The sequence below is a fragment of the Coregonus clupeaformis genome, chromosome 23, assembly GCF_020615455.1.
Source record: "Coregonus clupeaformis isolate EN_2021a chromosome 23, ASM2061545v1, whole genome shotgun sequence".
NCBI classification, from domain to species: domain Eukaryota; kingdom Metazoa; phylum Chordata; class Actinopteri; order Salmoniformes; family Salmonidae; genus Coregonus; species Coregonus clupeaformis.
Genome location: NC_059214.1, coordinates 18026026 through 18314383, shown reverse-complemented (window position 1 = coordinate 18314383; position 288358 = coordinate 18026026). Strand labels below are relative to the sequence as shown.

Below are 288358 nucleotides of genomic sequence, written 5' to 3'. Positions count from 1 at the left end.
GGCTCTCGTGCCATGGTGCCAGGACCGGCTGATAACCTAAAACACACTGGAAAGGTGTTAAATTGGTGGAGGAGTGGCGGAGAGAGTTCTGGGCCATCTCTGCCCAGGGGATGAACCTAGACCACTCCTCCGGCCGGTCCCGGCAATAGGACCTCAAAAACCTACCCACATCCTGGTTGACACGTTCCACCTGCCCATTGCTCTCTGGGTGGTACCCCGAGGTAAGGCTTACCGAGACCCCCAAGCGTTCCATGAACGCCCCCCAAACTCTGGAGGTGAACTGGGGACCTCGGTCAGACACAATATCCTCGGGGACCCCATAGTGCCGGAACACATGGGTAAATAGGGCCTCAGCGGTCTGTAGGGCAGTAGGGAGACCCGGCATTGGGAGGAGACGACAGGCCTTGGAAAACCGATCCACAACGACCAAAATGGTGGTATTCCCCTGGGAGGGGGGTAGGTCGGTTACAAAATCCACCGAGAGGTGGGACCATGGTCGTTGTGGAACGGGCAGGGGATGTAACTTACCCCTGGGCAAATGTCTAGGCGCCTTACACTGGGCACACACCGAGCAGGAGGAGACATAAACCCTCACATCCTTAGCTAACGTTGGCCACCAGTATTTCATGCTAAGGCAGTGCACTGTCCGGCCAATACCTGGATGTCCAGAGGAGGGTGATGTATGAGCCCAATAAACAAGACGATCACGAACCTCGAGCGGAACGTACGTCCGCCCCACAGGACACTCGGGGGGAGTAGGGTCGGTACGCAGTGCCCGCTCGATTTCCGCATCGACCTCCCATACCACCGGAGCCACCAAACAAGACTCCGGCAGTATGGAAGTAGGCTCATTGGACCTCTCCTCTGTGTCATACCGCCGGGACAGGGCATCTGCCTTACCATTCTGGGACCCTGGGATGTATGTGATCTTAAAAACAAACCGGGCTAGGAACATGTTCCACCTAGCCTGACGAGGGTTCAATCTCCTAGCTGCCCGGATGTACTCCAGGTTACGGTGATCAGTCAGAATGAGGAAAGGGTGTTGAGCCCCCTCAAGCCAATGCCTCCACACCTTTAGGGCCTGGACTACGGCTAACAGCTCCCTGTCCCCAACGTCATAATTGCGCTCCGCCGAGCTGAGCTTCTTGGAGTAGAACGCACAGGGGCGGAGTTTAGGTGGCGTGCCGGACCGTTGTGACAGGACTGCCCCAATACCGGTCTCGGACGCGTCTACCTCTACTTGGAATGGTAAAGAGGGATCCGGATGCGCCAGCACCGGGGCCGAGGTGAACAGGTTCTTCAGTTTGACAAATGCCCTGTCCGCCTCAGCCGACCACTGCAACGAACCGGACCCCCCTTTAGCAGGGACGTAATGGGAGCTGCAACTTGTCCAAAACCCCGAATAAACCTCCGGTAGTAATTAGCAAAACCCAAGAACTGCTGCACCTCTTTTACAGTGGTTGGAGTTTGCCAATTACGCACGGCCGATACACGGTCTACCTCTATCTCCACACCAGACGCGGACAACCGATAACCCAAAAAGGAGACGGACTCCTGGAAGAACAGGCATTTCTCTGCCTTGACATACAAGTTATGCTCCAACAGTCTTCTCAACACTCGGCGCACCAGGGCTACATGCTCGGCTCGTGTAGAAGAGTACACTAGGATGTCGTCGATGTACACTACTACACCCTGCCCATGCATGTCCCGGAAAATCTCGTCAACAAAGGATTGGAAGACTGAGGAGCATTCATTAACCCGTATGGCATGACGAGATACTGGTAATGACCCGAGGTGGTGCTAAATGCTGTTTTCCATTCATCCCCCTCCCTAATGCGCACCAGATTATACGCGCTCCTGAGATCCAACTTTGTGAAGAACTGCGCTCCGCGTAACGATTCCGTCATAGTCGCAATCAGTGGAAGTGGGTAACTGTACTTAACTGTGACCTGATTGAGACTACGGTAATCAATACACGGGCGCAATCCCCCGTCCTTCTTCTTCACAAAGAAGAAACTCGAGGAAACCGGGGAAGTGGAGGACCGTATGTATCCCTGTGCCAAGGACTCGGCTATGTAAGTCTCCATAGCCGCTGTCTCCTCTTGAGACAGGGGATACACACGACTCCGTGGAAGAGCCGCTCCTGTTTGGAGATTTATCGCACAGTCCCCCTGTCTATGAGGTGGTAGCCGTGTTGCCCTCGATTTGCTGAACACAAGTGCTAAGTCCTCATACTCAGGGGGAATGCGCAGTGCGGGCACTTGGTTCGGACTCTCTACCGAGGTCGCCCCTACGGAAACACCTAGACATCTCCCTACACACTGGGCAGACCACTCCATAAGAGCCCTCTGTTGCCACGCAATGGTAGGATCATGGGTGCTTAACCAGGAAGCCCTAACACCACGGGGTACGCAGGAGAGTCAATCAGATAAAACTGAATGATCTCCTCATGACCCCCCTGCGTCGTCATCGTCAGTGGTGCTGTGACCTCCCTGATCAGGCCCGACCCCAACGGCCGGCTGTCTAAGGCGTGGACAGGAAATGGAGCTTCTACCGGCCGAAGGGGAATTCCTAACCTACAACAAAATGCCCGATCAATAAAGTTCCCAGCTGCGCCTGAATCTACTAGCGCCTTATGCTGGGAATGAGGTGCCACCTGTGGAAATCTCACAGGAATACTCATGTGACCAACAGAAAGCTCTGGGTAAGTGGGGCGCCTACTCACCTGAAATGACTCCCCAGTGCGTGACCTGTTGTCCCCTCTCCCAGGAGACCCTCCCCAGCACCTGGCCGCGGTGTGTCCTCCACGGCCACAGTTGGTGCTGGGGATGGCCCCCCTCGGGTTCTCTCTCCTCCTCTCTCTAGCGCCAGCACCCCCGAGCTCCATGGGAATCGGCTCGGAGGTGCTGGAGGGTGGAATGGACGACCCCCACTCGGGACGTCCGCGGGTAGCCAGCAGGGTGTCTAGACGGATGGAGATGTCCACCAACTGGTCGAACGACAGGTTGGTGTCCCTGCAGGCCAGCTCACGACGAACGTCCTCTCGTAGGCTACACCGGTAGTGGTCGATGAGGGCCCTCTCATTCCACCCCGCATCCGCCGCTAGCGTCCGGAACTCCAGTGCGAACTCCTGTGCGCTCCTCTTCCCCTGTCGGAGGTGGAACAGACGCTCTCCCGCCGCTTTCCCCTCAGGTGGATGATCGAAGACAGCCCTGAAGCGGCGGGAGAACTCCGCGTAGGTGATGGTAGCGGCGTCTATTCCCCTCCATTCGGCGTTGGCCCACTCCAACGCCTTGCCGGATAGACAGGAGATGAGGGCGGAGACGCTCTCGTATCCCGAAGGCGCCGGGTGTATGGTAGCCAGGTAGAGTTCCACCTGCAGGAGGAATCCCTGACACCCGGCTGCAGAACCGTCATATGCCCTCGGGAGCGAGAGCCGAATGCCACTGGGTTCCGGTGCTGAGAGAGCAGGACTGGCCGTTGGTGATGGGATGGTGTAAGAATGCGTGGGTACCTCTCCAGTAACCAACCGGCGCAGCGTGTTGGACACCTCGTCCATGGCGGCCCCAAGTTGCCGGATCATGGTGTCTTGGTAGCTGATCCGGTCTTCCAAGGATTCGGGTGCCGCCGCTGCTCCTGCTGACTCCATAGATGGTGTGTTGTTCTGTCAGTAGTTCCGATGTGGATGTGGTGGAGGAGTCAGGCGCAGGACACAGAGGATAAGTCCAAAAGACTTTAATAGTCCCAAGTGCAACAAACAAACACGACCTCGAAAACAGACGAAGGCGAGGCAATTACGCAAACACGCGTAAAACAGTAATCCAACATAGGCAGAGTGCAAAACACGCAGCTCAGCACGACAGGCAGAAATAACAACACACAATCAGACTAATGCAAAACAAGGAACTTATAAGACAAGTAATCAACACACAAATGGACACAGGTGTAAAAGACAGACGAAAGCAATCACACTACAAAACATCGAGCGGTGGCAGCTAGTACTCCGGGGACGGCGAACGCCGAAGCCTGCCCGAACCAGGAGGAGGAGCAGTCTCGGCAGAATCCGTGACACTCTCACTGTTCAAATAAACCTACCATTAAAATTATAGACTGATCATTTCTTTGTCAGTGGGCAAACGTACAAAATCAGCAGGTGATCAAATACTTTGTTCCCTCACTGTAACTGCCTTAATGTTGCAGGACCCCAGGAAGAGAGGCTGCTGCCTTGGCAGCATGGCACACTTAACCAGCATGTCTACCACAGCATTCTGCAGCGATATGCCATCCCATCTGGTTTGGGCTTAGTGGGACTATCATTTGTTTTTCAACAGGACAAGGACCCACCACACCTCCAGGCTGTGGAAGGGCTATTTTACCAAGAAGGAGAGTGATGGAGTGCTGCATCAGATGACCTGGCCTCCACAATCCCCTGACCTCAACCCAGTTGAGTTGGTTTGGGATGAGTTGGACGGCAGAGTGAAGGAAAAGCAGCCAACAAGTGCTCAGCATATGTGGGAACTCCTTCAAGACTATTGGAAAAGTATTCCAGGTGAAGCTGGTTGAGAGAATTCCAAGAGTGTGCAAAGCTGTCATCTGTGGCTATTTGAAGAATCTCAAATATAAAATATATTTTGATTTGTTTAACACTTTTTGGGTTACTACATGATTCCATATGTGTTATTTCATGGTTTTGATGTCTTCACTATTATTCTACAATGTAGAAAATACTAAAAAGAAAAAAAAAATCCTGGAATGAGTAGGTGTGTCCAAACCTTTGACTGGTACTGTATATAGATATCTTTGTTAGAAAGAATACTACATTATATTTCCTTTGACAGAGTGATGCTGAATGTAGAAAATGGCTCAACTTACCCCACTCTCCCCTACAGGTGGTAGCATCTTATTTTAACAGTTGACTATGTCATCACATTTTGCTTCTGAGAGACACCTGAAACAGGACACGTGGTAGCATTTTCCCCAATTAAGACCCCTTCAGACAGAAAATATATGCTAAACTGTCCTTCTCACAAGGAGAAGAGCTCCAATAAGACATAAGCCGTTCTAAATCCATGCAAATGACAGACATGTAACTTTTTAAGGAATCAGATTAAAATCGTCACTTGTATATGCTTTAAGCAAATTGTTGCCTGGCACACATTGCATGTCATGTCTTTTCATTGATAGCCTCTTCATCCAAAAATCTCCATTTTGAAATGGACAAAAATACTGTATCTTAGGCATTTCCTGCTTTGAGCAGCAGAGGGCATGATAGGCCTTGTTAATGTGACTTAGTTGTAGCGCCAACTCAACCAGAATGCTTTCAAGTTTTGAGGGAGAAAAGATGACATCAATATTAACCCGTTAGTAAAATATGGTTCCCATGTGTGGAATTAGAGCAAGAGGGTTTTCCTCCCCATTTCCACCTAAAATGCCTCACAAAATACATGTGTATGTAGATACTGATTTTATGAAAGGTAAATGATTTGCATGGAGAAGTGATTGTCTGTGAATAAAGGAATCGGTCAGTCTACTTACAGTGGGATGTGTTGAAATACACAACAGGAAGTTCACTTGACATTAACCACGAGATGTATTGGTAATCAGTGATTTACTGATTATGAAAAAAATATAGAATGCTTTGTTGTGTATATACTGTGTGTAGGCCTTCTTATTCATTGCAATATACTGTAATGTCAGACCCTGAAAGAGAGTGACTCTCCGTTTGGGCTGATCTGTGACCCACTAGCACCTCTCCCATTAAGAGGGGTATAAGGCAACCTCAGAGTTACACACAATGAAACTTTATTGCCATACACATGTGCAACAGACAGGGAATAGATCAGGGGAGGATGTGGTTCTGTAATATAGGAGATACACAGTAATGAATATGCTGTACACAATTAGCATTGTATGAGCATGAATCCAATACAATAGCACAGCAAGAGCACTGTATAAATATAAAGGACTGTATAGACCAAGGCTAGATAAGCAAACAATTATCACTAACTACTACCAACAGTAAATAGTAAACACACAAGTTACAACAATAACAACAACTCCCTTCTGTAAGTCCACTCAGAGGAGTGAAGAGACACTTGCCTGCACAGTCAGAAGAGCTGTCAGGTGTCCTGCCTCCTAACAACAGTGCCCCTTAGCAACCAATCAGGGCTCAGGTCACACAGTTCAGAGAGTTTGAGAAGCTGTTTTATAAGGTACCCCTAGACTCTCAGGCTCCAGTCGTGGGGGATGGGGAGTGGAGTTTGCAGCTTGAAAGGGTTGTGAGATGTGGATAACAGTCACTTGCAAGGATTCATAATGGACCCCATGGTCATTTGATGGGAGTGTCTTCTAGAAAGCCCTTTGATCTCTCTTGTTTTTGAAGCATCCTCCCTCCCAAAACAGGTGGCTTTGCATCACTCACTTCCAGTTAATCCTCCAGCACGTGACGGCCCTGCATTTTCATCTGGGGGAAGACGGATGGTGTTAACAGGCTTACATCCTGCATGCACTTTATCATCATTCACAATGTTCATGGGGGAGGCAAAATTATATTGCTTTTTACATCTTACAGGCTCCACCAGCCTCTCATCAGCCTCCCTTGTGGCACGTAAAGTACACTGTAAAAATAATCCTGTTGTTTTTATGGTAATTTACTAGCAGCCAGTTACCTGTATGTTACTGTAAAAAAGGTACATTATGTTACCGTAAATTCCAAATAAACGTTGTTTTAAGAATACATTTAACCAAACTTTATTTGGAATTTACGGTAACATACTGTACCATTTTTTACAGTAATTTACAGATAACTGGCTGCCAGTAAGTTACCGTAAAAACAAGAATATTTTTTTTACAGTGTAACTAAACACTCAGGGTTCTCCTGGAAGTGTTTAGTTGGAGTGAAAGGAGCTCACGCTGAGTGGAAAAGTAAATCCAGAAGACAGATCAGAGTGATCTTAATTGCTCGATAGTGTAGGTAAATGAAAAGGTCAGACTCACCCATGTCAGAGCACCAAGGACTGTTGTACTGGGATGGACAGAAGAAAGATCATTATACAGGAAGTCATCATAAGCATTGAAATAGCGAGCGATGGGAGGACAAATTGTCCCCACACTCCCCTTTTTAGGGGACTTTAACCTCCCTTCCCTTCCATACAGACTTGGACATGCACACACACACACACACACACACATACATTTGGCAGCCATAGAAACCAAAGCAATTACTGTTTTTTTTATCGCTTTGGTACAATTTTCACAAGTATGTGGTACATTTTCACAACTCAAAACAGATAATCAAAAAGGCAGAAATAGATGTTTTACATTGCAATACATGTTCATACTGTATAAAGTAATCGTCGTTCACAATGCAATGCTCACATTACTTTTGATATGATTCTCTTCTCTTTTGTTAAAATACATTTTACTATTAGTTAATCCGACTGCTCTTAATTGATGATCACTTAAAGATTTGGTAAACCTATATATTTTACATGTAAACTGGTTTGTCTACTACAAATTTGGAGAACTACATAATGAAAATATGTCTCTAAAGTAGAAACATAAATAGTATGATATATACTTGAATGTACTACTATGATGATGACTATTATGATTTTACTTCACTGTAGGCTTTTCAAAAATCTGATACTGACAAGATCAGAGATGTAACCAATCAAAACCAATCAAAGCGTATTGGTCGCATACACAGAATTAGCAGATATTACAGCAGGTGCAGTAAAAGTCTTGTGTTTCTAGCTCCTACAGTGCACTAATACAATATCAATACAATGCCAGTATGGAAATAATCCAGAAAGAAATGCATCCCATATGCAGTAAACATGTTGCATTGGCTAATACAGTACTGTAATACCGTAATATATGCCATTTACATAGCAGACACTTGTATCCAGTGACAGGAGTCCACACACTTTGGTATATGTCCTCAGTGGGAATCGAACCCACAACTTTGGTGTTGCTAGTGCCATGCTATTATGAACTGAGCCATGTACAGGACTGCTACAATACGTAAGTACAATATAATACTGTAAAATACAATACACGATTACAATACAGGTGGAAGGTGTATTATTGCCATCCCCGTGAGAGTAACACCCTCCTTCAGGCCATGGATGAGGCATGCAATGATTTCAATCCAGACCTATGTCAGGCTTGGATTTGCCATGCCAAAAGGTTTTTCCCCAGGGGCATGAACAATTAAGATATATACTGCGATTTCAATGAGAACCTATGGCCAAATGCTCAAGACAGGTTTGATGCAGACTAGTGCCTGCTAAACATTAAGTTGCTTTCATTTCTTTCATTTGATTACATTGTGAAAGATGTCTTCAATGATCACACCTTCTATGTGTGATCACACCTTTGATCACACATAGAAATGATGGAAATGTGATGTTCAGTCAAGTGTATTGCCTAATGTGAAAACAGTGTAATGTACTGTAATTTACAGTACTGTAGCATACTACATCTAAAGGGCAATTTTGAAACATGTATCTTACATTTTTTGCTATTGAATTAACTAGTTGTTAATATTAACTAAATTGAAAAGATATCATGTAGTGTTTTGGTGATTAAATCAATGTACTCACATTTCACAGTAAACATATATTTTGGATCAATGGTTGTGTGGTGAACGATGTCTACAAACACAATGAATGCACAATAAAAGGTCGTGAATATAAGACTTGCTGCGTTACAAGTCTTACCAGTTTGGAGTTTTGTACTAAGAGTTTAGAAAATTCACCACATACTTGTGAAAATAGTACCAAAGCGATAAAACAAACTGTAATGTGCTTAAACTCCAATGTGTCCCCCCTCGACACATATACTAAATTATATCAGTGTCTGTGCCTAACCCACGCATCCCACTTCAATCCCACCAGCAGTGGACACCTCAAAATCTTCTAATACTGTATCACCTGGAAAGCCTTGAAGGTGCAGGTGACGTATTTACATATGTGGTAGCAGAGAGATAGTGGGAGTGGATGAAGGATAATTAGTCATGCTACTTAGCGTATTCTCATCTCCGACTCCATAGGTGTTCTGTTGGTAAGATTCCCAACGCCCTCTCTGCCGGAAGCCATTGATTAGGGCAGCAGGTAGCCTCGAAAGGACATCACAATTCCATAATCTTTATCCCATGTGTGATAAAGGTGTGATCATTGAAGACATATTTCACAATCATTGATGCCAAAAAAAATATGTATTGTTCAGATATAATTACAACAGAGGTGTAGTGTAATCAAATGAAACGAATGAAAGAAACATAATGTTTAGCAGGCACTAGTTTGCATCAAACCTGTCTTGAGCATTTGGCCATAGGTTCTCCTCGACATCGCAGTAAATGTTTTCATTGTTCATGCACCTGGGGAAAAACCTTTTGGCATGGCGAATCCAAGCCTGACATACAGTACCAGTCAAAAGTTTGGACACACCTACCCATTCAAGGGTTTAGCTTTATTTTTACTATTTTCTACATTGTAGGATAATAGTGAAGACATCAAAACTATGAAATAACACATATGGAATCATGTAGTAACCAAAAAAGTGTTAAACAAATCAAAATATATTTTATATTTGAGATTCTTCAAATAGCCACCCTTTGCCTTGATGACAGCTTTGCACAGTCTTGGCATTCACTCAACCAGCTTCACCTGGAATTCTTTTCCAACCGTCTTGAAGGAGTTCCCACATATGCTGAGCACTTCTTGGCTGCTTTTCCTTCACTCTGCCGTCTGACTCATCCTAAACCATCTCAATTGGGTTGAGGTCAGGGGATTGTGGAGGCCAGGTCATCTGATGCAGCACTCCATCACTCTCCTTCTTGGTAAAATAGCCCTTACACAGACTGAGGTGTGTTGGGTCATTGTCCTGTTGAAAAACAAATTATAGTCCCACTAACCCCAAACCAGATGGGATGGCATATCACTGCAGAATGCTGTTGTAGCCATGCTGGTTAAGTGTGCCTTGAATTCTAAATAAATCACAGACAGGGTCACCAGCAAAGCACCCCCACACCATACCTCCTCCTCCATGCTTTACTGTGGGAACTACACATGCAGAGATCATCCGTTCACCCACACCGCGTCTCAAAAAAGACACGGCGGTTGGAACCAAAAATCTCCAATTTGGACACCAGACCAAAGGACACATTTCCACCGGTCTAATGTCCATTGCTCGTGTTTCTTGGCCCAAGCAGGTATCTTCTTATTATTGGTGTCCTTTAGTAGTGGTTTCTTTGCAGCAATTCGACCATGAAGGCCTGATTCACACAGTCCCATCTGAACAGTTGATGTTGAGATGTGTCTGTGACTTGAACTCTGTTAAGCATTTATTTGTGCTGCAATTTCTGTACCTGGTAACTCTAATGAACTTATCCTCTGCAGCAGAGGTAACTCTGGGTCTTCTGTTCATGTGGCGGTCCTCATGAGAGCCAGTTTCATCATAGCACTTGATGATTTTTGCAACTGGACTTGAAGAAACTTTCAAAGTTCTTGAAATGTTCTGTATTGACTGACCTTCATGTCTTAAAGTAATGATGGATTGTCGTTTCTCTTTGCTTATTTGAGCTGTTCTTGCCATAAAATGGACTTGGTCTTTTACCAAATAGGGCTATCTTCTGTATACCCCCCTACCTTGTCACAACACAACTGATTGGCTAAAATGCATTAAGAAGGAAAGAAATTCCACAAATGAACTTTTAAGAAGGCACACCTGTTAATTGAAATGCATTCCAGGTGACTACCTCATGAAGCTGGTAGAGAGAATGCCAAGAGTATGCAAAGCTGTCATCAAGGCAAAGTGTGGCTATTTGAAGAATCTCAAATATAAAATATATTTTGATTTGTTTAACACTTTTTTGGTTACTACATGATTCCATATGTGTTATTTCAAAGTTTGATGTCTTCACTATTATTCTACAATGTAATAAATAGTAAAAATAAATTAAAACCCTTGAATGAGTAGGTGTGTCCAAACTTTTGACTGGTAGTGTAGGTCTGGATTGAAATCATTGCATGCCTCATCCATGGCCTGAAGGAGGATGGTACGCTCATGGGGATGGCGATCATAAATCTTCCACCTGTATTGTAATCATGTATTGTATTTTACAGTATTGTATTGTACTTATGTATTGTAGTGGTCCTGTACATGGTTTAGTTTGTAAGAGCATGGTAATAGCCACACAAGAGTTGTCGGTTTGATTCCTACTGAGGTCACATACGAAAATGTATGGACTCACTGTTGTCACTTTAGATACAGTAAAAGCGTCTGCTACGGCATATACTACGGTAATACAATACTTTATTGGCCAATGATCTTGTTAATATGAAATTTTAATTTTTTTACTTACTGTGAAGTAAAATCATAATTGTCATCATCATAATAGTACATCACAAAATGTACCACATACTTGTGAAAACTGCACCAAATCGATTGAAAAAAACTGTAATATAGATTCACAAAACTGTCTTAAATGTGAGTCGTCATTATGATGCATGCAGTAACACAGAAATATGTGGAAGTTCAGATGTTCAGTGTCAGATCTCTGAATGTCAGCATGGGGTGGAGGCCCTCTTGTGGTTGACAGGGAGGAGGAGTAGGAGGGTGGTGACCCCCTGCAGAGAGAGGTGCGACATCTAGGTGAGACCAGAGCCATACAGTGATAATTAACGCTTTCGCATTCTGCTGTTTATTTCTGATCGGTTTCAGATCAAATTGCAGATATGCAATTTGTTGACAATACAACACAGTAGAGACTTGGATACACATGATCCCGAATGCTAATCGCTGCTCTGTTTTGCTTGTTTGCAGGGGGTCATTTCATAGAGAACTGTAGGAGGCGCTCTCGTATTGTTACATCATCACCAACAATTCAAGAATAAAGTTTTATATGGGCGCTAACATGGCAGCCGTTCTAAAACCTGGCCTAACTCTCTCTCTCTATATATATGGCTCTGCGTGGGACATATTTTGTACCTGTCACACAGAGGAGGAACAAGTGTCTCATTAAATGCACCTCATTATCTGCTTAGTGTGTGTGTGTGTGTGTGTGTGTGTGTGTTTCCGTGTGTGTGTGTGTGCGTGCATTCTTGTGTGTGTGCACATGTGCGTGTGTACATGTATGCGTCTCAAGTCTAGAAATAGCATATTTTTGACGTGATTGTCCTTCTGAACAGAGTGCACATTTGTACAAACTCCTAACTATCACAGATACAGTATATGGGGTAGAGGATCAAATATACTGGGGCAAATCATGGCTATCACATGATATGATACATCTTTCAATAACTGCAGTAATACTGTGACTATTATGCATGTGATATGCATGATTACACCAACAAATCCTCTGCAAGCCTAATACATAACTCCATCTGCAGCCCACAGCAGTTTCCTGGGTATATAACTGCCTCAGCTTGAGCCTGTATATTTCTTTGATGGAGTGACCCATGCCTTTCACATCTGTCATCTCTCTGATTAAAATAAAATGGGATGTGTGTCTGTGAGCAAAACACAGTTTTTCCCTTGAGTGGCAGTGTGGATGATGTGAATTAGCATAATTGCAATGACCATGCGGACTGAGATTATTGTGTCACTGCCTGGCTGTCTGTTCCATTGTAGCTGCTGAGAGCCAGTGGATTGCTCATTGACTCACACAGCAGTTGCGTCTCCTAGCAACGCCTCTTGAATGTACTGTACTTCCACATCAGATGGGCGCCTTTAATAATCTGCACAGCTATTTACATGTAAGCTTTGTTAAAATATGTATGATGCATCTACAACTGTGCATTTCTGAATGCTGTTCTTTCACTGTACTGTATATCACACAGATGCAGAGGGTGATGTTTATACTCATACGAAGGGTATTCCCTTGCTCAGCAGAGAAATAAACCAAAATATGGTGTGAGAATTCCGGAAGTGCTGCTTCAGGGCTGCACTGTATGAATGCAAGGCTAGGTCCCAATTATCTATTTTTTGTCTGAAAGTGTGTACTTGTTCACTTCACTGATTTAAAAGGAAGTGACAGTTATGGTGGAAACTTGCCCATGCCTCCACCAATCCAATGCTTTTAGATTTGTGGGAAGTAGTAAACGATTGTACAAAAAGGATATATTATTGGGACGCACCCCAAGACTGGATGAGCATTAGGGAAAACAACAACCTGCTCTCGGTTTCAGTTTGAATAGTGTGAAGACCATTGTCTGACCCTGTGTGATAATGTAAGGTTGATGAATGGCTTTGACCTTGGTGTTTCATTAGTGGAGCCGTGCTCCAGGAGGACAGGTTTAATAAGTGGAGATAATTGCACTGATGTCCTTCTGGAACCTGGCTGTCACCGTGATTCTTTGATCCACAGCCTAAGGTGCCATGACATCACACATCCCAGGATGGTAGCGTTTTCTTCACCTCAACCTTATAAGTGTTAATGATAGAAAAAAATATATATATCAAATGATTTATGAAACAACCACAAATGATAGTTTGGCTCTCTCTAGTTATTCTACTTAGGAAACAGGCTGCATTTAATTTGCATTGGAGTCCATACTCGACAGCACTGTGTTGGTAGCGATAAGAATTGAGAAAGGATATCTGTGTGAAGGTGATGAATCCTGCTGGTGTGACATGTATTGTTGTTGCCAGGGTCAAGGTGGGACATTTATGGCGGATATAAAGCCAACTCATCATGTGCTTGACAGACAATATATATTCTCCCTGACAGGGCATTATGACTCCTGCTCTCCTGGTACATTGCCTCTGAGATTTGAATCATCAGCCGTTGTCGACTATTGTTTTTATGTGGGTTTGTATACATTCTTCATGGTGTAGGAAGGGATTGCATAGACTTGTCCAGAGCAGTAAAATATATGTCTGTTTTCTGATTATATTTAATTCCCCTCCAATTCCAGTATTCATCAAAATCGTCAGCCTATCCGGGCTTGCACTGAGATTGACTGATAAGAATGGCCATGTGTTTCCCTAGGCATCAAAATCCCATACAGTCTCTGACTCAAACAAATACAAACATTGAGATGAGCTGCTTCCAAACCCACAGCACGCAGGCTGCTTGGGTTACCAAACATATTTTCCAACAACATCCTGCTCTTAGCTCTTAGACTCAACCACCTTTTTGTCGCATATTGTTTTATTTACGCCTCATATCGAACTTCCTCTCTTTTCCGTTCCTATTTCAGAAGCTCGCAGATGATAGCCATTTGAGTGTAGTGTCAAACTCCTAAATGTCTAACCCAGTGTATGCGTTTACAATTCTGCCTCTTTTCACTCTTACCCTGTTCTTTTCCCTTGAGGTGAGAGAGATGTTGTCTCCCATCTGGCTGACTCCACTGCAGACAGTCTGTTTGCAACTCTCCTGTGACCTGCTGCTCTGTATAGCCTAATCTGCTGTTCTTCCAACTACCAGAAGCTCGCTCTGAATTAATTTATGACCATTTTAAAGGAATTGATGGTGCTTACTTAAATTCAACAGCTGCAATTGTTTCCCTCATTGTATGAATTAATGTACAACAGTAAGCTACTCTGGATTTGTTATAATATGCTAAATCTACTTTTGTCTTGGATATTGCTGTAATGATCACCAATGACTGTTAAGCCTTCAACATAGAATTCACAATGTATGTTACAGAAAACACATCAACAAAGGTCATTATTTGTTTTCTTTTGCCTCTGGGGTAGTAAAAGGACAGGATTGACTATGCAGTATGGAAATTATTCAGGTTTGCAGTTTTGGAGAGAGCCATCCCATATGCATAATCGCTCCTTAACGTCAAACTGCCGCAGGGCGAAATCTGACACTGAAACCACCCCACTGAGATATGATTCTCTTAAGATCTGGGAACTATATTTAAATCTGTTGACCTTCTTCTTCCACAGCACGGGACATCTTCCCAGTTTCATGAAGCCTCAAAAATCTATGGCTGTGTCCCAAATTGCACCCTATTTCCAACATATAACACAAAATTCCTTGTCAGAGGACACATACTAGATCCCTCTCCTTTCCTGAATGCATGTTTTACTATTCCATAATACATTTCCTGATTTAGTTTCCGTTTTGAGTTTAGAATAATACATTTTGGTATATTTAAATGTATCCTAATTAATATCTAACTTAAACCGGCAGGGTTGTTCTTGAAAACGTGGATATAAGGTAGTATATTTAGTGAGCCATGATCTGGTCTGATGTGGTTATTAGACCTATTCCAGCAGACGGTTCTATTTCTGGTAGAATGGCAGTTAGAAATCACAGGCAGGTGATTAAAGATAGCCGTGAAGGCCCTGGCTGTCTGACGGGAGAATATTAAGAAGATGTCACTCTCTCATCTCTCTCAAAGTCAAACCCCGCTTTTGATCTAGTCTCGTGGCTCATCTACCACCAAGTCAACTTCCCATTTCAAGCCACGCTGTAAAAAAGCCAACTTAACCCATTGCTTAATTGGTGCTATTCTGTGAGTTGAGTGGCCTTCAAAAGGACAATAATTTTAGCTGTTTTAAAGTGTTTACTCTACAAACTCTTCTCTAAGTGAGCTGAATTTGAAAAAGCTTGTTGTTTAAAATTACTAATTAATGTTTGCGAACAACAACTCAAAACCACGCCCATCATTATCATATTTCCCAGCATCTTATGCTACACGAACATAAATAACTCATTTTTCAAAACAAATCCAATCCAAACCCTCACAGTCATTCTGAATGCTGGTCGCAGGTGATTCTAATTGTTGGATATCCTCTCTCTGGCTGGATTCCAATAGGAATTACACATCACTTTGCAAGCCAGCATAATGTGACTTTCAGGCTTGATGTGGCTTGTAAACCAGCAGTTTCAAACCACTGTGTTAGGGCATTAATTTACATTAATAACCTCCTCCCCAGGCTCAAATGTCTGGGGCGTAGAGCCTGGTGGGAGTGGGAGCAGGCCTGCTACAGCTGTATTATGCCGAACAAAAATATAAACGCAACATGCAACAATTTCTAAGAATTTACTGAGTTACAGTTCATATAAGGAAATCAGTCAGTTGAAATAAATTCTGGGAAAACAGATATGCATCTGTTGGTCACAGATACTTTACCTTAACAAAAGGTAGGTGCGTGGCTCAGAAAACCAGTCAGTATCTGGTGTGACCACCATTTGCCATACGCAACGCACACTGGTTTTAAGGTCTCTGCACTGGCTGTGAGTTTTATAATTAATTTTAATTAACTTCTATTGGTTTTTAAATCGATCCACGATTGTGCACCCCAATATATGTCAGACATACTTTTAAATGATGTACCCATTAGGTCCCTCAGGTCCTCTGGAATAGCCTGCCAGAGAACCTGAGGGGGGCCGAAACTGTGGACATATTTAAAAGAGATCTTAAAACACACCTTTTTAGCTTTGCTTTTCCTTAGGCTGCTTTTTAGTTGTTCAGTTTTTATTGTTATTCTTTTGTTTTTTATCCACTACAATAGCCACAAGTCTGTTGACAACCAAAGCAGCCATGGGGTGCTCAGGGGGAAGCTGGTTCCACCATTGGCGTGCCAGGACAGAGAAGAGCTTTGACTGGGGTGAGAGGAAGCTTCTCTCCTGTAGGGGTAGGAGGTCCAAGAGACCAGAGGTGGCAGAACGGAGTGCTTGGGTTGGGGTGTAGGGTTTGAGCATAGCCTGAAGGTTGGGAGGTGCAGTTCCTCTTGCTGCTCCGCAGGCAAGTTCCGTAGGCAAGTACCATGGTCTGCTGCTGGTTGCCTTACAGTTGTACAGTTACATGCCTTAGAGTTGTACACTGAATCAACGTCAATGCCATTTTTTTGAGCAAACTCAAAATCCTATTGCAGCTGGTTCCCTTACAATTGTATGTTTTTTTTTTTATATAGTGCATCAGACCCGAGTGAAATATATATTCAAATTTGTTCAAATGAGAGTAGCAATCAGACGATAAATTAAAAAGATTGGTTTGGCTCTGTTTGCTGGATGTGCTTGAAAATCAACACGCAGAGGGGGACCACTGAAATGAAGTGTGTGCAATTATAGACAGACTATGGCTGTATCCCAAATGGCACCCTATTCCTAGCCCATAGGACTCTGGTCAAAAGTAGTGCACTCAGAAAGTATTTACACCCCTAGACTTTTTCCACATTTTGTTTTGTTACAAAGTGGGATTAAAATGGATTTAATTGTCCTTTTATTTAATTTTTTAATTGATTTACACACACAATATTCAATAATGTCAAAGTGGAAGAAAAATTATACAATTATATTTAAAAAAAATCATAAAACACAATATACCTAGTCAGTTGCACAACTGAATGCATCTTCTGCATTTGCCCAACCCCTCTGAATCAGAGAGGCATGGGGGGCTGCCATAACCGACATCATCGGCGCCCGGGGAACAGTGGGTTAACTGCCTTGCTCAAGGGCAGAACGCCAGATTTTTACCTTGTCAGCTCGGGGAATCAATCCAGCAACCTTTCGGTTACTGGCCCAACATTACTTCCCACCAGGCTACCTGCCGCCATATAAATCTCGATTAGATAAGTATTCAAACCCCTGAGTCAATGCATGTTAGAATCACCTTTGGCAGTGATTGCAGCTATGAGTTTTTGGGTAAGTCTCTAAGGCTACGTTTACACAGGCAGCCCAATTGTGTTATTTTTTCACTAATTGGTCTTTTGATCAATCAGATCAGCTGTGAAAAAGATCTGATGTGAAAGTATCTGAAGTAATTGGTCAAAAGACCAATTAGTGGAAAAATATCAGAATTGGGATGCCTGTGTAAATGCATCCTAAGAGCTTTTCACACCTAGATTGTACAATGCTTAAAATTCTTCAAGCTCTGTCAAGTTGGTTGTTGATCATTTCTAGCCATTTAGGCCAAGTCTTGCCATCGATTTTCAAGCCAAAACTGTAACTAGGCCACTCAGAGAAATTCAATGTCATCTTGGTAAGCAACTCCAGTGTTTTAGGTTATTGTCCTGCTAAAAGGTGCATTTGTCTTCCAGTGTCTTGTGGAAAGGAGATTTAAAAAGGTTTTCCTCTAGGATTCTGTGCTTCTACCTTTATTTTTATCCCCCAAAACTTGTCTGATGACAAGCATACCCATAACATGATGCAGCCAAACACCATGCTTGAAACTATGAAGAGTGGTACTCCTTGATGTGTCATGTTGAATTTGCCCCAAATATAACTCTTTGTATTCAGGAAATATAGTTAATTTCTTTGTCACATTTATTTCAGGATTACTTTAGTGATTTATTTTGTACAGGCTTCCTGCTTTTCACTCTTTCATATTAGTTAGTATTGTGGAGTAACTACAATGTTGTTGATTCATCCTCAGTTTTCTCCTTTCACAGCCATTAAAATCTGTAACCATTTTATCATGATTATCTAAGTGACAGAAATCAGGCCATCGTGATTGATGGGGTTAAGTCCGAATTTCTTGAAGTACATAAAGGTGTTCCGCAGGGGTTGAATCTAGGACCTGTTCTTTTCCCTATTTATATAAATGCTATTGGTCAATCAATTAAAAGTTGTACATTTCATCTATTTGCAGATGATACTATTATGTACGCAATTGCCCCGACTGCTAACCTGGTTGTGACAAGACTACAGTCTGATTTTGCAGCTGTGCAGGAAGCCCTTACTGATTTAAAACATGTGCTTAATACGGGTATAACTAAATACATGTTGTTTTCAAGTTCTCGTAAGATAGTCTAAGATGTATTACATCTTCACCCATCGGATGGTTCTATAATCGAACGAGTCTCTGCAAACAAATACCTTGGTATTTTGATTTACAATGATTTATCGTTTAAAAAAACACTGGCACAGCAGTCTAAGGCACTGCATCGCAGTGCTGCGACGCCACTACAGTCTGGGGTTCGATCCCAGGCTCTGTCACAACCGGCTGTGACCGGGAGTCCCATAGGGCGGTGTACAATTGGCCCAGCATCGTCCGAGTTAGGGGAGGGTTTGGCAGGGGGGGCTTTACTTGGCTCATCGGGCTCTAGCGACTCCATGTGGCAGGCCGGGCACCTGCAAGCTGACTCGTCATCAGTTGAACAGTGTTTCCTCCGACACATTGGTGCAGCTGGCTTCCGGGTTAGGCGAGCGGGTGTTAAGAAGCACGGCTTGGCAGGTCATGTTTCGGAGGATGCATGACTCGACCTTCGCCTTTCCTGAGCCCGTTGCAGCGATGAGACTGGATTGGAATTGGGGAGAAAAAGGGGGTAAAACAAAAAACATAAGAATGAGCTTGTTAAGAAACTGAGACTTAAAGTGGGCTTTTTATTGTCTCTCTCTAGTCAGCAGGAAGCAGATTGTGCAGTCAACCTTTCTACCTGTTCTTGATTATGGTGATGCTATTTATCAAAGTGCAGCTGCCACTACTCTTAACTCTTAAACCCCTGGATGCCGTTTTTCATAGCACCCTTAGTTTTATCTCAGAACACAGTTTTATGAATCATTACTGTATTCTTTACCAAAAGGTTGGCCGGACCTCGTGTACAAAACAATAAGGACACCTGTGCTTTCCATGACATAGACTAACCAGGTGAATCTAGGTGAAAGCTAAGATCCCTTGTTGATGTCACTTGTTAAATACACTTCAATCAGTGTAGATGAATGGGAGGAGACAGGTTAAAGAAGGATTTTTAAGCCTTGAGACAATTGAGACATGGGTTGTATATGTGTGCCATTCAGAGGATGAATGAGCAAGACAAAAGATTTAAGCACTGGTTTGTGTCAAGAACTGCAGCTCTGCTGGGTTTTTCACGGTCAACAGTTTCCCGTGTGTATCAAGAATGGCCCACCACCCAAAGGACATCAAGCCAACTTGACACAACTATGGGAAGCATTGGAGTCAGCATGGGCCAGCATCCCTGTGAAATGCTTTCAACACCTTGTAGAGTCCATGCACCGACGAATTAAAACTATTCTGAGGGCAAAAGGGGGTGGTGCAACTCAATATTAGGAAGCTGTCCTTAATGTTTTGTACACTCTGTGTAGATCACATCATTACACTCTTTTTGTTTACAAAGCCTTGTGTACAAGCTTCCGACTTAGCTAACTTCACTATTTACAAGTGATCAAACCAGTTCACAGGGTTGGTTAACTCTGGAGACTCCTTTGTTGTCTTCAGAGTTAGGTAACTCTGCCTTTAGTTTTTCTGCTCCATATGTTTGGAATAATCTCCAAAAAGCAGTACACATAGAGCCCTTAGTGTCCCTGGGGCAGTTTAGAGAGTGGATAGAGGAATGTTATAATGAAGAATGTGTTTTTTAGTTTATTGTGTTTTGTATATATTTATGTTTGTCTGTGCAATTTGTGTCGTACTGTATTTTACTTGTTTTATATTGTATTCACATTTTTTGTTCTATGAAATTGTATATGCAGGGCTCCCTTGAAAAAGAGACATTGGTCTCAATGGTGACTCCCTGCTAAAATAAAGGTACAAATAAAGGTATAAATAAAACAATATATTTAAATCACCATTGCCCTCATGGTGAAATCCATGAGCGGTTTCCTTCCTCTCTGGCAACTGAGTTAGGAAGGACACCTCCCACTGGGTACAGACTTCAGTTCAAGTTGTCAACTAATGTGAATTCAACGTGAAATCAACAAAAAATGTCACCCTGTCATTGGATTTAGGTTAAAAATATGAAATGCCTTACGTTGATGCAAATCCAATCAGTTTTCCACGTTGGTTCAACGTCATCACATTTATTTTTTGGGGTTGAAATTATGTGGAAAACGTTGATTCAACCAGTTTTTGCCCAGTGGGCTGTATCTTTCTAGTGACTGGGTGTATTTACGCACCATCCAAAGCATAATTGAGAACTTCATCATGCTCGAAGGGATATTCAGTGTCTGCTTCTTTTATTTCTACCCATCTATCAATAGGTGCCATTCTTTGCGTGGCATTGGAAAACCTCCCTGGTCTTTGTGGTTGAATCTGTGCTTGAAATTTACTTCTCGCGGAGGGACCTTACTATGTAGGCCCTAGGGAATAGGGTGCCAGTTGGGACACAGACTTTGTTAAATTAGCTCCCTGTGGATAAAATGTTAGGAAGGTTTAGGCTCCGGCAGTTAACCAAAGTGGACGCTAACCAAAGTGAATGTTAAACAAAGTGAATGCTGCTTCTTCTTTCTCTTTTAATGGCGTTAAAAAATACATGTAGGTGAGGTGCATTAAGGTTTCTACACACAGAGTGCTAGGTCTGTCTTATAAGTGCTTTAGCCCTGAAGTGGAAGAAGCTACCCCATCTTCCATCCCAGTATTGAACTGGACTCAAACTAAACCGTCATTCATCTACTGTATTATTCATGAGGTACTTGTGTTGCATGACATTTTTTGGGAGAGACAGAGGGCCTCAGGAGCCTGACTAGTCATGTCAAGTTGAACTTTATGTGACAACAATGCATGGACTGTCAGCCGCAACCGGGAGACCCATGGGCGGCGCACAATTGGCCCAGCGTCGTCCAGGGTAGGGGAGGGTTTGGCCGGCAGGGATGTTCTTGTCCCATCGCGCACTATCGATTTCTGTGGCGGGCCAGGCGCAGTGCACGCTGACTCGGTCGCCAGGTGTACGGTGTTTCCTCCGACACATTGGTACGGCTGGCTTCCGGGTTAAGCGGGCACTGTGTCAAGAAGCAGTGCGGTTCGGTTCGGTTGTGTTTCAGGGGACACACAACTCTCGACCTTCGCCTCTCCCGTATCCGTACGGGAGTTGCAGCGATGGGACAAGACTGTAACTACCAATTGGATACCACGAAATTGGGGAGAAAAAGGGGTTAAATACAAAAATATATATATATAATATGCATGGGCTGTCTGTAACCGGTTTGAACCAGGGTCTTCTCCTGGGCCACAAGACTGTGTTAGCCCGCTGAGCTAAAGAAGTCGTTCCACCAATTAGGTGCCTTTTGAGTAGTGTAACCTGGTGGGGAAAAAAAACATTTTATTTCACCCCCAAAAAAATAATCTGGAATAGTTTCACCATCTTCAAATTAGAATTGAGTTCGCATAACCTTAAAATGAGGGACATGTCTTTTTAACCTTGTCTTAAGGTATTTTCTGAGTGAGAGAGAGCGAGAGCGAGAGGGAGAGAGCGAGCGAGAGAGAGATGTGTATAAGTGAAGTGTGTATAAGTGCCCAGGGAAAATGTACTAAGCTGTGTTGAGCAGTAGAATATCCCAGGAGGATAGTCTGATGGAGAACACACTTCACCTTTCAACTAGGGGAACTAATCAAACTCAATACAGAGCAGATAACTCAATTAATACAGTAACAGTACAAGGACTGGGGGACTTGTTGGCAATGCCTCAACACCATTTTACCAGGCCATTTCAACCAGAGACAGATAAAGGAGGAAAGATATGTATAAATATGAACTATATGTATAAAAATATGATATACTTATTAATATGGTTTAAGTGGACCATCAAGCTTCAACATTGACCGCCTGAGATCAAGAGCACAATCATGGTAAAGGTAAACACGAGTCAACATAATCATATTTCATGACAAATTCAATGTTTTCTCATATGAAATGACGTACCATGTAAGCAGAGACTGGGGAGTTTGAATTGCAGTGGTACTTGGATGAAGTGAATCGCTGTAGCAAGGACACATTTCAAGCGGCTAGAAATGGAATGCTTCTAACTTAATATTTCTGTCTATAAAACATTTTCAGTAATAGTTTAATTCCAATTGAGGCCTATAATTCAGAGTCCTTGCATTACTTTGAGAACACAATTTAATTCGGAGGTCATTTGCCGTTGCTAGGAAACAAGTATATGGGAAAAACCCTCATCATGAAGTATTTAGATCGCGTCATTAATTACTAATTCTCACACAAAGACATTGAGCATTCCTCGTCAATATTCTATTCTATAAGAATGTATTTTAACTGGTTTGCCTTAATTTCATCACACACTTGTTTCCATGTGATTATTCTTGTTACTGTAAAGTAAACATAATTCACTTACAGTATGTGATTCTTCCTTGGATCATTTGTTATTTCTGTGTATGTACTGTATGTATGAATGACTGTATATATGCATGTGCATGGAACTTTAAAGAACGTGACACATGCAACTAGGGACTGGCTTATGAAACCATGGTGCTTCCATAGCAGCAGAGCATAGAGCAGCAGAAGATGCAGTGGAGTCCCACCCCCATATGAAAAGGCTTATTTTTAGCAAGCATGGATTATCTGAGAGCCCTTGTTTTATTTCAGCCATAGTGGCTCTGTTTAAAGCATCACAATCATTAGGATACTTACATTATGCACACGCAGGGGCTGATTGGCCCTCTGGCAACTCTGCCAAATGCCAGATGGGCTGGACCATTCTTTAGTTGGGTGGGCTGGTCAAAATTGAGACACACAAAATATATATATTTCGTATAAAAATATAACAATGAAAAAGGTGACCCATGGGCCCATGGGCCTGTAAATGTTTATTTTTGTAAAAATAATGTTATACTAATCTAGAATGTTTTACTAATCTATAATGAGCCTTTGGCTGATCAGTGGGCAACGGCCGGCCCCCCTACCAAGATGGGCCGACCCGGTTTTCTGATAGGCTAAGCTGAGGTCACGCAAACTCACATTCAAAGTCAAATGCGGCATCAGCAAAGAGACCTGCTACGACTCTGCCATCAGTTAGACAACCAAGATCATGGATTGTAAAAAAACTGAAAGTATGCCTATAAACGTAGAAAGAGCACATTCTACATTGTCAACTCACTGAAAACGTCCTATTTTTGGGCAGCTAAAGCCATGATTTGGTCAAACAGTGAAGTGCATTATCCTTATGATTCCTGTATCAATCAAATTTATTTATAAAGCCCTTTTTAAATCAGCAGATGTCACAAAGTGCTATACAGAAACCCAGCCTAAAACCCCAAACAGCAAGCAATGCAAATGTAGAAGCACGGTGGCTAGGACAAACTAGAAAGGCAAGAACCTAGGAAGAAACCTAGAGAGGAACCAGGCTCTGAGGGGTGGCCAGTCCTCTTCTCGCTGTGCTGAGTGGAGATTATAAGAGTACATAGCCATTTAAGGACAGATTGTTCTTCAAAATGTTATAACGTTCATAGATGACCAGCAGGATCAAATAATAATCAGTGGTTGTAGAGGGTGCAACAGGTCAGTATCTCAGGAGTAAATGTCAGTTGGCTTTTCATAGCCGAGCATTCAGAGGTCGAGACAGCAGGTGCGGTAGAGAGAGAGAGAGAGTCGAAAACAGCAGGTCCGGGACAAGGTAGCACATCCGTTGAACAGGTCAGTGTTCCCTAGCCGCAGGCAGAACAGTTGAAACGGGACAGCCAGGAGTCATCAGGCCAGGTAGTCCTGAGGCATGATCCTAGGGCTCAGGTCCTCCGGGAGGGGAGGGAGAGAGAATTAGAGGGAGTGTACTTAAATTCACACAGAACACCAGATAAGACAGGAGAATTACACCAGATATAACAGACTGACCCTAGCCCCCCGGCACATAGACTATTGCAGCGTAGATATTGGAGACTGAGGCAGGGGTGGGTCGGGGGACACTGTGGCCCCGTCCGACGATACCTCCGGACAGGGCCAATGTAATGAAAGTCTGCCCTGCTCCTGTGCCTATGCCCTCGCTGGGGCCTGCTTCTGTAATGAGCGAGCCACTGTCCTCCCCCCCCCTTGCGCTTAAGAGAAAAATGTTTTCTGATCGTATAACATTACAAAAAACACCGTTTTGGAAGCTTCATCCCCTGTCGAAGAGAGGAGGGTCTCAGCTTTCTGAAGGTATATATTTTTTCTTCTCAACGCTCAATGTTTCGCTCAATAGCAACTATTGTACAAGCAAGATATTTGATATGGCTTTGAGATATGGAGCGGCGCTCGCGTGAAATGCGAAATGGTCACTGCGTGGGCATAAGACTGCAGGTCTCATGGGTAGTAGCCTAGAATTGCAATGTTTTTTTAGGACATTACATTTACTGTTGGATGAATAGATGGCTACTAGCAGTGGGTATTATATTTAGAGTTAGTGATCTAGTTAATGTGTTTTGACATGGACCACCACACCACAACTCATGTCAAGAGGGACGCAACAGCGCCTCTACTTCCTAAGGCATGCCACCACAGGTCCTCTCCTAATACTACCGTTGCACCATCGAGAGCATCTTGACCGGTTGCATCACGGCCTGGTACGGGAATTGCCCCTGTCCACGACCGCAAGGCCCAGCAGCGAGTGATGAAGATGGCCCAGTACATCACCGGGGCCGTGTTCCCACCCATCCAGGGCATCTACTGAGGAAGTCCCGCAGCATCATCAAAGACCTCACACACCCCAGCCACGAGCTGTTCCCTCCCTTACAGTCGGACAGACGGTATCGGAGCATAAGGTCTGATACCAACAAGCTCAGAGACGGTTTCTATCTACAAGCCATCAGACTGCTGAACAGTTAAACTGGACTGACCACCTGCACTGACTCTCCACACTTTAGCACAAATGCACTAACTCACGCACACACCCACTCACCCACACAGACACAAACACACACACACACACACACACATATACATTCATACTACACACACATCACAACTGCTGATACTCTTATTAACTATTGCTAATACTGCACAATTTAAACACTTGCCCCCCAATCCCCCCTTCCCTGATACATGTGTAAATATTGGACTATAAATTGTGCCTCCCTGTATTATACTTATGCTAAACATCTTATTCTATTCTACTGAGCCATTTACTTTATGTTTGTATTCTTATATTGTATTATTTATTATTGTTGTAGCATTATCGAGAAGGAACCTGCAAGTAAGCATTTTGTTGGACAGTGTATACCATGTGTATTCTGTACATACAACTTATAAAACTTGAAACTTTGAGTTTCCACTTCCTCTTCCCCAAATTAATTAGCCTATGATATTAGTTAGTGCACATAAAGACACATTTAATTCATCTCTATTGAAAAAAATATATATATGACATTCTGGAGTCCTATTTTGACAGTAAAATAGCAACTATAGTCTAACTGTCAACCCAAAATTAATTACAATCACTGGATTAGGTTGCACATCAAAATATCTTGAATCATGCATTCCTGCTTGGACGTGTTAGATGAAACAACTTATTTCTTAAATAGCTCAGTAGTCTATTTATTATACTTCTTAATAAAGCACTATGAATTACTTTAAGATGATTACTCACTGTCTAAATCAAGGGCAGGTGCCAGCAAATGTAAAAGTTAGTGGCACCAGTGACACCAGGGGGAAATGTTAGTCTGGAGCCCTGTATTAGTAATTAATACTTAGAGTAGGTGTTGATTCAGGGAAAGGCACTGATTTGCAATATAGCCCGAGTCGTTAGCTTTTATAACATATAAGGCTTAACACAGACAGACTGAGTGAGTGGGTTGGCGAGTTGGCGGCGCACACAGTGATGTGGACTGGTGTGGATAAAATGCCAGGGCCGAATTCTTGTCCCAGTCTACCCCTCTGCACAAGTCCATTTCCCTTCATTCAGTATCTATCCAGCAGATGGGTGAACAACACTGATTTATTGGTGCTCAAGCAGCCTGCAGAAGAAGATTCCTCATGACAATGTATTTGATAAGCATGTCCTGGTTTAGCTTATTCTGACAAATCACTTCAGTGGCTTCCGTAATGGAAGGTAATATGAGATTCCTGGAAATGCAGCCCCCATCCTTAGAATTATTATATTTAATTCAATTTAATTCAATTCATTCAATCTACTCATCCTTGTATGCTACTTTGTGCCGGTATGAAGGTGCAGGAGCATGAAGTAATAGTGTATCACCCCAATACAACAGCAAAACAATCAATCATTTGTACATGGCTGCAGCACATACTATATTGGTAAATATGGCATGCAAGGGTTTCTGATATCATTTAATTTCCTTATCAGCAGTGTGGAAAAATGCCTGAACAGAACAATGATGATAAACAACTGTTTACATCATCATCTCCCCTTTTTTGTTCATGTTCTCTATTGTGATGTGTTACTTTCCAGAACAGTGTCCCAGAATATATCTTTAGGTTGTGTGAACATTGTGAGGATATGACAAAAAAAGGTTCCCAAAACACTAAAACTGTCCAGATGTGCTGACATACGGATAATTTTTGTATCCTGGTGCAAAAAAAAACATTCCTTTGATGTTGCGAGAATGTTGAGAGAACAGCCTTTCTGAGTTCTTTAAAGGTTCCCAGAACATTTAATTAGGTTGTGGGAACAGTGTGGATACATTACAAGAGATAGGTTCCCAATCCCAGCACACAAAATATGCTCAGTTGTGATGACATTCATTCAAGTTAGGTTGCACAGGGCATTCCCTTAATGTTGGAAGAATATTCTTGTGACATTCCCAAAGCTTGCACAGAACATTCCCACAATGTTGCATGATGTGCCACAATTTCCAAATAATTCAGTTATTATGACATTCATAGCATATTTGTTTTAGGTTTAACTATGTTCCATTGATATTCACACAATATACATGTTTTCTTGTCTTGGAGGTCCTCAGAACATTTCAAGAACATTTAGAAAATGTTATATTTAAGTTTTACCCAATATTACAACAACATTCTCAGCATGCAAATGTGTAGCTCCTTAAAGCAGATTGGAATACATCCCAATTATGTTTCTCTCCAGATTGAATGGCAATTCGCATTTTACTGTATTGTAGGCCAACTACAAAGTGATATATACAGACAGTATTTTTTATTTAATTCATAGGACTTATTTTTTTTTATACAATGGCTTGCGAAAGTATTCACCCCCCTTGGCATTGTTCCTATTTTGTTGCCTTACAATCTGGAATTTAAATGGATTTTTGTGGGGTTTGTATCATTTGATTTACACAACATGCCTACCACTTTGAAGATGCAAAATATTTTTTCTTGTGAAACAAATAAGAAATAAGACAAAAAAACAGAAAACTTGCGCTTTGACTAGGCCATTCCAAGACATTTAAATGTTTCCCCTTAAACCACTTGAGTGTTTCTTTAGCAGTATGCTTAGGGTCATTGTCCTGCTGGAAGGTGAAGCTCTGTCCCAGTCTCAAATCTCTGGAAGACTGAAACAGGTTTCCCTCAAGAATTTCCCTGTATTTAGCGCCGTCCATCATTCCTTCAATTCTGACCAGTTTCCCAGTCCCTGCCGATGAAAAACATCCCCACAGCATGATGCTGCCACCACCGTGCTTCACTGTGGGTATCGTGTTCTCGGGGTGATGAGAGGTGTTGGGTTTGCGCCAGACATAGCGTTTTCCTTGATGGCCAAAAAGCTCAATTTTAGTCTCATCTGACCAGAGCACATTCTTCCATATGTTTGTGGAGTCTCCCACATGTCTTTTGGTGAACACCAAACGTGTTTGCTTATTTTTTTCTTTAAGCAATGGCTTTTTTCTGGCCACTCTTCCGTAAAGCCCAGCTCTGTGGAGTGTACGGCTTAAAGTGGTCCTATGGACAGATATTCCAATCTCCGCTGTGGAGCTTTGCAGCTCCTTCAGGGTTATCTTTGGTATCTTTGTTGCCTCTCTGATTACTGCCCTCCTTGCCTGGTCCGTGAGTATTGGTGGGCGGCCCTCTCTTGGCAGGTTTGTTGTGGTGCCATATTCTTTCCACTTTTTAATAATGGATTTAATGGTGCTCCGTGGGATGTTCAAAGTTTCTGATATTTTTTTATAACCCAACCCTAATCTGTACTTCTCCACAACTTTGTCCCTGACCTGTTTGGAGAGCTCCTTGGTCTTCATGGTGCCGCTTGCTTGGTGGTGTCCCTTGCTTAGTGCTGTTTCAGACACTGGGGCCTTTCAGAACAGGTGTATATATACTGAGATCATGTGACAGATCCACACAGGTGGACTTTATTTAACTAATTATGTGACTTCTGAAGGTAATTGGTTGCACCAGATCTTATTTAGGGGCTTCATTGCAAAAGTTATTTTTTTCATTTCACTTCACCAATTTTGACTATTTTGTGTATGTCCATTACATGAAATCCAAATAAAAATCCATTTAAATTACAAGTTGTAATGCAACAAAATAGGAAAAACGCCAAGGGGGATGAATACTTTTGCAAGGCACTGTATATAGGTTATAGGTTGAGAGCTTTTGTGAAAGAGCACAGTTAGAAAGATATGGCATATAGAAACAAACTGGATGGACATCATGAAAATGATCAGAGGTTGAGGGTAGAGGAAGTTCATGAGTAAAAACAAACAAAATATAATTATTGTAAATTGACTGTGTCCATAAAATGTACAGTTGAAGTCTGAAGTATACATACACCTTAGCCAAATACATTTAAACTCAGTTTTTCACTTTATTTTAAGAATGTGAAATGTCAGAATAATAGTAGAGAGAATGATTTATTTCAGCTTTTATTTCTTTCATCACATTCCGAGTGGGTCAGAAGTTTACATACACTCAATTGGTATTTGGTAGCATTACCTTTAAATTGTTTAACTTGGGTCAAACGTTGTGGATAGCCTTCCACAAGCTTCCCACAATAAGTTGGGTGAATTCTGGCCCATTCCTCCTGACAGAGCTGGTGTAACTGAGTCAAGTTTGTAGGCCTCCTTGCTCGCACACGCTTTTTCAGTTCTGCCCACACATTTTCTATAGGATTGAGGTCAGGGCTTTGTGATGGCCACACCAATACCTTGACTTTGTTGTCCTTAAGACATTTTGCCACAACTTCGGAAGTATGCTTGGGGTCATTGTCCATTTGGAAGACCCATTTGCTACCAAGCTTTAACTTCCTGACTGATGTCTTAAGATCTTCAATATATACACACAATTGTCCTTCCTCATGATGCCATCTATTTTGTGAAGTGCACCAGTCCCTCCTGCAGCAAAGCACCCCCACAGCATGATGCTGCCACCCCCGTTCTTCACGGTTGGGATGGTGTTCTTCGGCTTGCAAGCTCCCCCTTTTCCTCCAAACATAACGATGGTCATGATGACCAAACAGTTCTATTTTTGTTTCATCAGACCAGAGGACATTTCTCCAAAAAGTACGATCTTTGTCCCCATCTGCAGTTGCAAACCATAGTCTGGCTTTTTTATGGCGGTTTTGGAGCAGTGGCTTCTTCCTTGCTGAGCGGCCTTTCAGGTTATGTCGATATAGGACTCGTTTTACTGTGGATATAGATACTTTTGTACCTGTTTCCTCCAGCATCTTCACAAGGTCCTTTGCTGTTGTTCTGGGAATGATTTGCACTTTTCACACCAAAGTACGTTCATCTTTAGGAGACAGAACGCGTCTCCTTCCTGAGCGGTATGACGGCTGCATGGTCCCATGGTGTTTATACTTGTGTACTATTGTTTGTACAGATGAACGTGGTACCTTCAGGCATTTGGAAATTGCTCCCAAGGATGAACCAGACTTGTGGAGGTCTACAATTGGCTGATTTCTTTTGATTTTCCCATGATGTCAAGCAAAGAGGCACTGAGTTTGAAGGCAGGCCTTGAAATACATCCACAAGTACACCTCCAATTGACTCAAATGATGTCAATTAGCCTATCAGAAGCTTCTAAAGCCATGACATCATTTTCTGGAATTTTCCAAGCTGTTTAAAGGCACAGTCAACTTAGTGTATGTAAACTTCTGACCCACTGGAATTGTGATACAGTGAATTATAAGTGAAATAATCTGTCTGTAAACAATTTTGGAAAAATTACTTGTGTCATGCACAAAGTACATGTCCTAACCAACTTGGCAAAACTATAATTTGTTAACAAGAAATATGTGGAGTGGTTGAAAAACGAGTTTTAATGACTCCAACCTAAGTGTATGTAAACTTCTGACTTCAACTGTATATATATATATATATATATATATATTTGCAAGAAAGAAAACATATGGGAGATTGGAAGTGATGCAGACAATTACATTGATGGAAGTTACAATCTATCTGCAATATTAAAGCTGATCTACCCCCTAAAAAAATGAAATAATAATAATCTCTTCCAGGCTGTGATACACTTGAATGTTCTGTGTTTCAATAGAGTTGATGGTTCTCGAATTCTCCTCAGCTTTTATCTGCCAGGCTAAGACTTTTTCTCCCCCAATTCATAATATCGTTGCCTAGTTCTAAGAATAGCCTTTTCAATTTTGTAAGTTCTTAGGGTATTACATTTTAGTTTTTTTATTCACCAATGAGCGTTATGTTTCTTTAGAGACAGATTTTTTGTGTTCTTTTTGTAGTGTAGGACATTTTTTGACCCCTTAGAAAGGCCTTTAATGTATCCCAGAGTACAAAACTATTGGGAGAGGACAGACAGTTTGTTTCACGGAAAAATGTAATTTGGTCTCTGATAATTTGACAAAATTATGCCTGTTTCAAAGGAGTTGGATTTAGGCGCCATTTATAGGTCCCTTGAACTCCATCCAGCATTCAAACAGAAAGTGTGAGGGGAGAATGATCTGAGATAGTTCTGGATAAATATTCAGTTTTCACAACTCTATGGGTTATCTGTGCTAATAGGAGAAAATAATCAATCCGGGTATGAGAGTTATGAGGGCAGGAGTAGAATGAGTAATCCCTATCTTGGGGGTGGAGCTGTCTCCATGTGTCTTTAAAATGTACGTCTTTCATAAATGATAGCGTGCATTCGGCTGACTTAGTCTGTTACGGATACAGGTATCCTGTTTCTTTTTGTGTTTTTCCTCTCCTTCTGCCCTAATCACAGGTGTCCTGTATGTTCCTGATTGGTGGTCGTTGGGGTGTCTGCTGATTGCTAAGGTGGACCAATCAGTGAACATTCCTCTGCATTGCACCACCTGTTTCTGTTTTTTCAATCACACATCCCATTGTTTAAAAGCCGGTCAGTTGTGTTTGTTGTGAGAGACTATTTCCGTATGTGAGTATGGATAATGTGGTGTCCTGTGTTTTGTTTACTCACTAAGTTGCTGGTTACTCTGTTTGGTAATTTTGTTAGAGACTATTTCCGTATGTGAGTATGGATACTGTGGTGTCCTGTGTTTTGTTTACTCACTAAGTTGCTGGTTACTCTGTTTGGTAATTTTGTTAGAGACTATTTCCGTATGTGAGTATGGATACTGTGGTGTTTTGTGTACTCACTCATTTGCTGGTTACTCTGTTTGGTAACTTTGTGTGTTTCTGGGAAAAGGGGAATTTAAGCAAGTTGCCCTTGGGCGTACATTACCCGTAGGAAGAAAACTGTCTAAAAACACTAGTTAGACCTGAGCGGACCACCCACTGTATTTTTGTATGATTAGCAGTAGCTTAGCGGTTCTTGAGGCAGGCAAGAACAGTTTAGGTGTTTTTTACACTGTTTCATTTCTTGGGTCCTGCTCAGCCCTTTTTCTCAAACCTTTACCGTGTGTTCAAAAATAAACCTTTTATGTTTGACGGTAGTTTATGGTTGTCGTGTAGTTTTTGTTCTCACTGTTCCATGTCACGCTTATAATTTGCATGAATTATGTTACGGGTCTCATGTCCATCCACCCTAGACGTTTAAATCCACGGGGTTCGTAACATAATGTGGGGGTTCGTCCGGGATATATCTCATTGATACCCATGCTACTCATGCAAATTGGTTAGTGTCTGGTTCAGTGTTGAGCTTGGCAGCTGTAACTACCTGTTTTTTTTGTGTTCAGTATTCGTCGGCTCGTGTTACTAGTTTAGGATGGCTACTTTTGAGTTGGATGCAGTTTTGGAAAACCCTACGTGGGAGGTTTTTGAGAATTGCCGTAGAGTGGATCTACAGGCTTTGGCTGACCACTTTTCTTTACCCATATCAAGGGTTTTAGTGAAACCAGAAGTTAGGAAAACAGTGTTAGAGATATTATTGAATGAGCGAGTGCTTGAATTACCGCCGCCTGACCCTGCTGCTCCTGTAGGGGATGTGGTTGCTGCTCCTGTAAGCCCATCGGTGTCTGAGGACGAGGCTAAGGCTCCAGCCACATTGCCCCATTTTGACCCACTCTCCCCACTGACTGACAGTGATGCTAGGATGGATGTCCGCTCGACACGGCTCCAAATGGAGGCGGAAGAGCGGGCACAAATCAGGCAAGACAAGCTGGAGACGCGTAAGATGGAACTAGAGGCAGAACAGGAGACGTGTAAGATGGAACTGGAGATGCGTAAAATGGAACTAGAGGCAGAAACAGCGAGGTTAGTCTCTGCTCATACTAGGTCTTCTAGTGAGCCGTCCTCACCAGCTGTGTCGTCTGCTACTTTTGATATTAGTAGACAGATCACCTTGGTACCTGTGTTTAGGGAGTCAGAGGTTGATTCCTATTTCAGTGTTTTTGAACATATAGCGGTAGCATTGAAATGGCCCGAAGAGGTATGGTGCCTATTACTTCAGTGTAAATTAACAGGTAAAGCCCAAGAGGTTCTGTCAGCGCTACCTCTTGAAGACAAGCTTGAATTATGACGTGGTCAAAGCTACTGTTCTTCGTGCCTATGAGCTTGTTCCTGAGGCATATCGACAGAGATTTAGGTCTCATAAAAAGGCCTCTACTCAGACTTATGTGGAGTTTGCTAGAGACAAAGGAAATCTGTTTGACAAATGGCACAGTGCTAGTAAGGTAACTGATTTTAACTCTCTACGGGAGTTAATCTTGTTAGAAGAGTTTAAAAATTGCTTACCCGAACGCATTGTAGTTTATCTGAACGAACAGAAAGTATCCTCACTGTCGGAAGCGTCTGTATTGGCAGACGAGTTTGTGTTGACGCATAAGAGCGTGTTTTCGGCTCGTACGGAGAGCAGGGCCGCAGAGTTGTTAACTTTTAGTCCTAGTCGACCAGCAGTACATCCAGCACGCCCAAAAGATGTGCGTCACTGTTTCTATTGTCATAAGGTGGGACATATGGTTAATGATTGCTTTCTGCTTAAACGCAAACAGGGGATGCCTCAGCACGCCAGGCCGCCAACGGGTGTTGGGCTGATTCGTACGGTTGTAAGGCCGGAAGCAAGACAGGGGCCTCATAGTGAATGTGGTTTGAAAGTCCCTGTCCCAGATCACAGTTATGAACCGTTCATTTTTGAGGGGTTTGTTTCCATATCAGATGACAAAGCGTCTCAGCGTCCAGTTAGAATCCTCAGAGATACTGGTGCGGCGCAGTCATTCATACTATCTGATGTGTTGCCCTTGTCCAATAATACATATTGTGGTTCCAGTGTGTTAGTACAAGGAATTGAAATGGGATTCGTCCCAGTGCCATTGCACTTTGTGAACGTACACTCTAAGTTAGTCAGTGGATTGTTCAGAGTTGGCGTACGTCCTATGTTGCCAGTAAAAGGTGTGACATTTATAATGGACAACGATATTGCAGGAGGAAAGGTGATACCCGTATTGGAGGTATTGGATAAAAGTGACCAGTCTCTCTCCGAGGAGCTGGCACAGGGTTATCCAGATGTGTTCCCCGCTTGTGCTGTCACACGTGCCCAAGCACGACAAGTGGGTGAAGTGATAGATTTGTCGAACACGATTCTATTCAGAGAGTGTGACCCAGAGGATAGTTTGGGTGCTACCTCTGGTAAGCTGGTGCAGTCTGACCAACAGTCCAGAGAAAGGAAGAAGGATGTGGAACTTGTTGCTGAGGCAATACAGTTACCAGTCACTCGTGAGCAGCTGATCGCTAACCAAAAGGTTGACATTAGCCTGGCTAAATGTTTTTCTAGTGTTGTCTCAGAGGAGGAGCTAAAGAAGAAAAACATGGCATACTTCATTGATGGTAATCTCCTCATGCGTAAATGGACATCCCATGTTGACGCTGGCGGAGATTGGAATGCTGTTTACCAAATAGTGATTCCTACAGCCTTTCGACAAAATGTTTTATCCCTCGCTCATGATCACCAGTGGTCCGGACATCTGGGAGTCACCAAGACTTATGATCGAGTTTTGCGACATTTCTTTTGGCCTGGTTTAAAACAAGATGTGGCTCAGTTCTGTCGGACTTGCCACACCTGTCAAGTAACTGGGAAACCGAACCAGGTTATTTCCCCCGTGCCTCTTTGTCCCATACCGGCCATAGGTGAACCATTCGAACATGTGATGGTTGATTGTGTTGGACCATTACCAAAGACAAAATCTGGTAACCAGTTTATGTTGACGATTATGTGTGTGGCCACCAGGTACCCAGAGGCTATTCCTCTGCGAAGGATTACTGCTCCGGTGGTGAGTAAAGCGTTGATCAAATTCTTCTCAACTTTTGGGTTACCTAAGGTGATACAAACTGATCAGGGTACGAATTTCCTTTCTAAACTTTTCAAACAAGTGTTAAAATCCTTGTCAGTTACACACCATGTGTCAAGCGCATATCACCCAGAGTCTCAGGGTGCGCTTGAACGTTGGCATCAGACACTGAAGTCTATGCTCCGTAAATATTGCTTGGAATCTGAGAAGGATTGGGATGAGGGAGTTCCTCTAGTTTTGTTTGCTGTCCGTGAGACAGTACAGGAATCCTTAGGGTTCAGCCCAGCTGAACTGGTGTTTGGACACACCATGAGAGGACCTATGAAAGTCCTTAAGGATCAGTTTTTATCACAAGAGTTGTGTGTGAAAGAAAATGTGTTGGACTACGTTAGTCCCTTTTGTGAGCGCCTACATGGTGCCTGTGCTCTAGCAAAGGAATTTTTGCTGCGTTACGAAAGGAACTAGACACGGACATGAATTATCTGTTTAGTGTGTTAACACACTCTTGGTAGTTTGTTGTAACCAAGTATTGGTGCTAAACTGTGTGTTATTGGATGCTAGCATGCTAGTTAGCTATGGCGTCATAGCTAGGCATCGTGGGCTGTTGTGGGTAGTTACTGTGGGTTGGCATTGTTTTTCGGCGGTGCCGGGGGTCGCACGAAGCTAGCTAGCTAGCCGTTCTTCAAACAAGGTCAACACAGTGGCCATTGCTAGCTAGCCAACAGACACGGACACGAATTATCTGCTTAGTGTGTTAACACACTATTAGTGGTTTGTTGTGACCAAGTGTTGGTGCTAAACTGTGTGTTTTTGGACGCTAGCATGCTAGTTAGCTATGGTGTCATAGTTAGCTAGCTGAATAAAGTGGGTTGAGTCTATTCCTTTAAACATTGAACCGCTGTGGTTCACAACAATTCTGATTTCTAAAGGTGGAAGTTGGTAGAGTTTTTGTTCGGGTGGTTCAGTGAAACAATTATAGTTTCTGAGGCAGAAGTTTTTGGTGAGGGAGGCCCTGCTCTCTACTCTCCCAGATGTTTAGTTCATTTCATTCCGATCTCCTCTGCATTATTGTAGCCATTTGCTACAGCCTGTCAACTATGCCTCTGCCTATCCCTGTTCTCTCCTCTCTGCACAGGCTACACAAACGCCCCACACCGCGTGGCTGCTGCCTCTCTAACCTGGTGGTCCCTGCACGCACCCCACACCTGGAGTTCCAGGTCTCAGGCAGCCTCTGGAACTGCCGTTCTGCTGCCAACAAAGCTGACTTCATCCCAGCCTATGCTAATCTCCAGTCCCTCGACTTCCTGGCGCTGACGGAAACATGGATTACCACTGAAAACACTGCTACTCCTACTGCTCTCTCCTCGTCTGACCATGTGTTCTCGCATACCCCGAGAGCATCTGGTCAGAGGGGTGGTGGCACAGGAATCATCATCTCTCCCAAGTGGACATTCTCAATTTTTCCCCTAACCCATCTGTCTATCTCCTCATTTTGAATTCCATGCTGTCACAGTCACTAGCCCATTTAAGCTTAATATCCTTGTCATCTATCGCCCTCCAGGTTCCCTTGGAGAGTTCATCAATGAGCTTGACGCCTTGATAAGTTCCTTTCCTGAGGATGGCTCACCCCTCACAGTTTTGGGGGATTTCAACCTCCCTATGTCCACATTTGACTCATTTCTCTCTGCCTCCTTCTTTCCACTCCTCTCCTCTTTTGACCTCACCCTCTCACCGTCCCCCCTACTCACAAGGCAGGCAATACGCTTGACCTCATCTTTACTAGATGCTGCTCTTCTACTAATCTCACTGCAACTCCCCTCCATGTCTCCGACCACTACTTTGTTTCCTTTTCTCTCTCGCTCTCCTCCCACACTACTCACTCTGCCCCTACACAGATGGTAATGCGCCGCCGCAACCTTCGCTCTCTCTCTCCCACTACTCTCTCCTCTTCCATCCTATCATCTCTTCCCTCTGCTCAATCCTTCTCCCTCCAATCTCCTGATTCTGCCTCCTCAACCCTCCTCTCCTCCCTTTCTGCATCCTTTGACTCTCTGTGTCCCCTATCCTCCCGGCCGGCTCGGTCCTCCCCTCCAGCTCCGTGGCTTGATGACTCATTGCGAGCTCACAGAACAGAGCTCCGGGCAGCGGAGCGGAAATGGAAGAAAACTAAACTCCCTGCCGACCTGGCATCTTTTCACTCCCTCCTCTCTACATTTTCTTCATCTGTTTCTGCTGCTAAGGCCACTTTCTACCACTCTAAATTCCAAGCATCTGCCTCTAACCCTAGGGAAGCTCTTTGCCACATTTTCCTCCCTGCTGAATCCTCCCCCCTCCTCTCTCTCTGTGGATGACTTCGTCAACCACTTTGAAAAGAAGGTTGACGACATTCGATCCTCGTTTGTTAAGTCTAATGACACTGCTGGTCCCTACTCACACTGCCCTACCCTATGCTTTGACTTCTTTCTCCCCTCTCTCTCCAGATAAAGTCCTGCGACTTGTGACTGCAGGCCGCCCAACAACCTGCCCACTTGACCCCATCCCCTCCTCTCTTCTCCAGACCATCTCCGGTGACCTTCTCCCCTACCTCACCTCGCTGATCAACTCATCCTTGACCGCTGGCCATGTCCCTTCCGTCTTCAAGAGAGCGAGAGTTGCTCCCCTTCTCAAAAAACCAACACTCGATCCCACTGATGTCAACAACTACAGACCAGTATCCCTTCTTTCTTTTCTTTCCAAAACTATTGAGCGTGCCGTCTTTAGCCAACTCTCTTGCTATCTCTCTCAGAATGACCTTCTTGATCCAAACCAGTCAGGTTTCAGGACTGGTCATTCAACTGAGACTGCTCTTCTCTGTGTCACGGAGGCTCTCCGCACTGCTAAAGCTAACTCTCTCTCCTCTGCTCTTGTCCTTCTAGACCTGTCTGCTGCCTTTGATACTGTGAACCATCAGATCCTCCTCTCCACCCTCTCCGAGCTGGGCATCTCCGGCGCGGCTCACTCCTGGATTGCGTCCTACCTGACCGGTCGCTCCTACCAAGTGGCGTGGCGAGAAGCTGTCTCCGCACCACGTGCTCTCACCACTGGTGTCCCCCAGGGCTCAGTTCTAGGCCCTCTCCTTTTCTCCCTATACACCAAGTCACTTGGCTCTGTCATATCCTCACATGGCCTCTCCTATCATTGCTACGCTGACGATACACAACTAATCTTCTCCTTTCCCCCTTCTGATAACCAGGTGGCGAATCGCATCTCTGCATGTCTGGCAGACATATCAGTATGGATGACGGATCACCACCTCAAGCTGAACCCTGGCAAGACGGAGCTGCTCTTCCTCCCGGGGAAGGACTGCCCGTTCCATGATCTCGCCATCACGGTTGACAACTCCGCTGTGTCCTCCTCCCAGAGTGCGAAGAGCCTAGGCGTGACCCTGGACAACACCCTGTCGTTCTCCGCCAACATCAAGGCGGTGACCCGCTCCTGCAGGTTCATGCTCTACAACATCCGGAGAGTACGACCCTGCCTTACACAGGAAGCGGCACAGGTCCTAATCCAGGCACTTGTCATCTCCCGTCTGGACTACTGCAACTCGCTGTTGGCTGGCCTCCCTGCCTGTGCCATTAAACCCCTACAACTCATCCAGAATGCCGCAGCCCGTCTGGTGTTCAACCTTCCCAAGTTCTCTCACGTCACCCCCTCCTCCGCACACTCCACTGGCTTCCAGTTGAAGCTCGCATCCGCTACAAGACCATGGTGCTTGCCTATGGAGCAGTGAGGGGAACGGCACCTCTGTACCTTCGGGCTCTGATCAGTCCCTACACCCAAACGAGGGCATTGCGTTCATCCACCTCTGGCCTGCTGGCTCCCTTCCTCTGCGGAAGCATAGTTCCCGCTCAGCCCAGTCAAAACTGTTCGCTGCTCTGGCACCCCAATGGTGGAACAAGCTCCCTCACGACGCCAGGACAGCGGAGTCACTCACCACCTTCCGGAGACATTTGAAACCCCACCTCTTTAAGGAATACCTGGGATAGGATAAAGTAATCCTTCTACCCCCCCCCAAAAATTGTAAAGTGGTTATCCCACTGGCTATAGGGTGAACGCACCAATTTGTGAGTCGCTCTGGATAAGAGCGTCTGCTAAATGACGTAAATGTGCCCTTGAGCAAGGCACTTAACCCTAATTGCTCCTGTAAGTCGCTCTGGATAAGAGCGTCTGCTAAATGACTAAAATGTAAAATGTAAAATGAAGCGCTGTCTTCCTCACAGAGACAGATGAAACGACACAATGACACACAGGCTTTTTCTCGTTCACTGCAGCCAGGTGACCAAGTTCTTGTATTGTTGCCTGTGCCAGGAGCGTCATTGTCAGCACGTTTCTCTGGTCCTTATGTAATTGAAAAGAAACTAAGTGAAACAGACTCCTGATAGAAAACGCCAATCTCGTGTGTGCCACGTTAACATGTTGAAGACATACCACACCAGACCCGTCACTCAGATAGACTGTCCAGAGAAACTGGCCGAGTCGGCTGTCTCTATTGCTGCTACGGCTGTAGTGGGAGGTCATGTTAATGATGTGGTCGGAGATGGTTTGGAGTTGCGCAATACTCAGCAGCAGTGTGCTAGATTGCCCAATTCAGAGATGCTGCTGTCTCTCCCGTCAAGCCTGATTCATTTAACGGACAGACAGTCAGATGATATTGTGAGACTATTACACAGCTTTCCATGTCTTTTTAATGATGTTCCTACATGCACAAATGTGTTAGAACATGACATTAATGGATTATAATTTGGAGATCTGCCACAAAAAGGGGTCGGATAATGTGTTGGCAGATGCTTTGTCTCGTGTTTAAAGATCTAGGTTTTTTTTTTGTTATCCCGTCAGGATGCTGTTGATCTTTGAATTTTGGGTGTTGTGATGGTACGTGTGTCGCAAACCATTGTGGTTTGCTCTTTTAAGGCCATAGTTATTTGCTGGAGAATAACCCGGCTATGCCAAGTTCAAGTCCTTGGAGTTCTCCGTGCATTCTGGTTCCTAAACCTGATGGGACATCCAGATTATGTACGGACTATCGGAAGGTCAATGCTGTCACAGTGCCTGACTCGTTCCCGTTACCCAGACTGGATGACTGTATTGATACTGTTGGTGCTGCTACTTATGTAACCAAACTAGATCTTCTAAAAGGTTACTGGCAGGTGCCGTTAACCTCACGTGCCTCGAACATCTCTGCATTTGTGACCCCCGATCACTTCCTACAATATGCTGTCATGGCATTTGGGATGCGGAACGCACCAGCCACTTTCCAACGCCTGGTTAACACAGTATTGGCTGGAGTTCCTAATTGTAGTGCTTACCTTGATGATCTGGTAATTTATTCAACTGAGTGGTCTGATCATGTTAACACTCTAAGGGTAGTGTGTGAACGTCTAGCAGCCGCTTCTCTAACCCTGAACTTAGCAAAGTGCGAGTTTTGGAAGGCCACTGTTACTTATCTTGGTAAACAGGTCGGCCATGGTCAGGTGCGCCCTCTAGATGCCAAGGTCTCAGCTATAAATGCATTTCCCGCACCTACCACCAGAAGAGAGCTACGGCGCTTTTTAGGGATGGTTGGCTACTACCGTAGTTTCTGTAAAAATTTATCTGCGGTAGTTGCTCCATTAACGGATTTTCTCAGTCCGGCGAGAATTTTTATGGTCTGAAGATTGTCGTACTGCTTTCAACACTGCTAAAGCACTCTTATGTAGTACTCCTGTTCTTGCTGCGCCAGATTTTGAACGACCGTTTAAACTGGAGGTAGATGCAAGTGCCAGAGGTGCTGGTGCTGTTCTACTGCAGCAGGACCAGAGTGGAGAGGACCATCCTGTCTGTTATTTTTCACAGAAATTTAACAAATGTCAGACAAACTATTCCACCATTGAACAAGAAGCTCTAGCTTTGTTGTTAGCTCTGCAGTACTTTGAAGTTTATGTTGGTTCCAGTGCATTACCAGTGATAGTGTATACTGACCATAACCTCTTAGTTTTTCTCCACCGGATGTACAACCAGAACCAACGCCTTATATTGTAGTGCAAAATTATAATTTGGAGATCCGCCACAAAAAGGGGTCGGATAATGTGTTGGCAGATGCTTTGTCTCGTGTTTAAAGATCTAGGTTATTTTTTTGTTATCCCATCAGGATGCTGTTGATCTTTGAATTTTGGGTGTTGTGATGGTACGTGTGTCGCAAACCATTGTGGTTTGCTCTTTTAAGGGTGGGAGTGTTACGGATACAGGTATCCTGTGTCTTTTTGTGGTTTTCCTCTCCTTCTGACCTAATCACAGGTGTCCTGTATGTTCCTGATTGGTGGTCGTTGGGGTGTCTGCTTATTGCTAAGGTGGACCAATCAGTGAACATTCCTCTGCATTGCACCACCTGTTTCTGGTTTTTCAATCACACATCCCATTGTTTAAAAGCCGGTCAGTTGTGTTTGTTGTGAGAGACTATTTCCGTATGTGAGTATGGATACTGTGGTGTCCTGTGTTTTGTTTACTCACTAAGTTGCTGGTTACTCTGTTTGGTAATTTTGTTAGAGACTATTTCCGTATGTGAGTATGGATACTGTGGTGTTTTGTGTACTCACTCATTTGCTGGTTACTCTGTTTGGTAACTTTGTGTGTTTCTGGGAAAAGGGGAATTTAAGCAAGTTGCCCTTGGGCGTACATTACCCGTAGGAAGAAAACTGTCTAAAAACACTAGTTAGACCTGAGCGGACCACCCACTGTATTTTTGTATGATTAGCAGTAGCTTAGCGGTTCTTGAGGCAGGCAAGATCAGTTTGGGTGTTTTTTACACTATTGTTTCATTTCTTGGGTCCTGCTCAGCCCTTTTTCCCAAACCTTTACCGTGTGTTAAAAAATAAACCTTTTATGTTTGACGGTAGTTTATGGTTGTCGTGTAGTTTTTGTTCTCACTGTTCCATGTCACGCTTATAATTTGCATTAATTATGTTACGGGTCTCATGTCCATCCACCCTAGACGTTTAAAGCCACGGGGTTCGTAACATAGTCAATGAGGTTGCTTTAGTTGAGGATCTATCCAGAATCGGATCCATACAAAAATTAAAGTCGCCCTCAACTAAGAGTTGAGAAATATATCTTGATTAAAAATATGATCATCATAATTAGGTGCATATACATTTAGCAAGGTCCTAGATTCAGAATACATTCTGTCATGAACCACTACATGACGTCCTAGTGGATCAATAATTGTTTTCGTTACACAGAAGGGTAATTTCTTATTAATCAACACAGCTACTCCCCGTGCCTTTGTGTTAAATGAAGAGGCAAAGACCTGTCCTACCCATTCCCTCTAACTTTTTATGTTCTGCCCCTGTTAGATGTTTCTTGTATAAACACAACATTGGTCTTTAGCTTTTTCAAGTACGTTAGCACTCGTTTTCGTTTAACAAGTCCTTTCAGTCCATTAACATTCAATTATGTATGATTTACTATCTTAGCCATATTGTTCACTCAATACATAAATGCAAATGTCAGGAGTATGTCCAATAAGGGTGTTGGATATTCTATTGCCTATTTTCGGTGAGCCTGTAGTCAAACACATTATAAAGCAAAGGTCTCTCACAAAACAGTACTGTAATATAAAGTAAACAAAACAAACAAGTTGCGACTTCTTTGAGCATTTGAAAGAATCTTCTCTGTCCGCCATGGATGATTCTCATCATTGTAGGTTGAAGCAACGCAAAGGGAATGTTCTTGGAGGTAAGTTATATTTTCACCTGGTCAAATTCCTTACTGCGTTTGACCATCCCGGCATGTCTGAAAATAATTTAATCGCCTCCCCGTTGTGTAGGTTCACTCCTTTCTCCTTGAAATGTTTGGCCGCGGTTCTGAGAACTTTCTCTCTGCCCTGGTACCTCAGGAACCAGACGAGGAAGGGTCATGGGTTTTGATCAGGGGATGGGCAAGGGGCGAGTGACCTGTGTGCCCGTTCGGTAACCAGGGGTTCAGCAAAATGTTCTTTGCCCAGTAGGGAGGGGATAATGGCAGCAGAGAAATCAATAGGGTCTGTCCCCTCACAGCCCTTGCGGAGGCCGAAAATTCTAATGTTGCTTTGCCTACTGTAGTTTTCCAAATGGTCGACCTTATTCATCAGGTATTCGTTGTTTTGCGCAGTTTCTTTAGTTCTGTCCCCATTCCCTCTAGCTTGTCCTCAGCAGTGCTGATACGCTCTTCAGCTTCTTCCATTCGTGATCCTAGCGTGTTCATAGTCATTGTCAAACCTGAGATGGAGTTTTTGATTTCAGCCAGCTGTGCTGAGATGGAGCAGCTGATCTCGGCCGTTTTCAAGTTAAAATGTGTTCTGAGGGAGTCATTGACTTCTTTGATCACTTTGAGGATGTGAGTTAGCCTAGCTTCTTCCTGAGGTGTCATGGTGCCATCTTGGGTTTCCGAGGAGGCCATGGTCTTTCTCCGTCGTTTCTTGGTCTGTTTCGGCACTTCCCTTGCTTTTTTTGGGGTCTCGTAGGCATATCACCACTCTTGACTACAGTGTAGTAATAAGTGTGGGTGAAGTTATCTAGTTTTAGGATAAGTTTGTTAAAGATTTATCGGGAGCTCTCGGTCACACTTCTTCCTAGCTTCGCTGCATCACGTGACCCCCCCATTCATAGGACATTTGAACAGTATTTGTCTTTATTTCGTCCAGATTTATAAATCCAGTCAGAAATGCAGAATTTAGACTGTTTTTTTTACTCAACCGATATAATTCTTACTTTGAGATGCTTGATATGGTCCCCCCTGTCTTATTTTTCATGATCTGAAAAACAAAAGTTATTCCAGATCAGCACTCATAGTCTTGGTTACCTTGTAAATATGGGCCCAGAAGTATGCAGCGTATAAAGAGGATGGTTGAAGTGATGGTGGATAACCCAGTTAGCAGTATTTCACTGGGTTAGTTATGTCTAAGAAGGCTAAAAAGGAAGCATGGAATTCCTGATTGACCGTACTGCCATGGCTATGTACTGACAAAAGATGTAAGAGAGCATCTCTGGTGCTGCAGAGGATAAAAGACCTGTCTTGGGAACCAAACATTGCCGGTTTGTCAACATTTGAAGTGTAACAAAATATGGTTGTGTTTGTATGATTAAATGCTGTTGAATGTCCTATGAATTTAAAATGCCATGTGTGTCTATACCACCTTCAAATGTGAATTAACATCAACTCTGGAGAGAAACATAGTGGGGATGTATTCCAACCTGCTTTAAGGAGCTACACATTTGCATGCTGAGAATGTTGTGGTAATATTAGGTCAAACTTAAATATAACATTTTCTAAATGCTCTTGAAATGTTCTGACAACCTCCAAGACAAGGTCAAATGTATATTGTGTGAACATCAATGGAATATTATGTTAAACCCAGTGGCGGCTCCTGAAAAAATTCTCAGGGGGGGCAATTTTTCTGATGATTTAGGTGACCTACACACATTTTTAAAAAGATATGTCCAGCAACAACATGAAGACAGGGGCAGCATATAAGTCAATACCAGAAGCATTTATTGACTGATCTCAAAAGTGTTGGCTTACCAGGGTTGGTGGAGCCCTCAGTTTCATCTTTGCCTCGCAAAGCTAACTCAAACACTCCGCAAAAACTTCACACACTGGATTAGCCGGCTGAGGATGTGGCGGTTCTTGCTAATGTCGTAGTAAATATATTTGTTATAGTGAATATGGAATATGATATGTTGAGTAAAATGTTGTGCTAAGATCTATTTAGGTCAGGAGCTGGTTATAAGTTCTGTTCCTATCCAATAACAATGGACAAAAGGGTCCTATCTTGTCAGCCAAGGACAACACCCACGCCATAGGCCTCTCAGTTCTTCCAACTCACGAGTTCTTGCTCTGAGGACACACACACACACACACACACAAACACACACACACACACACACATCATCACTGTTAAACACACACACACACACACACACATCATCACTGTTAAACACACACACACACAAAAATCCCCTCTCTTAGGCTGAACATTTGAAGACAGAGAACCCGACTCAGAGCCAATGCAACAGTGACAGTAGCCTGGAGGGGACCTCGCCAAACTCATCAGGACCAATCAGAAGATCAGAACTACTAGATTCAACCTACTTCATTTATTGCATAAAATGTCTGCACACAATGTTTCGGGGCTCTCTTCAGATAATAATAATAATAATAATAATAATATGCCATTTAGCAGACGCTTTTATCCAAAGCGACTTACAGTCATGCGTGCATACATTTTTGTGTATGGGTGGTCCCGGGGATCGAACCCACTACCTTGGCGTTACAAGCGCCGTGCTCTACCAGCTGAGCTACAGAAAGTGGATACTCATGGATGCGCATCGCAATTGTCAAATGTCAACACAATTGGAGACACCACGTCATTTTTGGAGACATGTTATTGACAGTAAACTATTGTAGATGCGACTGCTAACTAAATAAAACATTTTAGCTGGCTAGCTAATCATCTTAGCTAAATGTGGGGCAAACAATTCAGTTATTTACCGTTAATTTGAGGGATTGGGGTGAAAGAAATCGAGTTACATAGTGATACTTTACGATATACTGTATTGACAATATCGCAATATTTTAGCGCTAGTTGGCTGTACCTGCACCAAAACACCATTATTGTTCCTTCATAGCTTGTTCTCAATCTTTTCACATTGGGAGCCAATTTGTTTTCAGCACTTTTATTTCCATGACTGATCAAAACTCGTTCTCATGGCTTTCTGATCCCTCTGCAACAGACATATGGTGCGCAATAAAATCACAGTATCGAATCGCAATACGTATAGAATCATGAGACTCGTAATGCATATATCTTATCGTGAGGTTCCTGGCAATTCCCAGCCCAAGTTCATTTGCCACAACAAATCTCTTCGCTAGCAAACGCGATGTCTTCTCCAAAACGGCAATGTGTCTCCAGCAATGTTTACTTTTTTGACGTTCTATGGCATCTCCACTTTCCAAGCATATATGACCACATGTAATATTTTGGTAAGTGATGCAAATAGTGAACTATGTAGGGCCAGGATGTAAAATATATGTAGCTGCAGCAATTTCTCTTATCTGATATGGTAAGTAATGGGGCTTAATGTATAGCTCCCCTAAGAGTTTGACGAACGGGTCCGTGCACGCGATTCCAGATATCTTTACCTCTGAATAAACTGCCTTTATTATACCATATCCACCCTGTCCAAAGTCTCTACTTGGTCTCAGTTCTCCAGTAAACTTGTGATTATCAACACTAACCTCATCGTTGTGGCGGCGGACAGCTAGCCTGTATCCCTCATCCAGTTGAGTGGCAATGTTCTTTTTTCGTTAGTACCAATTTTTGGAAAATCCTCGGGTGTAGGACTTTCCGCCTTTAGTAGAAACCTGTTGAATTATTAAATTTGGTCTGGGAGGTCCTAATTGTTTCGTTGCCAATTTATCTTGATTTGTTCGCCGACAAAAAGGAACTTCTTTCAAAGACACAATCGAGTTGCACTGAAGGCTAGCCATTTTTACAGTAGTAGTGAATTGATTGAGGCTGCTACCCGGTCTTTTCTTAGTTACGTTCATGGTTACGTTACGTATGACGAAGCGTGAAGTGCAAGCCCTCAGACACCCATAGAGATTGTATTGAAAGCTCTGAAATTTGAAAAAAATAGATTTTACATGGGAGTCTATGACAGACTTCTGGGCGATTTTCAACCTGACTGAAATCGCCCAAAAAGGGGGGGTGGCCATTTGAAGCACGACTTTAGCCTGATTGGACATTTAGTGGCAGATCAGACCAGACACGTCTAGATTACAACACTGATAACTACTGTTGCCGTGATATAATTGATTAGAAAAAAAATCCCTTCCTTTTCCCGTTTGGCAGTGCGTCGCCCATATCGCCCTATTGAACACACCGCCCCTGGTTAAACCTAAAACAAATATGCTATGAATGTCATAAAAAGTAACTTATTTGGAAATTGTGGAACATTGTGGGAATGTTCTGTGCAACCTATGTGAATATCACAAGAATATTCTTGCAATATCCCAGAAAACTCCCATAACTTAATTAAATGTTCTGGGAACCTTTAAATAACTTAGACCAGGTGTTCTGTCAACATTCTTACAACATTATAGGAATGTCCTGTGCAACTTAACTTAAATATTGTATGAATGTCATATTCTGTGTTTTAGGAACCTATCTCTTGTCATATCCCTTTCTTGTAACATCAGGTGAATGTTTTTTGCACCCTAAAAGAAACCGCACAACTGGACAGGTTTTGGGTTTTGGGAACATATATTTTGTGATGTCCCCACAATGTTCTCACCAGACTGTTCCCACAACGTAATGAAACATTCTGGAAACCTTTAAAAAAACAGACAACATGTGTTCTGGGAACGTTCTTGCAACATCAGGTGAATGTATTATACAAACATGATATAATCATCAGCACGACTGGACAGTTTGTGTGTTATGAGAACATTTGCAGCGACTAACGAATGTTCTGGGAACCAACTTTGGTTTGATGGGTGTGCTCATACTGTCAACAAAATCATGTTGGCAGAAAAGGAGGGCAAGAGTTGTATGGGGATCTTACAGCAAACATGAGATGGGGAAGAGTAAATAAGGAGAGCATCAACGGATCAGTCAGACACAATCCAACTTAGCATACTTCTGAAATGGCACCCTATTCCATATAGTGCACTATTTTGACCAGAGCCATATGGGCCCTGGTCAAAAGGAGGGTGCCATTTGGGACACAGACACAGTATTCCAGAGAGAGTGGGCTTGGTGGGGTTCCTCCTGAGCTCTTTTTCAGTGTGTTCGCTGCTGGCGACTCGAGCCGAGATGGATTCTGACTCAGGTGCAGAGCTGTTTTGCAGACGCCTACACCAGAGTTCTCCTACAAATACAATACACCAGAGACGAGGCATCTGTTAGGCTGCATATGTTTGTGTCTCTGTGTGCGTGTGTGTATGTGTGTAGGGAGTTGGGGGCACATGTTTGAGAGTGAGCAAAAAGAGAAGAAATTGAAGAGCGCTTGGGTGTGTGTGTATGGGGGGGGGGTGTTCTCTCTCCTCCATTGATCTTGTGAACTGTGTGTCTAATTGTCTGTTGTCTTTCACGTGGGTTCATTAGACTTTTCTTACAATTTAGCATACTTCCCTAACTGGTTGAATGGTGAAGGTTTGGATATGGACTGTTTTGACTTGATTTGATCTTTTTAATACAGACTGTAGAACAGTCTCTGGCACCGCACCAAATGTATCGTAGTTCTTAAGGTTTTGTTCATCAATAAACTAAAAATAGCAATTCAGCCTCGCTGGCTTTGTTTGTGTTATAGGAATTCAGAGAAGTGTGAATCTGTGAAACAAGCCTTGACAGAATCAGACAAGAATACAGGAAAGTATATCTCTCTCTCTCTTTCACTCTCTCCCTGTCCCTCTCTCTCTCTTCTCACTCTCTCCAACCATCTTAATCTTTCCCTCACAGTAATATTCTGCCTTGCTGACTCAACTTTGATCACAGAAATTCTGCAAATTTATTGTAGGGATTGTGACAAACATTATTCATCCTACACAACCCGTTTATGCTCCCTCAGCTTCTGTCTGCAATGCACTTCTCTCGTCTCTCCAGTCAGTCTTGGCCTTTGTTGAATGAAGTCATTATGGCACATGTAACATATGGATTTGAAAGCGTAAATCTGAGTTACAGCGTCAGAGGTATCGTCAAAAAAACATTGGATGAATCCCAAGGCAACATTTGTTTCAATGATGTAAGACTTGATTGTCATGTTCCAGCAGCGGGAGAAATGGGAGGAGATTTGAATAAAAATATATTTCTCCCATCACATACTAACAATGAGCTCAACATTTGTTTATGTCTAGATGTATAATAGCAATAGCTACAGCACAAAATAACAAAGAAAGGCAACTCCTCCTGCTTTCGTCAATGTGTTAGGATACCATGAACCTGTATGCTATTCAATGATGCCTTGAGCATCAACAAACACCCAAATGCTAGCTTTGTTGACCCAACTAGCACCTTTGTGCTCACATTCAGATTGGATGAGTCATGAGTCTAAATGCAGAGGTACCGCATACACGTCTAAATAAATGGAAAACCACCATACAGTTGTTGTAAACTCCTCAAGGCAAATGGCTTTCAGTGTCCCTGGATAGAAGAAGGTCATCACTTTATACCGTGTGAGAATATCCTACAGTATTATGTGTCCAGGACCTAAATTCCAACTTCACTCTAGTAGCCGTACCATGTTGGTAAAGGTTGGTTTTAAGTTCTATGAAACCACTGACACATACAACATTACAGATGGAACATAAATACAAGTACACTACTGCAGTACCATGTTGTCCTATCATAGTGGAACCCCATTACATTTTTGATGAGTGAATCTGACAGTATCGTTCCAATAACATGAAGGAAATTTCCACTCTGACCTCAAATAATGCCCTTACATGCAACAATTGGCATTTCATTTTCCCTGTACAGTATGTCACTAATGGGATTTCATGAGGATGGAATCACTTTAATATAATTTAATCTAAGATGTGTCGGACATAAATGAACTACTCCATAAAGCTATTTGGGCACAACATAACTCTGGTGCAGCTGATTTAAATTTAGAATTCCTAAAGTGTCTGCTCAGCTGCCGAGAGAGAGTGAGAGTGTCTGAGAGAGCGAGAGAGCGAGATAGAGCGAGGCGCAAACAGTCAGTGTCATAAATCAACAGGCTATATTTAGCGTTTAATATTTAACTCAGTGCCACTGTTGTCGTGATATGAAAACAAAGTGGCATTATAATTGCAAATTGCTGAATGGAAGAACATTTCTGTTATTTAGAAAACAAATAGATGGAGAGAGGGTCTTTATTTTAGTGCCGTTTGGATTCTATGGAACAGCTGATGGACGCAAACTGAGAATTTAGTCATTTTAAGTGCATTACTAGCCAGCTCTAAATTGAATTTATTTGCCTAATCAGCTGCCAATTACTGCAGTTCCCTTGCAATAGGCAGCCTCACTTTCCTGGATTTTAGTATGAAAAAGCATGAACCTTTTCATAACGCCTTCACGTATTTAACTCTTGTGGTGTCGAGACAACGATGCTGATATGCTGTGTAGACAAGAAATCCGCTTGACACTGTACTTGATTATAAAGGTTTATTATATCAAAGGTTCCAGCGTCAATTTACAGATTTCTGCAGAAATCCGGAGAACAACTAACCCAATCTAAAAATGATTATTCTCCCCGTCCTTTGTTGAAACATGGTATTTATCCTATGTAACATAAGATGGGTGGTTTTTGATAGACCAATCCCTGGCCTCCACATATCTCCAAATGTCCTCTATTCCAAGGGGCCCCTGTAGTAATGCTTTCCAGATGTTTCAGCAAAGCAGAGTAAAGTTAATCAATCACACCATTTGCAAACGTCAGCCAAAATTATAAACAGTTCAGATACTACACTCTTTAAAATATCAACATGCATTTAGCCTTTTATTGTAGTTAAGTTCCCTTACACTTTATAAAACCCTCGACAGCCAATGAAACAAAGAGAGCCACATCAGCAGAGCCCTGTAATTCAATTCAATTCAATTGCTCTACTAATTCTAATTCAACCAACACGTCTGAGCAGCATCACAATTCAGAGTTTCAGCTATTCCCTGCCTTGTTCCATAAATTATGAGAGATATAGAACGTATGAACCAAGATGGCGTAGCAGTGCTGTCGTGTATTATGTTGTGTCCTCGTGTAAATAGCCTTTTTTCTTTAGTTTTTTGTCTTTTTTCGTATATATTTCTCTATCTCATTTTCCATCCTTTAACTAAATATACTTTCCTTCAACCCGCCTCACCCAATGTGGAACGGATTCTATTATTTCTTTATTTTTATCAAGAACCTACAGCTGAAACTAGCCAGCTAGCTAGCTAACTAGCTACTTGCTATTAGCCACCGTTAGCAGTCTTCACCACTGTCCGTGGCCTGCACTACCTACCAGCCAGCTCTAGCCTGGACAATTATCGGCCAGTATGCACAGCGTGCTATCGACCCAGAGCATATCAGATTTTCTGCCGGAATCACTGAATCACTGGCCTTAAAACCGGATCATCGCAACTAGCTAGCTGCAACTGAATGGCTGTTGTTGGCTAATTCACCACTGTCCCGACGCACCAGTTAGCCTTGAGCTAGCCACGAGCCAGGCCCATCTCCCGGCTATCTACCTCTCTGTCAACCGGACGGGACCTCCTAGTGTCGACACGGAGCCCCGCCGATCCATCACGACTGGTCTGCCGACGTAATCGTCTGATATGGTTTCAACAGGCTTCCCATTGCAACGACCACGAAGATCCATCTGCTAGCCCCGGCCCGCTAGCACGCGCAATCAACAGCCGTGCCTCCTGCTCACCTGTGCTGTAGCAGCCTACGAACTGCTCCCGGACTTACCTATTGCTGTTCACTGGACCTTATGATCACTCAGCTACACAGCTGATGCCTGCTGGACTGTTCCTTTACACGGTACCCCATCCTGTTTATCTGTTTAGCCTCAGCCTAAAGTTTTGTCGCCATTACCAGTTGTTGTCTTAGCCCTCTCAAATAACACCTGTGATTGCATTATGCCTCTCTCCCATGTCAGTATGCCTGGCCTATTGCTGTTTGGGTTAGTTCTTATTGTACTATTTCACTGTAGAGCCCCCAGTCCCACTCAACCTGCCTCAGACAGCTCCTTTGTCCCACCCCCCATACACGCGGAGACCGGCTCAATCGGCTCAATCGATACCTCCAGTGATGCTATCTCTTTCATCGTTACCCAATGCTTAGGTGTACCTCCACTGTACTCATATCCTTGTCTGTACATAATGCCCTGAATCTATTCTACAACGCCCGGGAATCTGCCCCTTTTATTCTCTGTACCCAATGCACTAGAAGACCAGTTCTTAAAGCCTTTAGCCGTATCCTTATTCTATTCCTCCTCTGTTCCTCTGGTGATGTAGAGGTTAACCCAGGCCCTGTAGCCCCCAGTATCACTCCTACTCCCCAGATGCTATCATTTGTTGACTTCTGTAACTGTAAAAGCCTTGGTTTCTTGCATGTTAACATCAGAATACTCCTCCCCAAGTTTGAGTTATTCACTGCGTTAGCACACTCTGCCAACCCTGATGTTCTAGCAGTGTCTGAATCCTGGCTTAGGAAGGCCACCAAAAATTCAGAAATGTCCATCCCGAACTACAACATTTTCCATCTAGATAGAACTGCCAAAGGGGGCGGAGTTGCAATCTACTGTAGAGATAGCCTGCAGAGCTCTATCATACTATCCAGGTCTGTGCCCAAACAATTTGAGCTTCTACTTCTAAAAATCCACCTTTCCAGAAATAAGTCTCTCACTGTTGCCGCTTGCTACAGACTCCCCTCAGCCCCCAGCTGTGCCCTGGACACCATATGTGAATTGCTTGCCCCCCATCTATCCTCATAGTTCGTACTGCTTGGTGACCTAAACTGGGATATGCTTAACACCCCGGCCGTCCTACAATCTAAACTAGATGCCCTCAATCTCACACAAATTATCAAGGAACCTACCAGGTACAACCCTAAATCCGTAAACATGGGCACCCTCATAGATATCATCCTGACTAATCTACCCTCTAAACACACCTCTGCTGTCTTCAACCAGGATCTCAGTGATCATTGCCTCATTGCCTGTGTCCGTAATGAGTCCGCGGTCAAACGACCACCACTCATCACTGTTAAACGCTCCCTAAAACACTTCAGCGAGCAGGCCTTTCTAATTGACCTGGCCCGGGTATCCTGGATGGATATTGACCTCATTCCGTCAGTAGAGGATGCCTGGATGTTCTTCAAAAGTGCTTTCCTCTCCATCTTAAATAAGCATGCCCCGTTCAAAAAATGCAGAACTAAGAACAGATATAGCCCCTGGTTCACCCCAGACTTGACTGCCCTTGACCAGCACAAAAACATCCTGTGGCGTACTGCATTAGCATCGAACAGCCCCCACGATATGCAACTTTTCAGGGAAGTCAGGAACCAATATACACAATCAGTTCGGAAAGCAAAGGCTAGCTTTTTCAAACAGACATTTGCATCCTGTAGCACTAACTCCAAAAAGTTTTGGGACACTGTAAAGTCCATGGAGAATAAGAGCACCTCCTCCCAGCTACCCACTGCACTGAGGCTAGGAAACACTGTCACCACCGATAAATCTATGATAATCGAGCGTTTCAATAAGCATTTTGCTATGGCTGGCCATACTTTGCACCTGGCTACCCCTACCCCGGCCACCAGCTCTGCACCCGCCGATGCAACTTGCCCATGCCCCCCCGCTTCTCCTTCACCCAAATTCAGATAGCTGATGTCCTGAATGAGCTACAAAATCTGGACCCCTACAAATCAGCTGGGCTAGACAATCTGGACCCTTTCTTTCTAAAATTAGCGGCCGAAATTGTCGCAACCCCTATTACAACCTCTCTTTCGTATCATCTGAGATCCCCAGAGATTGGAAAGCTGCCGCGGTCATCCCCCTCTTCAAAGGGGGTGACACCCTACATCCAAACTGTTACAGACCTATATCCATCCTGCCCTGCCTTTCGAAAGTATTTGAAAGCCAAGTTAACACACAGATCACTGACCATTTCGAATCCCACCGTACCTTCTCCGCTATGCAATCTGGTTTCCGAGCTGGTCATGGCTGCACCTCAGCCACGCTCAAGGTCCTAAACGATATAATAACTGCGATCGATAAAAGACAGTACTGTGCAGCCGTCTTCATCGACCTGGCCAAGGCTTTTGACTCTGTCAATCACCGCATTCTTATTGGCAGACTAAATAGCCTTGGTTTTTCAAATGACTGCCTCGCCTGGTTCACCAACTACTTCTCAGATAGAGTTCAATGTGTCAAATCGGAGGGCCTGTTGTCTGTACCTCTGGCAGTCTCTATGGGGGTGCCACAGGGTTCAATTCTCTGGCCGACTCTATTCTATGTGTATATCAATGATGTCGCTCTTGCTGCTGGTGACTCTCAGGTCCACCTCTACGCAGACGACACCATTTTGTATACATCTGGCCCTTCATTGGACACTGTGTTAACAAACCTCCAAACGAGCTTCAAAGCTATACAACACTCCTTCCGTGGCCTCCAACTGCTCTTAAACGCTAGTAAAACTAAATGCATGCTCTTCAATCGAATGCCGCCCGACTAGAATCACTACTCTCAGCGCGTCTGACTTAGAATATGTGGACAACTACAAATACCTAGGTGTCTGGTTAGACCGTAAACTCTCCTTCCAGACTCACATTAAGCATCTCCAATCCAAAGTTAAATCTAGAATCGGCTTATCTTAACTCATTGGTCACCATAGCAACACCCACCCGTAGTATGCGTTCCAGCAGGTATATCTCACTGGTCATCCCAAAGCCAACACCTCCTTTGTCCGCCATTCCTTCCAGTTCTCTGCTGCAAATGACTGGAACGAACTGCAAAGATTTCTGAAGCTGGAGACTCTTATCTCCCTCACTAACTTTAAGCATCAGTTGTCAGAGCAGCTTACCGATCACTGCACCTGTACACAGCCCATCTGTAATTAGCCCACCCAACTACCTCATCCCCATATTGTTATTTACATTGTTATTTATTTTGCTCATTTGCACCCCAGTATCTCTATTTGCACATCATCTTCTGCACATCTATCACTCCAGTGTTAATACTAAATTGTAATTATTTTGCACTATGGCCTATTTATTGCCTTACCTCCTTAACTTACTACATTTGCACACACTTTATATAGATTTTCTATTGTGTTATTGACTGTACATTTTGTTTATTCCATATGTAATTCTGTGTTGTTGTTGTTTTTATTGGACTGCTTTGCTTTATCTTGGCCAGGTCGCAGTTGTAAATGAGAACTTGTTCTCAACTGGCTTACCTGGTTAAATAAAGGTGAAAAAAAAATATATATATATATATAGATCTCAGCGACACCGGCGTTCTCAGGGCAGATGATAAAGGCAAATGGCACCGGCTGCAAAGATCTAAGTGAAATTGTCTCAGCAGCGGTAAGTGCTGATTTAATGTGCATTATGAGAATTTTGACTCTACTCCAGAACCACTGAGGATAATGGCATCAGGAGCTCTCATATTCGTATCCATCTCATATATTATCAATAGCTTATTAAGATTCTGAACAAAGGCTTATCTCTGGATAGAGGAGAATAGACTTAACTAGCGGCAAGCTTGATATGATACCGCATTGAATTATGTAATAAACCATTTTAGGTAACTCTATAAAGCCCAATCATACTTATTCATACAGTACATTCAATAAATAGTATCATATTATTATGTAATATCCATAACAACTAGGCCTTTTTTAACACATTTTTGTCTTCTATGCAAGCCTTTTTATTTATTTGATAGTGTCGGCAAAAAGCAAGCTACCCGTGTCCCATTAAATCAACGTGTCAAGAATTTCTCTTAGATCTTTATTCCTGAAGAGTTTGAGTATCATACAATGTCATTGATGCTTTTAGTAGAACCAGATTACATGGCATTGATTCAGTAAATATACTGGTAATGGGGCTGCTGCAGACCCTGTGGGTATATAAAGATTATAGTCATTATAATAACATTATTGCTTTAGTTAAAGAGGGAGCATATAGACTCGTAAGACAAAGGTGGTTACTTTTTCCTAAATATAGGTACACCTCTACATCTATATCTATGCAGTAACAGTTAAGTTGAAATTTTGGTGCACATGTTTTACATTAAATGTAGAATAAACTTCAAAACGACTGTTTGAGAAGGCATACATGACCATGTGTTCAGTTGTTTTACTTCCATGTAAAAGAGCCATTGTACAGTACTGCTCAGGACATTTGTCGAAATGCCATAAATGCTTACTGCCATGAATAGTGCCATAAATAGTGTACTGTGTAATGGTTATGTTGTGCTTATAAGGCCGTAGTATGGGCCCTTTCAACATATGTGTTACCTTGAAAAGTAAGTTCACGTTGCTTAATAAGATTGTGCCCAGTTCCAATCTGTCATATGATGTGGACCATGCATTTGCAAATATAGATTGCATCGTCCGGCAACATACAGTACGCTTGCTGAACTAAGAAATTCGTAAAATCTCACATGGTAAAATATCATCCTATACATGAAATACCAAAAATACACCCGTGAACAAACATGGAAATGGAAACAAGGTAATATAGTAAAGGCTAAACATCTGTGTGTATTTCCTTTGTCGAGCTAAGACAATAAGAGTAGCATGCATTTAACAGAACATTGCCACACAATTTTACATTAAACAACAAAAGCAGCCAACTCAAATCGAATGTATGTAGTCTTCTCCACTGCAAATTAGACCCATGTAATGTAGGTTTAACCATATGGCTTTGTGCAAATGTTCGGATCCATTGTAAGTAATGTCACTGTTCAAATCATCCCTGTACAATAATACAGCAATAAATGTCATGCCAGAAATTACAGTGAATCTGTTTTGCATGCGCTTAGTGTATTGTACATGCCAGATTGTGCTAATCATACATTGTCCTGAAAAAAACAGAGGTCTTTCATCATAGCATGTACGCTTACATCCAGGAACAAATGTGCTGTATTCCATCACCCCCCTTTATAAGATATATCTGTACATATTTATACACTACATTTTCTTGAGTATAAGAATCATGTCCTTTAATACATTTAAAATAATACAAGGGTTGGAATAACGGTAGGGGTGTAATAAGTTAAAATGGGTCGCCCATTCTACGTGAAGCGGTCGGAATTCATCTTTCTGAGTTTCGGGGGCAGGTGTCCCCCTCCCCCCTGCATCCTTAGCAGCTTGGGGGGCAAGTCTGCAACGGATTGGCTGATGGGATCGGAGCTGATTTTGGAGGCCATCTTGTTCACCTGTTTCTCATCAGAGACGCCGGGGACGGAGCTGATGCGCTGCAGCTTCATGGGAAGGTCCCCCATGCTCCCGGGGTAGATCATCTCCGAAGTGGTTGAGCTCATCCTCAGCAGCTTCCTAGGCATGGGCAGCCCGTCCCGTCCGCAGCCGCCCCCTTGCATCTTCTGCAGCTTGGATGGCAGCTTGGTGGTGATGCTCTCCTTATCCTCCAGGTTCTCCAGGCAGTCCATGGAGCTGTTCTTCCCCCCCTCGCCGCTGTTGCACAGGGACGGGGCCATGAGAGGAGAGGACATGAGCAGGTTTTCCTCCTGCTCCTTCACGCTGTACGGGGGAGTATTGACCTCAAACGTGGCATGGAACTGGGAGTAGTCCACCTTGAAGAACCCCTCCTCCAGGGAGATGACAGGGAAGAAACGATGTCCCCATAGAACCTCGTCCTCAGTGTAAGAAGTCCTCGCTTGGCAAGTCATCCCTGTTGAACACAGACAAAACAGAGAAACAAAAAGATAATGGATGATTGGATTGACTATCATTATTTCAGGAAATCAACTTGATGACTTGGACTCTACGCAGATAATTATGTCAGATTGTCTGTGCACAAGGCACACAATGCTAATGCTGTAGAGATGAAATATTTGACTAATATAGCATTAAACAAACACTTCAGAATCAAAGAGCAACCCTTATTCAATGACATGCCTGGCGCAGTGCCCTCAGCTCAGTCACAACAATGAAGTGTTCCTAAAAGATTGTTTTCATTCAACAAACAATATCACTCACAAAACCGACTTGATTAACTAGTACAAAGGAATTTGCCTACAAAAAACACGTATTTGATGTTCAGATTCCATACAACACTAATTGTATGGAAGCAGAGAATAGCTGAGTCAGTATGGGCCTAGAGGCCATACAGTAATGAATTATTAGATGAAAAGCACTACCATATAAACAATGTTTGCTTTCAGAGATGTTCTCCTGTCTGACAAGAAAATACCAAAACCATTCTTTCTCCTCAATAACTCTAACGCAATTAAAAAGCACACAACCAATTTCTTAATTGGTCATCATCTGTTATTGGTCTTTCACTAGATTAGTGCTAAAAGTATGCACTACTAAAGGTGCCACTTTTATAACACCTATCCCTCTTGTTCTCATTAATGTATGAGCAACAATACCGGGAGCATCTACAAGCATTCATCTAATACATAAAGCATACAGAACAGTGCACCCGAGCGGGATTCATTGTCTTTGGCGGAGTACAACATTAAAATGACTCTACATCTTTATTCCTGAAAGACTGTTTTCATTTAGCCTTTCATTGATAGGGAAACAATTGCTATTTCAGAGGCAGTGAATCGTGTTGACACTTTAAAACAATTTTCCTAAATAAGTAGATGTCTTCTATCTAAGCCACGCTGGAGTCTTTTGCTACTCATCAATTCAGTCCACATAGTGACCTTGGTTAGGAACTACAAAAGAGCAGATTAAGTTAATACAATTACTTAAATGCTGGACCACAGGAGGCTTAGCAAAGACAAGGGTGCAATGGGTCCAATGGACTTTCCTGACAACTCATATCTCTTTGGGAAGTAAAAATATTTATTACCATTCATGGGACTTTTAACTATGTGGACACCCCTTCAAATTAGTGGATTCGGCTATTTCAGCCAATTTCTGCCCTGCTAGAGCTGCCCAGGTCAACTGTAAGTGCTGTTATTGTGAAGTGGAAACATCTAGGAGCAACAACGGCTCAGCCACGAAGTGGTAAGCCATACAAGCTCACAGAATGGAACCGCGAGAGCTGAAGCGCGCAGTGCTTAAAAATCGTCTGTCCTCGGTTGCAACACTCACTCCTGAGTTCCAAACTGCCTCTGGAAGCAACGTCAGCACAATAACTGTTCATCGGGAGCTTCATTAAATGGGTTTCCATGGCTGAGCAGCCGCACACAGCCGCAATGCCAAGCATCGGCTGGAGTGGTGTAAAGCTCGCAGCCATTGGACTCTGGAACAGTGGAGTGATGAATCACGCTTCACCATCTGGTAGTCTGACGGACAAATCTGGGTTTGGCGGATGCCAGGAGAACGCTACCTGCCCCAATGCATAGTGCCAACTGTAATGTTTGGGGGAGGAGGAATAATGGTCTGGGGCTGTTTTTCATGGTTCGTGCTAGGTCCCTTAGTTCCAGTGAAGGGAAATCTTAATGCTACAGCATACAATGACATTCTAGACGGTTCTGTGCTTCCAACTTTGTGACAACAGTTTGGGGAAGGCCCTTTCCTGTTTCAGCATGACAATGCCCCTGTGCACAATGTGAGGTCCATACAGAAATGGTTTGTTGAGATCGGTGTGGAAGAACTTGACTGGCCTGCACAGAGCCCTGACCTCAACCCCATCGAACACCTTTGGGATGAATTACAAAGCTGACTGCGAGCCAGGCCTAATCGCCCTACATCAGTGGCCGACCTCACTAATGCTCTTGTGGCTGAAAGGAAGCTAGTCCCCGCAGCAATGTTCCAACATCTAGTGGAAAGCCTTCCCAGAAGAGTGGAGGCAGTTGGAGAAGCAAAGGGGGGACCAACTTCATATTAATGCCCATGATTTTGGAATTAGATTACATACTTTTGGCCATGTGGTGTAGATAAGATAGAAGTCATGTAAGAGAGGTTTCCGCTATACTCTTTTAGCAAGCTCAGTGTGGTCAGCCATGCTGCCCATCAAGGCTCAGTGAAGGAAAGTTCAAGGTTCAGTTCCATAGATTTAACAAGATACACTTGATCATGAGCACCAGGCATCAATGTTCAGTTACTGGAGACGTTGAAATAAATGAATGCTTAATAAACACTCCACTCATATCCCCGTAAACAAATTAATATAATTAGTCAAATGATGAGGATTTAATTAATGAGCAGCAACATGAATTTGTTTTACATAAAGCTATGGGTTCATCTTCAGGATAACCCTCTCGTCCCTGTTATTCGGCAGATGCTATCGTAATTATTATTACAAGATCTGATTACTTGCATTGTATCAATTCACACTGAGCAGACCTTTTGTACTTTTGAATGTCTAGGAAAACATGGCTACGGAAGGCAGTATTTTGCACAGCCGCCCCATAATTCATTACATGAATTCATCAACAAAAATTAATTCTAACAGATATGAGATGCATATCTTAACATTTGTCAGTCAAGAACATTGAAATGAGACACTTCTTACATTTCCTTTTAACTAAGTATGCAAGCTATTAAAATGCTGGAGGCACTTGTGTTCTTGGAGCCTTGTTCAAGTCCATTAGAAGCTGAGTGGTTGCGCTGATATAAATATCACGTATTATATACTAACTACTAGTCTACTAGCTTAATAATGTTCATGCAGCAATAAATGAATCATAGCTCTTAAGGCATTAACAAGCATTCAAAGAAACTAAAGATCATGTTACAGTAGGTATTGTGTATCTTTAATTGAAGCTATGACAATCTGTGTTTCTGCCACTGTTTCCACGGTCCACGCAATAATCCGCTGATAATAGCTTTTAACAGTCACAGTCAAGTGACAGATGTGCCAGAAGGAACATTTACTATGGTCAGGGTATTCTGAGTATTATTTCTGCACTATCGCTCTGCACTTTCGTGTCGAGTGCTCTATTGTCCCTCTAACCACTCTGACCTCAATGCAAACAGGATCGAAAATCAAATCAAACACATAATCAAAACAGTATCTTCCTTTTAAAACTCACCTGACTGTGATTGATCAATTTGAAGAAAGAAGTTCAACAACAGGTTGAAACTGAGTGGAAAACATGATCCTTGTGGATGTTGTTTCAAAGCCTAACACAACGAAATGGACAGCGATTTCTAAGGTGATGATTAATTCAAAACACCCATTTTGGCCGACCCATTTTTCTGTAAGTCTTCACAAGGTTTTCACACACTGTTGCTGGTATTTTGGCCGATTCCTCTATGCAGATCTCCTCTAGAGCAGTGATGTTTTGGGGCTGTCGCTGGGCAACACAGACTTTCAACTCCCTCCAAAGATTTTCTATGGGGTTGAGATCTGGAGACTGGCTAGGCCACTTCAGGACCTTGAAATGCTTCTTACGAAGCCACTCCTTCATTGCCCGGGCGGTGTGTTTGGGATCATTGTCATGCTGAAAGACCCAGCCACGTTTCATCTTCAATGCCCTTGCTGATGGAAGGAGGTTTTCACTCAAAATCTCACGATACATGGCCCCATTCATTCTTTCCTTTACACGGATCAGTCGTCCTGGTCCCTTTGCAGAAAAACAGCCCCAAAGCATGATGTTTCCACCCCCATGCTTCACAGTAGGTATGGTGTTCTTTGGATGCAACTCAGCATTCTTTGTCCTCCAAACACGACGAGTTGAGTTTTTACCAAAAAGTTATATTTTGGTTTCATCTGACCATATGACATTCTCCCAATCCTCTTCTGGATCATCCAAATGCACTCTAGCAAACTTCAGACGGGCCTGGACATGTACTGGCTTAAGCAGGGGGACACGTCTGGCACTGCAGGATTTGAGTCCCTGGCGGCGTAGTGTGTTACTGTTGGTAGGCTTTGTTACTTTGGTCCCAGCTTTCTGCAGGTCATTCACTAGGTCCCCCCGTGTGGTTCTGAGATTTTTGCTCACCGTTCTTGTGATCATTTTGACCCCACGGGGTGAGATCTTGCGTGGAGCCCCAGATCGAGGGAGATTATCAGTGGTCTTGTATGTCTTCCATTTCCTAATAATTGCTCCCACAGTTGATTTCTTCAAACCAAGCTGCTTACCTATTGCAGATTCAGTCTTCCCAGCCTGGTGCAGGTCTACAATTTTGTTTCTGGTGTCCTTTGACAGCTCTTTGGTCTTGGCCATAGTGGAGTTTGGAGTGTGACTGTTTGAGGTTGTGGACAGGTGTCTTTTATACTGATAACAAGTTCAAACAAGTGCCACTAATACAGGTAACGAGTGGAGGACAGAGGAGCCTCTTAAAGAAGAAGTTACAGGTCTGTGAGAGCCAGAAATCTTGCTTGTTTGTAGGTGACCAAATACTTATTTTCCACCATAATTTGCAAATAAATTCATAAAAAATCCTACAATGTGATTTTCTGGAAAAAATGTTTCTCAATTTGTCTGTCATAGTTGATGTGTACCTATGATGAAAATTACAGGCCTCTCTCATCTTTTTAAATGGGAGAACTTGCATAATTGGTGGCTGACTAAATACTTTTTTTCCCCACTGTATGCATAGGCCTATATATGAGCACAAGTCTAGCCTATACTCCAAAATTAACCGCCTTTGAGTGTGGACTGTTTTTTTTTATGCATACTGGATGGACTGGTTACGTTATGCTATGCTCTAAACTTTCTATTCATTAGTCAGGGAGAGAACGTATAGGCCTAGGTGATGCTGTTGGTTCATTGATTGTGCAGGGCGGCTTACAGAGTTTAGCCTACAATTTTAGTGAATTTGTATTTGATTTTGAATAGCCTAGTAATAGGACGTTTTTTATATTTTCACAATTAATAGGCTGACACATTACCTTTTAACTACAGAATATCTCACCACCATGCATTTCCATCTCCTCCTCTCTCTCCATTCCTTCTCGAGCACACAGAGATAGGGGCAGTGATGCCAACTTAGCAATTTTGTTGCTAGATTTAGCAACTTTTCAGACTACCCTGGAACTTTTTTTTTTCAAACAGTACCTACAGTGTGGTAAAAAAGTATTTGATCTCCTGCTGATTTTGTACGTTTGCCCACTGACAAAGACATGATCAGTCTATAATTTTAATGGTAGGTTTATTTGAACAGTGAGATGTTATGAATTGATTGACATTTTAATGAGGGAAATAAGTATTTGACCCCTCTGCAAAACATGACTTAGTACTTGGTGGCAAAACCCTTGTTGGCAATCACAGAGGTCAGATGTTTCTTGTAGTTGGCCACCAGGTTTGCACACATCTCAGGAGGGATTTTGTTCCACTCCTCTTTGCAGATCTTTTCCAAATCATTAAGGTTTTGAGGCTTTCTATGGGATTAAGGTCTGGAGACTGGCTAGGCAACTCCAGGACCTTAATGTGCTGCTTCTTGAGCCACTCCTTTGTTGGCTTGGCCGTGTGTTTTGGGTCATTCTCATGCTGGAATACCCATCCACGACCCATTTTCAATGCCCTGGCTGAGGGAAGGAGGTTCTCACCCAAGATTTGACGGTACATGGCCCCGTCCATCGTCCCTTTGATGCGGTGACGTTGTCCTGTCCCCTTAGCAGAAAAACACTCCCAAAGCATAATGTTTCCACCTCCATGTTTGACGGTGGGGATGGTGTTCTTGTGGTCATAGGCAGCATTCCTCCTCCTCCAAACACGGCGAGTTGAGTTGATGCCAAAGAGCTCGATTTTGGTCTCATCTGCCCACCACTTTCACCCAGGTCTCCTCTGAATCATTCAGATGTTCATTGGCAAACTTCAGATGGCCCTGTATATGTGCTTTCTTGAGCAGGGGGACCTTGCGGGCGCTGCAGGATTTCAGTCCTTCACGGTGTAGTGTGTTACCAATTGTTTTCTTGGTGACTATGGTCCCAGCTGCCTTGAGATCATTGACAAGATCCTCCCGTGTAGTTCTGGGCTGATTCCTCACCGTTCTCATGATCATTGCAACTCCACGAGGTGAGATCTTGCATGGAGCCCCAGGCCAAGGGAGATTGACAGGTCTTTTGTGTTTCTTCCATTTGCGAATAATCGCACCAACTGTTGTCACCTTCTCACCAAGCTGCTTGGCGATGGTCTTGTAGCCCATTCCAGCCTTGTGTAGGTCTACAATCTTGTCCCTGACATCCTTGGAGAGCTCTTTGGTCTTGGCCATGGTGGAGAGTTTGGAATCTGATTGATTGATTGCTTCTGTGTACAGGTGTCTTTTATACAGGTAACAAGCTGAGATTAGGAGCACTCCTTTAAGAGTGTGTCCTAATCTCAGCTCGTTACCTGTATAAAAGACACCTGGGAGCCAGAAATCTTTCTGATTGAGAGGGGGTGAAATACTTATTTCCCTCATTAAAATGCAAATCAATTTATAACATTTTTGACATGCTTTTTTCTGGATTTATTTGTTTTTATTCTGTCTCTCACTGTTCAAATAAACCTACCATTAAAATTATAGACTGATCATTTCTTTGTCAGTGGGCAAACGTACAAAATCAGCAGGGGATCAAATACTTTTTTCCCTCACTGTAGGAACAAATGTAATTACTTGTAAAAATGTATTTGGAACTTTTAGCAATTTTTGAAAAGTGACTCAAACACTAAAATGCACGCATTTTCCCTCTAAATGACACAAAAATTAATTTCTCTGTCACACACTCAGTCACAACACACGTGCCTGGCTGCAAAAGTGCATTGTGAGTGACGTGAGCAGCAGGCGCTCAGCTCGTGCACAGGCAGCAGCAGGCCAGCCAAGCAGCACAACAACCTTCAGAGCGCTGGAGAGAGATGCCTAGCGCACATATTATTTGAGTTAAGTTGCTTATTCAATAAGATAGCATATATACCTTGTTATTAGCTTGTACCTATAATTGTTGATCAGTTAGGTAGCATGTTAACTAACTACCAATACACTGCTTAAAACTATAATTGTTCAGAATGTGTAGGTTTACTAGTTAATAAGAAAATAAATCAAATGTAATTGTTCAATAATTCAATGTGTTGTCTTAAAAAAAAAAAATATCTGATCATATAAAATGTGTTGTTTATATTACTTTGACAAATAAAAATATGTGATAATAAACAAACAAATCTAAACTAACAAATGTCAAATCACATTTGTCGCCGAGATGGCCATTCAATTTGAGTAACATTATTGTGTATTCTACGTAGTGACGCAGTTTTACGTTATTACGTAATGACATCATCACACAATGACATCACAACGTCATTTAGCAACTTTTAGCAACAAATCGACCTGCCTCTAGCAACTTCCCCTGAAAATTATTTGGCAACACAGAATAAGGGCTGTCAGCAGTTTAATAAAATATGTTTTGTTGTGAAAACATGTTACTATAGATATACCCGAATAGATTTCACTTGGTTTCCCAAATTAAGCACTGGGTAGCTAGTTGGAGAGCCCATGGCGTACAGAGTTTGGGAGGAATATCACCTTTCGCACAGCGAGAGGCTGCATGCTCTTCAGACAGTGGTTGATGCATGGAGTGAAATAACCAGAGTAGCCTACCGGCGGGAAAGCGGCCTCCATTCGCTATTCGAGTGGATATGGATGTCTATTTTTCCCTGCCCTTGTTCCTGCCCATTTGATTTTGTAAAGACAAGATTAAATTGAGAATAGTCTGATGTGTGAAAATATGATCAGAATAGTGTGTGCAGCCTGAAGCAAGGAAGAGAGCGCAAGCTTTTTTTCCCACACTTTCTCAAATCATCAATAGCCTATAGTTGCATCATGCAGCCCATATATGTTTTGATTTCTAAGACATTCTAAGGTTTGTATAATTAACTAAAGTTGCCAAATAACTCTAAATCTAGCATCTGTTTCAAATGATCACTTTTACGCTTTACATAGCCACTTCATACATTTTTACAGACGCTCTTATCCAGAGTGACTTACAGTTAGTGAGTGTATACAAAACATTTTTCCATACTGGTCCCCCGTGGGAAACGAACCCACAACCCTGGCGTTGCAAACACCATGCTCTACCAACTGAGCTACACGGGACTAGCTCTGGAATGGGAAAAATATCCTTTCAATTTTATTCAGCTAAGTTCAACTATATCCTTCTTACTATAAAATCATATAATATAAAGTTATGGCCCAGGACTTATAAACATATCTTGTCAGCTAATTGAACAAGCCCAGCCTATGACATGACACAATTTCAGATAGCATACAGTAGGCCAACTCATATTCTGTTCTTCTGAAATACATTTTATTCATATCATAATGTTTAAATAATTGATTTATTGTGATGGTGTATATTACATAGATTTATTAGACTTTTTAAAATGTAGATGTTCCAAAGGCGCGCATAAGCGGCTTGTATGCGGCTTGTATGCGTGGAGGCCTGGAGATGCTAAACGTGTTTATGTTAATTAACGGTCAATTACCGGCAGACTTTTGCATGACAATAACCATCTGACAAAATGTAATGACCGCCACAGCCCTAGTCATCAACAGGCATATGTGACTCGTTTCAGGAAACTAGGCGTATGTCGCATGTCACTATTTCACAGGGGAGCCATTTGAACGTAAACTTTTTTTTTTTTGGGGGGGGGCAGAAATGCCTTCTGGAACATGTGAACCTTCATGTGCCTTAATAACAAACTTGTATGCCATCTGTAAATACAAAACAATTTGTTAAATTACGAGCCTAGTTGGTTTAGCCACAGAAAAAGACAGCAACCTTCCCACTAGCCATGATTGGCTGAGATAATGAGTGGGCTGGACATTCCGAGAGATGAGTTCGGATTGGTCTGCCATGTAGCACGCTTCTGTCTATAATATGAGCTGGTCAGTATGTGTAGGTAGTCCTTTCAAACGCAGCTTTTTTTTCAAGATATCGCATAGTAGAACTGCATAAGTGTTGCGCTCCACTTTCTGGAGGACCGAGTTTTGAAATCAGTGGAATTAGAGTATGATACTGTCGTGTATGAAGATTATGACTAGTCTAGAGGGACAAAGAAAATATGTTTATCTTAGTTTAAATGTAGCAGTTGTAGGGTGACGCCCCAGGGGGGATAGGTGATTGGACGAAAGAGGGAGCCACCCATATTCTGCTTTGTTTATAAGTATGGGCTAGTCAAAGAGGGGGCAGAAGCATTCAGATTAATTTGGGACGGTGCTTCTCCAGACACCGCGGGTCTGTAACTCATGCTGAAAGCTTGTGATATGAATGAATCTTATGATCCAGGTTCAGTATGAGCGGACTCCTTTGTTCATCAGCAATAATTGCCAGCATTTACTCGATACGACAATACCTAAGGAGATTAAGAAAATTCTGGCATTTGATTGCAAATATGCAGACGGAGTCGAAAAGAGAACACACAGAAGGCTGTTGTAAAACACCTGTCTCTGGATTACATCTTCAAACTAAGGGCAACCATGGCATCCGTGACAGAGATGGAGAAGTGTCCATCCATATATACGGGTAAGAGAGTCTAGCTAGCTAAATTTTCAGATATTACACGTTTCTAATTTAGTCAGAAAGTCATTTTCATTTCAAGGGCCGCAGAGTATGACCCTACCTTACACAGAAAGTGGCACAGGTCCTAATCCAGGCACTTGTCATCTCCCGTCTGGATTACTGCAACTCGCTGTTGGCTGGGTTCCCTGCCTGTGCCATTAAACCCCTACAACTTATCCAGAATGCTGCAGCCCGTCTGGTGTTCAACCTTCCCAAGTTCTCTTATGTCACCCCGCTCCTCCGCACACTCCACTGGCTTCCAGTTGAGGCTCGCATCTACTACAAGACCATGGTGCTTGCCTACGGAGCTGTGACGGGAATGGCACCTCCTTACCTTCAGGTTCTGATCAGACCCTACACCCAAACGAGGGCACTACGTTCATCCACCTCTGGCCTGCTAGCCCCCCTAACTCTACGGAAGCACAGTTCCCGCTCAGCCCAATCAAAGCTATTCGCTGCTCTGGTACCCCAATGGTGGAACAAGCTCCCCTACGACGCCAGGACAGCGGAGTCACTGACCACCTTTCGGAGACACTTGAAACCCTACCTCTTTAAGGAATACCTGGAATAGTACAAAAGTGGTTGTCCCACTGGCTATCATAAGTTGAATGCACCAATTTGTAAGTCGTTCTGGATGAGAGCGTCTGCTAAATGATGTAAACGTAACTGTAAAGTTAAAGTGTACTGTTAGCTAGCTAGCTAAAGTTAGCAGGCTGGCTAGCTAGCTAGCTAACGTTATGTGTATGATCTGTGTAGTAATATTATTTGTATCTCAGACCCATTTGCATTGCTAGTTATAGCCTAATGTTAGCTAGCTAACATTGAACCTGGTTGGTTAGCTACCTGCAGATTCATGCAGGGTAGTAATGTTATGAGTTGGGATTATGGTTCATTGTTTAGCTAGCTAGCTACATGTCTAAACAAAAGACTCCATTACGAAAGTAACTATTTCAATAGAATGTCTACGATGTCACTACGACAACTGTCGCGAGACGTAGCTGGTAAATTCGCTCTGGCTATCTACTCCGAATTCAGAGCACTCTCTTCTGAGTGTGCAAGAGCGCAGAATAACTGACAAAAACACCCGTTTAATATGGCTGGTGTCAGTAAACGTTGGCAAAAAAGCTTAATTAAATTGTTGCCAGCAGCACAGTTGCAGTCACCAACGATCTGGATAACATAAAAACAGCCTAACCAGCTCTGCTAGGGTGAGTAAAATGGTCAGAGTGAGCTGTTCTCTCATTTGTGTCTGGAAGTACAGTGCCTTGCAAAAGTATTAATTCCCCTTGGCGTTTTTCCTATTTTGTTGCATTACAACCTGTAATTTTAATTTATTTTAATTTGGATTTCATGTAATGGACACAAAATAGTCAAAATTGGTGAAGTGAAATTTAAAAAATAACTTATTTCAAGAAATTCTAAAAAATAAATAACGGAAAAGTGGTGCGTTCATATGTATTCACCCTCTTTGCTATGAAGCCCCTAAATAAGATATGGTGCAACCAATTACCTTCAGAAGTCACATAATTAGTTAAATATAGTCCACCTGTGTGCAATCTAATGTCACATGATCTCAGTATATATACACCTGTTCTGAAAGGCCACAGAGTCTGCAACACCACTAAGCAAGGGGCACCACCAAGCAAGCGGCACCATGAAGACGAAGGAGCTCTCCAAACAGGTCAGGGACAAAGTTTTGGAGAAATACAGATCAGGGTTGGGTTATAAAAAAATATCAGAAACTTTGAACATCCCACGGAGCACCATTAAATCCATTATTAAAAAATTGAAAGAATATGGCACCACAACAAACCTGCCAAGAGAGGGCCGCCCACCAAAACTCACGGACCAGACAAGGAGGGCATTAATCAGAGGGGCAACAAAGAGACCAAAGATAACCCAGAAGGAGCTGCAAACCTCCACAGCAGAGATTGGAGTATCTGTCCATAGGACCACTTTAAGCCGTACACGCCACAGAGCTGGGCTTTATGGAAGAATGGCCAGAAGGCATGTGGGAGACTCCACAAACATATGGAAGAAGGTACTCTGGTCAGATGAGACTAAAATTGAGCTTTTTGGCCATCAAGGAAAACGCTATGTCTGGCGCAAACCCAACAACTCTCATCACCCAGAGAACACCATCCCCACAGTGAGGCATGGTGGTGGCAGCATCATGCTGTGGGGATGTTTTTCATCGGCAGGGACTGGGAAACTGGTCAGAATTTAAGGAATGATGGATGGTCCTAAATACAGGGAAATTCTTGAGGGAAACCTGTTTCAGTCTTCCAGAGATTTGAGACTGGGACGGAGGTTCACCTTCCAGCAGGACAATGACCCTAAGCATACTGCTAAAGCAACACTCAAGTGGTTTAATTGGAAACATTTAAATGTCTTGGAATGGCCTAGTCAAAGCCCAGACCTCAATCCAATTGAGAATCTGTGGTATGACTTAAAGATTGCTGTACACCAGTGGAACCCATCCAACCTGAAGGAGCTGGAGCAGTTTTGCCTTGAAGAATGGGCAAAAATCCCAGTGGCTAGATGTGCCAAGCTTATAGAGACATACCCCAAGAGACTTGCAGCTGTAATTGCTGCAAAAGGTGGCTCTACAAAGTATTGACTTTGGGGAGGTGAATAGTAATGCACGCTCAAGTTCTGTTTTTTTGTCTTATTTCTTGTTTGTTTTGCCCCCAAAATATTTTGCATCTCCAAAGTTGTAGGCATGTTGTGTAAATGAAATGATACAAACCCCCCCAAAAATCCATTTTAATTCCCGGTTGTAAGGCAACAAAATAGGAAAAATGCCAAGGTGGGTGAATATTTTCACAAGCCTCTGTAGCTAGCAATGTTAGCCAGCTAATGTTAGCCAGTTAGCTTGGGTGCTTGACTGCTGTTGTTAGGTCAGAACGCTCGGATCAACCCTACTTTTCGTCCAGAGTGTCCAGAGTGCGCTCTGAACGCTCCGAGAGCGAAATGCTCCGAATTTACGTATGGCCAATCTGACAACGCTCTGAGTTTACGAACGCCCAGAGCACACTCTGGCACTCCAGATTACATTTACAAACACAACCGTAGTATAAGCCAGCCTTTAGTCTTGAAATCTTTGGTTGTTTAGTACATAGCCTCATGTGAATCCTTAGAGATGGGAGGGGCTAAAGCTTAATGAACGGGTATGAACGATGCTGAATGGGTGTAGACAAAGAAGAACTCTCACATAAGTACCAAAACATTCAGAGGGCCATTTTCTCAAAAGTGAGGTTACAGAATTACTTCCCAAAATGATATACCATTTTCTACCTCAGAGTCTCTATTTTTATCTAATGTAAAAAACACAATTTCAAATTTTGCTACACAAGACCGAATCGAGCCGGTCGGTCACATATAAGCTCAACCCTCTAGCATTTGTGTATACATGCCAAAGCACACTTCTTCTACACTGGTATTTTTCTTGAACCCTCAGTTATTCCTGTATAATTTTACCACCAATAACAGCTTGCCTATGTTATCCAGATATGACACTTTTCTCCTAATATAATAATAATAATATATGCCATTTAGCAGACATTTTTAGCCAAAGTGACTTACATCAGAGTCACCCATTTATGTATGGGTGGTCCCAGCGGGAATTGAACCCACGACCCTGGCATAGGAAGCGCCATGCTCTACCAACTGAGCCTCTCTGTTATATTAGTCAACAACACTGTAAGCAGAAAGTCACATCCCAAAGACTGCCAGAGACACAGAACATATTAAAAGTCAATATAACACACCACTTAATGGAACATAATCAGTAGAGGATATTAAAATATTGTGATAAAGTTCAACGGAACTGGTCCGGAGGGTGTGACAGGAGTTATTGAAGCCACAAATAAATAATTATGTTTCCTCCATTAATTTTGTAACATAATAATATTCAGTAATCTATAGTGATTGGCACACAATAAGGATAATATCATTGCTCATCTGAGATCAGATAATCAAACTTGTGATGATTCACTGTTGGGTAACTCTCTGTTTTCTGACCTGCATCCTATTGAGCGGCTTCATATTGGAGGAGAGCCCAGCTATTTTGGAAGAGCACCATCGACAGTATTACAAGAAGGTAAATTGGTGTTGTGTAATAGGTACCTTCCTGCATCCATATACTAAAAGCCATCAACAATCTCAGTGAAGAGGCTGCTCTGTGATTTCCCTTCCATTGGGAAAAAGTACGATATGAGTACAATTAAACACTGCAGAACAGCTTTATTGTGAGCTTACGAGAGTAAGAAAAGCTATTGTAACAATGACAAGAAAAATATCAGAAATTGTGCTACAGCTGTATAGAAAAACAGGCGTGGTTGTTTTTATTTTAATAAAACCTTATGTAATCGCCATACCTGCATGGAACTGTGTGTTTCTATGGAAATCAAATCTACCAACGATACGTAAGCATAAACACACCATATAAAGGCTATTTGGTTTTTCTCAACTCCACAATGTACATCACATCAACGTTGAAAGGAGACGACTTTGGGCGGACTGAACCTCCTACTACATCGAGTCGCTGTCAGTCGATACTTGTAAAAATGTAAATTGTTAAACCCATGCCGTGTACCTATGTTTGTCATCCATAGCTGCGTGCCTTCCTTTGTTTGCTGAAATCAACACTTTTTAATAAAACATTTGTCAAATACAACTACCTACTGTTTCCTCGTATGGACTGGCAGCGACTCGACGTAGTCGGAGGTGCACTCCGCCCCCAGTCGTCTCAACCCAACTCCCCCGAGATGTACATAGTGTGGAGTTGAGAAACCCAGCTACACCTACCCCAGTCATGCCTTCTCTGTATAAATTGGATGTGGCACCATCAATGTTACTGCAAGATTATTAAAAGATGTAAAGAATATTGACCTTTAATTAGGTGAAATTAGAGGGTTATAATTCCAGGGACTGTTTTAATCCTAGACAGGATTGAAACGTGAAAAGCCCTGCAAAACACAATACTGTTTTCATATCTAAGATATTTTTTTTAAACACTCGAACTCCCTTCTTTTTCCAATTGGTAAATCTACAAAAAAGCCAGAGGAATGTTGCTCTTCAAATTGAATATACAATATATTTCTGATTCAATAATGTGTTGCCATTGAGAGAGTATTAAGGGCAGAGGATGTTGATCTCTCTGAGGTTGTGTGTTTGGGAGTCTATCAAAGTGTCTGAGTGAATAGATGCAGTCCTGCTGGATAACACTGAGCAAGCTTTTGTCAAATAACAAAAGTTGAACAGCAGCCAAGTCACTAAAGTGACAAGGAGATAAAATGGATTCATGGGTGCCGAGAATGGAAAGTGAACTAGGAGAAAGCTTGCCAGTAGTTTCTGCTTGATGGTGGCTCACTAAGCTTACTGGCATTCATGGTGCAGAGAGTCTCTAACATAAGCTTATCCAGTATATAGAAGCCACAGGAGCTGAGGATCATATCTGTTTGCTGCATGGCTCAGTCATATGCTGGAGATTAGGGTGCACAACTCCATTGTCCCCAGACCTCAAGGACCAGAGTTCTGCATCGTGGCTGTAGATATATACCTGTTTCATTCTATCCAGTTCTTACACAAAAAAGTGCTTTTACAAAACACCCACAACAACCTGCATTTTGGAGGGAAACGGTGAAATGCAAATGGTGCTAAGAATTGACATATTTATGCAAATAGAGGATTGTTTGTTATTCAGATTAGCATTTTTATGCACTTCGACTCCCACAGCCCAAGTCACTGAGAGAAAGGTGGGCGTAAGGAGACCTCTAAATTCTCTCACAGACAAGGATCTGCAGATGTAAGACATCCTCTCACAAACACACACACGCATGCACGCAAGCACACAGCCGCACACACACAACACACACACACACACTCATCCACCCACCCTCACGCAACAGTATATGGCTGTCAGCACAGTCCCCTGACATAGTATCATAGCTTTAGAGGCAACTGAAGTGTTATGTGTGAGAAAAACGCTAGCAGAAGCAAGAATGGGAATCTGGACCGTGAATACAGAGAATCACGACTCAACCCTCTTATCCTTATTTCGCTGATGAATCACATTAACATATGAATGCTTTAATAATTTAAAAAATGATTAGCAACAACAAGTAAATACCAATTCATCATGTTGAAGGTTGTTGCTGAAAAGCAGAAGAATACATCCCTGCTTGACTACTTTTTTATTAAAGAGATGCACTAAGATAGAGCAGCATGGAGAGGAAAACCGACAGAGAGTGAATAAGCATCCAATAGATGCCCCCTTTAAAGAGAGTGTAGCACCTATTCTCAATGCCAGAAACACATATAATAGTAACTTAGATCACCCCAAGAAAACATTCCCAAATGTTTACAAACTATTAAATCAATTTTTATAATATTGTAATGTTGTTCTTAAAGTTGGGTTTGCAGCGCTTAACTTCGGAAACAATCCCATAACGCCCCGCGGTCTGTGTCACACACTGGGGAAATACAAGTCCATGCTCACCCTTAGCTACACTTTGGAACTGTGGTGATATGTGAATGCTTCCATACAGCTGTTACACAGTAGGTAGTTTAAAGCATAGCACGCAGAATTTTCTACCAAGCGTTACTTGCCAATACTTCCTCAATTCCCCACTTGGAAGACAACACATCTTCTAAACTTCCATGTCTAGCTGCAGGCGGTTCGTTTGAATTTAGAAATTGTCTTCCAAGTCAGGAATTGAGGAAGTTTCGGTTTGCGATGGTTTCTGAACACTATCATTTGTTTACAAGCATGATAGCTGTACTTTTAGTTTACGGTTTACACAGCTTGTTGGCCATTAGCCAATCATAATTTCTCAACTTGTTCAAAGCAAGTGAATGCATCCAACTGGTATTTACGACATCACAACTGGTAAATTCCCACCTCCCACTTGGTTTCGAACGCATAATTAGTTTGAAAACTTCTGGGTTTCTCCGTACACGTAAAGACAGTTTTTATTCATCATCCTTTTTACCAAAGATTTAGTGTTTAGTGAAGTTGATAGTTTAGTGCCGTTTTTGGCCACGCAATAAAAACTTTTTATAAAGAGGGATACGTTTGTGAGAATGAGGCGGACGAATTGGGCGTCTACTCGTCAATCGGCAGTCTGCAGGCACATTTAATCACTGAGAACTTCTATGGGCTCCCGACTGGCGCAGCGGTCTAAGGCACTGCATCTCAGTGCTTGAGGCATCACTACAGACCCCTTGGTTCGATTCCAGGCTGTATCACAACCGGCCGTGATTGGGAGTCCCATAGGGCGGCGCACAATTGGCCCAGGGTCGTCCGGGTTTGGCCGGTGTAGGCCGTCATTGTAAATAAGAATTTGTTCTTAACTGACTTGCCTAGTTAAATAAAGGTTAAATTAAAAAATAAAATAAAATATTGCTATCAACAATGGAAGGAGGGCTTCAGCAAGAAGTTGCTTCTCAAAGTGGATGCTGTCCCTACCATCAACGTGACATCTCAAGCAGCAGAAGTACCGAGCATTATAATGGGCTTCAGTGAGCATGGAAGTGAACCGGGAAAGTAAAAGAGCTAGCTTGCTACCTCTATGCTAACGTTAGCTAGCTAACAGTCTTTTTCAGTGACAACACGCTCGTGGCATCCATCTTCCGTTTACACACAGGTGTTCGGAGACGCAGATAGCTAATTAGCACAGGTACGCCTCTATCTTCCGTTAGTTCCCCCCGTACTGCCAAATTCTCTAAAACGACGTTTGAGGCAATTTATGGTGGAGAAATTAACATTAAATTCTCTGGAAACAGCTCTGGAGGACATTCCTGCAGTCAGCATGCCAATTGCACGCTCCCTCAAAACTTGAGACAGCTGTGGCATTGTGTTGTGTGACAAAACTGCACATTTTAAGTGGCCTTTTATTGTCCCCAGAACAAGATGCACCTGTGTAATGATCATGCTGTTTAATCAGCTTCTTGATATGCCAAACCTGTCAGGTGGATGGATTATCTTGGCAAAGGAGAAATGCTCACTAACAGGGAAGTAAACAAATTTGTATACAAAATTTGAGAGAAATAAGCTTTTTGTGCATATGGAAAATCTCTGGGATTTTTTGTTTCAGCTCATGAAACATGGGACCAACACTTTACATGGTGCGTTTGTATTTTTGTTCAGTGTACTTTAGCTATAAGTGTCTGTTTCTATTTAGTTTGTCAGCAATCACAATAGCTTAAAGCTAGCGTATGTTAGCTGGACCATCGAAGGTTAGCTATATTGAAAGCACAGTCACAATAATTTTAGCAAATTGCAGTTTATTTTCTATTTCACTATTCATTGTCATTACACAAATAACATTTACGATCAATGATGTCAGTGTCACAGTCATTTTCCATACTAAAAAGTGACGTGCCACTCAGTGGGCACCAGTTTACCATGTACAGTAGGCTGCAGGCTATATGTGTGAGTCATAGAAATTACGATCTTGCATTTGGGCCTTTCCATCAGTCTTCGTGGATTTTATATGCGGGGAGTATAAATTGTATACTTGTAAACTAACAAATAATTAGAACACATATGGCACCAACTACATACACATCTGATAGAGTCCATAATCTGCTACCTGTCTTTTAATGGAGAAGGAACAGTTGAATTCACAGGATATACAGTAATAAAACTGTGCTGAGGACAGTACTTTGGGTTCCTAACAACTGAATGGTCACCTTTTTCAACAAAACGCCTAAAAGGACACAACACATTGTGACTATTAGAGGCTGAAAAAATTAATCTAATTTTGAAACAGATACATCTATTATGGGCACAACTCCAATATCTAAGAAATGTGTTTCTATGGTGACCATCATCAAAAGATACTGTATGCTGCGAAAAAAAACTGTAGCTTTTAGGGACCTGCTTTTTCCTCTTTCATTCTTCGTAGATTAATCTAAATCTCTCAGCTGTAATACTGTTTTAGTATTTAATCAATTTGTTAAGGTTGCATCTTGAGCTTTCAGCTCTGATATTTAGTCCACATATACTGTACAACATGCAGTAGGCAAAATGTGTGCAAGAAAAACACAGAGAAGGAAATTCACTGGCTGAGAATAAAATGGTGTTGAAATGTACTGCTATGGGGGATGGGTGTTGAGGGAGCCAAAATGCTCAGGCAATAACATCAGTGTGGAGGTAGACAGAGCAGAGCAGAGCGGGGCAGAGCAGAGCAGGGGCTGTGTGTGTGAGAGAGAGGAGATTGCCATAGCCTGCCAAGCCTCTACACAGGGTGAGGTGACAGACCAGGCACAGGAACATAAGGCTGTACACAACAGCAAGACCACTAACAAGCAGGGGGGGGGGAAACTGACATTATCAAGGATATGGTGGTGATGGTGGGTGAGGAATAGGAGATGAGGAGGAGGGGCAAAAAGCTGCTATAAAGAGACGTAGGATAACAAAATGGACAAGGGAGTGGGTTTGGGCGGGAAATCTCTGTAAATCTCAGTAACCTAGTTCCCGCTATTCAACCCTAGCAGGGAGCCGTTCAAAAAGGGATATTGCATATTCAGTTATGCTTGTGTTTTCTTACTATGGGATGAGTGAGGTCCAATACCCTACAGCATGTCAATAAGACAGAAATAGAAAGCAGACATCCCCCAAGGATTGTCTCGCTAGAAGCGAGAGCACAACCTGTAAGAGCACAACCTTTATCACTTGACGATAACAGACAGTTAATGAGGAGCCACCATCTTCAGTCAGTTTTGACCAAGCTCTAGGCTACCCATCCTTCCTTATTGATTATTTAATATAACCAAGATCCTTGTCTGGTTCCTTTTAGTTCTGGATGGCGAAAGTGGCAACATGATACCACGATCAACAATCTAAGTGACCCTTTATATAGGCACTATATACAGTAACATTTGCAATACTACTATACACAATACATTCGTATTAGACTTGCATATTAAGTCCAAAACACATGCAAGTCCTTGGAGACAAAGAGCCAATTATTTCCAACTCTAAGTAGCGTGACGACGACTCTGTTCTCCACATCATGGCCTGACCATTACCCGTTATCTTGGATGTAGTGGCGTCACCAAATGAGTTCAGCCCAGGTCTGCCACTGCCACACCCCTTCCTCCCTCACATGATTTATTACAGTCCAACTGAGACCTGACAAATCCCCAAAGATACAATTAAGTTGTTTCCCCTTGGGAAGCAAACACAGTTCATCTGAAGGGGATAATGAATACTCCATGTCATAACTTGTTCAACAAAATGTCCATTATGTGGAGTTCATCCCTGGTGAAATTACTATATAGTCAGGAAATGTAAAGATCTCTAGTGTGTTGTCTGAATCAACACTTTCTCTCACAGTGGGACTTTAGACAAAGCAAGCTGTCACTGAGTGGGCGTCTCTTTTAACGCAAACTGGTCATGTGCATCAGGAATTCAACACAATCTAGATTTGGTCTATTACAGTAAGTATCTGAACTGAGCTGAACTCTTAGCACAATAAATCCAACATGAGACGTGCACTACAGAGTGCATGTGCTATACTACACACTAACAAATAAGGGTTCCTCAATGATTCTTTGGGAAGGGTGATGGTTCTATGTGGAACCATACTGACCCAAAGAACCATTTGAGCCCTTCAATGGTTCTTTGCAGTTCCAAAAATGGTTCTTTGCTCTTTTAGTGATAATTAAAATCTAGGGGTGGTGGCTCATTATAATATTTTGGGGTGTGGTTTGCTTACAGCACTTTTGTGCAACCCTGAGTGAGAATGTCAATCCAATCTATGTAAAATAAAAAAATAAAAAAGGGTTCTATATAGGTCCCAAAAGGTTTGAACCAGAGTGGAACCATTTTTTTTGGTGCTATAGAACCAGTCGGTTTTAGATAGAATGTTATGACCCTGCCCGCCTGTGGGGAAAACAACCTGTGGTTACCTCATTGGCTCACAGCAAAAACTTGACCTTTTTCAAATGCAATTTTCTTGTTGTCTACTTGTTTTAGTCAATTACAAAATGACATTTAAGAAAAGTAAAACATGTCTAAAGATTACTTTTCAACATTGCCCTGCTCCCTAGCATTCTCACTCCTTAGATAAACATAATATTGTAGGACTTCCCTCATGCCCCTTTTCATGACAGTGCTAGCAGCCACGTGACTGAGTGCTAGCTAGCTACCGACCGGAACATTAAGCTAGCCAAGACCAACAACACAAACAAATGGACTATACAGCTACAAGTAGTGAGTGAAGTTACAAATGGACTGTACTAAACAAGTTAAATGTCTTAACTGTGATGAACTGTTTTCCACACACATAGCTACGTATACCCTACTTGGACACCGCATCCCCACATTTCCCACTCTCCCATACCGAATAGCCTGAAGCCACAGGGCTCTTCTCACAGGCTCTATTTCCCTACATGAAAGCATTGCGAATCATAGGTTGGGATTTTTGATCTGACTACATGTACATTGAACAACACAGCAGCTTTTTGGCATGTTTTGTTATTTCTGTATAACAAAAAACCAACGACGAACTTGCCTCTTTTACAATGGGCGTCAATAGGAAAGAATATTGCTTTTTCCCACATTTGTGGGCGTGGTCAAGGGGAATTCATTATTATTACGTGAATACTGACTGGGACTATATACAGTTGAACCTTTTTTTAATGGTTCTTCATAGGACCTTAGGAAATGGTTCTTTATAGCACCATACAGGTTTCATTAATAACCTTCTTTATAGAACCTTCAAAAAATGGTCCCACATAGCACCAAAAAAGGTTCCGTTATCGTTACAAGCCAAAGAACCCTTATTTGGCACTATACCATTTGTTTATGGTGTGTATAAACTGAGAAAAAACTATTCCAGCACTACATTTGGTCACTAAATCACAATTAACATTAAATTAAAAACACAAAGCTGCAACGCGGCTGCTAAATGCAATGAAATGCGTGAGGCGTGTAGCGAAAAAGCAACCGTTAATTAAGTTTAATGAAACAAATGAATGAAAAACACTAACTCACTAGAGAATAGGAAGCTATTAAATATGTGTCTCATCAGAGCGCCCTGGCGACACAGGTTCCTCTCCGTGGGGAGAGCCGTGACTCTGCCGTGCTCTGATCCTGGGCACATTAGATTTAATTGGAGACTCCTGCTCTCACTTGCTCAGAGGGCTGACTTCCTCGGCTGAACCCACATTAACCCTTTGAAACTGCAGAGTGCTGGAGTGCGGGCTGAATGGAGAGCGGGGAGCAGCACGGGACACGCTCTGAGTGTAATTATTTACAATGAATTATGGTCACTTTCTCCAGGGGCCTGTCTATCCTTTCCCAGCTGTACCTTATCACGAGCTCCATTCTGCTACTATTTACCTAGACTATGCCACCCCTGACACCACACACAAGCTGTAGTCCCTAAGCTGGAGAGAATCATTTATCTTATGCCGTTATACCTGTTTAAGCAGAGAGCTATGCGTTTCCTTTTCTATTTCTGCATTGAATGATAAAACACAGACCAACGCATGCCTCGGACTGCTCAGCTAATCTGCTACATTGTATATATATATATATATATATATATCAATTTGTCTGAATGTATTATGCTGCTGCTACTCTTTGTGTAAGACAAACTCCTCTTTGCTTATTTTAGTTTCAATATTAAAATGGACACTAGTATTCATAATACAGTATGTGAAGGTTGTGTATAATATGTATCACTAATTACAACAATTAAAATAGAATTGAAAAGAGACACACAATGACTCAAAATTGTTTGCTTTTAGGCCAAAAAACTCCTTTCTCCTCTTTTCTCCTCTCCTGTTGTTAATCAAATGTTAATTATTCTCCCCTAAAGCTCATCTGTAAGCTGCAGCACCTACTTCAAATCCCTACCTCAAATCCCTACCTCAAATCCCTACCTCAAACCCCTACCTCAAATCCCTACCTCAAACCCCTACCTCAAATCCCAAATCTCAGATGAGAAAGCTATATTTAAACACGCTCTGTCTTAGTTATGCATTACAAGTTTACATTTTCCATACTTCTTGTCCAATATGCAGCATTTATGTTCAATATTCAACACTTAGCCAAAGATGGGAGAATCCATTGAAAGTACAGCAATATAATTCAAGAAGCTCATAAATAATGATTTACATTGAAACATGGTAAAAACACAGTTCCTAAGGTTTCCATATCAAATGCATTATAATATATAATATTTAGGATAGGATAAGCCAAACTGTGAGATTATGTGTAACTCTAAAACACTTTCTTTATCCAATGCTAGAATGTCCACAAGCCAGACATACTGTATTTATATGCTCACAGATACATATGAATAAACATTACATTTACATGTTAGTCATTTAGCAGACGCTCTTATCCAGAGTGAGTGCATACATAATTTTTTTATTTTTCATACTGGCCCCCCGTGGGAATTGAACCCACAACCCTGGCGTTGCAAACACCATGCTCTACCAACTGAGCTACATCCCTGCCGGCCATTCCCTCCCCTACCCTGGACGAATTGTGCGCCAACCCATGGGTCTCCCGGTCGCGGCCGGCTACGACAGAGCCTGGATTCAAACCAGGATCTCTAGTGGCACAGCTAGCACAGTGATGCAGTGCCTTAGACCACTGCGCCACTCGGCATCAAGTGCACTTTAAATCAATTCACAACAGGCTCGTGCCACCCACACACGTCTTAGCATGAACAAACAGCAGAAACACAATAACAAGGAAGATGAAATTTGTTCTCCAATACCAGTGAATCGTGAAAAAGGCTTGGGGCTGCCATGGAGGGGGCAGAGAGGAAGCAAAGAAAACAAGCCACGTCAATGCACAGCTAACTAGTTATGGGCTGTGTCCCAAATGGCACCCTCTTCCCTATGTAGTGCACTACTTTTGACAGAAGCCATATAGGCCCTACATAGGGAATAGGGTGTCATTTGGGAGGCATTAATGAAAGACCAGAGGACTTCCTCCAGCTCTCCTCCACAGGCACTACCGCTGTACTACTCAAGAGCTTCACTTGACACAGCAAAACTTTCTCCTTTTCAGTGATTTTCCATAATTGTGGAGTACCCTACAATCTGCTGTACCAGAAATGACTCTATTTTTATAACAAAATCAAGAGTGATGGTTTATGTTGGTAAATGTTGGGCAGGCCAAGTCATCACAAAATATTGTATAAAATATTCAAAACCAGAAAAATATTTAGATAGTGATAGTGGAAAGTCAGCTTGCCACACAACAACCCTAGGAATTGCTCTTTTAAAATAGTCTAACAAAATGTTCCACTGCAGCTTTCGGCTGGAGTTGTTCAGAAAATATTTGTAAACGCCTCTTTAGCATCATGTAAATGCCACAGCATGTTCCCAATAGCCCATCATCATTAGCATTTACATGATAGTCAAATAGCAGTCCTCTCACAAAGCTAATTTTCTGCTGATGTGCCAATGCTTTTCTAAACATAATTGATGAGTGAACACAAAACTCAAATGAAGTGCTTCATATATATTTTAATGTAGAACTGCAAAGTGTCGTGTTAATCAAGTGCCATACAACTTCTCAGGGAGAAACTCTGTGTTGCTGACAGAATTCTTCCTCTAGTCTATCACACATTCAAAGTCAGCTTGCCATGAAATTAAAATCCCAGCCTCTTTATCATTTAACTGAGCTGATCAAAGAGGTATGGCATTGTTTCTGATCTCAAATGAAGACAGAATTGGCGTAAAGTACAAAATAGCATGTTCGATTTCCAGTGTATAATTAATGTACCAATCGAACAGAAGAGTGGTAAAGAAATTGCAGTCTGAGCAATTTCACTTCTGCATATACAAAGTGAATTTCATTGCACCTCAGTGATTCGGTATAGCGTTCCCTGGCATGACGTTGATGATGATGATGATGATGACTCTCAATAGCTGTGTATAGACTAGGGTTGCAAAATTCTGGTAACTTTCCTAAAATTCCCTGATTCTCCAGAAATCCTGCTTGGAAGATTCCTGGAATTATGATGGAATTAGCAGGAAATCCTGGAATTTCTGAAACCAGGAATTTTGGGAAAGTAACAGGAATTTTGCAACCCTAGTGCAGACTGTTTCTCAATCCTTTCAATTCTACTTTTCTTGAGTAGAACCAACAGTTAACTAAACCTAAACCATTTGGAGTCAATAATGATATCTGTTATATTAATTTCAAATATTTACACGAACATTTTATAATTCTTGGACCATTGTACTCATCGTCACAAAGGATATGCCGAAAAGTGTCTGAGTTTGTTTTTTGTTCTATTGAACATGACATTATAATAAAGGTATTTTAATGCAATGAAAAGTGCCTTGCTCCTTGTTGTTGTTGTTGTATATGTTGTTATAATACTCTCATACAGCGCATTTGGAAAGTATTCAGACCCCTAATTCTAAAATGGATTAAATCAATAAACATCCTCATCAATCTACACATAACACCCATAATGACAAAGTGAAAGTTACATTTAAAAACAGAAATACCTTATTTACATAAGTATTCAGAACCTTTGCTATGAGACTCGAAAATTGAGTTCAGGTGCATCCTGTTTCTATTGATAATTCTTGACGTTTCTACAGCTTCATTGGAGTCCACCTGTGGTAAATTCAATTGATTGGACATGATTTGGAAAGGCACACACCTGTCTATATAAGGCCCCACAGTTGACAGTGCATGTCAGAGCAAAAAACAAGCTATGAGGTCGAAGGAATTGTCCGTAGAGCTCCGAGACAGGATTGTGACGAGGCACAGATCTGGGAAAGGGTACCAAAAAATGTCTGCTGCATTCAAGGTCCCCAAGAACACAGTGGCCTCCATCATTCTTAAATGGGAGAAGTTTGGAACCACCAAGACTCTTCCTAGAGCTGGCCGCCCGGCCAAACTGAGCAATCGGGGGAGAAGGGCCTTGGTCAGGGAGGTAACCAAGAACCCGATGGTAACTCTGACAGAGCTCCAGAGTTTCTCTGTGGAGATGGGAGAACCTTCCAGAAGGACAACCATCTCTGCAGCGCTCCACCAATCAGGCCTTTATAGTAGAGTGGCCAGACGGAAGCCACTCCTCAGTAAAAGGTACATGACAGCCCGCTTGGAGTTTGCCAAAAGGCACCTAAAGGACTCTCAGACCATGAGAAACAAGATTGTTTGGTCTGATGAAACCAAGATTGAACTCTTTGGCCTGAATACCAAGCATCACATCTGGAGGAAACAAGGCACCGCTCATCACCTGGCCAATCCCAAATCAAATCAAACCAATTCAATACCATCCCTACGGTGAGGCATGGTGGTGGCAGCATCATGTTATGGGGTTGTTTTTCAGCAGCAGGGACTGGGAGACTAGTCAGGATCGAGGTAAAGATGAATGGAGTAAAGTACAGAGAGATCCTTGATGTAAACCTGCTCCAGAATGCTCAGGACCTCAGACTGGGGCGAAAGTTCACCTTCCAATAGGAGAACGACCCTAACCACACAGCCAAGACAACACAGGAGTGGCTTCGGGACAAGTCTCTGAATGTCCTTGAGTGGCCCAGCCAGAGCCTGGACTTAAACCCGATCTAACATCTCTGGAGAGACCTGAAAATAGCTGTGCAGCGACGCGCCCCATCCAACGCGCCCCATCCAACCTAACAGAGCTTGAGAGGATCTGCAGAGAAGAATGGGAGAAACTCCCCAAATACAGGTGTGCCAAGCTTGTAGCGTCATATCTAAGAAGACTCGAGGCTGTAATCACTGCCAAAGGTGCTTCAACAAAGTACTGAGTAAAGGGTCTGAATACTTATGTCAATGTCATATTTTCGGGGGGTTTTTAATATATAAATGTGCAAAATTTTCTAAAAATGATGGGGTATTGTGTGTAGATTGATGAGAGAAAAAAACAATTTCATCCATTTTAGAATAAGGCTGTAACGCACTGTATAATAGTCTCATGCACACAGTGATTATGTTCAAAACTCTGATAATGTAACAGATGGGAAGCCATGTGCGGCTGACTTTGAGTTGATGATATCATGAGCGAGTGTGACGACGATTTGATAAGCTCATTATGTGAATATGAGCTTAATAATTAAGAAACACTCGGAGTGAGAGAGCTGATTTGTCTATGAACGCGATAGAAAATTGTTTCTCCCATACCATAGGAATAGGAATAAAATCAAAGTTTAGGTGCAGGGCTGCAATCCGGAATGCTCAAGGAGAGGTTGCCATGGAAACAGAGTTACATTGGACCGAAATGAAAGTGTCTGAGGATTAGACTTTCACTGTACATACATTTTTAACCACATATTGTTTTCACATCGTCATCTCTTTCTTGTCCTTTAACCTTATACCACACATACAGTACGTTCGCATTTACCCAGTCAAGATTACACCGCTATCTAGATTTTACATTGACATTGAGAAAATATAACAAATATGTTAAAATCCAATTATAGTAAAACGTGCTGTCGAATTTTGCTGTTGTGCCCAGCGCATATGATGCATGTTAACCTTTACCTCCAAAGTGCAAGTTTTAGAAATCTTATCTGCATTCTAGAATATTCTGTGATAATGACTGACTGATCCAAACATTAGAAAAAGATGTAGACATTTCTAATTCTTAGGATAAATCTTAAAAGGCAGCTCCAGTATGTCAGACTTATCATACAGTCATTTCTCTGCAGCTTTTTTTCTATATAGCATCCCTATGTAAGCCCTCATAAATAAAATAGTCCAATTAAATGTTCATATACTATATGAGTTCTGTGTCAGTTGCTACAGATTTTTCATCAACACTTAAAAACTCTATATTGAAAACAGCTGGGATTCTGAATAAAATCTGAGGACTGAAAATATTTCAGATTTGATATACAATTTGACTTTTTTTGTGGATATCTAATGGCATGACTTGTAAAGTATGCTACTGCCACATACGTACAGTACAGTAAAAACTTTTTCATGATCAACATAAATCTGCAGTGGTCTGTTCTGCGTCAGACAGGATTGCTACAAAGTTATGTCACTCCACAATCTTAAAGGCCCTCTCTGAAGCCCTTTTATTAACCGTCTCAAATGGAACAGTTTGAAAATGCCTGCACACCATGATCACATGTGGCATTCCTGTTCTCGTTGAATTAATGTTTCCAATTTCAAAAAGCACTGGGGAAAGCAAAGTATACACTGTAAAAAAGCAAATTTAACCAATTGCTTAATCAGAGTTAATCTGTGAGTTGAGTGGACTTCAAAAGGACAAGAATTTGAGCTCATGTGTTAAAGTTTGTTTACTCAACAAACTCTAAACGAAGTGAGCTGAATTTGAAAACGGTTGTTGAGTGAAATTACAAATTCATGTTTGCCTTTGGAAGGCAACACTGTAAAAAAGCCATCTTAACCAATTGCTTAACCAGCGCTATTATGCGAGTTGAGTGGACTTCAAAAGGACTAGAATTTGAGCGAATGTGCTAAAGTCTGTTTACTCTTTCAAACTCTGCTCGAAGTCAGCTGAATTTGAAAACGGTTGTTGATTAAATTACAAATTCATGTTTTCTCAAAACAACTCAAAACCTTCCCCATCATTATCATATTTCCCAGCATGCTATCTTGCAGGTAGATTTTCTGAATTGTTTGTTTCAACACCTGTGTTTGTGCATGTACTTTGATTGGTTGATTAATATTATGATATATGTAATGTATTGTCATAAAGAGTTTAATATTAAATATAACATATTCACTTAAACACTCACTTGATGAAGGCTACAGTACTGAAAACCATTGAATACAACAACCATGTCTCTGTCGCTAACAAATACAATCATGGGTGGTAACTACCATTCACTCGAAAGGCAAGGCAGTCTGGGAAATAAGCAAACAAGGTCGAATAAATTCTCAAATTGAATCGTATGTTCACTCAACCTAAAATTCCAAATTGAGTGAACTTATAATTCAATTTGAGAATGTTTGTTGGTTCAGCTATATGCCCAAATGTTGAGCAAACTCACAATCTTATTGCAGCTGGTTGCCTTACAATTGTAATCACCATATTTTTTCTTTACAATGTACCCCCAGAAGAGTGTGAGGTTTGTATTGTAAAACAGCAATACTGTTCCCTGGACAGCAACTCTTTGGAATATGTTTTAGGAGATCTCATAAAAACAGAGTCAATTATTTCTAAAATAATTCAATTTACCAGCATTCTTGTTTAGTTGTATTGCTTACCAAGGACCACTTTCAATGTTGACTTTCTGTACTAGACACAGGGCAACCAAATTCAAAAGAGATTGAGCACATCAAATTGCAATTCGTTTTTTGCCATTTCCACTGCATACGTAAAAATCAAATCAGAACATATGATTTATAAACCTATCCAGTTGTGCCACATAAAATCAATAACATGTAATCAATGACATCCACTAACATCCAGCGGTCATTGGATAGGCCCATCTGGGTTAACATGGGCCACAGAGTAAAACCCTGCAACTTCACATTATACTGATTCACTTTATACTCATCCTCATAGTATTACACTAATACTAACAGAAATATATTTTTGCTATCATATACTCTAGCCTGAGCCAAACATAGCCCACTGCTTTATACCAGGGCATAGACATGCAATAGGCCTAGACCTATGGTCTTTACTAATACTACAAGAAAGAAAAATAAGGTATTTGTGATAACTTACCAGTGGTTTCCACTATTCCTTCCAATATGACCACAATTTCAAACTGATCTGTTTGCATGGATCTCTGGGAGAGTTCGTAGAATGGGCTTTTGGTGTCAATCACATGGCAGATCGTGAGTGGTGAGACGAGGAAGAGCTGGTCCGCCCCGGTACTGAAGCCCACATCCAATTCCAACTGATCCAGCGGAAGAAACTCGCCTTCGGGCGTCTGACGAGACTATGAAAGCGTACATAGATGGAGTTTGAAAGAGAGACAGAGAGAGAAAGAGAGACACAGTTTAACTACTGCAACCCAGTGAGCCATACTGACAGCTATCCACATTTTGTGAGCAATCAAAGCGATCAATCATCAGTAAATAGACAGAGTTAGTAAATCGAATGTGGACGGCTATAGCTAATCAGGCACATCAAGTCACATGAAAGGCACGTCTTAAGATGGTGATAACCCAGTGACCACCACTATAACTCTCTTCAAATGGGCCTGTGGGTTTATTAATCAAACTGTTTAGATTCATAAAAATTGAAACATTATTATAGCATTGCCACAAAATTTGCCTGGAATTAATAGCTGTATGTTTTTAATTCACATTGGTAAGCCTATTTGCAAATGTTTTTGTTCATACATGTATCTTATGCTCTAGAAATCCATTATTCTATATTTTATTACAAATGGCTCTAAAAACATAAGAGCAAACGCCTACTGGTATTATTATATCAGCAGGGAATAATACACTTTATAATAATACCCTAATTCTAATAACGATGTATTTCATTATCTTTTCCAACCGTGTTTAATATTTAATTGTACGTAATTAAACAATAAGACAACGAATAACTTACATCGTCTGAAATAAGTAAATAGTAAAGTTTTAATACACAAATATTGTTGAGCTATATGGAGGCATAGAAGTGCCACTTACTTTCAGCAATTTGCAGCGGATCTGTGCGGAGACCATATGGCTATTACGCAGGTTGCCGACTCTGAACATGAGAGTTAGTTTTCCATCTCGCATCGAAATAGCTGCATGTTCACTGAACATCAAAGTCTCTGCCCTTTTTTTGGGCTGGGACATCTTAATGAACATGCAGCCAATCAAAAAAGCATCAACGATTGATCCCAGGATTGACTGGAAAAGAAAGAGAATGATCCCCTCAGGACATTTGTCCGTGATATACCTATAGCCATATCCTATTGTGGCTTCCGTTTCTATGAAGAATAAAAACGCTGAGGGAAAGTTGTAGACATTGGCAACGCATGGCGTATACTTGTCATCGTGGGCTCGATGGAGGTCTCCTCTTATGTAAGCTATGATCCACCACATGAAGGCCATGAAGAGCCATGCCACCGTGTATGTTAGGATGAAGATGAATAAATTCCAGCGCCATTTCAAATCGACCAGTGTGGTGAATAAATCGGAAAGGTATCTACTGGTTTCACCACCCAAGTTTCCATGCTGGACGTTACATCGCCCGTTCTTGTCCACAAAGCGTTGCCTCTTCTTCTTCTTCTCTGGTGCCGGCTGGTTGAATCCAGACCCGCTGGATGAGGTGGTCACTACCTGATAATCGTCCCCAAATTTCTTTCGAAGTGCAGACATACTACGATGACAGCAGCGAGAGAAATAATCTGAAGTGTTCAATGGAAAGTCTATTTCTGTACAGGACTTCGTTGTAGTTGCAGCAAGTGTCCTTATGTTGTGTCCAATATCTTGGAATTTGAAAAAAAGGCGAGGAAAGTGCGTTCTGTAACGAACTAATCATGCACTGTCCCCTCGCTCCACATACTTTTCCTACAACTGCACTCCAAAGCCATGAAAATAGAGAGGAATAATGTCACTTCAATCACTACAAACAGCTCTTCATCCGAAAAGTAGTCCGCTAAAAAACAATTACGCACAGGATCATCTGCTATCCAAACGCGTCCGTTGCAGTTCAGGTTTGAACAGATTATTCTTTGGTGCGTCGCTGCTGATTACTTATCGCCCTCCCAGATTAGACCAATGCAGGTTGGCGCAACACTTTCCTCATCCGTGAAGTCCACACCTTGGGTTAAAAGTTGAAATTGTTTCCACGCCCCATCAAGCAATCAGGATTCTGTAGGTAATTAATTAATCGTTGGTAACTGTGATTATAAACCGTGGTCAGTATGAAACAGCTCAATACGTACTGTACATCCGATTTCAGCGTTGGTGTTGGACACAATTTGGTTCCCGAACCTCCGCTTTGTGCTACTGCGGGCGCACATACGAACTGCATTCAGTTCTATGACAGTGGAATATGATAGAAAATTATGGATTCGGGGAACAATTTACTGTCCAGTCATACTTATGTGGTTCCCCTCACCGATGATGCTTGAAAGCTGTATTTGCTGCATCCCCTTTTCCTCTTCTGGTGGAATTAGTCTTGTGATGTTGTTATGGACGCAGGTATTAAGAATCCGACAGCAGCTGTTTCATTCTTTCTCTCGATTTTCCCCTTCACGGCTCCTGCGCACTGCACGTTCCTTATACAACGATGCACTTACTATTTCCTACTGGTACTACAAACAGGGGCGTACTTGGTGATTTGGAGGCCCCAGACAGAGGCCCCAGGCAGAGTGCCCCCACCCCCTCCCTTCCCCTCCTATGCGTTTTAATGGGTTTTATAGTAAATACATGTGACTTAACCTTGAGCAGAGCATGGGGGGGGGGGGCTCAAGCTGAGAAATTATTACATATATATATAGAGAGAGTGGGGAGAACAAGTATTTGATACACTGCCGATTTTGCAGGTTTTCCTCTTTACAAAGCATGTAGAGGTCTGTAATTTTTATCATAGGTACACTTCAACTGTGAGAGACGGAATCTAAAACAAAAATCCAGAAAATCACATTGTATGATTTTTAAGTAATTAATTTGCATTTTATTGCATGACATAAGTATTTGATCACCTACCAACCAGTAAGAATTCCGGCTCTCACAGACCTGTTAGTTTTTCTTTAAGAAGCCCTCCTGTTCTCCACTCATTACCTGTATTAACTGCACCTGTTTGAACTCGTTACCTGTATAAAAGACACCTGTCCACACACTCAATCAAACAGACTCCAACCTCTCCACAATGGCCAAGACCAGAGAGCTGTGTAAGGACATCAGGGATAAAATTGTAGACCTGCACAAGGCTGGGATGGGCTACAGGACAATAGGCAAGCAGCTTGGTGAGAAGGCAACAACTGTTGGCGCAATTATTAGAAAATGGAAGAAGTTCAAGATGACGGTCAATCACCCTCGGTCTGGGGCTCTATGCAAGATCTCACCTTGTGGGGCATCAATGATCATGAGGAAGGTGAGGGATCAGCCCAGAACTACACAGCAGGACCTGGTCAATGACCTGAAGAGAGCTGGGACCACAGTCTCAAAGAAAACCATTAGTAACACACTACGCCGTCATGGATTAAAATCCTGCAGCGCACGCAAGGTCTCCCTGCTCAAACCAGCGCATGTCCAGGCCCGTCTGAAGTTTGCCAATGACCATCTGGATGATCCAGAGGAGGAATGGGAGAAGGTCATGTGGTCTGATGAGACAAAAATAGAGCTTTTTGGTCTAAACTCCACTCGCCGTGTTTGGAGGAAGAAGAAGGATGAGTACAACCCCAAGAACACCATCCCAATCGTGAAGCATGGAGGTGGAAACATCATTCTTTGGGATGCTTTTCTGCAAAGGGGACAGGACGACTGCACCGTATTGAGGGGAGGATGGATGGGACCATATATCGCGAGATCTTGGCCAACAACCTCCTTCCCTCAGGAATTGAAGATGGGTCGTGGCTGGGTCTTCCAGCATGACAACGACCCGAAACACACAGCCAGGGCAACTAAGGAGTGGCTCCGTAAGAAGCATCTCAAGGTCCTGGAGTGGCCTAGCCAGTCTCCAGACCTGAACCCAATAGAACATCTTTGGCGGGAGCTGAAAGTCCGTATTGCCCAGCGACAGCCCCGAAACCTGAAGGATCTGGAGAAGGTCTGTATGGAGGAGTGGGCCAAAATCCCTGCTGCAGTGTGTGCAAACCTGGTCAAGACCTACAGGAAACATATGATCTCTGTAATTGCAAACAAAGGTTTCTGTACCAAATATTAAGTTCTGCTTTTCTGATGTATCAAATACTTATGTCATGCAATAAAATGCAAATTATTTACTTAAAAATCATACAAATGTGATTTTCTGGATTTTTGTTTTAGATTCCGTCTCTCACAGAAAAAATTACAGACCTCTACATGCTTTGTAAGTAGGAAAACCTGCAAAATCGGCAGTGTATCAAATACTTGTTCTCCCCACTGTATATTACTAGTATCATTGTTTTAACCCTTTATCCCCCAATAGAATTCCAGAATGCTGCTGTAGATTACTGAGAATTTTCAAGATAAAGCACATTTTCTCACACATTTCAAACACACAGACATAGCTCAAAAACAAAGAACAAATGACAATTACAAGTTAACTTAGTTTTAAATAGCACAACCTCTTCTTTAATATGACACCGCATTCATGACAATAGGAATAACACTAATTTTGTCCTCCATTTTGTAAAGACACTCACTATCAAAAAACTATGAACACAACACAACAACAAAGAACTAGAGTATTTAAGTTGTAGTAAATTTGACTAAATTACTAACTCAAAATGTACCAACTATAAAATATTATACTTATAAATATTTTTAAAATAATCCAAAATGTGACCAGAGGACAATATTCAGAAAGTATTTCCACACAAAGTAGGCTATTTCATTGACAACGATTCTTACTTATGTAACAATGTAAAAATGCAAACAACTATTCAGAGACTTTCAAAATGTACATAACCTCAATAATATTTAGTACAGACCTGGCCTGAAACAAAATGTAGATACAGTAGCCGACTTTGACAACAATTCAGTGAATGCAACAAGTTTTATATAGACAGATAAAGGGAGAAGACACAAAACACAACTACTGTTCAGAGACAATTTCTCTATAAGATCTGTAGGACAAATTCATGTCACACTGTCACTTGAGTGTTTGCATTTAGCCTACAACTGTAACGATCCCGGCAGTCTGAGTCGGGTCCTGTCTGGTGACTAGTGTTTCTGTTCGTGATCTCCAGTTTCCCGAGGGTTCGGGAACGCTCCGGGGAGCGCTCTTGATTTCCGCACCTGCATCCCATCAGCAATCTGCACACCTGGTCCTGATCATCACCCTTCTTAGGCTCTGGCCTAACATCCAGTTCCTGCCGGATCGTTAGCCATGAACAGTATGTTTGTCAGCGTATCAGCCTCTGAGCTACTAGTGTTAGTTTTGTTGTTTTGCACATTGTTGGCTTGCCGTGTACTTACCTCCGTTTGTTTCTATCTGCAGTCTCTCACCCGAACCTTCTCCCTACCTCTGCCTGATGGTCGGCGGCTGCCGAGCCATTACCGGACCAACCACTGCACCCTCAACAACCCATCCACGCCACCCGCTCTGTTCCCTGGATTATTCAGCCTCACTCGGGAATCTATTAAATAAACACTCACCTTTGTCTCAACGTACCTTGTCCTGGTCTGCTTCTGGGTTCTGGCTTAGTAAACCGTGACAGAACGATCCGGCCAGTAATGAACCCAGCGGACCTGGACTCTGTTCGCCATGCCATTACCCAGCAGGAGAAGATGTTGGGCCATCATAGCACGGTACTACAGGAGATCGCGTTGTCAGTTCGGAACCTTTCTACCGGTCTGACGGAGGTCCAGAACCAACGCAAGTGTCCGGTGGAGGATCCACTACCGGTTTCACCCATCTCGCCTGCCGCTTCTGACGTTGTGTCCCTCCGTGAGCCCAAGGTTCCGACGCCGGATAAATATGAGGGGAGCTGGGAAGATGCCGTTCCTTCCTTATGCAGTGTGGATTAGTGTTCGATCTACAGCCCTACTCTTATGCCACAGACAAGGCTAGGATAGCCTTTGTGATTGAGTTGCTGCGTGGTCGAGCGCTGGAGTGGGCTTCAGCCGTTTGGGAACGACAGGATCCCTGCATGGCTTCATACCAGGGGTTCACGGCCGAGATGAGGAAGCTCTTCGACCATTCCGTCCGAGGGAGGGACGCAGCTAGGCGCCTGTTTTCTCTTCACCAAGGAACTCGCAGCGTGGCCGACTTCGTGATCGAGTTCAAGACGTTGGCTGTGGAGAGTGGGTGGAACGAGGAGTCTCTGCAAGCGGCCTTTTACCAGGGTCTGTCGGAGCAGCTCAAGGATGAGTTGATCTCCTATCCGGAGCCTAGTGACCTGGACAGCTTGGTAGCCTTGTCTATTCGGGTGGATAATCGAGTCCGAGAGCGAAGGAGGGAGAAGCAATGGGGTCCGTCCAATCGATCAGCTTCTCAGTTCCCAGTCGGGTCGGGTGGTGGACCAGAACACGTCGATCATTCTCCACCACAAAGGATTAGTGGAGAGGACCTCTCTCCCGATTCTGAACCCATGCAAGTGGGGCGGCACGGGTTAATTAAGGAGGAGCGTCAACATAGACGTAAGACCAACTGCTGCCTCTACTGTGGTCGCTCGGGACATTACATCTCCACTTGTTCCCGGCGGTCGTCAAACTGCCCGGCTCGCTAAAGTTGGGAGGACTTTTAGCGAGCCAGTTTCAACCTCTCAGTACCTCTGTCAGACCCCGTTTCCCGGCTACCCTTGTGAACAGGAATCAAAGCTTAGCGATTAACGCTTTTATCGATTCAGGTGCCGATGGAAGCTTTCTTGATGCCGAGTTGGTGGAACAGCTGGGGCTTTCCAAGGAGCAATTGCCGGAAGCCATTGAAGCGACCACTCTGAACGGCAGTAGTCTGGCACGTATCACGATGAGGACTGAACCGGTTAAGATGCGGTTGTCGGGGAATCATTCTGAGATGAATTCATTCTTCATTCTGCCGTCTTCCCATGTTCCTCTGGTCCTTGGATACCCCTGGCTGAAGGAACACAATCCCACGTTCGATTGGGTGACGGGCTAGGTAACGAGTTGGAGCCTTGATTGTCATGCTAACTGTCTCAAGACTGCCTGCCCCCATTCGGTTCCCAGTCAGGTGATTGAGGCTAAACCCCCAGATTTGTCCCTGGTTCCCGAGACATATCACGATTTGGGGGAAGTTTTCAGTAAGCAGAAGGCTCTGTCACTCCCTCCCCACCGACCATATGATTGTGCCATCAACCTGTTCCCGGGAGCTGTCTACCCCAAGGGAAGGTTATACAGTATCTCCCGACCTGAACGTGAGGCGTTGGAGACCTACATCAAGGAGTCCCTAGCGGCTGGTCTCGTTCGTCCCTCGTCATCACCCCTGGGGGCAGGATTCTTCTTTGTGGGTAAGAAGGATGGCTCTCTTCGACCGTGTATTGATTATCGGGGGTTGAATGCCATCACGGTCAAGAACAAGTATCCCCTGCCCTTGATGAGTTCTGCCTTCGACTCCTTACAGGGTGCTACGGTATTCACCAAGCTAGACCTACGCAATGCGTATCACATGGTCCGGATCAGAGAGGGGGACGAGTGGTTGACGGGTTTCAATACACCGATGGGTCACTTGAGTATCAGGTGATGCCGTTTGGACTGACCAATGCTCCAGCGGTATTCCAGAGTATGGTGAACGACGTCCTGAGAGATATGATCGGTCTCTTTGTGTTTGTTTACCTGGATGACATTCTGATCTTCTCGAAGGAACCTTCCGACCAAGTCCAGCATGTCCGGCAGGTTCTGCAGCGATTGTTGGAGAATCGCCTGTTCGTGAAGGCCGAGAAGTGCGAGTTTCACGCCCACACGACATCCTTTCTCGGGTACATCATCTCCAGGGGAGAGATTAGGATGGACCAGGAGAAGGTTAGAGCGGTTCTGGAATGGGCCCAGCCCGGTACGAGATTGCAGCTCCAGAGATTTTTGGGGTTTGCGAATTTCTACCGCAGATTCATCCGGGATTACAGCCGTGTGGCCGCTCCGTTAACTGCCTTGACTTCCAGTATCAGGACCTTCAAGTGGAATCCGGAGGCGGATCGAGCGTTTCTGGATTTGAAGAGGCGATTCACCAACGCACCGATTCTCTCTCAACCGGACACGGCCCGTCAGTTCGTCGTTGAAGTGGACGCGTCTGATGTGGGAGTTGGCGCCATCCTGTCGCAGCGATGCTCCACGGACAGTAAACTCCATCCCTGCGCCTACTACTCTCGTCGCCTTTCGCCTGCGGAGAGGAATTACGATGTGGGTAACCGGGAGCTTCTCGCGGTGAAACTTGCCTTGGAGGAGTGGCGCCACTGGTTGGAGGGGGCGGAGCAACCGTTTATTGTCTGGACTGACCACAAGAATCTTGCTTACGTGCAATCGGCTAAACGTCTCAACTCCCGTCAGGCCAGGTGGGCGTTGTTTTTCGGACGATTCAAGTTTTCCCTGACGTTCCGACCTGGATCTAAGAACGGCAAGGCGGACGCCTTGTCCCGGATGTTCTCCAAGACGGAGGAGAGTGGGTCCAAGACCGAGACAATTCTCCCCCGGAACCGCGTCGTGGGAGCAGTTATGTGGAAGATTGAGGAGGAGGTGCTGGCGGCCCTTCGGACTCAGCCCGGTCCCGGTAACGGTCCACCCGGTCGGTTGTTTGTGCCTGAGTCGGTTCGTCCTGCTGTCCTCAAATGGTCCCACGCCAGCAAGATGGCTTGTCACCCTGGCGTGGCTCGGACAATGGCGTTTCTTCGCAGACGTTTTGGTGGCCTGCCATGGCCGAGGATACTCGGGGTTTTGTTGCTGCCTGTCCAGTGTGTGCGCAGAATAAGAGTACCAATCGGCCCAGCTCTGGACTACTTCACCCCCTTCCTATTCCCCGGCGTCCATGGTCGCATCTGGCCCTGGACTTCGTCACTGGGTTGCCCGCTTCTGAGGGGAACACGGTCGTTCTGACTATCGTGGACAGATTCAGCAAGTTCGCCCACTTTGTGCCAATTGCCAAGCTTCCCTCTGCCTCGGAGACGTCCGAGATCCTGGTTAGGGAGGTTTTCAGGGTCCACGGTTTGCCCAGTGATATCGTTTCCGACCGTGGCCCTCAGTTTACCTCTGCTGTCTGGAAGTCCTTCTGTTTGGCCATTGGAGCTACAGTCAGTCTCACATCTGGTTTTCACCCCCAATCCAATGGTCAGGCGGAGAGAGCCAACCAGAAGATGGAATCCACGCTACGCTGTCTGGTCTCTTCCAACCCCACCTCCTGGGTCTCTCAGTTGCCTTGGGTTGAGTATGCCCACAATACTCTCCCTACATCTGCCACTGGGATGTCTCCCTTCCAGTGCCTGTATGGCTACCAACCTCCCTGTTCCCTTCTCAGGAGAAGGAGCTCTCAGTGCCTTCTGTTCAGGCCCATATTCGTCGTTGCCACCGGACCTGGCATCGGGCCAGAAAGGCACTCCTTAGAGTTTCGGACCGGTATCAGCTCCAGGCGAATCGTCGCCGGATCCCCGCTCCCACCTATACCATCGGAGATAGGGTTTGGTTGGCCACACGGGATCTTCCGTTACGGACTGAGTCTAGGAAGTTGTTACCGAAGTTCATTGGTCCGTTTGTGGTGGAGAAGGTGATCAATCCAGTGGCAGTTCGACTCAAACTACCGAGGACGCTCAGAGTCCATCCCACCTTTCATGTCTCCTGCCTCAAGCCTGTCTTCCTCAGTCCTCTGTTGCCTCCTCCGCCTCCTCCTCCTCCTCCTCGGATGATCGGAGGTGGTCCTGCCTACACGGTGCGTCGCATCATGGATTCCAGACGGCGGGGCCGGGGTTTCCAGTATCTCGTGGACTGGGAGGGGTATGGCCCTGAAGAGAGGAGTTGGATTCCGCGGCGACAGGTCCTAGATGCTGACCTCATCAGTGACTTCTACCGCCTCCATCCTGGCGCTCCGGGAGTCCGCCCGGTGGCGTTCGTCGGAGGGGGGGTACTGTAACGATCCCGGCAGTCTGAGTCGGGTCCTGTCTGGTGACTAGTGTTTCTGTTCGTGATCTCCAGTTTCCCGAGGGTTCGGGAACGCTCCGGGAGCGCTCTTGATTTCCGCACCTGCATCCCATCAGCAATCTGCACACCTGGTCCTGATCATCACCCTTCTTAGGCTCTGGCCTAACATCCAGTTCCTGCCGGATCGTTAGCCATGAACAGTATGTTTGTCAGCGTATCAGCCTCTGAGCTACTAGTGTTAGTTTTGTTGTTTTGCACATTGTTGGCTTGCCGTGTACTTACCTCCGTTTGTTTCTATCTGCAGTCTCTCACCCGGAACCTTCTCCCTACCTCTGCCTGATGGTCGGCGGCTGCCGAGCCATTACCGGACCAACCACTGCACCCTCAACAACCCATCCACGCCACCCGCTCTGTTCCCTGGATTATTCAGCCTCACTCGGGAATCTATTAAATAAACACTCACCTTTGTCTCAACGTACCTTGTCCTGGTCTGCTTCTGGGTTCTGGCTTAGTAAACCGTGACAACAACGTGCCATGACACTTCTTGAAGTACGGCCCCATCCTACAAAGTGGCACAAAATGTCAAAATAGTACTTTGACAACAATTCGGCAAATGCAACAAGTATTAGATAGAACAAATTAAAATGCACCCACACAAAGTAGGCTATTGGATAGAAAAATATTCTTACTTCTGTAACAATGTAAAAATGCAAACAACTATTCAGAGAATATTAAAAAATGTAGATAACATCTGTCAATAAGATTCAGGCCTGACACAAAATGTAGAAACAGTAGCCTACTTTGAATTCAGTGAATGCAGACAGATACAGAGAGAAGATGCAAAAAATACAATTTTAAAAAGTACACAATTTCCCCATAATACTTATACGACAAATTCATATTTCACACTGTCACTTTAGTGTTTGCATTTAGCCTAAAACATGTCATGGAACCTCTGGAAGCACTGACCCATCCTGTAAAGTGGCACAGAACACACAGAGCACCCAAAGGATGTTTCTACACATCTCCCACTCTTTTCCCTGTGTCCACTCCGGATGCACACCACACACCCTCTCTTGCGCCCTTCAAACGTCACCAGGGAGTGGCCTGCTTTCAAATTATGAGTAACATCTCTTGGTGCCACACTCTTGGCTCACCGCTTTCGTCCACTGTAGCCATCACAAAGTGAATGCACGAGCTGCATTTTGAATGCCTTCAGGGACCAGCGTCTGCGGTTTCTGGGAAGAAGCCTTTGCAGGGTCCCCCACACTGGTCTACTGTCGCCGCCCTCAGGGTACCACACATAGGTAGCAATATGCTTTGAGCAGCTATGTAGGTACATGCATTTTTCTGATCCAAATTCAACAAATGAGACATACAAATTTCACAAAGTAAGCTGTGTGGTACAAGGGTGAATGGTGAGACATAGGGTAGACGCACTCCATGGAAATGTAGGCTCCCCTCTCTAGTGTGCTCTCCCTCTTCCTTTCCCTCTTCCTCCTCCTCTCCCTCTCCATATTCCTCTCCATGTTCCTCTCCCTCCACTCTCCTCTCCCTCCTCGCTTCACATCTCTATCCCTCCAATCATCTCTAACTCCTCTTCCCCCCTGCCTTCTGCTGCTGAGCTCTGACTCTCCACATTACTTCCCTCGCTTTTACTGACCTAGAGGAACAGAGTAACAGAGGGAGAGAGTGAGAGAGAGAGAGAGAGAGAGAGAGAGAGAGAGAGAGAGAGAGAGAGAGAGAGGGGAACAGAGGAATAAATAGGATACAATTGTGGTCAGGATCCTAATCTCTCGCTCGCTCTCTCTCTTTCAGAAACATACACACACTATCTCTATCCCTTCCTCTCTTTTCCTCAGCCATACACACCCTCTCTAATAATCACCTCTTAGGGGTTTCCATAATAAATTGTGTATTACAGTTACAACACGCCTCCCATTACACACGCACACACACACACACACATACACGTTATGTTCTTCTATCCTCGTGGGGACCTAAAATTAATTTCCATTCAAAATCTTATTTTCCCTATCCCCTAACCCTAACACTAACCCTAAACCTAAACCTAATCCTAATCCTAATCCTAATCCTAATCCTAACCATTACCATAACCCTAACCTTAACATTAACCGTAACCGCAACCCTAAACCTAACCACTATCCCCTTACCATAACCATAATTCTAACCCTAATTGTAACCCTAACCCTAAACCTAACCCCTAATCTTAAAATAGCCTTTGAGAATTTTCCTTGTTTTGTTATCCTTGTGGGGACTATTGAGGATTTTATGTCCCCACAAAGATAGAAGATCCTGACTTAGTTAGCTGGTACCGGAGTGCCAAGTCTAGGTCCAAAAGACTTCTCAACAGCTTCTACCCCCAAGCCATAAGACTCCTGAACAGCTAATCATGGCTACCCGGACTATTTGCACTGCCCCCCCACCCCATCCTTTTACGCTGCTGCTACTCTGTTAATTATTTATGCATAGTCACTTTAACTCTAACCACATGTACATATTACTTCAACTATCTCAACTAGCCGGTGCCCCACTCTGCACCGGTACCCCCCTGTATTTATAGCCTCCCTACTGTTATTTTATTTTACTTCTGCTCTTTTTTTCTCAACACTTTTTTAGTTGTTGTTTAATTTGTACTTTTTTGTTAAAAATAAATGCACTGTTGGTTAAGGGCTGTAAGTAAGCATTTCACTGTAATGTCTGCACCTGTTGTATTCGGCGCATGTGGCCAATAAAATTTGATTTGATTTGATTTGGTTGTCTTTGTAGAGGGGGAGTGAGACGATCAGGAGAGTGACAGCGTTGCGAGCAAAGCACAATGTTGCTGCCTCCACTCTACTCTCATTTTCTTGCCTGACAGACAACTACAGAGTTAGACAATGTTATCTTATTAGTTACGAAGCTGGGACAGTTTGCAAATGAATAGCACCGGCAGAAACAAGCAACTTGTTAGCTGGCTATATAAACAAATATCACTGTAACTCAATATCATTTGAGCTAGCAAACATGACAAACAATAACCTAAATCCAACAAATAAACACAAGTTACTCCAATCTCTACTTCGTGGCTAGTTAGCTGGATTTCCGTATGGCTAGTGATAGGTATTGAAAGTGACAGCTTGGGTCGTTTTCATATGAATTACTTCAGTAGAAACAAGACAACCAGTTAGCTGACTATACAGGGCCTACAGCTAAACACTGCTCCACCGACAGGACTGGCTAATCTGAGAGCTCTACGGACAATTCCTTCAACCTCATGGCTTGGTTTTTGCTCTGACATGCACTGTCAACTGTGGGACCTTATATAGACAGCTGTGTGCCTTTCCAAATCATGTCCAATCAATTGAATTTACCACAGGTAAAAACCTGTTTTCGCATTACAAACTGTTGTTCCCCATGACGGGACTATTTAGTATTTTATTATGTATTGTGTTATGTAGTGTTATGTATATTATGTATTTTCTGTATTTTATTTGTTGTGTTTTGTAACTAGGATAATGCCTTTGGCTGCTAGACAATGAAAGAAAGAAAACTAATAGAACAGGAGAAAGCATGTGAGGAAGTCTATATAAAATAATTGCCTCCACGTTTCTATGGTGGGATTTTGGCTATAGGCTACTTTGAAGCAAGGTAAGATATGCCTCATAATATGAAGTAAAACTTCCATGTTTCAAACAATTAAGGAACAGGAGAAATATAGCGATGCTAATGATAGGCCTAACCGTACTCTGGTAGATGGAAAGGCTTTTCCAATAACCTTCTCAATTAAATGTTAGCTAGCTACAAAGTAGCCTACGCCTACCTGGCAGAATTATATCATGCTTATTTGCATTAATCAAGTGGCCATTTTTTTGCAAACTCCATCTCATGTGCTACAGAAACACCACTAACCAAATAACAGTTCTAGGTGCCTGTGCACTTGAACTGAAGGGTAACTACACAAAAAATTTGAAATATCTTAGATTTTTTTTCCAGACCTCAAAAGTGGTCTTGGGATGTGGTGTAAGCATTGTTATGGACTTACAATATCCAATTTTGTTGTTTTTCTATTAATAAATTGTAACTTTGAGAGCAAAAACCTGAAAAAAATGAAAATCAGAAACCTGTGAATTTCTGACTCAGTTGACAGACTAATTTATCTGTTTCAACAGTAGGCCTACTATTAACATACTGCTCAGTACAGCTAGGGTTGGCCTGACTGTGAAAGACCAGTATGTGATTTATAATGTTAGGTCATTGATTCTCATATAATGTTTCACACATAGTGCCTTTCCTTTGCCAGGCAGGCCATTTGGGAATTTTTTGGCAAAATTATACTATACCCACTTGTCCAGGAACCACTACATTACTACACACAGAGAGCCAAAATGCCAAAATTGTATGCAGCTCCCAGACCACATTCAACCCTTCGGTTGCTTCGTAATCAGCAGGTTTAGACTAACAGTGAAATACTTACTTACAGCCCTTCCCAACAATGCAGAAGGAAAAAAGATACACAATAGAAAATTTTTAAAATAATAACACAAGGAATAAATACATGAGTAATGATAACTTGGCAATATACTGTACACTGAGTTGGGGCATGGACTCTACATGGTATCGAAAGCGTTCCACAGGGATGCTGGCCCATGTTGACTCCAATGCTTCTCACAGTTGTATCAAGTTGGCTGGATATCCTTTGGGTGGTGGACCATTCTTGATACACACGGGAAACTGTTGAGCATGAAAAACCCAGCAGCGTTGCAGTTCTTGACACAAACCGGCTGGCACCTACTACCGTACCATGTTCAAAGGCTCTTAAATCTTTTGTCTTGCCCATTCACTCTCTGAATGGCACACATACACAATCCGTCTCAATTGTCTCAAGGCTTAAAAATCCTTCTTTAACCTGTCTCCTCCCCTTTATCTACACCGATTGAAGTGGATTTAACAAGTGACATCAATAAAGGATCATAGCTTTCACCTGGATTCACCTGGTCAGTGTACACTACACTCAGTGTTCACAGGCTAACAGTCCCGAGTCGATGTGCAGGGGTGCGAGGTAATTGAGGTAGATATGTACATATAGGTAGGGATAAAGTGACTAGGCAACAGGATAGATGACAAACAGTAACAGAAGCGTATGTGATGAGTCAAAAGACTATTTAACTAACTATTTAGCGGTCTTATGGCTTGGGGGTAGAAGCTGTTCAGGGTCCTCTTGGTTCCAGACTTAGTGCATCGGTACCACTTGCCGTGCGGTAGCAGAGAGAACAGTCTATGACTTGGGGTGGCTGGAGTCTTGGACAATTTTTAAGGCCTTCCTCTGACACCGCCTGGTATAGAGGTCCTGGATGTCAGGGAGTCGTGCCCTCTTCACGACTGTGTTGGTATGTGTGGACCATGATAATTCCTTAGTGATGTGGACACCGAGGAACTTGAAGCTCTCGACTTTCTCCACTATAGCCCCGTCGATGTGGATGGGGGTGTGCTCGGCCCTCTGTTTCCTGTAGTCCACGATCAGCTCCTTTGTCTTGCTGGCGTTGAGGGAGAGGTTGTATTCAGATAAAGACACCATGTTAAAGTGTGTTATACATTATCGTATACACTCTGGATAATGTGAAGTCAAGCATTCCCTAATATCATCAAGTCAATGATACTGTTGCATGCTTCATATACAGTACCAGTCAAAAGTTTGGACACACCTACTCATTCAAGGGTTTTTCTTTATTTGTACTATTTTCTACATTGTAGAATAATAGTGAAGACATCAAAACTATGAAATAACACATATGGAATCATATAGTAACCAAAAAAGTATTAAACAAATCAAAATATATTTTTGCCTTGATGACAGAGTGTGCAAAGCTGTCATCAAGGCAAAGGGTGCTATTTGAAGACTCTCAAATATAAAATATATTTTGATTTAACACTTTTTTGGTTACTACATACAGTTGAAGTCGGAAGTTTACATACACCTTAGCCACATACATTTAAACTCAGTTTTTCACAATTCCTGACATTTAATCCTAGTAAAAATTCAAAGTCAGTTAGGATCACCACTTTATTTTAAGAATGTGAAATGTCAGAATAATAGTAGAGAGAATGATTTATTTCAGCTTTTATTTCTTTCATCACATTCCCAGTGGGTCAGAAGTTTACATACACTCAATTAGTATTTGGTAGCATTGCCTTTAAATTGTTTAACTTGGGTCAAACGTTTCGGGTAGCCTTCCACAAGCTTCCCACAATAAGTTGGGTGAATTTTGGCTCATTCCTCCTGACAGAGCTGGTGTAACTGAGTCAGGTTTGTAGGCCTCCTTGCTCGCACACGCTTTTTCAGTTCTGCCCACAAATTCTCTATAGGATTGAGGTCAGGGCTTTGTGATGGGCACTCCATTACCTTGACTTTGTTGTCCTTTGTTGCCACCCCCGTGCTTCACGGTTGGGATGGTGTTCTTCGGCTTGCAAGCGTCCCCCTTTTTCCTCCAAACATAACGATGGTCATTATGGCCAAACAGTTCTATTTTTGTTTCATCAGACCAGAGGACATTTCTCCAAAAAGTATGATCTTTGTCCCCATCTGCAGTTGCAAACCGTAGTCTGGCTTTTTTATGCCGGTTTTGGAGCAGTGGCTTCTTCCTTGCTGAGCAGCCTTTCAGGTTATGTCAATATAGGACTCGTTTTACTGTGGATATACAGTATCTCAGAAAAGTGAGTACACCCCTCACATCTTTGTAAATATTTGAGTATATCTTTTCATGTGACAACATTGAAGCAATGACACTTTGCCACAATGTAAAGTAGTGAGTGTACAGCTTGTATAACAGTGTAAATTTGCTGTCCCCTCAAAATAACACAACACACAGCCATTAATGTCTAAACTTCTGGCAACAAAAGTGAGTACACCCCTAAGTGAAAATGTCCAAATTGGGCCCAAAGTGTCAATATTTTGTGTGGCCACCATCATTTTCCAGCACTGCCTTAACCCTCTTGGGCATGGAGTTCACCAGAGCTTCACAGGTTGCCACTGGAGTCCTCTTCCACTCCTCCATGACGACATCACAGAGCTGGTGGATGTTAGAGACCTTGCACAGATGCTCAATAGGGTTTTGGTCTGGAGACATGCTTGGCCAGTCCATCACCTTTACCCTCAGCTTCTTTAGCAAGGCAGTGGTCGTCTTGGAGGTGTGTTTGGGGTCGTTATCATGTTGGAATAGTGCCCTGCGGCCCAGTCTCCGAAGGGAGGGGATCATGCTCTGCTTCAGTATGTCACAGTACATGTTGGCATTCATGGTTCCCTCAATGAACTGTAGCTCCCCAGTGCCGGCAGCACTCATGCAGCCCCAGACCATGACACTCCCACCACCATGCTTGACTGTAGGCAAGACACACTTGTCTTTGTACTCCTCACCTGGTTGCCGCCACACACGCTTGACACCATCTGAACCAAATAAGTTTGTCTTGGTCTCATCAGACCACAGGACATGGTTCCAGTAATCCATGTCCTTAGTCTGCTTGTCTTCAGCAAACTGTTTGCGAGCTTTCTTGTGCATCATCTTTAGAAGAGGCTTCCTTCTGGGAAGACAGCCATGCAGACCAATTTGATGCAGTGTGCGGCGTATGGTCTGAGCACTGACAGGCTGACCCCCCACCCCTTCAACCTCTGCAGCAATGCTGGCAGCACTCATACGTCTATTTCCCAAAGACAACCTCTGGATATGACGCTGAGCACGTGCACTCAACATCTTTGGTCGACCATGGCGAGGCCTGTTCTGAGTGGAACCTGTCCTGTTAAACTGCTGTATGGTCTTGGCCACCATGCTGCAGCTCAGTTTCAGGGTCTTGGCAATCTTCTTATAGCCCAGGCCATCTTTATGTAGAGCAACAATTCTTTTTCTCAGATCCTCAGAGAGCTCTTTGCCATGAGGTGCCATGTTGAACTTTCAGTGACCAGTATGAGGGAGTGTGAGAGCGATGACACCAGATTTAACACACCTGCTCCCCATTCACACCTGAGACCTTGTAACACTAATGAGTCACATGACACCGGGGAGGGAAAATGGCTAATTGGGCCCAATTTGGACATTTTCACTTAGGGGTGTACTCACTTTTGTTGCCAGCGGTTTAGACATTAATGGCTGTGTGTTGAGTTATTTTGAGGGGACAGCAAATGTACACTGTTATACAAGCTGTACACTCACCACTTTACATTGTAGCAAAGTGTCATTTCTTCAGTGTTGTCACATGAAAAGATATACTCAAATATTTACAAAAATGTGAGGGGTGTACTCACTTTTGTGAGATACTGTAGATACCTTTGTACCTGTTTCCTCCAGCATCTTCACAAGGTCCTTTGCTGTTGTTCTGGGATTGATTTGCACTTTTCGCACCAAAGTACGTTCATCTCTAGGAGACAGAACGCGTCTCCTTCCTGAGCGGTATGACGGCTGCGTGGTCCCATGGTGTTTATACTTGCGTACTATTGTTTGTACAGATGAACGTGGTACCTTCAGGTGTTTGGAAATTGCTCCCAAGGATGAACCAGACTTGTGGAGGCCTACAATTTTTTTCTGAGGTCTTGGCTGATTTCTTTGGATTTTCCCATGATGTCAAGCAAAGAGGCACTGAGTTTGAAGGTAGGCCTTGAAATACATCCACATGTACACCTCCAATTGACTCAAATGATGCCCATCAGAAGCTTCTAAAGCTATGACATCATTTTCTGGAATTTTCCAAGCTGTTTAAAGGCACAGTCAACTTAGTGTATGTAAACTTCTGACCCACTGGAATTGTGATACAGTGAATTATAAGTGAAATAATCTGTCTGTAAACAATTGTTGGAAAAATGACTTGTATCATGCACAAAGTAGATGTCCTAAACGACTTGCCGAAACATGACATTACATTTTACTAGACGCTCTTATCCAGAGCGACTTACAGGAGCAATTAGGGTTAAGTGCCTTGCTCAAGGGCACATCGACAGATTTTTCACCTAGTCGGCTTGGGGATTAGAACCAGCGACCTTTCGGTTACTGGCACAACACTCTTAACCACTAAGCTACCTGCCGCCCTATAGTTTGTTAACAAGAAATGTGTGGAGTGGTTGAAAAACGAGTTTTAATGACTCCAACCTAAGTGTATGTAAACTTCCAACTTCAACTGTATGTGTTATTTCATAGTTTTGATGTCTTAACTATTATTCTACAATGTAGAAAATAGTCAAAATAAAGAAAAACCCTTGAATGAGTAGGTGTGTCCAAACTTTTAACTGGTACTGTATATATTCATAGATATATAGATATTCAAATACACTGCACTTTTTCTCACTTTCCTCAAGTGTACTCATACACTCACTCAATCATCTTCCAACCAATTTGACATGTGTTGGTATCCCGCCTGGTTCTTCAAGATCAATATGAGTGTTGAGGCTGTTTGTTTGCAGACAGAACCTGTCTCATTACTGCTCGGCTTCATCCATTTGCTGATATCTCACCTCAAGTCTGTACATGTCTGTACAGTACAAATGATCACATTCTAAAAACAGCAGAGTCTGTGGCTTTCTAACACCAACATAACACTTTCCAAATGAAGGATTGTGTAACAGCTAACACTTTTAATGTGCCTCCAATAGCAGCGTGTGTCTGAAGTAATAATTCAAGCCTCTCGAGGGAAAGAGGGAAGGGAATGATTTTACCAGGCAGCAGTCACCAATGCCTTCATTATACCAGGTAGAAGAAGAAGAACACAAGCAAACTGCAGCATTCAGTCATTTTATAATGAGTATGGGGTGACACAGGTCACCTTGTATGTGTTCTTCTCTCATCAAGAGGAAGAGGCTACAGATACTTTTCTGTGCAAAGATGAAGCCATTAGCTTTGGCTGGACAAAGTCTGCTCTGTGCTGTGAGCTAGACATTTTTTAATTGCTACATTTCCAGACACACACACCTAAACTTATGCCAGACATCCATACCCGGTCACAACACTTGACAATGTGTCTGTCTGCACTTTTAGTAGATACGCCTAACTGGATAACTTAGTGTCGATGTGTATTGAGTCACTATGTTACCCTGTTGTGTTCTTATTACTGTGCAATTATTCTTTGTACAGTGTAACAAGCAATGACATTTACACTGTACAGAATAGTTCAACAGTAAGATGTTCATTACACAGTCATAAGAAGACTGTAATGTGTTACCCTCCTCTGTTTTATTGTTTCTGTCCAATTCAGACTGTGAAAATCATTAGCATTAAAACAGCTACTTGTTTCCATGTGGATTCACTCTAACCGCACAGACATCAGAATCAAAGCACAGATAGCATTGGCATATGGTGCAAGGGAGTCTGCTATTGCGTGGCTATTTATGGCTGCTCCCAGCTAGATCAGTCAGTCACAAGGGACTCTAGAAAATGCTGTCTGAACAATCCCTTTAATTGTGAGCAATGCCTTTAACCCACACACTCACACACAATTAGTTTTACATTTTAAGTTTAATATTGCATGTGTCACTCAAAAGTACATAGAGGATGTGGGTTAGAGGTTGATATGAGTTTCTTCACAGTTCACACACTGAAAGACTGTTGAGCTGTGCAACATTGTGCACTAAACCGCAAATAAATGCAGATTCGTTCCTGTCTCAAGATTATCCTAGAAGGGGTTCGGGGTTCAGTAATGCACATTGCAAAGAGGACAGAGAAAAACACTCGCTAGTTGTGATCGCACATATAAAAGGATGATATCAGGTTTTCTATTCCATTTCAAGTGAATGGTATTTCAGATTCCCATCATTGCTACTCAAGATACCTTTTAGCCAATATACTGTCTCCCATCAGAGCTTGATGGAAGAAAGTTTGTGTCACGACTTCGGCCGAGGCTGCCTCCCCTCCTTGTTCGGGCAGGCTTCGGCATTCGTCGTCACCGGCTTACTAACCACTGCCGCCCCAATCATCATCACATTTGTCTTGTCTTGTTTATCACACACACCTGGTTCTAATCCCCTCATTAGTCTGTGTATAAGTGTTCCCTCTGTCCCCTTGTCCTTGTGGGTGATTGTTAGTTGTGAGAGTAGCATAGCTCGGTGGAGCTACTCGTACATTTTGTTGCCAGGGTAGATTTTCCCCTGTGCCTATGTATTATTGGATTCTACTGTTACACGTTACAGTGTATGTCAGGGTGTCAGTGTGATGCGGTAGGACGAAGTCAGGCGCAGGACACAGAGCTAATCGAAAACGTACTTTACTCGTAGGTAACGTAAATAACATAACCTCCACGCAGGGAGGAACAAACCCGCTCACCAGACGACAACCAAACATTAACAAACACGCACAAAACACAGTGGGAGCCAGAGGGTTAAATAGGGAAAAAATCTATACATAATGGGAACCAGGTGTGAACAATAAAGACAAAGAAGTAGAACACAGAAACATAGATCGGTAGCAGCTAGTACTCCGGCGACGACGAACGCCGAAGCCTGCCCGAGCAAGGAGGAGGAGCAGCCTCGGCTGAATCTGTGACAGTGTATTTGCCAGGGATGAGTGTTTCCCCTGTGTCTGTTTCGTTGATCGCTATTTGAGCGCATTTGTGTGTCAACGAAGGAATAAACTCTGTATTCGGTGATTACCCTCCTGCGCCTGACTCCTTTCATCACACTCATCACAGTTTGACATTCTTGTGTAATCCATTTCATAAAAATAGCCTGGGCAAGACCTGATAGGAGGGCTGGGATTGATTTATTAATCTAATCAGAAAGACGTAGGGGACATGCATTTATCGTGCACTTTGTATCAGCAGAGATGGCACTTGAGGTCATTTGCTGGGAAGAACAGCCAATCACTTCACAAGATCTTCTCTCATTTCAAATCTCACTCTATAATCTTTCCGATCAGTGATACTGCATTGGCCATGCTAATGGTTTAATATTAGGTTGGTGATGTTTTCCTCTATTTAAAATACTATACAACCTTGTTTTGTTGTGACAATATTGATTTCCAAACGCAGCTCAAGGTTTCAACAATCCTCTGTCCATGAAAGAAATGGGTTGTGATTTCCTCTCAGCAAAGATAGCGTTTTAACTTGATCTGGAACATAGTCTCCATCCCAAATGGCACCCTCTTCTTTATATAGTGCACTACTTTTGACCAGATCTCTGCCATTTGCACACTTGGCCACTCCGTACTGAAACAATAATAGGCCATCATACATTCTTCTGTCATGTAACATGAGAGCATGTAGTGGATAATCTAAAATCCATCACAACTGGGTCAAATGGATAGAGCCACTGAGGCACACAAGAAACTGTCAACATCTTGTGGTAATCAAACGACATTATATCTGTCCAAGAGCTGAGATGATTGTCTTATATAGATCAGTGTTTCTTTAATCATATATATAATGTATAATTATTATAAAGGGTTGTTGGTCAGAGTTAATAAATACTGGCAAACCGTTTCACTAATATTAGAAACTGTATTGCAAGGCATAAACACCCCTGAATGAGTAACTACACAAAGGAATTCATACTTTATTATACAGTAATTTAGCAGGGATCCTTTTCATAAACACAGGAAACAGTTAGTCCTATATGGATGTTGTCATTGTCTAGAATAGCAGCACAACAGGGCTTGTTGCTAATGTACCGGCTCCTGGTGATTGAAGATTGTTTCCCACACAATTACTGTGGTTAGCAGAAGGGTTCCTCCTTGTAATCACTGCCTTACTGTCTAAATGGCTATTATCACATAGAATGTTTTTTAAAATGATCACTTCCCTTAAACATGTCAATATCCAGATTGCACCAGGGCTTCTGCAGCAGTCACCGCAGATCGTCTATGCCCTGCGTCCCAAATAGCACCCTATTCCCTATATAGTGCACTACTGTTAACCGGAGAGTGCATAAAAAATGAGTGCACCATCTAGGGAATATGATGCCTTTTGGGTCGCTGTCAAGTTCTGTACATTTGAGATGTACTACTACAGGCAGACACCTCTCCCGTGGCAATGGATCAGTCTCCCCAGTCTCCCACAGTCTTGCCTCAAACCATCTCTAATGAAAGCTATTTTTCATTCTGGGCGCAGTGGAAGCGCAAGTCCCCACAACAATTAAGGGCCGGCTTCCTCCTCTGGACCTCTGATCCTGTGTGAGAAGAAAGGGGCCATCCAGGGTACTGATTATCCTTCCACTCTCCCCATTATTGGATTCACTTCCCCCGACTGAATAGAATCCCATATATCGAGCGCACTAGCAGGGAGAGAGAGGCAGGCAGACACACACGATCATGTACGTATCAGACACACGGAGAAAGAGAGGACAAACACAGTATAGGACCGTGGCCTTCCTCCCATGCATTAAATCGTGAGGGTGTTGATGTTGGGAAGAAAATTAAATTAATCGTGTGAATAACGGAACATATGAAGGGGATGGTGAATGTAGTAGTCAAGTGCTGTAGTAGCTAATGCACTGCCGTTTCTTCAGGAAACTGGATGTGAAACGTCTCTATAATCAACACAGACGTGAAAGCGTTAAATCCCTGGCTGTCTCCATGGTGAGGGGCACTAATCATGCAGTACCTCTTAGAGCCACAGCGAGCCCAGTCAGATAAGGCTTCCATTATGCTCTTATTTTAAACCATCTCACCCTGTAATAGACTGGCAGCCCTGTGTGGCTATCTTATTTATCCTCATGTGTCTTGATTTGTCTGTCCAGACCCTGTCCAGGCCCTGCAGCTGCCCGCAGGTGTGAGCCTGGCTGATTGATGCTGGCTTAGGGTGCCTGCCTTCCAGCCTGCTGCTGTGCAGAGGTGCTGACGTGTTGTGCAGCCAAACTCAGATTGGGCCCCATGAGGAGTCATTCATTACACTGGAGTGGTTGCCTTGGAGAGGTTTACAAATATTTATTTAAAAAACCTTCCCATTCTCTGATGTGGGAGGGGAAAAGGGAAATATACAGTACAGCAATTAAGTTATGCTATTATTTTAATATTATGCAAATAAGCTTTGAGACAGTTATCCAGCAATGTAAGGCCTCTATAAACCAAATTAGTGTGAAATCGTTTGTCGTCAAGACCTCAACCTTAGACTGAGTCTTATTGGAAGCCATTTTCAACTGAGATTCAATCTGATCGCGCTTTGTCGACAACGCGCCATTTAAAAGGTAGTTTCCGATTGAGCCAACATATTTACATTTACATTTTAGTCATTTATCAGACACTTATCCATAGCGACTTACAATTAGCGTTTACCGTGAATGCGGTCTCCGTGAACACAGGAACATTGCCTTTAAAAGACGGGAACGTGGGAACATTGCCTTTAAAAGACGCATTGTCGACAAAGGGCAATCAGATTGAATCCCAGCCCCAAACACTGGACCTTCTCCACAGCCTAACCCTAGACCTGACCTAGCAGCTATAATGAGCCTATTACTGAGCCATGGTTAAAACGCCGCCAGCCTCCTAGTAGATATTAGGGCTGAGTCCCAAATGGCACCCTATTCCCTGTGTAGTGCACTACTTTTGACCAGGACCCTAGAGCCCTATGGGCCCTGGTCAAAAGTAGTGCAGTATATAGAAAATAGGGTGCCATTTCAGACACATCCCTAGAGCTAAGGAGGAGATGGGAGACACAGGGGCCCTAAATCAATCAATCAATCAATCAATTTTATTTTATATAGCCCTTCTTACATCAGCTAATATCTCGAAGTGCTGTACAGAAACCCAGCCTAAAACCCCAAACAGCTAGTAATGCAGGTGTAAAAGCACGGTGGCTAGGAAAAACTCCCTAGAAAGGCGAAAACCTAGGAAGAAACCTAGAGAGGAACCAGGCTATGAGGGGTGGCCAGTCCTCTTCTGGCTGTGCCGGGTGAAGATTATAACAGAACCATGCCAAGATGTTCAAAAATGTTCATAAGTGACAAGCATGGTCAAATAATAATCAGGAATAAATCTCAGTTGGCTTTTCATAGCCGATCATTAAGAGTTGAAAACAGCAGGTCTGGGACAGGTAGGGGTTCCATAACCGCAGGCAGAACAGTTGAAACTGGAATAGCAGCAAGGCCAGGCGGACTGGGGACAGCAAGGAGTCACCACGGCCGGTAGTCCCGACGTATGGTCCTAGGGCTCAGGTCTCTCAGTTGGCTTTTCATAGCCGATCATTAAGAGTTGAAAACAGCAGGTCTGGGACAGGTAGGGGTTTCGTAACCGCAGGCAGAACAGTTGAAACTGGAATAGCAGCAAGGCCAGGCGGACTGGGGACAGCAAGGTGTCATCATGCCCGGTAGTCCTGACGTATGGTCCTAGGGCTCAGGTTCTCAGAGAGAAAGAGAGAACGAGAGAATTAGAGAGAGCATACTTAAATTCACACAGGACACTAGATAAGACAGGAGAAGTACTCCAGGTATAACCAACTAACCCCAGCCCCCCGACACATAAACTACTGCAGCATAAATACTGGAGGCTGAGACAGGAGCGGTCCGGGAGACACTGTGGCCCCATCCGAAGAAACCCCGGACAGGGCCAAACAGGAAGGATATAACCCCACCCACTCTGCCAAAGCACAGCCCCGCACCACTAGAGGGATATCCTCAACCACCAACTTACAATCCTGAGACAAGGCCGAGTATAGCCCACAGAGGTCTCCACCACAGCACAAACCAAGGGGGGGCGCCAACCCAGACAGGAAGATCACGTCAGTAACTCAACCCACTCAAGTGACGCACCCCTCCCAGGGACGGCATGAAAGAGCACCAGCAAGCCAGTGACTCAGCCCCTGCAACAGGGTTAGAGGCAGAGAACCCCAGTGGAGAGGGGAACCGGCCCGGCAGAGACAGCAAGGGCTGTTCGTTATTCCAGAGCCTTTCCGTTCACCTTCACACTCCTGGGCCAGACTACACTCAATCATATGACCTACTGAAGAGATAAGTCTTCAGTAAAGACTTAAAGGTTGAGACCGAGTCTGCGTCTCTCACATGGGTAGGCAGACTGTTCCATAAAAATGGAGATCTATAGGAGAAAGCCCTGCCTCCCGCTGTTTGCTTAGAAATTCTAGGGACAATTAGGAGGCCTGCGTCTTGCGACCGTAGCGTACGTATTGGTATGTACGGCAGGACCAACTCGGAAAGATAGGTAGGAGCAAGCCCATGTAACGCTTTATAGGTTAACAGTAAAACCTTGAAATCAGCCCTTGCCTTAACAGGAAGCCAGTGTAGGGAAGCTAGCACTGGAGTAATATGATCAAATTTCTTGGTTCTAGTCAGGATTCTAGCAGCCGTATTTAGCACTAACTGAAGTTTATTTAGTGCTTTATCCGGGTAGCCGGAAAATAGAGCATTGCAGTAGTCTAACCTAGAAGTAACAAATGCATGGATTAATTTTTCTGCATCATTTTTGGACAGAAAATTTCTAATTTTTGCAATGTTACGTAGATGGAAAAAAGCTGTCCTTGAAACAGTCTTGATATGTTCGTCAAAAGAGAGATCAGGGTCAAGAGTAACGCCGAGGTCCTTCACAGTTTTATTTGAGACGACTTTACAACCATCAAGGTGAATTGTCAGATTTAACAGAAGATCTCTTTGTTTCTTGGGACCTAGAACAAGCATCTCTGTTTTGTCCGAGTTTAAAAGTAAAACGTTTTCAGCCATCCACTTCCTTATGTCTGAAACACAGGCTTCTAGCGAGGGCAATTTTGGGGCTTCACCATGTTTCATTGAAATGTACAGCTGTGTGTCATCCGCATAGCAGTGAAAGTTAACATTATGTTTTCGAATAACATCCCCGAGAGGTAAAATATATAGTGAAAACAATAGTGGTCCTAAAACGGAACCTTGAGGAACACCGAAATGTACAGTTGAAAAAAACTTCAACAGAAACATTTAATCAACAACAGATTTATTAGATTTGTCGTTCACAGTTTCATTCGTTCGTATCATCCCCAGTAATCAAACGCATGGCAGATTCCATCAAGATACTTTTTTTCATTTATAATTGTTTTGTTTTTACAAAAATGTACAAACAGCTAACATACATCCGTTTAGACCAATACATGTACAGTGTAACAGTTAAAAATTCAAACACAATCTATAGTACATTCCTATTGTAATACCATGCATGTAAAGATAAGCTCCGGGGTGAAGTTTCCCCTATGTACAGATCTAGGATCAGCTTCCATCACCCAATCCTAACCTTAACCATTAGTGGGGGATATGCGTCTATGGGAAACTTCACCGTACATCTAAAGATAATCTAGGTGAAACTAAACAATAAATATATATGAACGTAAACTGAGAGTTTAATTTAATTTGAGTCTGAATGCCAAACAAACAGTAGGCATAGATATGACAGTGTTCAAGCATTGAGATAGTTTCAATCTGTTTTAGTACAGTAATGTCCATTAGGTAGTTAGTGGGTTTTTGCTGATGAACCTCTAAACACATTGCACATTTCATAAACCCCTAGAAAGCATTAACAGAGTTTCATGTATATTTCTGAACAGCGCACAGCAATGCATTAAATTACATAACCATGCCACGTTCTACATTTCAACGGGGCTTTCAAGTTTTACAGCATCTTAGAAAAATAATTGGTTCTGTATGTACAGTTACTATGATGATGAAAACATTTTGATGGCGTTATATATTTACACTACCGTATATCAGCTGGTCTGGTTTGACAATCCATTGAAAAACATAGTTGATCCATTTTCTAAAATGTTGACCATATCAAGACATTTTGGATGCATCCCAAATGGCACCATATATGGAGCACTACTTTTGACCAGAGCCCTGTGAGACCTGCTCAAAAACAGTGCAATAGGGTACAATTTGGGATGCATGTTTGACTGATGATCAAAATGGTACAGTAAAGAGGTAAAATAATATGATGAGTTTTCTTTAGTCTCATTATACTGTTGACATTGTTCATATTGATTTATTCACCAATGCTGAGATGTTTCGGAGATCTTTAGACTTCACAATAGCTTAATTCAATAAACAAGAAACTTGATATTCAAATTAACATTCTAAAGGCACTCACAACCTTTTTATGTCTACAGATCATTTTTGCTTTATATTTAGATCGGGCTAATGATATGTTATAAAGAACCGTGCAAATGATAAGTAAACTATTATTATTGTAATTTTTTTGTACTTTTACGTGATAGCCAATTGGTATTTACAGTCTTGTCCCATCGCTGCAACTCCCCTACGGACTCGGGAGAGGCGAAGGTCGAGAGCCATGCATCCTCCGAAACACAACACTGCCAAGCCGCACTGCTCGCTTAACCCGGAAGCCAGTCGCACCAATGTGTCAGAGCAAACACCGAAGCAGCTTGCAGGCGCCCGGCCCACCACAAGGAGTCGCTAGAGCGCGATGGGACAAGGAAATCCCGGCCGGCCAAACCCTCCCCTAACCCGGATGACACTGGGCCAATTGTGCGCTGCCTCATGGGTCTCCCGGTCACGGCCGGCTGTGACACAGCCTGGGACCGAACCAGGGTCTGTAGTGCCTTAAACCGCTGCGCCACTCGGGAGGCTATGAGTAAACTATTATAATAAAAGTGATGGATATAATGTATAAGTTGAATAAGGAAACCTTAAAATAGACAAATGTATCCTAAATAAAAGATACATACATAATCCAATGTTTGGGGAGCAGACTGTGCTACAGTGCAGTAGAAACATTTTGGAAAAACTATTTTCACAAATAACTGCATTCTGTGATAACTACTCCACTTGAGTTGGAGGCAAAGCTCGTCAAGCTTTTTCCTTCCTCTCAATTCCTTGACCGATTCAATAACTGACTACTCTCTTAAGGCATACTGTATCAATCAAAGTAACTTTGGCCTCAGATATACAATTATGTTTTGAAACAGTAACAGTGTTATGACATGACGTATCTGTTTCCTGTAATACAAAGGGACAGTGCAAACCTTTATGCCATGAGCATGGAAGCAAAAAGCTGCCTAAATTACATTTGTAATGCAAATTGGATAACAATAAATTAGATTTCACAGCTATATGCCTCCATGCATGAGTTCTATATCACCTCCAATGTTTAGAGTTTTTTCAGCCTCTTGATATGTACCCATCAACAACACCAACCCTTACCCTTCACCCTCAGATGTACATGTGACTCCAAAATAGATATGAATTTGGGGTGTACAATGTCATAGAACAGAATCATCTCCTTTCAGGGTTGCACTTTAAACACACACCTATGTACAGAGCCAGAGTACATAGTCTGTGAGACCCCACAGACGCACATTACAATACTCTGTCTAGGAAATGGTGTCCTGCTATTGGTGCTGCTGCTGTACAAAAGGCAGAACTCTGAACTCACACATGACCAGTCCTGAGAGCCATCGGACATATACAGTATCGTTAGTGTGATAGTCACTCTGATTCCAGCTTCGTCCATATGTCACCGTCACTTCAGACCCGTTCATATGATTCAACCATACAGAGTGTGCACATCTGCCTCTAGGCAGCCACTGTGTGTAATATTGATTGAATGAGAGGAGCAGCATCTCAGATAAAGCCCTCACCGAGCCTCCAAAGCCCCAGGATTTTTAAAAAACGACAGGCTGCTACCTGCCTGCTTCTTCCCCACCTGCGAGTGCTGAAGGAGGCAGGAGCGTGTGCATGATAAAAGATACCTGGTGGAGCAAGGCAAGGTAGTGACCAGCGGAGCGAAGTGGACGGCGGTTCAGGTGGGGGCAAAACTGGCCAGGGTGGTGGTGAGTGAAGGTGGAGGTCCTGCTTCTGATCAGATCAGAGCGTCAGTGTCATGTTGCGGAGGAACCACTGCTGGGAGCGGCTGCCTGTGCAGTCTCTCAGGGTGGGCACCATCTTGTCCTCCTCAGTAGGCATGTCCAGACACTGGTTACTATTGACGTGCAGCAGGGTCAGCCGCTGGGGAGAGAGGCGCAGGCAGACAGAGGCAGAAACAGGCACACACAGGCAGAAACACACACACACACACACACACACACACACACACACACACAGGTGAATGACCATTATGCACTGAACACATAGGCCGGGTTCTTGGCCTCTGCTCCACCTGCAGCCAGGAAGATGGTTACTGGGGAGATGAGAGATATTTCAGAATGTATGTCTTCCACACATTTTGCAGTATCTTTTCCAGCAGGTTGAATGTGGATTACATTTCATTTACTGGAACATCATCAATGGGTATTGAAATTATGCTGATTTCTATTGCACTATATAAGTGTCAAGTCTTTCCACATTAATTTTGTGATAAAAATCAAGGCTCTTGAATGAATCTCTGGACTTTTTTACCTCAAGAGGATTCGTTTTGTAGAAATCAATCTTTTGAGTGTCGATAATCTTTTGAGTGTTTCCTCGTGTCGATACCTAAGCCCCAAGACTAATGGCAAGGAGGTACTGTACTTTGCCATTTTATACCTCCGTCGCCAGTTGCTACTCTAGTCATAATGTCCATACAGAGCAGAGATGGGGTAGAATCCAATTCCTGCCATTTGGCCATGTTTCACTTCTGAGGTTGTAAAATACAATTTTCTATCAAATAACCACGACATACATATTGTAAAATTACATTAATAAACAAATTATCTAGCTTTGTGGGGGTAGCGGCCCAACCGCTAGCGTAAGCTGTATTGTGTCAGAACAGTTTTCCATGCAATGAATCTCCAGCTCAATCCACTTGGGGTTTGAACCCTGGTCAAAAGTAGTGCACTATACATGGACAATGGTGCCAGGTCCATAATTATTGGCACCCTTGATAAAGATTATCAAAAAAGACTGTATAAAATCAATAATATAAAATACTGAGCTCCAAAAAATTGGAAAATTACATTATTTTATACTAATACAATTGCTGAGAGAAAGATATATTTTTTTACAAGTAATAATAATAATAAATAAAACATTTTTGGCACCCCTGTTTTCAATACTCTAGCACGGAGCCTTTTTCTAAAATGTTTAATGAGATTGGAGAACATGTTGGGAGGGATCTTAGACCATTCCTCCATACAGAATCTTTCTAGACCCTCGATATCTTTAGTCTGCTCTTATGGACTGCCCTCTTCCATTCAAACCACAGGTTTCCAATGGTGTTCAAGTCTAGAGATTTTTGCATTCATTTCTTTGTGGATTTTGATTAGTGCTTGGGGTTATTGTCTTGCTGGAAGATCCACTTGCGGCCAAGTGCCAGTGTCCTGGCAGAGGTTTTTAGCTAAAATGTCCTGGTTCTTGGTAAAGTTCATGATGCCGTTGACCTTAACAAGGGCCCCAGGACCAGTGGAGGCAAAACAGCCCCATAGAATCAAAAGATCCACCACCATATTGTACTATAGGTATGAGGTACCTTTCTGCATATGGTTCTGTTTTTCAACATCAAACCCACCACTGGTGTGTGTGGCCAAAGAGCTCTAATTTCATGTCATCTGACCATTGCACCGGTTCCAATCCAAGTACCAATGCAGTTTATCAAACTCCATAGTGTTTTACATATTTATTTATTTTCAGAAACCAATAAAGTCTTGACTTCAACTTCTTGATCAATTCATTGTGATATTCATTAACTGTATTTTGATGAACTAACTGTCACGATACTGATGTGGATGCGGTAGTGAAGTCAGGCGCAGGACACAGCGGATAAGTCAAAACGACTATACTGAAGTAATTGAACAAGATACAAAACTAAATGGCCTCGAAACAACGGAGGCGAACTGATACGCGAAATGCGTAAAACACTCATAAACAAAAGTACCGAACCTCACAACAAAACGACAGGCGGACAATAACACACAACTACAAAACATAACACAGGGAAACTTATAGGTGACATAATCAGGACAGAATACGAAACAGGTGCACTAAACTAGACATGACCAAACAAACATCGAAAACATCAAACGGTGGCAGCTAGTACTCTGGGGACGACGAACGCCGAAGCCTGCCCGAACAAGGAGGAGGAGCAGCCTCGGCGGTATTCGTGACAGTACCCCCCCCTTGACGCGCGGCTCCAGCCGTGCGCCGACCCCGGCCTCGGGGACGGCCAGGAGGACGCGGAGCAGGGCGCGTGGGATGGTTACGGTGGAACTCCGTCAGGAGGGAGGGATCTAAGATGTCCCTCCTAGGCACCCAGCACCGTTCCTCCGGTCCGTACCCCTCCCACTCCACGAGATATTGTAGACCCCCCATCCGACGTCTCGAATCCACGATGGACCGGACTGAGTATGCCCTCGATGTCCAGTGGGGGCGGAGGAGTCTCTCTTATCTCACTGTCCTGGAGTGGACCAGCTACCACCGGCCTGAGGAGAGAAACATGGAACGAGGGGTTAATGTGATAATCATTAGGCAGTTGTAACTTGTAGCATACCTCGTTCAATCTCCTCAGGACTTTAAATGGCCCCACAAACCGCCGACCCAGCTTCCGGCAGGGCAGGCGATGGGGCAGGTTTCGAGTCGAGAGCCAGACTCGATCTCCAGGTGCGTATACTGGACCCTCACTGCGGTGGAGATCGGCGCTCGCCTTCTGTCTACGGATAGCCCGCTGCAGATGGACGTGTGCAGCGTTCCACGTCTCCTCCGAGCGCCGAAACCACTCATCCACCGCAGGAGCCTCGATCTGGCTCTGATGCCATGGTGCCAGAACCGGCTGATACCCTAACACACACTGGAAAGGGGTCAGGTTAGTAGAGGAGTGGCGAAGAGAGTTCTGGGCAATCTCTGCCCAAGGGATATATCCCGACCACTCCTCCTGCCGGTCCTGGCAATACGATCTGAGAAACCTACCCACATCCTGGTTCACTCTCTCCACCTGCCCATTACTCTCAGGGTGAAAACCTGAGGTAAAGCTAACCGAGACCCCCAAACGTTCCATGAACGCCCTCCAGACTCTAGAGGTGAATTGGGGACCTCGATCGGACACTATATCCTCGGGAACCCCGTAGTGCCGGAAGACGTGGGTAAACAAAGCCTCAGCGGTCTGTAGGACAGTAGGGAGACCCGGCATTGGGATGAGACGACAGGCCTTAGAGAACCGATCCACAACGACCAGAATAGTGGTATTACCCTGGGAGGGGGGTAGGTCAGTGACAAAGTCTACCGAGAGGTGAGACCACGGCCGTTGTGGAACGGGCAGGGGCTGTAACTTCCCCCTGGGCAGGTGTCTAGGCGCCTTACACTGGGCGCACACTGGGCAGGAGGAGACATAAACCCTCACGTCCCTAGCCAATGTTGGCCACCAGTACTTAACACTAAGGCAGTGCATTGTCCGGCCAATACCTCGATGTCCAGAGGAGACTCCGGCAGTATGGGAGTGGGCTCAATGGACCTCTCCTCTGTGTCATACCGCCGGGACAGGGCGTCTGCCTTACCGTTCTGGGACCCTGGGATGTAAGTAAGCTTAAAAACAAACCGGGTCAGAAACATGTTCCACCTAGCCTGACGAGGGTTCCGTCTCCTAGCTGCCCGGATGTACTCCAGGTTACGATGGTCAGTCAGAATGAGAAAAGGGTGTTGAGCCCCCTCAAGCCAATGCCTCCACACCTTTAGGGCCTGAACTACGGCTAGCAGCTCCCTGTCCCCTACGTCATAATTTCGTTCCGCCGGGCTGAGCTTTTAGAATAAAAGCGCAGGGCCGGAGTTTAGGAGGCGTGCCTGAGCGTTGAGACAATACTTCCCCAATACCGGCCTCTGACGCGTCCACCTCCACTTGGAACGCTAAAGCGGGGTCCGGATGCGCCAGCACCGGAGCCGAGGTGAACAGGTTCTTCAGTTTATCAAACGCCCTGTCCGCCTCAGCCGACCACTGCAAACGCACCGGGCCCCCCGTCAGCAGGGAAGTGATGGGAGCTGCCACCTGTCCAAAACCCCGGATAAACCTCCGGTAGTAATTGGCAAAACCCAAAAACCGTTGCACCTCTTTAACAGTGGTTGGAGTCTGCCAATTACGCACGGCTGACACACGGTCAATCTCCATCTCCACCCCTGACGCGGACAACCGATGACCCAAGAAGGAGATGGACTCCTGGAAAAACAGACATTTCTCTGCCTTGACATAGAAGTCATGCTCCAACAGCCTACCCAACACTCGGCGTACCAGGGCTACATGCTCGGCTCGTGTAGAAGAGTACACTAGAATGTCGTCAATGTACACGACCACACCCTGCCCATGCAAGTCCCGGAAGATCTCGTCCACAAAGGATTGGAAGACTGAAGGAGCATTCATTAACCCGTATGGCATTTACATTTACATTTTAGTCGACGCTCTTATCCAGAGCGACTTACAGTTAGTGAATACATATTTTTTTTTATACTGGCCCCCCGTGGGAATCGAACCCACAACCCTGGAGTTGCAAACGCCATGCTCTATCAACTGAGCTACATCCCTGCCGGCCATTCCCTCCCCTACCCTGGATGACGCTGGGCCAATTGTGCGCCGCCCATGAGTCTCCCGGTCGCGGCCGGCTGCGACAGAGCCTGGATTCGAACCAGGATCTCTAGTGACACAGTTAGCACTGCGATGCAGTGCCTTAGACCACTGCGCCACTCAGGAGACGCGATTGCCACCTCATAGACGGGGAGATTGTGCGATAGACCTCCTGGCATAATGACCCGAGGTGGTACTAAATGCTGTCTTCCATTCATCTCCCTCCCTAATGCGCACCAAGTTGTAAGCGCTCCTGAGATCCAGTTTTGTGAAGTAATGATTCCGTCATACTCGCAATCAGAGGAAGAGGATAACTGTATTTAACAGTGATCTGACTGAGATTACGGTAATCAATACACGGGCGCAACCCTCCATCCTTTTTCTTCACAAAAAAGAAACTCGAGGACACAGGGGAAGTGGAGGGTCGTATGTATCCCTGTCTCAGAGACTCGGCTATGTATGTCTCCATAGCCGCCGTCTCCTCTTGAGACAAGGGATACACATGGCTCCGCGGAAGTGCCGCACCTGCCAGGAGGTCTATCGCACAATCTCCCCGTCTATGAGGTGGCAATCGCGTCGCCCTAGTCTTGCTGAACACGAGTGCCAAATCCTCATACTCGGGGGAATGTGCATTGCGGGCACCTGGTTCGGACTCTCCACCGTGGTCGCCCCTACGGAAACACCTAAACATCGCCCGACACACTGGTTAGACCACTCCTTGAGAGCCCTCTGTTGCCACGAAATGGTGGGTCATGGGCGATTAACCAAGGAAGCCCCAGTACCACGGGATACGCAGGAGAGTCGATCAGATACAACTGAATAATCTCTTCATGACCCCCCTGCGTCCTCATCTTAAGTGGCGCTGTGACATCCCTAATCAACCCAGATCCCAACGGACGGCTATCTAGGGCATGGATAGGGAAGGGTGCATCAACGGGCAGGAGGGGAATCCCTAACCTCACACAAAAATGACGATCAATGAAATTCCCAGCTGCGCCTGAATCGACTAGCGCCTTATGCTGGGACTGAGATGCAACCTGAGGAAATACTACAGGTATACAAAAGTGAACAACAGAGAGCTCTGGGTGAGTTGGGCGCCTACTCACCTGGAATGACTCCCCAGTGCGCAACCTGTTGCCTCGAACACCTGGAGACCCTCCCCAGCACCTAGCCGCAGTGTGTCCTCTACGACCACAGTTGGTGCAGGGGACGGCCTCCCTCGGAATCTCTCTCCTCCTCTCTCTAGCGCCAGCACCCCCGAGCTCCATAGGGCTCGGCTCGGAGGTGCTGGGGGATGGAATGGACGGCCCCAACTCTGGACGTCCGCGGGTGGCCAGCAGGGTATCCAGACGGATGGACATGTCCACCAGCTGGTCGAAGGTTAGATTGGTGTCCCTGCAGGCCAACTCTCGTCGAACGTCCTCACGCAGGCTACACCGATAGTGGTCGATGAGGGCCCTCACATTCCACCCTGCATCCGCCGCTAGAGTCCGGAAGTCCAGGGCGAACTCCTGTGCGCTCCTCTTCCCCTGTCGAAGGTGGAACAGACGCTCCCCCGCCGCTTTACCCTCAGGGGGATGATCGAAAACAGCCCTGAAGCGGCGGGAGAACTCTGCGTAGCTGATGGTGGCGACGTCTATTCCCCTCCATTCGGCATTGGCCCACTGCAACGCCTTGCCGGAGAGACAGGAGATGAGGGCGGAAACGTTCTCGTATCCCGAGGGCGCCGGGTGTATGGTTGCCAGGTAGAGTTCCACTTGAATGAGGAACCCCTGACACCCGGCTGCGGTGCCATCATATGCCCTCGGGAGCGAGAGCCGAATACCACTGGACTCCGGAGCTGGTATGGTGGAGCTGACCGATGGTGGTGGTACGGTAGGAGGAGGTGTGGGCAAGCCTCCTCTCTCCCATCGGCGCAGGGTGTTCATTACTTCTTGCATAGCGGATCCGAGTTGCTGGATCCTGGCGTCCTGGCAGCTGACCCGATCCTCAAGCGACTCGGTTCCCGCCGCTGCTCCTGCTGACTCCATAGTATTCAGGTGTGTTATTCTGTCACGATACTGATGTGGATGCGGTGGTGAAGTCAGGCGCAGGACACAGCGGATAAGTCAAAACGACTATACTGAAGTAATTGAACAAGATACAAAACTAAATGGCCTCGAAACAACGGAGGCGAACTGATACGCGAAATGCGTAAAACACTCATAAACAAAAGTACCGAACCTCACAACAAAACGACAGGCGGACAATAACACACAACTACAAAACATAACACAGGGAAACTTATAGGTGACATAATCAGGACAGAATACGAAACAGGTGCACTAAACTAGACATGACCAAACAAACATCGAAAACATCAAACGGTGGCAGCTAGTACTCCGAGGACGACGAACGCCGAAGCCTGCCCGAACAAGGAGGAGGAGCAGCCTCGGTGGTATTTGTGACACTAACTTCAGTCTGCTAAAACAAATGACGCAGGGAGTTGGTTTATCATTTAAACTTAAGCATTGATTTTGCATCATAGTTTGACAGAATGCTAGAATCCATATTCTCCAGTCCTATTGCTAATGGGTTGGATCAAATGCAATGAGTTTCCTTCTAGGGAGTTTTTCCTGTCCACTGTGCTCACACCTCTGCTTTGCTTGCTCTTTGGGGTCTAGGCCAGGTAACTGTAAAGCACTGTGTGACAACTTCTGATGTAAAAAGTGCTTTATAAAATCTTTCATTGATTGGTTGATTGATTTTCCTGTAGAGTAACTGAGAAGCATATGCATTGTTACCCTCAAATTAAATGGAAAATCATTAGTTGCCTAAATGGGGCCAATTGCAACTAACATTGGCCACTTGATTATCGCCAGCTGATCTTTCGTTAAACCATAAATACGCGCTAGAATTACCCACACAGCTGATCTTAATTGCAACCATCATCCACCACTGATTTACCGCTCCATAATGTGGATGTCGGGGTTATCTTTTAGTCCTGATTGCAACCAGAGAGGAATAGGCAAAGCGGTTTACGCCGCCCAAAATCTGTCCATGAAAATAAGACCACAAAGTGACACATTTTTGTATGGCGGTCAATGAGCGTCGAATTTGGTCAACAAAAAATGGAATTGCGAATTTGCTACGTGAGACTTATTTGATCGAATAGAAGTTTCATAATGGTTATTTAAGTAGTTACGAATGCACTGATAAGTGGACGCATGTGTCATTTCGTCAACTTTGAAAAAAACAACTTTATATCAGAGGCAAAGGGTGGCTATTTGAAGAATCTCAAATATAAAATATATTTTGATTTGTTTAACACTTTTCTGGTTACTACATGATTCCATATGTGTTATTTAATAGTTTTGATATCTTCGCTATTATTCTACAATGTAGAAAATTGTAAAAATAAAGAAAAACCCTTGAATGAGTAGTTGTTCTGAAATTTTTGACCGGTAGTGTAAATATATATCTTTTTTATGCCCCTATCCCCCTCTCCCCTGGCTGGACTTGGTGGAAAACATAAAAATGCACATACATACATACATAGTTTATTTCCTAATCACACTGGACTACAAGTGTGTCGGAAAATCAATCAATCACTCACTCCAATCTTAATTTCAACCCTCAGCCTAACCCATCTTTCCCAGTATAATGCCATTTTACTATTTCCTTTTGCAATACATCCTTCTATTTTACTGTGATGTCTTACAAGGGTCTTGAACCTCTATTTGTACCATTTCTACTGAGATTGCCCTAAAAATAAATACTTTACCTAAGAGTATAATCATATTTCCCATTGATTGATCGTGGTTTTTCAGATCTTTTGACAGTACTGTTTGTAGGTCCTGCTGAACACAGACTATGACTTGATGAGATCTATTGATTCTGTTTCCTCGTGGCAGAGTCTGCACAGGGCTGACTGTTCAATGCCCCATATGTTGAGCATTATTTTTGTAGTGAAAATTTGATATAATAGTTTAAATTGAAAAGAATGGATTGATGCGTCAATTGTTGTTTGTATATCAGTTCATAAACCCAATGCCATGGTCTTGGCCATGGTACTTTATTGAATAAATAATGTCTGAATTTAAAAGAAATGTGTTAGGTAGAGTAATTTCTTATTACTTAGAAGTCGTTATTCAAAGAAATAGATGCAAAGAGCTTCATTTAATAATGACATTTCAATTGTCTATCACACTTTTCTGCAATCCATATCACTTTAATTTACAATGTGCTAAAAGTTGGTCTTCAATTACTTTATTTTCGCAAAGTTATAATCATCAGTCGAATCATTGTAATATGTCACATTCTTCCATTTATCTTTTTCATATTTCGATTTTGTTGTCCCTGATAGGATGTTTCTTCATTGGGGTGGGAGTAGGGAACGCAGAAAATGACCATTTCCCATGCCATTTCCGCTGTCTAGTATTAAGCCGGCTTGACACCGTAACAGTGTCAGATCAGCTGGTTTACTAGTTTTATTCCGCTGCTTCTTCATTGCAACCAGGGTTATTTTAGCACGGAGCACCATGTAATCTCCCGTTAGCAGCGTATTAAGAAATCCAGCGGTAACCTGGAGGTAACCCGCAGGTGCCGTGTCTTCATTGTAATCAGGCCATTAGGTTTTAGTCATGACTAAGAACGCACTGAATCAAAAATGTTAAAATGGTCCACATACTGTAGCTGAATACATTGAATTTGCAGCAATTATTGTCTTTGACTTTCAGGCAATGATTATCCTGAAGTTATAGAGGTTGTTTTCAGTTCTGTATTCAGCCTTTATGTTTTGAATGGGTAGGAAAAAACAAGATGGTTTGAATGTATCTGATTGTTTGTTTTTGGGAAGTGAGGTAAAGCTTAATAAACTCTACCTGCATTCAAAGCACCACTGACAGAGACCATTACACACACACTCTCCACTATCTTTATCTCTGTTCCCTCTGTTTGTTTTGTACTATTACTTCACTCGAGGGGAGATGAACCAGGCATTACAGTTAAACCACTCAGGCAGGTTTTGGTGCACTTAACAGTCAAAGGTTTAAAAAAAAAAAAATTAATACAATGTTCTGCTTTTTTAAATGAATAAAATATATTCATGTATTGATGTTCTCAAAACCATACCTGTTCAAATAATATTACATTATCAAGCCAGAATTGTAATATCTGCCATTATAGTACCGTACCTGATGGTAAGGTCAAGTATGAACCACTACACTAAAGCTTATTTATTAATCATAAGAACATAGCTAGGGCAATGATGAAGGTGCTATTTTCGCCATCTCTGAAAGATCCCACCATTCTACAGTGCAGAAAAGAGAGTAAGAAGTACAGAGGAAAACCAATCCATATTTAATTAAAATATTAGAAATGTGTAGTCCTCTGCTTATAATTATTTAATTGCTCCTCAGTGGCAAAAAAAACTCCCATTACAGCAGAGACAGTCCCAGTGGCAGTAAAAACTCCCATTACAGCAGAGGCAGTCCCAGAGAGTGGCTCATGAGCTCTGTGCCGTGTGTGTGCACAGCTGAGACCTGCTAATTAAATGAAGATGGTTTCTAGGAGTCAGCCCAGGGTGAAGAACATTTATCCTCTTTGTCATTCACAAAGAAGAGTCGACGACCGGACTCACTGACAGATGCAGGATCTCTTTTAAAATGTGTGTTTGTGCTGACACTAACAACGCTTAAAAACAGAGGCTGGCATGTAACAAAAAATCAACACCGTACCAACAGATTTAATGGAAATGTGTTTCTTGGCATTTTGCCATTTGAGGGAGCAGGCGACGATCAGATAGAAAACTGTGGATAAATCCCAAATGGCATCTTATTCCCTTTATAGTGCTCTACATTTGACCAGAGCCTGATAGAGCTTTGGTCAAAAGTAGTGCACTATAAAGGGAATAGGGTGGCATTTGAGACGCACCCACTGTCTAATTGTGTTCAGAGAGTGTCTTGCAGTGCTACTCTCAAGGACAGTGAACATGGTAGGAACAGAACACGGAATAAGGCCATCTGACAGCAGGCTGCTCTAGCACCGTCACGTTTACAAACAGCAATAACCCTGAACGCAACTCCCCCAATTTAACCAACAGTAGTCTGAAAAGGAGAGCACACAGCCATGAATATGGTCATTACCAGGCAGACACAGACGGTTTAACAGACAAATAAACTCCAATGAATTACAGAGGTACTGGAAAGAGGCAACTGGCTAAAGTTAAGGGACTGACAATAATAATAATAATATAATATAATATGCCATTTAGCAGACGCTTTTATCCAAAGCGACTTACAGTCATGCGTGCATACATTATTATTTTTTTTTGTGTATGGGTGGTCCCGGGGATCGAACCCACTACCTTGGCGTTACAAGCGCCGTGCTCTACCAGCTGAGCTACAGAGGACCACAATACATATATCAAACTGAAGACTGTAGTTACTTGCATCGAGCATCCAGACTAGATTTAGTATATGGATAGGTCAAATGGAAATGAGGAGTGGTGATTGAAATTCAGTCCTCAGACAATGAGAACATGCTGCAAGCTGAACACAGCTGTTATGGAGTGTGTTCAAAATGCAGCCCTCACTTTCCCAAGGCCAGCGCCATGAAAGAGGATCACTTCAAAGGAACTTGTAAACAAAGGCGAGCCCATTTCAATCTGCCCATCAAATAGCTAGATAATCAGCTAAAAATAAAAAGGACCTTGTCTCCTCGATTCTCATTTAATGAGGACCGCTGTATGAGGGGCCACAGCCAGTGATTTTTTTTGTATCAAAATAAAATATTAATGTAGGAAAATAAATGTAAAATTACATCTAATTTGGTGCGGAAGAAGGCTGGATAAAGGTCTTGCAGATAGCGCCATGTATACAGCACCATCTAGAGCTGTCGAGGGACGTCTACTATTGCCTTATGTGTCTCTGTGTTCCTGTCATTATGCATTCATATCAAAAGGTCAGTGGTAATCGCTACTAAATGCCTTTGAAACTGCTTTGCATGGCACACTTTTACTAACAACGGAAAAGTTCAGAATCTCAACAAGCTCAAGCTCCAAGAAGAGCATGTCAAGGCTGAGGCAAAAGAAATGAAAACAAACATTCTGTGAGGTAAAAAGCTGCTTACTAAAGCAACGTGACAGCCTATTCCACCACAGTCACACAACTCCAGCTCTACAGACTAGATACTACACACTAGACTAGACGATTACACACTAGCCAACTACACCAGTGGTGGCTGGTGAGCAGAGATATAGCAGGACGGGCTAATTTTCTTGGCACACTACGCACTAGGCTACTACACACTAGGACCTCCACTAGATAGTACAGTACTGACCTGCGGTGGCCCATGCAGGAAGACAGCCCCTACAGAATGTAATCAGTTGGGCTGTAGTACAGCTTCCTAAACACCTCCAGCCGGGTGAAGTTCCTCAGGACCCAGGTTTGCAAGGGGCTACTATTACAGTACTCCACCGTGGGGCCCCAAGTACCGTCCTCCAGCCTGCTGATGGTCAGACACGACTGGGTGATGATGTGGAGGAACGTGTGCTTCTGCGGATGGACATCCGGATGGAGGACGGACATGTCATGGATGGACAAGAGGAGATGGGAGTGAGTGAGAATCGCTAGGACAGAGCCAGGACTCAGGCCAGGCAGGACCAACAAGATCATCAACAGTACTGTATACTTCCATTCCAAAAAAAACACAATGCTACACAACCCATCTAATGGAGGACAAAGGTTACAGTTGGACCATGTTGGAGTGTTGCTCAGAATGGAACCAACTTTGCCAACAATCAGAAAATCTTCAACCAGATTTCCTAGTTTGATAGAAGTGGATGGGACTTGTGGTGTGGTGGGACTGATATTCTACAGTCCTAAAAGATGAGCAGGGAGGTATTGAGAATAGAGGTGAGTAGAGAGATGGCTCTGACCAGTGCTTGAATTGGTCCGGTACACACTGGTACTGAGTACCGGCAAGTCAAATGTTCTACTGCTTGAGTACTGGCTTTAAAATATTGCAGCGTTTTTGCACCTTAATATAAACGAGTACCCAAAGTGAGTACTGACACCTAATTCAGTCCACTTCAAGCACAGGCTCTGACCACCTGGAATATGGAGAATATGTAAAAGTCAGGTATTTCTCTCTCTACGATGCTGAAATTTATGACCATATGAAATGTTAATGGTACAGCTGGGATCAGCAGTATCGCCCATCACACTGTTGCTAAAAATAACCAGGCCATTGACAGTGGCATTGAAACCCCACCCCTGTATATGTCAGGGACATGAATTATTCATGTTTCATATTACATATGTAACTAAAGTAAAAAGCGTAATAGCTGGATCTCTCCCAGGGGTTGTACAGGAATAGATGGGAGCTTTTCAAAGTTAACAGTGACATGAGAGATCTTAATCACTGACAGGTGACACCATAATCGAGCAGGTAGAACATATGAATGTGTCCCAGTGGAAGAAATATATTTATATTAATTGCTCATATTAAGGCTACTTTGAGAATACACAATTGTCATGGCCTACATTTTCCCTATGGGAATTCAAATGCTTTATTGTTGGTGCTACCTGTTTCAAAGTCTGATGCACATCAAAATGGCACTTGTACTAGAATAGATGATTTGCATGATAGATATATTATGGAGATACAGTTGATGTCGGAAGTTTACATACACTTAGGTTGGAGTCATGAAAACTCGTTTTTCAACCACTCCACACATTTCCTGTTAACATACTATAGTTTTGGCAAGTCAGTTAAGACATCTACTTTGTGCATGACACAAGTAATTTTTCCAACAATTGTTTACAGACAGATTATTTCACTTATAATTCACTGTATCACAATTCCAGTGGGTCAGAAGTTTACATACACTAAGTTGACTGTGCCTTTAAACAGCTTGGAAAATTCATGGCTTTAGAAGCTTCTGATAGGCTAATTGACATCATTTGAGTCAATTGGAGGTGTACCTTTGGATGTATTTCAAGGCCTACCTTCAAACTTAGTCCCTCTTTGCTTGACATCATGGGAAAATAAAAAGAAATCAGCCAAGACCTCAGAAAAAAAATGGTAGACCTCCACAAGTCTGGTTCATCCTTGGGAGCTATTTCCAAACGCCTGAAGGTACCACGTTCATCTGTACAAACAATAGTGTGCAAGTATAAACACCATGGGACTACGCAGCCGTCATACCGCTCAGGAAGGAGACGCGTTCTGTCTCCTAGAGAAATCAATCCCAGAACAACAGCAAAGGACCTTGTGAAGATGCTGGAGGAAACAGGTACAGTGGGGAAAAAAAGTATTTAGTCAGCCACCAATTGTGCAAGTTCTCCCACTTAAAAAGATGAGAGAGGCCTGTAATTTTCATCATAGGTAAACGTCAACTATGACAGACAAATTGAGAAAAGAAAATCCAGAAAATCACATTGTAGGATTTTTTATGAATTTATTTGCAAATTATGGTGGAAAATAAGTATTTGGTCACCTACAAACAACCAAGATTTCTGGCTCTCACAGACCTGTAACTTCTTCTTTAAGAGGCTCCTCTGTCCTCCACTCGTAACCTGTATTAATGGCACCTGTTTGAACTTGTTATCAGTATAAAAGACACCTGTCCACAACCTCAAACAGTCACACTCCAAACTCCACTATGGCCAAGACCAAAGAGCTGTCAAAGGACACCAGAAACAAAATTGTAGACCTGCACCAGGCTGGGAAGACTGAATCTGCAATAGGTAAGCAGCTTGGTTTGAAGAAATCAACTGTGGGAGCAATTATTAGGAAATGGAAGACATACAAGACCACTGATAATCTCCCTCGATCTGGGGCTCCACGCAAGATCTCACCCGTGGGGTCAAAATGATCACAAGAACGGTGAGCAGAAATCCCAGAACCACACGGGGGGGACCTAGTGAATGACCTGCAGAGAGCTGGGACCAAAGTAACACACTACGCCGCCAGGGACTCAAATCCTGCAGTGCCAGACGTGTCCCCCTGCTTAAGCCAGTACATGTCCAGGCCCGTCTGAAGTTTGCTAGAGTGCATTTGGATGATCCAGAAGAGGATTGGGAGAATGTCATATGGTCAGATGAAACCAAAATAGAACTTTTTGGTAAAAACTCAACTCGTCGTGTTTGGAGGACAAAGAATGCTGAGTTGCATCCAAAGAACACCATACCTACTGTGAAGCATGGGGGTGGAAACATCATGCTTTGGGGCTGTTTTCCTGCAAAGGGACCAGGAAGACTGATCCGCGTAAAGGAAAGAATGAATGGGGCCATGTATCGTGAGATTTTGAGTGAAAACCTCCTTCCATCAGCAAGGGCATTGAAGATGAAACGTGGCTGGGTCTTTCAGCATGACAATGATCCCAAACACACCGCCCGGGCAACGAAGGAGTGGCTTCGTAAGAAGCATTTCAAGGTCCTGGAGTGGCCTAGCCAGTCTCCAGATCTCAACCCCATAGAACATCTTTGGAGGGAGTTGAAAGTCCTTGTTGTCCAGCGACAGCCCCAAAACATCACTGCTCTAGAGGAGATCTGCATGGAGGAATGGGCCAAAATACCAGCAACAGTGTGTGAAAACCTTGTGAAGACTTACAGAAAACGTTTGACCTGTGTCATTGCCAACAAAGGGTATATAACAAAGTATTGAGAAACGTTTGTTATTGACCAAATACTTATTTTCCACCATAATTTGCAAATAAATTCATAAAAAATCCTACAATGTGATTTTCAGGATTTTTTTTTCTCATTTTGTCTGTCATAGTTGACGTGTACCTATGATGAAAATTACAGGCCTCTCTCATCTTTTTAAGTGGGAGAACTTGCACAATTGGTGGCTGACTAAATACTTTTTTTCCCCACTGCACAAAAGTATCTATATCCACAGTAAAACAAGTCCTATATCGACATTACTTGAAAGGCCGCTCAGCAAGGAAGAAGCCACTGCTCCAAAACCGCCATAAAAAAGCCAGACTACGGTTTGCAACTGCACATGGGGACAAAGATCGTACTTTTTGGAGAAATGTCCTCTGGTCTGATGAAACAAAAATAGAACTATTCGGCCATAATGACCATCGTTATGTTTGGAGGAAAAAGGGGGTGCCTTGCAAGTCGAAGAACACCATCCCAACCGTGAAGCACGGGGGTGGCAGCATCATGCTGTGGGGGTGCTTTGCTGCAGGAGGGACTAGTGCATTTCACAAAATAGATGGCATCATGAGGAAGGAAAATTATGTGGATATATTGAAGCAACATCTCAAGACATCAGTCAGGAAGTTAAAGCTTGGTCGCAAATGGGTCTTCCAAATGGACAATGACCCCTAGCATACATCCAAAGTTGTGGCAAAATGGCTTAAGGACAACAAAGTCAAGGTATTGGAGCGGCCATCACAAAGCCCTGACCTCAATCCTATAGAACATTTGTGGGCAGAACTGAAAAAGCGTGTGCTAGCAAGGAGGCCTACAAACCTGACTTAGTTACACTAGCTCTGTCAGGAGGAATGGGCCAAAATTCACCCAACTTATTGTGGGAAGCTTGTGGAAGGCTACCCGAAACGTTTAACCCAAGTTAAACAATTTAAAGGCAATGCTACCAAATACTAATTGAGTGTATGTAAACTTCTGACCCACTGGGAATGTGATGAAAGAAATAAAAGCTGAAATAAATCATTCTCTCTACTATTATTCTGACATTTCACATTCTTAAAATAAAGTGGTGATCCTAACTGACCTAAGACAGGGAATTTTTACTAGGATTAAATGTCAGGAATTGTGAAAAACAGAGTTTAAATGTATTTGGCTAAGGTGTATGTAAACTTCCGACTTCAACTGTATCTAGGAGTGTACTATTCAGTCCTGGATCATTGAAATGAAAACCAATCTGTTGGAATATAATGGGCCATTCAGTAGTGTCTAACATTACTGTCATTTGGTTGCAAAATTCCAGTAACTTTCCCAAAATTCCAGGAATCTTCCACTCAGGATTTCTGAAAAACCAGGGAATTTTGGGAAAGTTACTGGAATTTTGCAACTATGTCTGAGTCAGTGGAGTGCAGTGTGGGACTCACATTTCATTAGGTTCATAACTGGACAGTGGAATCTGATCGGTCCCCTGGTCTGGCTAACAGGTCACATTCCCCAGTGCATTAACATGAACACTCCTATTGACTACTAACATAACGTCACACAGGACTTCACAGACTAATGAGAGAAACACTGGCCTTACAACCACTAAGCACAATATACTACTACCTACCAAACACAGGACTTACAGTATATACACTGTCTACCTTAACTAGATGACAACATTCATGAGAACCAGGTCAGCAAGCTTACCTCAAAATCATATTCCCACTTGCCAACATACTGCATGAGATAAGAACATTTTTAATAAATGGGGAATATTATGGGCTGCAATGTGCACAGCGTAACAGAATGATGGCTATTGTTCAGGATTTGAACAGAAGCCCAACTCCTGACATGTACCACCCTCTGGTGGCTCAAAACAATCATAACATTTTTTACAAAATACGTTTTTTATGTATTAGTACAGGTGTGTCATTATAAATATGAAATATCTTGCTATGTAATAGTGAAGAAATTCCTCAGGACAATCAGTGTGTGGCAAAGGCGTCATAATCCCAGTTACAACACTCCTGTCAAGACTCACACAGTACAATACAGGAGGAGTCTTGGTCTTACCTCTGCGTCATACTCAAACATCTGATTCCCCTTCATTTGATGACACTTCAGCATGACCACAGGGCCATGGGGACGAGACACGTCCAGACACAGGTCATCTGTCCGGATCTCCTTATCAGCCGTGTACGAGAACACCTGGCAGAGAAAACGAGACGGTCATATACCTACTAGTCTCTCTCCTAAGCCCTATTCGCACCGGGCTAGTATTACTATAGAACGTTGGTTCTGTAATTATTACCCCAGCATATCCGTTTTTCCAGTGGACAATTCGGACAGGATTAGTTTTACCAAACTGCCCCTGTTGTTTTTTTTTTTTTTTCCTCATTCAAAATTGACCGTTATGACAGAATCCTGGAGGCTCTTTTAGGCGTGAAGATATTTCAAATGTCTAGGGATAGCCTAATATTGGCCTAATGGCCTTCAGTTCGGTGAAAATCAAAATAATAATGCATGTCAATAAGAACCCTGAACTCTAACCTATGCAGACATTTTAATTGCCTGACGTATTTGGCAATTTATCACTTCACTGGCACAATATCATCCACTTCATCTTTTAAAAGAGAAGTATGGCACTGGAACGTTGATATGTGACAAAACAGATCATTCGTCTGTAGGCTACGTGCATAGCATTTTGTTTTAAGCATCAATTTGTTCCCATGTTCTTACCCAAACTGGGTGCAGCACCTGTTAAACTCTGTAATATCCCTCAAAACACAGGGATGACGATTTGCACGGGATAAGTATTATCAGAGGACCTGGGAGTTTGCCAGACAACAGTAGGTTTTTAGGGCTGGGATAATAACCTTCCTAACAAGCATAAATTACTGACATGGCAGATTCAGACAGGACTAATTCTGGTAACTTTCCACAATTCTGAGGTTTTCTAGAAATCCTTGCTTGAGGATTGTGGATTTCCTGCTAATTCCCTCCTGATTCAGTGAATCTTCCAATTGGGATTTCTGGAAAACCTAGGAACTTTGGGAAAGGTATTTTGCAAGACTAACTCTATAGCGCTCTCCTCTTTCTGCGGTCTCCTTACCTGATTCCCACCCATGCCATGGCAGTTGAAGAAGCCAACTTTCTCGTTTTCCTTTCTACCCATGTTGTCCACACACTGGTTCGTTTCAACATTTCTGATCTAGGGGTAGAAAGGAGTAAAAAAAACATTGGATTCATAATTACCATCCTTCCATCCACCCTGGAATATTTACAGCTAACAAAAGCCACTGCTTATAGAGGAAGAAGAAATGGCGTCCCTCTCATCAAACACTGGCACTTAATTTCCAGGTGACAAAATTAAAAGCCCCTGCTTCTTGTCTCTGTGGCCCAGATGTCAAATCTAATTAAATATTTACTGTTCAATAAAAGAAGCAATCTAAACTCATTACCTATATTTCACCAGTGATGTAAGTCATAATTAGGGACCGTGCTCAGCAACGCAAATGGCTGCATAAATCAGATCTGTGGTGATCTAAGTATTACCGCAAGTTCCCACCCCAAATTATTATTTAATGAGCCATCTAATATCTAACTAACATACTCATAGAGGCTGGGCATGCTCTATATGCTAGGTGTTGTATAACCTGCTTACTATGCAGGAATGGTATCGTTCCTAATTAAATGATATAAAAGCTAATGACTAGGGCTGTTAAAAGTGGGACGTGTGCTACGGAGTGAGTCAATCATGGAGCAGACGGCGGGAGGGCAGGAGAGGGGAAGGGAAGACTGAGGGTGCTGCTGCTGCTGCTGTAGTTCCATGCCATAGACAGCTTTTACTGCAGTACATTGGATGTAGGCTGTAAAATCCTGAAGCCTCAGCAGAATTCAACTTGGGGATTACAACCTCATCTCTCCAAACTCCCAACCAGTCACATTATTTTACATGCTCTCTATCAATCATGGCCTCCCTTTTTTATTGGCATACTGTATGTTATCAAGACCATTCCCCTCTTTGCCTGGTGCTAACCTGTTATCTAGAATGTTGTTAGCCAACTCTATCCTGTGCTTGGGTTTGAAACCACAACTAAACACATTAGGTTATTTATCGTCGAGTTTCAATGGTTGGAATATCCAGGTCTTCTGACTCACTTTTGATATCAAACAGATGATCTGCGTTGCAAATGACACCCTATTCCCTATGGCCCATGTTAAAAGTAGTACACTGTATAGGGAATAGGGTGCCATTTGGGATTTATCCAGGGTCATGAGAGGTGCATTGGGCTGCAGTATCTGAAAGACTTCATACTTCACCAAGTGAGTAGTATCTCCTGGGGATCTGAGAGTCGGGGTAGACGTTCTCCAGGTACCAGGAGAAGGGTTTACACTGCAGAGCTTCACGCAGGGTCTTACGAGAGGACACATCTCCATAGTCCACCCGGGCCACACCTGCAACACAAACCAAGACCAGGGGCCATATGTATCGAGCATGTCAGACTGGTAGTGCTGATCTAGGATCAGTTTGGATTTTTAGATTATAATGAATGGACAGAGGAGACCTGATCCTAGATCATCACTTCTACTTTGAGATGCTTGATACGTACAGCACCTGGTTCAAGTACAGAGACACATGCATTGAAATATCAGCAAAAGACAACAAGAACCCTTACTGCTTACAAGCAACACCCTTTTGGTTGGTGGGTGTGGCAGCTGTGGCTGCAACGCCAAAGCTGTACACTAGAGGGACTCTCTCCATCAATACATGTTCAGTGGCTGACAATAGTCTAGAAAATGAAAAGCCCTGCACTTCAATTGTCAAGGTTATGTTTGATGTTTTGCAAAAAGTATCATCCATAGAGGAATGTGAATTCTTGGAGAATGACTCATAATTTTATCAACAAAGTCAAATAATCAGTGCCAGATTATTGTATCACACCCAATTTAAGACTTCCAAAACACATCCTGCTTGTCCCTTTATTAGCCCACTGCAAAAAAGGGTTATTAAAAGAGAAAGTGCTAACATTGGTTTTGTTTTCAGCATAACCATCGGTGAGAGAAGAGCCCGCAAGCCCATTCAATCCGACCGGCAGGAGTGAAAAAAAGCAAAAATGTTATTTTGGGTTAAAAAAAACACTCCAGGCCACACTTGAACATCTAAAAATACACTGAACAAAAATATAAACGCAACATGTAAAGTGTAAAGTCCCATGTTTCATGAGCTGAAATAAAAGATCCCAGAAATGTTCTATACGCACAAAAAGCTTATTTCAAAATAATCCATCCACTTGACAGGTGTGGCATATCAAGAAGCTGATTAAACAGCATGATCATTACACAGGTGCACCTTGTGCTGGAGTCAGTAAAAGGCCACTGTGCAGTTTTGTCACAGATGTCTCAAGTTTTGAAGCAGCATGCAATTGGCATGTTGACTGCAGGAGTGTCCACCAGAGCTGTTGCCAGCGAATGTAATGTTCATTTCTCTATCATAAATCGTTTTACAGAATTTGGCAATATGTCCAACCGGCCTCACAACCGCAGACCACGTGTAACCACACCAGCCCAGGACCTCCACATCTGGCTTCTTCACCTACGGGATCGTCTGAGACCAGCCACCCGGACAGCTGATGAAACTGAGAAGTATTTCTGGCTGTATAAAAGCCCTTTTGTGGGGAAAAACTCAGTCTGATTGGCTGGGCCTGGCTCCCCAGTGGGTGAGCCTATGACTTACCAGGCCCACCCACGGCTGCGACCCTGCACAGTCATGTGAAATCCATAGAATTTATTTCAATTTCCTTATATGAACTGTAACTCAGTAAAATCGTTGACATTTTGGCATTTTGCGTTTACATTTTTGTTCAGAATAGATAGAAATTATGTAGAAATGATAATGGACCTATATATTTTCAAATAACTGCCCTTTTTCTGTCCCGCAAGCAAAAAACGTTTGCCCACTCCTGATAAAGGGAATAGGGTGCCATTTGGGACACACCCTAACAGTGGAGCTGGCCTGACCTGATCATCCCCTGTAATATCCTGGAGGAGCAGACACTCAATGCCAACCGGGCTAAATTAGACAGGGAGGCTCATCTATCACAGCCCCAGTACTGTCTCTCTCTCTCTCTCTCTGCTGCCTGCCTGCAGCCTTCAGAGGATACTGTGAGTATGCTTTTTCAGGAATCACTTAGGGTACTGGGCCCCCCCCCCTATTCCTCAGAAGACAGACTAAAGAGCATTCTGGAAACTTGGAAAGGGTGCCTTTCATGCAAAATGTAACTAGATAATGGCGAGGCACTGCATAAATCTAATCTCATAACTTGGCTCCAACATTACTTGGATACTCAACTGCCAATCTCTTGCCAATCCTATTGCGTCGCTAGGCTGTGGTGACAACATTGTTTGAGCTTCCCATGAGATCATGAACAGCAACGTCTCCCATGAATATGTGAACGCAATTTCAGGAAATCTTCAGTCGAACATCTTGAAAGATACTTAGTACAGTGCTTTCCAATGAATAAAAGATCAGAGAAAGTGTGGAGAAATGCAGTTGAACATAGGACAATGCCCTGCCTTGTTTGGCATGTCAAGAGCAGCATAGAAACTTAATGGAAGACTATTGCAAGGAACAGTAGAGCAAAGACATACTGTACTTGAGACTCAGTGAGACCATGAGGAGAAGCAACATGAGCCAGACTAGGGAGGTCAAATATAGCAAGATACAGTACAGGTTGCTTCCCTTTCAAACTATTTTGTTACATATACTCTAGTTACAGAGCTCATGGCATACAGTACAGTAATGAGGAATTGACTGTGGAATTAAAAATCTGGAGGATATTCCTATAAGTGATACAGTGCCTTGCAAAAGTATTAAACCCCCTTGGCGTTTTTCCTACTTTGTTGCATTACAACTTGTAATTTAAATTGATTTTTATTTGGATTTCATGTAATGGACATACACAAAATAGTCAAAATTGATGAAGTGAAATGAAAAAAAGAACTTGTTATTCGAACAAATAATTAACGGAAAAGTGGTGCGTGCATATGTATTCACCCCCTTTGCTATGAAGCCCTTAAATAAGATCTGGTGCAACCAATTACCTTCACAAGTCACATAATTAGTTCAATAAAGTCCACCTGTGTGCAATCTAGGTGTCACATGATCTGTCACATGATCTCAGCATATATACACCTGTTCTGAAAGGCCCCAGTGTCTGCAACACCACTAAGCAAGGGGCACCACCAAGCAAGCGGCACCATGAATACCAAGGAGCTCTCCAAACAGGTCAGGGACAAAGTTGTTTGAACATCCCACAGAGCACCATTAAATCCATTATTAAAAAGTGGAAAGAATATGGCACCACAACAAACCTGCCAAGAGAGGGCCGCCCACCAGAACTCACGCATCCAGGCAAGGAGGGCAATATTCAGAGAGGCAACAAAGAGATCAAAGATAACCCTGATGACGCTGCAAAGCTCCACAGCGGAGATTGGAGTATCTGTCCATAGGATCACTTTAAGCCGTACACTCCACAGAGCTGGGCTTTACGGAAGAGTGGCCAGAAAAAAGTCATTGCTTAAAGAAAAAAATAAGCAAACACGTTTGGTGTTCGCCAAAAGGCATGTGGGAGACTCCCCAAACATATGGAAGAAGGTGCTCTGGTCAGATGAGACTAAAATTGAGCTTTTTGGCCATCAAGGAAAACGCTATGTCTGGCGCAAACCCAACACCTCTCATCACCCAGAGAACACCATCCCCACAGTGAAGCATGGTGGTGGCAGCATCATGCTGTGGGGATGTTTTTCATTGGCAGGGACTGGGAAACTGGTCAGAATTGAAGGAATGATGGATGGCGCTAAATACAGGGAAATTCTTGAGGGAAACCTGTTTCAGTGTTCCAGAGATTATAGGCTGGGACGGAGGTTCACCTTCCAGCAGGACAATGACCCTAAGCGTACTGCTAAAGCAACACTCGAGTGGTTTAAGGGGAAACATTTAAATGTCTTGGAACGGCCTAGTCAAAGCCCAGACCTCAATCCAATTGAGAATCTGTGGTATGACTTAAAAGATTGCTGTACACTAGCGGAACCCATCCAACTTGAAGGAGCTGGAGCAGTTTTGCCTTGAAGAATGGGCAAAAATCCCAGTGGCTAGATGTGCCAAGCTTATAGAGACATACCCCCAAGAGACTTGATACTGTAGTTGCTGCAATAAGTGGCTTTACAAAGTATTGACTGTAGCTAACCAACAACTGTAACAATGCATGAGAGACAACAGGCGCTCATTGTGCAAATGTATTTATGTTTTCAATAAACATTGAGACTAAATATAGCCCAGCTATCACATTTGGTTCCTTGGAAGTTGTGGGAACGTACTGTACGTTTTTAGTTTCCCATTGGTTTTGGGAACGAAGACATGTGTTTCCTGACTAGTAAAACTGAACGTTTTTTAATTGTTCTGAGAACGGAAGTGAACATTTCACCTGTTCTGGGAACGTGAATTTTTAGGTTGCAGAAAAAGTTTTACTATGGTTCCCTGAAAGTTTTCCTGGGAGGTTTTATTAACATTATAAGACAGGAAATTAAAGGTTATTTGAAGGTAATTAAATAACGTTCTGAGAACATGTTTCAATTAGACTTTTAATAACACTGCTAGCTTAGGTTAACTGTGAACTCCAAGCACACATAGGACACATGGAAATTAATTTGCTTAGGCATTAATCATCCAAACACATTAATATTTTCTTGTGTCATGGCGTCATTGAGCTGGGCATCCTGCACCATACGCAGAACGTTGTGGGAAGGTTGTATGCAAAATAACCATAGGACAACCACACTCTCACCAAACTCTAAGAAACATATGGTTCTCAGAACGTTATGTGCTAGCTGGGAGTTTACATGTCAACAATCTTAGCCAACCCAGTCTGTTTTGCCCCATAGTTGCTCACCAGTCGATTTTGTTGCTAAACAACCAACCAGTCTATACCCAAAATGATAGCTAGAGGCTGATTTCACCTTAAAGTACTTGCTCAGAGCTCAGCGATTTACACTGAGACCATATGCATTGCCACTCCATCAGACCTGAGTTTAACTAGTATTTGAAATATTTTACAACGCTTTAAAGTTTGCTTTAGTCTGCCTGGAGTGCCAGGTGGGCGGGGTTTGACGTTTTCCTATAATTCTATTGGTTCCATTGCGCCAGGAAACTCCCCACTGGGCACACACTGGTTGAATCAACGTTGTTTCCACGTCATTTCATGAAATGACGTTGAACCAACATGAAATTGACGTTGAATTGACGTCTGTGCCCAGTGGGTCCATCAATCCCAGCTTATTTTAAATGATTTCAAATAGTATTTGAACCCAGGTTTGCATTCCCACTCCATATGCATTCCCACCCGCTGAGAGACAACAGGTTAAAATGGAAGCGTGGTAGCATACCTGGTGATATGATGTAGAAGAAGTCTTTGAAGCCGTCCATCCACACCTCAGCCAATCGCCTGTTGTTCTTGTTGATGACTTGGCCCGTTCCCCCAGGGAAGCTGTATGGGGTGGCCTTCCGGAACACATGACCCACGTGGGAACATGTTATAATCTCCAGCGAGCCGCCACACTGCCAGATCTGCACACACAAGTGGTCACACACACACAAGTGGTCACACACACATACACAAATGCATGCAAGTACACACGCGCGCACACACACACACATGCTAATCATGGCTACCCGGAATATTTGCACTGCCCCCCCACCCCATCCTTTTTACGCTGCTGCTACTCTGTTAAGTATTTATGCATAGTCACTTTAACTATACCCACATGTACATATTACCTCAACTACCTCAACTAGCCGGTGCCCCCGCACATTGACTATGCAACGGTACCCCCCTGTATATATAGCCTCCCTACTGTCACTTTATTTTACTGTATATATAGCCTCCCTACTGTCACTTTATTTTACTTCTGCTCTTTTTTTCTCAACACTTTTTTGTTGTTGTTTTATTCTTACTTTTTTTGTTTAAAATAAATGCACTGTTGGTTAAGGGCTGTAAGTAAGCATTTCACTGTAATGTCTGCACCTGTTGTATTCGGCGCATGTGACCAATAAAATTTGATTTGATTTGATTTGATTTGACATAATCATTGTCATAATAACCCAGCAGAGCCCTCTATTCTTAACCACTCACCCTGAAAGACATCTCCAAGTTCTCTCCACCCCAAATGTCCATCCCTGGATCATATGTTCCTATTTCTTCAAAATATGTCCGGTCAATAGAAAATAACCCTCCAGCCATAGTAGGGGTTCTGTAAGAGAAAAACAATGAGAGTGGATAAAGAAATACATTTTACAAGAGACACCTTTCTTACAAAGTGAGAAACAGATCAGCTTACAAATAATCAATATCATACAGTAATATTGCTGAACAATATTGCTCAATGTCTGGGGGCAGAATCTCTGCTTTATTTGCTTCGGAAATAAGACAGCAAGATATGATTAATCGCCTAGCTCTTCATCAAACAAATTAGCACTTTGGACACTACTATTTCACACAATAAAAACCTGACCTAGACTGACAATCTCAGTGCAAAAATGACTATTTCATTCTTTGATCCACTCTCTGCCGTTTCCATTCTGCTAAAGAGAAGCAAACAGACACAGCTAGGTCTTGGAGATGATTATCTTCTTTTAAGATAATGAAAATCTGATTTATGAAGCATTGAGTGACACCATCATAATACCATGTTGTTGCTCTGTCCAATAAAATATAATTGATGGAGAACTTTGTCAATATTTTTGCAGCACCAGCTCCATTGACGCAAGTCCTTCTTTAGTATTTTTTTGTATTCCAAAATGAAACAAGCTACACCATGAAACTACAACTACTGTATCAAATAACAAACCACAAAAAATTGCCTCGCAGCTAGGTCAGTATAATACAGATATCCAATCTATTGCTATCTCTAAATGATGACAGCTTTGACAGCTATCGGAGAAGAGCGCTTCTAAAGAAATCCACACCAATGATGTCAGCTCTGCAACTTCCCAGCACTACAAACAACCTATTCTCAGCTGAAATGAGAAAGCTAGAGCTTACATTTGTTGTCTTATGAGTCTTTTCAGTAAACTGTTCTTTAATGTTACAGTCCTCCCCTTGCTGCCTCTGACTCACCAGCCCCTGGCTTGACAGCACTGCACAGTGATAACAAAGTATGCATCCCAAATGGTACCCTATTCCCTTTATAGCCCTCAAACTCAACTCTGGACCTCCAAGCCAGTTCCACTGCATTTTTTCATTGTTCCCCTCTAATCAGGGACTGATTTAGATCTGGGACACCAGGTGTGTGCAATTAATTATCAGGTAGAACAGAAAACCAGCAGGCTCCAGACCTCGTATGGTAAGAGTTGAGCACCCCTGCTTTATAGTGCACTATTTTTTACAAAAGTAGGGCACTATAAAATGAATAGGGTGCCAAATAAACTATTTTCAACTCGGGCACAGATAAAGGCATGTACAGTATGTGTCTTGTGTGTACCTGAGAGGTAATGTCCTGTCCCCTTTGCGCCTGTCCATTTCTCTCTGAGGCACGGGGTACCAACGGAAATTCAGCTTCCAGTTGAATCCTCCGTAGGTCATGTCTGAGCCTGCCATGTATTCAAACGTCTCGTCGCTGATCACATCGATTATAGGACACACCACAGATCTCCTAAACAACCATGGAAAGAAATATAAGGCATTCATTTGACAAGAAATACAGAGAGAGCCTAAACAACCATGGAGGAATCGAAAGCATTAGTTTTACAGGAAATAGTGAAAGAAAGCCCTAAAAAAATTACTTTGTAGAACTGTGATGCAGTCTCTACAATTAATTTACTTTCTTCCCTTAAACCCCAAAAATGTGTGTTATTTCCGATAATAATATTCCATGTCTGGTTATATTAAACTGCTTGGCTGGCAGAGCCAACAGCATTAATTCATCAACAAAATAAATAATAAATGAATCATAATTTACTAAACTAATGGTGCCATAACTGTTCATTCTTCAGGTGAGCGCCGTGAGAAATGAAAATAGCTAACTGCTGACCATGCATTTCTATAGCGGTGGCATTATCCCCAGCTTCATTATGAGATTATTTCAATATTAGTAAATCATCGGCTGGTCCATACTCATTATAAACATATCTATTAGCATAACAACACTGACCGGAGGTAACATAATGGATTATATGCATGTAGATTATGTTGACAATGACAATACAGTATATGGATATATGGGCTCAGACTGTTTTCTTCAGTAGGAGTTTTATAGTAAAGCTGAAGGTAACCCTAAGGCTGCATCTCAAATGGCACCCTATTCCCTAGTGCACTACTTTTGACCAGGGCTCTGGTCAAAAGTAGTGCACTATGTAAGGAAATGCCCTGGTCAAAGCCAGTGTACTGCGTAGGGAATAGGGTGCCATTTGGGACTCAGGGTCTATGTGCTGCAGGGAATTCATTCAACACATCCCCTTCACTCAGCATCCACTTCACTTCCTGGTCTAAATCTAATCAGTCTTTGTGCACTTTTATGCTCCTGCACATACTTTTACACATCAATAAACGTGCAGGGTCATAAAAGTATAATGGCTCTATAATATAATCTCCTCTGTAATACAAAACTAATTTCTGCCTGGCACCTGAGGCAAAATGGGTAAATGTCTGACACCAGATAAGAGAGATACAAGGAGGGGCAAATTAATTTTCAGTCCATCTACATTTTCTCCCTTTTATGTAGAAGGAACCCTTCACCCACCGAACATGCAAGTGCAATCCTGAAACAGGATTAGAATTACCACACTATTACTTTATTAAAATAACCACAGATTCCAAATAATAGGTTTTAAGCCATGCTGTCACTTAAAATAGCCATCATCAACAGATTCAGTGCAATCACATTCAACTGTATCTACTACGGTATAAAGAAGTGACAGACAGCATCATGACAAAACAAGCTGCCACTCAGCTATGGCTGCCTTTGAAAAGAGGCACAACAGCTGTCACGGGCATTGGTGTCGTTGTCTGCTATAAAGTCGAACTAGCGTCTACCATTAACATCAGATCGGTTTTCAGATGACACAGAAGACAAGCGGAATGCTAATGAGTTAGCATCTCAATGAGGCAACAGGAAGAGAACAGAGAGGAGATGATTTGCTATGAGCATCAGCACCACCCATGTCTATCCAGTGCTGTGTGTTCCATTTACATTGAGAGGGGTGATGGTGAATCTCCTTACCGGTCCTCTTTGATCCTGGCCAGCAGAGGCTCCAGCCAGCCCACGGTGCATTCACAGTGGGCGTCCAGGAAGGTGATAACCTGTCCCCGTGTGGCAGCTGCCCCCCTCAGCCTGGCCCGGATCAGCCCCGTTCGCTGCTCCATCCGCAGGACCCGCACAGAAACCTCCAGGGTCCGAGCATAGTTCTCTAACTTCTTTCCCAAGAAGTCTGACAGAAGAGGACACATCAGAGAGGACATGTTTCAAACGGCGAAATAACTAAATTTTTTTGTGTTTTTCCGCGTTCATTCACAGTTATCAAGACACGGGCCGATTTCCTTTCAAATGTGGTATATTATTATCCTTCAATACTAAGAATTGCATGGTTAAACAGACATGTTTCAAACTTCCATAGAACTTCATTATGCAGTGTTGTTTTTCCTATTAATTCACAGTTATCAAGGGCCGATTGTCTTTCAAACTTTAATGTGGTAGATATTATCACCCAATACTAAGAACTGCATGTATTAATCCCAGAGTGCCCCTTTAAACCCAGTGAAGCTAGTTAGTTGATGGTTTAGGTTTAGGCTGGACCCAGCTACAGTACCTCTCTCACTGGCGTCGTCCACCAGTAGGATCTCCTGCAGCAGGTGCCGTGGCGAGCGGTTGATGACACTGTGGACAGTGCGGAGCAGGGTGCTCCACGCCTCGTTGTGGAACACGATCACTATACTTGTGTTGGGGAGATCATCCGAATACACCTTCGTCTTGCAACTAATGGACAGACAACAAGAGTTCTGGTTGAGAGATCAAAATGTGCTGCTACTCCTGATGCTTGTCTACAGTAGAGTTCTATCAACAGTGAGCATAGTTGTGTGACATGCTTGTGGGTGTACAATTTGTGGCTGAAATTTACCTCAGAGCATTGTAACAAAATTAACTGCTTTCAAACAAAGCCAAAGTTGACAAGACTGAGTATACGCTGTGCCAGTGTTTCCCCTAGTGTTTCCCCTAGCAGTGGTGGCAAGGGTAGAGGGGGGTGCATTGCTACTAGACGTTAGCACAACGACATGCTAGGTTTTCCCATAGTTTTCCAGTCATTGATTAAATGACAATCCATTTAAAAGCGCGTCTAGAAATGACATGTATATAGGGGAAACACTGTGCTGTGCTAAATGGCATGCTGCTCCACAGGCTGTGTCCCAAATGGCACCTTATTCCTTATATAGAGCACTACTTTTGACCAAGGCCCATATACAGTGCCTTCAGAATGTATTCACACCCCTTCACTTTTTCCACATTTTGTTGTGTTACAGCCTGAATTTAAAACGGATTACATTGAACTTTTAAAAAAACTGACATACACATAATACCCCATAATGTCAAAGTGGAATGATGTTTTTTGAAATTTTTACTAATTAATTAAAAATGAAAAGCTGAAATGCCTTTAGTCAATAAGTATTCAACCCCTTTTTTATGGCAAGCCTAAATAAGTTCAGGAGAAAAAATGTGCTTAACAAGTCACATAATAAGTTGCATGGACTCATTTTGTGTGCAATAATAGAGTTGAACATGATTTTTGAATGACTACCTCATCTCTGTACCCCACACATACAATTATCTGTAAGGTCCCTCAGTCGAGCAGTGAATTTCAAACACAGATTCAACCACAAAGACCGGGGAGGTTTTCCAATGCCTCACAAAGAAGGGCACTTACTGGTAGATGGGTAAAATCTAAAAAAGGAACCCGCTCAGGGATTTCAACATGAGGCCAATGGTGACTTTAAAACAGTTACAGAGTTTAATGGCTGTGATAGGAGAAAACTGAGGACGGATCAACAACATTGTAGTTACTCCATAATACTAACCTAATTGATATTCCAAAACATGCATCAAGACACTCAAGTAGTACTGCAAAACATGTAGCAAAGCAATTAACTTTTTGTCTTGAATACAAAGTGTTATGTTTGGGGCAAATCCAGTACCACTCTCCATATTTTCAAGCATAGTGGTGGCTGCATCATGTTATGGGTATGCTTGTAATCGTTAAGGACTAGGGAGTTTTTCTGGATAAAAAAAATAAACTGAATGGTGCTATCACAGGCAAAATCCTAGATGAAAACCTGGTTCAGTCTGCTTTCCACCAGACACTGTGAGATTAATTCACCTTTCAGCAGGACAATAACCTAAAACACAAGGCCAAATCTACACTGGAGTTGCTTACCAAGAAGACAGTGAATGTTCCCAAGGGGCCAAGTTACAGTTTTGACTTAAATCTACTTGAAAATCTATGGCAAGATCTGAAAATGGTTGTCTAGCAAAGATCAACAACCAATTTCACAGAACTTGAAGAATAATGGGCAAATGTTGTACAATCCAGGTGTGGAAAGCTCTTAGAGACTTACCCAGAAAGACTGCCAAAGGTGCTTGTACAAAGTATTGACTAAATTAGATATTTCTGTATTTCATTTTAAATTCTGAAAAATCTAATAACATGTTTTCACTTTGTCATTATGGGGTATTGCTTGTAGATAGTTGAGAACAATGTTGAATTCAGGCTGTAACACAACAAAATGTGGAATAAGTCAAAGGGTATGAATACTTTCTGAAGGCACTGCAGGAAATAGGGTGCCATTTGGGACGTAGTCACATACTCCCAGAGATACAGACCAAGGGCAGGGGAAGCCTGTCATGTAGTGTAGATTGTAATGTTAAATAAAGTATGAGGATGGTGCATTAGAGATAGAGAGGAGGCAGCCGGGGTGGAAGTGGGAGGTGACAGGAGGCGACAGGTGAGTGGAGCAGACAGTAGGGTTATCCCATTCACCCCACTACGGGTGACAGGACAGACTGACAGAATGGGAGCACCAGGGTAGCTAGCTACTAGCCACTGAGCGATCATCTTATTTGTTTCAACCACTGGCTACTACACCACACAACAATATCTCTCTCTCACAGTCTTGCAAAGCAAAGCTTATTTCTTTAATAACGTTCCAAGGTGTACTGAGGAAAATATAGAGATGCAATTAGTATGATTATGCAGCTTTGCACTCTCTAGGGGTGAAATAAAATCAATAGATCACAATTTAGATTTACTGTTTGTTTGCTCTCCATTTTGTACAAATTCTTCAATATACTATATGACTAGTTCATTCAAGTGGAATTCATAATTAGCTAAATCTACAAGCATTAAACTTAGCACAATCCTGGTACATGTGTGAAATGGAGTGCATGCAGTGTTCACATATATTGAAAATGTTCCTTTTTGTGATAACTTTTCATATAAAATGCTATAGTAATGTAAGCCCCATGGGGGACAGTCATACAATTGAGTTTCAAGGCAGTAGGTACCAATGTATATTCAATATATAAACAATATAGACAATGTTTACAGCATTGGCATATGCTTACAGTACCAGTCAAAAGTTTGGACACACATACTCAATCAAGGGTTTTTCTTTATTTTTTACCATTTTCTACATTGTAGAATAATAGTGAAGACATCAAAACTATGAAATAACACATATGCAATCATGTAGTACCCCAAAAAGTGTTAAACAAATGAAATTGTATTTTATATTTGAGATTCTTGAAAGTAGCCACCCTTTGCCTTGATGACAGCTTTGCACACTCTTGGCATTCTCTAAACCAGCTTCATGAAGTAGTCACCTGGAATGCATAAAATTTAACAGGTGTGCCTTCTTAAAAGTTAATTTGTGGAATTTCTTTCCTACCTAATGCGTTTGAGCCAATCAGTTGTGTTGTGACAAGGCAGGGGTGGTATACAGAAGATAGACCAAGTCCATATTATGCCAAGAACATCTCAAATAAGCAAAGAGAAACGACAGTCTGTCACACCCTGGCTCTGGGACTCTATTTGTTGAGCCAGGGTGTGTTTATTCTATGTGTTATATGTCTATGTTGGGGGTTCTAGTTTGTTTTATTCTATGTTTGCCTGAGTGACTCCCAATCAGAGGCAACGAGTGTCAGCTGTTGGCTGGTTGTCTCTGATTGGGAGCCATATTTAAACTGTCTGTTTTCCCTTTGTGTTTGGGGGTTCTTGTTCCGTGTTCGGTCATTGATACCGTGGACTTCACGAGTCGTTTCTTGTTTTGTTTATTGTTTCTATTATCACTAAAGATAATAAAGTTAACATGTTCGTTCATCACGCTGCGCATTGGTCTCTCCCTGACGATCGTGACAGAAAAACCCACCATACAAGGACCAAGCAGCGTGTCCAGGAGCAGGCAGCCTGGACATGGGAGGAGATATTGGACGGGAAAGGATCCTGGACTTGGAAGGAGATACAGGCCGGGATGGATCGGCGTCTGTGGGAAGAGACGGTGGAGGCGCGCCGTAGAGAGGAGCAGCGGCGCCAAACGGGTCAACGTCGGACAGGCGAGAGGCAACCCCAGAAATTTTTTAGGGGGGGGCACACGGCATGGACGACGGGGCTGACGGAGGCAGAAAAGGGGCGGATTCAGAAGGCCACCAGGTTACGGGTACACCGCCCTGTACGTCCTGTGCGGATGCCTCACACAGAGTGTGTGAGGGTAGGCATTCAGCCAGGACGGGTTGTGGCCGCTCTTCACTCCAGGTCTCCTATCCGTCTCCACAGCCCGGTTCGGCCTGTTCCTGCTCCTCGCACCAAGCCTACGGTGTGCGTCGCCAGCCCAGTCCGGCCTGTCCCTGCTCCACGCACCAAGCCTACGGTGTGCGTCGCCAGCCCAGTCCGGCCTGTCCCTGCTCCACGCACCAAGCCTACGGTGTGCGTCGCCAGCCCGGTCCGGCCTGTCCCTGCTCCACGCACCAAGTCTACGGTGCGCGTCGCCAGCCCGGCCCGGCCTGTTCCTGCCACTCGCACCAAGTCTACGGTGCGCGTCGCCAGCCCGGCCCGGCCTGTTCCTGCCACTCGCACCAAGTATACGGTGCGCGTCGCCAGCCCGGCCCGGCCTGTTCCTGCCACTCGCACCAAGTATACGGTGCGCGTCGCCAGCCCGGCCCGGCCTGTTCCTGCCACTCGCACCAAGTCTACGGTGCGCGTCGCCAGCCCGGCCCGGCCTGTTCCTGCCACTCGCACTAAGCCAGGGGTGCGAGACATCAGCCTGGTAAGGCCCGTCCCTCCTCCACGCACCAAGCCAGGGGTGCGAGTCGTCAGCCTGGTAAGGCCCGTTCCTCCTTCACGCACCAAGCCAGGGGTGCGAGTCGTCAGCCTGGTAAGGCCCGTTCCTCCTCCACGCACCAGGCCACGGGTGCGCGTCGTCAGTCCGGCACAACCCGTGCCTGGGTCACCGGTGCCTGGGAAGGTACCGGTCAACTGCTCCACTACGGAGCTGAAGCTAACCGCTCCTGCTACGTCCAGTTCAGCTCCAGCCAGCGGGGCCAGACTGGACCAGGGGCGCTATGGGGGGTTTATTGGAGGGTGGTGGTCAAGGCCGGAGCCAGAACCGCCGCCGAGGAGGTATGCCCGCCCAGCCCTCCCCTGTTTTGCTTTAGTTGAGGCGCGGTCGCAGTCCGCGCCTTTAGGGGGGGGTACTGTCACACCCTGGCTCTGGGACTCTATTTGTTGAGCCAGGGTGTGTTTATTCTATGTGTTATATGTCTATGTTGGGGGTTCTAGTTTGTTTTATTCTATGTTTGCCTGAGTGACTCCCAATCAGAGGCAACGAGTGTCAGCTGTTGGCTGGTTGTCTCTGATTGGGAGCCATATTTAAACTGTCTGTTTTCCCTTTGTGTTTGGGGGTTCTTGTTCCGTGTTCGGTCATTGATACCGTGGACTTCACGAGTCGTTTCTTGTTTTGTTTATTGTTTCTATTATCACTAAAGATAATAAAGTTAACATGTTCGTTCATCACGCTGCGCATTGGTCTCTCCCTGACGATCGTGACAGAAAAACCCCACCATACAAGGACCAAGCAGCGTGTCCAGGAGCAGGCAGCCTGGACATGGGAGGAGATATTGGACGGGAAAGGATCCTGGACTTGGAAGGAGATACAGGCCGGGATGGATCGGCGTCCGTGGGAAGAGACGGTGGAGGCGCGCCGTAGAGAGGAGCAGCGGCGCCAAACGGGTCAACGTCGGACAGGCGAGAGGCAACCCCAGAAATTTTTTAGGGGGGGGCACACGGCATGGACGACGGGGCTGACGGAGGCAGAAAAGGGGCGGATTCAGAAGGCCACCAGGTTACGGGTACACCGCCCTGTACGTCCTGTGCGGATGCCTCACACAGAGTGTGTGAGGGTAGGCATTCAGCCAGGACGGGTTGTGGCCGCTCTTCACTCCAGGTCTCCTATCCGTCTCCACAGCCCGGTTCGGCCTGTTCCTGCTCCTCGCACCAAGCCTACGGTGTGCGTCGCCAGCCCAGTCCGGCCTGTCCCTGCTCCACGCACCAAGCCTACGGTGTGCGTCGCCAGCCCAGTCCGGCCTGTCCCTGCTCCACGCACCAAGCCTACGGTGTGCGTCGCCAGCCCAGTCCGGCCTGTCCCTGCTCCACGCACCAAGCCTACGGTGCGCGTCGCCAGCCCGGCCCGGCCTGTTCCTGCCCGCACCAAGTCTACGGTGCGCCGCCAGCCCGCCGGCCTGTTCCCCACCGCACCAAGTCTACGGTGCGCGTCGCCAGCCCGGCCCGGCCTGTTCCTGCCACTCGCACCAAGTCTACGGTGCGCGTCGCCAGCCCGGCCCGGCCTGTTCCTGCCACTCGCACCAAGTCTACGGTGCGCGTGCCAGCGGCGGTGTTCCTGCCCTCACAGGTCGTCGCCAGCCCGGCCTGTTCCTGCCACGCACCAAGTATACGGTGCGCGTCGCCAGCCCGCCCGGCCTTTCCTGCCACTCGCACCAAGTCTACGGTGCGCGTCGCCAGCCCGGCCCGGCCTGTTCCTGCCACTCGCACCAAGTCTACGGTGCGCGTCGCCAGCCCGGCCCGGCCTGTTCCTGCCACTCGCACTAAGCCAGGGGTGCGAGACATCAGCCTGGTAAGGCCCGTCCCTCCTCCACGCACCAAGCCAGGGGTGCGAGTCGTCAGCCTGGTAAGGCCCGTTCCTCCTCCACGCACCAAGCCAGGGGTGCGAGTCGTCAGCCTGGTAAGGCCCGTTCCTCCTCCACGCACCAGGCCACGGGTGCGCGTCGTCAGTCCGGCACAACCCGTGCCTGGGTCACCGGTGCCTGGGAAGGTACCGGTCAACTGCTCCACTACGGAGCTGAAGCTAACCGCTCCTGCTACGTCCAGTTCAGCTCCAGCCAGCAGGGCCAGACTGGACCAGGGGCGCTATGGGGGGTTTATTGGAGGGTGGTGGTCAAGGCCGGAGCCAGAACCGCCACCGAGGAGGTATGCCCGCCCAGCCCTCCCCTGTTTTGCTTTAGTTGAGGCGCGGTCGCAGTCCGCGCCTTTAGGGGGGGGTACTGTCACACCCTGGCTCTGGGACTCTATTTGTTGAGCCAGGGTGTGTTTATTCTATGTGTTATATGTCTATGTTGGGGGTTCTAGTTTGTTTTATTCTATGTTTGCCTGAGTGACTCCCAATCAGAGGCAACGAGTGTCAGCTGTTGGCTGGTTGTCTCTGATTGGGAGCCATATTTAAACTGTCTGTTTTCCCTTTGTGTTTGGGGGTTCTTGTTCCGTGTTCGGTCATTGATACCGTGGACTTCACGAGTCGTTTCTTGTTTTGTTTATTGTTTCTATTATCACTAAAGATAATAAAGTTAACATGTTCGTTCATCACGCTGCGCATTGGTCTCTCCCTGACGATCGTGACACAGTCTATCATTACTTTAAGACATGAAGGTCAAGAACATTGAAAGTTTCTTCAAGTGCAGTCGCAAAAACCATCAAGCGCTATGATGAAACTGGCTCTCATGAGGACCGCCACAGGAATGGAAGAACCAGAGTTACCTCTGCTGCAGAGGATTAGTTCATTAGAGTTACCAGCCTCAGAAATTGCAGCCCAAATAAATGCTTCACAGAGTTCAAGTAACAGACACATTTCAACATCAACTGTTCAGAGGAGACTGCGTGAATCAGGCCTTCATGGTCAAAATGCTACAAAGAAACCACTACTAAAGGACACCAACATTAAGAAGAGATTTGCTTGGGCCAAGATACACGAGCAATGGACATTAGACCGGTGGAAATCTGTCCTTTGGTCTGATGAGTCCAAATTTGAGATTTTTGGCTCCAACCGCCGTGTCTTTGTGAGACGCAGAGTAGGTGAACGGATGATCTCCACATGTGTAGTTCCCACCGTGAAGCATTGAGAAGGAGGTGTGATGTTGTGGGGGTGCTTTGCTGGTGACACTGTCAGTGATTTATTTAGAATTCAAGGCACACTTAACCAGCATGGCTACCACAGCATTCTGCAGCGATACGCCATCCCATCTGGTTTGCACTTAGTGGGACTATCATTTGTTTTTCAACAGGACAATGACCCAACACACCTCCAGGCTGTGTAAGGGCTATTTGACCAAGAAGGAGAGTGATGAAGTGCTGCATCAGATGACCTGGCCTCCACAATGTGTTGGACCGCAGAGTGAAGGAAAAGCAGCCAACAAGTGCTCAGCATACAGTGAGGGAAAAAAGTATTTGATCCCCTGCTGATTTTGTAAGTTTGCCCGCTGACAAAGATATGATCAGTCTATAATTTTAATGGTAGGTTTATTTGAACAGTGAGAGACAGAATAACAACAACAAAATCCAGAAAAACCCATGTCAAAAATGTTAGAAATTGATTTGCATTTTAATGAGGGAAATAAGTATTTGACCCCTCTGCAAAACATGACTTAGTACTTGGTGGCAAAACCCTTGTTGGCAATCACAGAGATCAGACGTTTCTTGTAGTTGGCCACCAGGTTTGCACACATCTCAGGAGGGATTTTGTTCCACTCCTCTTTGCAGATCTTCTCCAAGTCATTAAGGTTTCGAGGCTGACGTTTGGCAACTCGAACCTTCAGCTCCCTCCACAGATTTTCTATGGGATTAAGTTCTGGAGACTGGCTAGGCCACTTCAGGACCTTAATGTGGGGATGGTGTTCTTGGGGTCATAGGCAGCATTCCTCCTACTCCAAACACGGCGAGTTGAGTTGATGCCAAAGAGCTCGATTTTGGTCTCATCTGACCATTAACATTTACATTTTAGTCATTTAGCAGACGCTCTTATCCAGAGCGCCTTACAGTTAGTGACCACAACACTTTCACCCAGTTCTCCTCTGAATCATTCAGATGTTCATTGGCAAACTTCAGACGGGACTGTATATGTGCTTTCTTGAGCAGGGGGACCTTGCGGGCACTGCAGGATTTCAGTCCTTCACGGCGTAGTGTGTTACCAATTGTTTTCTTGGTGACTATGGTCCCAGCTGCCTTGAGATCATTGACATTCTACATTTACATTTTAGTCATTTAGCAGACGCTCTTATCCAGAGCGACTTACAGTTAGTGAATACATATTTTTTTTTTATACTGGCCCCCCGTGGGAATCGAACCCACAACCCTGGCGTTGCAAACGCCATGCTCTATCAACTGAGCTACAGGCCTGCCGGCCATTCCCTCCCCTACCCTGGACGACGCTGGGCCAATTGTGCGCCGCCCAATGTTCCTATTGACAAGATCCTCCTGTGTAGTTCTGGGCTGATTCCTCACCGTTCTCATGATCATTGCAACTCCACGAGTTGAGATCTTGCATGGAGCCCCAGGCCGAGGGAGATTGACAGTTATTTTGTGTTTCTTCCATTTGCGAATAATCGCACCAACTGCTGTCACCTTCTCACCAAGCTCCTTGGCGATGGTCTTGTAGCCCATTCCAGCCTTGTGTAGGTCTACAATCTTGTCCCTGACATCCTTGGAGAGCTCTTTGGTCTTGGCCATGGTGGAGAGTTTGGAATCTGATTGATTGATTGCTTCTGTGGACAGGTGTCTTTTATACAGGTAACAAGCTGAGATTAGGAGCACTCCCTTTAAGAGTGTGCTCCTAATCTCAGCTCGTTACCTGTATAAAAGACACCTAGGAGCCAGAAATCTTTCTGATTGAGAGGGGGTCAAATACCTATTTCCCTCATTAAAATGCAAATCAATTTATAACATTTTTGACATGGGTTTTTCTGGATTTTGTTGTTGTTATTCTGTCTCTCACTGTTCAAATAAACCTACCATTAAAATTATAGACTGATAATTTCTTTGTCAGTGGGCAAAAGTACAAAATCAGCAGGGGATCAAATACTTTGTTCCCTCACTGTATGTGGGAACTCCTTCAACACTGTTGGAAAAGCATTCCAGGCAAAGCTGTCATCAAGGCAAAGGGTGGCTATAAAATATATTTTGATTTGTTTAACACTTTTTTGGTTACTACATGATTCCATATGGGTTATTTCATAGTTCTGATGTCTTCACTATTATTCTACAATGTAGAAAATTGTAAAAATAAAGAAAAACCCTTGAATGAGTAGGTGTGTCCAAACTTTTGACTGCTACTGTATATTCTCTGCATCACTTTTTATATTGTTGTATTGAAAATGTTCCTATTTTCCTCCAACAGGAGATATATTGGACTGCAGTGCAGAGCACTTTCTAAAGAACAGTTGATAAGTAATGTTCTGTAGGAATACATAAACATGAAATCACTGGGTTGTCTCCAGGCGAGAAGACTGCCTCTAGATCAGCTGCTTAAGATATTTTCACACAAATTGCTCTTTGGGTTTTCATTATCCAGCTCTAGTTGGTCTTGGGCGACATTAAACAAAGCCCTTCTCCCATTCAGACCGTCACGGCTGATGTAAACACCCGAAGAATGTGATGGATCCAACACGAGCAAATAATCTCTTTAAGTCTAATGTTCTTCAATTAGAGCAGTGGTGTCTGGTGGCACTTTAAAATCTCACTGTAAAAGCCTCATTGTAATCGCTGGAACCGAATGAATGGAATGGTATGAAAAACATCGAACACATGGTTTCCATGAGTTAGATGCCGCTCCATTTATTCCACTCCAGTCATTACTATGAGCCCTCGTCCCCTTACCAGCAACAACTGAATTAGAGTATGTTACATAATGGAATGAACCCTGAGGAGTCCGAGGACTTAAAAGGGGTGAGGTGCAGAGTGAAGCCTTTAAGATCTCCTTTCATTCTGTCCTAATGGGTGTTTTAATCAAAGTTAACAAACTGGTTTATTACAAACTATATAAAAACGTTCTGTTGGACCTTAGTTATTTGGTAGATAGTCTCTTTTACTTCTCATTGCTGTTAATAATCCGCCTGAGGCTGCTCCTAAAATTAAACAACACGCTGTAATTCTCAACGTTGTGCTGTCAGCGTTGTGCGGTTTCCAGTGAATTCAGCTGAAGTTTCTAGACTAAAAACAACAACTAGTGAAAAAGGCAGAAAGTAGATTCAAAATGTCAGAACTTTTGAGAACCGGAGCATGTTGCCAAGTGAAGTGGAGGTATTAGGGCTTCTGAGGAGTAGTGGTGGTAGGTTACAGTGTTGTTAAAGTGGGTGGTGTGCCGAGTAAAGAGGTCAGTAGTGTAATTCACAGTGTGTGTCTGGGAAAAGGCCAAGCTCACTCACCCGTCCAGTCTCACGTCCGGCAGACTCCTGTTGAGAGCAATCATGTCGCTGGCCATCAGATTGAACTGGTTAATCTTAAAGAGCTCCTTCATTTTCTCCTGCTCGTCCTTTGCAATAACCACTGCCTTCCCCATCTCCCCTGGGCCCTCGTGGGCTCGTGACATGACTGCTGCAAACCAATAGGGAGACATGTTGCATATTTTATACATCCGTGTTATATTTTATATTTCACTGTTATTTCAATGGAAGCGGGAGGTCACACATACAAATTCAGCTACTGAAATCTGCTAAATGTAGATAGAACTATTATAGCGTATCTATTATTAAAGGTATAGTACTGTGGAAGGCAAATAAACCTAAAATGAACCGTGAGCAAATTAACCATGTTATAGACTAGAGCCCTCAAACTCATCTCTGGTCCTCGAAGCCAGTTCCACTGCATTTTTTAATTGTTCCCCTCTAATCAGGGACTGATTTAGACCTGGGACACCAGGTGTGTGCAATTAATTATTAGGTAAGACAGAAAACCAGCAGACCTCGTAGGGTAAGAGTTGAATATCCCTGGACTAGAGTGTGTCTAACAGAGAAAGACTGGCCTCAGATCAGTGTAAAATGGAATATGCCGGGGGCCTCCTGAGTGGCGCAGTGGTCATCAGGCTGCGTTACTACAGATCCTGGTTCAATACCGGGCTGTGTCGCAGCCGGCCGCGACCGGGAGACCCATGAGGCGACGCAGAATTGGCCCAGCATCATCCGGGTTAGGGGACGGTTTGGCCGGCCGGGTTGTCCTTGTCCCATTGCGCTCTAGCGACTCCTGTGGTGGGCCGGGCGCATGCACGCTGACACGGTCGCCAGGTGTACGGTGTTTCCTCCAACACATTGGTGCGGCTGGCTTCCGGGTTAAGCATGCATTGTATCAAGAAGCAGTGCGGCTTGGCGGGGTTGTGTTTCGGAGGACGCATGGCTCTCGACCTTCACCTCTCCCGAGTCCGTACGGGAGTTGCAGCGATGGGACAAGACTATAACTACCAATTGGATATGACGAAATTAGGGAGAAAAAGGGGGTAAAATAATAAATAATATATATACACTGCTCAAAAAAATTAAGGGAACACTAAAATAACACATCCTAGATCTGAATGAATGAAATAATCTTATTAAATACTTTTTTCTTTACATAGTTGAATGTGCTGACAACAAAATCACACAAAAACTATCAATGGAAATCAAATTTATCAACCCATGGAGGTCTGTATTTGGAGTCACCCTCAAAATTAAAGTGGAAAACCACACTACAGGCTGATCCAACTTTGATGTAATGTCCTTAAAACAAGTCAAAATGAGGCTCAGTAGTGTGTGTGGCCTCCACGTGCCTGTATGACCTCCCTACAACGCCTGGGCATGCTCCTGATGAGGTGGCGGATGGTCTCCTGAGGGATCTCCTCCCAGACCTGGACTAAAGCATCCGCCAACTCCTGGACAGTCTGTGGTGCAACGTGGCGTTGGTGGATGGAGCGAGACATGATGTCCCAGATGTGCTCAATTGGATTCAGGTCTGGGGAACGGGCGGTCCATAGCATCAATGCCTTCCTCTTGCAGGAACTGCTGACACACTCCAGCCACATGAGGTCTAGCATTGTCTTGCATTAAGAGGAACCCAGGGCCAACCGCACCAGCATATGGTCTCACAAGGGGTCTGAGGATCTCATCTCGGTACCTAATGGCAGTCAGGCTACCTCTGGCGAGCACATGGAGGGCTGTGCGGCCCCCCAAAGAAATGCCACCCCACACCATGACTGACCCACCGCCAAACCGGTCATGCTGGAGGATGTTGCAGGCAGCAGAACGTTCTCCACGGCGTCTCCAGACTCTGTCACGTCTGTCACACGTGCTCAGTGTGAACCTGCTTTCATCTGTGAAGAGCACAGGGCGCCAGTGGCGAATTTGCCAATCTTGGTGTTCTCTGGCAAATGCCAAACGTCCTGCACGGTGTTGGGCTGTAAGCACAACCCCCACCTGTGGACGTCGGGCCCTCATACCACCCTCATGGAGTCTGTTTCTGACCGTTTGTGCAGATACATGCACATTTGTGGCCTGCTGGAGGTCATTTTGCAGGGCTCCTTGCACAAAGGCGGAGGTAGCAGTCCTGCTGCTGGGCTGTTGCCCTCCTACGGCCTCCTCCACGTCTCCTGATGTACTGGCCTGTCTCCTGGTAGCGCCTCCATGCTCTGGACACTACGCTGACAGACACAGCAAACCTTCTTGCCACAGCTCGCATTGATGTGCCATCCTGGATGAGCTGCACTACCTGAGCCACTTGTGTGGGTTGTAGACTCCGTCTCATGCTACCACTAGAGTGAAAGCACCGCCAGCATTCAAAAGTGACCAAAACATCAGCCAGGAAGCATAGGAACTGAGAAGTGGTCTGTGGTCACCACCTGCAAAACCAGTCCTTTATTGGGAGTGTCTTGCTAATTGCCTATAATTTCCACCTGTTGTCTATTCCATTTGCACAACAGCATGTGAAATGTATTGACAATCAGTGTTGCTTCCTAAGTGGACAGTCTGATTTCACAGAAGTGTGATTGACTTGGAGTTACATTGTGTTGTTTAAGTGTTCCCTTTATTTTTTTGAGCAGTGTATATATTTTTTTTTCATGGAATATGCCACATCATCAGGCTTTGTCTAACAGAGAAAGACTGGCCTCAGATCAGTGTAAAATGGAATATGCCACATCATCAGGCTTTGTCTAACAGAGAAAGACTGGCCTCAGATCAGTGTAAAATGGAATATGCCACATCATCAGGCTTTGAACGCTGAGGTCATTAAAATGTCCCTTCCAGCCAATGACATGCTGATCAGTCTGACACTGATGCAGCTTCACCAAGCATTCTGGATTCATTAACTACTATTCTTATCATCTGCCATACAGTCATGTCCTCCTTGTCAAGCATCATCTGGGCCTGTTGGAAAATCCTGGATTTGTCCAGAGATTTAGGGCGAGCCCTCCTCTCTCTCATTGATGAGAACCCTCATCACTGTCAAACGCTCCCTAAAACACTTTAGCGAGCAGGCCTTTCTAATTGACCTGGCCCGGGTATCCTGGATGGATATTGACCTCATTCCGTCAGTAGAGGATGCCTGGTTGTTCTTTAAAAGTGCTTTCCTCTCAATCTTAATTAAGCATGCCCCATTCAAAAAATTCAGAACTAAGAACAGATATAGCCCCTGGATCTCCTCAGCCTTGACTGCCCTTGACCAGCACAAAAACATCCTGTGGCGTACTGCATTAGCATCGAACAGCCCCCGCGATATGCAACTTTTCAGGGAAGTCAGGAACCAATATACACAATCAGTTAGGAAAGCAAAGGCTAGCTTTTTCAAACAGAAATATGCATCCTGTAGCACTAACTCCAAAACGTTTTGGGACACTGTAAAGTCCATGGAGAATAAGAGCACCTCCTCCCAACTGCCCACTGCACTAGGAAACACTATCACCACCGATAAATCTACAATAATCAAGAATTTCAACAAGCATTTTGCTACGGCTGGCCATGCTTTCCACCTGGCTACCACTACCCCGGCCACCAGCTCTGCACCCTCCGCTGCAACTTGCCCATAACCCCCCCTGCTTCTCCTTTACACAAATTCAGACAGCTGATGTTCTGAAAGAGCTGAAAAATCTGGACCCCTACAAATCAGCTGGGCTAGACAATCTGGACCCTTTCTTTCTAAAAGTAGATGCCAAAATTGTCGCAACCCCTATTACTTGCCTGTTCAACCTCTCTTTCGTAACATCTGAGATCCCCAGAGATTGGAAAGCTGCCGCAGTCATCCCCCTCTTCAAAGGGAGTGACACTCTAGATCCAAACTGTTACAGACCTATATCCATCCTGCCCTGCCTTTCTAAAGTTTTTGCAAGCCAAGTTAACAAACAGATCACCGATCATTGCGAATCCCACCGTACCTTCTCCGCTATGCAATCCGGTTACCGAGCTGGTCATGGGTGCACCTCAGCCACGCTCAAGGTCCTAAACGATATTATAACCGCGATCGATAAAAGACAGTACTGCGCAGCCGTCTTCATCGACCTGGCCAAGGCTTTCGACTCTGTCAACCACCGCATTCTTATTGGCAGACTAAATAGCCTTGGTTTCGCAAATGACTGCCTCGCCTGGTTCACCAACTACTTCTCAGATAGAGTTCAATGTGTAAAATCGGAGGGCCTGTTGTCTGTACCTCTGGCAGTCTCTATGGGGGTGCCACAGGGTTCAATTCTCGGGCCGACTCTATTCTCTGTGTATATCAATGATGTTGCTCTTGCTGGTGGTGACGCTCGGATCCACCTCTATGCGGACGACACCATTTTGTATACATCTGGCCCTTCATTGGACACTGTGTAAAACAAACCTCCAAATGAGCTTCAATGCCATACAGCACTCCTTCCGTAGCCTCCAACTGCTCTTAAACACTAGTAAAACTAAATGCATGCTCTTCAACCGAACGCCGCTTGCACCCGTCCCACCCAACTAGAATCACTACTCTCGGCGGGTCTGACCTAGAGTATGTGGACAACTACAAATACCTAGGTGTCTGGTTAGACTGTAAACTCTTCTTCCAGACTCACATTAAGCATCTCCAATCAAAAGTTAGATCTAGAATAGGCTTCCTATTTCGCAACAAAGCCTCCTTCACTCATGCTGCCAAACATGCCCTCGTAAAACTGACTATCCTACCGATCCTTGACTTCAGCGATGTCATTTACAAAAAAGCTTCCAACACTCTACTCAGCAAATTGGATGTAGTCTATCACAGTGCAATCCGTTTTGTTACCAAATCCCCATATACTACCCACCATTGTGACCTGTACGCTCTTGTTGGCTGGCCCTCACTACATATTCATCGCCAAACCCACTGGCTCCAGGTCATCTATAAATCACTGCTAGGCAAATCCCTGTCTTATCTTAGCTCACTGGTCACCATAGCAACACCCACCCGTAGTATGCGCTCCAGCAGGTATATCTCACTGGTCATCCCCAAAGCCAACACCTCCTTTGGCCGCCATTCCTTCCAGTTCTCTGCTGCCAATGACTGGAACAAACTGCAAAAATCTCTGAAGCTGGAGACTCTTATCTCCCTCACTAACTTTAGGCGTCAGTTGTCAGAGCAGCTTACCGATCACTGCACCTGTACACAGCCCATCTGTAATTAGCCCATCCAACTACCTCATCCCCATATTGTTATTTATTTTGCTAATTTGCACCCCAGTATCTCTATTTGCACATCATCTTTTCCACATCTATCATTCCAGTGTTAATACGAAATTGTAACTATTTTGCACTATGGCCTATTTATTGCCTTACCTCCATAATTTACTACATTCGCACACGCTGTATATATATTTTCTGTTGTATTTTTGACTTTATGTTTTGTTTACCCCATATGTAACTCTGTGATGTTGTTTTTATCGCACTGCTTTGCTTTATCTTGGCCAGGTCGCAGTTGTAAATGAGAACTTGTTCTCAACTGGCTTATCTGGTTAAATAAAGGTTAAATAAAAATAAAAACATTATAAAAAATGAATGAGGAAGGAGTGAGAGCATTAAAACAGCAGCCCTCTGTGCTGTTTAAAAATATCAGCTCATATTTCTGATCAATCAGCATTACTGAGGATCCATTAAAGCCTTGGGGACAAGCAGCCTCTGCTGCACACTGCTCCACAATGCTTCACAATTATCCAAAGGTAAATAATCTCCAGTGGATTTATGCTCCGCTCTCCAATAATCTCTTAAACCAGAGGCAGTGATATCCATGGGGGACAATTCACATTTGCTCCAGGCCCCAGGTTAAGAGTTGCTACCATGTTGTTTTCATTTTGGGTTGCTACCTTGCTGTGTTGTCGTGTATTGCTGCCATGTTATGTTGTTGTTTTAGGTCTCTCTTTATGTAGTGCTATGTTGTCTCTCTTGTTGTGATGTGAGTTTGGTCCTATATTTATATATACAGTACCAGTCAAAAGTTTGGACACACCTACTCATTCAAGGGTTTTTCTTTATTTTTACTATTTTCTACATTGTAGAATAATAATGAAGACATCAAAACTATGAAATAACCCATATCGAATCATGTAGTAACCAAAAAAGTGTTAAACAAATCAAAATATATTTTATATTTGAGATTCTTCAAATAGCCACCCTTTCCCTTGATGACAGCTTTGCACACTCCTGGCCTTCTCAAAACCAGCTTCACCTGGAATGCTTTTCCAACAGTCTTGAAGGAGTTCCCACATATTCTGAGCACTTGTTGGCAGCTTTTCCTTCACTCTGCGGTCTGACTCATCCCAAACCACCTCAATTGGGTTAAGGTCGGGGGATTGTGGAGGCCAGGTCATCTGATGCAGCACTCCATCACTCTCCTTCTTGGTAAAATAGTCCTTACACAGCCTGGAGGTGTGTTGAATCATTGTCCTGTTGAAAAACAAATGATAGTCCCACTAAGCCCAAACCAGATGGGATGGTGTATCGCTGCAGAATGCCGTGGTAGCCATGCTGGTTAAGTGTGCCTTGAATTCTAAATAAATCACAGACAGTGTCACCAGCAAAGCACCCCCATACCATAACACCTCCTCATCCATGCTTCACGGTGGGAACTACACATGCGGATATCATCCGTTCACCCACATTGCGTCTCACAAAGACACGGCGGTTGGAACCAAAAATCTCCAATTTGTACCCAGACCAAAGGACAGATTTCCACCAGTCTAATGTCCATTGCTCGTGTTTCTTGGCCAAAGCAGGTCTCTTCTTATTATTGGTGTCCTTTAGTAGTGGTTTCCTTGCAGCAATACGACCATGAAGGCCTGATTCACACAGTCCCCTCTGAACAGTTGATGTTGAGATGTGTCTGTGACTTGAACTCTGTGAAGCATTTATTTGGGCTGCAATTTCTGAAGCTGGTAACTCATCCTCTGCAGCAGAGGTAACTCTGGGTCTTCCATTCCTGTGGCGGTCCTCATGAGAGGCAATTTCATCATGGCGCTTGATGGTGTTTGCGACTGCACTTGAAGAAACTTTCAAAGTTCTTGAAATTGTCCGTATTGGCTGACCTTTATGTCTTAAACTAATGATGGACTGTCGTTTGTCTTTGCTTATTTGAGCTGTTCTTGCCATAATATGGACTTGGTCTTCTATCAAATAGGGCTATCTTCTGTATACCCCCCTACCTTGTCACAACACAACTGATTGGCTCAAACGCATTAAGAAGGAAAGAAATTCCACAAATTAACTTTTAAGAAGGCACACCTGTTAATTGAAATGCATTCCAGGTGACTACCTCATGAAGCTGGTTGAGAGAATGCCAAGAGTGTGCAAAGCTGTCATCAAAGCAAAGAGTGGCAATTTGAACAATCTCAAATATAAAATATATTTTGAAATTTTAACACTTTTTTGGTTAATACATGATTCCATATGTGTTATTTCATAGTTTACAATGTAAATAATAGTAAAAAATAAAGAAAAACACTTGAATGAGCACGTGTGTCCAAACTTTTGACTGGTAGTGTATATTTATTACTTTTTTAATCCCAGACCCCGTCCCCGCAGGAGGCCTTTTGCCTTTTGGTAGGCCGTCATTGTAAATAAGAATGTGTTCTTAACTGACTTTCCTAATTAAATAAAGGTTAAGTAAAAATAAAACAAGAAAGAGGATTCCCATGTTGCATTCCAAATGGAATGGGCCCATAGGGCTTTGGTCAAAAGTAGTACACTATAAAGGGAATAGGGTGCCATTTGGGACGCATCCCCATTCAACCCTTCTGGAGATTCAATGCTGGGCTAGTGGAGGTTTAGACTCTGATCTGATCGAGGTTCTTCTCGGTGGTGACACCCTCCATTAGGACATTGGCTTAAACCTGATGGGCTTGCGGAGAGAGCTGAGCTGGATTATTCAATGAACTGTCCATCTAACACATGCTCCCCACAGCCACTCAGATCATCCATTAATCTATTTGCACAGATACTACAATAGATATATGGTGCACAAAGAACTGAAGGCCAGCTATACTGTCTGAAACATACTATATTTGCAACCTCACTGATTGAAAATGGGTCTAAATGTATAAGGAGGTGAGAAAAATTTCAGCTTCAACTGAGGGACTTATGAGAAAGAACATTGTTCATATAGTCTCTCCCTCCTCTCTCTTTCTCATGAGACAGTAGATCAAATCAAATCAATCAAATGTTATTTGACACATGCTTCGTAGACAGCAGGTGTAGACTAACAGTGAAATGCTTACTTTTCCAACAAGACAAAACATTTAATAAAACATTTAAATAGTGACAAGGAATAAATACACAGTGAATAATGATTAAGAATAATGAGTAAAAATAACATGGTTATATACAGTGGCTTGCGAAAGTATTCATCCCCCTTGGCATTTTTCCTATTTTATTGCCTTACAACCTGGAATTAAAATGGATTTTTGGTGGGTTTGTATCATTTGATTTACACAACATGCCTACCACTTTGAACACGCAAAATATTTTTTCTTGTGAAACAAACAAGAAATAAGACAAAAAAACAGAAGACTTGAGCGTGCATAACTATTCACCCCCCCCAAAGTTAATACTTTGTAGAGCCACCTTTTGCAGCAATTACAGCTGCAAGTCTCTTGGGGTATGTCTCTATAAGCTTGGCACATCTAGCCACTGGGATTTTTGCCCGTTCTTCAAGGCAAAACTGCTCCAGCTCCTTCAAGTTGGATGGGTTCCGCTGGTGTACAGCAATCTTTAAGTCATACTAGGCCGTTCCAAGACATTTAAATGTTTCCCCTTAAACCACTCGAGTGTTGCTTTAGCAGTATGCTTAGGGTCATTGTCCTGCTGGAAGGTGAACCTCTGTCCCAGTCTCAAATCTCTGGAAGACTTTTAGCGCCATCCATCATTCCTTCAATTCTGACCAGTTTCCCAGTCCCTGCCGATGAAAAACATCCCCACAGCATGATGCTTCCACCACCATGCTTCACTGTGGGGATGGTGTTCTCTGGGTGATGAGAGGTGTTGGGTTTGCGCCAGACATAGCGTTTTCCTTGATGGCCAAAAAGCTCAATTTGAGTCTCATCTGACCAGAATACCTTCTTCCATATGTTTGGGGAGTCTCCCACATGCGTTTTGGCAAACACCAAACGTGTTTCCTTATTTTTTTCTTTAAGCAATGGTTTTTTTCTGGCCACTCTTTCGTAAAGCCCAGCTCTGTGGAGTGTACGGCTTAACGTGGCCCTATGGACAGATACTCCAATCTGCGCTGTGGAGCTTTGCAGCGCCATCAGGGTTATCTTTGGTCTCTTTGTTGCCTTTCTGATTAATGCCCTCCTTGCCTGGATCCGTGAGTTTTGGTGGGCGGCCCTCTCTTGGCAGGTTTGTTGTGGTGCCATATTCTTTCAATTTTTTAATAATGGATTTAATGGTGCTCCGTGGGATGTTCAAAGTTTCTGATATTTCTATATTGCAATGCAACAAAATAGGAAAAACACCAAGAGGGATGAATACTTTTGCAAGGCACAGTATAGAGAGTAGAAAATAGCATGGTTATATATAGAGAGTAGAAAATAACATGGTAAGATATAGAGAGTAGAAAATAACATGGTTATATATAGAGAATAGAAAATAACATGGTTATACAGTGGGGAAAAAATTATTTATTCAGCCACCAATTGTGCAAGTTCTCCCACTTAAAAAGATGAGAGAGGCCTGTAATTTTCATCATAGGTACACGTCAACTATGACAGACAAAATGAGAATTTTTTTCTCCAGAAAATCACATTGTAGGATTTTTTATGAATTTATTTGCAAATTATGGTGGAAAATAACTATTTGGTCAATAACAAAAGTTTCTCAATACTTTGTTATATACCCTTTGTTGGCAATGACACAGGTCAAACGTTTTCTGTAAGTCTTCACAAGGTTTTCACACACTGTTGCTAATATTTTGGCCCATTCCTCCATGCAGATCTCCTCTAGAGCAGTGATGTTTTGGGGCTGTCGCTGGGCAACACGGACTTTCAACACTTTCAACTTGAGATCTGGAGACTGGCTAGGCCACTCCAGGACCTTGAAATGCTTCTTACGAAGCCACTCCTTCGTTGCCCGGGCGGTGTGTTTGGGATCATTGTCATGCTGAAAGACCCAGCCACGTTTCATCTTCAATGCCCTTGCTGATGGAAGGAGGTTTTCACTCAAAATCTCACGATACATGGCCCCATTCATTCTTTCCTTTATACGGATCAGTCGTCCTGGTCCCTTTGCAGAAAAACAGCCCCAAAGCATGATGTTTCCACCCCCATGCTTCACAGTAGGTATGGTGTTCTTTGGATGCAACTCAGCATTCTTTGTCCTCCAAACACGACGAGTTGAGTTTTTACCAAAAAGTTCTATTTTGGTTTCATCTGACCATATGACATTCTCCCCAATCCTCTTCTGGATCATCCAAATGCATTCTAGCAAACTTCAGACGGGCCTGGACATGTACTGGCTTAAGCAGGGGGACACGTCTGGCACTGCAGGATTTGAGTCCCTGGCGGCGTAGTGTGTTACTGATGGTAGGCTTTGTTACTTTGGTCCCAGCTCTCTGCAGGTCATTCACTAGGTCCCCCGTGTGGTTCTGGGATTTTTGCTCACCGTTCTTGTGATCATTTTGACCCCATGGGGTGAGATCTTGCATGGAGCCCCAGATCGAAGGAGATTATCAGTGGTCTTGTATGTCTTCCATTTCCTAATAATTGCTCCCACAGTTGATTTCTTCAAACCAAGCTGCTTACCTATTGCAGATTCAGTCTTCCCAGCCTGGTGCAGGTCTACAATTTTGTTTCTGGTGTCCTTTGACAGCTCTTTGGTCTTGGCCATATTGGAGTTTGGAGTGTGACTGTTTGAGGTTGTGGACAGGTGTCTTTTATACTGATTACAAGTTCAAACAGGTGCCATTAATACAGGTAACGAGTGGAGGACAGAGGAGCCTCTTAAAGAAGAAGTTACATGTCTGTGAGAGCCAGAAATCTTGCTTGTTTGTAGGTGACCAAATACTTATTTTCCACCATAATTTGCAAATAAATTCATTAAAAATCCTACAATGTGATTTTCTGGAGAAAGAAAATCTCAATTTTTCTGTCATAGTTGACGTGTACCTATGATGAAAATTACAGGCTTCTCTCATCTTTTTAAGTGGGAGAACTTGCACAATTGGTGGCTGACTAAATACTTTCCCCCCCCCACTGTATAGAGAGAGTAGAAAATAACATGGTTATATATAGAGTAGAAAATAACATGGTTATATATAGAGTAGAAAATAACATGGTTATATATAGAGAGTAGAAAATAACATGGTTATATATAGAGAGTAGAAAATAACATGGTTATATATAGAGAGTAGAAAATAACATGGTTATATATAGAGAGTAGAACATAACATGGTTATATATAGAGAGTAGAAAATAACATGGTTATATATAGAGAGTAGAAAATAACATGGTTATATATAGGGAGCAGTAAATAACATGGTTATATATAGAGTAGAAAATAACATGGTTATATATAGAGAGTAGAAAATAACATGGTTATATATAGGGAGTAGTAAATAACATGGTTATATATAGGGAGTAGAAAATAACGTGGTTATATATAGAGAGTAGAAAATAACATGGTTATATATAGGGAGTAGAAAATAACATGGCTATATATAGAGAGTAGAAAATAACATGGTTATATATAGGGAGTAGAAAATAACAGGGAGAACCAGTACCGAGTTGATGTGCAGGGGTACGAGGTAATTGTACTGTACATATAGGTAGGGATAAAGTGACAACAGAATAGATAATAGACAGAAGCAGCAGCATATGTGGTGTGTGTGTGTGTGTGTGTGTGTGTGTGTGTGTGTGTGTGTGTGTGTGTGTGTGTGTGTGTGTGTGTGTGTGTGTGTGTGTGTGTGTGTGTGTGTGTGTGTGTGTGTGTGTGTGTGTTGGGGTGTCAGTGTAAGTATATGTGAGACTGTGGGTAAAGTCCAGTGCAACAGAGTTGCAGGTAGCCATTTGATTAGCTATTTAGCAGTCTTGTTTATAAGTCTTATGGCTTGGGGGTAGAAGCTGTTCAGGGTCCTATTGGTTCCAGACTTGGTGCATTGGCACCACTTGCCGTGTGGTGGCAGAGAGACCAGTCTGTGGCTTGGGTGGCTGGAGTCTTTGAGCCTTTTTTGGGCCTTCCTCTGACACCGCCTGGTATAGAGGTCCTGGATGTACTGGGCCGTCCGCACCACCCTCTGTAGCGCCTTGTGGTCGGATGCCAAGCAGTTGCCATACCAAGTGGTGATGCAGCCAGTCAAGATGCTCTCTATGGTGCAGCAGTATAACTTTTTGAGGATCTGAGGGCCCATGCCAAATCTTTTTAACCTCCCGAGGGGGAAGAGGCATTGTCGTGCCCTTTTCACGACAGTGTTGTTCAGAGAGAGAGAGAGAGAGAGAGAGAGAGATAATGCCTCCAACTGATCCAGGTGACCATTCACCCACCAATGTTGTGATTTCTATATGAAAACATGTACAGTATCCTCACAAGTTCAATTGAACTGCTCAATAGTATCCTCAGGCTTATAAATAATAAATAACGAGACTGTGGTATTTGCCCTTTCTCTGGCTCTTCAGCCCAACAAATCCATCCTAATGCCCATAGGTCTTCTGCCCTAGTCCTTGTCCAGTGACTTTGTCAGCAATTACTGCTATATGGTCTTCATACTCATATACAATGGGTCTGTAGAGATGTTCAATAGTGTTGAGCAAAAACAAGAGTGCTCTATTCTTTTAACCTGTTTCCTGTAAAACATATCTTTACAGTTTCGGGGGGAGGGGGGGGGACAAAAATAATGGAGATTAATCGATTAGCCTACCTAAACTTTTGATGAGTTATTAAATATGTATTTTAAATGGACAAATAAGTATGAATACAGTATTGCAATCCACAAGTGACAGAGCTTATTGCAACAGTGGCTATGTAAGTGCTTCATTTTATAGCTAGAGGACTCCTGATATATTTGTCTTTATCTGTTGTTGTCTAGTACTGTCTTTTTGCTAGCTAGGGCCATCTACTTTAAGTGCTGCCTGTCTTCCCAGTAGCCTACTTGGTGTGTGAACTGCTGACTGCTCATAAATTGCAGAAGATTGTTGACACATCAACCAGGGTTGAGGTTGGGCAATTTGTGACTTGTTTTGGTAATCAGTGGCTGTAATGGAGGGGGAGTGGTTTCTCCTCTCCTAGGCAAACAGCAATTGGTACAGGGAGGTGTGCTCTTCACCTCTGCTAGGCAATTAGCAATTAGTGTTTGTACTTCAGTCTCCCCTGGTTTCTAAGTGGTTGCTGTGTCAGTGGTGGTCTCGTCACCGAAACAAAGACCGCTCTGTCAAGTTGTTGGAGGAAGGAAAGACAGGAAGGCTCCACGCTTGAGTATCTTACCTAGTTATTTTCTGATGATCTCATTTTGCTTTTTTGTAGTTTTGGTAACTACAGTATGTGTTTTCTATATCTGTACACTCCTCTCACAGAAGGCTTTACAGACACTCCCCACACCTTGGCTACAAACCTTCTAATTTAGTGTAGCCTGCGCGCACAACCTCTGTGGAATTCCGGGTCTCTGGCAGCATTTGGAACTGCCGATCTGCGGTCAAGAACGCAGAGTTCATCTCAGCCTATGCTGCCATTCAGTCCCTTGATTTTTTTTGGCCATGGCGGAGACATGGATAACCTCAGAGAACACTGCTACTCCATCTGCTCTCCATCTGACTACGTTTTCTCTCATAGTCTAAGAGCATCTGGTCGTCGCGGTGGTGGCACAGGGCTACTAATTTCTCATAACAGGAGATTTTCTCTTTACTCCCTCTCTCCTGTCCATCTCCTCATTTGAATTCCATGCTGTCACTGTCACTTGTACACTCAAGCTTAACATTGATCTACAACTATCGCCCACCAGGTGCCCTGGGAGAGTTCCTCAATGAGCTTGACACATTGATAAGTTCTAGGCCCTCTCTATACACCAAGTCACTCGGCTACATCATATCCTCACATGGTCTCTCCTATCATTGCTATGCGGATGACACTCAACTACTTTTCTCCTTCCTTCCTTCTGACACCAAAGTGGTGACACGCATCTCTGCGTGCCTGGCAGATATCTCAGCTTGGATGTCGGCCCACCACCTCAAGCTCAACCTCAACCAGACTGAGCTTCTCTTTCTCCCGGGTAAGGCCTGCCCGCTCAAAGACCTCTATCACGTTGACAACTCCACAATGTCGCCCTCCCAGAGTGCAAAGAAACTTGGTGTGACCCAGGTCAACACCCGGTCCTTCTCTGCAAACATCAAAGCAGTGGCTTGCTCCTGCAGGTTCAGGCTCTACAACATCTGTAGAGTATGACCCTACCTCAAACAGGAAGCAGCGCAGGTCCTAATCCAGGCACTGGTCATCTCCCATCTGGATTACTGCAACTCGCTGTTGGCTGGGCTCCCTGCTTGTACCATCAAATCCCAGCAACTTATTCAGAACACTGCATCCCACCTGGTCTTCAACCTTCCCAAGTTCTCCCATGTCACCCCGCTCTTCCGCACACTCCACTGGCTTCCAGTTGATGCTTGTATCCACTACAAGACCATGGTGCTTGCCTACAGTGCAGCAAGAGGAACTGCCCCTCCCTACCTTCAGGCTATGCTCAAATCCTACACCCCAACCCAAGCACTCCATTCTGCCACCTCTGGTCTCTTGGTCCTCCCACCCCTACGGGAAGGAAACTCCCACTCAGTCCAAGCTCTTCTCTGTCCTGGCATGGCACCCCAATGGTGGAACCAGCTTCCCCCTGAAGCTAGGACAGCAGATCCCCCCCCCTTAAGATGAATGCACTAAGTCACTTTGTATAGGAGCATCTGCTAAATGACTAAAATGGAAATGTAAGTCATTTTAGATTTTGTTTTCCATTTCAAAAGAACTGTGCTCTTTTGGTTTCCATCAGCAGTTCCCAATGTGATTTTCAAACTCAAATTGGACTGATTGATTCTCTCCAGAAAGGCTGGGAAGCCTGCTTATCAAGAGCGAGCAAAAGCTCAATCCATGTGGGATATTACATTGATCTGCAGGCGGCTATGATTATCTTATCTGATTATCTTAGCTTGGTTTCCAACATCCTCAAGCCATTTCTATGCTTTTTTTACTTTGCAGAGGAGAGTGGAAGGGGACTTTGTGGCCTGTACAAGGTTGCTGAGTTAAGAGACTGGACGTAGGGCTCTGGTTAAAAGTAGTGCACTATAAAGGGAATAGGCTTCCATTCGGGACAAAGACTCTGTTTTGGGGGCAGCTCCTGTCCTCTCTCTCTCCCTTGCCTCCTGCTTCCCTGTTTGACCCAGCTGCCAGGACATCACAAGAGCCCAAACCCAAATCAGCTTCATAACAGTACAACAACGCAATGCTACTGTTTGTTTCAGGGCTAGCACTCGGTGAACTCACTCTCAATTGGCTTAGTGCAAGGGTGTCAAACTCAATTCCTGGGCCGAGTGTCTGTGGGTTTGCGCTCTTCTCTTGTACTTGATTGATGAATTAAGGTCATTAATTAGTTAGGAACTCCCCTCACTTGGTTGTCTAGGTCTTAATTGGGCACGAATTAAAAGGAAATAACAATTACCAGTAGGCCCACTGCCCTCCAGGAAGTGAGGTTGACACTGCTGGCTTAGTGCTTACACAAAAACATACTGATAGGAAAAGTAGCATTTTTTTTTGTAAGTATATCTTCAATTCCAAGATTATAGAAGGTTTGAAACACAATGTGGTCGGAAATGTTTTATGTATTTCTGTTTTTGAAGCTGTCTAAAATAGAGGATCTTCTTTATAGGATGAGCTACTCAGTTCTACTGTACACCCAGAAATGGCACAGAATGTTCTGGGAACCAGCAATGTTGACATGCTGACTACATATACATAAATTATTAATAAAATCAATAAGCTATTTGTTTAGTGAGTAAGAGATTTCGGTAACTACTGTATACTTCTGACATCTGCTACAATGGCTTACCCATTACCAAACGCTTACCCTCTTGCACAGCTTTCATCGAATCCCATTTGTAATGGAAACTTTTTGTTGGGTTTAACGTCAAATGGCACCCATTACTTTATGTTCGTATTCAAATATTTTATTTCTTGTTGCATCGTCGAGAAGGAACCTGCAAGTAAGCATTTCATTGGACGGTGTATACCATGTATATCCTGTACATACGGCACGACTAATAAAACTTGAAACATAACTTTATGGCCAGACCATATGTTTAATGCAGTACCCAATACAGACCGAGCCACCGCTGAGGTGTACCTGCCCTCATCTGGAATCAAACGCAAACATTCTTTAAAAGTCCATTATTGACTAGATTATGTACACTGGAATCGGCGTCCACTTGTCCAAATTAGATATAATGCAATTGAGATTGATCCAATCCATATGGCTTACTATATAACTTCATAGGTTGCAATTCCTTAGTCGTAGCATGGTGATTATATGGTTGTATAATATTGTTGTAAGGCTTGTATATTGATGTAATACATTTGGTTGCATAATTCAAACAAATGGATATTATAAGTAATCATCCAATCTAAAACCAACACGTGTAAAAGCCATGTTTTGCTTCACAGTAGAATATAAATTATACAACACTACAAAGAAACTGCAGTATTTCAATGTATTGTAGTCATACACTGAGTAAACAAACATTAAGAATGCTCTTTCCATGACAGACTGACAAAGTGAAAGCTGTGATCCCTTATTGATGTCACTTGTTAAATCCACTTCAATCCTCTTCAATCAGTGTAAGATGAAGGGGAGGAGGATTCAGGTTAAAGAAGGATTGTTAAGCTTTGAGACAAATGAGACATGGATTGTGTATGTGTGCCATTCAGAGGGTGAATGGGCAAGACAAAAGATTGAAGTGCCTTTGAACAGGGTATGGTAGTAGGTGCCAGGCACACCGGTTTGTGTCAAGAACTGCAAAAGTCAACAGTTTCCCGTGTGCATCAAGAATGGTCTATCACCCAAAGGACATCCAGCCAACTTGACACAACAGTGGGAAGCATTGGAGTCAACATGGGCCAGAATCCCTGTGGAACACTTTCGACACCTTGTAGAGTCCATGCCCCGACGAATTGAGGCTGTTCTGTGGGTTCCTAATGTTTGGTATACTCAGTGTACTTGTACTTTATTAAAGGGATACACCCAAATTACATAATGACATATTGGTGAACTATCCCTTTAAGAATGTCAAAAAAGGCCTAAACTAAATAATATTAACATATGTAATACAAGGATCAAAGACCATTAGGCCAAGCAAATATCTTTGACAATGTTCATTGGAGCCTCTTAAAGCAACAGAGAGAATGGGTGACAGACTGCCAAAAGCCTAAGCCATTAATTCTCCCAAAAGCTTACACTGACATATTTAGTCTGAAAATGACCTCAATGCTGAGTGCATGTGCCAAACCGAATAACACCATTTCAATTAAACTAAGAGCATTAGTAACTCGTATGTAACTTCAGGCACTGTTGTGATGGAAATGAGTCTGGAATCGAGAAGGCCACATAGCTTTTTAGCCTCTTTCTGGCGGTGGTTTCTCCCCAATTCTAACCTTGAAAGCAGCTTAGCGGGTCACTTGTAAACCTGCTTACTGGAAAGGACATGTAAGGGAATACTGGGCCAAAGAAGGAAAGGAGACTCCAGTGGATACGCATGATTAACCAGGGATACGGATGTATAGCCAAAGGCTCTCTTTTCCTACTTAACAGCTGCTTTAACATTTTTTTTACATTTTTAGTCATTTAGCAGACACTCTTATCCAGAGCGACTTACAGTTAGTCGAATGCATAATTTTTTATTTTATTTTTTATTTTTTTCTTATTATATTTTTTTGTTATATTTTATTTTTTTATTTTTCATACTGGCCCCCCGTGGGAAACAAACCCACATCCCTGCCGGCCAAACCCTCCCCTACCTTGAACGACGCTGGACCAATTGTGCGCCGCCCATGGGTCTCCCGGTCGCGACAGAGCCTGGACTCGAACCAGGATCTCTAGTGGCACAGCTAGCACTGCGATGCAGTGCCTTAGACCACTGCGCCACTCGGGACATTTGGATCAAGGCAGATGTGTCCCAAATGGCACCCTATTCCCTATAAAGTGCACTACTTTTGACCAGAGCCCTATGAACCCTGGTCAAAAGTAGTGTACTATATAGGGAATAGGGTGCCATTGAGAATCAACCATTTTCTCATTCTCAAGGACAAGTGTTTTTCTCTTAATTGTGCACTCAGTCTGAGATTCAACAAGTTTATTCGTAACTCCATTGCTTTTCTTTGAAGTTTACTCTGGTGTTTGTTCTCCAAACTGATTCCCAAAAGTAATAGCATGAGAATAGTGTCATTTGTATTGGACTACTGTGTTTACATTGGACAATTACTTGTTTGTATTGGACTACTGTGTAGAGTTGGCAAATCTGTGTCAAATAAAATGTCTATCTAGACTGAGTCATGGTGACTGCTTCACAGGGCCACCAACCCACCAACCCATATCTACAGAGAAAACACTATAATGTATGTTTGATTAGGTTTTAAGTCTATAGTATTAAATCCATTGGCTTCTATTGAAGTCATGAGTTGTGCTTGATTCACCAACCATCAATGCTTTGTCTATGCGTCTCAAGTATGCATTTGTTGTTGTTTGTGTCTTGCTGGTGACAAACCGAATTTCCCCTCATGGGATTAATAAAGTTGATTCAACTTAGGGCTCACCTCTGAGAGCAGGCAGCAGTGAGTGGTCCTTCCTCTCATCACATTTGTTACATTCGCTGAAGTAGAGAAGCAGGAAGACATCCACCAGCACCCAGACAAGCGAGGTGGTCAGCACCACCTTACAGTAGACGAAACGCCGCATCGGCCCCCCGTGACGTGACGTGGTGGCGGAGAGGAATCAGCAGGCTGGCCCCTGACAGAGAGCAGGAACTCTGGAGACTAAACAAGGTAACGATGGGGAGACACACTGGGATGTCATCCCACTACATAGAAAGAAGAAGACAACACAAAAACATGGTTAGAAAGAGAACTTTAAGAAATGAAAAGAAAACATTTCCTTGATGAAATGAACATTGTGAACGTTGTGACAATGACACTGAGGAGAACTAGATGTATGAATTCATTGATTCCAGCATACAGCTTCCACCAAACAGCTAACTTCCTTTGAACAGGTATTTTTGGCATGGGACACAGTTGTTGACAATGACTTGGTATTTTTCCATTTGAGAGAAAAGCAGAAAGCTAATTCCTTCCTCAGAGAGGCTGCATATCATCTGTGGTTTTATTGGCGGATTCGCCTAGACCAGGCAGATAGATTTCAGTCCATTGAGAATGTGTGTGGGGAACAGAAATCGCAATGGAATGAAATGAATACCTCACTAGTAGTCCACCTGAAAAACACTGTCATTTGCTATGTAATATGACTTTCTCTAAGGGGAATTATTGGCTTACAGAGGCAACAGGCTGCATTCAATTCTCCCTGTATGAAACTGTGTGTGTGTAAAATCACAATGGAAGTGCCAGACAAGACAGTTCTAAAAGAAGCAGTCAGAAGAGAATAGATAGACAACGTAAACAAAATGGACACTCTTCTCATAATATGAACTATATCTACCTGACAACAACTCTGGCACGATAGCGATTGATTAGATCACAACTGAAATAGAGCATGCCTTGTACGTTTTGTATTTTCCTTCTACAAAAGTTAATCTCCAATCCAATGAAATTATGTACAGGAAGGTTGCTATGACTGAAAGGTCTGCACTATGGTACTCTACCTTTAAATATCCTGTAAAGCAATAAGAGCTATCTATGATCCCAAAGTCTTACGTTTTCATTTTGGGAGAAATTATACCATAATAATGGCATAATAGACCATCAAATATTTAAGTCTTACACACAAAATCTAGTATTGGAGTGTTCTGTGGGGCATTGAGTTTCTATAAACGCTGTCCCATAACCACACACAAAATACAACTGAAAACAGAAACCCCCTTGGTGAACGTTGAAGTGGTGTGCGTGTGTGTGTATGTGTATGTGTGTGTGTGTGTGTGTGTGCAGTTTTGTTTACCCACATCATCCTCCAATGTGCTCAAGGCCCTATGCCAACGGGTGGTTCTTATAACGCCCCTCTAGGCTCATCCCCAGAGGGAAATCTGACTATCCCATTTCCTTATCATTCTCCTGCAGCGTAGTGCAGCGTAGTGCAGTCTTTGCACTCACAGCATCCCTCTCTGCTTCCTGTTTATGTCCATCACAGTAGACGACAAGCCTGCCCTGAGCTAACTGGTTATCTCTTCCAAAAACAAGCCTGGTCGTCCAGTCATATTTAGTAGTAGCATCACAGCCCTGTAAACAACAGTCACACTGACAATAGTTCATCATTGACCGCTTTCTGTCATAAATAGACTTTCAGGACATCTAAGGTGGGACATTAGCCCCAAATGTCCTTGAGAATGGCAGTCTAATAAAATAAAGACTCCTTTGTGTGCAATGTTGTCATCTGTTGCAATGGCCTTTCCCAAACCTTTCAAATGTATAGATTCCGGTAATAAGGTATTCAGATCTAAATCGAATCCTCTATTTCAAAAACTCCATGAATCTGATTGAAATCAAAGTGACCAACGCCTAGTAACACCAGGCCCTGGAAACTTACTTATACTACTTTCATCATATTGAATTATATGCTAATGTCTGCTGTGTTTTCCCGCGGCCATCTGCTTGGAACTGTCGAGTGCAATGTTTGGGTCTGGTGCCACCAACCAGGCTGGAGGCGACGCTCGCATCCCCCTCTGAAGCGGCTGGGTCATTAGTCCAACCATCTGCACGGGTGAATATTTCCTGTCTGTGGAGCAGTGCACTACAACAAGGTCTCTCCCCTCATTAAAGCACACCTTTCAGCTGAAACACTTGTCGAAACAACACAAACCTTACTGACCGTGGTGACGCTTTACCCACAGGCCAGAAGTGTTACGTTGCTTGGCACCTCTGACACTGTGACAGTTACTGTTTGACTGTATCCAAACTTCTACTCATCAAATAACGCTGCTCTAAAGTTCAAACAATGGCAATTCAGCTCTAATGTTCTCTATCATTTCTGACTGGTTTATTCTGAAATCCCAGACGCAGAGTTATCTGAAGTGCATGAGTACTTCACTCAAGAAGCAGACTGAACTTCTCTCGTGTACAGGGAATTTAATAAAAGCTCACTTAGGTACACTTCAGGGACACTGATGTAAGCATTATGACAGAGAGCACTTTGAGCACAATCTTTCACAATGTTCAGAAAAGGATGAATCAGCACAAATCGTCCAGCATTGGGCTTTCTGGGTACAGGAAATGATTATCAGGATGGACTAGAGGGCTGATCCTCTTAAGTCCGTCCATCGCTCCGATCCAATGGGGTGCTGTGACGCCTTCAATAACAAAGGGAAGAGGTGGGCTGTGCTACTAAAGTACATGATCTATTGGGCACACTTCTTTAGTGTATGCAGGGCCGCCCAACCCTCATCCTGGAGATACCGTCCTGTAGGTTCAGTCCAACCCTAACCCAACATACCTGATTCAGCTATTAAAGGTCTTGGTGAGCAGCTATTTAGTAGAATCAGGTGTGCTTTGTTTAGCCTCATCCTACCATCCTGGTCCTCGTGAACTTAGGGAGTGAACGCTATTTATAATAAGGGTTACATGGAGAAAATCGGACCTCTCTGAAATGAAAATGGACGGCCCTCCCTTAAGCAAAATATATTTTACCTAAACCCTCCCTGAACGCTTGGGGGAATAAATGTGCCCTTCCCCTATACCCAAAATAATAATTAAAACAAAGTGGAGAGCAGAGAACCTGTCTACCATAAACCTTCACTTCTTGGACAGACAAGAGCCTGTAAGCATTAGGCTGCATTGTCACGCCCTGGCTCTGGGGACTCTTATATGTTGAGCCAGGGTGTGGATTTTCTATGTGTGATTTTCTATGTTGTGTTCTAGTTCGTGTTTTCTATGTTGGCCAGGGTGGTTCCCAATCAGAGGCAGCTGTAGCTCATTGTCTCTGATTGGGCACCATACTTAGGCAGCCTGTTTTGCACTAGTTATTTGAGGGATCTTGTTCTGTATAGGTTTGTGTTGGTGAACCTTTAGACTTCACGTATCGTTTTGTTGTTTGTGTAGAGTACTCATTAAAAGATGTACGCCTATCACGCTGCGCCTTGGTCTGCCTCTAATAATGATCGTGACATGCATGGAAACGCAGGAATTTTGATAGAGCACAGGACTGTGGGCCAGGTTGTGGGTTCGCAGACCACCATGGACAACAGTAGGGGGGGAAATATCTCCTTTATAGTAAAAGCATTGCATGAATCTATCATCGTATTTGCAGGTCAGAGAAAAAATTGCCTTTTATAAACATTTCATGCAATTCTACATCATTTTACATTTTAGCAGAATCATTTTAATACCACACAAATTACCGAAATCACAGGCAAAAAATTGACAGAGAGATAGGCCAATGTGTTAATCTCATCATATTTCTCCAATGCTAAATCAGTGTGTCTTGTTTGCAACGAAACTGTCCCTGTTTGCAAATAATTGAATTTATTTAGAAATCTGAGCACGGTACTTTCAAAAGATAGCCTACCCAGACAGAGTAGGCCCACCGACACAGAAAAATGTAAGCTTTAACTGCTGGCTACTCTTCTTCCGTGGCTTAACCCAACGAGAGAAGGTCACAAGTGTTTCCCTAAAAGCTCACTGGGTTTAAACATATTCTATTGTACAGAAAGTGAATAGCTTAATCAATTGATACTGATAGAATTAGATTACTTCCCAAGCAAAGTCTATTTTCTGTCTCCTCAGCTATAGAACGTTGTAGCACAGCCTCTGAAAGGCAAAGAATTGAAACAATGATACTCCCATATGCATCAGAGTCACTGTCACGATCGTCTAACAGAGATGAGGACCAAGGCGCAGCGTTGAATGCTAACATATTTATTTATATAATGATCACACGATCAAAACGATGACGTGACAGTCAATGGTCCAACACGAACAAGAAACCACAATGAATGAATGCCTAACGGCTACCTAAGTATGACTCCCAATCAGAGACAACGAGCTACAGCCGTCTCTGATTGGGAGCCACCCTGGCCAACATAGATATACAAACACTAGAACCAACACACATGAAAACTCACACCCTGGCTCAACATACTAGAGTCCCCAGAGCCAGGGCGTGACAGTCACGTCTTTCCCGGGTATTTTATAACTTGTTTCTAGCATAAAACATCACCGACCAAAGCGCTGTTTAATCGGATCACTTTATATAATCGGATCAGTTTAATTTTCTTCCAAATCTTAAACTAACAAGGGCTAGGCCTGTGCTTTTTGCCATTTTCTTTCATAAAATGGTAGGCCTATTGCGGGGGTCTCCAACAGGTAAATCGCCAGCTACTAGTAGCTCGCAGTCCACCTATGAGTAGCTCCCCAAACAGTTCTGAAAGTATATGCAATTTTCAGGTGTTCCACCACAAACGGTCATAAACAAGCTCCCAGCTACTAGCCTTTTCCAAAATTCCCTACTTTCAGCACCATGAGCTGTCCATTTCCAATTGATTGTGTTGTGGCTGCTGCTTCAAGTTTCAGCACCAAAATGTAAGTTACTCGAATCTGTCTTATTGTGAGGTCAGTAATTCTGATAAATACAATGGGCAACAAAAATATTGTTTTTAATAGAATCAATTATATTAGTAAAAAGATATCAAAGTTAACCTCCAATCCTCCTCATCTTCGCGCTCGCCTCCTCAAACTGAACAGAACATAGGCTATAGGCTAGTCCACACTCACGATAGTGCATTATTTGGACTAGGCCTAATCATAAATTATTTTCAGAAGAAGCCTTTGAGTCTCCTCCTGAACTGCCACCATAGGCCTACCCAGCACAGCCGTTGGTTAGGCAGCACACACACAAAAAATCACCAGCAAGAGCAGAGCAGGCCGGGGCTCATGATTGTAATATCCTTTGCAGTGTGTAATGCAGCCTAGTTGTATTTACACCCTCCCAGCAGCTATCTTAAAAATATAACTTTGTTCTGTGCTTCTCTAAGCATTTACTTCGTAGCCTATGATCATTTCATTGAGACCACACTAAATAGCCTTTAGGCGCACTTGATATTGCCCAGCGGAGAATCAGAGATGAGGGGTAGCATCAGCCACACATCGATATACAGTATTCATACCCCTTGACTTTTTCCACATTTTGTTACGTTACAGCCTTATTAAAAAATGGATGACATTTTTTCTACACCCAATACCCCATAATGACAAAGCAAAAACAGGTTTTTACAAGTTTTAGCAAAGTTATTAAAAATAAAAGCTCAAATATCACCTTTACATAACTATTCAGACCCTTTACTCAGTACTTTGTTGAAGCACCTCTGGCAGCGATTACAGCCTCATGTCTTCTTGGGTATGACGATACAAGCTTGGCACACCTGGATTTGGGGAGTTTTTCCCATTCTTCACTGCAGATCCTCTCAAGCTACTTTCAGATCTCTCCAGAGATGGTCGGTCGGGTTCGAGGCCGGGCTCTGGCTGGGTCACTCAAGGACATTCAGAGACTTGTCCCGAAGCCACTCCTGTGTTGTCTTAGCTGTGTGCTTAGGGTCGTTGTCCTGTTGGAAGGTGAACCTTCGCCCGAGTCTGAGGTCCTGAGCACTCTGGAGCAGGTTTTCATCAAGGATCTTTCTGTACTTTGCTCCGTTCATCTTTCCCTCGATCCTGACTAGTCTCCCAGTCCCTGCCGCTGAAAAACATCCCCACAGCATGATGCTGCCACCACCATGCTTCACCGTAGGGATGGTGCCAGGTTTCTTCCAGACGTGACGCTTGGCATTCAGGCCAAAGAGTTCAATCTTGGTTTCATCAGAACAGAGAATCTTGATTCTCATGATCTGAGAGCAGTGGTGGAAAAAGTACCCAATTGTCATACTTGAGTAAAAGTAAAGACACCTTAATAGAAAATGACTCAAGTAAAAGTGAAAGTCACCCAGCAAAATACTACTTCAGTAAAAGTCTAAAAGTATTTGGTTTTAAATATACTTAAGTATCAAAAGTAAATGTAATTGCTAAAATATACTTAAGTATCAAAAGTAAAAGTAAAAGTTTAAATCATTTCACATTCTTTATATTAAGCAAACCAGACGGCACCATTTTCTTGCTTTTCTTTTTTTACGGATCGCCAGGGGCACACTCCAACACTCAGACTTCATTTACAAATTAAGCATTTTGTGTTTAGTGAGTCCGCCAGATCATAGGCAGTAGGGATGACCAGGGAAGTTCTCTTGAGATGTGCGTGAATTGGAGCCTTTTCCTGTCCTGCTATGCATTCGAAATGTAATGAAAACAGCATTATTTACAAGTACATTCTTTTCTTTAGGAATGTAGTGAAGTAAAAGTTGTCAATAATATAAATAGTAAAGTACAGATACCCCAAATAACTACTTAAGTAGCACTTTAAAGTATTTTTACTTAAGTACTTTACACCACTGTCTGAGAGTCTTTAGGTGCCTTTTGGCAAACTCCAAGCGGGTTGTCATGTGCCTTTTACTGAGGAGTGGCTTCCGTCTGGCCACTCTACCATAAAGGCCTGATTGGTGGAGTGCTGCAGAGATGGTTGTCCTTCTGGAAGATTCTCCCATCTCCACAGAGGAACTCTGGAGCTCCTTCAGACTGTCCATCAGGTTCTTGGTCACCTCCCTGACCAAGGCCCTTCTCCCCTGATTGCTCACTTTGGCCGGGCGGCCAGCTCTAGGAAGAGTCTTGGTGGTTCCAAACTTTTTCCATTTAAGAATGATGCAGGTCACTGTGTTCTTGGGGACCTTCAATGCTGCAGCCATTTTTTGGTGTTCTTCCCCAGATCTGTGCCTCGACACAATCCTGTCTCGGAGCTCTACAGACAATTCCTTTGACCTCATGGCATGGTTTTTGCTCTGACATGCACTGTCAACTGTGGGACCTTATATAGACAGGTGTGTGCCTTTCCAAATCATGTTCAATCAATTGAATTTACCACAGGTGGACTCCAATCAAGTTGTAGAAACATCTCAAGGATGATCAATGGACACAGGGTGTACCTGAGCTCAATTTCGAGTCTCATAGCAAAGGGTCTGAATACTTATGTAAATATGGTATTTCTGTTTTTTATTTTGTATACATTTGCAACAATTTCTAAAACCCGTTTTCGCTTTGTCATTATGGGGTATTGTGTGTAGATTGAGGAGGAAAAATATTTATGTAATCCATTTTAGAATAAGCTTGTAACGTAACAAAATGTGGAAAAAGTAAAGGGGTCTGAATACTTTCCGAATGCACTGTATAGCCTAATAAGCAACTAATTCTAAAACACTGACGAATATTGACATTTCATAAATTACAAATTACATGACCCTCCCCTGGACTATATTTTTAAAATACTAAACCCTCCCCTTGACTGAAATTGAAAAAGTATCACCCTCCCCCATTTTCCTCTATGTAACCATTCTGTACATTTCAATCCATCCCAAGCTCACGAGATCAGGATGGTAGTACGAGGCTATGCTTTATTAGGGTTGGACTGAAAACCTACAGGACGGTAGATCTCCAGGAAGAGGATGTAATGTAAGTATTGTACCACTCTATTCATTGAGACCATTATGAAGTGAGAGACAACCCACAGGATGTGATATGGTGGAAGGCCAAGCACACACTCCCTTCACTCAGCAGCTGACAGATAAATAGAGGCTAAAGGGAACATATTGATTCATCTGTTGTCTTATACAGCTGAACTGATCTAAAGACACCTTGTCCATAACAAATAGGCTAAGTGAGACTTAACTTGTTGACCTATTTGAGAACCCACTGGCTACTACTATTTCACTGTTACCAGTGCCTCACTGCAGGGTTGGGTTCAATTTTAATACAAGGCAGTCAATTCAGGAAGTAAACTGAAATTCCAATTAAATAATTGAAGAAGGCCATCTGTTTTCAATGACTGTTCAATAAACTCAAAAAGAGAAGCTTTGTATGTCAAAGGTTTTCCCATTTTTGAATTAAAAATTCAAATTGAATTGATTGACTGCACTTCCATTTGAATTGAACCCAACCCGGCCTCACAGCAATATCTCTAAAGGTAAATTGCTAGAACAGTATGACTAAATTTCATCCATGATATCTGACCTCCACAATAATCTAGTCATTATGATGGCGTAGGCTATTGACAGGTGTATATCCAGGCTACAGCTCATTGATATCATTCCTACAGTCAAGACTAAGATTTTCTAATTGGAATGCTTAGCAACAATGTTACAACAAATATTGCACATATAGCCTATATCAGCAGTAGGCAGATATAAGACCTTAAATTCCTGCAATATCTAATTGACAGTCTAGACTCTAGTAATAAATAGATGTAACACTGGAACATGCTATATTCCAAATGAACATTTCTGCTGTAGCCATCTCTTATGACATTGTCTGAATGCTGAAAGATGAAAGCACGTCATTCATGAAATATGTCATTTTGTACAAATATATATATATATTATTCAATACTTACAGAAAATATGTCTTCTTTTAATCAATTAATGGCACGGTGACGTCTCGCTTGCCAGCAACGTGTTGCATAGGGTTAACAACACTAATGTAATTCACTAATAATTTTTGAATGGTTGAAATGGTCAATCAACTATCAATCCAAATGTTCCGCAGACGGGAAACCTGTATGTGAATGAAGAGCATAATTTTCCGTCCCTATGTTGCTGGTTAGCAATCTTTATTGCTTGATACCTATACTCCTTGCTAGTCCCTCTTCTGAATGTACTGCAGTCGTCCCGACGCGACACGTTGACTACCGATATATTGTATCCTACACAAATTGTCCTGTAATCTCTAACTTCATATGCAGCGCAAAATGATACGTATTTGTACCCACCTGTTCTCGAAAATAATAATGTATAACGGTGTAACAGACAAGCGAAACGTTCTGGTGCAATCTACCATGAAAACAATCGCGGCAATGTCCTTTTTCTCATCCCTAATTGGTTGCAAGTCACGTCGATCAGAAAATCCTGCTGATCCTGAGCTTCAAGGGCGTCTGGTAAATGTATTTCTTTCAGTGTACATCGTATGGGAAATAGCCTAAAGCACAATACTCAAATACATAGGTTACACACGGCATATTGAAGTATCCTACAATGCATAATATAATATATTCGTTGTATGATTCATTTGTAGGCTATATCTGAAAATATAAATCAAATCAAATCAAATCAAAATTTATTTGCCACATGCGCCGAATACAACAGGTGTAGACATTACAGTGAAATGCTTACTTACAAGCCCTTAACCAACAATGCAAAGTAAAAAAAAAAAAAAAGTGTTAAGCAAAAAACAATAAAAGCAAATAACTACAGAGCAGCAGTAAATTAAAATAACAGTAGGGAGGATATATACAGGGGGGTACCGGTGCAGAGTCAATGTGCGGGGGCACCTGCTAGTCGAGGTAATTGAGGTAATATGTACATGTGGGTAGAGTTAAAGTGACTATGCATAAATAATAAACAGAGTAGCAGCAGAGTAAAAAAGGGGGACAGTGCAAATTGTCGGGGTAGCCATGATTAGCTGTTCAGGAGTCTTATGGCTTGGGGGTAGAAGCTGTTGATTTGCCTTTTGGACCTAGACTTGGCGCTCCGGGTACCGCTTGCCGTGCGGTAGCAGGGAGAACAGTCTATGACTAGGGTAGTTTATACACAGTTAAATATTAGTTAATATGTAGGATCTATAAATAATTTGTAAATAGTTATAACGTCTTGGTTCAAATTGTGTGATTGTCGTTTGGTGTTTCCAAATAATGGGTTAATATATGAACAATTCTAAATCAGTTAAACCTAAATTAGGAGCAAAGTTTGCACCTAACAAACCAATATCACCCAGAATAATTATCAATTTCTCAATCAGGCCCTAATTATCATCACAGCAAAACTGATCAGAAAATGTGTTGAGTGTGCCAGCTTTGTAACTATACCTAGTTATTACAGCGCTGTTCTCATATAACAACCTGGTCTCAGAGCATTTTGTATTATTATGTATGTAAATCGAGAGCTCCGTTTAGTATGAGATGTTACGTTTCGTATGGTATGTATTAATTTTTGGATGTCCATCGACCATTTCATGAGTTATGAATTACAATTTGTATTATATGTTTTCCAAATTTAGCAAAATATACAATATGGAGCGAATTTGTAAAACGTACTATATGTTACCAATTTGCGAAAAACATACGATATCTTACAAATTCAATCTATCTCGCTAACATTAGCAAGGCTAGGGGTTAGGGGTTAGGGTTAAGGTTAGGGCTAAGTTTAAGAGTTTGGTTAAAGGGTGAAGGTTATGGTTAGGGGAAGGGTTAGCGAAAAGGGTTAAGGTTAATGTTTGGTGAAGGGTTAGCTAAAAGGGTTAAGGTTAGGGTTAGGGGAAGGGTTAGCTAACATGCTAAGTAGTTTCGAAGTAGCTAAAAAGTAGTAAGTAGTTGAAAAGTTGCTAATTAGTAAAAATCTTAAAGTTGGCCATGATGAGATTTGAACTCGTAACCTTTGGATTGGTAGATGTTCACGTTATATGCCCACCTATCCACAAGCCTTTTCTTTTTGCCTAAAGTAACCATCTGTCTAATGTAACAACCCAAATTTAATATACTGCATCATACTAAAGAAGTGTCTCGGATTTATGTACAGAATAATACGAATTGCTCTGAGACCAGGTTACAGACAATGGTGTCACTTTTCTACATCAAGTACAATACTGCCATCTGCTGATGATTTAGTTGGAAACCAGGGATGACCTACAGTAGGCATATTATTCAAGTCTTTATTATCCCAATAATAGAACATTCATTCAGCTTTCAACTTCAGCAACACATAACAGTAAAAAGTCAGGCATTTATACCAATAGGGTACATTTACAGTAGGTCTAAGACTATAGTTCTGTCCAAATACTGGGCATAATAATAATTTAAAAGATAGGTATGGTTCAGTGGTCTAAGGCACTGCATCTCAGTGCTTGAGGCGTCACTACAGACCCCCTCGTTCGATTCCGGGCTGTATCACAACCGGCCATGATTGGGAGTCCCATAGGCTGCGCACAATTGGCCCAGCGTCGTCCGGGTTTGGCCGGTGTAGGCCGTCATTGTAAATTAGAATTTGTTCTTAACTGACTTGCCTAGTTAAATAAAGGTAAAATAAATTGCGTTTGGACATAATTTGGAAAACAACAATGTATGCACGTAATTTCTAAAGGATAAATGAATACATTAATTAAAATTTCATAAATTAATTCGTTTTAGATACACAATTTGACATCCGCTAGATGTCAGTGAAAGTATTGATCATGATGTACACTTGATTTAGCTAGCCCGGAGTGCAGGAACGACCGAGTTTAGGCTTGACGTCCATATGGACCAATGGAATGATTCCAAAATAAAAGCTCTGACCCTGACTACCTGGCACCGGCGTGCGAGCTAGATCAAGCACGCTCTGCCCACCTATGAAATTAAAGCGTCAGCACGCAAATTCGACAGTGGTAGAGACTGTCATGGTAGGCTACAATAATAATATAAAAAATATATACAAAAATCAGCTACATTATAAAAATGAAACCATTATTGGATATTGAATCCAAAATTGCACTTTTCCACCAAATTGCATGTATTTTCCCCATCATTGGACTGGATGGAATGGCCAGGTGCATGGCTTTTAGTCATCCAATTACGCATTGCATGGTTCATTGATCATGCTCATGGTGGCGCTATTGCTATACACTCTTGGAAAACAGCACTCTCCTATGCGTCCTGAAATGGTTTCACCCAACCAGGTAGGTTATAGTAACCACGGGTTGCTGTAACATCATAAATGCACTGTGACTGGGAAGAGGACAATTGGAAACGTATAGTATTGCGATGCCAAAGCAGTTTGATACACACCAGAAGACCTATACCAGATTTAAAGGTGGCATTTGAATCTCCTGGTTCTCACTTTTCATTGTTTTCTGCACTTGTGAGGAATTTCTCTGGAATTTTTATCAAGTGCGCTTTTGGCTCTTATTTGTGGTGCCAACTGAAAGTTGAAAAGTGGAGATGAATTCTACCGCTTTCAATCAAACGGAGAGTTCAGGACTTTTCAATAACACTGAAGATATTTTTTGCTGTAACTTTTCATCAGTGGTGACTGATAATGGCTTCGTGGCGCCGACTCCGGATGAGAGAAGTCTCTTTCTCATGAGAGTTGTCCAGATTGCGGTTATGTGCGTGTTATCGCTCACGGTGGTTTTCGGTATATTCTTTTTGGGCTGCAACCTTCTCATCAAGTCAGAGGGAATGATCAACTTTTTGGTGACGGACAGAAGACCATCCAAAGAGGTAGAAGCAGTCATTGTTGGGGCATATTAGTAGCCCAAAGAGCGCTTTTGGAGACTTTGTCAAAATTATTTGTCCTACCACTGATGCCCCGATGATGAATCCAGTTTTCACCAACAGCGGAGACAGAGAGAAATGAATGGTCAATATCCACATAAGATCCAGTTTCCATTGTTCTGTTCTTGTCAGTTGATGAAAATGTAGGATCCAGCAGGTGACTGAACAGTCACTGGACCATTGTCGCTCCTGCATCATGTTGTGGCAAACATATTATATCTCTCACTTAAAATATAACCGAAATTATCTCTCACTTTTTGTTAAAGACAAACAAACAATGTAATTTGAATTGTACTGTAATTTGAATTGGACGCACTCTAATTGTTATAGTCTATTTGTCAAAGTGACAATCGTTTTTTACTTCAAACACTGTCTCGTATTGCTAAAGCAATGGGGATGAATGAATGTTTGAAAAATACATATCGTATGTGTTTTTGCATACAATATGCAAGTCAGTATAATGATTTAGTCAATGTGTCTAATGGGTTTCCTATTGAACGTTTGTAAATAGTGAGTGGTTAAATGCATGAACGGTGGATATATAATAAAACAACAGTAGTTGTTTGTTTATTGGAATAAATTCATTATGTAATTATGTTGAAGTTTTCCTTTTGATTAATTCAGAATTTCCATCAATCTGTTCTCAGTGTTCATTTGAGACAATCATGGCTACTGAAGAGCTATTTCAATTGTATTGAGATCATTCTGATTACAAAGTCCTTCAAATTATAACATTTCTACTGTATCAATATATTAAACATGTATTGTTTATTATTTTAATTTTACCACATTTATTTTTGCAGTATATTCTACTGAAAGTGTGCAAATGTCATAATTGACAGGGCACATTGAGAGAAAATGTGTGACATTAGCACCTTGTTGGAGATTGTGTCTTGTAGCCTAATGGTGAACCACTGAAACCAATGTGATGAGCAGGGTTGGTTTTTCCAGGATTGATGTGTGAGGTCCTAGTCCCATTGATCAGTCTGGGGTTTAATGGAAACCTGCCTGACAGTGTTTGTACCATATCAGATGCTCAGAAAACATATACACTCTAAATGATGGGTTAGAAACAACCCAACAATTCTTAAGCTGTCGGATATGCAGTATGACCACATTTAGACCCCTATTTGTCTGGGGACCTTGAACATGATTAGGTCACAAATGTATGGTGGAATGACAATCCACTATATAGGACTTATCTTAGTTTGATCAATTCATTCTCTCTAACGTGATGGGCTCATGTTTTCTTTAACAGTCTTAGACATATGCACATTATTAATGTTTTTGTGGTTTAGATGGCTTGAAATACATGTTATGTATTGCACTGCAGTCAGAGATTGTGACATTTTCTAATTTTCTGTCTGTATTATGAAGTTGTTCCTGTATAGACCATTGTGCGGCTTCTTTTCCCTCAGTGAAAGCATCTGTTTTTCTGCTCCTGGCTCATCTCACCTGGGCACCAGCACCCCCCCCAGCTCCCCCATGCAGCTCCCCAGGGGGAACCAAACAGCACCTCCACAAAATGACTTGTCTTGTCAAACCAAGCGAAGGAGGACTGCACTGCACAAACTGCTGCACTCTGATAAGCCACCCGTGCACCTGCTCCAATGGAACGGCGTTAAAGATAAAAAGCGTCTAAAGTTGTTTCACTTCCTCCAAAATCATGCTTCCTGCCTGCCTTGCCGTCGAGGACAAATCAATCTGGTGACCCACCCATCACAGTTTACTGAATCGCATTTGACAAGGCCCATTATGTTGTGTTATGATTGATGGACGGCAGCATAGCCTACGGGGTGTGTCACCGGCCAAAATCCCAAACCACTCTCTATCTCACCTAATAATTACGCTTGAATGTGTCATAACAAATAGAACATTTTGATTGATAAATTATCTTTCAAACTAATACTATATCATGAAGTATTTTGTCGGCAGCCATTATAGGTACATTCATGATATTGCCATTTGCCCTTGATAAAATCCTAAGCATAACAACTTTGATAGTATCTCATGCGTAAGTGTCAATTTGGTTGAATGAGAGTATACATTCAACACCGTACTGAACTCAGTGAAGTTGAGTTAACTCAATGAAGTGTTACCCATTAGTTGAAATGGTCAGCCATCATAGAGATATGGATGATTAGATTACCCTGAATAAGTTAGTGGTAGGCTATGAGTTGTGGAAACTGACCATACCTAAACTATAGAAATATAATCTAGATGATTGTATTTCTATAGCCTAAACTATGTTTAGTATCATCCAGGTATTAAACCAGCTGATTTAAGATTGTATATTTGTTGTTATTTTCATCCAAACATCTTCTCTCTTCCTGTATTTAATTGTATTTTATAATAGTCATTGCATTATTAAACATTTATTTAATTTATTTGAATGATTGCAATATGTGGTAATTTCCTTTATGTGTCTGTAACATGTAGGGCTGAGATGAAGTAAGGTATTGGCTCAACAGGGTAGGTTAAAAACAAGGCAGCTGTATGCCACATCTATTTATAACTACCTCTTAAAGTGTGTGTGTCTGTGTGTGTGTGTGTGTGTGCCTGTCTGTCCATCGTATCAGATAATGGCCACTTCTTCTTTTTTTTTTCACCTTTATTTAACCAGGTAAGCCAGTTGAGAACAAGTTCTCATTTACAACTGCGACCTGGCCAAGATAAAGCAAAGCAGTGCGATAAAAACAACAACACAGAGTTACATATGGGATAAACAAAACGTACAGTCAATAACACAATAGAAAATCTATATACAGTGTGTGCAAATGTAGTAAGTTATGGAGGTAAGGCAATAAATAGACCATAGTGCAAAATAATTACAATTTAGTATTAACACTGGAATGATATATGTGCAGAAGATGATGTGCAAATAGAGATACTGGTGTGCAAATTAGCAAAATAAATAACAATATGGGGATGAGGTAGTTGGGTGGGCTAATTACAGATGGGCTGTGTACAGGTGCAGTGATCGGTAAGCTGCTCTGACAACTGATGCTTAAAGTTAGTGAGGGAGATAAGAGTCTTCAGTTCAGAGATTTTTGCAGTTTGTTCCAGTCATTGGCAGCAGAGAACTGGAAGGAATGGCGGTCAAAGGAGGTGTTGGCTTTGGGGATGACCAGTGAGATATACCGGGTGGGTGTTGCTATGGTGACCAATGAGCTAAGATAAGGCGGGGATTTGCCTAGCAGTGATTTATAGATGACCTGGAGCCAGTGGGTTTGGCGACGAATATGTAGTGAGGGCCAGCCAACGAGAGCATACAGGTCACAATGGTGGGTAGTATATGGGGCTTTGGTGACAAAACGGCTGGCACTGTGATAGACTACATCCAATTTGCTGAGTAGAGTGTTGGAGGCTATTTTGTAAATGACATCGCCGAAGTCAAGGATCGGTAGGATAGTCAGTTTTACGAGGGCATGTTTGGCAGCATGAGTGAAGGAGGCTTTGTTGCGAAATAGGAAGCCTCTTTCTAGATTTAACTTTGGATGGAGATGCTTCATGTGAGTCTGGAAGGAGAGTTTACGGTCTAACCAGACACCTATGTATTTGTAGTTGTCCACATATTCTAAGTCAGACTCGCCGAGAGTAGTGATTCTAGTCGGGTGGGCGGGTGCAAGCAGCGTTCGATGAAGAGCATGCATTAAGTTTTACTAGCGTTTAAGAGCAGTTGGAGGCTACGGAAGGAGTGCTGTATGGCATTGAAGCTCGTTTGGAGGTTTGTTAACACAGTGTCCAATGAAGGGCCAGATGTATACAAAATGGTGTCGTCTGCGTAGAGGTGGATCTGAGAGTCACCAGCAGCAAGAGCGACATCATTGATATATACAGAGAATAGAGTCGGCCCGAGAATTGAACCCTGTGGCACCCCATAGAGACTGCCAGAGGCCCAGACAACAGGCACTCTGATTTGACACATTGAACTCTATCTGAGAAGTAGTTGGTGAACCAGGCGAGGCAGTCATTTGAGAAACCAAGGCTATTTAGTCTGCCAATAAGAATGCGGTGATTGACGGAGTCGAAAGCCTTGGCCAGGTCGATGAAGACGGCTGCACAGTACTGTCTTTTATCGATTGCGGTTATAATATCGTTTAGAACTTTGAGCGTGGCTGAGGTGCACCCATGACCAGCTCGGAAACCAGATTGCATAGCGGAGAAGGTATGGTGGGATTCGAAATGGTCGGTGATCTGTTTGTTAACTTGGCTTTCAAATACTTTTGAAAGGCAGGGCAGGATGGATATAGGTCTGTAACAGTTTGGATGTAGGGTGTCACCCCCTTTGAAGAGGGGGATGACCGCGGCAGCTTTCCAATCTCTGGGGATCTCAGACGATACGAATGAGAGGTTGAACAGGCTGGTAATAGGGGTTGCGACAATTTCAGCGGCTAATTTTAGAAAGAAAGGGTCCAGATTGTCTAGCCCAGCTGATTTGTAGGGGTCCAGACTTTGCAGCTCTTTCAGAACATCAGCTATCTGAATTTGGGTGAAGGAGACGCTGGGGGTGCATGGGCAAGTTGCAGCGGAGGGTGCAGAGCTGGTGGCCGGGGTAGGGGTAGCCAGGTGGAAAGCATGGCCAGCCATAGCAAAATGCTTGTTGAAATTTTTTATTATCGTAGATTTATCTGTAGTGACAGTTTTTCCTAGCCTCAGTGCAGTGGGCAGCTGGGAGGAGGTGCTCTTATTCTCCATGGACTTTACAGTGTCCCAAAACATTTTGGAGTTAGTGCTACAGGATGCAAATTTCTGTTTGAAAAATCTAGCATTTGCTTTCCTAATTGATTGTGTATATTGGTTCCTGACTTCCCTGAAAAGTTGCATATCGCGGGGGCTGTTCGATGCTAATGCAGTACGCAACAGGATGTTTTTGTGCTGGACAAGGGCAGTCAAGTCTGGGGTGAACCAGGGGCTATATCTGTTCCTAGTTCTGAATTTTTTTAATGGGGCATGCTTATTTAAGATGGAGAGAAAAGCACTTTTAAAGAACATCCAGGCATCCTCTACTGACGGAATGAGGTCAATATCTATCCAAGATACCCGGGCCAGGTCAATTAGAAAGGCCTGCTCGCTGAAGTGTTTTAGGGAGCGTTTGACAGTGATGGTCGTTTGACCGCGGACCCATTACGGACGCAGGCAATGAGGCAGTGATCGCTGAGATCCTGGTTGAAGACAGCGGAGGTGTATTTAGAGGGTAAATGAGTCAGGATGATATATATGAGGGTGCCCATGTTAACGGATTTAGGGTTGTACCTGGTAGGTTCCTTGATAATTTGTGTGAGATTGAGGGCATCTAGTTTAGATTGTAGGACGGCCGGGGTGTTAAGCATATCCCAGTTTAGGTCACCAAGCAATACGAACTCTGAGGATAGATGGGCGGCAATCAATTCACATATGGTGTCCAGGGCACAGCTGGGGGCTGAGGGGGGTCTGTAGCAAGCGGCAAATGTGAGAGACTTATTTCTGGAAAGGTGGATTTTTAGAAGTAGAAGCTCAAACTGTTTGGGCATAGACCTGGATAGTATGATAGAGCTCTACAGTCGATTGCTACTCCGCCCCCTTTGGCAGTTCTATCTAGACGGAAAATGTTGTAGTTGGGAATGGACATTTCTGAATCTTCGGTGGCCTTCCTAAGCAAGGATTCAGACACTGCTAGAATATCAGGGTTGGCCAAGGGTTCTAACGCAGTGAATAACTCAAAATTAGGGAGGAGGCTTCTGATGTTAACATGCAAGAAACTTCTGCTCATTGTGAAGTCTTAGTGTGGCTGTATTGTCCAATTCTTGAATGAACTTTATAATCTGAAATACAAACACACAAAAACATTTAAGAGGAAACATATTCCTCCAAAGAACATAATCAGGCAGGAACTTTGTTGAGATGTCTAATTTAGGTCAGAACAGCAGGCTGTATAATTTTCTGGATAAGATTACTTCTTCTTCAGCACAAAGTGATTGTTTCATTAATGAATTGCTGTGAATAGCTCGCAGGAGAATGTTGTGGAGCAGTTTAATATCCAACAAAACAATTTGCAGTCTACTGCAGCACGGCTGTAATGATGTCACTGATCTAGTGGGGGGATCTCACACTGTGATGCAGTCTTTAGTACGGTACTTTTCCAGACACGTTTGATTGATTTAATTCATATTAACTGATTCAGGCTAGAAATGCAACTAATATAATTGTATAGTATTAGGTGATAATAAGCAGTTACAAACACTAGTATTAACACAGGTGATAATAAGCAGTTACAAACACTAGTACTGACACGGTCCTGTGTGGCTCAGTTGGTAGAGCATGGCACAGGGTTGTGGCTTCGATTCCCATGGGGCACCAATGAAAATGTATGCACTTACTACTGTAAGTCGCTCTGGATAAGAGCGTCTGCTAAAATGTGAAATGTTGACACTATAGGCTGTCTTCTATTGTAGATCATGATATGATTTTATCAATTTAAATGTTACACACCAATACTCTGGAGCATGGCGTGAGATCTCATCCAGAATCTATGCCAGTTTTCTGTTTCAAGATAGTGGTGTGTGGGGGACCTAATGGTATTTTTTACATTTTACATTTTAGTCATTTAGCAGACGCTCTTATCCAGAGCGACTTACAGTTAGTGCATACATTATTTTTTTTTTGTTTGTTTTTTTGTTTTTCATACCCCCTGTGGGAATCGAACCCACAACCCTGGCGTTGCAAACACCATGCTCTATCAACTGAGCTACATCCCTGCCGGCCATTCCCTCCCCTACCCTGGACGACGCTGGGCCAATTGCGCGCCGCCCCATGGGTCTCCCGGTCGCGGCCGGCTACAACAGAGCCTGGATTCGAACCAGGCTCTCTAGTGGCACAGCTTGCACTGTGTATGGTGGTTTACACACCACAAAATGTAGAATCTATACACTTGAGAGTGTACTGAATTAGGGATTCTTGTTTTATGGCCTGGCTATCTGTCAAAAAGACATTTCCATGAGGAATTGCAGATATATGAATCAATGACTGAAGCCTTTACATCCAGAAACAGTGAATCCCCAGTCTGCTTTCAGGGAGCTATTAATCATCCATGGTGTTGGGCAGAGGGGGAAATCACATCACCAGACTGCACTTACATTTACAGTGCCTTCAGAGAGTATTCACACCCCTTGACTTTTTCCACATTTTGTTGTGTTACAGCATGAATTTAAAATGGATTAAATTGAGATTTTGTGTCACTTGACCTACACACAATACCCCTTAATGTCAAAGTTAACTTTTCTTTGGGCAATTCTTGCAATTTTATAAAAAATGAAAAGCTGAAATGTCTTGAGTCAGTAATACCCCTTTGTTATGGCAATCCTAAATAAGTTCAGGAGTACACATTTTCTTCACAAGTCACATAATACGTTGCATGGACTACAATAATAGTGTTTAACATGTATTTTTGAATGACTACCTCATCTCTGTACCCCACACATACAATTATCAGTGATGTCCCTCAACAATCTCCAAAATATCGCTTTTTTTAAAACAAGCCATAGAAAGTTGGTTGCTATTTCATTTTAATCCACCAGAAAAGACAGAACAAATATTACAATAAAAATATTATGAATAAACTCAAATATACTAATTGATTAAAAAAAACATAATTCTTTTGAAAAAAACATTTAAACGGTATAATCTTTGTAAATTATATCATAAATAGGACTGGTGGAGTTATTGTCACACATGCAGCTAACAAAAATATATGGAAATGTCTGCTCTATTCAAAATTATAAGCAACTCATTGCAGCATTACCGCAAAAATGGAGGAGGCAAGTTGAAAGGGGAGGAGGTAAGGAACTGCATTAAAGACCAAAATTGGTTAAAGAAAATTGTGATAAATAAAAAAGCATACCAGTTTCATTTAAAGACCAAAACATTAACAGCTGTGCCATAGAGGATGCAAAATAGTTGGGAAGATGGCACATGGTTTATGAACTGATACACAAAACGACGCCAGATTCAAAACTTAGAGTTTTTCAATTTAAATTATTATACAAAATTCTTCAAACCAATGGAATGTTATATATATGGGGGATACAACCATTCCAGCTCTGCATATTTTGCTGCGAGGAGACAGAATCATTAGATCACTTGTTTTGGTACTGCCCATTTGTTGCTTGTTTTTGGTCGCAGGTTCAGGAATGGCTGAAGAATTACAACGTTTATCTGGAGCTAACTCTGCAAATAGCACTGCTGGGTGATTTGAAAAGTCATAGTCAGTCGATCAATAATATAATAATACTCTTATCAAAACATTTTATCTTTACTTTACAATCTGTAGAAAGGTTCAGGACTTTTGTGAAACATCACAGCACAGTTGAAAAATACACTACATGGCCAAAAGTGTGTGGGCACCTGCTCGTCGAACATCTCATTCCAAAATCATGGGCATTAATATTGAGTTGCTCCCCCCTTTGCTGCTATAACAGCCTCCACTCTTCTGGGAAGGCTTTCCACTAGATGTTGGAACATTGCTGCAGGGACTTGCTTCCATTCAGCCACAAAAGCATTAGTGAGGTCGAGCACTGATGTTGGGCGATTAGCAGAGGCAACCCGTCATTTAGGGCAGAGCCCCACCTGTTTTTAGACCCATTTTCTAGTAAAAATAAATACAAATAAAATATAATTGTTTTGTTTTTTGGGCTTGCTTGTTTTGCATGTTATTTTGGCATTAATACGTGTCACATATCAGTTTGCAAACAATTTAAAAAATAATATATATCATTGAGTTAATAAAGCCGCATACAAACATGGTCTCTTTTTTGTTTTCTTGAGTAAGGGAGCTCCAAAATGCAGGTGTTTCAGCCTAGCTCAGTGCATTCTGTGGTGGTGGGGCAAGCCAGCAGAAAATATGGAGCACTGCGCCGTGATTGGCTCAGTGTTCTGTCACTCATGGTGTCTAACGGTGGACTTCGAAAATTCTAGGCCCTTGGGTGCTACCATAGAGTTACATTAGAAGTGCCCATCCAAGAAGGCTCAAGGTCATTGGCCACAGATAAAATAACGTCAAATCACGTTATATCTACAGTAGCTTTGATTGGACTGATCATGTCAACATCATACTTTCAAAATCTTAGCTAGCAGTCATCATCATGAATCAAGTCGACAATCTACTGGTAAATCCTTTTTAATCCTTGTCATATGAAGAGAAATAATGAAAATAAATTATAGATCAAACGTATCGGTGCTCATCAGCCATTGGACATAAACATTACACAACAAGTTTGAAATCGCAAATTCAACAATGAGTGGTGAGTCCAAAAATGTACTGTATGCTGCTGCATAAATTATGTAATATGCCAGGGAGATATGTATACTGTAACTAAGAAAGTTATACTAAGTGTTTGTTGTGTAGTAAACTGTTAGTAGCCCATGTGCCTCACCCTAATAATTTGGTCTATTTTCACCTCTTAATTTCGCCTACTGTTCTGACTTGGTGGTACACATGTAGCCTATAACCTGTTTTTGAGAAATGTAATCATCGAATATTGTAAGAGCTTTAATTGTCTGCTTATATGCCCCCTTTATTTATCCTACGGTTCTGACTTGGTGTACAGGGAGAACACTGTAAGAACGGCACATGTTCTGAATTCTGTTACTGTACATTTCAAAAGTGCTGAACAAATAGTTATATTGACTAGCTCGCTCGTTAATGTCTTAATCAAAATTACGGATTGCCTCTTATCCGCTTGTCGTCCCCTAATGCCATAGTTTGTACATCTCAATTGTCAGTAGAAACCACATTTGTTTAAGCAAGTCAGCCATATCAGCTATGTTTTTTTAAAAGGCAGTAAATGAGGCTGAATGAACTGTTTCGCTGCTAGACAAGGATCCGCTGATAGCCAGGTGTAGCAGTGGTAAGGTGTTGGGACTGCTGTTGGGACAGCTTTATGTAGGCCCTAACAGTTTGTGGGCACTATTTGTCACCGTTATAGTGCAATTAATGTATTGTTTAGTGTTGTGGCTTTGCTGGCATGCATCCCACACATTGTTTTTTTTTCCCCACCAAGATTTCCATGCTAAAATCGCCACTGGCAATTAGGCCTGGCTCACAGTCGGCGTTCCAATTCATCCCAAAGGTGTTTGATGGGGTTGAGGTCAGGGCTTTGTGCAGGCCAATGAAGTTCTTCCACATTGATCTCGAGAAACAATTTCTGTATGGACCTCGCTTTGTGCACTGGGGGCATTGTCATGCTGAAACAGGAAAGGGCCTTCCCCAAACTGTTGCCATAAAGTTGGAAGCACAGAATCATCTAGAATGTCATTGTATGCTGTAGTGTTAAGATTTCCCTTCACTGGAACTATGGGGCCAAGCCCGAACCATGAAAAACAGCCCCAGACCATTATTCCTCCTCCAAACTTTACAGTTGGCACTATGCATTGGGGCAGGTAGCGTTCTCATGGCATCCACCAAACCCAGATTAGTCCGTCGGACTGCCAGATGGTGAAGCGTGATTCATTACTCCAGAGAACGCGTTTCCACTGCTCCAGAGTCCAATGGCGGCGAGCTTTACACCACTCCAGCTGACGCTTGGCATTGCACATGGTGATCTTAGGCTTGTGTGCAGCTGCTCGGCCATGGAAACCCATTTCATGAAGCTCCCGATAAACAGTTATTGTGCTGACATTGCTTCCAGAGACAGTTTGGAATTCAGTAGCGAGTGTTGCAACCGAGGACAGATGATTTTTACGCGCTTCAGCACTCGGTGGTCCTGTTGTGAGCCATTGTTGCTCCTAGACGTTTCCACTTCACAATAACAGCATTTACAGTTGACTGGGGAAGCTCTAGCAGGGCAGAAATGTGATGAACTGACTTGTTGGAAAGGTGGCATCATATGACGGTGCCACGTTGAGCTCTTCAGTACGGGCCATTCTACTGCTGATGTTTCCTATGGAGATTGTGTGGCTGTGTGCTCGATTTTATACACCTGTCAGCAACGGGTGTGGCTGAAATAGCCGAATCCACTAATTTTAAGGTGTGTCCACATACCTTTGGCCATGGCTAATAGAAATCAAAACTGGATGGGAGGGGTTGAGGGGAGCTGAAGTGTGGGACTTAAAATATACTGTGTCCGTAAAATGTAAATAGAATGTATAAGCTGCAAGTAGAAGCCCAAGTATTGTTGTCCATTAGTTTACTCCAATTAGGGGAGGTGTAACGTAGACGCAGGGAGTCAGGAAGCAGATGCAGTTAATGAGTTTAATAATAACGAACATCGAGCGATACAAAACAAGAGAAGCGTCTGACATAGAAACATAAACAATACTACCTGATGACTGATAACAAAAGAGTGCTATATAAAGGGTAAATAATCAAGGGAGTAATGAAGTCCAGGTGTGACTGATGAGACGCAGGTGTGCGTAATGGTGGTTGCCAGGTGTGCATAAAGATGGTTGCCAGGACTGGTGACGTCGAGCGCCAGAGCGGGAGTGGACGTGACATTACCTACCTTGTTGACCCTCCGGAGGACCTTTAACGGCCCCACAAACCGGGGACTCAGCTTCTTACAGGGCAGGCGGAGCGGGAGGTTCCTGGTGGAGAGCCAAATGTGATCACCAGGATGGAACACTGGAGCCTCACTGCGGTGGCGATCCACCTGCTCTTTCTGACGGTGCGTTGGAGTCTCACGTGAGCATTGTTCCATACCTCTTCTGCAAGCCTGAACCACTCATCCACTGCAGGAGCGTCGGTCTGGCTCGGAGTCCACAGAGCCAGGGCTGGCTGATAACCCAGAACACACTGGAATGGGGTCAGCCCGGTGGAGGAATGTCACAATGAATTCTGGGCATATTCAGCCCAAGAAAATCGGGCCCACTCCCCGCCGGTCCTGGCAGTGGCTCCACAGGAACCTCCCCAACTCCTGGTTCATCCTCTCCACCTGCCCGTTAGACGGAGGCTGACAGTGACCCCCAGTTTCTCCATGAAAGCCTTCCATACACGTGATGTGAATTGGGGGCCACGATCGGAAACAATATCCTCCGGAAGGCCATAGTGCCGGAAGACCTGCTGGAACAGTGCCTCAGCGACCTGGAGAGTGGTAGGGAGACCAGAGAGAGGGATGAAATGGCATGATTTAGAGAATCTGTGCACTATCACCAAAATGGTGGTAAAACCATCAGAAGAGGGGAGATCAGTGACAGTCAATGGACAGATGAGACCAGGGACGCTGAGGCACGGGAAGGGAAAATAGTTTCCCTGCTGGAGCATTCCAGAGGGATTTTTATTGGGCACATCCGGAACAGGAGTTGATAAAACGAGTGACGTTCTGTGCCAAGGTGGGCCACCAATACTTTCCTGAGATGGATTGAATGGTGCAGGTGATACCTGGATATCCAGCGGCGACAGCTGTGTTCCCAGGTCAATAGCCAATCCCTTATCCCCGTGGGGACATAGGTACACTCAGGAGGAGGTTCCCTCTCCAGGGCCTGGTGAATGTCCACATCTACGTCCCAGAGCACGGGGGCTACGACTCGAGAGGGCGGGATTATGGGTGCACATGACAGGAACCTCTCCTGAATCGTAGAGACGGGACATCGGCTTTTATGTTTTTTTAACCTGGGCGATATGTCAGCGTGAAATTGAGTCTGGTGAAGAAAAGGGCCCACCTGGCTTGGCGCGGGTTCAGTCGCCTCGGAGTATGTACTCCAGGTTCCGATGGTCGGTGAGGATGAGAAATGGGTCCTGGGCGCCCTCCAGCCAGTGTCTCCACTCCTTTAATGCCAACTTCACCGCTAGGAGCTCCCAATCGCCACCATCATAGTTCCTCTCTGCAGGAGACAGCTCTTTTGAGTAATATGCACATGGATACAATTTCTATGGATTACCTTGACGTTGGGACAGGACAGCCCCCACACCTACTTCTGAAGTGTCCACCACCATGAAGGGCAGTGTAGGATCTGGATATTAAAGCAACGGGGCGACCCTTCAGTAGGCGGAAGGCTTCATCATCTGCAGAATTCCATCCCAACTTCCGGGGACCACCCTTGAGGAGAGAAGTGAGAGGAGAGGCAATCGAGGGGATCTCAATGAATCGGCGGGTAGGCAAATCCCATAAAACGTTATAACCCCTTGGTAGTTGGGACTAGTCATGACCTGACAGCATCAACCTTCCTCTCATCCATCATGATGTGGGCCGATCTGGTAACCCAAAAAGGAGACCTCCTCCTGATGGAATTGGCACTTCCCCGCCTTGACGTACAGGTGGTTGGCCAGGAGGCGTTCCAGGACTAATTGGATGTGAGCAATGTGCTCATCCAAGGTAGCTGAGTAGACCAGGATGTCGTTGATATACACAACCACCCAGCGTCCAAGCATGTCCCGGAACACCTCGTTGACGAATGCCTGGAACACTGACGGAGCATTGGCTAATCCAAAAGGCATCACCAAGTACTCGTAGGGACCAGACATCATGCTGAAGGCCGTCTTCCATTCATCCCCCTCGCGGATGCGGATCAAATTGTAGGCACTCCGCAGGTTCAACTTGGTGAAAAACCGGGCCCCGTGGAGTTGTTCAATCACGGCCGACGCATCTGACATAGAATGATATACAATACTGCCTGAAGACTGATAACAAAAGAGTGCTATATAAAGGGTAAGTATTCAAGGGAGTAATGAAGTCCAGGTGTGACTGATGATGAGACGCAGGTGTGTGTAATGATGGTTGCTAGGTGCATGTAAAGATGGGTTGCCAGGACCGGTGGTTAGTAGGCCGGTGACATCGTAGATGGGCTCCTATTGGTAGATGGGTAAAAAGAAAAGAAAAAGCAGACATTGAATATCCCTTTGAGCATGGTGAATTTGTTAATTTCACTTTGGATGGTGTATCAATACACCCAGTCACTATAAAGATATCGGAGTCCTTCCTAACTCAGTTGCCGTAGAGGAAAGAAACCACTCAGGATTTTCAACATGAGGCCAATGGGGACTTTAAAACAGTTACATAGTTTAATGGCTGTGATAGGAGAAAACTGAGGATAGATCAATAATGGAATAGAATTAAGCACAGGCAAAATCCTAGAGGAAAACCTGGTTCAGTCTGCTTTCCAACAGACATTAGGAGACAAATTCACCTTCAGCAGGACAATAACCTAAAACACAAGGCCAAATATACACTGGAGTTGCTTACCAAGACAACATTGAATGTTCCTGAGTGGCCTAGTTACAGTTTTGACTTATATCGGATTGAAAATCTATGGCAAGACTAACTGCTGTCTAGCAAAGATCAACAACCAACTTGACAGAACTTGAAAAATTATTAAAATAATAAAGAGCAAATATTGTACAATCCAGGTGTGCAAAGCTCTTAGAGACTTACCCAGAAAGACTCACAGCTGTAATCGTTGACAAAGGTGCTTCTACAAAGTATTGACTCAAGGGTGTGAATACTTATGTAAAGTTACATTACATTTTAGTCATTTAGCAGACGCTCATATCCAGAGCTACTTACAGTTAGTGAGTGCATACATTTTCATACTGGCCCCCCGTGGGAAACGAACCCACAACCCTGGCGTTGCAAGCGCCATGCTCTACCAACTGAGCTACAATAAATGAGATATTTCTGTATTTCATTTTCAATACATTTGCAACAATTTCTAAAAACATGTTTTCACTATGTCATTATGTGGTATTGGTGTGTATATGGGTGAGAAAAATAATACATTTCAAATTCAGGCTGTAATACATCAAATTAGGGTTAAGTGCCTTGCTCAAGGGTACATTTTTCACCTAGTCAACTCGAGGATTCGAACCACTAACCTTTTGGTTACTGGCCCAACACTCTTAACCGCTAGGCTACCTGCCGCCCCAGGCCCTGATGTGCAGCTGCTGCTGCTTTTTGTGATTGTGTCCCAAATGCCACCCTATTCCCTATACAGTGTATTCTGAAAGTATTTAGACACCTTCACTTTTTCCACATTTTGCTACGTTACAGCCTTATTCTAAAATTTATTAAATTGTTTTTTTCCCTCTTCCATCTACATACAATACCCCATAATGACATAGCAAAAACAGGTTTTTAAAAGTTTTTGCAAATATATTAAAAATTAAAAACGGAAATATTACATTTACATAAGTATTCAGACCCTTTACTCAGTACTTTGTTGAAGCACCTTTGGCAGCGATTACAGCCTCAAGTCTTCTTGGGTATGACGCTACAAGCTTGGCACACCTGGTTTTGGGGAGTTCCTCCCATTCTTCATTGCAGATCCTCTCAAGCTCTGTCAGGTTGGATGGGGAGCGTTGCTACACAGCTATTTTCAGGTCTCTCCAGAGATGTTCGATTGGGTTCAAGTCCGGGCTCTGGCTGGTCCACTCATGAGGTGTGTTTAGGGTCGTTGTCCTGTTGGAAGGTGAACCTTCGCCCCAGTCTGAGCAGGTTTTCATCAAGGATCTCTCTGTACTTTTCTCTGTTCATCTTTCCCTTGATCCTGACTAGTCTCCCAGTCCCTGCCGCTGAAAAATATCCCCACAACATGATGCTGCCACCACCATGCTTCACCGTAGGGATGGTGCCAGGTTTCCTCCAGACGTGACGCTTGGCATTCAGGCCAAAGAGTTCGATATTGGTTTCATCAGACCAGATAATCTTGTTTCTCCTGGTCTAAGAGTCCTTTAGGTGCCTTTTGGCAAACTCCAAGCGGGCTGTCATGTGCCTTTCACTGAGGAGGAGCTTCCGTCTGGTGGAGTGCTGCAGAGATGGTTGTCCTTCTGGAAGATTCTCCCATCTCCACAGAGGAACTCTGGAGCGCCTTCAGAGTGACCATCGGGTTCTTGGTCACCTCCCTGACCAAGGCCCTTCTCCCCCGATTGCTGAGTTTGGCCGGGCGGCCAGCTCTAGGAAGAGTCTTGGTGGTTCCAAAATTCTTCCATTTAAGAATGATGGAGGCCACTGTGTTCTTGGGCACCTTCAATGCTGCAGACATTTTTTGGTGTTCTTCCCCAGATCTGTGCCTCGACACAATCCTGTCTCTGAGCTCTACGGACAATTCCTTCGACCTCATGGCTTGATTTTTATTCTGACATGCACTGTCAACTGTGGGACCTTATATAGACAGGTGTGTGCCTTTCCAAATCATGTCCAATGAATTTACTACAGGTGGACTCCAATCAAGTTGTATAAACATCTCAAGGATGATCAATGGAAACAGGATGCACCTGAGCTCAATATCGAGTCTCATAGCAAAGGGTCTGAATACTTATGTAAATAAGGTATTTCTGTTTTGTTTGTAATAAATACTTTCCAAATGCCCTATTGGCCCTGGTCAAAAGTAGGGCACTATACAGAGAATAGGGTTCCATTTGGGATGCAGATACTCATTAGTGGTCTAGGGACAGGGAATCTCCAGGGTGTTGATTATGGCAAAAAAGGCCTCAAGTTTGAGCAATCAACAGACCAGCTGATTGGTGCAGAGCTCTGCTGGTTGGTGGAGGTAGTCGATGATCTCGATCGCCACTGACAGCTCCAAATTGCGGCATGACAGACACAATCATCTCCCCTATTCACTCCCTGCACCTCACTGGCACTGGGTCCCCTTCTCCAAAAGGCCATATCATGCTCACCAGAGACGCCTGTCACAGAGAGATAAGGTAGTGGGACTAAAATAAGCACTGGGTAATGTCTTCTTGCCTCCTAGCGTAATGATTCTCTGACAACATCAGTAATTGTGGGATTTAAGCGACGGTGACAAATATCTTTGGACTGGTTTGTAGGATAATTCCATTACCGGTATATCTCGTCTCAGCTGGGTGCCAGCCTTGGGATGAGTCAGAGCCCTCCTGTGTTGTTGATTGTTTCCCACCGAAATATCAAAGGGATTTATCATCTCAACAATACATCCCTGTACACTTGTTAACTTCACAGTCATCCTTGTGTGTGTGTGCTTTCATAACTTATCCCTTGTTGGGGTTAGGATGCGATGGTAACACTGTTCTGTTCTCATAGGAAACAATAAACCTTGCCAAACACTACTGTGGCAAGAAGGGTTTTGGAAGAGAGGAAATCGAAAAGGACCATACTTTGTGTACTCAATCATAAAATAGTTTTTGGATCATCTACATTAGTTTTTTTAAGTTCTTGATCTTGGACGTTATCAAAAATAATGCATTTCACCCATGAAAACAATTATCACATTGCATTCAAAAGAAGAGTATTTTTATTCTACACTATAGAAAAATACTGTAGCCTACTGAAGTTTATAGATGCAAAGTGGGCTGTTAGTGCGTGTTGCTTTAAAATAAAAAAGTATGTTATATTATGTCAATGTGATATTGAAATCTATTTCAATTCTAAAGTAAGAGGGTTTGTGGGTGTATCAACCTCACGATGATCATCCAACTCTGTGCCAGTTAGTTTTTACTTTTATCATAATCTCATCACAGAGGATTAACTATTACTATACTATAACCATTACTATACTACTCTTGCGTTGAGATAAAAATGTCTATATAGTAATTCCTTTTCCGGACATAACTTTGAGCACAGCTGGCTGTTTGATAGGGCCTACAGCCTCTTTGCTTGTTGATCTTCAGATAAACTTTCAAAAACCCTTTTTGAATTCCACGGCGAGGCCACCCAGTTGATTGAATGCATGGTGGTGTTTATTCTGTCTAAATACTGATATGCAGTGAAGTTTATAGTTTTTAGGGAACAGTGGCGCACTGTTTACAAGTAGTCTACTTCTACAGATTTTCCATGATGTTCATCATACCTCTATAAAATCCTCATTACTCAGCAAACCATCCAGTCTTCCCCATTTTAACGAGTGACATACCTTCACCTACACAAAACAGCCTCTCTCGTGATTCCATGTACAGCAACTTGCATTCAAGTATACTGTGATGGCCATATTTTTTAGATAAGTCTAAACATTTTACAGATGTAGAGTTACACTCAAGAGAAAATGATTCAACAGAAAAGCATCAGTTTGCAATCCCTTTGGGGTTTTGCCAACAGTAGTGATGGACATGAATAATACATTGGTGCACCTGAGGGCATCCTCATCAAACAGCGAGGTGTTTAATAGAAATATGCAATATTTATGCACGGCTTGTCTCAGTGCACATGCCCCTGTCTTTCTGCTGTTTATACCTTCAATAATTTATATTTGATCACTTGTGTTGTCCAGCACCTAAGAAGCGTAGCGGTGCTCATTCAAGTATAATAAGCCTGTTGTTGAGGTGGTAGTGGAATACTGCAGACCCAGTAGTAGGACTTCAGGCATTCAATGCTCTCTCAAGAGAGAGGGATTCCATGAAAAGCAATGCCTTCTCCGACCCCATCCTGTGCTAGCACGCACTCCAACACATTTCAGTGCATAACCTTTACAACCTGGGGTGTATTCATTCAACCGATTCTGTTGCAAAAATGTTTCTTAGACGGAAGCAAACAGAACATAACGGAGAGGGACTTACCTGAATTTGTCTACTAGAAACTCTCGTTTTATTTGCAAAACTGAATATTTTGCAACTGTCTGGACTAATGATTACTCCCCTGGAAGCTGTTAAAATACATTTTGTTCCAGTACAGTACTTTTTTCAAACGATGGTCAGGCCGAGATGGCTGCTACTTGCTTTCCTTGCTGTCTCCCCCCTCTCTCTCTCTCTGTCTCCCCCCCCCCCCTCCCATCTCTCTCTCCTTCCTACTTGACTTCAGAGCTGTCACCATGACTCAAGTGTGTTGGGTGTTGGAACATGTATTTTTTAGCCAACGTTTCAAAGGGTTATTTTGAGGTGGTACTGGTACTGCCTGGAGCTCTCTGTGCTGAGTGCAGCGGGCTCTGACAGCCCCTCTCAGTCTGGGTAGCAGTGATGAGGCCCCCCCCTCTACAGGTACACCGTGGCATCAAAAATTCAGAACTCACTCACACCACACGTCATCCATCCAGCCCCTGTCTAGACAGAAGGAAGATGTTTTTCAAAAGATTCTCAGATCAGCTCAGTGCGAGGTGAAACATTATCACAGATGCTGCAGTTCCCATAATACAGTAGTCATTTCACAGAAGCATCTCTCTTTCAGGTAAAATATGTACTGTGCCTAGAATTTTTTTTACCTGTAAGGCATTGCCATTGTTAGTCCATGCCGTAAATCTAATATTAGAAATGTTGTTTTGCTTTTTGCTTGTGAATATTTCAAATGTGTAACTCACAGAACAAGCCAAGGTACAGCTGTCATCTGAATAGTGCATAATATAATGGAGTGGTTCCCAAACTTTTTCGGTAACTGTACCACCAACTGAATTTTGCTCTGCCCGAAGTACCCCTGAAGTACCCCTTCTTATGCATTTTAGTAGTAGGCTTATGGTCTCATGAGTCTTTTCAAGTACCCCCTGTGGATAGACCAAGTACCCCCAGGGGTCCTAGTACCTCAGGTTGGGAACTACTGATATAATGTATAGTTCATTACTGTATTAAATGCTCAGCACTGTGTAACAGTCCATGGCATACAACCTGTACAGTATAAAGGCATTGTGTATGATGCATTCATACAAACAGGTAGTTCCTAAGTGTGGCTGAACACAGAACTCAGACAGGAGTCAAACCAGGACAAAACAAACAAGTCAAGAAACAGAAACAATGTTAAAAAAAACATTAGTAACAGCTTGATCCAAAAATACTATATGTCATATTTCCACATCGTCCCCGCCAATGAACTCATGGATGAACAATGTTACAAATGAATTGTGTTCTGCTCAGACCTCGCCTTGGAAATCTCCAGTGACAGATCGGACCTGGCTGACAACCAGTGGTGTCCTGGCTGGCTCTTCAGTGCACTCCAGTACTCCCCAGCTGTCAGCTGCACTCAGCCACTGTACAAGTAATAAGCAACCTTTGGCAAAAACCTAACATCCTAAGAGGACAACAGTTGGATTCCTTACCACTAAAAACATGTCAGACTGCTTTTGATACTCCATATTTGGTGAACAGGCTCATAATAATGGCTGGAACAGAGCGAATGGAATGGCATCAAACCATGTGTTTGATGTATTTGATACCGCCTATTCCGCTCCAGCCATTACCACGAGCCATCCTCCCTAATTAAGGTGCCACCAACCTCCTGTGCTGTATACAGCTCAGATTCAGTCAAGAGATTTTAGGCTCAATTGCTATGGTTGGTGAGTAGCATGCTGCTTGCAAATAATAAATATTACCATGTTAGTATAAGGGACAAATTAATTGCAAAAGAAGATACAGTAACATATTTGGTGTCGTGACACACTGTAAGTGTATTATAAGGCCTTATAAGGACGTTATAAAGCATTATACGTACTTAAAATAAAATAAGACATTGTCAATGTACACCATGCCAACTTACAAATGCTATAGCATAGACTCTCTAATCTGATTTGCCAGTTGAGCAAATCAGTGTCTTGTGTTTAAGAGCTCCAGGGTTGCAGTCCTACCTTGAGAATTCATGCTTAATGAGCTGCTGCCTAGTTCTGTCACACAGCACATGAAAGTTGGCCTGAGTGCTTCATGATAAAACATCTACAGGTCATGACTTATTGAGTTTCCTCAAATTGCTTCTCACTGTGCCGGAAGCAGTCCCCGTTGTGGGCCGGGCTGGGTTCCATTATCGCCTGGGTCTGGAGAAGCACCATCATCACAACATCAATGTCTGCTTACATTAAAGCAGCTGCTTACATCCAGAGAAGAAGTTGAGTCAGTGAGTCTGCTGGTCCATGATAAACCATCCTCATACTGTGAGACAAGCAGGTACATAGCAGACACAAAGATAGGGATTGCAAAATTCAAATTTTCAGAAATCCTGGTTGGATGTTTCCCGGAATCAGATGGGAATAAGCAGGAAATCCGGAATCCTTCAACCAGGATTTCTGCAACCCTAAAGCCGACACAAATATGCTGGATTTGGTAAGAAAGAGAGGAAACAGAACAGAGAGAGAATATATTTGGCTCTAAAGGAAATAAGGAGAAATATATTATCCTGTCCTTTGGAGAGAAATCATCAAGTTTGGGATATGGAGACAATTCACCAAGGCGCAATGTAGTGTCCATTACAAGTCAATGGGAAGGGGGATACCTAGTCAGTTGTACAACTCAATGCATTCAACCGAAATGTGTCTTCCGCATTTAACCCAACCCCTCTGAATCAGAGAGGTGCGGGGGGCTGCCTTAATCGACATCGGCGCCCGGGGAACTGCCTTGCTCAGGGGCAGAATGACAGATCTTTACCTTATCAGCTCAGGGATTCGATCCAGCAACCTTTCAGTTACTGGCCCAATAGAATAGCATCACCCATTTATGAGAGGCATGATACAGACATGTTGGCCTGACATTGATAGCACATTGTGTATCTTGAATATGATAGTGTGTGTCAACCATATTTTGAAAGGTGTATATGACAACAAGCGAGAGATACTGTATCTTTACTGTACTGGTTAGAAAAAGGTAACCTTCTAATGCACCACTGTGTAGGAGGATGTGCCAGCTTTGTAGCCTATACCTAGCCATACTCTGTTAGCACAGCACTGTTCTCATACAACATCCTGGTCTCTGAGCATTTCATATTATTATGTACGTAAATCCGAGACACTCCATTTAGTATGATATGTTACTTTGGTAAGGTTACATAAGACAGATGGTTACTTTAAGGCAAAAAACGGAAGTAGGATGGCTGGTAAGGGTGAATGGGTGGGCGTATAACGTCAACGTCTAGCAACCCAAAGGTTGCGAGTTCAAATCTCATTTTGGACAACCTTAGCATTTTAGCCACTATTCAACTACTTACATGTTAGCTAACCCTTCCCCTAACCCTAACCTTAACCATTTTAGCTAACCCTAACCTTAACCCTTTAACCTAACTCCTAACCTTAACCCTAACCTTAACCCTATCCCCTAGCCTAGTTAACGTTAGCGAGCTAGCTAACGTTAGCGACCTAGCCACCTAGATAAACATTTTAGCATATCACATGTTTTGCAAATTCGTAACATTTTGTACGTTTTGCAAATTATTAACATATAATACGAATTGTAATTCATAACATATCATACTGAAATGGGTGATGGACATCCACAAATGAATACATACCATACTAAACTAAACATATCATACTAAATGGAGTGTCCCATTTCAGAGAGGAAAGAAAGAAGAGATGGATTGCTCTGCTGCCTTCAGCCTTTGCTAATGATGTCATCTGAGGAGAAAAAGAGAGGGACAATCACTCACAGTCACAATCAGCCTCTTCACAAGCTGCATGTGTGCTAGTTAACATGACAAACAACATGCTTAAAAAACACTGGAAAAACAAGAAAAACTACTGCATGTGCAAATCTTGTCTATATGTCTGTCAATACAGCCAACACACTTTTTGTCCAGAATTATTTTTTATTTTTTTATATTTTGATATATCTTACATTAAGTTGTACAAATTTGGTGAAAATTGGGGTAGTTCTCCCCCCTCCATTACCATTTGTTTATGTTGAATCATTCCTCTGACCATTATGCCAAAACCTTTCACGTGTTACAGTTTGATTTGGTTAATTTTCCAGTGTGTTCCCCTGCTCTCATATACAGTCGTGGTCAAAAGTTTTGAGAATTATTGGTCATTTTTGGTCAGATGTTACTATGTCATACTGAAGTATAATTACAAGCATTCCATAAGTGTCAAAGGCTTTTATTGACAATTACATTAAGTTTATGCAAAGAGTCAATATTTGCAGTGTTGACCCTTCTTTTTCAAGACCTCTGCAATCCGCCCTGGCATGCTGTCAACTAACTTCTGGGCCAATCCCTCTTTTCTATTTAAGTTTCACCTGCCGTTTATGCAAAGAGTCAATCAGTGTTGACCCTTCTTTTCAAGACCCTGCAATCCGCCCTGGCATGCTGTCAACTAACTTCTGGGCCACATCCTGACTGATGGCAGCCCATTCTTGCATAATCAATGCTTGGAGTTTGTCAGAATTTGTGGGTTTTTGTTTGTCCACCCGCCTCTTGAGGATTGACCACAAGTTCTCAATGGGATTAAGGTCTGGGGAGCTTCCTGGCCATGGACCCAAAATGTCGATGTTTTGTTCCCCGAGCCACTTAGTTATCACTTTTGCCTTATGGCAAGGTGCTCCATCATGCTGGAAAAGGCATTGTTCGTCACCAAACTGTTCTTGGATGGTTGGGAGAAGTTGCTCTCGGAGGATGTGTTGGTACCATTCTTTATTCATGGCTGTGTTCTTAGGCAAAATTGTGAGTGAGCCCACTCCCTTGGCTGAGAAGCAACCCCACACATGAATGGTCTCAGGATGCTTTACTGTTGGCATGACACAGGACTGATGGTAGCGCTCACCTTGTCTTCTCCGGACAAGCTTTTTTCCGGAAGCCCCAAACAATCGGAAAGGGGATTCATCAGAGAAAATGACTTTACCCCAGTCCTCAGCAGTCCAATCCCTGTACCTTTTGCAGAATATCAGTCTGTCCCTGATGTTTTTCCTGGAGAGAAGTGGCTTCCTCGCTGCCCTTCTTGACACCAGGCCATCCTCCAAAAGTCTTCGCCTCATTGTGCGTGCAAATGCACTCACACCTGCCTGCTGCCATTCCTGAGCAAGCTCTGCACTGGTGGTACCCTGATCCCGCAGCTGAATCAACTTTAGGAGACGGTCCTGGCGCTTGCTGGACTTTCTTGGGCGCCCTGAAGCCTTCTTCACAACAATTGAACCTCTCTCCTTGAAGTTCTTGATGATCCGATAAATGGTTGATTTAGGTGCAATCTTACTAGCAGCAATATCCTTGCCTGTGAAGCCCTTTTTGTGCAAAGCAATGATGACGGCACGTGTTTCCTTGCAGGTAACCATGGTTAACAGAGGAAGAACAATGATTTCAAGCACCACGCGCCTTTTAAAGCTTCCAGTCTGTTATTCTAACTCAATCAGCATGACAGAGTGATCTCTAGCCTTGTCCTCGTCAACACTCTCACCTGTGTTAACGAGAGAATCACTGACATGATGTCAGCTGGTCCTTTTGTGGCAGGGCTGAAATGCAGTGGAAATGTTTTTGGGGGATTAAGTTCATTCTCATGGCAAAGAGGGACTTTGCATTTAATTGCAATTCATCTGATCACTCTTCATAACATTCTGGAGTATATGCAAATTGCCATCATAAAAACTGAGGCAGCAGACTCAGAAAATTAATATTTGAGTCATTCTCAAAACTTTTGACCACGACTATACAGTCTAATGGCTTGTGTCACACCTTTAAAAACGTGCAACAGCTGTCACAAAAGATCAGTGTCTGCTGCACAGAGGGAGCCGCTCTCCAAAAGAGCACTGTTGTTCTGTTGTCCTGTACGTTTATTGTTACAAATTAAAGGTCACCGAGCAATAGACTGCTTCTAGACTCTCCCTCTCGCTGACCGAGTTTAAAATAGCCTCTGCACAGGTATTGTTGTGGCAAATGCACATTATTCACATGTAATACAGAAATATTCATGAAATGTTTGTATAACCCTTTTATAAACCTCTAACATTGTATTATCTGTTGTAAACAGAGCAGCCATCTGGGCGGGTATACAGATCAAAGCAGTAGTCTGGGAGAGTTGCACCTGGCTGAAGTTATAGAGGCTTTGATGTGTATTCCACTTGATCCTCCCTTTGTAACCATTATACTCCTCCCCTAGTGAAAGGGCCAAAGATTGAAATGATCAGTATTTAAAGCCCCCATGCTGTCTTTTTCATTTATTTGTTTTAATCATCACTGTGTGTCTAATAAATCACTGTGTGTGTCTATTTCATGAAAATAACTCCAAATACATGCTTTATTATTTATTTCCCTGAGCCTCCTTCAGCCATTGAAATGCTCAGTCTGATCGTGTGGGCGTGTTAATACAAATGTAAATGCATTTACATACACAGCCCTGATTGGCGGATAGGTTCGTCTAGACTCTAGAGCTTTCCCTGCTTACCCCTTCAAAGTAGAAGGGTACATATGCAAATAAAAGATGACTGGTCATTGGTCAGAATAATCAGATCATGTCATGATCTGGGCCAAAAACTCCATCTAAATAAGCTGAAATTCCAGGCACAGTTCTTATACTAAAAGGGCATTATTATATTTTTAACAATTACAGAGTGTTATTTCGACCAGCACTGCCCATTTTAAAGGGGAAAGGATGGATGTCACAGCCAAGCAGTTGGGAGTCTGAAATAGAGTTCTTCCAGTGTTGCTTGAGCACGAAGTGGCGAGGGGGGAAAAGTGGTTGTGACAGCAGTTAGAGAGGTGTTTAAAGTGCTGACAGATAAGCTGGCAGGACACTGCTGCTGTGGGAGAGGTGTAAGAGCACAGTGCCATTAATCTCAGCGTGCAGTCGGAGCCCCTCTCGTCTACAGCTGGAGCCGCAGCTCGGGTCTCGGTAGCGTGACCTCTCCTCTGACCTCTCTGCACCTGCTCAGGGAGACAATCCTGACCTGTCTCATTGCTATAGGCCACAGGGGAACACCTGACCAGACTACCTCTTACTGCTGCGCACTCTCCTGTCAATGTTACCCTGGTCTTGTACATAATACCTGACCACTGGGGAAGGCCATTTGGTATGTCAGAATACTGAGACTGAAACAAGTCCTGCTTAGACTGAGGCTTACCTAATATGGACACCGTACAGAATATCAAATCAGTTATGTATACTTTTTTAGAGATGGATGAGAGATGCAGCAAAACGTAACATTGTGCAAATGTAGTGCTAAATTGGACCTCATACACTGCAGGACCGAGCGCTATCCCACTGCAGTGCCATCCCAGCCTTGGTCTGCTTGCTAAACAGCTCATTTCCTTTGACTTCAAATGCCCTAGAAAGTTGCAGTGTTATTTACATATGTATGGTGTTTGTAATAATTAGGGGTTCACAGCGAGCTATTGTGATTTTCTGTATTTTTCCTATTTATTTTTTACATGGTCAAATAACTCAAGCAAAGATTGGTAACTCTTTTTTACATTTGGCACACAGAAACTAGAGGCCATGAGTAACTTGGTCAAAAAGAATGGCACCGATTGATCTATAAGTTGCGCTGTTATAAGCAGTCTCACTTAAAATTGAAACTTTCCTCATAATGAACAAATTGGCCTCAAGGACCCATAAGGTCCACCAGGATAGATTTTCCTCCATCTTGGACATTTTGGAAAACCTTTGCAAAACTTATTGTCTTGAAAAATAAGTGCAAATAACAATAAAAATACTTAATCTCAAATTACACTAAATTTAGAATGTAGGCCCATGGTACATGTCTTAATTTAGTTTGAGAAAAGGTAAGGGATAAAAAATCTGAATTTACATGTCCATTTAAACCACTGTAAATCCACTACACAGTGGCCTATCAACTGAAAACTTGTCATCGCTATCATGGATGTCCCTAAGATGAACAACACTGCATTTGGTTGTGATGTCTCAAAAAACAAGGACACTATTTACAACTCTTTGCATATATAACGCTAATGCTCAAAATCATCTGCAATCATCTTCTCCTCATAAAACATACGTCACTCCAGATTTTGTATTTAGACTCATTACATCAGTCTTTAATGGTTTTGAGAAACAATAGATGCTGCATTCAAATATGTCCACACTGTACCTAATGCTAAAAATACTTTACAAATATTTTTCTCATGAACCATAAGTCAGATTGACTCTTGGTATATACAGTGCATTCGGAAAGTATTCAGACCCCTTTACTTTTTCCACATTTTGTTATGTTACAGCCTTATTCTGAAATGGATTAAATAAATAAAAATAATCATCAATATACACACAATACCCCATAATGACAAAGTGAAAAAAGGTTTTTAGAAATGTGCAAATGTATTACAAATAAAAAACACAAATACCTTATTGACATAAGTATTCAGACCCTTTGCTATTGTAACCAGTGTGAAATGGCTAGCTAGTTAGCAGTGCGCGCTAGTAGCATTTCAACCGGTGATGTCACTCGCTCTGAGACCTTGAAGTAGATGTTTCCCTTGCTCTGCAAGGGCCGCGGCTTTTGTGGAGCGACGGGTAACGGTGCTTCGAGGGTGACTGTTGTTGATGTGTGCAGAGGGTCCCTGGTTCAAGCCCAGGTAGGGGCGAGGAGAGGGACGGAAGCAACACTGTTACACTATGACACTTGAAATTGAGCTCAGGTAAATCCTGTTTCCATTGATCACCCTTGAGATGTTTCTACAACTTGATTGGAGTCCACCTGTGGTATTTTCAATTGATTGAACATGATTTGGAAAGGCACACACCTGTCTATATAAGGTCCCACAGTTGACAGTGCATGTCAGAGCAAAAACCAAGCCATGAGGTCGAAGGAATTGTCCGTAGAGCTCCGAGACAGGATTGTGTTGAGGCAAAGATCTGGGGAACGGGTACCAAAACATTTCTGTAGCATTATCCAACGCTCTGGATAACATAAAAACAGCCTAACCAGCTCTGCTAGGGCGAGTAAAATGGTCAGAGTGAGCTGTTTGTGTCTGGAAGTAGCTAGCAAGCTAGCCAACGTTAGCCAGTTAGCTTGGGTGTTTGACTGCTGTTGTTAGGACAGAACGCTCAGATCAACCCTACTCCTCGGCCAGAGCGTCCAGTGTGCACTCTGAATGCTCCGAGAGCGAAACGCTCTGAATTTATGAACGGCCAATCTGACAACGCTCTGAGTTTACGGGCGGGGCTATAGCTTAAGAGGATGTGAACGATGCTGAATGGCTGTAGACAAAGAAGAGCTCTCCAGTGGGTGTACCAAAACATTCAAAGGCCATTTTCTCAAAAGTGAGGTTACAAGTTTATCAACTTTCAAAGCAGAATTACTTTCCCATTGTTCCTCAACTGTAGTGTATGATATACCATTTTCTAGTCTCTACTTTTATCCAATGTAAAAAACACCATTTCAAATGTTGCTACATAAGACCGAATCGAGCTGGTCTGTCACATATAAGCTCAATACATTAAGTAATAACGTGTATGGTAATGCATTCACTGATTGCACATAAAGGAAGATAGTGCCTTCATGATAGAGTGCTTGCTTTGTTATCCAACTGATCATGTCCTTTCTGTTATCCTGTGAACCCCGTTCATTGCTGCTCAAAGTTATGTTTTGTATTTAATAATTTCATTGTAAGCTGTACTTGTAATTCAGCTTGCTGCTGCCATTTTCTACAATGATCATTAAAAAAACAGTCCTTCCAGGATTTTGCAGATTTTTTGTGAAAAGCAGTTGCTTTCAACCTAGGGATTTCGTGGCTAATTGAGGTAAAACAGGAATTCTGAACTACACATTGACACATCCAGCCCAAAGCGGGAGGTTTCATAAACAGTAGTCACCAAAAACTAGTAGTCAAAAACTAGTAGTCACCAAAGTCCCGGAGCATGTCTTTAAATTCACATTGCCAAGTAGAGACAATGCCCAATGCCTGACAATATTAGTCACCAGCATTCATCCCTGTGGCTTTCAATGCAGAAATCAAATCAAATCTAATTTTATTTGTCACATACACGTGTTTAGCAGATGTTATTGCGGGTGTAGCGAAATGCTTGTGCTTCTAGCTCCGACAGTACAGTAATATCTAACAAGTAATATCTAACAATGAGGTGGAATCAAAATCAATGCCAATGAATCCATGCCATTTTCCACTGCGGTGAACAGCCAACAGCCGCAACTAGTGTTAGGATCATCTGACATGCCTTCCAACAGAAGTCTCCCTCAATCAACTCTGGCTAGGACAGACAGCACTCGTGTGTCATATCCAGAAAACATTTGCTGCAATTCATGGAATCTTGTAAGTTTGCTGTACAGACAGGGCTCTGAAGTGTGACCAATGGTTGCAAATGCGATGAAATATTTTGCTGTGCGACCAGGAGTTTTATTTTGGGAGCACTGTGTGACTAGGAATAAATCTCCTGGATAATAATTGTTGTAATGATAAGACTTCGCTGTACCGTTGTTTCTGGGTAACCTAGAGAAACAAGCTACAACAAATTTGTTAGCGTCATGGGTGCACCATTACTACAGCGAAAACAGCTTGCTTCTAGCTCAACCAGGTCAAAAGATCTGACCCATATAGAGTACAACAGTATGAGTCAGAATACCCATAAAACCTAGAGGTCAAACAACGAAATGGTTCTAATCGTTTTGATAGGGGATTTTGGAAACACTTTAAAAAAAAGCTGTATTTCGTGTAGGCTTACCATGGCGTGACGTTTTGATAACCATGTAAATCTCCCTAGGACTAGATTACTTTTATCAATATATTCACCTATATTCTATTTTTAAAACAAGCCATAGAAAGTTACAAATATTACTATTAACACAACAAATATTATGGTTAAACTCAAATATATGTAAAAAAATATTTACAAAATAATGGGGGGGGACATAACAAAAAGAAATAGGTATAATCTTTGTAAATGATATCATAAAAAGGACTGGTGGAGTTATGTCACACATGCAGCTAACACAGATACATGGAAATGTCTGCTCTACCCAAAATTATAACCAACTAATTGCAGCATTACCGCAAAAATAGAAGTGGCAAATGGAAGGGGGTTGAAGTAAGGAACGTGTCTGCTGGCCCTGCATTAAAGACCAAAACTGGTTAAAGAAAATTGTGATAAATAAAAGTACACCAGTTTCATTTAAGACCAAAAAATTGACAGCTGTACCATATAGATAGCTAAATAGTTGGGAAGAGATTTCCAATATACCAATTCCATGGCACATGGTTTATGAGCTGATATACAAAACGACGCCGGATTGAAAACTTAGAATTTTCCAATTTAAATTATTATACAAAATTCTTGCAACCAATAGAATGTTATATATATGAGGGATACAACCATTCCAGCTCTGCAGATTTTGCTGATAAGACAGAATCATTCCAAAAAAATGTTGGTACTGTCCATATGTAGCTTGTTTTTGTTCGCAGGTTCAGGAATGGCTGAAGAATTGCAACATTTACCTGGTGCTAACTCTGCAATTAGCACTGCTGGGTGATTTGAAAAGTCAAAGTCAATCGATCAATAATATAATAATACTTTTAGCAAAAATGCTTATCTTTAATTTACAATCTGTAAAAACTATGAGAATAGAAATGTTGAGAACTTTTGTGAAACATCACAGCACATTAGAAAAATATATGGCAAATACAGTGGCTTGCGAAAGTATTCACCCCCCTTGGCATTTTTCCTATTTTGTTGCCTTTCAACCTGGAATTAAAATTGATTTTTTGGGGGTTTGTATCATTTGATTTACACAACATGCCTACCACTTTGAAGATGCAAAATATTTTTTATTGTGAAACAAACAAGAAATAAGACAAAGAAACAGAAAACTTGAGCGTGCATAACTATTTACCCTACTTTGTAGAGCCACCTTTTACAGCAATTACAGCTGCAAGTCTCTTGGGGTATGTCTCTATAAACTTGGCACATCTAGCCACTGGGATGTTTGCCCATTCTTCAAGGCAAAAGTGCTCCAGCTCTTTCAAGTTGGACGGGCTCCGCTGGTGTACAGCAATCTTTAAGTCATACCACAGATTCTCAATTGGATTGAGGTCTGGGCTTTGACTAGGCCATTCCAAGACATTTAAATGTTTCCCCTTAAACCACTCAAGTGTTGCTTTAGCAGTATGCTTAGGGTCATTGTCCTGCTGGAAGGTGAACCTCCGTCCCAGTCTCAAATCTCTGGAAGACTGAAACAGGTTTCCCTCAAGAATTTCCCTGTAGTTAGCGCCATCCATAATTCCTTCAATTCAATCCCTGCCGATGAAAAACATCCCCACAGCATGATGCTGCCACCACCATGCTTCACTGTGGGGATGGTGTTCTCGGGGTGATGAGAGATGTTAGGTTTGCGCCAGACATAGCGTTTTCCTTGATGGCCAAAAAGCTCAATTTTTGTCTCATCTGACCAGGGTACCTTCTTCCATATGTTTGGGGAGTCTCCCACATGCCTTTTGGCGAAATGTGTTTGCTTATTTTTTTCTTTAAGCAATGGCTTTTTTCTGGCCACTCTTCCGTAAAGCCCAGCTCTGTGGAGTGTACTGCATTAAGTGGTCCTATGCACAGATACACCATTCTCCACTGTGGAGCTTTTCAGCTCCTTCAGGGTTATTTTTGGACTCTTTGTTGCCTCTCTAATTAATGCCCTCCTTGCCTAGTCCGTGAGTTTTGGTGGGCGGCCCTCTCTTGGCAGGTTTGTTGTGGTGCCATATTCTTTTCATTTTTTAATAATGGATTTAATGGTGCTCCGTGGACTATGGGGCCTTTCAGAACAAGTGTATATATTCTGAGATCATGTGACAGACTATGTGACACTTAGATTGCACACAGGTGGACTTTATTTAACTAATTATGTGACTTCTGAAGGTAACTGGTTGCACCAGATCTTATTTAGGGGGTTCACAGCAAAGGGGGTGAATACATATGCACGCACCACTTTTGCGTTATTTATTTTCATTTCACTTCACCAATTTTGACTATTTTGTGTGTGTCCATTACATTAAATCCAAATTAAAATCCATTTAAATTATAGGTTGTAATGCAACAAAATAGGAAAAACGCCAAGGGGGATGAATACTTTTGCAAGGCACTGTATAAATCAAAACTGGATGGTGTTAAGAGATAGATGGGAGGGATTGAATGGAGCTGAAGGGTGGGACTGAAAACAACAAGATAACTAATGTACAATATACTGGGTCCGTAAAATGTATATAGGTTCATTCAGAACTTTTGTGAAACAGCACAGTTAAAAATACATGGCAAATAGAAATCAAAGATACTGTAGATGGGAGGGGTTGAGGTTAGATGAAGGATTAAAAAAAATAGATAACTATTGTAAAATACATTGTATCCGTAAAATGTATATAGTATGTATAAGCTGGAAGTAGAAGCCTAAGTGTTGTTGTCCATTAGTTTACTCCAATTAGGGGAGGGGTGGTAGGGTTAGGGGAGCATAATCAAATAAAATGCATATACAGTACATATGGGGGATTGGAAATGATACAGACAATTACATTGATGGAAGCTACAATCTATCTGCAACATTAAAGCTGATCTAACCCCTAAAAAATATACACTGCCGTTCAAAAGTTTGGGGTCACTTAGAAATGTCCTTGTTTTCAAAAGAAAATAACATCACATTTATCAGAAATACAGTGTAGACATTGTTAATATTGTAAATGGCTATTATAGCTGGAAACGGCTGATTTTTTTATGGAATATCTACATAGGCGTACAGAGGCCCATTATCAGCAACCATCAGTCCTGTGTTCCAATGGCACGTTGTGTTTGCTAATCCAAGTTTATCATTTTAAAAGGCTAATTGATCATTAGAAAACACTTTTGCAATTATGTTAGCACAGCTGCAAACTGTGCTAATTAAAGAAGCAATAAAACTGGCCTTCTTGAGACTAGTTGTGTATCTGGAGCATCAGCAATTGTGGGTTCGATTACAGGCTCAAAATGGCCAGAAACAAATAACTTTCTTCTGAAACTCATCAGTCTATTCTTGTTCTGAGAAATGAAGGCTATTCCATGCGAGAAATTGCCAAGAAACTGAAGATCTCGTACAACGCTGTGTACTACTCCCTTCACATAACAGCGCAAACTGGCTCTAACCAGAAGAGAAAGAGGAGTGGGAGGCCCCGGTGCACTTCTGAGCAAGAGGACAAATACATTAGAGTGTCTAGTTTGAGAAACAGACGCCTCACAGGCCCTCAACTGGCAGCTTCATTAAATAGTACCCGCAAAACACCAGTCTCAACGTCAACAGTGAAGAGGCAACTCCGGGATGCTGACCTTCTAGGCAGAGTTGCAAAGAAAAAGCCGTATCTCAGACTGGCCAATAAAAATAAAAGATTAAGATGGGCAAAAGAACACAGACACTGGACAGAGGAAGATTGGAAAAAAGTGTTACGGACAGACTAATCGAAGTTTGAGGTGTTCGGATCACAAATAAGAACATTTGTGAGACGCAGACCAAATGAAAAGATGCTGGAGGAGTGCTTGATGCCATCTGTCAAGCATGGTGGAGGCAATGTGATGGTCTGGGGGTGCTTTGGTGGTGGTAAAGTGGGAGACGCCATGCCATACCCTGTGGATGGCGCTTGATTGGAGCCAATTTCCTCCTACAACAGGACAATGACCCAAAGCACAGCTCCAAACTATGCAATAACTATTTAGGGAAGAAGCAGTCAGCTGGTATTCTGTCTATAATGGAGTGGCCAGCACAGTCACCGGATCGCAACCCTATTAAGCTGTTGTGGGAGCAGCTCGACCGTATGGTACATAAGAAGTGCCCATCAAGCCAATCCAAGTTGTGGGAGGTGCTTCAGGAAGCATGAGGTGAAATCAAAGTTTGAAGGACACAATTATTATTTCAATTAAAAATCATTATTTCTAACCTTGTCAATGACTACATTTCCTATGCATTTTGCTATATTTCCTATTCAAACTAATTTCATGTATGTTTTCATGGAAAACAAGGACATTTCTAAGTGACCCCAAACTTTTGAACGGTAGTGTATATATATATATTTGCCTGTGTTTACCCCCAAAATGAAATGCTAATTAGATGCTAATGTGGCTATCATAAAGGACTACAAATGCCATGATGATCTGGACGAGACTGCCGAATTGAGGCAAAGGTAATCAAAATTATTCAAACGCTGTCAAATTGGTTGTTCATCATTGCTAGACAACCATTTTCAGGTCTTGCCGTAGATTTTCAAATAGATTTAAGTCAAAACTGTAACTCGGCCACTCAGGAACATTCACTGTCTTCTTGGTTAGCAACTCCAGTGTAGATTTGGCCTTGTGTTCTAGGCTATTGTCCTGCTGAAAGGTTAAATCTTCTCCCAGTGTCTTGTGGAAAGCAGACTGAACCAGATTTTCCTCTAGGATTTTTTTTCCTGAAAAGCTCCCCAGTCCTTAACGATTACAAGCATACCCATATCATAATGCAGCCACCACTATGCTTGAAAATATGGAGAGTGGTACGAAAAGTTAATTGCTTTGCCACATTTCTTACAGTATTACTTTAGTGCCTTGTTGCAAATAGGATGTACGTTTTAGGAATATATTTTTTTCTGTACAGGCTTCCTTCTTTTCACTCTCACAATTAGGTTAATATTATGGATGCACGGTAACTACAATGTTGTTGATCCATCCTCAGTTTTCTCCTATCACAGCCATTAAACTCTGTAGCAGTTTTAAAGTCACCATTGGCCTCATTGTGAAATCCCTGAGAGGTTTCTTTGTATCTTTGTAGTGACTGGGTGTATACACTATCTAAAGTGCAATTAATAACTTCACCATGCTCAAAGGGATATGAAAGTTTTTTGTTGTTGTTTTTTTTTACCCATCTACCAAAAGGTGCCTTTCTTCGCGAGGAATTGGAAAACCTCTCTGTTCTTTGTGGTTGAATCTGTGTTTGAAATTCTCTGCTCGACTGAGGGACCTTACAGATAATTGTATATATGGGGTACAGAGATGAGGTAGTCATTCAAAAATTGCACACAGAGTGTGTCTATGCAAGTTATTATGTGACTTGTTAAGCACATTTCTACTCCTGAACATATTTAGGCTTGCCATCCATAAGAAAGAGGTTGAATACTTATTGACTCAAGACATGTCAGCTTTTCATTTTTTGTTAATTTGTAAAAATTTCACACAAACAATATTCCATTATTGTGTGTGGGCCAGTGACACAAAATCTAAATTTAATCAATTTTAAATTCAGGCTGTAACACAACAAAATGTGAAAACATTCAAGGGGTGTGAATACTTTCTTAAGGCACTGTAAATAACAATATATCCAAACATTTGGGGGCACAGAAAGAAAGGAAAAGGGATAGCTTCTTCAGGAGATCAATAATCATAGCAATGATGAATGACAGCTCTCCCATCTCTTGCATGTTGTCATTACAAACCTGATGTTTTTAAAGAGACCGTGTACAATTTTCAATGTAATCCATCTCAGTAGGAAAAGTGCTTTTACACAATGTATAAACCTAATATTCCACAAATGATTATTTTCTGGTGCGCCTAAATTTCAGTGTTACCAATTTTTTTGAAATAATTTAGAGCCCCTGCATACAGTAGTTAGTCAGAGTATAAGCTACGTAACCATGCTGGTAAATCATGCAGTGCTAGTTGTTTGGGGAACAATTACTTTCAACTCGGAAGGTAAAATGACAATGTGTCCGATGAAACAGATGTCTAACTTGTCTTTGAGGGAAACCTTGTGACAATGAGAGTGAATTAGTCAGGGGAGGATGTGAACAGATTGTCGTGACCAGTTCGGCATCAACTTTGTCAGCTGACGGCTAATAGGGTGCAGCATAGCAGCGAGCTGGGCCCTGTGAGAGAGCCTCCGGGGCGGAGGGAAACAGCAGCGCTCCATAGCGCTCGCTACCTCCCTCCCTGCCTGCCTCTGTCGTCATGCAACTCCACAATGCACATCTGAACATCACAACACTGGCAGCCACGGCAGGGGGCTCTTCTCAAATGGCAAACAGGGACATTGTTGTCTGGGCATTTGAAAGATTATCAGAGAACAAAATTGCTTTCCAAAGGTTTCCGAAAATAGCTCACTCAATAGCATTCTATCCATTTAGGCTGGGTTTTCACTGTGAGATTTAATGCGCTTTCAGATTGTCATTAGTCAACCTATTAGATTAGTTTGTTATGAAACAGAAAGGCAAATATAGCTGCGAGCAGCAATGATCGGGGTTCACAGGATGACAGAAAGGATATGATCAGTTGGATAGCAAAGCTTGCACTCTATCATGTACAGTGCCTTGCAAAAAGTATTAAACTCCTTTGGCATTTTTCCTATTTTGTTGCATTACAACCTGTAATTTAAATGGATCTTTATTTGGATTTCATGTAATGGACATACACAAAATAGTCCAAATTGGTGAAGTGAAATGAAAAAAATATTCTAAAAAATAAATAATAGAAAAGTGGTGCGTGCATATGTATTTACCCCTTTTGCTATGAAGCCCCTAAATAAGATCTGGTGCAACCAGTTACCTTCAGACGTCACATAATTAGTTAAATAAAGTCCATCTGTGTGCATTCTAAGTGTCACATGATCTGTCACATGATCTCAGCATATATACACCTGTTCTGAAAGGCCCCAGAATCTGCAACACCACTAAGCAAGGGGCACCACCAAGCAAGCGGCACCATGAAGACCAAGGAGCTCTCCAAACAGGTCAGGGACAAAGTTGTGGAGAAGTACAGATCAGGGTTGGGTTATAAAAAATTATCAGAAACTTTGAACATCCCACGGAGCACCATTAAATCCATTATTAAAATATTGAAAGAGTATGGCACCACAATAAACCTGCCAAGAGAGGGCCACCCACCAAATCCATGGACCAGGTAAGGAGGGCAGTAATCAGAGAGGCAACAAAAAGACCAAAGATAACCCTGAAGGAGCTGCAAAGCTCCACAGCGGAGATTGGAGTGTTCTGTCCATAGGACCACCTAAGCCGTACACTCCACAGAGCTGGGCTTTTACGGAAGAGTGGCCAGAAAAAAGCCATTGCTTGAAGAAAGAAATAAGCAAACACGTTTGGTGTTCGCCAAAAGGCATGTGGGAGACTCCCCAAACATATGGAAGAAGGTACCCTGGTCAGATGAGACAAAAATTGAGCTTTTTGGCCATCAAGGAAAACGTTATGTCTGGCGCAAACCTAACATCTCTCATCACCCCGAGGACACCATCCCCACAGTGAAGCATGGTGGTGGCAGCATCATGCTGTGGGGATGTTTTTCATCGGCAGGGACTGGGAAACAGGTCAGAATTGAAGGAATGATGGATGGCGCTAAATACAGGGAAATTCTTGAGGGAAACCTGTTTCAGTCTTCCAGAGATTTGAGACTTTGACGGAGGTTCACCTTCCAGCAGGACAAAGACCCTGAGTATACTGCTAAAGCAACACTTGAGTGGTTTAAGGGGAAACATTTAAATGTCTTGGAATGGTCTAGTCAAAGCCCAGACCTCAATCCAATTGACAATCTGTGGTATGACTTAAAGATTGCTGTACACCAGCGGAACCCATCCAACTTGAAGGAGCTGGAGCAGTTTTGCCTTGAAGAATGGGCAAAAATCCCAGTGGCTAGATGTGCCAAGTTTATAGAGACATACCCCAAGAGACTTGCAGCTGTAATTGCTGCAAAAGGTGGCTCTACAAAGTATTGACTTTGGTGGGGGTGAATAGTTATGCACGCTCAAGTTCTGTTTGTTTCACAAGAAAGAAAAAATATTTTTCCACTGTAGGAACATTCTTGCTTTATGTGCATTCAATCTCTCAAGGATGACGCAAATTCATTTTTTTTTTTATATATTTTATTTTTTATTTTTTTTGGGGGAATGGATCAGCTTAATATTGCAGATAGATTGTATATTCTATCAATGTAATTGTCTGCATCACTTCCAATCCCCCCATGTTTTTTTATTTTTTTATATATTTACTCCCCTTCATTACTTTTCAACCCCACCATCCTTTCCCTACTTGGAGTAAATTAGTGAACAACAATGCCCAGGCCTCTACTTCCGGTCTATACTTACTATCTACACCTTATGGACAGAGTTAATTTTACAATAATTCTATTATATATATATATATATATATATATTTTATTTTTATTTTTTTTGCTCCTGAACTTCTTCTACTCTCAACCTCTCCGATCATTTTCATTGTGTCCATCCGGTTTGCTTCTATATGCCATATCTTTCTAACTGTGCTCCCCTTCCCAAAAGCTCCCAACATACAACCTATACTTATTATGGACACAGTATGCTTACATTATTAGCTATCTTTGTTATTATTTGTTGTTATTTGTTATTAGTCCCATCCTTCAACTCTATTCAATACCTCCCATCTATCTCTTAACACCATCCATATAGGATTTCTATTTGCCATATATATTTCAACCGTACTGTGATGTTTTACAAAAATTCTGAACCTTTCTATTCTCATTGCTTCTACAGATTGTTAATTAAAAATAAACATTTTTGCTAAAAGTATTATTATATTATTGATTGATTGACTATGACTTTTCAGATCACCCAGTAATGCTATCTGCAAGGTTAGTTCCAGGTAAATATTGCAATCCTTTAGCCATTCCTGGACCTGTGTCCAAAAAACAAGCTACAAATGGACAGAACCAAAACAAATGATCTAATGATTCTGTCTCTTCACAGCAAAACCTGCAGAGCTGGGAAGATTGTATCCCCCCATATAAATAACATTCTATTGGTAGCAAGAATATTATATAATAATTTAAATTGAAAGATTCTAATTTTTTGAATCCGGTGTCGCTTTTGCGTGTCAGTTCATAAACACTATGCCATGGGATCGCTACGTCAAAGATCTCTTCCCAACTATTTTGCAATCTATATGGGACGGCTGTCAATCCTTTGGTCATTAAGTGAAACTGATATACTCTTTTATTTATCACAGTTTTCCTTAACCATTTTTTTGGGGGAAATGGATCAGCTTAATATTGCAGATAGATTGTATCTTCTATCAATGTAATTGTCTGCATCACTTCCAATCCCCCATGTTTTTTTATTTTTATATATTTACTCCCCTTCATTACTTTTCAACCCCACCATCCTTTCCCTACTTGGAGTAAATTAGTGAACAACAATGCCCAGAGCCTCTACTTCCGGTCTATACTTACTATCTACACCTTATGGACAGAGTTAATTTTACAATAATTCTATTATATATATATATATATATATTTTATTTTTGATTTATTTTTTGCTCCTGAACTTCTTCTACTCTCAACCTCTCCGATCATTTTCATTGTGTCCATCCGGTTTGCTTCTATATGCCATATCTTTCTAACTGTGCTCTTTCCCAAAAGCTCCCAACATACAACCTATATACTTATTATGGACACAGTATGCTTACATTATTAGCTATCTTTGTTATTATTTGTTGTTATTTGTTATTAGTCCCATCCTTCAACTCTATTCAATACCTCCCATCTATCTCTTAACACCATCCATATAGGATTTCTATTTACCATATATATTTCAACCGTACTGTGATGTTTTACAAAAATTCTGAACCTTTCTATTCTCATTGCTTCTACAGATTGTGAATTAAAAATAAACATTTTTGCTAAAAGTATTATTATATTATTGATTGATTGACTATGACTTTTCAGATCACCCAGTAATGCTATCTGCAAGGTTAGTTCCAGGTAAATATTGCAATCCTTTAGCCATTCCTGGATCTGTGTCCAAAAACAAGCTACAAATGGACAGAGCCAAAACAAATGATCTAATGATTCTGTCTCTTCACAGCAAAACCAGCAGAGCTGGGAAGTACGTCAAAGATCTCTTCCCAACTATTTTGCAATCTATATGGGACGGCTGTCAATCCTTTGGTCCTTAAGTGAAACTGATATACTTTTTTATTTATCACAGTTTTCCTTAACCAATTATGTTCTTTAATGCAAGGCCGACAGACAAGTTCCTTACTTTCTCCCCCTTCCACTTTCCTCTTCCACTTTTGCGGTAAGGCTGCAATTATTTGGTTGTAATTTTGGGTAGAGCAGACATTTCCATATGTTTTTGTTAGCTGCATGTGCGACATAACTCCACCAGTCCTACCGATGATATCATTTACGAAGATTATACCTTTTTTAAACATTCTGTCAAAAAATAAAGGTTTTTTGTCAATTAGTATATTTGAATTTAACCACAATATTTGTTGCATTATTTGTTCTGTCGTTTCTGGAGGATTAAATTGAAATTGCAACCAATTTTCTATGGCTTGTTTTAGAAATAGTGACATTTGGGAGATTATTTCCTTTTCAAATAACTGAAAGTGAGAGGTTGTAATCTGAATAAAGGGAAAAAGGCCTTTCTTGAACATTGGGTGAGACAATCTTACTAATTTGCTTGAGAACCAGTTCGGATTTAAGTATAACTTTTGTATGACTGAAGCTTTTAGTGATAGGTCTAATGCTTTAATATTTAATCATTTCTGTCCTCCGAATTCATATTCATTATATAAATATGCTCTTTTAATTTTGTCTGGCTTGCCGTTCCAAATAAAATTGAATATTTTTTTCTCATATAATTTAAAAAACTGTTCGCTAGGCGTAGGCAAGACCATAAGCAAATAGGTAAACTGGGATAATACTAAAGAGTTAATCAGGGTGATTTTTTCCACAAATTGACAGGTATTTTCCTTTCCATGGTAGTAAGATCTTATCTATTTTTGCTAACTTTCTATTAAAATGTATTGAAGTGAGATAATTTATTTCCTTTGGGATATGTATTCCGAGTATATCCACATCACCATCAGACCATTTTATTGGTAAACTACATGGTAATGTAAAAATTGTATTTTTTGTGATCCAATACGTAATATAGTACATTTGTCATAATTTGGTTGTAATCCAGAGAGGTTAGAAAATGTATCTAGATCCTCTATGAGGCTGTGGAGGGATTCTAGTTGTGGATTTAAAAGAAAACATGAATCATCAGCGTACAATGACACCTTTGTTTTTAAGCCCTGTATTTCTAATCCTCTGATATTATTATTGGATCTGATTTTAATAGCTAACATCTCGATGGCCACAATAAATAGATATGCCGATAGGGGACATCCTTGTTTCACTCCTCTTGACAGTTTAAAACTTTCTGAGAAATAGCCATTATTTACTATTTTACACCTAGGGTTACTATACATGATTTTGACCCATTTTATAAGAGAATTCTCCAAAATTGAAATGCTCCAGGCATTTATATATAAACCCCAGTCGAACTTTATCAAATGCCTTTTTTGAAGTCTGCTATGAATAGCAGGCCTGGTTTCCCATATTTTCCATAGTGTTCTATTGTTTCCAATACTTGCCTTATATTATCTCCAATGTATCTTCCATGTAAAAAACCTGTCTGATTAGAATGAATAATATCCGACAATACCTTTTTAATTCTATGCGCTATACATTTTGCTAGGATTTTTGCATCACAACACTGAAGTGTAAGGGGCCTCCAATTTTGTAAATTGACTGGATCTTTATATTTTCCACTTGTATCCTGTTTCAGTAATAATGAGATCAGACCTTCTTCTTGAGTGTCAGATAATCTACCATTTACATAGGAGTGGTTAAAACATGCTAATAACGGTCCGCTTAGTATATCAAAAAAGGTTTGGTATACCTCGACTGGTATGCCATCCAACCCTGGAGTTTTCCCGGACTTAAAGTCTTTAATTGCATCCAGAAGTTCCTCCTCTGTAATTTCACCTTCACATGAGTCTTTCTGTGTGGCTGTTAATTTGACATTATCAATAGAAAAAAAATCTCTATAATTAGCTTCAGTTAGAGGAGATGGAGGCGACTGAAAAGAAAACATCTGCTTAACCCTCCCGTTGTCCTAGGGTCAAAATGACCCGCCACTGTGTTGAACCAACTTTATTTAATTTTTATATTTTTGGGATCATTTGTGAGAAGGAGGCAGTGAGACTTTAAAGAAAGTATCACTACATCCTTCTCACAAATGATCCAAAAAATATAAATTAAATAAAGTTGGTTTAACACAGTGGCGGGTCATTTTGACCCTAAGACAACGGGAGGGTTAAAGTACTTTGTTTCTTCCTTCAAAATATCATTTGGTGAATTATGGGTGACTCCGTCAATTGTAACCAGTTTCATTAAGTTCTTTTTGGTAGCATTCCTATGTTGAAGATTAAAAAAGAATTTTGTGCATTTTTCCCCATATTCCATCCAGTTTGCTTTATTTTTATAATATATTACACTTGATCTTTCTTGAATAAGTTTCTCCATTTCTTTTTGTTTTCCTCTAATTTATTCTGAGCCTCTTTGTTACAGTTTTTATTGCCATCTATCTGTTCTGTTAGATTTTCAATTTCCTTTCTTAGTATAAACTCTTTTGACCTAAATTGCTTTTGTTTTCGAGATGAGTACTGAATTTGCATGGCCTCTAAAGGCACATTTAAAGGTGTCCCATACAATAAGGGGATTCGCTGTACCTATGTTATGTTGGAAAAAAGTCAGTTATAAATTCCTTTGTTCTAATTATGAATAAATTATCATCCAATAGGCTTTGATTACATTTCCAATATCCTCCGCCCACGTGGAAATTCAGTAAGAGTAATGTATATGCCTATTATATGATGGTCCGACCGCATTCTGTCCCCTATCAACACTTTTTTTACTTTTGGTGCCAACGAGAATGAGATAAGAAAGAAGTCAAGACGACTAGCTTGATTCAGTCTCCGCCATGTATATCTCACTAGATCAGTATATTTAAGCCTCCATATATCTACTAGTTCTAATGTATCCATGACATTCACAATTTCCTTAAGAGCATGTGGGTGATTGTTTGTGGTGTGATTTCCTTTACGGTCCATTGAGCTATTTAAAACAGTATTATAATCCCCCACCATAATAATATTGTCTTGAGTTGCTTGCAGGCTTGATAATTTATTATATATATTGTCAAAGAATTGTGGATCATCATTATTTGGTCCGTAAAGGTTAATGAGGCATATGTGTTTATGGTCCAATAACATATTTAAAATAATCCATCTGCTGTAGGTTGGTTATCTTTGAATGCAGCAGGTAATCATTCTTAAAGTCATTACTTAATGTATTGAGTTTATGTCAAAAGCAGTGTTCTAAGATCCCACGGCAAGCAACCACAGAGATTGTACATTGGCCTATCAAAGGTTCTTTACTGAATTCAATGTTTACAAAAGGTGACAATAGTGTAAAAAGCATTTGTTTAAATGGTTCATTTTAAAACTACTAAGCACCCAGTTAGAAATGTATCGGGAGGCTAAGAGTTGGGGACTATAAGTAACACTAACAATATGAGCACAGGGGCAAAACTAATACAGCAGTTGCTTCACTCACAGAGCGGTGGCCAAGGTTCGTTCGGCTCAAACCGAGCTGGGTTCGGCTCTTCCTCCCGAGCATGGGACGTTAGTCAATGGCTGGTCCGGTAGTTGATGGCTGGGTTGTAGCGTTGGGTGTAGCCTCTCGCAGTTCCCCCAGGTTCATATCAATACTTTAATTTGGTAACGTCACACAGTGTGACATGATAATCGTAAAAGACTGAATCCGACCTACAGTCAGGGCCGGCTCTAGCCTTTCCGGGGGCCCTAAGCTAAAATAATATCAACCTCGTGGGCAAAACATTTTAGTGGCCCCCTCTTGATTGCAGAGAGAAAAAAGTTTTAGAGTACATTTCCTGCAATTGTATACATTTTGCCATGGAGTGTAGAGAAAATGTTGCAGTTTTAAAGGAAGTTTGCTGAAATTCTACACATTTGCCATGGGGCATAGAGAAGATTTTGCAGTTTTATAACTAATTTCCTGCAATTCTACATATTTTACCATGACTTCTGCCATGTTAATATGACGTCAGTATCCCTGGGCACATGCCCTGTTAGTAATTCGACTATGATTACTACAAGTTTAGATAGCTGACTAGACTAACTAACTAATCTAAAAAATGTTAGCTGACATGGCAGTGTTAATTTCGTCAACAATAACTATGACAAAAAATACTCCTCAACTACCTATTATTCCTGACTAAAACTATGACGATAACAAGAGAAGATACCCTCGAAAAAACGATAACTATTAGAAGTTACTTTTCATTTTAGTTGACGAAAATTGGAGGAGACAAGAATTCCACGTGAGACTAATTTACATTTAATTTGACATGAAGCTCTTTAATCTGTTTTGTCCAATCCTAAGCATGAATGCATGCAGAATATTTCATGCAATCCTCAGAATTGGCATCTTTCAGTTGCGTGGTCTGAGCTGATCTGCCGCTTCTCCCACACAGCTCCCAGGCAGTCAATTCAGTCACAACCTTTTCAATTTATGCGAAGCCAGGACACTTGACTTGTAACTAACCTCAACTAGAAACAATGTTTACACTCTCTTACGGTCATGTAGGATATTTTTGCTTTGATCACATAAGAAGCTCTATTTTCCCATGTGCGCTGTTATTCATTCATCTGGCGGTCTGTAAATGTGAGTTGCGGTTACTTTTTTTGTTGCTATTTGTTGAATATTAGGAGTACAGCAATACTTCTTATAGCTGGCATTTGTTACAATCTACCACAATATCAATGTTACCAGCTAATGCATACGAGAGGATAATAAACATAATTGGACAAGGCAATCTGAATGTGCACATGATGGAGTTTAGAAGTAGACTATTATGTGACTAAAATGGCTGTGACTAAAACTAGACTAACATTTTTCAGAGTTTTAGTTCACTGATAGTAACTAAAACTAACGACGGATGAAATGATTAAAATGTGACTAAGACTAAAAAGTATTTTAAGACCAAAACTAAGACTAAAACAAAATCTAAAATATCTGCCAAAATTAACACTAAGATATGGGCTAATTGTGTGACTGTCAGTGACAGAAGAGAAAAACTGCTGATGCACAACCAAATTTTTAAATTGCAACTTTTATATTCTACTATTCTAACTCAACAGTAAGATGAGACCCCGACTGAGAAGAAAATGTATACTAATAATAATAATAATAATTTGGGCGGAGGGCTAGCGGCCGCAGGCCCCTAATCGGTTGCTTATGCCTGGAACTGGCCCCTACAGTCTGCAAAGGCCTTTAGAGTCAGTGTCACTTTTATATACCAATTCTGGGGTAAATTTGACTAATGGTTATGTTAAGATTTGTGAAATATTTTCAGCGTAAGTGTATTGGAATTGTAAGAACCATTTTCCATTGGAAAGAAAATGTATAGAAATCCTTATTATGTATAGAAATATTGGAAACTGTTATTATACTCTATATTTGTGTGGAATTCCACTTTTATTGCTATTGTGACACCTGGTGGCCACCTTTTGGAGTTAACTGCAGGGTAGCATTTAAGGGGGTTGTGGGTAAAGATGGCAGAAGACCAAAAGGGCTCAATCTTTGGCAAAGGGAGTGGGATGCTAGTAGTAAGGGGAGGCAATTTTATCACGTGCACTGGTCAGTTAATAGAAGAGGTGGGGAGTATGGGATGTCAGAGAGAGGAAGTTGTGTGGAGTAGACTACGGTTTGGGCACACAGGGTTTGAATGCCACGTTGTGGATGATAGGGAGACATGAAACAGGTCTGTGTGATGAGTGTTTAGTGGAGGAAACAGTGGAGTATGTGTTGATATTTTGTGAACTGTATGACTTAGATAGGGGGAGATTGTGTGAAAGGGTTAGAGAGGCTGGACGGGGTTGGGGTTTTGGGTGGTGTAGTGGGGGAGGAAAGGGTAGGTAAGTGGTGTCTAGGGCTCTATTTCACTTAGAGGAACAGGACTAATGAAGATAATTTAATGTAGGTAGGCCGGAGTGGCCTCCTACTCCAGTACAGTAGTGGCGGTGTATGCACCTTAAAAAGTTGGAAGCGAACCGCCAACCCAATCTCAAAGAAGAAGAATATGGCAGAAGACTCAGATTAGAACGGTGTACAAGCCTGTTTAGGAAAAGTTTTTTTTCAACTGTTTGAACCATTTAATTTATTATTCCTATTTGTTTGTTTCATCCTTTTTTACCTTACTGGATTATTTACCTTTTTTTACTTCATTACTATCACTTGGAATCTGTTTAGCACAGACTGGAATATGTTCCGGGATTCTTCCGATAGCATTGAGGAGTACACCACATCAGTCACTGGCTTCATCAATAAGTGCATCAATGACGTCGTCCCCACAGTGACCGTACGTACATACCCCAACCAGAAGCCATGGATTACAGGCAACATCCGCACTGAGCTAAAGGGTAGAGCTGCCGCTTTCAAGGAGCGGGACTCTAATCCAGATGCTTAGAAGAAAACCCGCTATGCCCTCCGACGAACCATCAAACAGGCAAAGAGTCAATACAGGACTAAGATTGAATCGTACTACACCGGCTCTGATGCTCGTCGGATGTGGCAGGGCTTGAAAACTATTACAGACTACAAAGTGAAGCACAGCCGCGAGCTGCCCAGTGACAGAAGCCTACCAGACTAGCTAAATCACTTCTATGCTCGCTTTGAGGCAAGCAACACTAAAGCATGCATGAGAGCATCAGCTGTTCCGGATGACTATGTGATCAAGCTCTCTGTAGCCGATGTGAGTAAGACTTTTAAGTAGGTCAACATTCACAAGGCCGATTACCAGGACGTGTACTCCGAGCATGCGCTGACCAACTGGCAAGTGTCTTCACTGACATTTTCAACATGTTCCTGACTGAGTCTGTAATACCAACATGTTTCAAGCAGACCACCATAGTCCCTGTGCCCAAGAACACTAAGGTAACTTGCCTAAATGACTACCGACCCGTAGCACTCACGTCTGTAGCCATGAAGTGCTTTGAAAGGCTGGTCATGGCTCACATCAACAGCATTATTGTAACGATCCCGGCAGTCTGAGTCGGGTCCTGTCTGGTGACTGGTGTTTCCTGTTCGTAGTCTCCAGTTTCCCGAGGGTTCGGGGAACGCTCCGGGAGCTCTCTTGTTTTCCGCACCTGCATCCCGTCAGCAATCTGCACACCTGGCCCTCATCATCACCCTTTTTTAGGCTCTGGCCAAACATCCAGTTCCTGCCGGATCGTTAGCCATGAACAGTAGGTGTTCTGTGTATCAGTTTAGAGTTTTCTAGCGTGAGTTTTGTTATTTTGTACTTTGTTGAGTTTTGTGTTCTTACCTCCGTTTTTGTTCCACCTGCAGTCACACGTCCGGAACCTTCACCCCACCTCTGCCTGATGGTCGGCGGCTGCCGAGCCATCACTGGACCCAGTACTGCACCCCCAACTACTCAACCACGCCGCCCGCTCTGTCCCTGGATTATTCTGCACCTTTTGTCGTATCTAATAAACCCTCACCTTCGTTCAACTCTCCTTGTCCTGGTCTGCTTTTGGGTTCTGGCTGAGGGAACTGTGACAGAACGATCCGGCCAAATATGAACCCAGCGGACCTGGACTCTGTTCGCCATGCCATTACCCAGCAGGAGAAGATGTTGGGCCATCATAGCATGGTACTACAGGAGATCGCGTTGTCAGTTCGGAACCTTTCTACCGGCCTGACGGAGGTCCAGAACCAACGCCAGTGTCCGGTGGAGGACTCACTACCGGTTTCACCCATCTCGCCTGCCGCTCCTGAAGTTGTGTCCCTCCGTGAGCCCAAGGTTCCGACGCCGGAGAAGTATGAGGGGAGCTGGGAAGATGCCGTTCCTTCCTTATGCAGTGTGGATTAGTGTTCGATCTACAGCCCTACTCTTATGCCACTGACAAGGCTAGGATAGCCTTTTTGATTGAGTTGCTGCGTGGTCGAGCGCTGGAGTGGGCTTCAGCCGTTTGGGAACGACAGGATCCCTGCATGGCTTCATACCAGGGGTTCACGGCCGAGATGAGGAAGCTCTTCGACCATTCCGTCCGAGGGAGGGACGCAGCTAGGCGTCTGTTTTCTCTTCACCAAGGAACTCGCAGCGTGGCCGACTTCGTGATCGAGTTCAAGACGTTGGCTGTGGAGAGTGGGTGGAACGAGGAGTCTTTGCAAGCGGCCTTTTACCAGGGCCTGTCGGAGCAGCTCAAGGATGAGTTGATCTCCTATCCGGAGCCTAGTGACCTGGACAGCTTGGTAGCCTTGTCTATTCGGGTGGATAATCGAGTCCGAGAGCGAAGGAGGGAGAAGCAATGGGGTCCGTCCAATCGATCAGCTTCTCAGTTCCCAGTCGGGTCGGGTGGTGGACCAGAACACGTCGATCATTCTCCACCACTAAGGATTAGTGGAGAGGACCTCTCTCCCGATTCTGAACCCATGCAAGTGGGGGCGGCACGGGTTAACCAAGGAGGAGCGTCAACATAGACGTAAGACCAACTACTGCCTCTACTGTGGTCGCTCGGACATTACATCTCCACTTGTTCCCGGCGGTCGTCAAACTGCCCGGCTCGCTAAAGTTGGGAGGACTTTTAGCGAGCCAGTTTCAACCTCTCAGTACCTCTGTCAGACCCCGCTTCCCGGCTACCCTTGTGAACAGGAATCAGAGCTTAGCGCTTAACGCTTTTATCGATTCAGGTGCCGATGGAAGCTTTCTTGATGCCGAGTTGGTGGAACAGCTGGGGCTTTCCAAGGAGCAATTGCCGGAAGCCATTGAAGCGACCACTCTGAACGGCAGTAGTCTGGCACGTATCACGATGAGGACTGAACCGGTTAAGATGCGGTTGTCGGGGAATCATTCTGAGATGATTTCATTTTTTCATTCTGCCGTCTTCCCATGTTCCTCTGGTCCTTGGATACCCCTGGCTGAAGGAACACAATCCCACGTTCGATTGGGTGACGGGCAAGGTAACGAGTTGGAGCCTTGATTGTCATGCTAACTGTCTCAAGACTGCCTGCCCCCATTCGGTTCCCAGTCAGGTGATTGAGGCTAAACCCCCAGATTTGTCCCTGGTTCCCGAGACATATCACGATTTGGGGAAGTTTTCAGTAAGCAGAAGGCTCTGTCACTTCCTCCCCACCGACCATATGATTGTGCCATCAACCTGGTTCCTGGAGCTGTCTACCCCAAGGGGAAGGTTATACAGTATCTCCCGACCTGAACGTGAGGCGTTGGAGACCTACATCAAGGAGTCCCTAGCTGCTGGTCTCGTTCGTCCCTTCGTCATCACCCCTGGGGGCAGGATTCTTCTTTGTGGGAAAGAAGGATGGCTCTCTTCGACCGTGTATTGATTATCGGGGTTGAATGACATCACGGTCAAGAACAAGTATCCCTGCCCTTGATGAGTTCTGCCTTCGACTCCTTACAGGGTGCTACTGTGTTCACCAAGCTAGACCTACGCAATGCGTATCACCTGGTCCGGATCAGAGAGGGGGACGAGTGGTTGGACGGGGTTTCAATACACCGATGGGTCACTTCGAGTATCAGGTGATGCCGTTGGACTGACCAATGCTCCAGCGGTATTCCAGAGTATGGTGAACACGTCCTGAGAGATATGATCGGTCTCTTCGTGTTTGTTTACCTGGATGACATTCTGATCTTCTCGAAGGAACCTTCCGACCACGTCCAGCATGTCCGGCAGGTTCTGCAGCGATTGTTGGAGAATCGCCTGTTCGTGAAGGCCGAGAAGTGCGAGTTTCACGCCCACACTACATCCTTTCTCGGGTACATCATCTCCAGGGGTGAGATTAGGATGGATCAGGAGAAGGTTAGAGCGGTTCTGGAATGGGTCCAGCCCGGTACGAGATTGCAACTCCAGAGATTTTTGGGGTTTGCGAATTTCTACCGCAGATTCATCCGGGATTACAGCCGTGTGGCCGCTCCATTAACTGCCTTGACTTCCAGTATCAGGACCTTCAAGTGGAATCCGGAGGCGGATCGAGCGTTTCTGGATTTGAAGAGGCGATTCACCAACGCACCGATTCTCTCTCAACCGGACACGGCCCGTCAGTTCGTCGTTGAAGTGGACGCGTCTGATGTGGGAGTTGGCGCTATCCTGTCGCAGCGATGCTCCACGGACAGTAAACTCCATCCCTGCGCCTACTACTCTCGTCGCCTTTCGCCTGCAGAGAGGAATTACGATGTGGGTAACCGGGAGCTTCTCGCGGTGAAACTTGCCTTGGAGGAGTGGCGCCACTGGTTGGAGGGGGGCGGAGCAACCGTTTATTGTCTGGACTGACCACAAGAATCTTGCTTACGTGCAATCGGCTAAACGTCTCAACTCCCGTCCAGGCCAGGTGGGCGTTGTTTTTCGGACGATTCAAGTTTGCCCTGACGTTCCGACCTGGATCTAAGAACGGCAAGGCGGACGCCTTGTCCCGGATGTTCTCCAAGACGGAGGAGAGTGGGTCCAAGACCGAGACTATTCTCCCCGGAACTGCGTCGTGGGAGCAGTGATGTGGAAGATTGAGGAGGAGGTGCTGGCGGCCCTTCGGACTCAGCCCGGTCCCGGTAACGGTCCACCCGGTCGGTTGTTTGTGCCTGAGTCGGTTCGTCCTGCTGTCCTCAAATGGTCCCACGCCAGCAAGATGGCTTGTCACCCCGGGCGTGGCTCGGACTAAGGCGTTTTCTTCGCAGACGCTTTTTGGTGGCCTGCCATGGCCGAGGATACTCGGGGTTTTTGTTGCTGCCTGTCCAGTGTGTGCGCAGAATAAGAGTACCAATCGGCCCAGCTCTGGACTACTTCACCCCCTTCCTATTCCCCGGCGTCCATGGTCGCATCTGGCCCTGGACTTCGTCACGGGTTGCCCGCTTCTGAGGGGAACACGGTCGTTCTGACTATCGTGGACAGATTCAGCAAGTTCGCCCACTTTGTGCCTATTGCCAAGCTTCCCTCTGCCTCGGAGACGTCCGAGATCCTGGTTAGGGAGGTTTTCAGGGTCCACGGTTTGCCCAGTGATATCGTTTCCGACCGTGGCCCTCAGTTTACCTCTGCTGTCTGGAAGTCCTTCTGTTTGGCCATTGGAGCTACAGTCAGTCTCACATCTGGTTTTCACCCCCCAATCCAATGGTCAGGCGGAGAGAGCCAACCAGAGGATGGAATCCACGCTACGCTGTCTGGTCTCTTCCAACCCCACCTCCTGGGCCTCTCAGTTGCCTTGGGTTGAGTATGCCCACAATACTCTCCCTACATCTGCCACTGGGATGTCTCCCTTCCAGTGCCTGTATGGCTACCAACCTCCCCTGTTCCCTTCTCAGGAGAAGGAGCTATCAGTGCCTTCTGTTCAGGCTCATATTCGCGTTGCCACCGGACCTGGCATCGGGCCAGAAAGGCACTCCTTAGAGGTTCGGATCGGTATCAGCTCCAGGCGAATCGTCGCCGGATCCCCGCTCCCACCTATACCATCGGAGATAGGGTTTGGTTGGCCACACGGGATCTTCCGTTACGGACTGAGTCTAGGAAGTTGTTACCGAAGTTCATTGGTCCGTTTGTGGTGGAGAAGGTGATCAATCCGGTGGCAGTTCGACTCAAACTACCGAGGACGCTCAGAGTCCATCCCACCTTTCATGTCTCCTGCCTCAAGCCTGTCTTCCTCAGTCCTCTGTTGCCTCCTCCGCCTCCTCCTCCTCCTCCTCGGATGATCGGAGGTGGTCCTGCCTACACGGTGCGTCGCATCATGGATTCCAGACGGCGGGGCCGGGGTTTCCAGTATCTCGTGGACTGGGAGGGTATGGTCCTGAAGAGAGGAGTTGGATTCGCGGCGACAGGTCCTAGATGCTGACCTCATCAGGGATTTCTACCGCCTCCATCCTGGCGCTCCGGGGAGGTCCGCCCGGGGCGTTCGTCGGAGGGGGTACTGTAACGATCCCGGCAGTCTGAGTCGGGTCCTGTCTGGTGACTGGTGTTTCCTGTTCGTAGTCTCCAGTTTCCCGAGGTTCGGGAACGCTCCGGGAGCTCTCTTGTTTTCCGCACCTGCATCCCGTCAGCAATCTGCACACCTGGCCCTCATCATCACCCTTTTTAGGCTCTGGCCAAACATCCAGTTCCTGCCGGATCGTTAGCCATGAACAGTAGGTGTTCTGTGTATCAGTTTAGAGTTTTCTAGCGTGAGTTTTGTTATTTTGTACTTTGTTGAGTTTTTTGTGTTCTTACCTCCGTTTTTGTTCCACCTGCAGTCACACGTCCGGAACCTTCACCCCACCTCTGCCTGATGGTCGGCGGCTGCCGAGCCATCACTGGACCCAGTACTGCACCCCCAACTACTCAACCACGCCGCCCGCTCTGTCCCTGGATTATTCTGCACCTTTTTGTCGTATCTAATAAACCCTCACCTTCGTTCAACTCTCCTTGTCCTGGTCTGCTTTTGGGTTCTGGCTGAGGGAACTGTGACAATTATCCCAGAAACCCTAGACCCACTCCAATTTGCATAACGCCCCAACAGATCCACAGATGATGCAATCTCTATTGCACTCCACACTGCCCTTTCCCACCTGGACAAGAGGAACACCTACGTGAGAATGCTATTCTTTGACTAAAGCTCAGCATTCAACACCATAGTGCCCTCAAAGCTCATCACTAAGCTAAGGACCCTGGGACTAAACACCTCCCTCTACAACTGGATCCTGGACTTCCTGACGGGCCGCCCCCTGGTGGTAAGGGTAGGAAACAACACATCTGCCACGCTGATCCTCAACACGGGGGCCTCTCAGGGGTGCGTGCTCAGTCCCCTCCTGTACTCCCTGTTCACCCATGACTGCATGGACAGGCACGACTCCAACACCATCATTAAGTTTGCAGACGACACAACAGTGGTAGGCCTGATCACCGACAATGATGAGACAGCCTATAGGGAGGAGGTCAGAGACCTGGCCATGTGGTGCCAGGATAACAACCTCTCCCTCAACGTGATCAAGAAAAAGGAGATGATTGTGGACTACAGGAAAAAAAAAGAGGACTGAGCACGCCCCCATTCTCATCGACGGGGCTGTAGTGGAACAGGTTGAGAGCTTCAAGTTCCTTGGTGTCCACATCACCAACAAACTATCATGGTCCAAACACACCAAGACAGTCGTGAAGAGGGCACGACAAAGCCTATTCCCCCTCAGGAGACTGAAAAGATTTGCCATGGGTCCTCAGATCCTCAAAAAGTTCTACAGCTGCACCATCGAGTGCATCCTGACTGGTTGCATCACCGCCTGGTATGGCAACTGCTCGGCCTCTGACCGCAAGGCACTACAGAGGGTAGTGTGTACGGCCCAGTACATCACTGGGGCCAAGCTTCCTGCCATCCAGGACGTCTATACCAGGCAGTGTTAGAGGAAGGCCCTCAAAATTATCAAAGACTCCAGCCACCCTAGTCATAGACTGTTCTCTCTGCTACCGCACGGCAAGCGGTACCGGAGTGCCAAGTCTAGGTCTAAAAGGCTTCTTAACAGCTTCTACCCCCAAGCCATAAGACTCCTGAACTGCTAATCATGGCTACCCGGACTATTTGCATTGCCCCCCACCCCAACCCCCTCTTTTACGCTGCTGCTACTCTGTTTATTATTATTTTTGCATAGTCACTTTAACTCTACCCACATGTACATATAACCTCAATTACCTCGACTAACCGGTGCCCCCGCACATTGACTCTGTACCAGTACCCCCTGTATATAACCTCCCTACTGTTATTTTATTTTACTGCTGGCCTTTAATTATTTGCTATTTTGATTTTTTTCTTAAACGGCATTGTTGGTTAAGGGCTTGTAAGTAAGCATTTCACTGTAATGTCTACACCTGTTGTATTCGGCGCATGTGGCAAATACAATTTTATTTTATTTTATTTTATTTAGAACACCAAAAATATTGTTTTGTTTTACCATTCACCAACTGGAATCTGTGTGACAAACCTGGACTTTTGTGAACAATAATTATAATTAAACTGCAACAATAACTCTCTTCTCATCTATAGGGAAAATGCGTTATAACCTACCTGTAAAGCCTCTAAAGAAGTGGCTTTTGAACTCGTAGAACCTAGCCACTACAGGTGTTAGGCCTACTACTGCTAGGTAGCTCTCTCCCTCCCCTCTGTCTGTCCTTGATTGCAGGAGTGAGGTCTGGTGTGCGGGAGTCAGGGTTCCAGCTGCAGCTCATTCACCATAATCACCTCAGCCTTTAAGACCCGGTCAAACTTACCACTCATCGTCAGATCATAGTCAAGACGACCATGTTAGTCTCGCTGCCGACTCAACCTGGTTATTTTTGCTCTTTGTGTTTTTGGCCTGTTATATTTACTTTTCTCCTGTGCCACAGATATTTGGAACCTGACTCCTGCCTCCGCTTCACTCCTGCCACCACCATCCTGCTCTCCATTACCGGACCTCTCTTTTGGACTCACCACGGACACTAGGACATTACGGTACCACACCTGCCCTGTTCTGGATCTGTTACCCTCCCTGTACCTGGACTTGCTCTTCCCCTATATTTGGAAACCTGGACGTTGAACATTGTAAATAAACCTGTTAAAACTTCTCTCGGCTTGGTGTACTTGTCTGCATTTGGGTTCTATCCAGTTAAATCATAACAGTATGATCTGACCAACATGAACCCAGCAGACAGTAGCTCGGATACCACCCCAGAGTGCACTCAAATTTGGACTGCCATAGCCAATCAGGGCATTTTACTTGGCCAACATGATACCCTGTTTAAGACGATTGCTGAGGACAGTCAGGTGCTGCTTAATCAGGTTCAATTACTCTCCAATCAAGTGTCTGCCCTTACTACCCCTTCAGCCCAGATCAGAGAGCCTTTTGTTCCTGCTCCAGAGCGCTATGACGGGAACATGGGAACCTGTGGCGATTTTTTTGACTCAATGCTCGCTAGTGTTTGAACAACAGTCCCTCACCTACGCCTCAGAAAGAGCCCGTATTGCCTACCTTATCAACTCTACTAGCGGTTCCGCTCGTGCCTGGGGATCCGCGGTATGGGAGAGTCAGTCGGACATTTGCAACGCTTACGTTGCCTTCACCACGGAGATGAGGAAGGTTTTTGACCACCCAGTACGAGGCAAGGAGGCTGCGAAACGGTTGTTTTCTCTTCGGCAGGGGGGCTCGCAGTGTGGCGGAGATGGCAGTGGAGTTTCGGACTTTAGCAGCAGTGAGTGGTTGGAATGACGAGGCATTACAAGGAGTGTTCATCAATGCTTTGTCTGAGACTTTAAAAGATGAATTGGTGTCATATGATGAATCGCCTACGCTGGATAATCTTATTTCACTCACTATCAGGTTGGATAATCGGATTCGGGAGCGCCGCCGGGAGAGGAGTGTTAGTTCCAAGCAACCTGTCTGTCATCAACAAACTCCTCCCTGCATCGTCCCTACGGAGAAAGCCGTGTCTTCCCGAGTCGATACGAGGAGCACTGAACCCGAAGCCATGGAGGTGGGTCGTGCACGGTTGTCCTCAGAGGAGCGTGCACGCGTCGTATTCAGGCTCGGGTCTGCCTGTATTGTGGAGAAGCTGGTCATTTCGTTCCTTCCTGCCCAGTTCGTCCGGGAAAAGGGGCCGGCTCATCATTAATGGGAGAAGTTTTGGTGAGCCGAGCAGCGGATTCTTCCTCTTCTCCCGCATTCTGCTCCAGGCATCCCTCCAGTGGCAGTCCCAGAATTTCTCTGTTAGTGCGCTGATTGACTCTGGTGCCGACGAAAGCTTTTGGATAGAGAGTGGGCTCAACAAATGGATTTGGAGACTGTTCCTATGGACTGTCCGCTGCAGGCTAAGGGTCTAAATGGACAATTGTTGACCCGTATTACCCATCAGACTGTTCCTGTTTGTCTTAGAGTGTCGGGAAATCATCAGGAGAACATTCAATTCCATATTATCGACTGCCCACAGACTCCCCTGGTCCTTGGTATCCCCTGGCTCATAAGACACAATCCACACATTGATTGGGTGACAGGTAGCATTGTTTCATGGAGCACATTTTGTCATGTGAATTGTTTGTGTTCTGCTCAGACTCCTGCCAGTACTGTGCCTCAACCTCCACTGGAGTCCATGGATCTTTCTGCTGTTCCTGACGTGTATCATGACCTGGCATCCGTTTTCTGCAAACACAGAGCTACTTCTCTTCCTCCTCACCGGCCTTACGACTGCGCCATTGACCTCCAGCCAGGAGCCCCGCTCCCCAGCAGTCGCCTGTACAATCTCTCCCGGCCGGAGACGGAGGCTATGGAGAACTACATTCGGGACTCCTTGGCGGCAGGTATTATGCGTCCTTCCTCGTCACCTGTAGGAGCGGGATTCTTTTTTTGTTGCTAAGAAGGATAAGACCCTCAGACCCTGTATTGATTACCGTGGACTTAACAACATCACCATTAAGAACAAGTATTCTCTGCCTTTGATTAATTCTGCTTTTCCCTCCTTCATGGTGCTACCATCTTTACGAAACTGGATCTACGAAATGCGTATCACCTGGTGCGCATTCGTAAGGATGATGAATGGAAGACTGCCTTCAACACACCCTTGGGACATTTTGAGTATCTGGTTATGCCTTTTGGGTTGTCCAATGCCCCTGCTGTTTTTCAGGCACTAGTCAATGATGTCCTTGGGACATGTTGAATCGGTTTGTTTTTGTCTATCTGGATGATATCTTGATTTTCTCAGAGTCCTCCCAGGAACATGAACTGCATGTGCGCCAGGTGTTGCAAAGGTTGTTGGAGAACAAACTGTTTGTGAAGATGGAGAAATGTGAATTTCATGTGTCTGAGACCTCTTTTTTGGGGTTACATCATAGCTCAGGGGGAGTTGCGGATGGACCCAGCTAAGATCTCTGCTGTCACGGACTGGCCAGCTCCCTCTACCCGCAAAACAACTTCAACGATTCCTGGGGTTTGCGAACTTCTATGGAGGTTCATCAAGGACTACAGCCGCATTGCGGCGCCACTCACCGCTCTCACCTCCATCTCACGACCGTTCGCTTGGAATGAAGGGGCCGAATCAGCGTTCGAAGAACTGAAACATCGCCGCCTCAGCTCCCATTCTGATGCAGCCAGACCCCGACCGCCAGTTTGTCGTGGGAGGTGGATGCATCCGACACTGGGGCAGGTGCAGTGTTGTCACAACGTTCTCCTGAAGATAACAAACTGCATCCCTGTGCTTTTCTCTCAAGGAAACTTTCTCAGGCAGAGAGGAATTATGATGTTGGCAATCGTGAACTGCTCGCCGTTAAGCTGGCTCTCGAGGAGTGGCGACATTGGTTGGAGGGGGCGGAACAACCCTTCATCGTTTGGACGGATCATAAGAATCTGGCTTACCTCCAGTCAGCGAAGCAGCTCAACCCCCGTCAAGCCAGGTGGGCACTATTTTTTGGGAGATTCAATTTTTCTCTGTCTTACCGTCCTGGGTCACGCAACGTCAAGCCTGACGCCCTGTCTCGTGTTCATTCGGCTGTTGATACTGGTAGTAACCCTGAACCCATTTTGCCTCCTACCTGCAGTATTGCAGTCATCACATGTGACATCGAGGGGATTGTTAGACAGGCTCAACATCATCAAGCTGACCCTGGGAGGGGTCCTCCTAACCGGATGTTTGTCCCTGAGTCTGCTCGCTCCCAGGTACTTCAGTGGGCTCACTCGTCTCCCCTTACCTGTCACCCTGGAGTTTCGCGGACCCTTGACTTTGTGCGACGGAAGTTCTGGTGGGCCACGATGGAGCGGACACTCGAGCCTTCATTGCTGCTTGTACGGTATGTGCACGAAGTAAAAACTCCACCCAGGCCAGCGCTGGTCATCTACGACCTCTACCTATACCCAGCCGGCCCTGGTCGCATATCGCTATGGATTTTGTCACTGGACTTCCCCCTCGTCTGGTAAGACTGTCATTCTTACGGTGATTGATCGTTTTTCTAAGTTCGCTCATTTTTTGGCCCTACCTAAACTGCCCACTGCCAGAGAGACGGCTGATATTTTGGTTGAACATGTGTTCCGCTCTCATGGTCTACCCACGGATATTGTCTCTGACAGGGGTCCCCAGTTTGTCTCCCAGGTGTGGAAAGCTTTCTGTAAAGCTTTGGGCATTACATCCAGCCTGTCCTCTGGATATCACCCCCAGACCAACGGGCAAGCCGAGAGAAGCGAACCAGGAGATGGAGACCGCTCTTCGCTGTGTCACTGGGTCTAACCCCTGGGTCATGGAGCTCCATGCTCCCCTGGGTGGAATATGCTCATAACACCTTGACTAACGCTTCCTCTGGTTTGTCTCCTTTTCTGTGTGCTCTGGGTTATCAACCTCCCCTGTTCCCTTCCCAAGAGAGGGAACTTGCGGTACCCTCGGTGCAGTCCCACATGCGCCGCTGCTTCAAGGTCTGGAGGAAGGCCAGGGTAGCTCTGTCCCGAGCTTCGGCGTACATGCAGAGGCAAGCCAACCGTCACCGGTCCCAGGCTCCCGGTTACTCTCCTGGTCAAGAGGTATGGCTGAAGTCACGGGACCTTCCATTGAAGGTGGAGTCTAAGAAGATGGCGCCTCGTTTTATAGGACCGTTCAAGATACTGTCTATTGTTAACCCCTGCGCGGTTAAGCTACAGCTTCCTGCCTCCCTACGGGTTCATTCCACCTTTCATGTTTCCCAGATTAAGCCTGTATCGGTTAGCCCTCTGTGCCCGCCCTCTCGTCCCCCTCCCTCCGCCCAGGATCGTGGGTGGGGGTCCGTCTACACTGTCCGCGACTTCTGGATGTTCGCCGTCGTGGTTTCCAGTACCTGGTGGATTGGGAGGGTTATGGTCCCGAGGAACGTTCCTGGGTGCCCAGGAGCTTCATTGTGGATCCTGCTCTGGTCCGAGAGTTTCATAGGTTACATCCCGATAAACCCCGTCGGCCGCCAGGTGGCGTCCGTAGAGGGGGGGGTACTGTTAGGCCTACTACTGCTAGGTAGCTCTCTCCCTCCCCTCTGTCTGTCCTTGATTGCAGGAGTGAGGTCTGGTGTGCGGGAGTCAGGGTTCCAGCTGCAGCTCATTCACCATAATCACCTCAGCCTTTAAGACCCGGTCAAACTTACCACTCATCGTCAGATCATAGTCAAGACGACCATGTTAGTCTCGCTGCCGACTCAACCTGGTTATTTTTGCTCTTTGTGTTTTTGGCCTGTTATATTTACTTTTTCTCCTGTGCCACAGATATTTGGAACCTGACTCCTGCCTCCGCTTCACTCCTGCCACCACCATCCTGCTCTCCATTACCGGACCTCTCTTTTGGACTCACCACGGACACTAGGACATTACGGTACCACACCTGCCCTGTTCTGGATCTGTTACCCTCCCTGTACCTGGACTTGCTCTTCCCCTATATTTGGAAACCTGGACGTTGAACATTGTAAATAAACCTGTTAAAACTTCTCTGGCTTGGTGTACTTGTCTGCATTTGGGTTCTATCCAGTTAAATCATAACAACAGGTGTATTGTGGTTATCTTTGAATTCTGGGACATTATTTTGTCAATCTGTTCGTTTAAATGATTTAAATCTCAGTTGGTACACTCTACATTAGCGTTCCAAAATACTTCAATACACTCTCACAGCTGTAATATGCTGACTGCGCAAGTGACAGGACATTTTCCTGAATAAAATATCCATTTGTCACTATGTTCGGACCACATAATAGGGCAACAATATGTGATATTACAGATATACACTGATCCAAAATATAAATCCAACATGTAAAGTGTTGGTCCCATGTTTCATGAGCTGAAATAAAAGATCCCAGAAATGTTCCTCTACAATTTTGTGCAAAATTTGTTTACTACCCTGTTAGTGAGCATTTCTCGTTTGCCAAGATAATCATCCACCTGACAGTTGTGGCATCAAGAAGCTGATTAAACAGCATGATCATTACACAGGTGCACCTTGTGCTGGGGACAATAAAAGGCCACTCTAAAATGTGCAGTTTTGTCACACAACACAATGCCACAGATGTCTGAAGTTTTGAGGGAGTGTGCAATTGGCATGCTGACTGCAGGAATGTCCACCAGAGCTGTTGCCAGATAATTTAATGTTAATTTCTCGACCATAAGCCGCCTCCAACATCTTTTTTAGAGAATTTGGCAGTACGTCCAACCGGCCTCACAACCGCAGACCACGTGTATGGCGTCATGTGGGCGAGCAATTTACTGATGTCAACGTTGTGAACAGAGTGCCCCATGGTGGCGTTGCGGTTAAGGTGTGGGCAGGCATACTGTAAGCTACGGACACCGAACACAATTGCATTTTATCGATGGCAATTTGAATGCACAGAAATACTGTGACGAGATCCTGAGGCCCATTTCTTTTAAGGTATCTGTGACCAACAGATGCATATCTGCATTCCCAGTCATGTGAAAATCCATAGATTAGGGCCTAATGAATTTATTTCAATTGACTGTTTTCCTCATATGAACTGTAACTCAGTAAAATCTTTGCATTTACATTTTGTTCAGTATACTAATCACGATATTTCACATTGTTCGTCTCAATAGTTATAGCTCTAGTATCCTATGGTGCCAATGACATCTATAGTGCCACCAACTGGTCTGGTGCAGCCATCTTAGGTTGCAGTGACTTTATTCTCAAATTCATTAGAGGCTAATTCATTGATTCAAAATCTGTTATCAATCTGACTTATGGTTCATGAGAAGTTTTTTTAGCATTAGCATATGTGCTAATGTGCAAATTGGAATGCAGCAGCAATTTTCTCAAAACCATTAAAGACTGATATTACAGTCTTAATACAAAAATCTGGAGTGAATCTGACGTATGGTTCATGAGGAGAAGTTGATTTCAGATGATTTTGAGCATTAGCGTTACATATGGAAAGAATGCGTTGTTAATAGTTTCCTGGTTCTTTGAGATATCAATGCCAAATTTAGTATGGTTTATCTTAGGGACATCCATGACAGCGGTGACAAGTTGATAGGCCACTGTGGAGTGGATCTACTGTGGTTTAAATGGACACGTAAACTCTGATTTTTTATTTGTCCATAACTCGCCAACTTTTGACCAATCCCTTAGCTTTTCTATTTACAGTTGTGGTCAAATGTTTTGAGTATGACACAAGTATTGGTCTCCACAAAGTTTGCTGCTTCAGTGTTCTTAGATCTTTATGTCAGTAGTTACTATGGTACACTGAAGTATAATTACAAGTATTACATAAGTGTCAAAGGCTTTCATTGACAATGACATTCAGTTTATGCAAAGAGTCAATATTTGCAGTGTTGACCCTTCTTTTTCAAGACCTCTGCAATCCACCCTGGCATGCTGTCAATTCACTTCTGGCCCACATCCTGACTGATGGCAGCCCATTCTTGCATAATCAATGCTTGGAGTTTGTCAGAATTTGTGGGTTTTTGTTTGTCCACCCGCCTCTTGAGGATCGACCACAAGTTCTCAATGGGATTAAGGTCTGGGAGTTTCCTGGCCATGGACCCAAAATGTCGATGTTTTGTTCCCCGAGCCACTTAGTTATCACTTTTGCCTTGTGGCAAGGTGCTCCATCATGCTGGAAAAGGCATTGGTCATCACCAAACTGTTCTTGGATGGTTGGGAGAAGTTGCTCTCGGAGGATGTGTTGGTACCATTCTTTATTCATGGCTGTGTTCTTAGGCAAAATTGTGAGTGAGCCCACTCCCTTGGCTGAGAAGCAACCCCACACATTAATGGATGCAGGATGCTTTACTGTTGGCATGAGACAGGACTGATGGTAGCGCTCACCTTGTCTTCTCCGGACAACGTGTTTTTCGGATGGCCCAAACAATCGGAAAGGGGATTCATCAGAGAAAATGACTCTACCCCAGTCCTCAGCAGTCCAATCCCTGTACCTTTTGCAGAATATCAGTCTGTCCCTGATGTTTTTCCTGGAGAGAAGTGGCTTCTTTGCTGCCCTTCTTGACACCAGGCCATCCTCCAAAAGTCTTCGCCTCACTGTGCGTGCAGATGCACTCACACCTGCCTGCAGCCATTCTTGAGCAAGCTCTGCACTGGTGGTGCCCCGAACCCACAGCTGAATCAACTTTAGGAGATGGTGCTGGCGCTTGCTGGACTTTCTTGGGCGCCCTGACGCCTTCTTCACAACAATTGAACCTCTCTCCTTGAAGTTCTTGATGATCCGATAAATGGTTGATTTAGGTGCAATCTTACTAGCAGCAATATCCTTGCCTGTGAAGCCCTTTTTGTGCAAAGCAGTGATGACGGCACGTGTTTCCTTGCAGGTAACCATGGTTGACAGAGGAAGAACAATGATTTCAAGCACCACCCTCCTTTTAAAGCTTCCAGTCTGTTATTCTGACTCGATCAGCATGACAGAGTGATCTCCAGCCTTGTCCTCGTCAACACTCTCACCCATGTTAACGAAACAATCACTGACATGATGGCAGCTGGTCCTTTTGTGGCAGGGCTGAAATGCAGTGGAAATGTTTTTGGGGATTAAGTTCATTTTCATGGCAAAGAGGGACTTTGCAATTAATTGCAATTCATCTGATCACTCTACATGACATTCTGGAGTATATGCAAATTGCCATCATCAACACTGAGGAAGCTAACTTTGTGGAGACCAATACTTGTGTCATTCTCAAAACTTTTGATCATGACTGTACATTCCAAATTTGGTGGCATTTGGTCCTATGGAGAATAATATTTTTGATTTTTTTTAAACATATTTTAGCATATTAGCTTATGTTCTAATATGCATCTACCTTTATTGTCACGTTCGTTGAAGGACGGGACGGACCAAGGCGCAGCGTGATATGCATACATGTTTATTATACCGAATAAACACAACGACAAGTCCAAGGTAGACACAAACAACATACCTTATATGGAACAAGATCCCACAACCCACTAGTGCCAATAGGCTGCCTAAGTTTGTCCCCCAATCAGAGACAACGAGCGACAGCTGCCTCTGATTTTGGAACCACACCGGCCAACATAGATCTAGAAATACTAGACTATAAACATAGATCTACACCACATAGAAAATCACACCCTGACTCAACAAATAAGAGTCCCCAGAGTCAGGGCGTGACAGTACCCCCCCACCCAAAGGTGCGGACTCCACCGCACAACCTTTACTTAACAGGGTAGGGGCCGGGTGGGCATTCCGCCTCGGAGGCGGATCCGGCTCCCGGGCATGACAACCACCTATTCTCCGCCTCCCTGTTGTTCCCCTGGTCTGGTCTGGACCTCGGCGCGCCGCTTCCCCTCTCCTTCCTCCCACAATACTCCAAGCCCTGTCTGGACCCTGGTGTGGGAGACCCCGAACCTGGAGAGGGGCTGACGTCTGGGTCTGGACTGGAGCCGCTGACCGGAGCTGGACCGGGCACCGGTGGAGCGGACTGCTCAGGCTCCGGACTGCAGCCGCTGACCGGAGCTGGACTAGGCACCGGTGGAGCGGACTGCTCTGGCTCCGGAGTGGAGCCGCTGACTGGATCTGGACTGGACCCCGGTGGAGCGGACTGCTCTGGCTCCGTAGTGGAGCCGCTGACCGGAGCTGGATCAGGCACCGGTGGAGCGGACTGCTCTGGCTCCGGACTGGAGCAGCTGACTGGAGCTGGATCAGGCACCGGTGGAGCGGACTGCTCTGGCTCCGGACTGGAGCTGCTGACTGGTGCTGGACCAGGCACTGGTGGATCGGGCACGGGCCGGGCTGGCGACGCGCACCACTGGCTTGGTGCGAGGAGCAGGAACAGGCCGGTGCCGGGCTGGGAACACGCACCACTAGTTTGGTGCGAGGAGCAGGAACAGGCCGGGCCGGGCTGGCGACGCGCACCACTGGCTTGGTGCGAGGGAAGGACCAGGCCGGGCCGGGCTGACAACGCGCACCACTGGCTTGGTGCGAGGAGCAGGAACAGGCCGGGCCGGCTGGCGAAGCGCACCACTGGCTTGGTGCGAGGAGCAGGAACAGGCCGGGCTGGCGACGCGCACCACTGGCTTGGTGCGAGGGACAGGAACAGGCCGGGCCGGGCTGGCGACGCGCTCCACTGGCTTGGTGCGAGGGGCAGGAACAGGCCGGGCCGGGCTGGCGACGCGCACCACTGGCTTGGTGCGAGGGACAGGAACAGGCCGGGCCGGGCTGGCGACGCGCACCACTGGCTTGGTGCGAGGTGCAGGAACAGGCCGGGCCGGGCTGGCGACGCGCACCACTGGCTTGGTGCAAGGGGCAGGAACAGGCCGGGCCGGGGTGGCGACGCGCACCACTGGCTTGGTGCGAGGGCAGGAAAAGGCCGTGCCGGGCTGGCGACGCGCACCACTGGCTTGGTGCGAGGGGCAGGAACAGGCCGGGCCGGGCTGGCGACGCGCACCACTGGCTTGGTGCGAGGGGCCGGAACAGGCCGGACCGGACTGGCGACACGCCCACTGGCTTGGTGCGAGGAGCAGGAACAGGCCGGGCCAGACTGCGACGCGCACCACTGGCCTGGTGCGGGGAGCAGGAACAGGCCGGGCTGGCGACGCGCACCACTGAATTGGTGCAAGGGGCAGGAACAGGCCGGGCCGGGCTGGCGACGCGCACCACTGGCTTGGTGCGAGGAGCAGGAACGGGTCGGGCCGTACTAGGAACACGCACCACTGGCTTAGTGCGGGAAGCAGGAACGGGCCGGACCGGACTGGCAACACGCACCACTTGCTTGGTGCGAGGAGCAGGACTGGGTTCCTTTATTAACCCCCGCTCCTTCTGCTGCCTAACCAGCTCCTCTCGCCGTGCCTCTACACTTTCCTTCTCCCTTTTAGCCTCCTGTAGCGCCTCCCTCTGACCGAATAACTCCTGTTCCCTCTGAACCAATAGCCCCCGTAACATGGTGGCCTCCTAACCTGCAGACCCGCCCTTTAACGGCCTCCTGCTGCCTCGTCGTCCACACCATGTGCCCCCCCCAAAATGTTATTGGGGTTGCTTCTCGGGTCTCCATCGTCGGCACTGTTGGCGCCGTTTCTCCTCTCTATACCGGCCTCCACTGTCTCCTCCCAAGGACCGCGATCCATCCCAGCCTGAATCTCCTCCCAAGTCCAGGATCCCTTACCGTCCAGGATCTCCTCCCAGGTCCAGGCTGTCTGCTCCTGGACAAGCTGCTTGGTCCTCGTTTGGTGGGATCTTCTGTCACGTTCGTTCATAGACTGGTCGAACCAAGGCGCAGCGTGATATGCATACATGTTTATTATACCGAATAAACACAACGACAAAACAACAAACTAAACGAAACGTGAAGTCCAAGGTAGACACAAACAACATACCCTATACGGAACAAGATCCCACAACTCACTAGTGCCAATAGGCTGCCTAAGTATGATCCCTAATCAGAGACAACGAGTGACAGCTGCCTCTGATTGGGAACCACACCGGCCAACATAGATCTAGAAATACTAGACTATAAACATAGATCTACACCACATAGAAAATCACACCCTGACTCAACAAATAAGAGTCCCCAGAGTCAGGGCGTGACATTTATAGTGTGCCAATCTTTGAATGCATCAACGTTATTTTCTAAAACTCTTTAGGGACTATTGTGATGAGTCCAAAAACCAAATATGGATTTATCAATAACTCAGCCATCTCTTAACCAATCCATTAGCTTTTCTCAAACCACGTTAAGAGATGTACCATGGGCCTACATACCGAATTGTGTTATTTGGACTTTTGTTCATTAGAATACATTTTTCAAAGGTTTTCAAAAAATGTCCAAAATGGAGGAAAATCTATCCTGATGGACCTTATGGGTCCTTGTGTGAAATTTGTTCAGCATGAGGAACGACACCTACAGTTTCAGTTCTCTAGGTCAAACAGGGAGACAGATATGAGGGTTTAAGTGAGACTGCTTATAAAAGCACCCCCTACAGGCCAATCGGTGCCATTCGTTTTGACCAAATTACTCATGGTCTCTAGTTTCTGTGTGCCAAATTAGAACAAAGTAAAAAATCTATACTTGAGTTACTTGAACCCCTAATAAGATAAATTACTTGAATTAAGCCTTTTTTATGTTAAAATAAGTACAGTTATCTGGTAATGACTATAGATAATTTAGCTTGGTAAGACAAAACAAGGAAAAACAAGTGAATTGTCACTCAAAATAAGATATTTAGGCTTGCTTAAATAACTTTCTTGGTGGCATTATCAGTGAGCTTCCTGTGTACAGCAACATGTTTTCTGCTTTCTGTTCCTTTCAGACGAGGGAGAGACCTTTTCAAACCTCCCTGCCACAAAAAATCTGACTTGCGTTTGGACAATGAGTACGTTTTTTTCTGCACATTTCATTTTAAAATGTTCCCCTTCGAGCAATTTTCTAAATGTCACCCATAATTGTGTGCTCACTCTTGCTCCTAAAAGCCCAAGAAATGCTCTCTGACATCACTCGGCACGTGCAATAGGCCAATTTGTGTCCAGCAGCAACCTGCCAGCAGACCTGCCTCATTTTATGAGATATGCAGGGGTAGAAAGGCATTGTGCAACAACGATGGCATGTTACAGTATGCTCAAAATCATCTGCAATCATCTTCTCCTCATGAACCATCAGTCAGATTCACTCTAGAGTTTTCTATTTAGACTCATTACATCAGTCTTGAATGGTAAAAAAATTAAATAAAATAAGAAGGCATTAAAATATGGCCGCAATGTACCTATAGACAGTGTTGTGCTTGACACCACCTAAAGTGAGACCGATTCAAGACCAAGGCCGGAGTAAATCGAGTCCGAGTCAAGAACAAGTCCGGAGGAGTCAAAACCAAGACCGGAGGGCGGGAAGGGGGGCAAATACATGCTGAGGGCAAATAGAGAGCCACTAACTCAAATAGGTCTATAATAGATAAGATAATATATTACAACTTCCCCCTGTCTCCCCTTACTAATAGTGAGCGCGCAACTTTCAAACAATGTCCCATACTCTTCCCTACCAGCATATCAAGGAAATTCTGATGATCGCGACAAAGTTTGAGGATATTTTTCAATGAAAGTAAAAGACAGTAATGTTATGAGTAAAGTAGGAAGCCCAGGTTTCAATAGGCGATAAGATATTATTGTGTCATGAAAGGAGTGTGGATATTTGGCCTGTCGAAGTGGTTTTATGGGCTGACTGAATGGGAGCTGATAATGAGTTTTTCACTCCGCTGGTCTTGGTTGGTCACGGCTGGTCTTGGTTGGTCACGGGTCTGAATACTTATGTAAATAAGTTATTTCAGTTTTTAATTTTTTATAAATTTGCTCAAATGTATAAAAGGCTGTTTTTGCTTTGTCATTATGGGGTATTGTGTGTAGATTGATGAGGAAAACAATTAATTTAATCCATTTTAGAATAAGGCTGTAACGTAACAAAATGTTGAAAAAGGAAGGTGGTCTGAATTCTTTCTGAATGCACTGTATGTTCTTAGAAGCTGTGCGAATATAAAGTCACTGCAATCTTAGATTGCTGCACCAGACCAGTTGGTGGCACTATAGATGTCATTGGCACAAGTGGCACCATAGGATACTAGAGAAATAACTATTGATCTAGTGGGCTTCGTCTCATGCAAATGAATGTTAGATTTAAATTATGCAGACAAACAATGTGAAATATCGTGATTAGTATAATCACATACAGTGGGGAAAAAACGTATTTAGTCAGCCACCAATTGTGCAAGTTCTCCCACTTAAAAAGATGAGAGAGGCCTGTAATTTTCATCATAGGTACACGTCAACTATGACAGACAAAATTAGAAAAAAAATCCAGAAAATCACATTGAAGGATTTTTAAGGAATTTATTTGCAAATTATGGTGGAAAATAAGTATTTGGTCAATAACAAAAGTTTCTCAATACTTTGTTATATACCCTTTGTTGGTAATGACACAGGTCAAACGTTTTCTGTAAGTCTTCACAAGGTTTTCACACACTGTTGCTAGTATTTTGGCCCATTCCTCCATGCAGATCTCCTCTAGAGCAGTGATGTTTTGGGGCTGTCGCTGGGCAACACAGACTTTCAACTCCCTCCAAAGATTTTCTATGGGGTTGAGATCTGGAGACTGGCTAGGCCACTCCAGGACCTTGAAATGCTTCTTACGAAGCCACTCCTTCGTTGCCCGGGCAGTGTGTTTGGGATCATTGTCATGCTGAAAGACCCAGCCACGTTTCATCTTCAATGCCCTTGCTGATGGAAGGAGGTTTTCACTCAAAATCTCACGATACATGGCCCCATTCATTCTTTCCTTTACACGGATCAGTCGTCCTGGTCCCTTTGCAGAAAAACAGCCCCAAAGCATGATGTTTCCACCCCCATGCTTCACAGTAGGTATGGTGTTCTTTGGATGCAACTCAGCATTCTTTGTCCTCCAAACACGACGAGTTGAGTTTTTACCAAAAAGTTCTATTTTGGTTTCATCTGACCATATGACATTCTCCCAATCCTCTTCTGGATCATCCAAATGCACTCTAGCAAACTTCAGACGGGCCTGGACATGTACTGGCTTAAGCAGGGGGACACATCTGGCACTGCAGGATTTGAGTCCCTGGCGGCGTAGTGTTACTGATGGTAGGCTTTGTTACTTTGGTCCCAGCTCTCTGCAGGTCATTCACTAGGTCCCCCCGTGTGGTTCTGGGATTTTTGCTCACCGTTCTTGTGATCATTTTGACCCCACAGGGTGAGATCTTGCGTGGAGCCCCAGATCGAGGGAGATTATCAGTGGTCTTGTATGTCTTCCATTTCCTAATAATTGCTCCCACAGTTGATTTCTTCAAACCAAGCTGCTTACCTATTGCAGATTCAGTCTTCCCAGCCTGGTGCAGGTCTTATATTTTGTTTCTGGTGTCCTTTGACAGCTCTTTGGTCTTGGCCATATTGGAGTTTGGAGTGTGACTGTTTGAGGTTGTGGACAGGTGTCTTTTATACTGATAACAAGTTCAAACAGGTGCCATTAATACAGGTAACGAGTGGAGGACAGAGGAGCCTCGTAAAGAAGAAGTCGCAGGTCTGTGAGAGCCAGAAATCTTGCTTGTTTGTAGGTGACCAAATACTTATTTTCCACCATAATATGCAAATAAATACATTACAAATCCTACGATGTGATTTTCTGGATTTTTATCTTCTCAACTTGTCTGTCATAGTTGACGTGTACCTATGATGAAAATTACAGGCCTCTCTCATCTTTTTAAGTGGGAGAACTTGCACAATTGGTGGCTGACTAAATACTTTTTTTCCCCACTGTATTGTTGACCTATTTTGTGGTCTGATGTAGTGAAAAGTGGATATTTTATTTTGGGAAATAAGAAACCGAAAGTCCTCCTGCTTGCATAGTCAGCGTATTACAGCTGTGAGAGTGTATTGAAGTATTTTGGAACTGAGATTTAAATAATTTACACAAACATATTTTGACAAAATAAATTCCCAGAATTCAAAGATGACTGCAATATACCAATACACTAACGCTGAAAATATTTCACTAATCTTAACATAAATCATTAGTCACATTGATCCCAGAATTGGTATATAAACTCAATGCATTAAGTAATTACTTTAAAGGCCCAGTGCAGTCACAAACATGATTTTCCTGTGTTTTATATATATTTCCACACTATGAGCTTGGAACAATACTGTGAAATTGTTAAATGTGTTATCCAACTGCTCTTGTGTCCTTTGTCATCCTGTGAACCCCATTCATTGCTGGTCGCAGATATATTTTCCAAGATATTTTACCTTAAGACGATTAAGGTAAAATATCTTGAAAAATGTATTGAAATAAGATAAATTACTTGTATTAAGCCTTTAGGTTAAAATAAGCAAAATTATCTGGCAATGACGTTAGAAACAGTTCCTTCAGAAAGTATTCACACACCTTGAATTGTTCAACATTTTGTTGTGTTACAGCCTGTTTATTAAATTGAGCTTTTTTTGTCACTGGCCTACACTCAATGCCCCATAATGTCAAAGTAGAATTATGTTTTTCTCAACTTTTACAAATTAATTAAAAATGAAAAGCTAAAATGTCTTGAGTCAATAACTATTCAACCCCTTTTGTTATGTCAAGCCTAAATAAGTTCAGGAGTAAAAATGTGCTTAACAACATAATAAGTTGCATGGACTCACTCTGTGTGCAATAATAGAATTTAACATGATTTTTTAATGACTGCCTCATCTCTGTACCCCACACATACAAATATCTGTAAGGTCCCTCAGTCGAGCAGTGAATTTCAAACATACAGTGAGGGAAATAAGTATTTGATCCCCTGCTGATTTTGTACGTTTGCCCACTGACAAAGACATGATCAGTCTATAATTTTAATGGTAGGTTTATTTGAACAGTGAGAGACAGAATAACAACAAACAAATCCAGAAAAACGCATGTCAAAAATGTTATAAATTGATTTGCATTTTAATGAGGGAAATAAGTATTTGACCCCTCTGCAAAACATGACTTAGTACTTGGTGGCAAAACCCTTGTTGGCAATCACAGAGGTCAGATGTTTCTTGTAGTTGGCCACCAGGTTTACACAGATCTCAGGAGGGATTTTGTCCCATTCCTCTTTGCAGATCTTCTCCAAGTCATTAAGGTTTTGAGGCTGACGTTTGGCAACTCGATCCTTCAGCTCCCTCCACAGATTTTCTATGGGATTAAGGTCTGGAGACTGGCTAGGCCACTCCAGGACCTTAATGTGCTGCTTCTTGAGCCACTCCCTTGTTGCCTTGGCCGTGTGTTTTGGGTCATTGTCATGCTGGAATACCCATCCACGACCCATTTTCAATGCCCTGGCTGAGGGAAGGAGGTTCTCACCCAATATTTGACAGTACATGGCCCCGTCCATCGTCCCTTTGATGCGGTGAAGTTGTCCTGTCCCCTTAGCAGAAAAACACCCCCAAAGCATAATGTTTCCACCTCCATGTTTGACAGTGGGGAGGGTGTTCTTGGGGTCATAGGCAGCATTCCTCCTCCTCCAAACACGACGAGTTGAGTTGATGCCAAAGATCTCGATTTTGGTCTCATCTGACCACAACACTTTCACCCAGTTCTCCTCTGAATCATTCAGATGTTCATTGGCAAACTTCAGACGGGCCTGTATATGTGCTTTCTTGAGTAGGGGGACCTTACGGGCGCTGCAGGATTTCAGTCCTTCACGGCGTAGTGTGTTACCAATTGTTTTCTTGGTGACTATGTTCCCAGCTGCCTTGAGATCATTGACAAGATCCTCCCGTGTAGTTCTGGGCTGATTCCTGACCGTTCTCATGATCATTGCAACTCCACAAGGTGAGATCTTGCATGGAGCCCCAGGCCGAGGGAGATTGACAGTTATTTTGTGTTTCTTCCATTTGCGAATAATCGCACCAACTGTTGTCACCTTCTCACCAAGCTACTTGGCGATGGTCTTGAAGCCCATTCCAGCCTTGTGTAGGTCTACAATCTTGTCCCTGACATCCTTGGAGAGCTCTTTGGTCTTGGCCATGGTGGAGAGTTTGGAATCTGATTGATTGATTGCTTCTGTGGACAGGTGTCTTTTATACAGGTAACAAACTGAGATTAGGAGCACTCCCTTTAAGAGTGTGCTCCTAATCTCAGCTCGTTACCTGTATAAAAGACACCTGGGAGCCAGAAATCTTTCTGATTGAGAGGGGGTCAAATACTTACTTCCCTCATTAAAATGGAAATCAATTTATAAAAATTTTTACATGCGTTTTTCTGGATTTTTTTGTTGTTATTCTGTCTCTCACTGTTCAAATAAACCTACCATTAAAATTATAGACTGATCATTTCTTTGTTAGTGGGCAAACGTACAAAATCAGCAGGGGATCAAATACTTTTTTCCCTCACTGTATTGGTAGATTGGTACAAATATAAAAAGCAGACATTGAATATCCCTGAGTATAGTGAAGTTATTAGTTACACTTTGGATAGTGTATCAATACACCCAGTCACTGCAAAGATAAACACGTCCTTCCTAACTCAGTTGCTGGAGAGGAAAGAAACCTCTCAGGGATTTCACCACGAGGCCAATGGTGACTTTAAAACTGCTACAGAGTTTAATGGCTGTGATAGGAGAAAACTGAGGATGGATCAACAACATTGTATTTACTCCACAATACTAATCTAATTGACATAGTGAAAAGAAGGAATCCTGCACAGAATAACAAATATTCCAAAACATGCATCCTGATTGCAACAAGGCACTAAAGTAATTCTGCAAAAAATGTGGCAAAGCAATTAACCTTTTGTCCTGAATACAAAGTGTTATGTTTGGGGCAAATCCAATACAACACATTACTGAGTACCACTCTCCATATTTTCAAGCATAGTGGTGGCTGCATCATGTTATGGGTGTGCTTGTAATCGTTAAGGCCTGGGGAGTTTTTCAGGATAAAAAAGAAACGGAATGGAGCTAAGCACAGGTAAAATCTGGTTCAGTCTGCTTTCCAACAGACACTGGGAGACACATTCACCTTTCAGTAGGACAATAGCCTAAAGCACAAGGCCAAATCTACACTGGAGTTGCTTACCAAGACGACATTGAATGTTCCTGAGCGGCAGAGTTACAGTTTTGACTTAAATCTGCTTGAAAATCTATGGCAACCCCTGAAAATTGTTGTCTAGCAATGATCAACAGCCCATTTGACAGAATGTTGCACAAACCAGGTGTGGAAAGCTTAGAGACTTACCCAGAAAGACTCACAGCTCTAATCACTGCCAAAGATGCTTCTACAAAGTATTGATTCCAGGGTGTGAATACTTATGTAAATAAGATATTTCTGTATTTAATTTTCAATACATTTGCAAAAATGTTTAAAAACATGTTTTTACTTTGGACATTATGGGGTATTGTGTGTAGATGGGTGAGAAAAAATGTAACACAACGAAATGTGGAATAAGTCAAGGGGTATGAATACTTTCTGAAGGCACTGTAACAAGAAAAAACAAGAAAAAACACATTTAAGTGAATTATCACTCAATATTAGATAATTAGGCTTGCTTAGATTTCACTTTTTGCAGTGGTAGCACCCCTACAATCTTACTTTGTGTTTAACATGGTGGTGTTATGTTGAAGAGTTGCATTATATTTCACAGCCAAGTTTGGCAAGGTTTATTAGTAATGCCTTGTACTTCTTCCTTTGTTTATAATTTACATATTGATATTGCTTGGAGAAGATAGAAGTCTGAAAATAAGTTTCAAAAATATGCATCACTATAGTAACTGGCAGAGTCAGAGATCATATAATGAATTAATCATTTTTTACATTGACATTTTAGTAGTTTAGCAGACGTTCTTATCCAGAGCGACTTACATGAGCAATTAGGGTTTATTGCCTTGCTCAAGGGCACATCAACAGATTTTTCACCTAGTCGGCTCGGGGATTCAAACCAGCAACTTTTCGGTTACTGGCCCAACGCTCTTAACAGTTAGGCTACCTGGCGACCTCAACATATGAATATCTATAGGCCTATGTAATATAGCCTAAGCCGACTGAGAGGTGTTTTGGAGGGAATATGGATTCCATCAAGAAGGTGGCAGAATGAAGCAGCTGGGAAACCATAATATCAAATAAACATTCCATCCCATGCCTTTATCTGATTCCATCTGAAGTTCAGCTTCCCTGAAAAGCAGAATCACTCTCCTCTTCAATGTCCCTCTGCTGGCCTTCAGCCTGCATTTGGCAAGTCTGCTGTCACAGTGCATCAGCTGCTTCTAGACTACAGCAGGGATCCTCTGCCCTCTTTGGGTCTTTAAATACAGATTTCCCAGACCAGGGCCACAGTCGTCAGCTACGTATCAAATGGCACCCTATTCCCTATATAGTGCACTACTTTTGACCGTAGTGCAAAAATATGGAATAGGGTGCCATTTGGGATGCAGACATCCTCACCCTATTACTAGATGCCAGCAGCCAGATTCAGTTCCACTCACTGTTTTTACCAATGGCCTTATGACTCTGTCCTGATAGGAACATAAATTGAACTCTAATAATACCCATAAATGTGATAATGTGTTTACCCAAGAATGATATGGCTGGAGACATTCTGTATCCTCAACACACTAAGACAGGGACTGGCCATTCACGTAGCAACATACACAACAACAAGACTTGCTGGAGACAATCAAAATGGGGTGTTTTTTTCTGATAAGCATTCAAAAGCACATTATCAAAAATGATAATTTCTCTGGGTTGACAGCATCTCCTTAGACAGTAGAGAAACAAATTATGCTTCCAGCCATGATGGTGTTCGGAAGACTCTGACCCAATTTTTTTAGCAAGACTTGGAAGTGTGTCCCCGTTAAGTTGATTAGCATTAAAGCCAAACTCTTACACCCAGGGTGGAGTTGGGAAGTGAGACAAGTCAGTCCCACCACAGGGCTGTCACAGAGCTAGCAGCTTCACATTTCTCACAGGCGTCGTCCATGGTCCTCCCAGAAGACCATCCCATAATGAGTCCTTGGTGGGGCCTGAGGTGCTCAGATGGGTCTGGTTGGGATTTGCAGAGGCGCCCGTCCTAACATAGACACCGTATGCCTAAGAGAACCAGCTGAGGGACATGTGTCTGCAACGCCCACCTTCAAATATGTTAATGAGACCATCGGAGAGTAAAACCGTGAATAACGACTCACAACTTTATAAAAAGCATTGCGGGGTGACTGCAGGAAAAGGACATACATTAGCTTCCCACTCTTAGATGGAGAGCAGCTGTGTTGTGGAAATTGAATGTGATTGAAACTAATGACTAAACCCACAGCAATAGGCTTATTGTAGCATGGAGTTAGGCGTGTATTAGATACAATCCACAAAGTATGCAGCATAGCCCTTTTTTTCTTTTTACAGAATGCTGGAAATAGTTTTGACTAGGGCTGTATTTGGCAAGATGAAGATGGACAGGACGAGCCACAGCATGGGTCAGACGACTGTCACATGACGTTAGCCTCCCATAGCTGCTTCAGATTACTGGCAGGTTGGGTAGATTTGACAGAAGGCGACTGACACTTTGAGATCCCTTTTGGAATAGGACACTGGAATGGAATCTGATGAAATATTAATTTGCCCTCAATCTCATCTTGTTTGTGATGTGGTTTAACCACTGCATGCAGAGACAACAGATGTCTTATTCATCTATTAAATTATAAAGAAAATAAATCACCTTTGTTTTCAAACACAATTACCATTTTGCATATAAGATATTACATATGGAGCAGTATCAAATTTTAAGCTAAGTTGTCTTGGATATTGAGGCAGGTCTAGCTCTTGATATCTGTTTAAATCAACGCCAGATAAAATAATGTATGTGCTAACTGTAAGTCGCTCTGGATAAGAGCGTCTGCTAAATGACTAAAATGTAAATGTAAATGTAAATCTACACAGCAAATTGGCCAGTGTTACCTAGTGTTGATTTTTCAGTTGACCATTTCTAGTGTTAATTTAAGAGTTACATTAACTCTGCAAGAGTCAAATTAATACTGAATGGTGTAAAATAACCCAGTGTTGGTGTTAATAACCAGAGTTGAATGTGAGAGTGTTATTGTCTCAGTTTTACTCTGTGGAGAGTAAAACATTCCCATCAAAACCACTCCCATCATTATCATATTTCCCAACATGCTTTAATGCAGGTTGATCTTTTTGGGATTGTTTTTAAATATCTGTTTTTGCATGTTCATTGATTGATTAATTAATATTATTTCACACAAAGATAAATAATATATATTTTTCTAAACTAATTCAATCAATTAGTTAGATTTATTGCACTCTTTACTGAAATGGATCCAGTTTAAATGGTTTAGGTAGTCTTCTTTATCAATGTTCATAACCCTGATAGTCATTCTGAAAGCAGATTGTGGGTGAATAAAAATTCCAACTATTGGATATCCTAATTCTGGCTGTATTCCAATAGGAATCACACATCACTTTATAAGGCAGCATAATGTGACTTGCAGGCCTGATTTGCCTAGGAACTCAGTTGGTGAAGGCCACAGGACTGAAATTGAATGAATTCAACAACAATGTCACTAGCTAGGTTTCCATCCAATTGGCGACAGATATTCATGTGAATATTCTAAAATACGCATAAATAAAATATGCACATTTACCCACCAGAGATGTTTCCATCAAATTGACTTGTTGCGGATAAAGGTCTGTGCATGACGACGTAAAGCACATAAAAATAACTTTTGCAGTGAAATTCCCATATAATGAATTTAAAAAAGACAAGTTAAATGGTTAAATGCGTTTCCATTGTATTTTCCACTCTACTGATGGTTTTGTCACAAAAAATGTTGCGCTATATAGCGGATGAGCCAACAGCTTGCAGATACAGTGCCGATATAGCCTACGAAATAAGATTATTATGGACAAAATAGTGAAATTATTTTAATTTGTCAAACGGCACCATAATAAGACCCTCAATATTTATTGGAAAGGAGCATCAAGCTCATCACCTTGCACTTTCACCACACTGTGAAGTTCATCATAACTTATTTAATCTATAGCCTAATAAACGGCATGCTTTCCCGAGTCGTAGTGGGAGGACCACACAACATGTCATAGTGTGATTCCAAGTTTACTTCGATATTTACGTTTATATTTTTAGTCATTTGATGGTTATTATATAAATATTTGCACATTAGAAAAGCATTTCCACCGCCATTTCTCGCATTATTAATTTTACAGACACAAAAAGATTCCACCTTGTCTAGCGTATTTATAAATAAATAAATGAACTGGATGGAATATTGGGAAAAATGTACCAAATTATTTTTTTATCTTCAACATCAACAACAAATCTGGTCCCGTGTGGCTCAGCTGGTAGAGCATGGCACTTGCAATGCCAGGGCTGTGGGGTTGATTCCCACAGGGGACCAGTACAAATGAAAATGTATGCACTCACTCCTGTAAGTCGCTCTGGATAAGAGCGTCTGCTAAATGACTAAAATGTAAATGTAAACATAGAAATGCTACCAAAAATGTATTGAAACTTGTTACAAATGACTAAGTCACCCATGATTCAACTAACAATATTTTGAAAGAGGAAGCAAAGTACTTTAAGCATTTGTTTTTATTTCAGCCTCCTCCATCTCCACTAACCGAAGTTAATTGTAAGGATTTTTTTCCTATTAACAATGTAAAATTAACAGCTGTACAGAAAGACTCATGTGAAGGCCAAATTACAGAGAAGGAACTTCTTGATGCAATTAAAGCCTTTAAGTCCGAGAAAACTCCAGGGCTGGATGGCATACCAGTTGAGGTATATCAAATATTTTTCTATGTACTCAGAGGACCGTTATTAGCATATTTTAACCACTCCTTTAAAAATGGTAGATTATCAGACACTCAACGAGAAGGTCTGATTTAGTTATTACTGAAACAGGACCCAAGTGGTAAATATAAAGATCCAGTCCATTTAAAGAAATTGGAGGCCCTTTACATTTCAGTGTTTTCAGTGCAAAAATTCTAGCAAAATGCATAGCTTTGAATTCAAAAGGTATTGTCGGATATTATTCATCCTAATCAGACAGGCTTTTTACATGGACAATACATTGGAGATGTTATAAGACAAGTACTGGAAACAATAGAATACTATGAAAAATCTGGGAAACCAGGCCTGGTATTCATAGCTGACTTTGAAAAGGCTTTTGATAAAGTACGACTAGAATTTATATATAAATGCCTGGAATATTTCAATTTTGGGTTGAAGTTATGTATAGTAACCCAAGTTGTAAAATAGTAAATAATTGCTACTTCTAAGAACGTATTAAGCTGTCAAGAGGAGTAAAACAAGGTTGTCCACTATCGGCATATCTATTTATTGTGGCCATTAAAATATTAACTATTAAAATCAGATCCAACAATAATATCAAAGGGCTAGAAGTCCAGGGCATAAAAACAAAGGTGTCATTGTACGCTGATGATTCATGTTTTCTTAAAAATCCACAATTTGGATCACTCTACAGCCTCATAGAAGATCTAGATAATTTTTCTAACCTCTCTGGATTACAACCAAATTATGTACTATATTACGTATTGGATCCCCTCCAAAACTTTTACATTACCATGTAGTTTACCAATAAAATGGTCTGACGGTGAAGTGGACATACTCTGTATTCATATCCCGAAAGAAAAAAATGATCTCACTACAATACATTTTTATAGAAAGTTAGCAAAAATAGATAAGATCTTGCTACCATGGAAAGGAAAATACCTGTCTATTTGTGGAAAAATCACCCTGATAACTCTTTAGTCATATTCCAGTTTACCTATTTGTTAATGGCCTTGCCTACACCTAGCGACTTGTTTTTTAAATTATATGAGCAAAAAATATTCCATTTTATTTGGAACGGCAAGCCAGACAAAATTAAACGGGCCTATTTATATCATGAATATCATTTCAGAGGGCTGAAATTATTTAATATTAAAGCATTAGACCTCAGTCATACAAAAGTTATACCCAAATCCGAACTGGTTCTCTAGCAGATTAGTAAGAATGTCTCACCCCATAATCAAGAATGGCCTTTTTCTCTTTATTCAGATTACAACCTCTCACTTTCGGTTATTTGAAAATTAAATAATCTCCACATAAAAAAAAACAAGCCATAAAAAGTTGGTTGCAATTTCAGTTTAATCCACCAGAAAAGACAGATCAAATATTACAAATATTATGGTTAAACTGGGGGGTTGTGGTTTACAGAAGATAGCTCTATTTGGTAAAAGACCAAGTCCATATTATGGCAAGAACAGCTCAAATAAGCAAAGAGAAACAACAGTCCATCATTACTTTAAGACATGAAGGTCAGTCAAAACGGAAAATGTCAAGAACTTTGAAAGTTTCTTCAAGTGCAGTCGCAAAAACCATCAAGCGCTATGACGAAACTGGTTGTCATGAAGACCGCCACAGGAATGGAAGACCCAGAGTTCCCTCTGCTGCAGATGATAAGTTCATTAGAGTTACCAGCCTCAGAAACTGCAGCCCAAATAAATGCTTCACAGAGTTCAAGTAACAGACACATCTCAACAACAACTGTTCAGAGGGGACTGCGTGAATCAGGCCTTCATGGTCGAATTGCTGCAAAGAAACCACTACTAAAGGACACCAATAATAAGAAGAGACCTGCTTGGGCCAAGAAACACGAGCAATGGACATTAGACCGGTGGAAATGTGTCCTTTGGTCTGCAGTCCAAATTGGAGATTTTTGGTTAAAACCGCTATGTCTTTGTGAGACGCTGTGTGAGTGAACTGATGATCTCCGCATGTGTAGTTCCCACCGTAAAGCATGGAGGAGGAGGTGTTATGGTGTGGGGGTGCTTTAATGGTGACACTGTCTGTGATTTATTTAGAATTCAAGGCACACTTAACCAGCATGGCTACCACAGCATTCTGCAGCGATACGCCATCCCATCTGGTTTGGGCTTAGTGGGACTATCATTTGTTTTTCAACAGGACAATGACCCAACACACCTCCAGGCTGTGTAAGGGCTATTTTACCAAGAAGGATAGTGATGGAGTGCTGCATCATATGACCTGGCCTCCACATTCCCCCGACCTCAACCCAATTGAGATGGTTTTGGATGAGTCGGACCGCAGAGTGAACAACACAAACAGCGCCGGAGAAGATGGCTGCCGTTTTACAGCCCTCTAACCAATTGTACTATTATGTGTGTTTTTCCGTGTTATTTGTAATTTATTTTGTACATAATGTTTCTGCCATCGTCTCTTATAACCAAAAAGAGCTTCTGGATATCAGGACAGCGATTACTCACCTCGTATTGGACGAAGATTTTTTCTTCAACGAGGCGGCCGCGAGGCCAATCCGGACGGCCGCTTCTCCTATGCCAACGTTCAATCATTTGAAAATAATTGGATGACTTTTTAATGTAATATCTTATGTTTCACCGAGTCGTGGCTGAACGACGACATGGATTTCATACAGCTAGCGGGCTATACGCTACATCGGCAGGATAGAACGGCTGACTCCGGTAAGACAAGGGGTGGCGGTCTGTGTATATTTGTAAACAACAGCTGGTGCACAAAATCAAATACTAAGGAAGTCTCAAGGTTTTGCTCGCCTGAGGTAGAGTATCTTATGATAAGCTGTAGACCACACTATTTACCAAGAGTGTTTTCATCTATATTTTTCATAGCTGTCTATTTACCACCACAAACCAATGATGGCATTAAGATTGCACTGAATGAGTTGTACAAGGCCATAAATCAACAGGAAAACGCTCATCCAGATGCAGCGCTCCTAGTGGCCGGGGACTTTAATGCAGGGAAACTTAAATCCGTTCTACCTAATTTCTACCAGCATGTTAAATGTGCAACCAGAGGAAAAAAAACTCTAGACCACCTTTACTCCACACACAGAGACGCATACAAAGCTCTCCCTCGCCCTCCATTTGGCAAATCTGACCATAACTCTATCCTCCTGATTCCTGCTTATAAGCAAAAACTAAAGCAGGAAGCACCAGTGACTCGGTTAATAAAAAAGTGGTCAGATGACGCAGATGCTAAGCTACAGGACTGTTTTGCTAGCACAGACTGGAACATGTTCCGGGATTCTTCAGACAGCATTGAGGAGTACACCACATCAGTCACTGGCTTCATCAATAAGTGCATCGATGATGTCGTCCCCACAGTGACCGTACGTACATACCCCAACCAGAAGCCATGGATTACAGGAAACATCCGCACTGAGCTAAAGGGTAGAGCTGCCGCTTTCAAGGAACGGGACTCTAACCCGGACGCTTATAAGAAATCCCGCTATGACCTCCGACGAACCATCAAACAGGCAAAGAGTCAATATAGGACTAAGATTGAATCGTACTACACTGGCTCTGACGCTCGTCGGATGTGGCAGGGCTTGAAAACTATTACAGACTACAAAGGGAAGCACAGCCGCGAGCTGCCCAGTGACACAAGCCTACCAGACGAGCTAAACCACTTCTATGCTCGCTTCGAGGCAAGCAACACTGAAGCATGCATGAGAGCACCAGCTGTTCCGGATGACTATGTGATCACGCTCTCCGTAGCCGATGTGAGTAAGACTTTTAAGCAGGTCAACATTCACAAGGCCGCAGGGCCAGACGGATTACCAGGACGTGTACTCCGAGCATGTGCTGACCAACTGGCAAGTGTCTTCACTGACATTTTCAACATGTCCCCTGACTGAGTCTGTAATACCAACATGTTTCAAGCAGACCACCATAGTCCCCGTGCCCAAGGACTCTAAGATAACCTGCCTAAATGACTACCGACCCGTAGCACTGACGTCTGTAGCCATGAAGTGCTTTGAAAGGCTGGTCATGGCTCACATCAACAGCATTATCCCAGAAACCCTAGACCCACTTCAATTTGCATACTGCCCCAACAGATCCACAGATGATGCAATCTCTATTGCACTCCACACTGCCCTTTCCCACCTGGACAAGAGGAACACCTACGTGAGAATGCTATTCATTGACTACAGCTCAGCATTCAACACCATAGTGCCCTCTAAGCTCATCACTAAGCTAAGGATCCTGGGACTAAACACCTCCCTCTGCAACTGGATCCTGGACTTCCTGACGGGCCGCCCCCAGGTGGTAAGGGTAGGTAACAACACATCTGCCACACTGATCCTCAACACGGGGGCCCCTCAGGGGTGCGTGCTCAGTCCCCTCCTGTACTCTCTGTTCACCCATGACTGCATGGCCAGGCACGAATCCAACACCATCATTAAGTTTGCCGACGACACAACAGTGGTAGGCCTGATCACCGACAACGATGAGACAGCCTATAGGGAGGAGGTCAGAGACCTGGCCGTGTGGTGCCAGGACAACAACCTCTCCCTCAACGTGACCAAGACAAAGGAGATGATTGTGGACTACAGGAAAAAAAAGAGGACTGAGCACGCCCCCATTCTCATCGACGGGGCTGTAGTGAAACAGGTTGAGAGCTTCAAGTTCCTTGGTGTCCACATCACCAACGAACTATCATGGTCCAAACACACCAAGACAGTCGTGAAGAGGGCACGACAAAGCCTATTCCCCCTCAGGAGACTGAAAAGATTTGTCATGGGTCCTCAGATCCTCAAAAGATTCTACAGCTGCACCATCGAGAGCATCCTGACTGGTTGCATCACCGCCTGGTATGGCAACTGCTTGGCCTCCGACCGCAAGGCACTACAGAGGGTAGTGCGTACGGCCCAGTACATCACTGGGGCCAAGCTTCCTGCCATCCAGGACCTCTATACCAGGCGGTGTCAGAGGAAGGCCCTCAAAATTGTCAAAGACTCCAGCCACCCTAGTCATAGACTGTTCTCTCTGCTACCGCACGGCAAGCGGTACCGGAGTGCCAAGTCTAGGTCCAAAAGACTTCTCAACAGCTTCTACCCCCAAGCCATAAGACTCCTGAACAGCTAATCATGGCTACGCGGACTATTTGCACTGCCCCCCCACCCCATCCTTTTTACGCTGCTGCTACTCTGTTAATTATTTATGCATAGTCACTTTAACTCTACCCACATGTACATATTACCTCAACTACCTCAACTAGCCGGTGCCCCCGCACATTGACTCTGCAACGGTACCCCCCTGTATATATAGCCTCCCTACTGTCACTTTATTTCACTTCTGCTCTTTTTTCTCTCAACACTTTTTTTGTTGTTGCTTTATTTTTACTTTTTTTGTTAAAAATAAATGCACTGTTGGTTAAGGGCTGTAAGTAAGCATTTCACTGTAATGTCTGCACCTGTTGTATTCGGCGCATGTGACCAATACAATTTGATTTGATTTGATTTGATTTGAAGGAAAAGCAGCCAACAAGTTCTCAGCTGGGAACTCCTTCAATACTGTTGGAAAAGCATTCCAGGTGAAGTGTGTGCAAAGCTGTCATCAAGGCAAAGGGTGGCTATTTGAAGAATCTCAAATATAAAATATATTTTGATTTGTTTAACACGTTTTTGGTTACTACATGATTCCATATGTGTTATTTCATCGTTTTGATGTCTTCACTATTATTCTACAATGTGAAAAATAGTAGAAATAAAGACAAACCCTTGAATGAGTAGGTGTGTCCAAACTTTTGACTGGTACTGTATATATATTTACCCAAAAAATATATGGGGGATAAATATAAATGCCGGCCTTCCGCATCTGCAGTGGAAGGTGGCCGAGCTACAGCGAGATGAATCAGACCATGAGACATCCCAAAAATCGGTCTTCTCACAAAAAAAACGTATGTAGCGTCCAAACGTTTTGCTTTACAACCCTCACAAGCCCCACAGGACTCGTCTGAAGTCGATACTGCTGATGTGCCAACCTCTGTCTGTAGCTTTTGATCCGTTTGGGCTACAAACTAATATTTATTTTATTTTATTTTTATTTCACCATTATTTAACCAGGTAAGCCAGTTGAGAACAAGTTCTCATTTACAACTGTGACCTGGCCAAGATAAAGCAAAGCAGTGTGATAAAAACAACAACAACACAGAGTTACATATGGAATAAACAAAAACGTACAGTCAATAACACAATAGAAAATAGAAAATCTATATACAGTGTGTGCAAATGTAGTAAGTTATGGAGGTAAGGCAATATGACCCCACTATGGAAAGTGGAGTTTCTCAAGAACACGATGGTGTTCTCAGTGTTGCCCTACAACCCCCACAAGTGTCACGAGACTCGTCTGAAGGTAAACGGTACCAGTTTTTAAAAAAATAATGTAAGTATGGAGGTAGTTTTGTGCCAAAAGAAACACAATTATTTCCTTAGCTTTCTTATATCTCCTAGATATAGGAAAGAGTCTTCAAAGCCTTACTCCTTATGATTTTGTTTTTTACTGTCTGTTTTGCCATTTATTAATGTGTTATTCAATGCATTTCTATTGGATATAGTAGTAAAGGCCAAATTCCCCCCCCTTTTTAGAGGTTAATGGTTAGCTCAGAATTTGAGCTTTCCAAAAGTTGTTTATATATTACAGAGATCAGTCCTTTCAGAAGCCCAGATAAGTTATTTATAAATCCCATCATTCGATGGTTTGGTAGTTGGATTTCCCAAGGGACTCCATAGGCCAGCATAGCTGACCTAAGTTGTAAGTGTAGAAAAAAGGAGTTGCCTGATAATGTGTATGTATCGTTAAAATCTTGGTATGTTCTCAAACCATTACTGTCCATGATATTGGCAAGGGTACGGATTACACATTTGGACCATTGGGGGGATGCAAAAGGCCCCCCTCCAGATCGCAAGGCATTATTGTGAAATATTGGAGTAAGGGCATGCCATTTTGATTCCCAGTTACATTGTTTTAAAATTTTGCGCAAAATAGAAATTGTGTGAGAAATTATAAGATGAAAGTGTAGTTTACATTGTTCAAGGGATACATCAGTGAAGACCACCTCTTCCGGGGCAATAGGAGACACCATATTTCTCTCTATACTCAGCCAGGGGGAGAAATAATCATGTCTAAACCAATTTAGGATGGGGCGAAATGCTAGTGCCTGGAAATACAATTTAAAGTTTGGTACAGATAGTCCTCCTACATCTTTCCCTCTCTGTAAGTTTGTTATTTTTTTCCTGGATCGCTTACCTTTCCATGTAAATTTTGAAACCGCACTCCTGTATGTATTTTATCCCAATAGCCAGAAGGGGGAGCCATAGGAAACATTGAACTACAGAAATTCATCCGTGGCAATATATTCATTTTGACAATAGATATTCTGCCGGTTAAAGCAACTGGGATGTTATTCCATCTACTTTGGTCGGATTAAATTGATTTGAGCGTTCTGTTCAAGTTTCTGACAATGGTGTTATCTAAGGAATGAAATATATCTACTCCCAAAGATTTAAAATGGGAAACGATTGGGATTCCATAAGTAGAGATGGAGTTCTCCATTAAGAGGCAGTATGGCTGATCTGGTTCGATTCATTTTCTAACATGAGATTAAGCTGAATTTATCTATGATCTTCAATGCGTTTGGGAGTGATTGAGATACATAGTCTACATATAGTAAAATATCGTCTGCGTATAATGAGATGAAGTGATCAGTAGATTTTAGGGATATTGGAGTTATTTCTTTCGATTGATGAAATGCCTGGACCAGGTGTTCCATGGATAGTGGTCCTCTGTAGCTCAATTGGTAGAGCATGGTGCGTGTAACGCCAGGGTAGTGGGTTTGATCCCTGGGACCACCCATACGTAAAAATGTATGCACACATGACTGTAAGTTGCTTTGGATAAAAGCGTCTGCTAAATGGCTTATTATTATTATTATAAAAAATAGCAAAGGAGAAATTGGATCGCCTTGTCTGCTGCTTCTAGTGATTCTGAACGGAGCGGAGCAGATATTGCATGTTATAACTATGACTGAGGGATTGGCATAAAGCATTTTATTCATATTAATTAAATTGGAGCCAATTTCCATATGTTCCAAGACAGACCAGTGATATGACCATTCTGGTCTATCAAAAGCTTTTTCTGTGGGTTCGCTCTAGCGACTCCTTGTGGCGGGCCGGGCGCCTGCAAGCTGATCTCGGTCAACGGTCAAACAGTGTTTCCTCATCTAGCCACTGGGATTTTTTCCCATTCTTCAAGGCAAAACTGCTCCAGCTCCTTCAAGTTGGATGGGTTCCGCTGGTTTACAGCAATCTTTAAGTCATACCACAGATTCTCAAATGGATTGAGGTCTGGGCTTTGACTAGGCCATTCCAAGACATTTAAATGTTTCCCCTTAAACCACTCGAGTGTTGCTTTAGCAGTATGCTTAGGGTCATTGTCCTGCTGGAAGGTGAACCTCTGTCCCAGTCTCAAATCTCTGGAAGACTGAAACAGGTTTCCCTCAAGAATTTCCCTGTATTTAGCGCCATCCATCATTCCTTCACTTCTGACCAGTTTCCCAGTCCCTGCCGATTAAAAACATCCCCACAGCATGATGCTGCCACCACCATGATTCACTATGGGGATGGTGGTCTCGGGGTGATGAGAGGTGTTGGGTTTGCGCCAGACATAGCGTTTTCCTTGATGGCCAAAAAGCTCAATTTTAGTCTTATCTGACCAGAGTACCTTCTTCCATATGTTTGGGGAGTCTCCCACATGGCTTTTGGTGAACACCAAACGTGTTTGCTTATTTTTTTCTTTAAGCAATGGCTTTTTTCTGGCCACTCTTCCATAAAGCCCAGCTCTGTGGAGTGTACGGCTTAAAGTGGTCCTATGGACAGATACTCCAATCTCCGCTGTGGAGCTTTGTAGCTCCTTCAGGGTTTTCTTTGGTGTCTTTGTTGCCTCTGATTAATGTCCTCCTTTTCTGGTCCGTGAGTTTTGGTGGGCGGCCCTCTCTTGGCAGGTTTGTTGTTGTGCCATTTTCTTTCAATTTTTTAATAATGGATTTAATGATGCTCTGTGGGATGCACTTGACCCTGACCTGTTTGGAGAGCTCCTTGGTCTTCATGGTGCCGCTTGCTTGGTGATGTTGCAGACTCTGGGGCCTTTCAGAACAGGTGTATATATACTGAGATCATGTGACAGATCATGTGACACTTAGATTGCACACAGGTGGACTTTATTTAACTAATTATGTGAAGGTAATTGGTTGCACCAGATCTTATTTAGGGGCTTCATAGCAAAGGGGGTGAATACATATGCATGCACCACTTTTCCATTATACATTTTTTAGAATTATTTGAAACAAGTAATTTTTTTCATTTCACTTCACCAATTTGGACTATTTTGTGTATGTCCATTACATGAAATCCAAATAAAAATCCATTTAAATTACAGGTTGTAATGCAATAAAATAGGAAAAACGCCAAGGGGGATGAATAATTTTGCAAGGCACTGTATCCTGATTGCCTAGTCACTTTTACCCTTACCCACATGTACATGCTGTATTGCCTCAATTACACTATATATACAAAAGTATGTGGACACCCCTTCAAATTAGTGGATTCGGCTATTTCAGCCACACCCATTGCTGACAGGCATATAAAATCCAGTACACAACCATACAATCTCAATAGACAAACATTGGCAGTAGAATGGCCTTACTGAAGAGGACAGTGACTTTCAACGTGGCACCGTCATAGGATGCCACCTTTCCAACAAGTCAGTTGGAAAACTTTCTGCTATGCCAGAGCTGCCCCAGTCAACTGTAAGTGCTGTTATTGTGAAGTAGAAATGTCTATGAGCAACAACGGCTCAGCTGCAAAGTGGTAGGCCACAGAAGCTCACAGAACAGGACCGCCGAGTGCTGAAGCACGTATAAATCCTCTGTCCTCGGTTGCAACACTCTGGAAGCAACGTCAGCACAATAACTGTGTTATCTGGATTGATGAATCACGCTTCACCATCTAGCAGTCTGGGTTTGGCGGATGCCAGGTGAACGCTACCTCCCCCAATGCATAGTGCCAACTGTAAAGTTTGGTGGAGGAGGAATAATGGTCTGGGGCTGTTTTTCATGGTTCGGGCTAGGCCCCTTAGTTCCAGTGGGAAATCTTAACGCTACAACACAGTATTCTAGACGATACTGTGCTTCCATCTTTGTCAAAACAGTTTGGGGAAGGCCCTTTCCTGTTCCAGCATGACAATACCCCTGTGCACAAAGCGAGGTCCATACAGAAATGGTTTGTCGAGATTGGTGTGTAAGAACTTGACTGACTTGCACAGAGCCCTGACCTCAACCCCATTGAACACCTTTGGGATGAATTGGAACGCCGACTGTGAGCCAGGCCTAATCGCCCAACATCAGTCCCTGACCTCACTAATGCTCTTGTGGCTGAATGGAAGCAAATCCCTGCAGCAATGTTCCAACATCTATTGGAAAGCCTTCCCAGAAGAGTGGAGGCTGTTATAGCAGCAAAGGGAGACCCAACTCCACATTAATGCCCATGATTTTGGAATGAGATGTTCGACTAGCAGGTGTCCACATACTTTTGGTCATGTAGTTTACCTCAACTACCTCGTACCCCTGCACATTGACATGGTACTGGTACTCCTTGTATATAGCCTGGTTATTGTTTTTATTGTGTTACTATTTCTTTTTTATTTAGCAAATATTTGTCTTACTTTTTGAACTCTGCATTGTTCGGAATGGGCTCGTAAGTAAGCATTTCACTGTAAAGTTGTATTTGGCGCGTGACCAATAAAATTTGATGGATGGCAAATTTTGCTCTGTCTTATCAATACATTTAATTCTGTCTTGACTTTGGAAAGAGTAATAGCTACCTGGTCTGAAAAGAGTGTTTGTTGAGAATGCTCTAATGCAGTTAACAACATTTCCAATTCTGAAATCTTCTTTAATTGTGATTTATTCAACCCAGATGCAAATGCAGTTGCATTATTTTTAATAAAACCTTTGATGGCATCCCATAGAATCCGTGTCATCGACATAATTTTTATTGATTATGAATTAATTTAGTTCAATTTCAAATTGATCACAAAATGTAGGATTTTGTAGTAATGAAACGTTGAAACACCATCTTGTTGCTCTTTTAGGGGATTCTGTCATTTTAAGTTGGCAGTAGTACCATAAGCATGGTGGTCAGACAGGCTCATATGTAGAATTTCTATTTTCTTGATAAAAAAAATAGAGGTGTAGATAATAGTATGTCATCGATTCGTGAGAATGATTTATGCCTTTTTGAGTAAAAAAAAGACACTGATTTTTAAAGGGGAACACTGCAATTGTATTATAGATATGATACATCATAGGGTCAATGGAGAAACTGAAAAATCTTTCTTGCGTTGCAAACAGAGTTGATACATCACACTGTATCAAGATAAGACATTTTTTATGGCTGTTCATTGTCAATACATTTTATTTTGAAGTGCTGAAGTGAGAAGAATTTATGCAAACTTAATCTACATCCCAAATGGCAATCTATTCCATATGGGCCTTAGTCAGAAACAGTGCACTATATAGGGAATAGGGTGCCATTTGGGACTCAGCCTTAGTGCGCAGTAGTTTACATTTTGTACAGTGTTCTGTTCTCCATGATTCAGAGGCCAAAGCATTGAAAGGCACATGAATAGAAATTGTATTGTCTGTCGACTGTAAACATTTGCAATTGTGTTTATATGTTGCTGTCATTTGAACGCAAATAAATACTGACAGACTGTCACCAGCAATTAAACTACATGTCTTGTAGAAACTGCAGGAGGACCACATGCCCCAAGAAGAAGAGAGGGAGATCTCAAACTAGTGATAAATACAAGTTGACAAGAAGAAAATTGCCCCTATATAAAAATTGATAGACCTTAAAATTTGTTTCAGACATCTGAGCCGAGGTTTGTTGTTTGTTTGTTTGCTCACTACACACATGTATTATTGGCGAAGAGTTTGTGCATCACCTGTTGAGTGAGTTCTTTTATCTAAATGGGATTTTACCGAAGCAGAGACATTTCATTACTAACCACCTTTCAAGATACAGTGGGGAAAAAAAGTATTTAGTCAGCCACCAATTGTGCAAGTTCTCCCACTTAAAAAGATGAGAGAGGCCTGTAATTTTCATCATAGGTACATGTCAACTATGACAGACAAAATGAGAATTTTTTTCTCCAGAAAATCACATTATAGGATTTTTAATGAATTTATTTGCTAATTATGGTGGAAAATAAGTATTTGGTCAATAACAAAAGTTTCTCAATACTTTGTTATATACCCTTTGTTGGCAATGACACAGGTCAAACGTTTTCTGTAAGTCTTCACAAGGTTTTCACACACTGTTGCTGGTATTTTGGCCCATTCCTCCATGCAGATCTCCTCTAGAGCAGTGATGTTTTGGGGCTGTCGCTGGGCAACACGGACTTTCAACTCCCCTCCAAAGATTTTCTATGGGGTTGAGATCTGGAGACTGGCTAGGCCACTCCAGGACCTTGAATGCTTCTTACGAAGCCACTCCTTCGTTGCCCGGGCGGTGTGTTTGGGATCATTGTCATGCTGAAAGACCCAGCCACGTTTAATCTTCAATGCCCTTGCTGATGGAAGGAGGTTTTCACTCAAAATCTCACGATACATGGCCCCATTCATTCTTTCCTTTACACGGATCAGTCGTCCTGGTCCCTTTGCAGAAAAACAGCCCCAAAGCATGATGTTTCCACCCCCCATGCTTCACAGTAGGTATGGTGTTCTTTGGATGCAACTCAGCATTCTTTGTCCTCCAAACACGACGAGTTGAGTTTTTACCAAAAAGTTCTATTTTGGTTTCATCTGACCATATGACATTCTCCCAATCCTCTTCTGGATCATCCAAATGCACTCTGGCAAACTTCAGACAGGCCTGGACATGTACTGGCTTAAGCAGGGGGACACGTCTGGCACTGCAGGATTTGAGTCCCTGGCGGCGTAGTGTGTTACTGATGGTAGGCTTTTTTACTTTGGTCCCAGCTCTCTGCAGGTCATTCACTAGGTCCCCCCGTGTGGTTCTGGGATTTTTGCTCACCGTTCTTGTGATCATTTTGACCCCACAGGGTGAGATCTTGCGTGGAGCCCCAGATCGAGGGAGATTATCAGTGGTCTTGTATGTCTTCCATTTCCTAATAATTGCTCCCACAGTTGATTTTTTCAAACCAAGCTGCTTACCTATTGCAGATTCAGTCTTCCCAGCCTGGTGCAGGTCTACAATTTTGTTTCTGGTGTCCTTTGACAGCTCTTTGGTCTTGGCCATAGTGGAGTTTGGAGTGTGACTGTTTGAGGTTGTGCACAGGTGTCTTTTATACTGATAACAAGTTCAAACAGGTGCCATTAATACAGGTAACGAGTGGAGGACAGAGGAGCCTCTTAAAGAAGAAGTTACAGGTCTGTGAGAGCCAGAAATCTTGCTTGTTTGTAGGTGACCAAATACTTATTTTCCACCATAATTTGCAAATAAATTCATAAAAAATCCTACAATGTGATTTTCTGGAAAAAAAAATCTCAATTTGTCTGTCATAGTTGACGTGTACCTATGATGAAAATTACAGGCCTCTCTCATCTTTTTAAGTGGGAGAACTTGCACAATTGGTGGCTGACTAAATACTTTTTTTCCCCACTGTAAGACACATTTTTCTTGTGTTGTGGAAAATAATGCATGTCAGACTGGTTTGATGTAGGCTGCAAAAAATGAAGGTAATCTCCCGCTATTAAATCATATCACTGTCTGTCTGGCTCCCAGTCACTGCAGAACTTTTCCTTTGACTTGTCACACAAGAAAGCTATAGGCCTACATCAATCCTCCAAATGAGCAAAGTACAGTGCCTTCAGAAAGTATTCATAGCCCTTGACTTATTCCACATTTTGTTGTCTTACAGACAATTCAAAATGGATTAAATAATTGTTTTCCCTCATCCAGCTACACACAATACCCCATAATGACAAAGTGAAAACATGTTTTTAGAAATTGTTTCAAATGTATTGAAAATGAAATACAGAAATGTCTAATTTACATAAGTATTCACACCCCTGAGTCAATACATGTTAGAATCACCTTTGGCAGCGAATAAAGCTGTGAGTCTTTCTGGGTAAGTCTCTAAGAGTTTTGCGCACCTGGATTGTACAATATTTGCACATTATTCTTTAAAAAATTATTCAAGCTCTGTCAAGATGGTTGTTGATCATTGCTAGACAGCCATTTTCAAGTCTTGCCATAGATTTTCAAGCCAAATTACGTCAAAACTGTAACCAGGCCACTCAGGAACATTCAATATCGTCTTGGTAGGCAACTCCAGTGTATATTTTATGCCTTGTGTTTTCGGTTATTGTCCTGCCAAAAGCTGAATTTGTCTCCCAGTGTCTGTTGGAAAGCAGACTGAACCAGATTTTCCTCTAGGATTTTGCCTGTGCTTAGCTTTATTCCATTTCCTATTATCCTACAAAACTCCCTAGTCCTTGCTGATGACAAGCATACCCATGACAGGATGCAGCCACCACCATGCATGAAAATATGAAGAGTGGTACACAGTGATGTGTAGTGTTGGATTTTCCCCAAACATAATGCTTTGTATTCAGGATATAAAGTTATTTTCTTTGCCACATTTTTTGCAGTTTTACTTTAGTGCCTTATTGCAAACAGGATGCATATTTTGGAATAATGTTATTCTGTACAGGCATCCTTCTTTTCACTCTGTCATTTAGGTTAGTATGGTGGAGTAACTACAAAGTTGTTGATCCATCCTCAGTTTTCTCCTATCACAGGCATTATTAAACTCTGTAACTGTTTTAAAGTCACCATTGGCCTCATGGTAATATCCCTGAGCGGTTTCCTTCCTCTCCGGCAACTGAGTTAGGTAGGACGCCTGTATCTTTGTTTTGACTAGGTATATTGACACACCATCCAAAGTGTAATGAATAACTTCACAATGATCAAAGGGTTATTCAATGTCCGCTTTTTTTATCCATCTACCAATAGGTGCCCTTCTTTGTGAGGCATTGGAAAACCTCCCTGGTCTTTGTGGTAGAATCTGTGTTTGAAATGCATTGCTCTAATGAGGGACCTTACAAATAATTGTATGTGAGGGGTACAGAGATGAGGGAGTTGTTGAAAAATCATGTTAACACTATTATTGCATGCAGAGTGAGTCCATGCAACTTATTATGTGACCTGTCAAGCACAGTTTTACTCCTGAACTTATTTAGACTTGCCATGATAAAGGGGTTGAATACTTATTGACTCAAGACATTTCAGCTTTTTATTGTTAATTAATTTGTAAAAATGTCTAAAAACATACTTCCACTTTGACATTATGGGGTATTATGTGTAGGCCAGTGACACTAAATCTAATTGAATCCATTTTAAATTCAGGCTGTAACACAACAACAACAAAAGTCAAAGGGTGTGAATACTTTCTGAAGGCACTGTATATCAAATCCATGTGCAATGTGATTACTGTCAACATGTAGCATAATATGAAATAGGAGATACAAATACATTTCTGAGAAATCTGTATATGTGCTGCATAAAGGACCACTATATTTGACCTCCAATGACTTTGTTTATCTGTATTCATGTTTACCTGACATTTCTGATAAATAAATAAAAACATTTGATCACCAAAAAAAAGGATGTTGCCTCAAATACCCCTCATATCCAATCAAAGGGGTCAGGCAGCTTAAAAGCCAGACAGTGGAAAACAACTCCAAGACAGCCTGCTAATTATAGTCTGTTTCAAGTCTGACTGGGCAGACCTGCATTATTGGAGCCTTGGAGAAATATCAGAAAAGGATGCCTCCATGTGTGAAGTAAGTGGTACTGTTCCAGCCTAAATGAGATCCAGCAGCGACCTGGAGACCGACCAACTGTTTCCTGGAGATAAGAGAGAACGGAGCAGTTGAGATGGGACTAATTTCATAAGTCCAGGAGATACCACGTTAATCTGTCACTATCTAATTACAAATCGGGGATCACAAGGCTCTGGTATTTTCAAAAGTTTACGAATGCATGAAAGAGTGCATTTAGAAATCCCACATTGTCAACAGTCATTTTCGCAGGCATACAAAGATTTCCCATGATTGTTTAAGTTGAAGCTTTTCTGATGAAGATAGAATTTGTTGTACAGACAGGCATTTTTGCTGCATACTGTATATCCCTCTACTGTGTCTATAAGAGAGTAATTACTGTATAGCTTACTCTATGCATTGTGATTGCCTACAGTACATCAATGGATATATATCATTCATTTTAAAGTCCTAAAATGGATGTACGAAACCTAGAGTGCCAATTTAACCTCGGGGAAAGTGATGGATAGCTTGTACCTCATTACGATAAATACAAAACAGCCCACACAGTACTGTAGATAGGGTCTCTATCAAGAGCCGTCAATCCCTGCTGTCACTCACAGCAATCCTTTTTAGTACGTCTTTAATATAACATAATGCCCTGATCCATTTATTTGCGGTATTTCATTCAGGTATTGAAGCCTGCATAATCAGATTTCCAACTATGAAAAATACCAGTGATATGGTGTTACTACAAAAGAACAATTACCTTTTTATTTAATCTTGAGGAATTACCTGGCAGGTTAGGAATAATTCTAAATAGGAGCCTAACAGAGTCTCCTCAGTGCCTTGTGGGAGATGGATTCATCATAGATTGAATGATTCTGCAGACGGGCAGCTGAAGCTGGGCTTTTAATGAATTATCAAAGGTGTATGCTTGTTAAAGGCCCAGTGCATTCAAAAACGTGATTTCCCCGTGCTTTATATATATTTCCACAGTATGAGGTTAGAATAATACTGTGAAATTGTGAAAATTATGATAATGCCCTTTTAGTGAAAGAACTGTTCGAAATGATCTCTTGCAATTGCTTTGGCCTGCCTGGTGACATCACCAGGAGATAAATTAGTTAATAGACCAATAAGAAAGAGAGTTCCAAACCACTCTGCAAATAACAGCTAGTTTTCAGTTTTCCCCTCCCCACTCAGACCACTCCCAGACAGTCCTAGCAAAATTCTTGCTTGAGAAGTTGCTCTTTGCTGAGAAGCTATTTTTGTTTATTTTTGACCATTTTCATTGAAAACAATCACAGTAAGGTACTTAGATGTTACCAAGATAAAAACAGCTGCATTGGACCTTTAAAGTGGATGGGGAATTTAAATGGAGGCTGGGCTTCACCAAGAGGTTATTATGTTTTACTTGGAGAGGAAGAGATCCCATCAGGTTTTCATCGTTTTGGGCCATGAGAGGCAAACTCCACACGCTCATTCAAGTTTGGGAGCAGGTGCTTTCAATATGAGTGAATATCATAATGCAATGTTAGTCTGCCAACTAAGCTGCCTACCCTGAAGCACAACAGGTCTACTTTATAATCTTGGGCTCTCGTAAGGATAGAAATCAGAGGATACATTCCCCTCAAATAACCTCTAAATTCAAAGTAAAAATATAAGAACATAAAACACAAGATTAATTTCCTAATCCCATTCACAAGTCAATTTTTGTACAAATGTAAATACTTGTCAATCTTGATTCATATTTGCAATTTTATGGTGCAAATCACTCATGAGCACTTCACTTTTTGAACAACCGACGTGAAACGAGTGAAAAATATTGTTTTCTGCTTTGAAACCTGTGGTTATGGCTCCGAGCCTGTGAGATGGATATTTTAATATTTATCTATAAGGTTTTGCTCATGTAGCAGATGATCAAAGGCCATGGTCATTGTGCACTGTGGTGAGTGTTCTCTTCGCTGTATTTGGGACTTAACCTGCTGATCCAGCCTAAATTTACAGTGGGGCTGTGTTCCAAATGGCACCCTATTCCCTTTGTAGTGCACTACTTTTGACTAGAGCCCTATGGGCCCTGATCAAAAGTAGTACACTATAAAAGAGAAAAGGGTGACATTTTGGATGCATCCTGGGTTTCTTCCAAGCACACTAACTCTGGGAGAAGGGTCCCATTCAACACCTGATCTCAACCAGTTTACACATCTAAACATCCATCTTTGAATCATTTTTATTCTTATTATTTGAAAAAGGTTAATGTCGGTGTACTGGCACTGGCAGGGTCCATATGTATAAATAACTTTGGGGTTGTGAGCTGTTTTCTTCATATACCAGTGTATACAGACTGATATTGTTTGATTGGTAATTAGGCCATTGCACAGGGAAAATGGACAATATGATACTTAATTCACTGTTAATTAATGTGCTGAACACAGTTCTGGGGGCAGTAGGGACTGCATAAACATGGGATACACTTGGCAGGGAAAATCAATATGGTTATCAATTTGGTCTGTTTGGGCTTTGAAGAAGATACAATTTGTTATTTTGGCTGTTCCTAGAGGTGAAAGTAAATATGACCAGATGCAGAATACAGTACATTGTGTTTAAAATGTACAACTATATTGTGTTTCCAATGGCTCAGTAAATGTGTTGGTGGCAAGTGGCAAGATCAGGGTTGTGGTATTTTCACATGGACCATACAGTGGCTTGCGAAAGTATTCACCCCCCCTTGGCATTTTTCCTATTTTGTTGCCTTACAACCTGGAATTAAAATAGATTTTTTGGGGGGTTGTATCATTTGATTTACACAACATGCCTACCACTTTGAAGATGCAAAATATTTCTTATTGTGAAACAAACAAGAAATAATACAAAAAAAACTGAAAACTTGAGCGTGCATAACTATTCACCCCCCCCCCCCAAAGTCAATACTTTGTAGAGCCACCTTTTGCAGCAATTACAGCTGCAAGTCTCTTGGGGTATGTCTCTATAAGCTTGGCACATCTAGCCACTGGGATTTTTGCCCATTCTTCAAGGCAAAACTGATCCAGCTCCTTCAAGTTGGATGGGTTCTGCTGGTGTACAGCAATCTTTAAGTCATACCACATATTCTCAATTGGATTGAGGTCTGGGCTTTGACTAGGACATTTAAATGTTTCCCCTTAAACCACTCGAGTGTTGCTTTAGCAGTATGCTTAGGGTCATTGTCCTGCTGGAAGGTGAACCTCCATCCCAGTCTCAAATCTCTGGAAGACTGAAACAGGTTTCCCTCAAGGATTTCCCTGTATTTAGCGCCATCCATCATTCCTTTAATCAGTTTCCCAGTCCCTGCCGATGAAAAACATCCCCATTCACTGTGGGGATGGTGTTCTCTGGGTGATGAGAGGTGTTGGGTTTGCGCCAGACATAGCGTTTTCCTTGATGGCCAAAAAGCTCAATTTTAGTCTCATCTGACCAGAGTACCTTCTTCCATATGTTTGGGGAGTCTCCCACATGCCTTTTGGGCAACACCAAACGTGTTTGCTTATTTTTTTCTTTAAGCAATGGCTTTTTTCTGGCCACTCTTCTGTAAAGCCCAGCTCTGTGGAGTGTACAGCTTAAAGTGGACAGATACCCCAATCTCCGCTGTGGAGCTTTGCAGCTCCTTCAGGGTTATCTTTGGTCTCTGTGTTGCCTCTCTGATTAATGCCCTCCTTGCCTGGTCCGTGGGTTTTGGTGGGCGGCCCTCTCTTGGCAGGTTTGTTGTGGTGCCATATTCATTCAATTTTTTAATAATGGATTTAATGGTGCTCCGTGGGATGTTCAAAGTTTCTGATAATTTTTTTTAACCCAACCCTGATCTGTACTTCTCCACAACTTTGTCCCTGACCTGTTTGGAGAGCTCCTTGGTCTTCATGGTGCCGCTTGCTTGGTGGTGCCCCTTGCTTAGTGGTGTTGCAGACACTGGGGCCTTTCAGAACAGGTATATATATACTGAGATCATGTGACACTTAGATTGCACACAGGTGGACTTTATTTAACTAATTATGTGACTTCTGAAGGTAATTGGTTGCACCAGATCTTATTTAGGGGCTTCATAGCAAAGGGGGTGAATACATATGCACGCACCACTTTTCTGTTATTTATTTTGTTGAATTATTGAAACAAGTTATTTTTATCATTTCACTTCACCAATTTTGACTATTTTGTGTATGTCCATTACATGAAATCCAAATAAAAATCCATTTAAATTACAGGTTGTAATGCAACAAAATAGGAAAAACGCCAAGGGGGATGAATACTTTTGCAAGGCACTGTATATGAATAAAAGTGTCTTCTAAATGACCACATTTTCTTATAAAGAGTTAGTGCCAACTGTGTCATCAAAGCAGTTCATATTTCAAACAGACTTACAACACTTTGTGAATTGACAACAGACACTTTTTAATCCAAAACGGATGAGTAGATATCACCACATAATCCATTCCCTCAACATTCTGTAAAGATACACTGATTATACCCAGTGACGCACTGTAGAGAAATAACCCACTTATTGCATATATACATTGGTAGACAAACTTGTGCAGTAAATGGTGCACTCTATCCTGGTAGACCATCATAATGTGAGCTAAATGTATAAAGTTCAAAAGGTCGTAGACTAACATGGTTGTGCCGGCAGCATGAGTAAGAGTAAGGCACATCGCTTCCCCAGAGAACATTATGAAGAGACTGAATTCATTTTGAGATGTGGCATGCATGAAATTATCTAGGCTAAACATTATCATGGCATTTTGTTTTGCAATAAAAGGGAGCAAGACAGATTTACCCCATTATAACCCATTATGGTGGAATCCATAATGAGACTTTAAATGGTCTGGGTTTGCTAAAGCAAAACATTGGCATCAGCATTTGAAATGTTTTGATTGCTCAAAAGCTATTAGGATTGTTGATTAAGACCAAAAAGGTGACAATCAATTCTCCAATGTCATGTGTCTCAGCCATAGCTAAAACATACCCATATTTTTGTTTAGTAAAGCTATTTCAGGTATTGTGACTGTGATCTGAAAATTGACAAACACTTTTGGGGAGGTTCAAGGACTGTGCACAGGGGGTTCTACAGAGATTGTGCTCTCCTCTAATCTGAAACAGCCCAGGCACATGACACAAAATACTATTTTAGAACTATAATTATGGTCGTAACTTCAGAAACTCCTTCTGATCATTCTACAGGCAGACGGCTGTCACAATAGAATGAAAACCTACCTGAACACGCTCCAGCCCAGCTCAAACAAAAAAAGAAATCAATCTCAGAACATTATTTCAATCATTTGAAATGAAAGAAACAAAGCATAATGGGGCAGTTAAAAGCATATACAAATCTCAAGGTTACTTGCATAACCCCAGTTCTCTGATAATAGGAGTGAGATTTATCACTATCGGGTTCGATTTGGGCGGATCACGAGGACAAAGAGACTAATCAAACAACGTCTGTCAGAGACAGATAGGTAGAGTGGCGAATGAAGTGAGCCCCTTCCTCTTTACAAGGTGCCACTCGCCTGTCCTCTGGTCATTCTCGAGCACGCCTCTATTCCTTGCGCTCTTGCGAGCATGGAAATGTGGTGATACATCTAACTCGTATTATCAGAGAACCGGGGTTACGCAAGTAACCTTGCGTTCTGTTTCAAATACTTGTTTTGATGTATCACTATGGGATATGGCCAACTACCACACCACAGATATGCTCTCCGAAGCCAGGGTAGTCCCAACAGCATCACCCCTCAGAGGCTCCAACCCTGAGGACAGTATGCGCCAAGGTGCAGTGACATCTAGTCTGTAAAAACCTCAGAAATGTATGAGGGGTGGCCACATGCCACATTGCAAATCTCTTCTAAAGAGATACCTTAGGACAGTGCCCAAGAGGTAGTCAAAAATCTGGTGGAATTAACCCTCAAGCCCTCTGGGAGCTGTAAACCCTTGCTATTATAAACCAATATAATAGCTTCCACTATCCAATGGGATAGCTGTTGACGAGAAAGAGGCCTCCCCTTTCAGAGAGGTGCCCAAGAAACAAAGAGTTGGTCTCTCTTGCGTAAAGCTCTCGTTTCATCCAAGTAAATGCACAAAGTGCGTAATAGACATAAACAGTGGAGCTACTCTTCCACCGAATCGGTGAAGAGCAGCGGCTAGAAAGCCACAAGCTCTAAGGTGAGACAATAGACAATTGTTGACCTTAGGTAAGAGGTGGGGTTTAGGTAACAAGGTACCTAGGATAACCCCGGGGCAACAGTAGGCACAAATGGTGGACTGACACTGCATGCAGCTCATTCACTCGCTTTGCTGCGTCGGGCAATAGCAAAGCAATATTAAGGAGAAATATTGCATCTCCACGCTTTCCAGCGGCACACAAACGGCTGCTGTGAAATAGCCTCAAGCACAATAGACAGGTCCGAGGACGGAGCTAAAGGCTTGGAGAATGGTCATAAGCGACGCGCCCCCCTTCACGAGATGACGTAACAGAGGAAGTCCCTACTGTGTTAATCTCGAAGCCTGTGGATAAAAACCTTCCATCTTCTCAAAAGGTTCTGCAAGAGCATGAAACCTTAGATACAGAGCAGAAGTAAAGATGATCTGTGTTCGGTCACACCACTTCTCCAGAATGCGCCACCTGTTTCCACACACTTCGTTGAACGGAGGAGAAACAACCTTCCCTCTGTTCAAAAAGGTCCTGCAACAAGCATAAACCTTAAATACAGAGCACAGTCAAGGAATGATCTGTATATTGGTAAGACCACTTCTCAAAATGCCTCACTTGTAATAACACAGTGAGTGTGTAGAGGGGATGAAGACAACCCTGTTCCATTCAGATCCATTCTCTCTCAGGCCAAGTGGAGTGATCCCTGCCAACCAGCATTTTCCCTAGAAAAAGGGGGGTTAGCCAGTGCTTGCGCGTAATGTGCACCTCAGGGTGCGATAACGCTGCAGAGTGATCTGAAAGTACGTCATACAAAAATAACAATAGACAAACAACAACACTAAGTCAATCACTAATTTGAAAGACTACAGTATATGCAATAATTGTATATACAATTGCATTGTTTACCTCAGTCAACAGCTGCGGCTCCCGTCCGTACTCGGAGGCCTGGATGCTGCTGTCTTCAGTTTGTTCTCCCACCCTTCCTGGTACCAATCAAGGGACTTGCCCATGGCAGTCTTGAGGGTCTGGTTGGTCCATTCACCTAACCTGTAGGAGGGGATAGGAAAGTGATCTGTATTGACAATGTAAGATATTGAAATAGGTCTGATTATGTACCATGGAAAAACAAAAACAAATTGTAAAAAATAAATAAAACAAACCATTGGTGACAGAATATAACCTATAACATCCATACCTTGTTCCAGCGTTCATGACCTCGGTCACTCAAGATGACCTCAGGAGAACCGTGGGTGTTGAAGATGTCCATCGTC

General features: G+C 43.2%; 3 protein-coding genes across 4 annotated transcripts; 1 reads left to right on the top strand and 2 right to left on the bottom strand.

Moving 5' to 3' along the window:
* Window positions 1-56071: 56071 nt before the first annotated feature.
* Window positions 56072-89494, bottom strand: LOC121536683 (G protein-activated inward rectifier potassium channel 1-like). Its single transcript, XM_041844118.2, has 3 exons — window positions 87929-89494; window positions 87009-87225; window positions 56072-57630 (listed from the first exon to the last, which is right to left on the bottom strand). The coding sequence occupies exons 1-3, from the start codon at window positions 88604-88606 to the stop codon at window positions 57014-57016; spliced, it is 1512 nt and encodes a 503-aa protein (XP_041700052.1). The 5' UTR covers window positions 88607-89494; the 3' UTR covers window positions 56072-57013.
* A 25917-nt stretch (window positions 89495-115411) lies between these two features.
* On the bottom strand, window positions 115412-184964 carry LOC121536682 (polypeptide N-acetylgalactosaminyltransferase 13). Of its 2 annotated transcripts, XM_041844116.1 has the most exons (14): window positions 184501-184964; window positions 175638-175900; window positions 156798-156966; window positions 145858-146024; window positions 145272-145479; window positions 143535-143705; window positions 142187-142304; window positions 141441-141621; window positions 136315-136454; window positions 135109-135207; window positions 134070-134204; window positions 133704-133733; window positions 128689-128903; window positions 116777-116858 (listed from the first exon to the last, which is right to left on the bottom strand). In XM_041844116.1, exons 2-13 carry the CDS (start codon window positions 175777-175779, stop codon window positions 128718-128720), a joined length of 1746 nt encoding a protein of 581 aa, XP_041700050.1. In that variant the 5' UTR covers window positions 175780-175900; window positions 184501-184964; the 3' UTR covers window positions 116777-116858; window positions 128689-128717. The 2 variants fall into 2 exon arrangements, with proteins under 2 accessions (XP_041700051.1, XP_041700050.1); XM_041844117.1 differs by lacking the exons at window positions 128689-128903; window positions 133704-133733 and having other exon boundaries at window positions 115412-116858.
* Window positions 184965-187865: 2901 nt separating this feature from the next.
* On the top strand, window positions 187866-189888 carry LOC121536234 (protein reprimo A-like). Its single transcript, XM_041843500.2, has one exon. The coding sequence runs from the start codon at window positions 188074-188076 to the stop codon at window positions 188383-188385; it is 312 nt and encodes a 103-aa protein (XP_041699434.1). The 5' UTR covers window positions 187866-188073; the 3' UTR covers window positions 188386-189888.
* The last annotated feature ends 98470 nt before the right edge of the window (window positions 189889-288358 follow it).

What these genes read in the sequence shown, in the direction of transcription:
- LOC121536683 (XM_041844118.2), bottom strand. Translation starts at nt 88,606, where the DNA reads ATGTCTGCACTTCGAAAGAAATTTGGGGACGATTATCAGGTAGTGACC. An exon ending in TCCGCTGCAAATTGCTGAAA is followed by an intron (nt 87,226 to 87,928) that starts GTAAGTGGCACT and finishes ACGCTTTCATAG; the next exon opens with TCTCGTCAGACGCCCGAAGG. An exon ending in AGGAATAGTGGAAACCACTG is followed by an intron (nt 57,631 to 87,008) that starts GTAAGTTATCAC and finishes TGTGTTCAACAG; the next exon opens with GGATGACTTGCCAAGCGAGG.
- LOC121536682 (XM_041844116.1), bottom strand. Translation starts at nt 175,779, where the DNA reads ATGCGGCGTTTCGTCTACTGTAAGGTGGTGCTGACCACCTCGCTTGTC. An exon ending in ACTTGGAGATGTCTTTCAGG is followed by an intron (nt 141,622 to 142,186) that starts GTGAGTGGTTAA and finishes TTGTGTGTGCAG; the next exon opens with ATCTGGCAGTGTGGCGGCTC. An exon ending in AGTGGGAATATGATTTTGAG is followed by an intron (nt 128,904 to 133,703) that starts GTAAGCTTGCTG and finishes GTCCATCCGCAG; the next exon opens with AAGCACACGTTCCTCCACAT.
- LOC121536234 (XM_041843500.2), top strand. Translation starts at nt 188,074, where the DNA reads ATGAATTCTACCGCTTTCAATCAAACGGAGAGTTCAGGACTTTTCAAT.